Below are 276,368 nucleotides of genomic sequence, written 5' to 3' on the forward strand. Positions count from 1 at the left end.
AAAAGACCCTCACCGAAGAGGACATTAAGTTGATCCACCGTTGTCTCTAGCTTTGACAGGACTTAACCGGATTTAATTTCTTGCCTTGGGACTTGGTATACATCGGACAAGACTCCTCCCTTAAGACTTACAAGACATGCATCTCCTCACAAATTATGCTTCCCCTCTCTCTTCCCTTCATTACTCAATAAAAAAAAGAGAAAAGAGAAGAAAGAAAGAACAAGAAGAGGATATAGGTAATAAAGAAGTGATCCGAGGGTTGTGCGTAAACTCGTGCATCCTTCGGAGCTCATGGAAATCTGTCCACAAGAATCCACAAGAAAAGAGCAAAGGATTGATAAAAAAAATACAATTATACCTTAGAAAATTAGGGAGAAATCAATCCTTTGGAAGTGAGAAAAAAGAGAGGAAAGGAAGCATATGTAGGAAGTCTTGGGCATTAAAAGGTTGAAGGAGTCTAAAAGTTTAATGATCGATACTTCCATGGTAAGACCGCACCTTTTTACTAATCTGATGTAGAGAGACAACGATGGGGAGACTGAAGGTTCTCTAAGGCTATGGAGTTCAGAGTAGGGAGTGTTGATCCTAATCATGGGCAGAGTACAAAAAGTAGTTCTTGATTTGATGTGATGAAGAGTGCAAAGCAGCGGTTCCCAAGCATTTGTGAGTTTCCACTTTCAAACCTTTACTCTGTTCCTGAGTTGTTGTCTGTTCTTGCTTGAGGACAAGCAAAGATTCAAGTCCGGGGGAATTGATGTGTCTGTATTTTATAGGATTTTAACAATGGTTTTTACACTTGTTTTGAGTCTTTTGTTAGGTCTTAGTGTGTTTTTAGAGTCTTTTTAGTCTTTTGTGAGTCTGTACAGGTTCTAGGCTACTTTGGAAGGAAACTGAGTATTTTGGGGATGAAGACAAGCATCTGAAGCTAATTTGGTGAAGACTGATCGGACTTGCAAGCAGATGGAGCAAACACAGAAAAAAGCATCCAGGATCGGCTGATCCACATTCAGATCGACCGATCATGTACCCGACTCAAGTTTTCCTTTTTCGTTTTAAACCGACTTTTAGGGTTTTATTTTGATATTTAAGTTAGAGGCTCGGCCTCCAGAGACATAAGCTTTATTTTTCTGAGACTATTTTGTATTGAGAGCTGAGGGAAAAGATCTCTAATCCTTCTTGACACTTTGGAGAAGATTTCTAAACCCTGTTTTCTATTCTTTTGCAATTCAATTATGCTATCTTCATCATTGATTTGCTGTTTCTGTTTCTCTATGGCTGAGTAGTTTCACTGTTGGGTTTAGGGTTTCAGAAAGGGTTTTTATGATTTATTGATGCTAGATTTGTTAGATTAGGGATTGATCTTATTGTTCTTCATCTATTGTTGTTCTTAATGCTTAAGCTAGATTGATCACCTAGTTTATGATCATAGGTTTAATTCATCGGGGCACCAAAAGTGTTGTTGAGTTGCTGGAAAAGAACTTAGGTGAGCAAGGTGGACCTTAGCCAACGAAAGTTGAATTTGAGGCACCTTGTGAACTTATCAAACCTGAACTTGTTAATGCTTGCTTGTTTTGCTGGATTCAAACGAAATTTTAGGATTTAGTAATTTCATTGCTTAGATAGTTATCGCTGCGAAAGTAGGATATCTTTACAAACGTGATTTGAGTTCAAGAATTGTGTTTAATGCATCCCTATCTAATCATCTAAATTCGTGATCATAGTCCCTAATGATTCCCTGCACCCAACGTTTTCTCTTTAGATTTAAAACACTCTTTTATTTACTGCTTTGTTAGTGACATTCAAACACAAACTTCTTTTGTCTTAGCTATACTTGATCTTGATAATTTCATAGTGCATTGTTTGGTCTTTGTGGATTCGATCCTGAAGTGTTACAACGATACCACTAGATCGTGGTAGAGTACACATTGGGTTTAATTGACTTGTTGATCAATCAGCATTGAGTTTTGTTCTGAAAACCCACTTACTGCCTAAAATATGCATATCAGGAGTTGGTGGAGTTAGAGACCAAGTGTTTGCTTCTTTGCAGTTTCCCATTTCCTCTGACATTGCAGCATTCCAACCTGGGTCTTTAAGAGCAGCAGTGACTGTCTTAGGCTCTGGATAAGAAACTTTATGTGACAACATTGCATACTTTGGATTTGGTTTTCGAATGCCCTCTTATCCTCTTGTTACCATGGGATGATCGTTGGTTACAGCCGCTACAACAACATCAGTTTCATCATCGGAGTCATCGTGATGTGGTGACATAGTATGTTGAGATGGATGAGCGCTGTCGCTAATAGAAGCAGGATCAAAGCCTGTCGTACGCTCAGAACACTCACCAATCTCAAAAACTGTTGTAGGAACATCAAGAAGTGTAGACTGAGAAGCTGCAGCAAATGGGAGAGATCAAGAGACAGGGTTCGAATCCGTTATTGGAAAATGGGAAACCGATGGTGGTGAATGAGCAACAAGTAGAGAAGTTTCTATACACAATGCTGAAACTGAACTCGACCATACTTAGTTACTCGAGGATGGCCGCGGTGGTTCTGGTTAGTCTCCCACCACCTCCGTTGAACCACCCGGCGTATTTCTACATGGAATATATGGATTTGCTGGTGGAGAATGTGCCAAGGATGTTGATCGTAAGAGGGTACCACAGAGACCTTGTTACTTTATTTACATAGTTCAATCTCATTTTATACCCCACCAAGACCATTAAAAAAGCCTGTCCTTACAAGGTCAGTTTATTTTTATTTTATTTTTACAGTTTCTAAAACTCTTTTCTTGTAGTACAGTGAATTCTATTTTGTTGAAAAGAATTGAATTGAATATTCCTGCGAGCTATATAGTTTTTTTCTTTTCATTTTGTTTTGTTTTTGTCTTTGCAGATAGAACATCATCTCTGAGATTGTATTCTGTGACAATTCAATGCATTTCCACCTCATGGATATGGATATCTCCTGAGTTTTGGAAGATTTTGAGATAATTAGCTTTCATATAAACCTATGTATATGGTTACAGCCATAAATTTTCATATATATGGTCACCACCGCTTACTAACTCTTTCATGTTTTTATAAACAATACTTCAAAATCTCATGGACTATTCTTTAGAGGTGAAAAACGACTGAAGGATTTGTTAAAAGCATTAAAGATTTAAAGAAAGGCAACTATAATTGCAGTTTAGACTCTATTTGGTCGTTTTCTTTTCAAAGTTGTTTTAAGTGTTAAACCGGAATACTAAATACGCGTGAAAGTTGTATATCAACAACTATTGTCTGGGAATACAAACGATTATAAAAGACCAAGCAAGCAGACTTTGAAGAAGAAAAAACATAGCTTGTTGCAAGTTCAGTGAAATCTTTGCATACACTAACACACAGCAAGTATGGTATGGAATTCCTTTACTTATTTTTTGAAAAGAAGACAAAAACACTAAAAATATGAGTAATACTAAAACTACACATGTCATCAAATGCAAATCATCAGGCCTTAACATAACAACAAACTAGTTTTGCTTGGTGTCAAAAAGCCAACGGTTAGATATATATTAATTAAAAGAAAAGAGAAAAAGCAGAGTTTGTCAAGCTCTTACATTTTGGATCCTTCAAGAAATACATAAAACACATTATAAAGAGGCAATACTTTCAACGTGTTCTGGCGAGATGTGGACGCAAACTTCATCTTATATATTGTAGCAGAAAATATAGAAGGGTTGAACATCACGCAACGTTAACAGACGTTTTGAAGCAAAAATTATTTCGCCAACCTTGTTGATTCCCGAGGAAATCATGTTCGTACCCAATCCCAAAGAGAAGGGAAGCTCAAATATTTGCTTGGACCAATCATGTTTCTGCACATCCTCTAGTATCCATAAATTAAAACTGCTAAAAGGGTGGTAGGGGTGGGGTGTCTTGCAATGGAAGCTAACTTCCCTTTGTATTTTATGAGAATAGATTCACCCTCCCAGCAAACAACAGCCATAGGCGCTTTGATAAAACTTAGCCTCTCATATCTAACATCAAAACACTCAATCACCGGATTTGTATTTCGGGTGGGGTCCAAGCACCAAAATACACGAAACCATTGATGCAATGGAAGCTAACTTAACCTTTGTATTCTATGAGAATAGGTTCACCCTCCCAGCAAAACAATATCCACATGCGCTTTGATAAAACTTGTCCTCTCACATCTAACATCAAACCCCATAATCACTGGATTTTTATCCCGGACCAAAATAAGCCCAAAAATACATTAATAAATCGACACAAACATATTCGCACCTAGTGACATTATAATACTTTTGCATACTATCTCAATCTATTAACTATTTCAAAATTTTACTAAATCCAAAAATTTATAAAAACAGTTTCAAATACATACAACAAAAATAAGCATTAAAATTTTACAATGATATTTCATTTGTTTTTTACAACACATACAACAAAAATAAGAAATCAAAAATAAAATAAAAAATAAAAAATAATTTTAGGTATTGTAGAAGAGAATGAGAGAATGTGAAAATGAGATAGTAAAAGAATGCCAATATGAGAGATTGAGAGAACGCTTATTTATATAACAAGAAATGATGGAAGTTACATTTAGAATTATGGAGTTACAATAGTAATTTATTGTGTTTGAATAAAATTGAGTGGTAGAATATGATTAATGCCTAATTTATTTTGTTTTCAGTTATAATTTTATTTTAATGTGTGAGTTAAATGTATTGTGTTTATTGGGTCTTAAATATTGTTTAAAGCAATTAGAAAGCAAATAAAAAAATAAATAAATTGGAAAACATTAAATGAAAATTAACCAATAAGGAGAGACCAAAACCTTACTTTTATATATATATATATGATATATTGCTTTAAACTTTGGTTGTTTGTTGATATAAACTCAAAATATATATGATATATTGCTTTAAACCAAGTGAACGAATCAAAATTCACATGATTTGGTTGTTTGTTGATATAAACTCAACACTTACACATAATATTTCAAAATAAAAAAATATTACTTTTGAAGTGACATACTAAATTAGTTATCTTATAAAATTATATGAATTCTTCAATCTCAATAATGTTTAAAACCCCAAGGATAACTTATATTTTTTTGGTTTTTTTTTCTTTGTTTTTCACTCATAAATTTAATTTATAGTGCTAGATTTCATACTAATGGTTTCATCTTTAGAGAATTTAGTTAAATGGTATTTTTAAATTATATTTTAATTTTATATTTAAGTTCGAGTTGAATATGATTTCTTTTTTGGATCATTTTTTATTTTGATTAAAGACACAAAAACCAATTGTTTAATTATGTTCTTTTTGTTTTCAAAAACCTCAAATCATAAATATATATATATATATATATATATATATATTATATTGATCTTTGCAGATTTATCAATTGGATCACAAAACAAAATAGTCTTTATAAATGGATAAATGGATAATTATATTGATCTTTAAATATTATATTGATCTTTATAAATTATTAAAAATGATACATGAATATGTGAGATAACCAGAGACATAATAGATAATTAGATATGGATCATTTCAATTTCATGATCTTATTGTGTGGTGAATATTGTAAGAAAGTATGAAAATAATGACTTATAAGATGTTAATATAAAATACAAAATGGAGATAAACCTTTTAAAAGATTAAAAAATATATATAAGATATGCATATCATACAAACTCTAAAACTAAGCTTTTACAATGATATTTGATTTGATTTTTTATAATCCATACAACAACAATAACAAAAAAAATACAAAACAAAACAAAAAAAAAGATTTGAGAGTAGAGGAGGAAGATGAGAGAATGAAAGAGTGATAGACTAAGAGAATAAAATAATGAGTATTTATAGGAAGAGAAATGATGAAAAATTACATTTACAAAAATGAGAGTTACAATTCTAATTTATTGTTTTGTTTTAATATAACTGATTAATACAACTTAGTGGAGAAATAAAGTTAATGCATAATTTATAGGGGGAATTTATTTGATTTCAGTTTTATATTATGTGAATTAAATGTAAAAATTAATTGTTTTTAAATTTATGTTTTAATATAAATATTTGTTTGTTGAAATTGCATTCCCAAGTGGACCAATAAGGAGAGAGTGAAATCTTACTTTTATATGTATGAGTTTTTTTCACTATTTGATCATTTGATTGAACATAACGTAGAAGAAGTATAAATTGGAAAGAGAAGAATATGAGTTCTGTTTTTTCATCTTTGAGATTACAACACAGCCTGGATTAAGGATGTAATTTTTTTGGTATTGAAGATGAAAATGCTCGAGTTAGGTTTGATTGTTATTGATGTTTTTTTCACTGTTTCGATCATTCGATTGAACAGAACATAGAAGAATTATAAATCGGATAGTGAATAATATCAATAATATGAATTCTAGTTTTTATTCTGTTCTATGATCACAAATTAATTGTGATTAACTATGTGAAATCATCATTTCGTTGAATAGTTACACTTGAAAAGTATGGCATAAGAAGCACTTCCCTAAGGTGTAAAGTTTTCCGTAACCGACCCTGAGCTGATTGAAGAGTTTCTGAGACCTTATATAAACCAGGAACCCAGTGAAGGGAATTGGTTACACTGAATGCCAACATGTATGTGGATGAGCCCCAAGTGACGGAACATGCATTTAATAAATAATTTCTGTCATCATATATTAGTATTATGTCTAGTCATAAACACCCCAATAGAGCTATTACGAACAATCTAACCGGTGGAAAATGGAGGTTCACAACTCAACAAAGAATGTTATTAGAGGCACAACTATCTTAAGCTACTGAGTCACAACTGATTTTGTGACTAATGTAAGCATGATCACCGATTAGAGCCAGATTGACTATGTTGTATGGTTTGGTTTTCAAAAAAAAATCGAGTAAATGGAAATAAAATGATCATAGTAGACATCATCATGAATAAATGAACTGAATATGTACCTAAATGAATGTAACCAATAAAGAAGGCATGACATCGTAAAAGTGATTCAAAGTCTCTTCCCTACTTCATAATAATCGCATAACGTTATCAAATAAATTTAAATTGCGTAATGAAAACTTGCAAAACAAATTTTACTTAAACCATTGTGCGATTGGATATATTTTATAAACTTACGGAATCTAATTACTTTGTTCAAAAGGCATGATTACTTTGTTCGTATATAAAAAGGCACGATTGGAATAGTTGAGTGTAGGTAGTTTAGGTGCCGTGGATATTTATAGTTTCGTGGAAAAGGCATGATTACTTTGTAAGTGTTTATAGTTTTTGTGTTTGTGATATTTTATATATAAAACAAAAAAAACTTAAAATGTGGTATATTTGGGGAATTTCTCTATAGAAAAATACCTTAAATATTTATCCCAATATATTAAAAACATCAAAATTAAAACAATTCTACAAATTCCCCTTTTTTAGATTTCACATTTGTAGTATCTATCTGAATTTTTTATTAAAAAAAAATTCTAACTTTAAGATTTGTAACACAATACTTCAAATATTTATCTCAATCTTAAAAAATGTGAAACCAAAAATGATTATACAAATTTCCCTTTTCAGATTCTATATTTGTATTTTAAATTCAATCTTCAAAATGTCAAAGATTCGATGCCATTGAATTTCTTTGGACAGCAAACAATGCTGCTGATCAATTAGCCACGAGTCAATGATACGAATCCTCTGCTTTTCTTGTTCACTCATTCATTCCTAGTTGTTTTATCGAATGTAATCCAATTCGATAACATTGGTAATTCACTCCGAACAATGGAGAAACGATCTTTCAGACAGACCTCTTCCTCAAGATCAAGAGATTATAGCCGAAAGGACGACAAACTGGCAGAAAGGTAACAGGTAATGCAATGAACCTCTTAGCCAGAGAATATATATAGCTTCTTAGTATCAAAATAACCTTGGAAAGAAGCTTTGAAGGGGAATCTGCAAGCTTAAAATGTAATATAATTGTTGGAATTAATAGAGTAGCATAATGAAATGCAAGACCACCTTCACCTGATTGTTCTCATTCGTGTTTCTCGCCATTGCCTTTTATAGACCAACTGTTTGTTAAGACAATGATAGTTGAGATCTGATTTAATCTACATAGCAAACAACATCAAGAAGCTTCTTTATTATCTGCAACATTCAGTTCAATGAAATCTTGTGCATATACTACCATACACTAATACACATCAAGTAGGTAGGCAGTTGTGTCCAATATATAATCACTGAACTATAATCACTTTGGAGCCAGAAGAATATTATGATATTCCTATACTAAAAAGAAAAAATAGAAAACAAAACAAAACACTCGAAATAAGAGCAATACGCTAAAAAAGAACACATGTCAGCAAATGCAAATCATGTCCTAACATAAAATAAAATAAAAACTTGTTTGCTTGGTGTTAAAAAAGCCAACGCTTAGATATAAATTAAAAGAAAAGGGAAAAACAGAGTTTGTCAAGCTCTTCAAGCAATACATAAAAGACTTTATAAAGGGCAATACTTTCAACGTGTTCGGGTGAGATGTGGACGCAACATTGCTCTCCAATTCCATATCTGCGCCTAAACAGTTCATCATTTGAAAGTCCTGTGAGCTTAACTTTTCTAATGTCATTTTTATCTACATTGTAGTAAAAAATGTAGAAGGGTTGAACATCCTGCCCTAGACTTATTGGGGCAAAAATGAATTCACCAGCTTTGTTGATTCCCGGGGAAATCATCCTCCTACCCAACTCCAAAGAGAAGGGAAGCTTAAATGTTTGCTTGGACCAATCATGGTTATCCACATCCTCTAGGATCCATAAATCAAAACTGCTAAAAGGATGGGTAGGGGTGTCTTGCAATGGAAGCTAACTTACCTTTGTATTCTATGAGAGTAGATTCACTGTTAGGGGTAGATCTTCACCCTAACAAGAAGCCTGGCCCAGAAAAGGCCCAAATAAACCTCCAAGGAAGGAGGGGTATTTTGGTCTTTTTCGGGGACGAACCGACACAGTTCCCTATAAGAACGGGTGTACGGCGTTCGAGAAAGGGGTCTAGAAAAAGAGGAGAAGAGTACGGATTGCAAGTACAAAGCCCTTAACCGTCCAGAACCAAACCGACGAGCTCACAGCTTGTCTACTGAACTCGTCTATTATTTGTAACTCGTCTAAGTTGCATTGTAACCCGTCTTATTGTGCCCCGACACCGATCAATAAAAGAGAATTTCGACCTCCTTTTTACCGAACTAAAACATTCTAATTGTGACCGATTTGGACATCAACATTCACCCTCCCAACACACAACATCCACAGGCGCTTTGATCAAATCTAACGTCAAAACACACAATCATCGGATTCTTATCTCGGGTAGGGGTCGTCCAAGCACCAAAATACACGAAACCATTGATGCATATTGCTTTAGTTGCAGTGTGATAAGGCGGGGAGGTAACCTTATTGGGTGTCCATGAAGAAGAGTCACCTCGTGCAAGTGTTAAAACCTCGTGCTCTAGAAAATCGTGTTGCTGGTAAGGATTAGACATCAAGGTCAATGCTTTGAACTGATCATCAACAGGATCGTATCCCAAGGATGTGCGTGGACCTTGTAATGGTAAGTAAGTAACTTTCCCCATGCTAGGGTTACAGACAATGAACGGACCACCGACGTACAACCGATAAAGCCATGGACGCCTTGGACGGAAGCACAGTTGGAGCTGAGCCAGCCATCCGAGTTCCGGGAAGGTATTGTCATATGAAGATTCCCTTCCTTTGTGTGAAGGCGAGAAAATAAACAAAGAACCACCATCACTGAAAGCGATTATAAACCGCGATTTCGCCGCAGACACATCATAGTAGGAATTGACGAAACTCTCGCTTCAGATGATGGAAGACCAAATCTTTGACACGCATTGCAACTTCATTAGAGACTTGGCAGGCAGTCTAGTGAGTATCTCAATCTCTAGGTCAAGAGGGATGTGATTTACCTTACTTGGTGATCTTCTCCTGTCTTTCTCATCTTCGTCCTTCCCGTTACCATAACGAATAAGAAGAAGTCACTCCTTGCATTTCCTTAGATGTTTTGGCAGCAGGGATCAACTTCAGATCAAACTTATTACTTGCGCTGCTGAACTTGTCCTTCTCATCTTTGTCCCTTCGTTTCATGGCGGCTTCCGACGAAACCCTGAATTCGATTTGGCTAGAAGATACTATAGATTTGGTCCAGTTCCCACACTACAGAGAACAGAGAGCAAAGCTCATATAATCAATACACGAGAATATGAAAACCAAATTGGGCTTAGACTATAACATCATGATAATCTCCCATTTAGGCCCACTAATCCAAGTTGGATCATAAAAAAATCGGAACACAGGATCAATAATAATACTTGCCAAATTCTTGTGCATAATATTACACAATCCACATCGCAAGTAAAAAAAGAGAAGGTTCCATCGGAACAAAAAATTATTTTAGTTTGGGATGCCGCTTTTTAAGTGTGAAAAGAAATGACAAAAAGATATTGAAATATCGATTTGGAAGAGATGATGAGCGCAGGAGTTCATTTTGGACATGGCACGAGGAAATGGAATCCTAGAATAGCACCTTATATTTCTGCAAAAACTTTGTGTTCAATATACTACAAGTACTCTACAAATAAAATCGCCAAAAAAAAAAAAAAAAAACAGACTAACAAAAACACTTAAAAACAGAGTTTGTCAACTAACATAAAGATCCTTCAAGAAATGGATAAAACAGATCATCGAGAAGCAATAGTTTCGACGTGTTGGGGTGAGATGGAGACGTAACATTACCCTGTGATTCCGTAACGGCGCCTAAACTCTTCATCATCAGCAATTCCTGTAAGTGTATGTGGGCAAGCTCAAGTTCAAGATGAAGTTCATGAAGCTCTACAAAATATGTCTGCACAAGGTTCTGTCTCGGCACAGGCATCTGATGTATGCTCAAGCCTTTGTCCTACAAAAGAGCATCAGAGGCCTGTTGATTTTGTTTGTATGTCTCGGTTTTGAAGATTTATGAAGATATACTTAAGGCACGTTTTGGGATATTACTTGGAGGTAAAGCACGAAGAAAAAGGAAGCTTGAAGATATTTAGAAGATTTAGTGCGATTAGGAAATATTCGTTTAACAAAGAACAAAGTTGAATGGAATATTTCCTCTTAATTTTAGGAAAGTTGATAGCCTTGGGAGAGACACGAAATCCCTTAAATATAGAGGGTATAGGACTTAGAAACTTATCTCTCCAGAACGTAACAAAGAGAGGAAAAACCTTGTAAGCCTTTTGGCATCTTTGAGAGAAAAGGGTGAGGGTTTTGTTTCTAAGTGAGAGTCTTGGGTGTAGATCATTTGGGTTGGAAATAGATTGGGAACAAGCTAAGAGAAGATCTTAGGGTTGTGTAAGTCCAATATTGAACACTACCTGTAATTGTGTTCAAGAAGTATTTCCAACAAAGATTGAGGACGTAGGCATTTGTTGAACCTCGTTAAAAATTGTGTGTCTCTTGTCTCTTCTACACTAACAAGTGGTATCAGAGCAGGCATCTGTGCAGAGTCTAACTCAACCAACGGGTGAAGATCTTGGGAAGAAGAACATGGAGGCACAAACAATGTTATTCATGTCAAACGACTTATTGATGTTAGATCCAAATCATTATGGGATGTGGAAGGTGTTGATGATGCATAAAATTAAAGGAATTCATGAAGATGCATGGACAGCAGTTGAATGTGGATGGGAGTCATCGAAACAGGCTGTTGTTGTAGATTATGACGGAAATCAGGTGGCTGTTGCAAAACCCAAAACAGAGTGGTCAAAATATGACAAAGCATTGTCCACACTCAATTCTCTGACACTTTCAGCAATATTTAATGGCGTTCGCAGGGATCAGTTCTCATTGATTCAAGGTTGTACACCTGCTAAAGAGGCTTGGGAGATTCTGCAAAATATCTTTGAAGGTACAACAAGTGTGAAACGCACTAGATACTCTTGCTTCTGAGTTTGAGAACCTTAAGATGTATGAGTTTGAGAACATTACTGCTTTTAGTGGTAGAATATATGCTATTGTGAATGAAGCTAGAGCTCTTGGAAAGAATTACAAAAACCGAAAGTTGGTCAAGAAATTGTGGAGGGGTTTAGCTCATAGATATCATCCTGTGAAAATTGCGATGGATGTTGCGCTTGATATAGACAATATGTCTTTTGTGGAGGTAACCAGTAGATTGATGAGCTATGAGTTGCAGTACTTATCATCTGATGTAGGTAAGAACACACAAGGGATTGATGTTTGTTCAGTCTGTGATAGTGAAGAGAATATAGAGGCTCGTAAAACGGAAGAACTTCAGAGTCTTGTGGTGAACAAAGGACGCAAAAGTTTGAAGATTACAGCCGAACAGAAAAGGAATAAGGTTCAGTGTCATGTTTGTCAGGGCTTTGGTCATTTTAAATCAGATTGTCCTTCAGTGAAGAAGAAAGGGATCAAGAGTCTGCATTCGCCAAAAAGGAAGAAAAACACACAAAAGCCTCATACAAACAAGTCAAAGTTTGTTGCTCTTTGTGGCTCAATGAAACTTGCTGCTGATAAGTTGGAACTGAAGTATGATAATAGAACAACTTGTTGTACGGGTCAGGACTCTGAGCCAGCAGAAGAAGAACTTAAATTATTGTTGAATGATCAGATCAACACTCTGAGGAAAGATTTGATACAAAGGGAAAAGGAAAATCAGAGGCTTGTCACAGAGAAGAATGACTTGGTAAGCAAAATTTCAAATCTGGAAGAAGATCTAGCTCTGGAGAAAGTAAAGTCTTGTGATTTAGAAAAACGTTTAGAAGATTAGTTAAGAAGCATCAAGATGTTGAGCAGAGGAACAAAGGATCTTGACAAGATTCTGACAACTGGTAGAACATGTAATGTCAGATGGGGTTTGGGTTACCATGGAGGTGATTCTGGTGCAACTACTAAGTTTGTTAAAGGAGAAACTTTGGTTTCAAAATCTATAAATGCAAGTCGTTGTCTATCTCCATCAAAGGTCCGAAACGTTTTTGTCAGCAAGGAGACAGGTGACAACCGGCTGAAATCTTGGCAGGCATCTGTACACAACAACTTTAAGAGAAGAGGGATTGGTTGTTGGTATTGTAGGAAACCTGGTCATATCAAAGCTCAGTGCTACAAGTTCTTGAAGAGGGTAACACAAGTCATGAGAAGGAAGAAATATTACAAAGAGGGTCAAAGATTCAATCAAGTTTGGATTAAGAAGCATGATTTATATTGTCCTGAAGACTACACAAAACATGCATCAAGGGACAAACGTTTGTATTCTGTCAGTGGCTACTCAAGGAATCAGAGAGGTGTTCAAAGCAAGAAACGACATCTAAGACATGTGCATGAGGAATTCCAAGATTCAGGTCAATGGAAAAAACGTTGGAGACCGAGATGTTGAGCCAAAAGATCTCGTCTCACAGACCAGACAATAAGAAGAAAGACAACTGTCTGTTTGACGACTGATCAAAGTCTTGTGCTGATGGTTGATATTTCAAGATGTTGTGGCAAGGTAAACTTGAGCTCTTAAAAGTTTTTTAATGAGTATTACCACTCAAGCAGGGGGAGATGGTGTAAGAAGAATATGATTCTTGATTATGGGGGAGTTTCCAAGATGTTGTTTGATTTTGGAGGAATCTTCAAGAGGTTGTGTTATGGATTTCCAAGAATCATGACGTGTTGTGCTTGAGTTATAAAACTCAGTAAAAAAGGGGGAGATTGTAAGTGTATGTGGGCAAGCTCAAGTTGAAGATGAAGTTCAGGAAGCTGTACAAAATATGTCTGCACAAGGTTCTGTCTCGGCACAGGCATCTGATGTATGCTCAAGCCTTTGTCCTACAAAAGAGCATCAGAGGCCTGTTGATTTTGTCTGTATGTCTCGGTTTTGAAGATTTATGAAGATATACTTAAGGCACGTTTTGGGATATTACTTGGAGGTAAAGCACGAAGAAAAAGGAAGCTTGAAGATATTTAGAAGATTTAGTGCGATTAGGAAATATTCGTTTAACAAAGAACAAAGTTAAATGGAATATTTTCTCTTGATTTTAGGAAAGTTGATAGCCTTGGGAGAGGCACGAAATCCCTTAAATATAGAGGGTATAGGACTTATAAACTTATCTCTCCAGAACGTAACAAAGAGAGGAAAAACCTTGTAAGCCTTTTGGCATCTTTGAGAGAAAAGGGTGAGGGTTTTGTTTCTAAGTGAGAGTCCTGGGTGTAGATCATTTGTGTTGATCTTAGGGATCTCTTAGTGGGTTGGAAATAGATTGGGAACAAGCTAAGAGAAGATCTTAGGGTTGTGTAAGTCCAATATTGAACACTAACTGTAATTGTGTTCAAGAAGTATTTCCAACAAAGATTGAGGACGTAGGCATTTGCTGAACCTCGTTAAAAATTGTGTGTCTCTTGTCTTTTCTACACTAACAATTCCTAGTAGCCTAACTCTTCTCATGTCTTTTGTATCAACATTGTAGTAAAAAATGTAGTATGGTTGAACATCATCTAGAGGAGTTTTGGGGCAAAATGATTTCACCAGCCTTGCTGGTCCCCGGGGAAGTCATATTCTTATCCAAGGAGAAGGGAAACTTAAATGTATGCTTGGACCAGTCATGTTTATCCACATCTTCTAGTATCTATAAATCAAAACTGCGGAAATCAACAGCATAAGGGTACCTTGCAATGGAAGCTATCTTCCCTTTGTATTTTATGAGAATAGATTCACTCTCCAGCAAACAACAGCATAGGCGCTTTGATAAAACATATCTTCTCAAATCTGACATCAAAACACACAATCACCGGATTTGTCGATCGGGTTGGGGACCAAGCACCATAATACACGAAACCATTGATGCATACTGCTTTGGTAACAATGAAATATATTGCTTGAGGTAAAAGAAACAACATTGTCCACTCCAAAGTAGATTAGATGGTTAAAGCCCATGTTTCTTGGGGTCTAGGTTAGCTTCTTAGTGCCGACTACATATTTCCACATATATCTAAATCCAGAGTCTCTGTGATTCGATTTCTCCGTCCGAATTCGATAAATCAAATTACAAGGATCATGAATAGAGAAGAAAACTCAGATTCCATCCCTAATGATTTAATTCTTGAGATACTCTCCAGATTGCCTATAACCTCAATCGGGAGGTTTTGTTGCGTGTCGAAGCAATGGGGATCCATGCTTCATAAGCCATATTCCACCAAGTGTCTATTCTTTACCAGATCCTCGAGTCGTCAACGTCTCTTAATTGGGGTCCGGCAACACCATGAGTGGAGCTTCTTCTCGGCGCCTCAGCCTCATAATCATTATGGGAAGTCTTCGTTCTCTTGTAGTAGCAGCCGATTTTCATATCGAGTGCTCCTTCTTAGACCATAGCCTCGCTATGTGTAATGCCTATGGATTGCTCTATTTCCCAAGTACGAAGGATTCACGTATGGATGAGTATGGGGAAGGTTTCATATGTAACCCTATCACAGGACAGTTTGCGATCTTGCCTCGATTGAGATTAGGACCTGAGGATGTGAAAGACTGGGGTGGCCTTATAGGGTTTGATCCAATTGGGGGGAAATTCAAGGTATTTTCCATGAAGTAGTACAATAGTATTGACCATAAAATGGCCCACTATATTCTAACATTAGGAACTGAAAAAGAGAGATGGAGGGAGATCGAATGTCCCTTCAATATGGTTGATGGGAATGGAGGGGTATGCATCAATGGAATTTTGTATTACGTAGCTACTACAAGAAAACAACCGATTTGCAATGGAAGAATTCATCGCAAGTCCCTTGCAAAACGACATTCGCAAGAGATTTGCGAGACACATAAGTTCCTCGCTAATCGCGTCTCGCAAATTTCAAATATCGCAACTCCCTCGCAAATATTGCGAGGAATATTTTCCCTCTCAATTATGTTGCAATTTGCGAGGAAGGGATTCCTCGCAAATACCTAGCAATTTGCGACACATGTTTTCTGTCGCAATTCCGAAGCAATTGCGAGGACCATTTTTCTCGCAAATCCGTAGCATTTTGCGAGAAACATTGTCCATCGCAATTATAAAGCAATTTGTGACGAACTTAATCCATCGCAAATACGTTGCAACAACTCAAATTCGGATTAAATTTAAATTCGAAATTTTGTTTTGCTTATTCTAGACTAAATTCGGATTAAATTGAAATTAATCCACAATTACGAATACAATTAAAATTGAGGTGAACTTTAAATAAAATTAGGAACAGAATTTAAATTTAAACTAACAAATCCAGAACTTCAAATTGTCTTAACAAAAAGTTTACAAACATGATTCAAATTGTCTTAACAAAAAGTTTACAAACATGATTCAAATTGTCTTAAAAAGATTGAGAGAGAGAGGTGATGTTTCTGGTTCCAGTTCCGCTACCGGTGTTCGTTTCATCGATGTTTCCCTCTTCTCCGGCTACTTGGTTGGCTTCTGGTGGTGGGTTGTTCATTGTCGGGTTTGGAGAATTTTCTGGTGGGTTGTTCATTGCTGGGTTTCGAAACTGTGCAGCAAACTCAGGATCTTTTGCAGCGAGATAGTCAAAGTAAGCATCATAGCAATGCATCCTTTGATTTGACTCGTGGATTTGACTCGCTTGTGTCTGGATTTGAGTCGCTTGTGTCTGAATACACTCCTCAGCTTGTGCTAGTTTCTGAGCCAAAATGTCCGGATCATTAGACGGAGACAAAGGCGGTGGTGGACAGCCACTAGAAGATGACGCTTCAAATTGCATAGAACCAACCCCGAAAATCCTGTTTTTTTTCTTAGGAGCAACTAGAAGATGACGCTTCAAACCGCTGCTGTGTTCTGAGAACCGGCAGAACCCCGACTACGGTTTGAACTGGTGGGTTCGGGTACACGTTGATTAGAGAGAAACCTTGTGTAATCATTACCATGAAACATCTACAATAAAAAATCAAAGTAAAATTAATCATAATAATCTAAGTCACTTTAATCCTTAGAAAGATCTAAAATTAAACTATTGAAGTAGAACAATTAAATTTAAAACAGTTCAAATTAAAAAATTAAACAATTGAACTAAAATTAGGGTTTAGAGTATCACCTTGACGGAGAAGCGGAGAAGACAGAGAAGGAGATCGGGAAATCGGGAAAGCTGGAGAAGATTGAAACAGAGCCGAAATAGAAATCTCTCCGTAAAATCAAAAAAAAAAATGAATCAGATCTACGAAAATTACTAGAAATAATTGAAATAGAAATAACTAAAAATTAGGGTTTGGGAAAGAAAAATACATTTACGGAGAAGACGGACAAGACGAAGAAGACGAAAAAGGAGATCGGGAAATCCTAAAATCGAGAAGACGGAGAAGGAGAACGGAGAAGACGAAGAAGATTGACACAGAGATCGGGAAATTAGGGTTTGCCGGAGAAAGGGTTTGTGCGGCTAGGGTTTGAGAAAGAAGATTTCGGGGTGTGAGTTTGAGCTTCGCTCAAACAGTCTCTCGATTATATATATTAATATTTTGTAGTATCGCAAGTCCCTCGCAAATATTGCGACGGATTAACTACGTTCCCTCGCAAATCACTCGCAACAAGCCGACAAACGGACCAATAAAAATACGCCTAATGTTGTGAGAGATTAGCGAGACATCATCGCACATCCCTCGCAAACTTGTCGCATAAAAACGATCATCGCAAGTCCCTTGCAAATTTGTATACTATATTTTTTATCAAATTCATTTGTCAATATCATTAAAATTTACACAATCAAAAGCTCAAGAGAAACTAGTTTATGAAATATACTCATTATTTACTAGACTATATACTACACATTATATATCTTATAAAGGCTACCCTAAACAACATTACTAAACATGTTTATTAAAAAGAATATCTACATTTGCGAGGGAACTGTGAGGCAGTTGCGATTGTTTAGCGAGGGCAAATCGCTAATCCATCGCAAATTGCGAGGGAAGTGCAAGGAAATGTAACACATCCCTCACAAGTCCCTCGCAAATCTATATACTATTTTTAACCAAATTCATAAACCATGGATGAAAACTTTCATAAACTCAAGAACATGCAAAGAGAAAAGGTAAGTAATAGTCATCACATCTCCTCATTCAAATTTACTCAATCAAAATCTCAAAAGAAATCCCTAAACATATATATCTTATAAACCCTAGCTATACCCTAAACAACATTTATCAACCCTATACCCTAAACAACATTTATCAACCCTATACCCTAAACAACATTTATCAATAACCAATCAAAAGTTTCTTGTCTCTTGATTTTTGTTAGTGATGCTCTCCTTTAGTTTGAAAATGTTAATGATCATTATTAACATGTTTATTAAAATGAATATCTACATTTGCGAGGGAACCATGAGGTAGTAGCGAGGGATTAGCGAGTATGCATCGCACATCCATCGCAATTTGCAAGGGATCTGTAAGGACATGTCAGGAATCCCTCGCAATTCCAACGCAAATCCCTCGCAAATTTCTAAATATTTTCTTAAAAAAAACAATAAAAACTACAATTGGTCAATCAGATTCATTTTCTGAACTACTAGATATTACATTATCATCATTAGAATCCTCTCCATCATCGGACTCTTCGAATTCGTCTAATTCACCCTCTTCTTCAGAAACATCATCAACATCTTCAACGCGCCTGTTTTGTGGATCAATGTGGATAACATCTTCTGTTGACATGTTTGGAATGGAAATTTCACTGACTCTATCTTGTTGCAACACGACTTGATCATCAACTAACCCGACTATACGGCCTCGAGGATTAACTTTAATGACTGATAACCACATTTCACGTCTTGGCCTTAAACGAGGATAGGGCAGGAAGCTCACTTGTTGTGCTTGTGATGCTAGTATAAAAGGATCAAATTTGGGGTATGATCTGTTCGCATTCACATCGAAAACTCCCCAATTATTTACTCGCACGCCTCGGGCCGATGGATCGTACCAGTTACACTTGAAAAGTACGCATCTCAGATTCAGAAGGCCTGGATAATCAACTTCTAATATTTGTTCCAAAACCCCATAGAAATCGCTATCACCAGCTTGTACATAGATTCCATAATTTGATGTAGCTTTGCGACTTCCGTGTGCGTACGTATGAAAAGTATAACCGCGAGTAAAGTACATCGGAGCAGTAGTGATCTTCGCTCTTGGTTATTGAACGAGCTCATGCAACCAAAGAGGCAAGGGTTCATTTCCACATCCATTCTGAACCTATATATAAACAAATAAGATATTTAGACCATAAGCTTATTTAAATTTTAAACTATAGTACATATATAGTTTAAATTTATTTCATATATACTTACATAGTATTTTAACCAATTAGCGAAATCCCGCTCTTTGTAGGCCTCATAGTCAGATTCTTCTAAATTAGGATATGCTTCCCGAATCTGCATTTCAAAAAGTCTAAAAAAATAGAGATCAATTTGTTAGTTCGTTATGTTAGAAAATAAAATTAATTTTAGTTTTTCAAAAAGAATACCTTTCAAAAGGTTGAACATAATCTAGATTCCTCAAGATGTAATTGTGAGCTGCTCGACAATAGTTATGATCTTCCCACCAAACTTCCTTTAACTTTCCAGCAAGTCTTCCTATCGGAGCAAAGACATCTGGAACATCAGGAACATTATATGTAGGTGCAACGCCTCCATCATCATATCGTCAAGTACGTGTTTTCTTGGTTCTCACGGTCGGGCTAAAGTAGTATGATGTGAAGTGAGACGTTTCCTCGGTTAAACTCCCGGAGACTATCGTCCCCTCAACTCTGGCAAGATTTTTGGCCTTTCCTTTAAGAGCTTTCATAAACCGCTCAAAAGGATACATCCAGCGAAATTGAACTGGCCCACCAAGATCAGCTTCATGTGGTAGATGGATTGGAAGATGTTCCATCACGTCAAAAAAAGCAGGGAGAAAGATTTTCTCCAAGTTACAAATTAACACTGGAATATTATCTCGAAACTGCTCTATGACTTCACTGGTCAATGTTATAGTGCATAAGTCCCGAAAAAAAACTCCGATACCTACGAACCAATGTATAATAAATTCATTGGTGAATTAACTAAATAACAATATATATCAATATATAAATATATATATATATATATATATATATCATTATAGACTTATATACCTGCAATAGCTTCATAAACATGTGTTGGCAAGAGCTCAAGAAATACAAATGGTAGTAGCCGTTGCATGAAGACATGACAATCGTGGTTCTTCATACCTGAGAATTTTTGGCCTTGCTCTACACATCTTGAAAATTTTGAGACAAATCCATCTGGAAACTTCACTTCGGATTTAACCCACTCGAACAACACCTTCTTAGCCTCATTTGACAATTGAAATTGGGGTACTGGTAATTTCCCATCTCTTGTAAGATGTAACTCGATCCTTGCGCATATTTCCGCCAAATCCAACCTAGATCTCCTGCTATCTTTTTTTTACCCTGCACATTCAGAAGCGTAACGATGAAATTATCGAAAAAGTTTTTCTCGATGTGCATCACGTCAAGGTTGTGCCGCAATAGAAGATCTTTCCAATAAGGAAGCTCCCAAAAAATACTCTGCTTGTGCCAATTGTGAGCGCTTCCATATCCATCTGGCATGTTTGCTGGTGTGTGATAGTTACCCCCACGTTTACATGTTTCTTGAGTGCCATAGTAATCAATCTGCTCAAACAAATCATTTCCAGAGACATAAGTTGGTGGAGGAACACACACAACTTTATTCTTTCTAAACAACTTCTTGTTCTTCCGGTACGGATGATGCAAGGGAAGAAACCGACGATGACAATCAAACCAGCAAGGTTTTCGCCCATACTTTAACTAAAACGCCTCGGTACGATCCATACAATAAGGACATGATAATCTTCCGTGTGTTGTCCACCCAGATAACCTTCCGTACGCAGGGAAGTCACTAATCGTCCACATTAGCACTGCCCGCATATTGAAATTCTGTTTTCGCGATGAATCGAATGTCTGAACACCTTCATACCACAACTGCTTCAGCTCATGAAACAGAGGTTGCAAGAAGATATCTACAGCTCACTTCGGATGCTTTGGACCTGGTACCAAAATACTCAAGAACAGAAATTCGCTTTGCATACACATATCTGGAGAAAGATTGTATGGCGTCAATATAACAGGCCATAAAGAATATTGCCTCCCTGACATACCAAATGGACTAAAACCATCTGTACACAACCCAAGATAAACATTCCTACACTCTTGAGCAAAGTCAGGATATACCGATTGAAAATGTTTCCACGCTTGTGCATCAGATGGGTGTGTAATTTTTCCTTCTTCAGTAGAATATTCTGCATGCCATCTCATTGCCTCTACAGTCCGTTTTGATTGGTATAGCCGTTTCAATCTATCAGCAACAGACAAGTACCACATACGTTTATATGGCACTCGCGTCCTTCCTTCAGTAGGCTGATCTCTCGGCTTCCCGCAAAACCGACATTCCTGCAACTTATCATCATCTTTCCAGAAAATCATGCAATAGTCAACGCACACATCAATCATTTCAGATGGTAATCCAAGACTCGCAACCAACTTATGTATTTCATAGTAGTTCTCAGCCAATACATTATCAGCTGGCAAATACTCTTTAATGAGTTCAGCCCAAGAATCCATGCAATTCTCACTTAAGTTATTATCAGCTTTAATTGTCATCATCCTAGATGCCAATGATAACTTAGAATGCCCTTCTCTACATCCATCGTAGATAGGTTAATTTGCAACATCTAACATAGTATAAAAACGTTGTGCATCTACATTGGGTTCTTCCGTAATATTCTCAGGAAATGCAGCAGTAGTTTCATGAAATGCATCATTAACCATATCATGAAATCTATTTTCCTCATTATACCCATAAAAACCAAATTGATCATATTCTTGATGCCCAAAAATACTAGGTTGATCAATAGCATAATTCATATTACTACTTCTAACATTACTGCTACAACTCTCTCCATGACGAAACCATACATAGTAATTTGGCATAAATCCTCTATTATAAAGATGCTTCTTCACTAGATTAAATTCCAAATACTTATCGTTGAAGCACTTAGGACATGGACAAAATATTGCACCGTTTTGACGAGCAAAGTCTTGGTTTGTCGTCTGGTACATGAAAGCGCGCAACCCATCACAAAACTCTCTCGTCACATCACCGGTCTCTGGATCTTTGTGATTGTACATCCACCGTCGCATTGTGTATATCTCATGCTCCCCGTCTCCAAACATTATTATAGAATTTAAAAGTGTTTAGGCCTTTTTTTGTAGCCTTTTTTTCTCTCACAATATTTTTTTTGGTAGTAAAAATGTTTTTGTTGGAAGTGTTTTGTGTTTTGGTTTCCATGGATCATGAACTTGCTATTTATAGGCTTACTAAAAATAGTTGCTATGGATTTGCTAGGGGAAATTTGCAAGAGATTTGCGAGGGATGTTTAAAATTTTATTATCTTGCAAGGGATTTGCGAGGTTTTTACTGTTTTGCCGACATAACAGTTACACTCGGGAAAAACGTGGCTGCCGACATCATCATCCCTTGCAACTCCCTTGCAAATTTGCGAGGGATTTCGCCATCGCAAATTTTGCGAGGGAATTGCAAGTACCCTCGCCTTCCTAGCAAACTACTCGCAACTCCGTCGCAAATTTGCGAGGGCGTTACGCCGTCGCAGATTTCCGTCGCAAATCGACTGTTTTTTTGTAGTGAGCTTACAACCATGAAAATCGATTGCATCTTTTAGGTTGCTTCGATGTTAGGTCTGAGAAGTTTAAGTTTCTAACTCTAAGAGGCGGCGGCAAATATGACCATTTGTGTACTATAAGGGTAAATTAGGTTTGATTAGATGGAGCTATCCCAACCAGAGATTTTTCCTCAGATTAAGTATGTGGGTTTAAGAGGATCTAGAGAAACAGGAATGGTCGAGTTACTTCTACATCTTGAGGCCTGACGATAAACTTGTGAAGGTTTCTGTTGTTGGGGTGACTGCTTCGGGTGACATTGTTTTGGCGAATGATGATGCATATAAACCTTTTTATGTTTTCTACCTTCATCTCGAAAGGAACCATCTTCTTAGTGTGGAAATCCAATGTCTTGGAGAATACCATATCTGGCATCAGTCTCCTGCAGTTTGCGTCTTTGTTGACCATGTGGAGGATCTTCAGTTTAATACTAGGAGCACAACACCTTTAAACCCACCAGAACAGAAGCTTAAACACTGGAGCACATCTGCGTCATCTAGAAATTATCATCATGTGAGAAGAAGCCGTGAAGAGATGAGAGAGATCATCGGTGTGGTAAAGAGTATAAGAGGAGAGGAAGAGAAAGAGACAATGAGAGATGATGATGGAGGGCCAATTTGTGCTATGTATTCACGTGCTTTAAATACTTATAGACGTTGTACGAATCAAATCTAGCTTATGTAATGTAATGTAAAGAATAGCTTACAAAACTTTTGCAGGGAATCGATCGTAATTCCATCTCGCTTCAGTTCTAAATCATTAATATCAACTTATATATGTTAAAAAACTGATGGTTCCCTAGGTCAGCTTAAAAAAGGCTCTCTATTTGATGCAAGTTGTATTTGTATTCTCTCTGTATTAAAAAATCAAAGAAGTTCTTATGTAACTGTGTGTTTTATTAAGATTCTGCCTGTTATAATTTTCATTTAAATTTCGTTAACACTTAAGGATTTATAAGAAGTAAATAAAGAAAAGAAGTTCTTAGTACAAGAGAGATCTGTGTGCTTTTTTGGTCTGTGACACATTATTTGTTCTCTGCTATGAGATCAGATCATAAGAGGCCAAGCAATTATAGCATTATCGAGTTCAGTTTCAGTCGGGTTTTTAACTGAGCCAACACTGAAGCTTATGTCTTATGAAAACTTAGTAGTCATATGAGTTTGTAAACAAATAAGGGAAACAAATTGAGACCAAAAAAAAGATTAAAGATGAACGAAAAAAAATTAGAAAACAGAGCAAACAAAAAGACGGAAATGCCACTATCTTGAGAGAATGCAGATTCATAGACTCTTACTTAATTGAGAGAGATCGCATGACTCTTTCTGTAACAGCTTATTCTTAATTACTCTGCTTCTTAGCTTTCATCCATACTTATTCTTGTTGTATGAATAATGGAAAGCTAAAATTTATCCTTCGTTTCTAATTTTGAGAATTTTTCTTAAACGGCTATCTCTATTAGCGTCATGTAACAATTATTATCATTGACTGCTCTAAAGTTGAATAAATGTAAGTGACAACTGACAAGTTAGACAATTTTTATGGTCTATGTCGTCAATTAGACAGAAATGTAGTAATTTCCACCATCAATGATCCCAATAATGTAATTATTGCTGCTATACCCCAAGCAGATACTCCTCATTGAGGAATTAATGATGTTGCTTGGCATGGAAGAAACAACAATAAACCATTCTGTGAGCGGTTTTTCTTCTCGGAGCGTCAGCCTTGGAATCCATATGAGACGTCGTCGTCTATCGTTCTCATATGAAGTGACACAGGTTGTAGATAAGCATCTGGTCAGCTCTATTTCACTATCTTATATAACATGAGAAGGTTTTTCTCAAATTTTGCTAAGGAGATAGACACTTGGCTTACTATATTTCTGACACCCGTATTTTTTTTTTTGGACCTAATTAAACATATACAACCCCCAAAAATCTAAAGCCACTTTATATCAGTCTCTGGTTGGTTACCAACATTTAATTAAATTTATAGGTTTGAATTCTTGGTTTTAGTTTATGTGTTTGAATCTTATATAATTTTCACGGGCACAAACGGAATCAAATTTAAGTAAGATGGTGGGTATGTATTATTTAAGTAAATTAGTTTATTTTTTAAAAAAATTGTTTATATAAAATTAAAATTTTGAGCTTACTTTCTGGAAAATTACGTAAGATTATGAGATGGTTTTGATCTAATTCTATAATTGTTTTGTTAGATTCACGCTTATTATTTCAAACGTTATGATATTTTTGAATTACATAAAATTTAGCGGTTTTCATATTAGGAATTTCAGAATAAATTATGAACATAATCAGTTATGTTTTGATTTGAAATAATACCATCATTTTATGCATTGCCTTATACCCACTATTTCATTTTTGTTTATATTACTTCTTATTTTGAAACACTTGCCAATTTATGATCATTAATATTTGATTTCAATTGCGTCTCCTTCTTAAAGGCTCAAACATTCTACAAAATTTAGTTTTCTAAAAACAACATATTACCCATACAAACACATCCTCTTTCAGACTATTGTGAAAACTAAAACATTTACTTTCTATTTTATCCTTGATTCAATCTCCAACGAACAACAAAACACCGTTAACAATATTATCATTGTTCGGATCATCCGTTTTTGGGAAGTTCCTAACTTTAGAAGAAATATAGTCTTACTATGTCTTGAATTTTTTTTCCAAAAATGTAAACTATTTTTTCTATTGTTCATCTTTTGATGATTTATGCAATCATTTTTTTTTGTCAACCAAACATTCATTTAAAAGAGAACTCCAAGGTTGGTGGCCCAAACTAGAGGGAAAGAGTTTACAAAAGTAGTTGCTGAAATTAACGATCTCGATGAGCGAGCAAGACAATCAGTCCGAACATTAGACTTGCGCGGGATCCTCGAAAGCATGAACGAAGGAAAGGAATAGCGGAGTAAACTGAACTCATCCAGCAGAGAGGAGAAAACGGGCCAATCATCAGGGGACTGCACCATCGCCAGTAATTCAGCACAATCCGTCTCGAAGCTCTGACAGTCAGCACCAGAAGCTAATATGGATGTCATCTTTCAAAGCAACGCCTGAAGCTCTGAATGAAGAGGTGAAGGACCGTGTCGCTGACTCCGTGCTCCCAACAACACCGTTACATCCACCAGCCTAACTCTTCCAAAGGATCTGATGCCTTCCAAGATCCATCGATTTATGCAATCATTTTAAAATATTTATAAAAGAAAATAAATAATGACATGTGTATTTGATTTTAAAAGAATTTTAATATATAATGATGTTGGGCGTCAGATTCTTAGAGTAGGAATTGAAATAAATCTTACTATATTATATCATCTAATAATAAAGTAAAGTAAAATTTTCTTTTGGAAAGCTGCAAAAGATTGTCATTTGATGTTTTCTTCTTTCACAAGTGTCATTTTGTTTCTTTTAATTTTTAGTGTAACAAATTTATTCAATTAAATTTACATAATAAAATTTTCGCTTAACAAATAATTTGATGATTAAATAGTTTAAGGATATAAGATTATGATATATATATATATATATATATATTTGGTTTGTATAGGATAATGTCGAGTAATAATTGGCTGTTTTATTTCCACACTTTAATATAAATAATTCACATGATCTTGATATTACATTATTTTATTTCATTTTCAATCTATTTAAATTAAACTAAGTATATTTTAATATATAATATTTAAATAACTAAATGAGAATTGAATTTATTTTTTTAATAAAGAGATAATTGTATATATTTCTGTTGAAAGAGAGACGTGAATATATATTTAAATTCATGATTTGATTAGCTAAAATGTCTGTTCGTAGATCTATATTTATAATATATAAACTTTGAATATATATTTAAAACAATAGACAATTTTAGTTATTAATTCACAATAATGTATTTTTCTAAACCTGACTCATTTTTTATTAACATTTCTATTATGTCTCATCAATTCCATATGTTGTACTAATTAACTCACATTTTCATAAATTTCATAATATTTATAGTAATGCAATGAATGATTAAAAATGGTGTTTAGAAATATTACATATATAAGAAAATATATTAATATATAATGATTGCATATCTATAACTAATAACTCTCACAAAGTTTATGTGACTCCTATAACAATGAAATACTCCTTCTGTTTTAATTTAGTTGTCGTTTTAGGTTTTCAATGAAAATGCTTTCTCTCTATGATTGGCCATGGAAAGTGCTCTCTTTCTCTGGGATATGATATGATTCACTTTGAGACAGAATGTCAAGAGATTTTAAGTGTCATAGATGAGTCAAAAGACTGGTCAGTTTTTGCTTCGAAATTAAATTCTTTTCAGTCTTATCAAAGGAGGTTTTCAATGTTTTCTATTGGATGTATACCTAGATTGAACAATGTATGTGTCGTCCGTCTTGCAAAAGCGGCTCGAGCACAAGGATCTTTTTTTTCCTATGTAAACCCGCAGGTTCCAGACTGGTTAGCTCACGAGGCTATCTTATTTGAACCGGCTTAATAAGATATGGTGTTTTGAGGTAAAAAAAAAAAGATGTTGATGATCAAAATATAATTAGAAAAAAAATATTCAAAAACAACGTAAACTAAATTCGTGCGTAGCATGGAGTGACTACTAGTATTTAATAAATTAGGGGGCCTTAAAAAACCTTTATATTTTGGGGGTTTATATTTTGGGGGCTTGAGGCAAATGCCGTTTTTTTTTGCCCATAAGCTCGTTTCACCCATAATTTTCCATATGGTCACCACTGCTCTCACTTTCTGGTTCGTAAAAGATCTTGAAAATTACATGGATAACATGAGATAGTCAAATCTCAATCTCTAGGTCAAGAGGAATCGGATCTACCTTACTTGGTGATCTTCTTCTGCCTTTCTCATCTTTGTCCTTTCGGCTTCGTTTCATGGCGGCTCTAGCTCGGACGAAACCCTAAATTCGATTTGGAGAAGATATAGATAGGGAATCAGATATGATGAAGGTAGAAGTCGTCAACGACGAAGTCAAGAAGAACCTCTATTTTATGATTTGATCTTTAAATAAATAATAATATTATATTAAAATTATTAAAGCAATATATATATTGTGAGACGAAGCAGAGTCTCTCTAGCGATAAGAGTTCTCGTAACCAATCTAAACTAATTGAGTTGTTCTAGTGTAAGAGTAAGTAGCATAACCTTGTTTGTCATAATTAGAGTAGAGAAGTGACTGTAGTGTAGCGTGGAGAGAATCACTTTGTTGTGTTTGTAACAAAGTAAGTATCCTTGTGATCTGAAATATTAATGTAGAAGATTAAAGACCTCTCTTCTCTCTTACTAGTAGTTTTAGGTTTTTTGTAATTGTGTTCATACCAAGAAAGTGATGTGCTTCTGTTTTATTAGAGAATAAATACAGAGCTCAAAGGAGAAACTAGAGGAGAGATGGTGAACCTCGTAAACATTCACATGTCAGCAAATGCAAATCATGAGTCTTACTAATTAGACGACAAACTAGCCTTGGTTTTGAAGAGCCAACGCCCAAATTATTGATTATAAGAAGAAAAAAAACCCATAGAGTTTTTCGTGGGAGTGTATAATTATTAAACTGTAAGCTCTTAAAACCAAGATCCAGCTTAAAGAGAAAAGGATACATAAAAAGAGATCATAGAGAGGCAATAGTTTCGACGTGTTCAGGTGAGATGGAGACGTAACATTGCCCTGCGATCTTGTAACGATGCCTAAACTCTTCATCGCCAGCAATTCCTAGTAGCCTAACTCTTCTCATGTCTTTTCTATCAACATTATAGTAACAAATGTAGAATGGTTAAGCATCAATTGAGAGGCGTTTTGGTGCAAAAATGATTTCACCAGCTTTGTTAGTGCCCGGAGAAGTGATATTCCTACCCATCCCCAAAGAGAAAGGAAGCTCAAATGTTTGCTGGGACCAGTCATGTGTCTTCACATCCTCTAGTATCCATATATTAAAATAATGGAAATCAGCATAAGGTGAAAGTGCATCAGAGCTCTGAAGGTGACAGGAGCCTGCGAAGTGTCTCAGAGTGCTGATATGCTGACGTGACGTGATGTGCTGACGTGGAGAAAGATTTTGGAACGCGTGACAAGATGCGTGAGAAGGAAGGAAGAAGAGATCAAGATATACTCGAAGTTATTGAGAGTATATTTTCTTAGAAGAGATAAGGAAGGATATTTCCTAGGAACAAGGAATATTTCCTTTTAGTTAGGATACACAAAGATCTAGGTTAGACATCGTTTATGGGGTTATAAAGTGACGAGAGCTAGCCGCAAAAAGAGCTAGCACTCGTGGGGATAAAGTTGTGAGATTTGTAAACCTTCAAGCATTCTCAAAAAGGCTTAGAAGGTGAGTGTGTTGTTTTACTCTTTTAGATCTACACAGGGTGTTGTGCTAGATAGACAGGAGAGTAGGCTTAGGTTCATTTCTTGTAACAAACGGAAGTTTTTATAAAATTGAATAAAAGTGTTTGCTTGGCGCGTTTTCAAGCGGGTTGTTTGAATTGTGTGGTCTCTATACCTTTACATTTGGTATCAGAGTGGACACCTGAGAAAAAGTTCTGGTATCCTTTTTCAACAGGTGAGATCTTGCGACAAGGGTATGGAGAAATCACTGGATTTTGTTGCGGTTCAATCACCATTGAAACTCGATCCTGAGTGCTTTGGTTTTTGGAAAGTGTCAATCAAGAAGGCCATCTCAAGCATCGACATGGAAGCTTGGTTTGCGGTGGAAGATGGTTGGTCACATCCTACGGAGAAGAATGAGGAAGGAGAAATGGTTCCTAAGCACAGGAAAAAATGGACAGCAGAAGAAAAAGCGGAGTCTAAACACAACTCACAGGCATTGTCAGTTATTTTCAAGTCCCTGCCTAGGGATATCTTCAATCAAGTTCAAGGATGTGGAGCCGCCAAGGAAGCATGGGATATTCTAGTAGTCACTTTTGAGGGCACAAGTAGGGTCAAACGTACAAGGCTGGACAATCTTGCATCAGATTTCGAAAACTTGCACATGTCTGAAACTGAGTCATTTGCTGATTACAGCAGTCGGTTGAGTGGTATTGCGCAAGAAGTTGTAGTCTTGGGTAAACGGTATAAGGACAAGAAGCTTGTGAAGAAATTCCTCAGAAGTCTGTCTGACAAGTTTCAACCACACAGGTCTACTATAGATGTGTCCCTGAATTCTGATGAGCTCAAGTACAATCAGGTGGTTGGAATGATGCAAGCGTTTGAGATACAGCTAAAGAAGAAAGAAAAGATGAATGAGAAGTCTTTTGCCCTCAAAGCCATAGAAGAACAGAATCTTGCAGAGTCTTAGGCGGTTGTTGATGAAGAAAAAGTGGGCTTGTTGGTTAAGAAGTACATTCGCAAGATGGAAAGGGGTCAGCGGAAGGGAACCACATCGCTTATAAAATCTGATACTGATAAGGAGATCAGGAAGAGTGACAAGCAAGAGCGACAGTGTGCTGAGTGTGAGGGTTTTGGACATTACAAGTCTGAATGTACAAACAACAAACGTAAGAGTTCTCTGCAGTGCTATGGGTGTAAGGGTTATGGTCACACTAAGTTTGATTGTCCTTCACGTGAGAACAAGCAGAAGTCTTACATTACTTGGAGCGAAAGTGACTCAGATGAAGAAGTCAGCAAAGGAGAGGTTCTGAACAGCTTCGTGGCACTGCTGGGTGTCATTGAGGAAGACGAAGAAGATGAGGTGGTGTTAGAAAACAAAGACATAGATGAGAAGGTTGAATCTGATTCAGATGGACAGGAGGCTGATTTGTCGGTAGAAGATCAGATAGAACTTCTCATCAAGACAGTGTTACAGAATACCCAAGACAACACCCAGTTGACTTCTGAAAGGGATACTTTGCAACTGCATATTGCAATGATCACTAAAGAACTAAGTGAAGAGAAGGCTAAGACTCTGCGTCTTGAGAAGCAGTTAGAAGAACAGCTGAAGAATATCAGAATGCTGAATAAGGGAACCAAAGATCTGGATACACTGCTTAATGCTAGAAGATCAAGCAATCTGAAGTGGGGTTTGGGTTATCAAGGAACAAACACTAACACGACCACCCAGTTTGTCAAAGGGATGGGGTCTGAACCCAGACTGAACGAGAAGAAATTCTCTACAACGACTAGACCATATGATCAGCATTATGTGAAGCAGAATCCAAGAATCCCAAGGATGAGGATGCAGCCTGATTTGTCTACAAGACCGCCATATGCCTCCAGTGGGTTTCAGCAGACGACTCAAAGACCTGTTTAGCTTAGTAGAAGAAGAGGATGTTGGTACTGTGGACATCTAACTCACTATAAAGCCCAATGCTATCAATTTCAGAATCGTGTGTCTCGCCTGGTGCAACGTGGTGAGTTTTATCCAGCTGTGAGAAGAAACACTCAGGGATATGTCAGGAAAGATGATCTCTACTGTCAGGTGGCATTCACAGCGGAAAGAACAGAGGTTGATCAGGCCAAAAAGGTACTTTGACAGTGGATGCTTTATCCAGCTGTGAGAAGAAACACTCAAGGATATGTCAGGAAAGATGATCTCTACTGTCAGGTGGCATTCACAGCGGAAAGAACAGAGGTTGATCAGGCCAAGTGGTACTTCGACAGTGAATGCTCCAGGCATATGACCGGTGCCCTTGACAATCTATCTCATTTAGAAGATGTTGCTGGAGGAAGAGTTACTTTTGGTGATGGAGGAAAGGGAACAATCCGAGGAAAGGGTACAACTAGTGGTGAATCTCAACCACATCTTAAGGATGTTTTCTTGGTCGAAGGGTTGAAGGCGAATCTGATAAGTATTAGCCAGTTGTGTGATGAAGGCCTGGATGTCACATTTACCAAGAAGGGGTGCAAGGCTGTTGATCAACAAGGATCAGTGCGACTCAGAGGCAGGAGATCTGGTAATAACTGTTACATGTGGAAATCATCAATGCAGTGTTTCAACACGACTACTGAGTTGGACACAGAGCTGTGGCATCAAAAACTCGGTCACCTTAATATTCGCACAATGATAAAATTGGCAAATCAAGAAGTTGTTCGTGGAATTCCTAAGCTGAAGGGTGACCCGCATTTCATATGTGGTCATTGCAACAAGGGCAAGCAAGTCAAGGCGTCTCATGGGCCAGTGGCAGACATTCGAACTAGTCATGCACTTCAGCTAGTACATATGGATATGATGGGTCCAATACAAGTTCAAAGCATATCTCGGCTACGGTTCATCTTTGTCATGGTTGACGATTTCACTCGTTACACCTGGGTGCGATTTCTGCGTGAAAAATCGGATGCTCTTGAATGCTTTCGCATACTTGCCCTGCAGATTAAGAGTGAATAATGTTCTATCCAAACTATTCAAAGTGATCATGGAGGAGAGTTTCAGAATGACAAGTTTGATCAATTCTGCGGGCATCAGGGCATTGTTCATCAGTAATCTGCTCCAAGAACCCCAGAGCAGAATGGTGTTGTCGAACGAAAGAACAGAACAATGCAAGAAATGGCACGAGCTATGCTGCGTGGTGATCAGGTTCCTCATCATTTCTGGGATAAGGCAGTTAACACCGCCTGTTACATCATCAATCGTGTGTATGTTCAACCAGGGACCTGCAAGACTCCCTATGAATTATGGAAAGGAAAGTCTCCAACAGTAAGCTACTTTCATGTGTTTGGCAGTCTATGCTACATTCTGAATGACAAGGATCAGTTGGGTAAGTTTGACTCAAAGAGTGATGAAGGGATCTTCCTTGGTTATTCAGGACACATCACTGCTTTCCGTGTCTACAACAAACGCACAAGATCAGTTCAAGAAATGGTAAATGTTGTCTTTGATGATATTACTTTTCAACGAGTTGATATGGTACCTGTTATCTCCGATAAGGATCTGGTAATTGATGATGAGAAGCACGAGCAAGGGTCTAACACCCATAGTGACCCTACCAGCCTTGTGGTGTCACCAGATGCTCTTACTCCATCTTCTTAAGTTCATCGGCATCATTCCCCAGGCGATGTTATCGGTGCGATTCAGGGGGGTAGAGTTACCAGAGGCAAACAGATTGATTTTGCTCAACTGGCTGGAAAGAAACAGAAGGTTGTGGTTCCTGACACTGTCTCTCAGGACTCTGAGATCGTTCAATTCGCATGTTTTGTTTCAACTATGGAGCCAAAAATCACAAAGAGGCACTTCGAGATGAGTTCTGGGTCGCTGCGATGCAAGATGAGCTAGAACAATTTGAGCGCAGCAATGTGTGAGAACTCACTAAACGACCTGCTAATGTCAATGTAGTGGGAACAAAGTGGATCTTCAAGAATAAGAGTGATGCCAGTGGGTGCATCGTGAGAAACAAAGCAAGACTGGTGGCTCAAGGTTACTCTCAAGTCGAAGGAATTGACTTTGATGAGACCTTTGCCCCAGTAGCGAGGTTAGAATCAATCAGATTTATGTTCGGTATGTCATGTGCTCTCAAGTTCACATTACATCAGATGGATGTCAAAAGTGCCTTTCTGAATGGCATATTACAAGAAGAGGTGTTTGTGGAACAACCAAAAGGCTTTGAGAATCCACAACATCCTGAGCATGTGTACCGGCTGAAAAAAGCGCTATATGGTCTCAAGCAGGCTCTGAGAGCATGGTATGAGAGGTTGACTACATTTCTTCTGGATCAAGGCTACGTTCATGGAAGTGTAGACAAAACGCTGTTTGTTCTCAACAGTGACTACACGCTGATGTTTGTTCAGATCTATGCGGATGACATCATCTTTGGTTCTACCTTCAACCTCTGGTGCAAAGGTTTGTGAAAAGCATGTCACAGGAATTTGAGATGAGTATGGTGGGAGAGCTGAAATACTTTTTGGGGTTCCAAGTGGAACAATCTGCTGATGGGATCTTTGTGTCTCAAAGTACCTATGCCAAAGATTTGGTACAGCGGTTTGGTTTAGGGAAAAGTAAAGAAGCAAAAGTTCCTATGGGGGTCAATGACAAGCTTTCAAAAGATGAGGGAGGAGAGGATGTGGATGAGCGACTATACAGAGGTATGATTGGAAGTTTGCTTTATCTGACAGTAAGTCGTCCTGATATATGTTTGTCAGTAGGGATATGCGCACGGTACCAGGCCAAGCCTAAGATGTCCCACTTACTAGCAGTCAAGAAGATCATCAAATACGTCAAAGGGATAGTGAACTTTTGATTGTCTTCACCAAGGATACCAATACCAGTCTGAGCGGATACTGCGATGCTGATTGGGCAGGTTCTGTGGATGATCGTCGAAGTACAAGTGGAGGATGCTTCTTTATGGGCAACAACCTGATATCATGGCACAACAAGAAGCAGAACAGTGTCTCACTATCAACCGCTGAGGCTGAATACATTGCCTTGGGAAGCTGTTGTACACAGCTCTTGTGGATGCGTCAAATGTCCTCCGACTATGGTATGGATTCTGATACTCTGTTGATTCATTGTGATAATTTGAGTGCAATAAACATCTCTAACAATCTTGTCCAGCATTCTAGAACTAAACACATAGATATTAGACACCACTTTGTTCGTGAACTAGTTGAGGCGAAACTGATTGAGATAGACCATGTGAGCACCGACTTTCAGCTGGCTGATTTGTTTACTAAGCCTTTGGACTTCAACGGATTCACAAATCTGAGGAAGTCTTTCGGTGTCTGCGAACTCTAACTTTTTCTCTGAGTTGTGTTGGTCTAAAACAGGAACTGGAGCTAGGACAGATCATGGAAATCCTGGAATATATAGAAGATCAACATTCTGAAATATGTGGGAAATAGCTGTCTGTCATGCCGGTCTGTCCATCCTATTAAACGTTGTCATGATTTAAGGAGGTCAAAGAGCTGTGAAGAGACATGCACATGCATTCTGAGGTTCAATGACCTGGGGAATGACAAGCTTAGAATCAGTGACTGACAAAATCAAATGATGTCACTGAAGCTCAAGATGCTGAAGCAGTCATCATAAGGCTGTTTGGAGAAATTAAAAAAAAAACAAAACAAAACAAAACAAAGAAAAACAAAAAAAAATGTGTGCTCTTCAAAGAGATGATCTCCAGCTGCCTTAACATGTTAGAATGGACTGAAGACTAAAGGCATGCCAGTGTGAAAGACTACCCACATGCAACAGTCCTCTGTTCTTCGACAATTCAAGAGGTTGTGATAGTTCCTAGTAAAGGTTCTGAACAAGTGGCTGACACGACAAAGGCCTGGTTAGTGTTCTGTTTTGGTATCTTTGTTTTATGCTCATGTGTGTTTAATTCTCGATCTGGGTCCCTTAGAGTTTATCATTAGTGGTTGTGAGCATCTGTGTTCTGTTTCATGAATGTGATAAAATTTGGTCTTAAAAGGAAATGAATGCTGTTTATTCATACATTGTCATTAATTGTGATTAAATGAAGTGACGAATGAATGCAGTCAAAAAAGGAAATAGGTGTGGTGTACACTGATGTTTAATTGAGTGTTTTTAGGATGTTTTTAACGCTTGGGCCGAGATTGTGCAGCCCATTGAGACTCACGGGTGTGTATAAAGAGAAGCGGCTAGGGTTTTGGCGTTTTCCTCATCACCTCTGCGATTTCAATCCTGTGTCGATTAAACTTCTAATCATCTTTTTCCTCTCTTGTCGATCAATCCTCTAAGCATCATGAAGTCAGTCTTTAGTGGCTTTCACTATGATTCCAGTTCCGATGAGGAGCTCCACACTCCACCATCTTCGTTGCCTCCGCCAACTCCACACGCTCTGATCGATCCCGCAACAGCCATGGTGATTTACCAGCCCCGCGATGAGTCCGCCACTGCAACTCCGGCTCGGGAGGATCCAATTCCTTCACCTTCTCACGGGAATCATGAGACATGCGACTCTTTGTCTTCTCCACCGAGAGAGGTGTCATCCCGATTCCAGTGGTAGATCTTATCGGTGATGTGCATGTACCTATTCTATCGCCTCAGGGAGTCTCTTCGCATCTACGTAAAAGACAACCGCCTGCTGATCTCGACAGCTGTGACTCCAAGCGTCCATCTCTTCCCAGGGATAAGGGCACCTCCACCGTGTCTCGGGGTGCCTCTTCAAAGGACTTCGATGCCAAACGGTTCATCTCCTCATAAGTTGCACGACGGTATGGGTCTTTGCCTCTCGAACGCTCGCTCCAGAGGTCTGTTACTCACTAGAAGTTGCTGATAAGGCTAGGGAATTCATAGATAAAGTTGGGCTGCTCAAAACTATCACACAAATTGGGTCCTACTATTCGAATGTGGTCTATGAATTCTGGGCGAATCTTCCGACGGTCAAAGTTGAGGGGGAGTCTGTCGAGGTGCTTGTCCGTGATTGGGTCTACGACTTCTCTCCGAGTCGTATCAATGCTTTGTTTGGTCTGCAATCAGTCGATGTGCGTGAACAACGGTTCCAGACAGCTGCAATTCTGGAGGAGGATCTTGCTCTCTTTCTCTCTGATGGAAAGGTCAAGTTCTGCAAGCAGCTGGTGTCCACGACAATCAAGAATACTGTCATCAAGGATCTACATCGGATCTGCTGTAGCAATTGGTCTCCAACAGTGAACACGGGGTATATCTCGGCAAACAGGGCTCTGGTGATCTACATGATCATGCATGGGATTCCATTCGACTTTGGACGGATGATTTATGAACAGATCATGCAGTTGGGGCTGCAAGCTCAGTCAGGCTTTTGGTTGCCTTTTCCCAGCATCATCTACCAGTTGTTGACGGCTCAGCGACCTGTTCCAAGTCTTCGGTCTCACGACGCAAAGAAGACCAAGGGGAAGAAGACGGCATCAGTTCCTGCTGAGACTGTTTCTCGAAGTGGTTCGTCTGCAGAGCGCAAAGCCATCCGGTTGGCAATTAAGATCCTGAAAGACGCCTTGGACGCTGGTAACTAGTTTCTCTCCTTGGTTCTGGTCTTAACTTGTGCCTTGTCCTATTGATATTTGACTCATCTGTGCCAAACAAGCAGGGGGATATGAGTCTGATTATGAAGCTTGAGGGGAAGTTTGGACTATGGGGGAGCTGTTGTTTATTTTGCTCTTATTTTTATTCTCTCCCTGTTAAAACTTAAGACTTGTTTCTTTTTAGTCTTGTTTTGGTTTTTGTGTGCTGATACAATTTATCTTAATAAGTCTTTATCGTTAACCGTCTGGGTTTCTGAGTGCTGTAATTTTTTTGCTGGTACGGTTGTGTTTGTGTCTTGGGTGTTGTTGTCTGTGAATTTTCAGGTTTGATGCAGTGGGTACTTGTGTGGCAAGATTCAGTCAAAAAGGGGGAGATTGAAAGTGCATCAGAGCTCTGAAGGTGACAGGAGCCTGCGAAGTGTCTCAGAGTGCTGATATGCTGATGTGGCGTGATGTGCTGACGTGGAGAAAGATTGTGGAACGCGTGACAAGATGCGTGAGAAGGAAGGAAGAAGAGATCAAGATATACTCGAAGTTATTGAGAGTATATTTTCTTAGAAGAGATAAGGAAGTATATTTCCTAAGAACAAGGAATATTTCCTTTTAGTTAGGATACACAAAGATCTAGGTTAGAGATCGTTTGTGGGGTTATAAAGTGACGAGGACTAGCCGCAAAAAGAGCCAGCACTCGTGGGGATAAAGTTGTGAGATATGTAAACCTTCAAGCATTCTCAAAAAGGCTTAGAAGGTGAGTGTGTTGTTTTACTCTTTTAGATCTACACAGGGTGTTGTGCTAGATAGAATGGAGAGTAGGCTTAGGTTCATTTCTTGTAACAAACGGAAGTTTTTATAAGATTGAATAAAAGCGTTTGCTTGGCGCATTTCCAAGCGGGTTGTTTGAATTGTGTGGTCTCTATACCTTTACATAAGGGTGTCTTGCAATTGAAGCTAACTTGCCTCTGTATTCTATGAGAATAGATTCACCCTCCCAGCAAACAACAGCCATAGGTGCTTTGATAAAGCTCAGCCTCTCATATCTAACATCAAAACACACAATCACCGGATTTGTAGTTCGGGTTGGGGTCCAAGCACCATAATACACGAAACCATTGATATATTGTGAGTTGGTAACAGTGAAGTGAGGCGGGCTGGTGAACTTATTGCGTGTCCATGAAGATTCTCCTCCTCCAAGTGTTGAAACCTCGTACACTAGAAAACCATGAGGCTGAGGAGGAGGAGGACACGACAACATGGTCAATGCTTTAAATTGATCTCCAACAGGATCGTATCCCAAGAATGTGCGTGGCCCAGCACATGGTAGGATAGTGTATTTGTTGGTGTTGGGGTTACAGACAATGAACGGACCACTAATAGTACAACCGATTAAGCCATGGACAGAAAGACAGGCGGAGGCGCTACACAAGCTCACTGAAGGTATTGTCATATGGAGAGTGGTTGCAAAAGAAGAATATTTCTCATCATCGTAGGAAGACGAGAAGACAAACAAACGCCAGTCATCAAATTTGGCTTGTGAACCGCAGCAGAAAGCGATTGTAAACCGCGATCGGATCGTGGAGGACATAGCGTAGTAAGAATTGATGAACCTTTGGTTTCGGATGATGGAATACCACATCTTTGACATGCATAGGAACTTCATAAGAGACTTGGCAAGCAATCTAGTGAGTATAGCCTCCTCTAGGTCAAGAGGGATGGGATCATCTGCCTCAATATGTTGTCTCTTCTCGCGTTTCATGGCGCCTACCAAAAACAAACTGTAGATTCGACTAGGCAAAGGAAGTTCTAAGCAGAGGAGATATACTCAAGATCGGGGGAGCAAACCTTTCATTGTTGTTTTCTTGTTGTTTGATACTAGGGTTTAATATAACTTTAAGAGAGAGAAAAAAAACAAAACTAGGGTTTATATCCCAGCCGTTTCTTTATTTTGAGGGTTCAATTCCTTTTTCTTTTCTTTTTTCCTGTTCATGATAAATCTTCAAAGATTACGTGGATTATTTTCACCCGATGTGAATATTATTATTAGATAGTCAAAACATAATTTGTATGTCGAACTGACTCATCTCTTGGCAATTTGAATTTCATTTGGGCTTCGTTTACGGTCACACAAGCAAGCATGGGTAACTCCTTTTGAAGGAAGAAGACCCCAAGGGGGGAAAAATAAAAAGTCAAAAAAAAAAAGAATAGAAAGGAATCACTCCTTTGTGGTCTTCCCCGAGTGGAATTTCAGAGTTTCGTCCGGAGCCGCCATGAAACGCAGGAACGATGAGAAGGACAGGTTGTGCAACATCGCAAGTAAGACAAATCCGATCCCTTTTGTTCTAAAGATTGTTTCAGTATTTTTTTGAAAATTATTTATTTAATTTGAATAACAGTAGATTTGATATGACTTTTAAAAATACTTAATCGAATAGCAGGGTATTTTGAATGATTTTGGATGATTTTACATAAATTTCATTTCCAATAACATGGAATTTGAGAACAGATTTTAAAATCCTAATTTGAATAATATGTGATTTTAACAAAACCCCAAAATCTTCCAAAATTCCAGTTCCAATACACCCCCTAAGTGAATTAGAAAACGGTTTTGAGCTTATTTGACAAATGGTTTGTTCTTATAACACTCATGTCATCATGTTATGTATAATGTGATTTTTGGTCGTCGAGATCATCTTATAGAAATTTTTTTATATATGTTGTAGAAATTTTGAATGAGACGTTGGATTGAATAATCGATTGATTTAAATTCGTAAATCATTTTTTGTTTAATAATTATGAAATTAGAAATGTGTTTTTATATAATTATTTTTTGCTGCTGCTCTTGACGAAAAATTGCTGGTGATACAAAACCTTTGTTAAAACAATTTGATACACAGAAGAACTGATTCGTTTGAGATTAAATTTTCTTAAATTACCGGTTCAATAAACCGTCCAAGTTACCGCTTCAATCTAATATTAACCAACGAACCGAGCCGGATTCGTTAAACCTTTATATTCTCCGATTGATCTCTCTCTCTCTGTTCGTTTCTTTCAAACCCCTAGCAAAAAAAATTGAAACCTTAACGATGCTAATAGACTCCGCTTCGACTTCGAAGGCAGTCTCGATTCTGGACCTGTTCATCCCACCGCTTCTTCAGTCCCGGTTGCTCTGCCTGAAACCTCTTCCTCCGCCGCTATTAATGTAGCTCCGAGCTACGATGATTCCGCTTCGACGGCGGTTGGAGCTGGGAGGGGACGAAGTTTCCGAAAGACTGTCTATAGACATTGGCTTCGATGTCTGTGTGTGAATTACAGAGACGATGAGAAGGATAGGTTCTGCAGCAGCTCAAGTAAGTTGGATTCGATCCCTCTTCAATACAAGGAGCGATATCGTAACACTGAGAAAGCCACAAGCTCAAGTAAGTTAGATTCGATCCCTCTTCAATCCAAGGAGCGATATCGTAACACTGAGAAATCCACTAACTCAAGTAAGGTAGCTTCGATTCCTGTTCAATCTAATGAGCGAGATTGTAAAACTGAGAAAGCCACTAGCTCAAGTAAGATAGATATGCTTCCTCTTGACCTAGAGATTGATATACTGAGTAGACTGCCGGCCAAGTCTCTTATGAAGTTCCAATGCGTGTCAAAGATGTGGTCTTCCATCATCCGAAGCCAGAGTTTCGTCGATTCCTACTACGCTATGTCCTCTATGACGCAATCGCGGTTTTTAATCTCTTTCAGTAATGGTGGTCAATCAGCCATAGACAAGCGTTTGTTTATCTTCTCGTCTTCACACAAGGGAAGGGAATCTTCATCTTTGGCAACCAATCTCCATATGACAATACCTTCCGTGACCTTGACTAGCTGCTCCGGCTCCACCTGTGTTTCCGTCCATGGCTTCCTTGGGATTACTGCCGGTCATCCGTTCATTGTGTGTAACCCTAGCACGGGGAAACTCACTTGCTTACCAGGGCCAGGCACATCCTTGGGATACGATCCTGTTGATGATCAATTCAAAGCATTGACCATGTTGTCTAATCCTTACCAGCAACCTGATTTCCTAGTGCACGAGGTTATAACACTAGTTGTAGGAGGAGAATCTTCCTGGAGACGCAATCGGGTTATCACCCCTTTTTATTACACTGTAACTAAAGCAATAAGCATCAATGGTTTCGTGTATTTTGGTGCTTGGACCCCCAAACGAGAAGAGAATCCAGTGATTGTGTGTTTTGATGTTAGACATGAGAAGATTAGTTTTATCGAAGCGCCTGAGGATGTTGTGGATTTTGAGGTTTCTTCTGATTTTGAGGTTTCTTCTCTATAATTGCCTCTTTATAATTATAATTATAAGTTTTGTTTTTATCTTCTTGATGGATCTATATGTAAGAGCTGCATTTAGTTTTACTATTTCTCATATTTTGAGTGTTTTTGGTTTGTCCATTATAGTTCAATATTTTTAAAAGATTGAGGTAAATATTACAAATTCGAAAGCTAAAAAAACAGAAAATTTCTATTTTCGTTTTATTTTGACATTTTTGAAGATTTAAATGAATACATATATGAGATCTGAAAAAGGGAAATTTGTATAATCGTTTTTTGGTTTCACATTTTTTTAAGATTGGGATAAATATTTAAGTATTGTATTACAAATCTGAAAGTTAGAAAAAAATAAATTTAATTGAAATAAATATTGCAAATGTGAAATCTTAAGAAGGGGAATTTGTATAATTAACTTTGTATACAAGACGAGATGACTTTGGTTAAGTGCATTAAGAAACAAAAAACACAGACAAATTAAAAAAAAAAAAAAACTACCGGTTCAAGAAACCGTCGTCCAAGTTACCGGTTCAATCTAATATAACTGATGAACCGAGCCTGATTCGTTAAACCTTTATTTATTTATTTAAGATCAGAAGAAACCTCAAAATCGTCCCAGTTGATCTCTCTCTAAAGAAAAAATTGAAACGCAATGGAGGACGCAGATGGACTCAGCTTCGATTTCGAAGGCGGTCTTGATTCCGGACCTGTTCAGTCCTCCGCTTCAGTCCCGGTTGCTCCGCCTGAAAACTCTTCCTCCGCCGCTGTTCACGTAGCACCGAGCTACGATCACGCAGCCGCGACGGTTGCTGGAGCTGGGAGGGGACGAAGTTTCCGGCAGACTGTTTGCAGACACTGGCTTCGAGGTCTGTGTATGAAAGGTGACGCCTGTGGATTTCTCCACCAGTTTGACAAAGCTCGTATGCCGATCTGCCGGTTTTTCCGGTTATACGGTGAATGTCGAGAACAGGATTGTGTGTATAAGCATACCAATGAAGACATCAAAGAATGCAATATGTATGTCACTTTCACTTCTTATTGATGTTAGGGCTTTTAGTGAATTGATGAACTTGGTGCTAAGAGAGATGTAACAATTGTTATGAAATCTCAGAGATTTTACACTATGCAATGATTGAGATTGTGTTGATTCTTTGTATGGTTAGCTTATTTACTTACAGATGATGTTATATTTTGCAGGTACAAGTTGGGATTTTGTCCCAATGGTCCTGATTGTAGGTACAGGCATGCAAAGCTACCTGGACCTCCACCACCAGTTGAGGAAGTTCTTCAGAAGATACAACAATTGACATCATACAATTTTGGGCCAAATAGGTTCTATCAACCACGGAATGTTGCTCCACAGCTACAAGATAAACCTCAGGGGCAAGTTCCGACGCAAGGTCAGCCACAAGAATCAGGTAACTCGATGCAGCAACAACAACAACAACAACCTCAGCAATCACAGCACCAGGTTAACCAGACACAGATACCACCAAACCCTGCTGACCAAACAAACAGATCATCTCATCCTTTGCCTCAGGGGGTAAATAGGTTTGTTCAGAGTCCCAAGGTTTTTAATTGGGTTATGTAAATTATGTTTCTGTATATCTATCAAGACGGTTGTCGTTTTCCCACTATTGAACTATGGTTTTCTTATGAGAGATTTGATCACTTTTACATGTAACTGGTTACTTGCAAGTTCAGAATTTTCTAACTTTATATATATATATAGATACATATTGAACATCGTGTTTCATTACTACCCTTGATTTTAGGATACTTTTTCTTTGATAGTTAGGTAAATTTCAGCTATTACATGTTACCCCAGTTTTTAAGAAAACAAAAAAATCGACACATATTTAGCATGTGGGATGGCTTTTCACTCTGATTAATCTTTAAGGATTATTAGTCTCCTCTTTCCATCAGGTTCATTTCTTCATTGAGCTAATTTTGGATATAGGCTTTGCAAATGGTGGTATACATGAACTGGTTTCTGCTAATATTGTATTTTATATTTGATTATAGTTTTGTGTCATAAAGAAGCATAAAATTCATTTTGTTACTGTAAAATTGCTATATTATAGCACCAGTTTGGTGTTTATTTAGTCTTCTGCTCACTGCCTAATCGCAAGTGGTTTTGAGGACCTTCTGAGACCCTAAAAGTCATGTTTTCTCTTAACAGTATGTAATGTTTATGATGTGAGCAGTTTTGATACTGTTAAACAGGTTCCAATTGTTTTGGTTTGTCTTTTGTCCTGTATTATGACATTTTATGCTTGCTGCTTGCTTGTGTGATATAGTTAGTATTCTTTTCAACATAGATGTACGTTCAGTTTTCTAGTTTCATGAGTGTGGCACTTATGACCTTTTGGTTGTCTCTAATTAGTATACGACTTATATCTCTGTTACCTACAGTCTCAGTTATTAACCTTTCTTAACATCTTGATAACTATTGTGCTTGTATTTCTGTGAATTATATGCTAATGCGTTGTCAATGATAACCGGCCTAGGGGGTAGACTTTGTGTGTTCGCATATCTGAAATTTCATTTTGCTGCTGTTTTCCTTTCTAGTACGTATAGAGATATGGCTAGATTGCTGATGATCTTGCCGCTCTTTAAGTTTTGATGATTACAATTTGTTATCTTATTGGTCTCCAGGGGTTGCTTTTTGGCTAAAACGTAAGCTTATGCAGATATTAGTAAGGGACCTTGTAGTTCATGTAGCTATCTTCTGAAATCACATACAATGTATATTATTATCTGAAGAAGGAGAGAATTCTTCAAACGTTGTCTAGGATTTTGGCTTGATGTTATAGTTTGATGTAATTGTTGTATGTTTGGTATTATGCCTTATGCTATAATACTCTTACTCATCATCCGTCATCCCTAATGTTATTTAGGATCTTGGTTTTTCAGGTATTTTGTAGTTAAAAGTTGCAATCGAGAAAATTTTGAATTATCTGTGCAACAAGGAGTATGGGCTACACAAAGGAGCAATGAAGCTAAACTTAATGAAGCTTTTGACTCTGTGGAAAATGTGATCTTGATATTTTCTGTCAACCGGACCCGGCATTTCCAGGTACTTTACTGGGTTAAGCATAATGCTTATTATGTTGGTAAATCAATTTCCCTATTCATCTGTACCAATGCTTGCCTTTCTGTAGTTTTCTTCTCCATAGGATTGTATTTTGTAGGCAGCGTTATGTTTCCAAATAACTTTGTTTCACATATGATGTTATAGGGCTGTGCTAAGATGACATCAAGAATTGGTGGTTACATTGGTGGAGGAAATTGGAAACATGAACATGGAACTGCACAATATGGCCGGAACTTTTCAGTTAAATGGTTAAAGGTATACTGTCTGACTAAGCTTTCCCTTTAATCAATAGTCCATTCGCTAAGTTGTGGATTTAATTTTAAGCCTATATGATCTTGCGCCTCTGCTATATTCTAAACAGTAATTCTCAGTCTTAATGTCACTATACTCTTTTACCCTACCAACCTCAACACACAGCATCCCACTTTTTTATATCTATTGTATCGATTCTGCAATGTTAACAATGTTACTGAGAAGTAAAGAGGATGCTTTCATAATGCATGCAGTAACAGGACTTTTATGACTGATTGTAATTCTTACCATTGTAGTTGTGCGAGCTATCCTTCCACAAAACTCGGAATTTGAAGAATCCTTACAATGAAAACTTACCTGTGAAGGTACGTGGAACTTCTCACTATGTTTTTGATACGCTTCTCTAGCTGATCCTCTATATGGGATTACTAATACACTCCGCAAAGACCTAACGAGTTACTCCTTATTGACCTAACTTGCACGGTTACTCGTATATTTTGCTAGACATTAAGTTACTATTGATACAATGATTGCTATTAACTAATGCTCGTTGTGTAATGTTTAAGTTTTTACAAGTACTTGCATGTAAGCTAGTCACTTTCATCTTACTCTTTTGGTTCAATGACCGTAGATAAGCAGAGACTGCCAGGAGTTAGAGCTTTCCGTTGGAGAACAGCTGGCGTCTTTGCTTTATCTTGAACCAGATAGCGAGCTTATGGTATATGCTCTCTCCCACTCTCTCTTTCTTGTTTTACTTTGTTCTTTCATGATATTTTTATGCGTATAAAACTAAACACAGTGAAGAACTGAGCTCCATATGCTCTTTTATTGATGACTTAGTAGGTTCCTTCTAGGATTTTTTTTCATTCTATTACTTCATCGTGGATTATTAAGTTTCGTTTTTCCTTGAATCCAAGGCAATCTCCATAGCTGCAGAAGCCAAACGAGAAGAGGAAAAAGCAAAGGGTGTGAATCCAGAGAGCAGAGCGGTGAATCCAGACATTGTGCCGTTTGAAGATAACGAAGAAGAGGAAGAGGAAGAAGACGAAAGTGAGGAGGAAGAAGAGAGCATGGCTGGCGGTCCTCAAGGCAGAGGAAGAGGAAGAGGAATGATGTGGCCTCCTCAAATGCCTCTAGGACGCGGAATCAGACCTATGCCCGGAATGGGAGGCTTCCCTCTCGGGGTAATGGGCCCTGCCGATGCATTTCCCTATGGGCCTGGTGGCTATAACGGTATGCCAGATCCGTTTGGTATGGGTCCAAGACCCTTTGGACCGTATGGACCGAGGTTTGGTGGTGATTTCAGAGGACCAGTGCCCGGAATGACGTTTCCTGGTAGGCCACCGCAACAGTTTCCACATGGCGGTTATGGTATGATGGGAGGCGCAGGACGTGGCCCGCATATGGGAGGAATGGGAAACGCTCCTCGAGGAGGCCGACCGATGTATTATCCACCAGCAACATCATCAGCACGTCCTGGCCCAACCAACCGGAAAACACCTGAGAGAAGCGAGGAGAGAGGAGTGGGGGCGGATCAACAAAATCAGGATGCATCCCATGACATGGAGCAGTTTGAGGTCGGAAACAGTTTAAGAAATGAAGAGAGTGAAAGTGAAGAAGAAGACGAAGCTCCAAGACGATCAAGACATGGAGAAGGAAAGAAGCGTCGGTGAGAGAGACTTACACAAGCTATAATTCACCTCTCTCTCTCTCTCCCCTCTATTTTTGATTCAAACATATTAGTATTACATTACTGGTATATTGTTCGTATTTTCGAGATATTTTGTACTATCAGACGACAAGAGTTGGTAAAACAACTCTCACACATCTTTAGTATTATTACTCTTTAAGGTTTATGCCATTAGACTTTGGAAAAAGAACAGAGGACCAAATAGCCTTCAACTGTGCATAAACAAGTCACATCAACTATTTAGTTTTGCCTAGTCTTTTGATCTTTCGACTGATATTGTAAAAAGTTTATCAATCAAAAGTGAATACATAAACAACAATATTAGACCGTAAACGAAGCCCAAATGAAATTTAAACCGCCAAGAGATGAGTCAGTTCGACATCATAAATTATGTTTGAAATCTAATAATATTCCCATCGGGTGAAGATAATTCACGTAATCTTTGAAGATTTATCATGAACAAGAAAAAAAAAAAAAAAAGGAATTGAACCCTCAAAATAAAGAAACGGCTGGGATATAAACCCTAGTTTTGTTTTTTTTCTCTCTCTTAAAGTTATATTAAACCCTAGTATCATACAACATGAAAACAACAATGAAAGGTTTGCTCCCCCGATCTTGAGTATAAACTCGAAAAAAAAAAACTCCCTTTTGACATATCTCCTCCGCTCAGACTTCCTTTGCCGAGTCGAAGCTACAGTTTGTTTTTGGTAGGCGCCATGAAACGCGAGAAGAGACAACGTATTGAGGCAGATACGATCCCTCTTGACCTAGAGGAGGCTATACTCACTAAATTGCCTGCCAAGTCTCTTATGAAGTTCCTATGTGTATCAAAGATGTGGTCTTCCATCATCCGAAACCAAAGGTTTGTCAATTCTTACTACGCTATGTCCTCCACGATCCGATCGCGGTTTACAATCGCTTTCTGCTGCGGTTCACAGTCCATGGTTAATGACTGGCGTTTGTTCGTCTTCTCGTCTTCCTACGAAGATGAGAAATCTTCTTCTTTGGCAACCACTTTCCATATGACAATACCTTCAGTGTACTTGTCTAACGCCTCCGCCTGTCAATCTGTCCATGGCTTAATCGGGTGTACTAGCAGTGATCCGTTCATTGTCTGTAACCCCAGCACCAACAAATTCACTATCCTACCATGTGCCGGGGCACACACATTCTGGGGATACGATCCTGTTGGAGATCAGTACAAAGCACTGACCTGGGTGTCTCACCCTCATCAGCCTCATGATTCTCTAGTGTACGAGGTTTTAACACTTGGAGGAGGAGAATCTTCATGGACACGCAATAGGTTTACCAGCCCGCCTCATTTCACTTTTACCAAATCAAAATGTATCAATGGTTTCGTGTATTATGCTGCTTGGACCCCAACCCGAACTACAAATCCGATGATTGTGTGTTTTGATGTTAGATATGAGAGGCTGAGCTTTATCAAAGCGCCTATGGCTGTTGTTTGCTGGGAGGGTGAATCTATTCTCATAGAATACAGAGGCAAGTTAGCTTCAATTGCAAGACACCCTTATGCTGATTTCCATTATTTTGATTTATGGATACTAGAGGATGTGAAGACACATGACTGGTCCAAGCAAACATTTGAGCTTCCTTTCTCTTTGGGGATGGGTAGGAATATCACTTCCCCGGGCACTAACAAAGCTGGTGAAATCATTTTTGCACCAAAACGCCTCTCAAATGATGCTCTACCATACTACATTTTTTACTACAATGTTGATAGAAAAGACATGAGAAGAGTTAGGCTACTAGGAATTGCTGACGATGAAGAGTTTAGGCGCCGTTACACGATCGCAGGGCAATGTTACGTCTCCATCTCACCCGAACACGTCGAAACTATTGCCTCTCTATGATCTGTTTTATGTACCCTTTTCTTCAAGGATCTTGTTTTAAGAGCTTGCATGACAAACTCTATGGTTTTTTTTTCATCTTATAATCAATAATTTAAGCGTTGGCTTTTCAACACCAAGGCAAGCTAGTTCGTCGTCTTAATTAGTAGGAGTCATGATTTGCAAGCTTATATTTTTGAAAGGCGTGTTTTTCTAGTCTTATTTCTGGTGCTTTTAGTATTATGACACAACTCTTATTACTTGCTGGCAAGCAATGATCCTGTGTTTTGAAAGAAGACCCCAATATAAAAATAAAGAAAAAGACTCCTTTGCGATTCTCTGTTGCATTTTTCAGGTTTCTCCTCTGTTTCACTCAGAGGTGCACCATCTCTCCTCTAGTTTCTCCTTTGAGCTCTGTTTGTATTCTCTAATAAAACAGAAGCACATCACTCTCTTTTGCTCTCGTATGCTCTGCCTTGTTTTTTGGTATGAACACAAAACCTAAACTACTAGTAAGAGAGAAGAGAGGTCTTTAATCTTCTACATTAATATTTCAGATCACACGGATACTTTGTTAGAAACACATTCATATAGTGACGCTCTCCACTTGCTACACTACAGTCACTTCTATACTCTAATCATGAATCTTACAAGTCCCATTGTCTACAACAATTTCAGCTACACCTTCACAACGCTTGTACTCAATGTAGGTGGCTAGTTGTTTGCAGGCTTCCTTTGCTTCTTCAGCACATTCATAGTAGTCACCATCTAATATCGAGACAAAGATCGACATTCCACGACCTTCTTCATACAGTTCGCAAAATCAGCCAGCTTAGGGTGGCATGGAACATTTCTGGGAGCTGCCCCCACGCCCCCACGGTCTGCAGAAAACAAGGGGAATTGGATACCAAATTTTAATTTATTTATTATACTTTTGTTTTTTTTTCTTTCTCATTTTTAATTAACATATATAGGATTATATACTCTCTTAGTAGTGGAAAGCTATATCTTAAAGGTTTGTAAATTCTATCTTAAAGGTTTCTAAAGTCTACTTTTTGTGTATTGAGACCTTGAATGGCAAGTAAACTCTACAATAGTTTTTGGATATTGTTTTTCAAAAACCAAAATTTTTACCAAAAACTATAATCTAAAAACCATTTAAGCCACGATCTATTTAGAAATTAATTATTGTCAAGTGGTTATATGTATTTTATCGCTTCATGCTTTAATAATTTGTATTTGTCACTTTCTCCTTTAATAATTTGTATTGTCATGTTATGCTTTAATAACGTATGTTTGTCACTTTCTCCTTTAATAATTTGGATTGTCATATTATGCTTTAATAAAGTTATCCGTGATTTTTGGCTTTATAAAAGAGAATCTTATCTTATCTATGACTTTTGGATTGAACCACTCAATTCGAGTCCAAGGCTCCAACCATTCAATACGTTGGTTCCATTTTTCTATAAATTGGAACTCATTCTTTCATTGATGTACCAATACCATACATCTCACCTTACTAAAAAATCATAATGGATCCATCAGAATATCCTTTTGATATTGAAACTTACAAGAGGCAGTCCGAAATTGAAGAGAGGTATGTCATCAACCGGTTTAGAGAGCGTCGAAACAAAATAGAGGAAGACTATCCACCTCGTAACAAGAGAAAATACGTCAAAAGAGATCATGCAGCAGCAAATCAAAGACTAATCGACGACTACTTTGCCAATGAACCTACATATGACGATGCAATGTTTCGTAGGCGATTCCGGATGCGAAAACATATTTTCCTTCGGATCGTTGGAGACCTATCAAGCAGCGAAAACTACTTCACCCAACGATCTGCATGCAGCCAAGAAAGAAGGTATATCTCCATTAGCAAAATGTACTACGGCCATGCGAATGTTAGCATATGGTGTGGCAGCTGACGCGGTGGATGAATACATCAAAATTGGAGGTACTACTGCTTTAGAGTGCTTGCGAAGATTCTGTAAAGGAATCATACGGCTGTATGAGCAAGAGTATCTCAGAGCCCCAACTCAAGATGACCTCCAGAGAATTTTACATGTTAGTGAGATGCGAGGGTTTCCAGGGATGATTGGGAGTATTGATTGCATGCACTGGGAATGGAAAAATTTTCCTACAGCGTGGGAAGGTCAATTTACTCGAGGAGATAAGGGAACCACCACTGTTATTCTTGAAGCAGTTGCATCTCATGATCTGTGGATCTGTCATGCTTTTTTTGGATGTCCGGGCACACTGAACGATATAAACGTCTTGGATCGTTCACCGGTGTTTGATGATGTTGAACAAGGAAATACTCCAAGAGTGAATTTCTTTGTGAATCAACGTCCATATAATATGGCTTATTATCTGGCTGATGGTATCTATCCTTCTTATCCTACTTTCGTCAAATCGATTAGGCTACCTCAAAGTGAACCAGACAAGTTATTTGCACAACGTCAGGAGGCGTGTCGGAAGGACATCGAACATGCATTTGGAGTGTTGCAAGCTCGATTTAAAATCATTCGCGAACTAGCTCGCCCGTGGGACATAACCGATTTGGCTATCATCATGAGGTTGTGTATCATATTGCATAATATGATTGTTGAGGATGAACGAGATACATATGCTCAACATTGGACTGATTATGATCAATCTGAGGCAAGTGGGTCGAGTACACAACAACCATTCTCGACCGAAGTGCTAGCTGTATTTGCAAATCATGTGCGTGCTAGATCCGAGTTGCGTGATTCAAATGTACATCACGAATTGCAAGCAGATCTAGTCAAACACATCTGGGCACAATTCGGAATGTTCCGTGGTGAATAAGATTTTGAAGTTTGTGAGTTGAGATTATTGTACTAATTAAGTTATGAGTGTTTCCTTTACTTGTTGTGTGCTTGTTGTATTGCATTTTAAATTTATGTTCACTGTATGTGTTTTAGTAATGATTATTTCTATTTCTCGTTTTTATTATTTGTAAAATTTTATGAGTGATTATTTCTATTTCTGAGTGATTATTTCTATTTCTCGTTTTTATTAAGTTTTGAGTGATTATTTCTATTTCTCGTTTTCAAGTTTGATATTAACGATGATTAATAATATGTAATCACAAAAAACATAAACATTAATAAAATGAAAAATATGAAATAAAATGGTGGGGTAAGGTGTTGTAATTTTATTAAATAAAACTATTGCAGAGAGTAAAAGTTATGTAGGTATTGAATAATGATGTGAAAGAGAGAAAAAATGATGTGGAGTGTTAAAAGGAAAAAGGTGGTTGTTGTAAATGGGTAATCATTGTAGATAGTCTCATGACCTGAGTTACACATGTAAGGCTACAGTTGCATAAAATGTTGTATTAAAAGGTATCATCAAACTCCAGGGATTTGAGTTTACAAATTTGCTTATTTTTATTTATCTTAATATTTTTACAATTTTTATTAAATTTATAGTAGACGTTGATTTTTTGTTTTTACAAAAAAAATAACTTTAGTAAAAACAAACGACACCCGGTGTGTACGCGTAATAATACTAGTTGTTTTGATAAAGTAGGTTTTTATTACGCGTACACACCGGGTGTCGTTTGTTTTTACTAAAGTTATTTTTTTTGTAAAAACAAAAAATCAACGTCTACTATAAATTTAATAAAAATTGTAAAAATATTAAGATAAATAAAAATAAGCAAATTTGTAAACTCAAATCCCTGGAGTTTGATGATACCTTTTAATACAACATTTTATGCAACTGTAGCCTTACATGTGTAACTCAGGTCATGAGACTATCTACAATGATTACCCATTTACAACAACCACCTTTTTCCTTTTAACACTCCACATCATTTTTTCTCTCTTTCACATCATTATTCAATACCTACATAACTTTTACTCTCTGCAATAGTTTTATTTAATAAAATTACAACACCTTACCCCACCATTTTATTTCATATTTTTCATTTTATTAATGTTTATGTTTTTTGTGATTACATATTATTAATCATCGTTAATATCAAACTTGAAAACGAGAAATAGAAATAATCACTCAAAACTTAATAAAAACGAGAAATAGAAATAATCACTCAGAAATAGAAATAATCACTCATAAAATTTTACAAATAATAAAAACGAGAAATAGAAATAATCATTACTAAAACACATACAGTGAACATAAATTTAAAATGCAATACAACAAGCACACAACAAGTAAAGGAAACACTCATAACTTAATTAGTACAATAATCTCAACTCACAAACTTCAAAATCTTATTCACCACGGAACATTCCGAATTGTGCCCAGATGTGTTTGACTAGATCTGCTTGCAATTCGTGATGTACATTTGAATCACGCAACTCGGATCTAGCACGCACATGATTTGCAAATACAGCTAGCACTTCGGTCGAGAATGGTTGTTGTGTACTCGACCCACTTGCCTCAGATTGATCATAATCAGTCCAATGTTGAGCATATGTATCTCGTTCATCCTCAACAATCATATTATGCAATATGATACACAACCTCATGATGATAGCCAAATCGGTTATGTCCCACGGGCGAGCTAGTTCGCGAATGATTTTAAATCGAGCTTGCAACACTCCAAATGCATGTTCGATGTCCTTCCGACACGCCTCCTGACGTTGTGCAAATAACTTGTCTGGTTCACTTTGAGGTAGCCTAATCGATTTGACGAAAGTAGGATAAGAAGGATAGATACCATCAGCCAGATAATAAGCCATATTATATGGACGTTGATTCACAAAGAAATTCACTCTTGGAGTATTTCCTTGTTCAACATCATCAAACACCGGTGAACGATCCAAGACGTTTATATCGTTCAGTGTGCCCGGACATCCAAAAAAAGCATGACAGATCCACAGATCATGAGATGCAACTGCTTCAAGAATAACAGTGGTGGTTCCCTTATCTCCTCGAGTAAATTGACCTTCCCACGCTGTAGGAAAATTTTTCCATTCCCAGTGCATGCAATCAATACTCCCAATCATCCCTGGAAACCCTCGCATCTCACTAACATGTAAAATTCTCTGGAGGTCATCTTGAGTTGGGGCTCTGAGATACTCTTGCTCATACAGCCGTATGATTCCTTTACAGAATCTTCGCAAGCACTCTAAAGCAGTAGTACCTCCAATTTTGATGTATTCATCCACCGCGTCAGCTGCCACACCATATGCTAACATTCGCATGGCCGTAGTACATTTTGCTAATGGAGATATACCTTCTTTCTTGGCTGCATGCAGATCGTTGGGTGAAGTAGTTTTCGCTGCTTGATAGGTCTCCAACGATCCGAAGGAAAATATGTTTTCGCATCCGGAATCGCCTACGAAACATTGCATCGTCATATGTAGGTTCATTGGCAAAGTAGTCGTCGATTAGTCTTTGATTTGCTGCTGCATGATCTCTTTTGACGTATTTTCTCTTGTTACGAGGTGGATAGTCTTCCTCTATTTTGTTTCGACGCTCTCTAAACCGGTTGATGACATACCTCTCTTCAATTTCGGACTGCCTCTTGTAAGTTTCAATATCAAAAGGATATTCTGATGGATCCATTATGATTTTTTAGTAAGGTGAGATGTATGGTATTGGTACATCAATGAAAGAATGAGTTCCAATTTATAGAAAAATGGAACCAACGTATTGAATGGTTGGAGCCTTGGACTCGAATTGAGTGGTTCAATCCAAAAGTCATAGATAAGATAAGATTCTCTTTTATAAAGCCAAAAATCACGGATAACTTTATTAAAGCATAATATGACAATCCAAATTATTAAAGGAGAAAGTGACAAACATACGTTATTAAAGCATAACATGACAATACAAATTATTAAAGGAGAAAGTGACAAACACAAATTATTAAAGCATGAAGCGATAAAATACATATAACCACTTGACAATAATTAATTTCTAAATAGATCGTGGCTTAAATGGTTTTTAGATTATAGTTTTTGGTAAAAATTTTGGTTTTTGAAAAACAATATCCAAAAACTATTGTAGAGTTTACTTGCCATTCAAGGTCTCAATACACAAAAAGTAGACTTTAGAAACCTTTAAGATAGAATTTACAAACCTTTAAGATATAGCTTTCCACTACTAAGAGAGTATATAATCCTATATATGTTAATTAAAAATGAGAAAGAAAAAAAAACAAAAGTATAATAAATAAATTAAAATTTGGTATCCAATTCCCCTTGTTTTCTGCAGACCGTGGGGGCGTGGGGGCAGCTCCCAGAAATGTTCCATGCCACCCTAAGCTGGCTGATTTTGCGAACTGTATGAAGAAGGTCGTGGAATGTCGATCTTTGTCTCGATATTAGATGGTGACTACTATGAATGTGCTGAAGAAGCAAAGGAAGCCTGCAAACAACTAGCCACCTACATTGAGTACAAGCGTTGTGAAGGTGTAGCTGAAATTGTTGTAGACAATGGGACTTGTAAGATTCATGATTAGAGTATAGAAGTGACTGTAGTGTAGCAAGTGGAGAGCGTCACTATATGAATGTGTTTCTAACAAAGTATCCGTGTGATCTGAAATATTAATGTAGAAGATTAAAGACCTCTCTTCTCTCTTACTAGTAGTTTAGGTTTTGTGTTCATACCAAAAAACAAGGCAGAGCATACGAGAGCAAAAGAGAGTGATGTGCTTCTGTTTTATTAGAGAATACAAACAGAGCTCAAAGGAGAAACTAGAGGAGAGATGGTGCACCTCTGAGTGAAACAGAGGAGAAACCTGAAAAATGCAACAGAGAATCGCAAAGGAGTCTTTTTCTTTATTTTTATATTGGGGTCTTCTTTCAAAACACAGGATCATTGCTTGCCAGCAAGTAATAAGAGTTGTGTCATAATACTAAAAGCACCAGAAATAAGACTAGAAAAACACGCCTTTCAAAAATATAAGCTTGCAAATCATGACTCCTACTAATTAAGACGACGAACTAGCTTGCCTTGGTGTTGAAAAGCCAACGCTTAAATTATTGATTATAAGATGAAAAAAAAACCATAGAGTTTGTCATGCAAGCTCTTAAAACAAGATCCTTGAAGAAAAGGGTACATAAAACAGATCATAGAGAGGCAATAGTTTCGACGTGTTCGGGTGAGATGGAGACGTAACATTGCCCTGCGATCGTGTAACGGCGCCTAAACTCTTCATCGTCAGCAATTCCTAGTAGCCTAACTCTTCTCATGTCTTTTCTATCAACATTGTAGTAAAAAATGTAGTATGGTAGAGCATCATTTGAGAGGCGTTTTGGTGCAAAAATGATTTCACCAGCTTTGTTAGTGCCCGGGGAAGTGATATTCCTACCCATCCCCAAAGAGAAAGGAAGCTCAAATGTTTGCTTGGACCAGTCATGTGTCTTCACATCCTCTAGTATCCATAAATCAAAATAATGGAAATCAGCATAAGGGTGTCTTGCAATTGAAGCTAACTTGCCTCTGTATTCTATGAGAATAGATTCACCCTCCCAGCAAACAACAGCCATAGGCGCTTTGATAAAGCTCAGCCTCTCATATCTAACATCAAAACACACAATCATCGGATTTGTAGTTCGGGTTGGGGTCCAAGCAGCATAATACACGAAACCATTGATACATTTTGATTTGGTAAAAGTGAAATGAGGCGGGCTGGTAAACCTATTGCGTGTCCATGAAGATTCTCCTCCTCCAAGTGTTAAAACCTCGTACACTAGAGAATCATGAGGCTGATGAGGGTGAGACACCCAGGTCAGTGCTTTGTACTGATCTCCAACAGGATCGTATCCCCAGAATGTGTGTGCCCCGGCACATGGTAGGATAGTGAATTTGTTGGTGCTGGGGTTACAGACAATGAACGGATCACTGCTAGTACACCCGATTAAGCCATGGACAGATTGACAGGCGGAGGCGTTAGACAAGTACACTGAAGGTATTGTCATATGGAAAGTGGTTGCCAAAGAAGAAGATTTCTCATCTTCGTAGGAAGACGAGAAGACGAACAAACGCCAGTCATTAACCATGGACTGTGAACCGCAGCAGAAAGCGATTGTAAACCGCGATCGGATCGTGGAGGACATAGCGTAGTAAGAATTGACAAACCTTTGGTTTCGGATGATGGAAGACCACATCTTTGATACACATAGGAACTTCATAAGAGACTTGGCAGGCAATTTAGTGAGTATAGCCTCCTCTAGGTCAAGAGGGATCGTATCTGCCTCAATACGTTGTCTCTTCTCGCGTTTCATGGCGCCTACCAAAAACAAACTGTAGCTTCGACTCGGCAAAGGAAGTCTGAGCGGAGGAGATATGTCAAAAGGGAGTTTTTTTTTTTCGAGTTTATACTCAAGATCGGGGGAGCAAACCTTTCATTGTTGTTTTCATGTTGTATGATACTAGGGTTTAATATAACTTTAAGAGAGAGAAAAAAAACAAAACTAGGGTTTATATCCCAGCCGTTTCTTTATTTTGAGGGTTCAATTCCTTTTTTTTTTTTTTTTCTTGTTCATGATAAATCTTCAAAGATTACGTGAATTATCTTCACCCGATGGGAATATTATTAGATTTCAAACATAATTTATGATGTCGAACTGACTCATCTCTTGGCGGTTTAAATTTCATTTGGGCTTCGTTTACGGTCTAATATTGTTGTTTATGTATTCACTTTTGATTGATAAACTTTTTACAATATCAGTCGAAAGATCAAAAGACTAGGCAAAACTAAATAGTTGATGTGACTTGTTTATGCACAGTTGAAGGCTATTTGGTCCTCTGTTCTTTTTCCAAAGTCTAATGGCATAAACCTTAAAGAGTAATAATACTAAAGATGTGTGAGAGTTGTTTTACCAACTCTTGTCGTCTGATAGTACAAAATATCTCGAAAATACGAACAATATACCAGTAATGTAATACTAATATGTTTGAATCAAAAATAGAGGGGAGAGAGAGAGAGAGGTGAATTATAGCTTGTGTAAGTCTCTCTCACCGACGCTTCTTTCCTTCTCCATGTCTTGATCGTCTTGGAGCTTCGTCTTCTTCTTCACTTTCACTCTCTTCATTTCTTAAACTGTTTCCGACCTCAAACTGCTCCATGTCATGGGATGCATCCTGATTTTGTTGATCCGCCCCCACTCCTCTCTCCTCGCTTCTCTCAGGTGTTTTCCGGTTGGTTGGGCCAGGACGTGCTGATGATGTTGCTGGTGGATAATACATCGGTCGGCCTCCTCGAGGAGCGTTTCCCATTCCTCCCATATGCGGGCCACGTCCTGCGCCTCCCATCATACCATAACCGCCATGTGGAAACTGTTGCGGTGGCCTACCAGGAAACGTCATTCCGGGCACTGGTCCTCTGAAATCACCACCAAACCTCGGTCCATACGGTCCAAAGGGTCTTGGACCCATACCAAACGGATCTGGCATACCGTTATAGCCACCAGGCCCATAGGGAAATGCATCGGCAGGGCCCATTACCCCGAGAGGGAAGCCTCCCATTCCGGGCATAGGTCTGATTCCGCGTCCTAGAGGCATTTGAGGAGGCCACATCATTCCTCTTCCTCTTCCTCTGCCTTGAGGACCGCCAGCCATGCTCTCTTCTTCCTCCTCACTTTCGTCTTCTTCCTCTTCCTCTTCTTCGTTATCTTCAAACGGCACAATGTCTGGATTCACCGCTCTGCTCTCTGGATTCACACCCTTTGCTTTTTCCTCTTCTCGTTTGGCTTCTGCAGCTATGGAGATTGCCTTGGATTCAAGGAAAAACGAAACTTAATAATCCACGATGAAGTAATAGAATGAAAAAAAATCCTAGAAGGAACCTACTAAGTCATCAATAAAAGAGCATATGGAGCTCAGTTCTTCACTGTGTTTAGTTTTATACGCATAAAAATATCATGAAAGAACAAAGTAAAACAAGAAAGAGAGAGTGGGAGAGAGCATATACCATAAGCTCGCTATCTGGTTCAAGATAAAGCAAAGACGCCAGCTGTTCTCCAACGGAAAGCTCTAACTCCTGGCAGTCTCTGCTTATCTACGGTCATTGAACCAAAAGAGTAAGATGAAAGTGACTAGCTTACATGCAAGTACTTGTAAAAACTTAAACATTACACAACGAGCATTAATTAATAGCAATCATTGTATCAATAGTAACTTAATGTCTAGCAAAATATACGAGTAACCGTGCAAGTTAGGTCAATAAGGAGTAACTCGTTAGGTCTTTGCGGAGTGTATTAGTAATCCCATATAGAGGATCAGCTAGAGAAGCGTATCAAAAACATAGTGAGAAGTTCCACGTACCTTCACAGGTAAGTTTTCATTGTAAGGATTCTTCAAATTCCGAGTTTTGTGGAAGGATAGCTCGCACAACTACAATGGTAAGAATTACAATCAGTCATAAAAGTCCTGTTACTGCATGCATTATGAAAGCATCCTCTTTACTTCTCAGTAACATTGTTAACATTGCAGAATCGATACAATAGATATAAAAAAGTGGGATGCTGTGTGTTGAGGTTGGTAGGGTAAAAGAGTATAGTGACATTAAGACTGAGAATTACTGTTTAGAATATAGCAGAGGCGCAAGATCATATAGGCTTAAAATTAAATCCACAACTTAGCGAATGGACTATTGATTAAAGGAAAAGCTTAGTCAGACAGTATACCTTTAACCATTTAACTGAAAAGTTCCGGCCATATTGTGCAGTTCCATGTTCATGTTTCCAATTTCCTCCACCAATGTAACCACCAATTCTTGATGTCATCTTAGCACAGCCCTATAACATCATATGTGAAACAAAGTTATTTGGAAACATAACGCTGCCTACAAAATACAATCCTATGGAGAAGAAAACTACAGAAAGGCAAGCATTGGTACAGATGAATAGGGAAATTGATTTACCAACATAATAAGCATTATGGTAGCTAATGCTTAACCCAGTAAAGTACCTGGAAATGCCGGGTCCGGTTGACAGAAAATATCAAGATCACATTTTCCACAGAGTCAAAAGCTTCATTAAGTTTAGCTTCATTGCTCCTTTGTGTAGCCCATACTCCTTGTTGCACAGATAATTCAAAATTTTCTCGATTGCAACTTTTAACTACAAAATACCTGAAAAACCAAGATCCTAAATAACATTAGGGATGACGGATGATGAGTAAGAGTATTATAGCATAAGGCATAGGTATATACAGGCTGAGTATTACATCTCAGCCGTTTGTTTCATTTTTTTTTAGATATGGTATGGTTAGTAGAAAATCAAGAATTTTTATATTAAAAGTTAATTAGATAACCGAAATAAAATTAAAATTTTGATTTTGTCGAAAAATCGTAAGTATGAAAATAACAACACTAATTATTTTAGGTTTTAAATGACACATTTTTATTATTTGGTGTATTTTTATTTCAATCCAAAATAATTAGGTATTAAACGTCCAAATAAAAATAATTTCGAGTTTTTTTTGGCATTTTTCCCAATAAGAATAACCTACACTCCTGTGTGGCTAAATCTATATATTTTAAAAAAAGTTTACTTAATTTAACAAATCAAAAGGTAAATTAATTATGATACTAAAAACGATTCCAACTGTGAATGAAAAAAAATAATCAAAATAAATATTAATCTTCAACGATACGAAACATAAGTAAATTTTCTAATATAAACATAAAGTAACATAGATATGCGAATTACCCGCGAGCATTTGCGACCAAATGTATTTAACAAAAATAGTTTAAGATATTTATAAGTTTTAAAAATATTTTGATACATTTTGGTTGTTTACTTTTTAATATTTAAATTAAATGTTTAATAAGTTTTTTATTTTTGAAAAAATTTAAATGAATTATATAGTTATTCCTTTTGTTTATTTTGGAACTTTATTTAAAACATCATATATGTCATTATTTTATTTGTTTTAAAAGTGTTTGTTGGGATGGAACACTATGTCATGAAATCATATAATGAATATAACTTTTAAAAATAACACTTATTTTGTAAAATCTATTATAGTAGATCTAGATTATGCGGGTCAAGTTCTGTGATAAAAAAAATTGTTTGTTAATTTTATTTGATTTGTTTAGTGTTTAAAATTATAAATTTTATTTTGATTGTTAATTCTATGACTTAACCCGTAGTTTACTGCATATTAATTTTAGGACCAAATATGTAACGTATGTGTGTCAAAATCATATTGACCGAGAAATCCTACCAAACAACATTATTCTGAACTTTAATTTAATCCGAAATATCATATTTCTTGAAATTTCAACCCGTGTTATAGCAAGAAATCTTATTTCTTGAAATTTTTTCATATTATAGTGACATATTGAAACAACTCGACCCGTTTTTTTAATAATAATAATAATAACCTAAACTAGTGGTCCCACACCCACTAACCACGTAACCACAATCACACAACAATGGATAACATAAACAATACCATTAAAGCAATAAATAACCAATAACCCAATAACCATTATTAAAACATAACAATTAACCAATAATCTAAACATGATGAATCGAAGAACTAGCAATCCTAAGCAACATTCTAGGGACTCATTTCTAGTAACCTAACAGAAGCCAGACAACAACCAATCGAGCCACTAGAACATCCTCCTCTTTATTGCCTTGATTCTACGATCACACTTTGCCTTTACCTGCACCACAAACACAAATTGAGATGCATGAGTATTTATAAACACTCAATGAGGTAATCCTCTCATCTATTGGGCTATACACACACGCAATTGAGATAACTCTAACCATTAAACAACAATCAACAAACAAACAACAAACCAGGACATCTGCATCGACCGACACCAATTGGGGTTGCATCAACTGACGCAAGCTTGCATCGACCGATGCAAGGTTCACCTGCATCGACTCACACTAACACTGCATCGACCGATGCATGCTCGAAATTGCACGAAATCCCTAATTGCATCGACCGACACCTCCACATAGCATCGACCAACACTTCTAGGTCAAATCGCACCGTACTCGCATTGCATCGACCGACACACAAAGTGCATCGATCGACGCACATGTCGAGCTTAGTTTTTTTCCCAAAGCTTCTCGCCGGATCTCCGTTCCTACACCATCAAAACTCAATCCCAGACCACAAGAAAGCTTCACAAAGCCTCAAGCGACTCAATAACGTTCTGGATTTTGAGTGATTTTGGATACTTTTGTAGTTGGAAAATACAAACAAAAAAAATCACACCACGAGAGGTGGTATTTGAAGGAATTAAAAACAAAACAAAACAAAGAAAAATGCCTACAAAAAAAACTGCATCGTGAGAGATAACCCACGAGCGGTAGACCTCTTTAGCTTTCTCTTCTCTCTTCCTCCTCGTCTCTCTCTCTCTCGCTTGATCCATCGAACAAAAACAAAAAGGAACTGAAGAGAAACCCAGTTTTGTTCTCCCTCAGGTTCAAACTTCTCTTCTCCAATTCTTTCTACTCTTTAGTTATGTTTGATATTTGATATGGATTATTCAGGTGGACTTCTACTTGTGTAAGGATATATCAATATTGGTTGAGGAGATTGATTCACGAATGACGTTAAACATGAAGTGCTGAAATTATAAGCTCTCTAGCTCTCACTTTGGATTTAGTTTTGTAATATTTCTAGGTTATGCTTGTATAGTTGTATTTAGGATGAAGGTATTTTGTTTGTATGTATGATGTTCTATAACCACAACATTGTCGAATGTAGAAGTTGTTGAGCTCTTACTATTCTCTGTTAGTTCTTGGTTAAGTTTCTTTCTACAATGTCGATAATGTTGAAGCCATCCAGAGTGCTACAAAAAAATTCTAAAAAAAAAAACATTTTTTAATTCTAAAAAAAAATTCTCACAATCACCCAAAATCTTCCTAAATCACTCCCGTAAATCTCACCTAATCAACAATCATTTAGATAAAAAATCTAACAAATCTACTTAAATATCCTAAAACTCTACTCAAATCTCTCAAAACACCAAAACATACAAACTCCACAAAATCCTCTTAAAATTTTTGTTCCAATACACCTCCCTTAAACTCTCTTGATTTAATGGTCTCCTATGAAAAACATTTTACCAACAATTTAATGGGTAATTGGCAAGAATGACTTTAAAAAAACCCAAAATTAACTAACTGACTACTCTAAGCACAAATCTACTATATTCTCTGTATAATATACAATATATACATATTTATCCCTACTATACTAACTTCTTCCACCACAAAGCACAAACCACACCCCCTACTTCCTAACAACCACTTTTTATTACCATCACACCAACTCCGACTGTCGGACCACCGCCTGACCATCGCCGGACCACCGCCTGACCATCACCGGACCACCGCCGTACTACCGCCGAGCCTCGTCGGACCACCACCGGGCCACCGTCTAGCACCACCACCGTCCACCTCATCCACCACTATCCCTAAATCATAAAACCTAAAAAGATAATTTGCTCTATCCTTACTCTTAAATTTCTAATTTTTTCAAATTAATGGCTATATTATTTGTTATTTTTTTTTTTGGTTATTCACCTAATTCACCCCAATTTAATCCACAAAAACACTGTTAGGAAAGAAGAAAAAATCCAATAAATGTGGTCTGTTTTTTACTAGTACTATATTGTCAACATAGTAATGTGGTCTGTTTATAACACAGATTTGGGTGTATAATAAATATTTTTCTCTCACAAGTCACAACTAACCAGCATGTTGATGTTGAATATAGACCACACTACTTTTGGACGTAAATAGCAAAAATACATTAATTTTGGGGCTTTTTTAAATAATAAATATTTTGTTTTTTGTTTTTCCTTTCCTTCTTCTATCTATCTCTAAGCACTACCCCTCCCCCGCAATTGAAGGTTCTCTTCGTCGCTCATCTCCCTTTCGATCTCAGATTCGAATTTTTTTTCCTTGGCATAGCGATTACAGATTCTAGGGTTTCGAATTACTTGTTACCCAATCGACTCTTTCTCCTTTTTTATTTCCGGGGCAAAATTTGCCCTTAGGGTTTCGAAGATTCCGAATCTGTGGACGGAGGCAATTTCGACGTTTTCTTGAGTTGCTGCAAAGATGTTCTGGCGAATGGCGGGATTATCAACGGCGTCTGCCGTGAGTTTTTCTTCTTCTCCCTGACCTAATTTTTTTTTATAAACGATCGTGTGTGTAATTTATGTGGGAGAATAATCAGGCACGAGAAGAGTTTTCGCTGTTTGTTTTCTTGTTGATGGATTTAACGCTTTTTGGGGAGTTGTGGACGGATGTATTGAGTTTTCATTTCTGTGGTAATTGGTAGCTTCCTCTCTTTCTTTAGACGAATATGTTGCAGGGAGGTGAAGGGATTTGTGTGTTTTGATTTATTATTGGCTTAGAAGTAATAGAAGTGTCTTTGTATTTCTTATTCTTGATGATATTTAAGCACTGTCTTGCTGGTAGTCTGCATTTCCTACACTAGTTTTGTACAATGGATGTGAAATGTAGAGTGAAGAGAAAATCTTGTCGATGTGATTAGAGAATATTTTTGAACGATGAAAGTCTCCCCCTGATAATTGTCATCAGATTGTTTAGTAGTTGTAGTGATGACCTTTTATCCTTCAAATGGACATCAAAAAATGCATAGGTGGGGTAATTGAAATGATACTGAAAACACTAGTAGAGGATGAGGAGGGAGATACTGGCGTTTCCAAGGGGATAGTTCTGTGGAGTTTTATGTAACTTTTTTGTCTCATCTAGTGGGACTTTTATTCATATTGTATGAATCTGGCTGCTCGCTATTCATAGTCTTCGTGCTTTGTGATTTCTTTTGCAGGTTGAAGCAATTTTGGACAAAGATAGTTTCACATTAGAGGAACTTCTTGACGAGGATGAGATTATTCAAGAATGCAAAGCCCTGAACGGAAAACTCTTGAATTTGTATGCTCTGTAACCACATTTTTTTCTTTCTATTTCATGCTTCATGCTTAATGACCGTTTTTGGGAGAGGAAAAGAAATGCAATTGTCCATATGTAGAGGTTAGAATTGACAATGCATTGGCTTTGGGTGTTGAATATATTGCTTGGAAATGCTGTCACTTATTTTGATGTTCACCTCCAAAGCTTTGCTAATTAAATATACAACAACTAAAAACATTTCTACTTTCAAACACTATTTTGCGACATGCCATTTTCCGCATCAAATGATTTTCAAAATTCATTTCTTAAATTATATTCGCTTTCACTGGCAATGCCCACTCATTCTTGACTATTGGATTTTCTTATTTCAGCTTGAGAGAAAGAGTGCAAGTGGAACAACTTATTAGGTACATAATAGAGGAGCCTCTCGAGGATGTTGAAAAGAAGCGAACTTTCAAGTAAGTATTGGATAAATGATCCAAAAAGAATCAATCGAAAATTAAAAAGTCGAAATTGTTTATTGTTTTCCTTCTGATTGTGTTTGATGAATTAAAAATTGATATTCTTTTATGTTGTAGGTTTCCTTTCATTGCCTGTGAAATATTTACGTGTGAGATTGAAATGATACTGAAAACACTAGTAGAGGATGAGGAGGTAGACATTACTTTCTCCTATATTAAAACTTCGTTAAATGGTTAAGGATCTAGGCTTTCTTACCTCTCATGATCTCCTTCTTTTCAGTTGATGTTATTGCTGTTTTCGTTTTTGGAAGCTAAAGAAACCCATAACTCATTGCTTGCCGGGTACTTCAGCAAGGTATTCAGCATTCAACAATTTTTAATTCAGAAAACTCATTGAGAACTTTCCCATGCTCTTATAGGGCTCCATAGAGTTTCCTCAACATGTGCTCTCTTACTTTTTCTCTTACCAGGTTGTCATTTGTTTGCTGGTGCGGAAGACGATTCCTTTCATGCAATTTATAAAAGTAAGTTGATTTTGTTTCCCAGATTAAGTTTTCCTTATAAGAATGAATTGAACTTAGCTAGAATTAGTATTTTCCTTATCTTTGTTGAGAGTATTGAACCATTAGCTAGCTGCTTTCTTGTATAATTTGAACCTTCTGTGTAACTTGAGATAATGGTCTTAAATAGTCGGAGATTTTGATGAAGATCTGTTTGTTTGTTTAATCATTGTAAAAGATTTTTACTAATCAACTATATTTAGTCGAACCCTGCTGAAAAGTTTTTGATAACGGGTACACAAGTTCACAATGCTTTAAACACCACTTAACCATCTGAAGATTAATTCACAGTATGGTTAATCTTGGCTTTGTTGTGCTACCAGGATCATCAAGACATACTGAAGCAGCTTGTTGATTTGATTGGTACTACATCTATAATGGAGGTTGGTTTTTTTTTAGAACTCCTGGTTTTTGCTCTACGTTTATTACACATCTACTTGAGCTGAATAGTTGAAAAAAATGTCATTTTTTCCTCTCCTTTAAAGAATTTATGAATCTTTTTACCGTAACAATAGTAATAGACCCAGCAATAATGATGAGAACAATAGGAAAATTTATGATATTGCTCGCATCATTGTCTCATGGTGCGTATTGTTGTTTAGCTATTATTGTTAGTCTGTTACACCAGGGACTTTATTAATTATTATTGCCTGTAAACAATGAAGGTTATAATACTTGTAGGAGATACCGAGAGGTTATAAACATTAGATTTTCTTTCAATTGCTTGTTTCCTAGACTCTTACTTATTACTTGGTGTTCAGGTTTTAAAACGTCTGGTTGGTACTGATGAGCACCTATATTCAAACTACACAAGTGCAATGCAGTGGGTGGAAGATACAGATGTTCTAGAGATGATTGTGGATAAGTTTGGCTCCTCGGTAAGTTCCATTCAGTTGCATGGGATTACTTTTTTTTTTCAATATGTCTAGTCTTAGGGCTTTCCTTCTTTACTTCAGATTTTATTCTATCATCCCAGGCATTGCTATGATGCTATCTACTGATATCTCAGAGATTTGTGTTATACTTTTGTAGGAGTCTCCCGAAGTACATGCCAATGCAGCTGAAATTCTTTGTACTGTAGCAAGATACGCACCCCCTGGTCTTGCTACAAAACTTTCCAGCCCCAGGTAGATTTTTCTCAGCTTTGGCTATTGTTTTCATTCACTCGTTGATATTGTTGAAAATTTCTAAGTAATCAACTTATTCCCTGTAAAATTTTATGCAGTTGCACTGGAAGGTTGTTGAAACATACTTTAGAAGATTCACGGCCCAAGTCTGTTCTCGTTAATTCATTGTCGGTATGCATATCTTTGCTGGATCCTAAGAGGTTTACAATGGGGACTTATCATATATACGGTCGTCAACTAACCCATGGAAGCATAGCAACTAATCCTGAGACAGTGGAGGGAATGCTTGGAAGCCTAGGTGAGCAAATATAGTATGGTTATTATATGTTCATATGTGGTTGTTTGACTTCTTGAATACCATATTCCCTATTGTGAGAGATGTGGTTGGGAAGGAAGAATATTGGGCCTTTTTTGTGGGATTTCGGAACCTACAACCAGATATTCTATGCACACTTGTTGGTATGAAAACTGGTGAAACTGTATTTTTTTTTTTTCTAATTTTGTAGAGACTCTCATTGAGGTACAAGAATATCATTATAGCATTTTGCTTTCTCAACTTTTATAGGTCTTTTTGCTTTATTGCGTGGTTTGCAATGTTAACTAGTCTCTTGGCTGCTATGTATCATATGTAATATGCTTCTCTACTGTGCAGGTGATTTACTTAAGCTTTTGAATGTTTCATCTGCTGAGGGTATTCTGTTAACAACGTATGGCAAGTTACAACCACCTCTTGGAAAACATAGATTAAAGGTATTTCTTATCCTCATTTGTATGATTTGTTTTCTAGTTATAATGTATCTTTCACTGTTATAATGGTTTATAATTTAAATTTTCGTTTTCCTAGATTGTAGAGTTTATTTCAGTCTTACTCACCGTCGGTAGTGAAGCAGCAGAAAATGAAGTAATTCGACTTGGGGCGGTGAAAAGAGTGTTGGACTTGTTCTTCGAGTAAGTGGGGAACTTCATGATTTTAGTTGATGATATGCAGACTGCCATGCTAATTTGTGATGCAATTGTGTCTCAGGTATCCCTACAACAATTTTCTGCATCACCATGTAGAGAATGTAATTCTCTCATGTTTAGAGAGCAAAAACTCTCAACTTGTTGACCATCTTCTCAGTGAGTGCAATCTTATTGGGAGTATACTAAAGGCGGAAAAGGACTCAACATTAACTGCTAGTGATTCTGATAAGGTGAAGAAACTTGATTGATAATATCTGGGGTTGGCATCAGTGGTTACTAACGTGGTTTATATATGATGTCTCAGCTTCAGCCTACTGTCCCTGCAGAGGCTAGAAAGCCACTCAGGACTGGAAATATTGGTCATTTGACTCGTATCTCGAACAAACTTCTTCAGTTAGCTAATAGTAATGTCGAAATTCAGTCTCATTTGCAGGTAAACCACAATCTCTCTAGTGGGATTTATTCTTTTTTAGTGGCTTGCTACCCATTCATGTACTCATGCAGATATGAAGCAGAACTAAATTATTGACTGGGCTTGAAAATATTCAATATGCTTATATATAGTTGCTATTCGTAGTTTTCTCGAGTTTTGGATGAGAGTATGATATTTCCTTACACTTTCTGTAAGAATTTATAGAAGATCAGATGGTAAAAAAAAATGATCAGCGCATTACTCCTTTTTTATTTCTCCCAGAGATGTTTCCTTTATAGCTTGTTTGCATGTGAAAGATTGAGAGGGATTCTAGTCTTGTAGGGTCTGGTCTTTAGTATCAAACTCTTCATATCTTGTTGATTTTTTCTGCTACGTTCTTTACCAGGAAAATAGCAAATGGGTGGACTGGCAGACAGATGTCTTGTCAAAGCGTAATACATTGGAAAATGTGTACTCTTGGGCCTGCGGGTATGTATTATTTTCTCTTATACGGAGTTTCTTAAGACTCAAAGAAACTTATGACACCGGCTTCTGTTCTCAAATTATTACCAAAGCCAGTTCATACTGAAAACAGTGATTCTCTTACAAAAGTTTGTCACATTTGTGTAATTTGCTTTTGCTTTAATAGCAATCAAGATATATGATAAGTTGCACATTCCACTAGGTGGCAATAAGAGCTTGCATTTGGGAATTTCTTTAGGGGTTGATAAATGTTATACATGAGAAGGCTGTAGTGATGGTAGGTGGTGTAGTAAATGGAGAATTCTTTTTACTGATATCTTTTGCTTAACAGGAGGCCAACTTCACTCCATGATCGTAGTAGAGATAGTGATGATGATGATTACCACGATAGAGATTATGATGTGGCAGCCCTAGCAAACAATTTGAGCCAGGCCTTTCGATATGGAATTTACAGCAACGATGACATGGATGAGGTGATGTTCTCGTTTTGCCTTGCCAGTTGCTATAGCTGCTACTTGTGATATTTTCTATAAAAAAAAATTATTTTTATCAAAGATATTAGCCGCATGTTTCATTAAGCCTTGAAACGTCATGGGTATTGACTTTCGAGCCAAAGGAGGGAATCGATTCAGGATTGTTTAGTTATTTATTATAATTTATGTTGGCCTGTATTCCTGTTATAGTTCCTGAAATGTAGTTACAAATCTCTGTATTTGATGGATAGTTAAACCATCACATCTTCTTCAATCATTCTGCTTAGTTAGCATGGGGTTCCAACCGTCTTCTCTTCCTTTATCATAGTTAATTAGCCTGGAAGTAGCTTGGATTCTGCATGAGTTTTTGATTTTCATTGCATTACCTTCCTCATAATACACTGGTTCTACCATTTACATTTTTATTATTCCACTGCAGGCCCAAGGCTCTATGGAGCGCGATGATGAGGTATATTTAGTCTTTTCCTTATCTTTTGGAATTAAAACTTGACTTTCGTTTTGGAACAAGTAGGAAGAAGTTTTTAACTTCTTTCCTTTCCTCCTTTCTATGCTATTTTTTTGCTGAAAACTCGCCCAAATTTTTGTTACGACTCATGTGCCTGTTTGTCTAAGCCACCCAATATGATGAAACTTCTAGTGATATGTTTAAAACCTCTTATAATGTCTATGTGCAGGATGTCTACTTTGATGATGAATCTGCAGAAGTCGTCATATCTTCCTTGCGTCTTGGAGATGATCAGGAGAGGTAACGAGTTCAACTTTTCTTTTCTGGTAGAAATTAAACCATCGATTCGCATCATATTCATATATGGTTGATGCGATCCCTTAACTTACGAAATATAACATGGTGTCGTTGTAGTGATTCTCTCTTCACAAATTCAAACTGGTTTGCATTTGATGATGATAAAGCTGCGAATGAGCGCTCAGTGAGCTCAATTGCGTCCCCTTCACCCAATGCTGATGGAGATGGTGAGGATGGTGATGTCGTCATAGGTGAAGGCGATGAATTCAACGACACTGCAGCCTCTTCCCCATCTGTTGATATGGAAACAGAGGATCCTACATCAAAGCATCCTTCTGAAAACCCTAGTGAACCAGAACCCGAAAAGTCACCTGCTTGGGTTGAATGGAGAGAGACCTCTGAGTCCACTTCGCCTTCTTCCAACCCAGATGAAGCTACTATATTGTCCAATGGTGATGTTCAAATTGAAAAAGAGGACAATGGCGATGATACTGATAACAAAAGTGCTGAGGATTCACCAGGTGCATCGGGCAATGAAACCAAAGAGAAGTTGCCAGATGGGAGTGGTGTTGAACCCACTGAGAGCTCACCGAAAGCTAGTGATGTGGAACACACTGAGAGCTCAGCAAAAGCAAGTGGTACTGCAATAACCGAGAACTTGAGAGATCTCGGTCCTGCTGAAACGCATGCGGATGCTGAATGCTCTGAACTTAAAAGCCCCCAGGAAACGAAAGAAACAGAGGTTGCAGCAGATGTCAAAGAAACCAAAGAAGCTGTGAAGGAACCCGAGAAGGTGTAGCTTGCGTTAAGGGCTTTACACAACCGGGTCTCTTTAACTAGCAAAACAAGTTCCTGCTGATGCTTTTGGTTGAGGCCTTAGTCTGTTTTGGGTACAATTTATTATATTATTTTTTTCTTTTCCTTGTTTGTTGTTTTTACTCTTCATTGTAACATTTCTAAATCCGGTCTCTATTATTCAAAACATTATTGTCGACCTAAAAAAATTGTTACAAGCTTTTTCATACTTATTAGTTTGAGTTTTTTTACCTCCTAGACACATCAAGATCAAGTGTGTTGTAAAGTTGTTGCTCCCGTGCCGCAACAGATATGATACTTTCATCTTTTTGCCTATCAACTTTCCCGACTAAGTCACTTTGCGAATTTCCCATTTCCCGTTCCTGTTAAATGGTATCATCAAGTCACTAAACGAACTTTTGTCGTTAGCTTGAGTTCAAATGATGTAAGAATGAGAACTCATAAATATAATTTATCCTCCGACTCTGAGCTTTCACTTGGTAAAAATATGGAGAAGGCAGGTCTTGAAATTGGCAGATTCTTCGAATATGGAAACCGACATTATCAAAGAAAATAAATGTATCATTACCTTAACTTGTTAATGTTAAATTCGTTAATTATGGAAAGTTTATGGATTCTCCCTTGTCTAAAAATGATTTTACGGTGCCTATTGTACAGATCTTATTTTTCTCTATTGAGTTTCAGTTTAGGGTTTTCTTCTTCTTCTTTTCACCAAGCTTCCTTCACAATGGCGGACCCAAACCAATCCGTCGGAGTATTTCCTCTTCTCTCTCTCAATCTCTCAAGTCTCAGTCTATCTATATTATATCTATCTATCACCCTCTCTCTCTCTCTCTTCAGTTGCTAATGATTAGCTTGTGTAAATTTTGCAGACTTGCATACTAAGAGTCGATCTAAAGTGTTGCACCGGTTGCCAAAAAAAAGCACGCATCAAGTTGAAGAGTTTATCTGGTAATAAGAAAAAGTCCAACTTACTTTTGAAGTACTTCTTGATTCATATATAAGTCTTATAACATGAGATGATTCTTAATACTTTTGTTTCCAATGAAAACAGGTGTAAACGAAGTGGAGTACGACAGCGAAAAAGGGCTCATGACAGTCACAGGTGACGTAGAGCCTATGGCTCTAGTTCGTAAACTTAATAAATGTGGCAAAGAAACAGAGCTCTTCTCAGTTAAGTACCAGATTGAAGATGATGATGTAAAGAGCGACGATGAAGATGAAACTTCTTCTTCTTCTTCTGACTCTGCTAGTTCATATTATGATCCTAAACCCATGGAACGTGAATTCCAAGGGAAGATGAAGCAGCCGAAGAAGAAGACATTGCTACAAAAAATACGTTCTTTTCTATGCTGTTTAACCAGTAAATCAAAGGTTGTACAGCCTTTACCAATGCGAAACCGAAACTGGCGTGTCCCATCAAAGTTTGAGTATGGTGCTCCGCAGTTGCGGCCTCCGCAACCGATGCTGCCATATCCTCAAACGATGCAACCACACCACCTACAAATGATGCAGCAACAACAACAACTACAAATGATGCAGCGGCAACAACAACTACAATTGATGCAGCAGCAACCAGGTATCATGTTCCAGCAAGCATACCAACCTTATCTTACGCAAAATCAGGCACAAACTTATCATATGCCAAATCCGGCACAACCGATGAAGATCAGCCGTAGCCTGCATTACCCGCCGACGAAGGACGGCAATGTAAGACTACTTTGAATTCTCAAAGTTGTTGAGGATTGGACAACACAGATTTTACTCTGTTTTTGTCTCTCTCTCTGTACTTAGTTTTACACTCAATGTAAAACCACACTCTTTTATCAGATATATAAACTGTATTTATAGGTTTACATGACACACTTTGACTAAGGGACACGTCTCTAGAAGACAACCCAATGTGGAGACACACACATACATAAGTAACTGTTTTGCAGTTATCAATTCTATTCTATCTCTTCGGTGTGTGATACGAATAGTTTATACATAACACAAATCAATTACTTTCGCTATATAATATACAAATCTTCTAAGATAATAAAATGATGACTTGATCACATTCAATAGGCAAGTGAGTCAAATTGTTTTTTAAGTGGCGTCTCTTTTGCAATTGCCGGTAATGAACATTTCGCAAGTCTTGCAAACTTTTAAACAAAAGAAGAAGAGTAAATTTTTAAGTCACTCATTTGTGATTTCTCTGCATCTCCCAAAAAAGAATAGTCTGATGGCAAACTTTTAAACAAAAGAAGAGTAAATTTTTAAGTCATTAATGGTTGCATAGTTCGAACATTTGTGTAAGATGAGCTTTGTCTGTGTCAAGGAACAAGAATCTGATTCATAACACAACTGAGAAAACATAAGATCTGTGCCTATTGCTAGTACTAGAATCTATCGTCTCAGATACACGATTTCTCTTGGAGAATACTTGTCTTAGGAATTGTCTGTTCTGCATTCATGTTTTCCCCACACCCCTTTAATGGTTGTTTTCATGTTCGCCCTCCAAATCTTTCAAGTATCCCATGAACAAAAGAAACCCGAAAAGGAAGAATTCACCTGAAGAGCTCCCACCACCACCTCCGCCACCACCACCACCGCCATCATCCCGAGGCCGGAACCCATTTCCACCGTCATCAAGCTTTGGGGATTTCTCTTTTCCTGATATTTACGCAAATGCTAAAAAATTAAGTTCTGAAGATACCAACTAGAACAGACCAGTCCATCTTGGTTTTAGGAACTAGAATAAGAACCATAGCAAGCCACAATATGAATTCTAAAAAACAGTTCAATATTTGCTAGACTCGTAAGAGATCATATAGTTTAAAGCCATTCTTGTTTACTTGAAACACAAAATAGTTTCCTCAACATGAAAACGCACATCAATACAGTTAACAAGGAGAAGGATGCAATGATTTACCATGAGTAGGAGCTTGTGTGATCGTTGGTGATTGCCGTGTAACTGTCTGTGTTTGCCCTTGACTGCATTTTGAATTCTGCAGCAAAATCAATCAGAATACGTAAACAGCTAGCTATTAAGAGACACCTAGTAACATAATACCGGAGAAATAAACTATTGACCACAAGAGCAAAAGGATCTTCTTTTCATCAAAAAAGCAAAATGGTGTATGATGACATGCAAATCAATAAGTTATCCCAACAGCTAAAGAGTTCAAACACAGGAACTTAAGATAGAAACAGTAAAAGCAAAGAGATGGAACTAACTCACAAGTAACAAAACAAAGAGAACATACCAGCGCAGAGTTACATATAAAGACAGATCTTTTCTTCTTAGAGACGACAACAGGTTGCACTGCACGCGTTCCAACTGCGTGGACAGAAGGAAATTTTCTCTGGCTCCACGGTTGGCGTTGCATAGAAACTGTTGTAGGATAACGCCTATGAAAGTTTCCTGTGTCACAGAGGACGAGTAGAACAAGAGCTTTAGACTTCATTCAAAATTAGAAGAACGGACTAAGAAAGGATCAATGATACGACACTAGGTGAGGATTCAATTCTCAGACATCAATAATAACAACTCTCGTTTCTTCAATTATTTCAATAAGGAATCCATTATAAACTAAGTGCTAGTAAAAGCAAACAAGAACCCCAACATATCTGTTGAAATTTGTAGAACAATACATTGTAGAGACATATACCATTACTGGAAAAATGATTCAGGCGAGGAGGAGGGAGGTACACAAGCGGTTGTGTACCAACACACAACGAGGGATTCATCACAACCATATCTGCAAAAAGAAAGAACAAATCCAAAGATTAAACCCTTTATCCATTTCAACACACCACTAGAGAAATCAAACACTCAAAATCAAGGCTTTAAACAACAATCATACGTATATATTCAATTCACCAGCTTTAAAATTCGATTAAGGAAAAAAACCCTAAAATAATTTGCTTCAAAGTCGCGTAGATTTTTATTTTTATTTTTTTGTAAAGAAGAAGCAGAGAAAACTAGATGCAAAAAAATCTGGAGATTTGGTGGCTCCTCGAAGTTTCTCGATCATAGAAAAATAAAACCCAAATCTGGAATTAAATCGTACCTGAAGAATTAAACGCAAGAAGACGGGGAAAAAAAAAAAAAAAAACAAGACTTTCCTAGGGTTTATCCCACAGATCAAATTACAAACGTTGGCTTCTAATGCAAGATTTGTAAATAACCCAGAAACAATTCACTACGAGATTGCTAAATATTTATTTATTTATTTCTCTTTTTGTAAAGTCGGTTTTAATTTTTTTTTTTTTTTTTACAGTAATAAGCTTTTTATTTATTTATTTGGTATTATTTTTAAAAAAAAACAACTTGATCGGAAAAATTAAAAACCCTAATTTTGAGCAGATCTTTCCAATTGAAACCAAACCGTGAAATCAAGAGCTGAGAGTGGGGAAATTTCACTTCACCGACGGCGGAAAAAATGCTTGGTGGGTTATACGGAGACCTTCCACCACCGTCCGATGATGAGAAACCCAGCGGCAACTCCTCCTCCGTCTGGTCAAGCAATACCAAAATGGCTCCGCCTACGCTTCGCAAACCACCGGCTTTTGCTCCGACGCAAACGATTCTAAGACCTTCAAACAAACCCAAACCTGTCGTGTCGTCGTCACCCTACAAGCCTCCTCCTTCGTTGATTACTCCGGCGATAGAGTCAGCATCTTCGCAGCCAGCATTGATCGGTGTGACATCATCTGTGATCGAAGAGTACGATCCAGCGAGACCTAACGATTACGAGGAGTATAAAAGGGAGACGAAGAGGAAAGCTATGGAAGCTGAGATGAAGCGAGAGCTGGATAAGAGAAGGCAAGAGGAAGAGGAGAGAGATAAGAGGGAAAGGGAAGAGAGGGAGAAGGAGAGAGAGAGAGATAACAGTGATCCGACTCGGTTGAATATCTCAGGCGAGGAAGCGTGGAAGAGACGCGCAGCTATGAGCGGTGGTGGGAAGCGGAGATCTTCGTCTCCTCCGCCTGGGAATGTTGACGGGTTTAGTATTGGGAAATCGGAGACGAGTGGGTTAGGAGTTGGAGCAGGTGGGCAGATGACAGCTGCTCAGAGGATGATGGCAAAGATGGGATGGAAACAGGGACAAGGGCTTGGGAAATCAGAGCAAGGTATCACTACGCCGTTGATGGCTAAGAAGACTGATCGTAGAGCTGGTGTGATTGTGAATGCTAGTGAACACAAGTCTGTGGAGAAGAAGGTTAAGAGTGTTAATATCAATGGTGAACCAACCAGGGTTCTGCTTCTTAGAAACATGGTATGCTGCTTTAATACACCCTCTTGAACGTATGCATTCTTTGACTTCAGATTTTGACGTGCCGCCACAGTCTAGTTGATTCAGTATGATGTGCCAAAGTTAGCTTAGAATCTCATTGTTCTAGTGTTCTTGTATAAGGACACACTTTGCTACTATGATTTAGAACGGTTTTCTAGGATTTTGGGTGAGAATGATATTTGCTGTATTCTAGCATTTGATGTGGTTCTTAGTTTAGATATGTTTACTTCAAATTGCTGGTAGCATCTTAAATGAATAAATCCAAACCTATACTTGTTTTTTTTGGGGATTGAATATGAGGGCATATTGGCATACTGTAGACAAAGATATCTGTGTGTAAATGGAATTGAGTAATGGTCTGCCACGGGATAACTGGAGCCTTTGTGATACTTCTTTCTGGCAAGATATCCTGAAATTAAAAGCTTTGGCATTTTTGTGATGAAAATTCTTTGTTGGTGGAGCTTCTTTATCATAATGTTACATATGTTATGTTAGTCTAGTGAACTGCTAGGTTGTTACAAATTTAAGATTGGAAAGAACGTTTTAGATGCACAAGTTACAATATCTTCCCCCTCGAACAGTCTAATAGGCATTTGGGATTTTTGGTTTTTGAGGCTAGCCTAACTTGAGCTCTCAGGATAGGATTGCCAAATGCTAAAGAGTTCACAAATGAAACCTGAGAGTTGGCATGTGACTGAAGGAGATTTTATTGGTTTTAGGATACTGTAATAGCTCTCACATCTTTTTCTATATGAAACGTTTCTTTACTATTACCATAGAATTATTGGTATGAGTGAATGCATAGCGAGCCATTACTCTTGTGATTCTTTTCTCGTTTATTTAGGCTCTGCAATTCTGATTGACCGATCACCTGTTTTATCTCCACCTAAAGGTTGGGCCAGGAGAAGTAGATGATGAGCTAGAAGACGAGGTAGGAGGCGAGTGTGGCAAATACGGTACAGTCACTCGTGTACTGATATTTGAGATCACTGAAAAGGATTTCCCTGTACACGAAGCAGTCAGAATCTTTGTTCAGTTTTCAAGACCCGAGGAAACAACTAAAGCCCTTGTGGATCTCGATGGGAGATACTTTGGAGGAAGGACCGTGCGTGCAACGTTTTATGATGAGGAGAAATTCAGTAAGAACGAGTTGGCTCCAGTTCCAGGTGAAATCCCTGGCTATTAGCTGACAACAACTCCCAAGAAACACACTGCATCTTCTTCTTCTTCTATAAGAGATTCTTGATAGAGGAAAAAATAAACCATAATAGATGAGGTTTTAAAAACATTTGTAAAGTACTTTAGAAACTTTTGGGATCTATCTGTTTATTGTTGATTAAAGTAGCTTCGTTAATGATGAAGAAATGTTCCTCTTCTTTTGATCATGTTTCTATTTTGCATTTTAGTTAGTCAAATCGATTATATTTCATTACTCGATTAATGTATATAGTAAACATGATGCGAGATTGACAAAAAAAAAGTAAACATGATGCGATAGTGTGAAGGATACTAGTGGGTCGGGATATCCAATTCGAGCTATTATAAACTGGGCTACTAGGCCCAAAAGAGTGTTAATATATTTATGAGAACAGTCCCAAAAGACTGCTAGCAATTGCTATTTATTTGAAGTGTGATTTTATGTTGATTACCTATTTAAAATATATATATATATATATAGTATTTACATAGATAAATATATATACCAATATTTACTACGTTAGTTGACAAAATGATAATCTTAAAGTAATACATTACACACTCTATTTATGTATGCAAAGCAAAAGAGATTTTATGGTTTGTCTTCCATTAATTGTTGTTGTAGGCGGAGAGTATATAAAATATCGGACGCGCAAAAAAATACTAGCTCAAAATGAAACCGTTAGACCAAACTCTAATGGTATTCCTAAACATTATTTTCGTGTAATTTTAGAACTAAAATATCTTCGACGGAATTCTAAAATTTGAAAGACATTTTAAAGAAATTAATAGTCATTAATATCTTTCAAATTTTACCTTGAGGAGGAATGGTGGCATGGTTTTCAGTAAGTCTCTTTAACATTTTTGTTGTTTAAACATTTTCCGAATAACATATTTGTTTAAACATTTTCCGAATAACTACTCCAACAATGGTTTTCAAATATCTCCACCATATTTGAAAGACATTAATATCTAAACAACAATGGTTTTAAACAAATAGTCACATAAAACAAATTAGCCAATCAGAAAATGTATCGTTTTATAGGTTTTGTCAAAAGCAATTTTGTAGTCTCTTTACATTTACATTTACCTAGCTGACACAATTTTTTTACTTCCCTCATTTCCTCTCTTCTATTTGTTCTCTTCACCATTTTCATAATCGTTTCTCTCTTTTTTTTTTTTTTTTTCATTTTTCACCAACAAAAATAGCTTCTTCCGTTCAACATCATCTTCTTGCTGGATTATGTGTCAAAGATGTCAACTTTTTGCTGGACTAACTGTCAAAGATGTTGTCGACTTTTTAAGTGCTTATATCAGTTATAAATAATTCATGTTACAATTTATAAAATAATATTAATATATTTTTACAAAATAACTATTATTTAATTTTATTTACTAATATGAAAATAAACTATAAAATTTGTTTATGGCAATAAGTGCTTATTAAATTTAACACTTTTTGACGCTATGAAATATACCAACGGTGCAAGATCATTATATATAAAAAAAAATCTGAAGTCTGTTTTTTAAAATTAAAATCACACTTGAGCTATTATAAACTGGGCTACTAGGTCCAAAAGAGTGTTAATATATTCATGAGAACAGTCCCAAAAGACTGTTAGCAATTAGCTAGTTAAAGTAAAATGTAAAAATCCGAAGTGTGATTTTATATTGATTACCTATTTTTCAAAAAATTAATTTAGTATTTACATAGATAAATATATATACCAATATTTACTACGTTAGTTGACAAAATGATAATGGTTATTAATACATTACACACTCTATTATCAGTTTACTAATAAAGTAATACTCATCATTTTTTTTGGCATCTTGTTTCTCAAACGCTGAGAAAGTTATATTCATGTATCTTAAGTTAAGATTCTTAGCCAATCTAAATATGTAATGGTCAAGATAATTAGTAATCGCTTACAACTGTTTGAAATTGATCATTCAAGAGTCAAACAAAAATCGAAATCATTGTACGAGTTGATCTGTACGTATTACAATGTACCCGCTTTAAAAAATAGTAAAACGACAATGCATCATCAACCTTGCAGCAAACGGATCATGACCAAAAAAAAAATCAAAAGTATTGCTTGTTTTGGTGCTGCACAAAATTCAATGTCCTAAAGCCCTTCAATCATCAAACCTACATTTACATTTTCAACATCTCACATAAATTTTAATGGTATCAACGTTCAAATGATTTTGGACCTATAGACCATGCCTTCTGGTGCATTTACACACTTTCAAATTCACTATCTTGATATCTCTCAGACGACTCCCTTAATGTTAACAATAATTACTACAACAACTACCAAAACCAAAACAACATGCAAAAGAAACAACAGAGCAGTGCACTGGTGAAAAAAACTATTCAGGAGAACATGAAAATTAATAAGTTTGAAATGGGGTCAAATAAACAAAAAAATAAAAATAAATGAGTCAAACTGACATTTAGAGCCAATAAGATATCACTGCATTGCCCAACAGTTTCTGTTTACTGCTTTACCAAGAAGAAGAAGAAAATACTGAAATAGTATTACCCTAGTTTCAAAACTGTGGAGTATTTTTTTTTTTTTTTACATATATAGTATTTTCTTCTGAGTTCTTGAGTATTGTAGTAGACAAAAAATGAGAGAGAAAAGACAAAACACAAAAGACAACACAAAAGTAGGGTTCTGTTCTATACTTGTACTATATAATTGCACTTATTAAACTAGCTATCTAGTATTCCCTAATATTCCAATTTTTTATAAAATGCCAATATTCACCACTGGTTGATGGTTCCATCGTAACGGGACTCATAAACTATTGTTTTCGTAACGTGATATGCGTTCTGTAACATTAAATTAAAGGGAGTATACACAAATTTTGGATTCATAACATAACATTATTCTGAACCTCAACTCATTTATATAAAAAAAGACTCATACAGATCTTTTGAAAATTTTAAACAAAACCCAAATTAGCTCTTCTAGGCTTTCAACGAGGGTTTAAATATGCTGCTGCACCCACAGAGCGAAATTCAATAATTTCCCAATTTGGGAAAACCAAAATATACGCAGAGATGCATACATGTATATATACCATGCATATATATGTAGTGTGTCATACCTAGCGGGCCCTATTAACCTAGACTAAACTATGCATGCATGTGCATTTGTAATATATGTATGGATGGATCATGGATGTCATGTCATGTTGGTTGTTAAAGTCCCCCAATTGGTAGTAGAATGTCAATTTTGGTTCGACTTCCGGGATTTTACTAGGTTTGAGAGATTTGAGTAAACCAGATTCCCAATACGTGCAATTCGTTTCCAAAATGTTCTTCTCAACCAAACCATATCAGGTAGGATTAATAATCCTTCGCATATATCTAAATGATTAATGTTTGATAAATCTATCATTCGTATAAATATTGATTTTTGGATTGACTGATCTTAGTAGCAACAGCAGAAAAATATATAAATAACCAACTTTTCTAATGAAAAATCAGAAAAATATGCTCCCACAACTATATAATTTAGCTACTTATATATAAAAATGCGCCAGAAGAACTCTGTTTATATGGTCCCCGACTCAAATATTCTTTACTGAGGTTTAGTTGCTGACATTGGTATAAATAAAACCAGATTTATAACCAAAGAGTTATAGAGCCGGTGATGTGTCAAGAAAAAAAATCAAATAACTTAAAATTCATATTCGGGCAAACTATATATTCGTTCCTTGTTTATCAAATCAAATCTCATTTTGATTCAAATCGGTCTTTCAGTTTATATAACGGAACCGGTCGGAGTAATAATATATGCTTGGTCCTTGGAGCCGGTCGGTATATCAGTATATGCATGGGACTCAATTGCATATGTGGGTAACTAAAGGAGGAGGATTAAATGGGAAGAGAAAGGATGACATAAGCAGGTGTTGACTAAAAGAAACCAAGGGAGGCAGAATCGGGTAAGGCATTTCCTTACACAAAAGCCAGATCTGTCCCAACCAGAATCTCTTCTGTCTTTTCACCCCACATCTCTTTTATTATTTATTTTTATTTTTCACCACACACGCAACAAATCAACTTGTTTATCCCACATTTTTTCTTTTTTAATCACGCAGCGGTCAAATCACCCACCCTACATTTTTCATTTTATTGAGCTGTTTTTCATTTATAGTAATTTTTATCGTTAAAATTGTAGTTTAGTTATAAAAGTATAATGTATAACAGTTGCTACAAAACAGCAAAAATTGCAAAATAGAAATTGAATGGTGAAATCATTAAATGGGCAAACATCGATTTGACATTTAGACAGCGGATTAAGAAATTAACTTTTAAGAACACGAAGAGAGTTACTACTATTATTTTGCAAATACAAAAAAAAAAAAATCATTTATTTTGTCGGCATCAAACTTTTGTTAACTTGAAACCTGCAAGTTTATAGGTTTCTCTGCTGAAAAGGAAAGCTAGCTATATTACAGTATTAACTTCCATACTAATTAGACTACCCAAAAGAAAAAAAGTTGTATAGGTTCCTCCTGCTGCCTATTAAGTCAAAGAACAGCATCATCATGACTAGTTTTTCTTGTGATAGATACTATTATCCAATTTAATAGATCAAATAGCAATGATTATACATCATTTATTGTCAAAGATTCATTCAAATCCAATCTTCTCTGGATGATTATTTATGCATACAATGATACAAACCAAACTTTGGATGCTTTATTCATGTTGCATAATGCATACACTCACCCATCGCAAGTCCCGTATTCTCTTCTTGTTATGAATTTAGATATTTACACATGCAAAATAAGCCCCATCCATAAAACTTTTGTAACAACAATAATGAATAACTGCAAATTACTAAATAAATATACACATACTTTTTCTTTTGTGCAAATATATACATACTTTATTATATAAAATAGATAAAATATGATAGTAAACTTTACCAACATTAAAGAAAAAACGAAACAAGTAAAAACACTAATAAAAATAACATAAGCACAGAATAGATATTGTCGTCTTACATAGTGTCATAACTGATTAAAGAGATCATCATCACATTTTCCAATATTACATATTGAGTCATGATGTACCGTCTAATTTAACAAACCTTACCAAAACAGCATCCTAACTTTCATATCTAAACATAATCAACCATTTTATTTTTTCAAACGAATGACCAATTCACGAGGATAAAAGCCAAGCAGTGGTTTGATTCGTTGTCGTCAACAACTTTCCACACCGTCGCTTGCTCATACGAAACTGGTCTCCCCATGCTCGACACACATATTCCCGCCGGAAGATTAGCATAGCCCTGAAAGATTCATTCCAACCTTAGTATTTTCCATGTATGACAACTTAACCGGGAAACTTTTAGAAAAGACTAGCTAGTAAATGTTTACCTGCTGCATGATCTTAGCGAATTCGGAGCAAAGAGCTTTACGACCAGAGTCATCGAGAGTTTTGTCGAGCATTATATCCTGAAGTGCCACCAGCGTTGTTTCAAGCATGTCTAACCCGGCTTGGTTTGCAAATGTGAATACCGGTGAGGCCTAAGAACCAAAATTTGCCAGACAATTTACCTTAGCAATTCCCAATAACCGAACCAGAACCGGATTGAGCACCTCACAAGAACAGAAATCTTACGTTGGTTTTGAGGGAGCAGCACAATATGGCATCAGAATGGTTCCAGAGTTGCTTAAGCAATGTGTCACCCCCACAGGATTGAGAATCAGTTCCAAACAGGTCTGCCCCTGTATGAGCACTAAAACATGCAAAAGAAAAAACGTTTCATTGAATTAGAATGAGATAGATAAACACATTCTTGTTGATTACGGTTGCAAGAAGAGTACCTGTAACTACGGGTGATCCAACGGACAAGAGTGAGAGCCTCAGGAGAAGTGGGAAATTGCATTGAGCCAGGACGAGGGGTGATGGCTAAAGCAACTCTCTGAATCGAACCAACAACATTCCTCACATACTGTCTCGCCATTGTAGCAACATTGTCTCTTGAATGGTTATCATATGTAAACTGGAAGGCTATGGTTAAGACCAATCTGGAGTTTGTTTCTGAGTCGGTTTTGGTGGAACCATCTAGAGATGACGCTAGATCCCGTGTTCGACTTGCAGATTGATGGTCATTCTGTTACATACAAAGAAGATTTGTGTGTCAGTTGACTATTTCCAGGATATTAAAATATTATTTGAAAAAGTTCTCTTATTACCGGATTCACTTTTTGTTCAAGCGGTATGACACGAAAACCAGAAGGAAGCAAAGGTGCATCATCAGCAAATGATTCATCGATAGGAGCAAAGACAAGCTGAGCACAGCCTCCAACCACATTTTCATCAACGCCGCTGCAAAGCTAGAGAAAAGCCAAAAAGAAACAAAAATTTCATTTCAATAACATAACTTTAAGAATCCAAGAAAGTCTTGTATAAGAAACAAACCTGCAGTAAATACATATCCCGAGATAAGCCCATGTCTTCAGGTGAGTAAGCATGACCTCCGAGTCTAACTACTTCGATGAACTAAAACGAGTAAACAAAATAGGATTCAAGGCATGGCCAAAGAAGAGATAAACAGGACAATGATCTTGAGAATCTATTTACCTCTTCATGTTCGAGCGTCTGTGCGAGAGGAAGAATGACTTGGTTACTTGGGAACCCACCAGTTCTGACGCAGGGAACAGCGAAAGGAGTTGCTCTGAGAGATGCAGCAGAATAGGCATCAACCCCATAGTCTGCCCATTCAGCTCGGTGTTCTCTCAGGAAACGGATCAGAACAAGGGGTGGAACATTCTTCAAGGGGAAATAAATAAGAGACGATGGCGTTAGAAATTGAAGAAACTGACTCTCGTTTTTATATAAATGTCAAATCATGGTGTACAAACCTGCAACAGCATAGAAGCTTTGGCACAGAGGACACCGCTTCCAAAACTTGGAAGAAATGAGCTACCATATTGAGAGCCAGCAAATTTAGCAGAGGAAGAGTTGATCATGATTGTAATATCCTCTGCTCCATCACTACTCATTGGAGACCATCCATCATCCGCAAAACCATTAACAGCATCATTGAAACCACTGAATTTCAAGAAAAGCAAAAGCATTAGAACAATGCTCCGAACAATAAAACAAAGCTTCTCAAGGAAATATGTTACCGGCAGAGTCTTTGGCTGAAAGTTCTTAAAACTGCAGGCTGGCGTCCACCACTATACTGAACTTCTCCACTGGTCTCTTGAGCAATTTGCCTCACATGTCTCAGAGCCTGAAATGTGGAAGTAAAACTCAGAGACACATATGGCCTAGTCAGGTCACGAAAAGGTCAGGTTCATAAGGAACTTACAGCGACGGTCATTTTCTGAGCAAGAATTTTGGAAGACTCATAGAGAGGCCTGAGGACTTCAGGAACACTTGAGACCTACCAAACCAAATAAATTCAGCAATTAACATAAAAGAGGAGACTTCTAAGAGACCTGATGTGTTTTTATTAATCAAATGCTTACATCCAAGTCAACATGATCAACAATGTGAATAATTGAGCCACCACCATCACAAGGACGGATAAGAAACCCACTTGACAGCATTTTGGCTCTCACGAAGCTTGAAGACAGCGGACCATTAGGACCACCAGTTGCAGAAGTGAGTGACCTCTCACAAACCTGAAGGAAACAATTATTATAAGGCAAATCTAGTAAACAGAACAGTAAATAAACATAACCAGTTCCTATGACTCACCACATAGCTTCCATCTTCTAGACTTGTACTATATCTCAGCGTCCAAAAGTCACGAGCTGCTGCTAATGTTGTAGGAGCATAGATCTGATAACCAACCATGAACAATGATCAGTACATTTTAAAGGAACATAAAAACAAGACTGACAGATTTATAGAACAGACCTGAGTGTTGACAAGTTCGATAGTACCACCGCTTCCAGTGGGTATAACATTCAGAGTCTCGACACATCGACAGTCACGGAACCATGATGGACGATCTTTGAGGATTTCAGCGACCTACACAGTATTTGAAGTTTAGAGTACCTTCACAGAAATTTTCCTTTTTCCAAAACAGTATTAAAGTAAAAAACCAAACACCATTTACCTTCATGGGTTCTAAACTCACGAGGCCACAGGCACGTGCTGCTATTCCACTGCAGTTGCGTGAAACAGCTACGATGCCAATAGAATCCGGACCAGGCTACATACATCACCATGAAAATACATATTAAAACATTTTTTAAAAATCACTTCATTTTCACATATAAAAAACCTTAAAATGTTATAACTTATTTACCTTCATCCCAATCATCTGGACCCAGTCGACAGCAGTTCCTGTAGCCTTGCTAAGGAACTCTGCCAAGGTCTCCTCCGCAATCGAGAGAAGACTACCAACGAAGGACAATTAGAAAAAGATAATGTTAGTTTCTTCACATAATCGCACAAAGAGAAATTCACTAACAGAAACAACAAGAGCCTTGCTTACTTAGCTGGGTTGTTAGCATCACGCTGTGGATGCTGATGTGTTGGGTTTTGCTGCTGACGTTGCTGACCACTCACGACCACAGACTCACAGCTGTTGTCTGTGGTCGTCCCAGAAGCCTAAGTGACAATACAAAGACTTCACCAGTCACTTTCTAACAATAGAGAATTCTTAAAGAACAATTCCATTCACAAGCATCAAAAGATAACAACATTTAAAACTAAGTCAAAACTCCCAAAACTCTCCCAACTCGAATGTGGTCTAGGACTTACAGTGTGGATACGATGTTTCATGAATCCATTCTCATAAACCAAGTGGGAGACTTGCTTCTGCAAACGGTCATTCTCTTCCATCAAAAGCTTGTTCATAGCACTCAGCTTCCTGTTCACTGTCTGAAGACGAGCTGACTCTTTCCTCTGCTTCTCTCGACATCTAAAAAGTCAACAAACAACCAAAAGAAAGAAAAAAAAAGCTTAAAGACAAAAACTATAGTATGATAAATGTGTTGAAAATAATAGAGAATGAACAGGAAGAGAGTAAAAGAAACAAACACACTTTTTTTGCTTTAAGAATCATACCAGAATGACATAAAGAACAAAAAGATTATGTAATTTCCAACATATTCTCTGCATAAATATTACAACTTTTCTTTAAGAACATAAAAAAAATTAAAGAGACGTTTTAAAGCTCATCAAAGACAGTTTGATTAGCTGTCACTTTTTCATGTAATTTTCACTTTCAACTGTGTCAACAAAGCCTTAAGCAACTAAAAGAGAAAAAACAATTATATAGACATAGATCTGAAACTCAAAAAGGCTTTTAAAATCACCATTTTAGATCAAAAACAAGAACATTTAACAAAACATTGTCAGAGAATAGAACAGGCGTTTAAAATTATCGTCTTCAAATACAAACAAACAAAAAAAAAATCAATTTTTAATTTCAGAAACAATCAAAAACACACTAAAAACATTCAATTAAAGCAGTTTAATAAAGAAACAAGAGAATCACCTTCGATTCTGGAACCAAACTTTGATCTGTCGAGGCTCGATGTTACAGAGGATGGGACATTCACGAATAAGCTGTTGTCTTCGAAGAGAGCTAGGTTTAGGACACTCAGCATAAACTCTCTCAAGAGCTTCAACTTGCTCCGGCGTGTACCTAACGTACTTGCCGGAATCAAAACCTTTGTCAGGAGAGTCTCTATCGTCCATGGAGTGAGCCATCATAACTTCTACAGAGAGGGTTTACAACAACAAAAAAAAAGAAGAAATGAAAATCGATACTTTGAGGGGAGAAATAGTTGAGAGACCAACCCAGATGAGATGGAGAGAAAAGGAGTTTTGAGTTTAGATTGGTTGGCTCTCTGAGTAGAGAGAGCCACCTTTGAGATTGTTCATGAGATGGTAATGGTTTGGGAAAAGAGTTTGGGTTTTTCTCATTTGCAAAGGAGAGATGAAAGAGGAGGTAAAAAAAGGAGCTAAAGCGAGGCAGCTAAGTAGAGACTAGAGAGAAGAGAGAGAATACTGGAAAAAGTAAAGTAAAGATCTTTGTGAGAGAGAGAGAGAGGACAAGGAAGAAACAACAAGAAGCACTAAACTTGTAGAAATATCATTTTTTTTTTTTTTTTTTAATTTTTAAGGTGAAATTTTGAGAGTAGGTTGAATTCAATGTTTTGGTTTAAAAGCTTAGACTGTTGTGGAAAAAGTAAAATTTTAAAACTTTTCTTATGCAAAAGCTTTTCTCTAACAAAAACTTATGATAGGAGAAAGCTTTCATTTTATACAAAGCTTATAATAAGAATTTCCATCTTTATAATGATTTTGTTTAATCTTTGTTTAGAGCTCTTAACAATATATGGTTTTGAATGGATGTTGCAAGAAAAATCCACCAATCAGTCAATTGTTTAGTCCACTATATTTTTGAGGTGGATAACAAATTATAGCGATTTAGTTTATTTGTTTGTAAAATGGTTTGTAAAATTGGTATGTAATGGATTTTTTATATTTCCTTTGGCATGTACCAATATAATTGATGAATAGTATATAAAAATGGTCTAATGCACAAACAGATTTATATGTCAATCACCACAACCATTCAAACCCATAGGTTTTAAATGTGAAATTTTGATAGTAGGATGAATTCAATATTTTGGTTAAAAACATAGACTGTTGAAATAAAATCTTTTTTTTTTAAAAAAATGTGATAGGAGAAAGCTTAAATTTTATATAAACCTTAATTTTAGAGGTTGAATTAATGTATATGAATTAAAATCATTTTCATTTTTATTTTTTTAGGATTTTATTTTCTTAGAGCTCTTGACAATATATGTTTATGAGATGGATGATCAAATGCTTCTCTAATTTGATTTCACATCACCATCACCAAATTCTCCACTTTAACGTGATGTCTTGTCTTCAATATTCTTGATTAATTTGTAGTTGGTATGCGATGGATTTTTTCTATTTTTTTATATGTAAATAAGCATGCCTAATTCACAAACGGATTTATCTGTTCCAATCACCATAACCATAGGTTTTAAAGGAAAATTTTGATAGTAGGATGAATTCAATGTTTTGGTTAAAAACATATACTATTGAAGATAAAATAATTTTAAAAAACTTTTTCGTGCATAAGCTTTTAAAAAAAAATGTGATAGGAGAAAACTTAAATCTTATTATATAAAGCAATTTTATAGTTTGAATTAATGTATATGAAGTAAAATCATTTTCATTTTTATTTTTTAGGATTTTTTTTTTAGAGCTCTTGACAATATAAATTTATGAGATAGATGATCAATTACTTCTCTAATTTGATTTCATATCACCATCACCAAATTCTCCGCGTTAATGTGTATGTCTTCAATATTCTTGATTTAGATAAAAAGTTTAGATGTTGACAAAAGAAAAAGGATTGAAATTAATTAGATTTAAAAACTTAATTGCATTCAGACTCAACAAATTAGTACTAGCATTCAGACTCAACAAATTAGTAATTGCAATAAACACAAAATAGATGAGAAAAGCCAACACGCAAAGGCTGTCTCTGCAAAATTTAAAGACATTTTTCAATAATTATTAAAAAAAATCCCCTAATGTGCTTGTCACTAAAATCAATAATAAGAAAAGAAAAAAACTTCGTTTCAAACAGTTTTCATCATCCGTAAAACGTAAGTGTAGTTGTCAGACGAAACGGAATTTTGACGAAATGGGGTAATTTGCTAACTTAGGGAAATAAAGCAGTTGGCTTTAAGTTCTGTGACAGTGGCCTACCCCAAACATAGCATCAAATTTTTCTCTACCCTCTTCTCTCTTATTGTCCTAAGATGATGCTTACGATGATGTATGTAACAATGTATGTATGTGCATGTACATATCATTACCGTGGTGGGTGGCATGTTCTTGTATATGTTCATCTTTTTTTCTTTGTAACCATGCGGAAGATGATGCGCATGACAAGTATGTACAAATGTCACTACGCGCATGAGAAACGTGAATATGGTTCTTCTCTTTTGTTTAACTTGTTTCTAAAAAAGTCTTGAATAATAAAGTATATGAGAAAACAAAGACACAGCTCTGCCTTTGCTGGGGGGTACAACCTGTATTTGGTTGTCTGGTAACGATTTTTCAATTGGGTTTGTATCCATTTGTCCAAACATTGCTTCTTTAGTATAGTTGTTTGGTTTGCTTATTCCTCTTTGTTTTGAACGGAAATTTAAACTGTAACTATTAGGATCATGTTTGAATTTCAAATAGTAATTATCTTTCATGACCTCAATGCATTTCTCTGCTAGACACATGAGAACTATTTCGTCGAGAACCGCGTAAACTAAATCCAAAAAAAATCTCTGTATGCCAAATATATATCCCCAACGATAAATACAAAATGGAGTCAGTCGCAATACATGTGGATGTGGTTTGCTTCTCCTTCCCCCAATATCTCCGTTTAACCAGAGAACGGTTGGTCTCACGCCTCACTCAATCCTACAGAAAAAAAAACATAAGAAAACAAGCTAAACATACTGACTACATCCAATATCGACATGTACGGCAAGCACCAAATCTATAATCACGATATTTTTTTTGTTATCTTGGCGAAAACGACATCATGAAAATATTATATACATGCATGTTCGTAAAGGAGGAATACAGATTCAATATATAAATACACACATTAAATACGGAAGTGTCTAGTAAGTAAATAATAAAAAGGGATGTAGAAGAAGGTCATGTGAAGTCTCATCATGAGTTCTTTACTTTGTGCATGCGCTTCGATTTCCTACATGGCAGTCTCGCAGATATATATACCCACTTTACCCTGTCTTTTCTTTTTGCATTTTAATTTGTATCACTACTACTAACAATTACTATTATCTTAATCAAATACTTCGTAAAGATAGAAATCGTGTTACTAAAGCTCTTTCATATTAAATTCTTCTTTTCTGTTTAAGAAAGAACAAGACTATCTATAATCAATTATTAACACACTTTATACGTAGGAGAGTATATCTCGCGCCACTAAAAAGCTACATTATAGAGCTCTTTACAGTTTATTTTGAGTACTTTGTTTTTTATACATTTCAGTTAATAGCTTCATTATTTTATTTGACGCCAGTGATTGTCTCTAACTTTTTATGTATGTGTGTCACTGTGGAAACTGGAAACTATACAATACAAACCAAGGTTCTCTTAATAAAACTCACGACATGTGTCAAGAACCAAAAAATATTATACATGATCTTTTTGTGTGTTTGACTATGAATGAAAAAAACATCGTAATCCATTATCATAAAAATATCATATTAGCAAACAGAAAGTACACATAAATTTTATTTAAGTTTCGCCTTTGTCTCCATAGTTCGTAAAAAAATAATATGGATGATCTTTACTGATAGGAAATAATTTAGAAAAGAAGAAAATGGGCTTAATTTTTTCTCCTTTAATTTTTTAAAATACGAATGTCAAATCTTTTGTGACAATGTTGATCTCTAAAAGTCAAAACATTGCTTTTTCTTCAACATCATAATACAGTTCCTCTCCATCTCTAGGTTAATTAGTAATTATTTCAATCCGAGTGCTACTTTATGATGTTTTGCTTTAACATATACAACAAACTTGTGGTTCATACATGATTTTTTGTGAAGCAACAAATTTTGTAGTTTTACATAAATTGCAATAAACCCAAAACCCTTGATGTCACATTGTTTGTGGATTCTTCCATTCTTCGTTTTATTACCAAAATTTTCTTACAACAAAACAATAATATCAGTAGCATTGTATCTTTAACTAAAACATCATGACATTTCCCTTTATTTATTTTTCCTTTCTTCCTTAGTGGGTTTTATTTTAATAATCACAAGTCTAAAAACCCACTTCACGTTTTACCTAATTGCTCCCAAGAACCCTAAACCTTTTCTACAAATATTTGTATATATATCATACACTAAAAGACATAGATGAGCTGAGACCACACAGAGCCAAAATACAACAAAGCTTTTTCGTGTAGGGACCTTCTCAAGATGTACCACTCGAAGCAGCCATGGCGGATTTACCAGAGCTAAGGTTGGAACTATCTTCATGACTTTCTTCGTGATGCTCATCCTCCTTCTTGGCATTGAGAAACCGGCCACCACATCCTCTTGGTCGTCTTATCGCATGCAAATGCCGAGATTCATGCAAATATGGCTGCAAGGTACACTCTAAAGATTTACTCAAATGAAGTAAGGAATCATAGCAAAACATGAGTTTTAGAAAAAAGTATTTTACCTTACGTGACTTGATGACTTTATTCTGCGATTCAAGTTTTGCTCTAGATTGCCTTCGCCTCAGTATTCCGTGGTACTGCTTTGCGTTTACAAAAACAGGTTCCTCGACTGCATCAGATGGTAAAGGAACACCTTGTTGCTGCATTCCCATTAACTGTACATGTACCTGAAATGATTTGTAATAACCTGTTAGCATTAACCATCGAACTGTTCACTACATTAATCCGGACCAGAACACTCGTTGTAGTTAATACACCATACCCCGGCATAGGGTTGTTGAGGAGGCGGTGCAAAGATGCTTCTGTAGTAAGGATCTGGATATGGGTATTGTCCAGGTGCCTTCAGTATTAACAATACACAAACACACACAAAACAAAATTCGTTACTTCTATATTGTATGAAAATGCAGAAAGGTGATGGTAATGGCGTCAATAAGTAGATTTATCAACTAGAACGTCTAAGGCCACGAATGATGAGCAACTCGAATTAGCTTCAAATATAAGGGGTCCAAAAAGACTTGGCATATTTAAGTATTGATGGAACTCTTTAGTATTAATCAAGAGATATGTGATCAAACATATCTTTTTTTTTTTACAGAGAGTAAGAAAGGTGCAAGAAACTAAACCAAAGATATAGTTCTGATTAAACAGTTTGCGTTTTTATGGCAGCTGAGAGATGTTTTTACCATGGGAAGTGTACTCCCCTGGTGAGGAGGAGGAACCGGCTCTGAGTAGACTAAACTTGTAGCCATTGACTCATAATTTCTTCCAGGAGGAGTTGGTGATTGGAATTGAGAATCTGTCTGTTCTTGCTTCTCATGACTTACAATGTTACCTGGACAAGAATATACACCAAACTTAACAAGGGAGCACCAACCCAAGAATCAGTAACAGCAAACCACAAGAACATAAACGATGGATCAAGTTCTGAAAACATAATTAACATGAAATAAGAGATATATAAACATAAAATGGGGAATAAAGAAGAGAAAGAGAGACAGAGAGAGCAAAACCAGACAGCTCATGGATTGAGGAAGTCATGACTCATGAGCTTAATGTCCAAAGCAGTATTCTGAAAAGTTCCAAAGAACAGAGTAAGTATATATGATTCTTGAAAACCTATTAAATAAATTCAAGAACCAGAATTATCATATCCTCACAAAACCATTAACCTCTTAGTTCAAACTAAACAAGTCAAGAAGTATACTAAATAAAAATTTCAAGGAACCAATTCAGAACTAAAAAAAAACCCTGTAATTCTTACAATCTGACTAAAATTCTAAAACGACAGAGCCATTTTCTAACCCCAAATAACAAAAAAAAAAAAGTCAAAAGCTAAGAATTTCTTAAACCATGATTGACCAAAATTATATATATGTAACTTACCTCTAATTTAATATATAGAAAAAAACCTCTGCAATCTTGTATGTAGATTAGAGCCTCTTCTTGAAGAAGAGAAGAAAAATGAAGAACAGAAAGAGAGACAGTGTCGTTTTCTTCCTTTAACTCGAGTTTTAGTATACTCTAAACTTCAGAGCGTCCTTCTTCATCAGTCTACAACATCATGACGTTTTAACGCTTCAGCAGGTAAGAAAACGGCAGGGTTTGTAACAACTGATGCGGACGCAATATCGATCGTACAAGTGGAGAAAGAGAGAAGCGTTTCAGATTGCACGTAGCAGATGATTCCGGGCAGATCTGAATTTGCTGACCGAAGTCTCTCACTTAACTCATCAAGTCCACGAGTTCTCACGGGACCTACCCTCTACCCGCTGCCCGAGTGACTTATTTGTATTTTCTTCTGTTGTGTGAGTCATCGATAGCGAAACCGGTTCGCGTTTGTTCGAATTCCAGAGACAACAAACTAATCTCGGTTTGGTTTGATGCATACTAGTCTTATTATATAAACCTTGGTTTTCAAGGTTAGTAACTCACCAGATAGTCATATATGTCAGTTTAACAATCAGAAATCAAAATTGAAAATTTACCAGATCGTGATATGTATCAATTTTAACGATTAAATATTAAATCAGATATTAACATGTGTCAAGTATATTCATGAAATGTTGACACATGTCAAAAATAATTATCTTTCAAAATAGCTAATTAAGAAAATAACATTAAATCTACTTAAAATTCACATGTTCATATATTCAAAAAATTCTAAAAACAAAAAAGAAAATTAACAAAACTAATATATTTTCCATTGTATGTTAATTATGTTATACATTTTTTCTCAATTATTGACATGTATAAACAAAAAAAAATAATTCATTAAGCATGCATATTATTATTAATCATTAAATAGTGAATAATTTTTTTTTTAAAAAATAACATAACTTATATCAAAAGAATTATTATTTTTGAAACGTAATATGACAGTTAATTAAAAAAAAAAACATTATATCTACATAAAAATTATGTTTGTGAAGTGACCTTAGTGCAGTGGTCATTGGTAAGTCTAATTGTAAAAGGCACCATCACACAAGAATCAATTCTCGCTCTCTATGAATGTAGGAATTAGGCTAATGGACTGGTCTGTTGTGGCCCAAATGTTTATAAAAATAATATTATATGTTTATATCGAAAGCTTTGATCTTTGATTTTTTTTTCGATATAATTTTGCTGATCTATTGAATGGGTCTTTGATTCGTGAGGGTTCTAGAATGGAAACTATCAGATGTAATGAAATGGAATCAAAGTATATAAATCCTGCTAATTTAATCAAGGATGAAGACACTGATGGAGGTTCCAAAAGTGATTTTACAGTTATTAACATTATAAGTTTGGAAGATTAGTCGATGATTGATGTTTCTGGTTAAAATCTAGAGTTTTCTCTTCTGAATAATGTTGATGATTCCGGTACTGAAACAAGAGCAGCTTGATCGAGTAATTGAGAAGCGATTTTCAAATTTGGGAAGTTGGAATGGTAAACCGTTTTAAAATTAGTTTCAAACCGGATTTATGTAGTTTTCTATCAGATTTGGTTCGTAAATCATTTAAACCCAGGTATATGAAATATATGAGAACTTTGAATTCAGCTAGAAATAAATTGAGAATTTATGATTCGAGAAATTTGAGACGAGGTCATAGTTTTAAGTAGTTTTGGTACAATGTGATGCTTATGAAGAGTAAATAGGTCGTCGATCATTAACGTGATTACGACATATGTCATGTTTTGGATTGTTTATAAAGTTTCTATTTTGTATATTTGAATTATCTAAGACTTGTATATATACCATCGTAATTATAATTTTCAAATTTTAATTTTTATTATGTTATATTAACTTTTTCTCAGTAGATAATTTTCATCAATTGTTCATCCAAAGTATCTTTGGAATTAAAAAAATTCATGGTTAAAAAATTATGTCACAAAGCAATTTTAGTAATTATAAAAACTATAATTATGTCAAAATAAAAGTAAAGCAACATAAAATTTGTTTAATTTGTTCAGAAGGTATTTTATAGGTGGTGATAAAGAGCATACTTTAACAATAAAATAATTTTGAGTGTAAAAACATATTTTAAATGGTAAAACATAGAGTAAAATTATACATGCTTACTAATTAGATGTTGCTTTGATGAATTATTTGCATGTAAAATATTTTGTGAATAAGTTGTGTAACAGTTTTAAAATTTGACAATAATAATATTCATAATGATGAGTATTTTGGCAAAAGTTTTGGTTGGATATAATTTATGTTTAAATTATTTTAATAATTGTTATAATATATAAAAATATCTTATTATAAACAAGTATACGAAGGTAAATACAAATATGATTTTTTTTCTAACTAAAATTATTTATATATTTAATTCAAAAAATAAAATTTATTTTTATATTTATAAAAGTTTGTTTAAGATTTAGAATAATACTTTTGTGGTAAACCGATGATTTTGTATTTTTGTTATAAAATGAGTTTCATATAAAACTCCATTAGGCTATGTGACTCATATCGATTCGAATATTTATGTAATATTCTATAACCTTTGGTTGGCTTTTATTGTTGTAGACTTGTAGCACATGAAAATAAATAATACGTTTCGTCGTTTCTTGATGTATCATCACTACATAAATGATTCATTTGTTATATTCTCTGAGAATATACCAAAGTCAGACCAACAAATTTCAGATATTATCAATGTTTGAATATTATAGAACAACATCAATTTCAATTTTATTACGATTCTTAAATCAAAATCAAAAACAGCAAAGACATATTAAAAGAAAGGTTAAAGTTTAGGCGGCTTAATAGACTTCAACGTGCCACTGCTTGTTCTTCCTTAGCTGAGAAAGCTTCAAGTCCCAGCTCTCACCTCTCTCTTCTGCAACTCTTTTAAGCGTATCTTGAATCCCAGGCATCATTCCTTTAAGCCCACAGAAGTAAATATGAGCTCCATTGTCCAATAGCTTGAAGATCTCATCACTGTACTCCTCAATCTTGTCCTGCACATACATCTTTCCACCTTTCTTGTTCTTCTCCTCTCTGCTCAACGCCTTATCATACCTAAAGTGTTCCGGATGGTCCTTTAAGTACTTGGTAAACTCATCATCATATAGAAGGCTATCGGTGTTAGCCACTCCTAGGAAGAGCCAAGCTAAGCCGCCAAATGTCCTGTTTGGGACGTCTTCCATGAACATTCGACGTAGGTAGCCTCTGTAAGGAGCCACTCCTGTTCCTGTGGCTATCATTATGTGTGTCGCCTTTGGATCCTTTTCGGGTAACAGCATTACCTTCCCTGATGGACCTGGTTTCGAAAAAGTATATTTAGTAAACTAAGAACTCTTATCACAAGGGGTCTTTATGTATGTGATTTAGTTCACATACCAGTGATTTGAATCTTGTCTCCGGGCTTTGAATCACAGAGGAAGTTGCTGCAGACTCCGTTCTTTGAAGGATCTTCTTTCCCAGTCTCGGGATCGTAATAAACAGCTCTGCGTACACATAAACTCGCTGTTTTGCCGTCAAAGAAATCTCCATACCTCGTTGATGCAATCGAGTAAAGGCGAACATTGTGTGGTGCTCCCGGTTTCTTCGGGTTCTCACCCTACACACACAAGATCCAGTTCATTAATAGAATTAAGAGATGAAGAATAGTGGTAACAATTTGAAGACAACGAAACCATGTAACAGGACAAGGGACATGACTTACAGGAGGGATCACACCATAACTCTGTCCTTCCCAGTAAGGAAGGTTACCGTCATGATCGATGACAATATGACAAGTTTCTCCTGGGGCTTTTGGACCAACGACTCGCTCCACAGAGACAATCTTAGCAGTGTAGGACTCCTTGGGTTTGTACAAGTTCAAAGGAGGATCCTTGGGGTCTTCCAACTCAATAGGAGAAACAGTAACCTTGGAACTACTCGTTTGTTGAACCGACATACATATTGTCCTGTTGGTGTACCGTTTTGCATCTCTTACGTTTGTTGTCTTCTGGTTCATTGCTAAAGAAGACGACCATGACTTGCTGTTAAAGCTTATGCTATTGTTCTGCTGCAGAATGAAATAATGGTAAAGCAAAAAGCAAGCCATGATTCAACCAAACTCAAACGAAATGAATCAAACAAACTTTTTTTTTTTTGTGGCTTCCTCCTGGTTACTTTCCTTGAGAACAAACAAAGCTAAAGCTAGAATCTTTATGTTAAAAAGAGAGATTGAGATGCATCATCATCACCTTGAAGACGGATCTTCTAAGAGAACGTTCGTTTCCAATTGAAACTGAGACAGCACCAGCCTGTAATTGTAAAAAAAAAAAATCAAACTCCATCAGATTAAAAACTCTTTTTTTTTTTTTTTTTTTTTTCTGGTAAGATCGTTAATCAAGTAAAACAAAAGCCTTAAACCCAGATCAAAGATCATAAAAACCACCAAATCAATCTATTTCAAAAAAGTTCCCTCGTATTCTCCGGAAACATACAAGAGGAAACAGTAACACGATTCAATAATTCTACGGCCATACTCAATCACAAGGATCAAGAGTTTAAAAACAATCGTTGACTAAAAAAAAAAAAAAAAAAAAAGAGTGGGGATCTGACCTGAGACACCACAGCAGAGTGAGACATTGTGATGAATGGGAGGAAGGAGGAGTACTCAGATTCAATATAATCGATTGACTGAAGAAGATGATGATGAGCTTATGGGGTTTTTATATATAAATAAATAGAGTAAGCGCAGCACCAAACACGATCCTTTGAATCTCTTCAAAGGCCAAAGCTTCTCCCTCTTTTGGACTCCTCCAACTGACGCGACGCTCTCTCACAGACTTCTTAATTTTTATTGATTTGCCACTCCTATTAATTAATTAATTAAGCAAAACCGGAACCAAATTGACGAAATGTTCCTAAACCGACCGAACCAATTCAAATAATTTCACAATAACCAAAAAGACCAAAAATAAATCCAATAATCCAAATACATTATTAGTAACTGTTTTCTACAATAATAATGATTCACATAACAACAAAAATCTTTATTCTCTTGAATCAAATGAGCGAATTATATAGACAATGAATTCTACTTGGTATTAGTGACATTGTTATTATGAATGTGATCACAATTAACAGAGGCATTTTGTGTTTTCGGGTAACCAAGAAAATAAATGAGAGCAGAAGCGACCATCAAAGCTACACCGGAGAGTCCACACACCAAGCTGCCCACTACCAGCACGTGATTCATCACGTGATCATCATCATTGTCTCGAACTTTTGATGACGTTTTCGTCGTCGTTAGTGGGGATTTCACCGCACTCGGCAATATCGAGCTACTAGACGGTGGTGATGATGATGATGAAGAAGATGTCGTCGGTGGTGTAAGCTCATTTGGAGAAGGTGGTCCGAAGAATGTGGTCATCTCCGATTGAGACTCGCCTGTTGGTTCGTAGTAGTACTCAAGACCGTGATCGGAAGGTCGTAATTCTCTAGCGTTTATGGTCGTTGGTTCTATGACGATGAACAAGATAATGACTGAACACATAATAAACGGTGGAACCATTTTGTGATTTTGAGTTTTTTTTTTCGTCTTAGGCTTGAGAGTTACAACAACTTGGATTTGGCAAGAAGACCTTCCCGTGAAGGAATGCTTTATATAAGAGAATCCAAACACGACGAAACGGCTTCGTTTTTAAAAGTTATGATCATCCCGTGTCCGTGATGTGTGCGTATTCTTCATTGTCCAATTGCAAACAATGCCAACAACGGTAAACGCTGTCGTTTCCAACGTTGTCACGACAAAAAAAAGTTTCTTTCTTTATTCCACGTTGGCTTAGGGAAACAGTCTCTCTCGACTCTTGTGCTTTGTCTGAATTTGTTAAAAAACTATTCTCGTGAGTTTCTTTGTCGGAGATTGGCCCTAAATTCACGGGGTTATTTAACTATTACAAGAAAGTAAAAAAGAACTCGATTGTTTGTTGTAATACGACCACTCTCGAGAGTGTGTTTCTGTCATCGATTTAAATATTAATTAGCTATAGTGATTTACTAAGCTTTAAGAAAAAAGATTGATGTAGAAAAAAGGTAAAATACCAAGAAACTAGAATTTATAGTTGAGTGATATACAAGGTTCTCTATTTTCTTGAAAGCAACGAACCGAAGAAGAATCTTTGAAAGCTTTTTTTTTTGTTTATAATTGAAAATAAAGAAATATCTAGAAATTATAGGAATAATTGTTTCAATATATATCGAGGTGGAAACTATTTCTTTCCAAGTTGTATGCCAAGTAATTTTGCTTAACCTTTCCATACTTACAATAAATTGACGCAATCTAATGATCTATAAATCTATATATACATTTTGAGATATTTATGAAATAAATACTGAAGTTGACACTTATTTAGACATTAAATATTTTTAATTTTAATTTATAAAATAAAATTTAAAACCAAAATTTTGTGCAGAATAAAAATTCCTAAATATTTCCTTAATCAATCAACAACTAATTGCAATATCTCATTAAAAATTTGTTTTGTAAAATTCCTAAATATCTCCTTAATTTATTACAATATTTAATGCTAACAATAAAAATATATGTACAAATCCTAAATTAATCTTTACGTCAATTTATTTGTCCGTTTTATCTGCAAAAAAAAAAGAAAAATAAAAAGAATTATCATATTTCATAATTTATTTCTGAATCATATGTAAACAATTCTAAAATTAAAATATTTTGAAGATAATGTATACTTGATTAGCAAGATTTTTGGTACTATATTTTTTTGCATTTTTCGTTATTTGGATTTTGAAAAACGTGCATGTTGTACTTAAGCAAAGAAAAAAATTGTGTTTGGATATCTAGCGGGATGAGTTTGAGTATTAATATAAATTAAAAATTATTTCATTGACTGTTAGTAAATCATCAGTTCAATATTTTGTTAATACCATCGATATTTGAATATTAGGCATATCTAATTAAGTTTATTAAATTACAATTATGTAAAATAAACAAACAATATTACGGTATACCACATGTTATATTCAAGGAATGAAAGTTACATTTCTAAAATAATTTAATTAGAGGAGTTACAATTATAATTTATAGTATGTTTGAATGAAATGAATGAAAACAATACTCAATTCATAATTTATGTGATTTCAGTTACAATTTAATAGTAAAGTGTAGATTTAAAGTATAAATTAATGTACATTATTACATTTTAAATATAATTATTACTTTTAGAAATTAAATGCTAAATCAATAAGGAGAGAATGAAATCTTACTTTTGTGTATATGATTAAATAGAAATTTTGGTTCACTTCTTTTTTTTTTTTAGTTCACATTTGTTCACTTCCATTTATTGTAAAAGTTGGAAGTAAGTTATTAACGAAATAATGCTTCCTTCACTCAACCCAAACTTGTCATCTATTGTGTTAGTCAAACTATATCGCATTAACGTTTATTTGTGAAAAAAAAAATCAAGTAATATGAATTTAAAGATCTTGTTAATTGTGGTTCTTTTGCATATACATAGAAGGGATAATTGCAATTAAACCGATTTTCAGATGGTCCAACTTCTTCCATTCAAATGATGAAAGAAAAATCAAGTCTTTGAAAACAAAAAATCGAAAAACAACTTCTCAACATATAAAAGATACAATTTTTATCTTTGCATTGTCTTAGAACAAGGCTATTTCTGCGGTTGATAAGAAAGATGATGGTATGGAGGAGAAGGAGAAGAAGGACAAGGATGGTTTGAAGGAGGAGCTTGGTGATGCTGACACAGATGCCGAGCTGGATGGGAAGGCTATTTCTGCGGTTGCTGAAAAGGATGATGGTGTGGAGGAGAAGGAGAAGAAGGACAAGGATGAGATGGCTGAGAAGCAGAAGCAGAATGAGAAGGATGAGGAGGAGCTGACTAAGATTTGTGATTCAATAGTACAGTCAGTTCTGCCAAAGATACCCGGAAAGAAGGAAAGGAGGAGTCATTACCAAACACAATGATTTGTTAATGATTTTGATGCATACTCCTTCTTTTTGGTAAGCCTATTTTTTTTTTACCAATATTGTTTACAAATTTATAATTGTGCATAGCACGGAGTATAATACTAGTTGTATATAAATGAGATTCAAAGTTTGTTAATTAGATACAAGGAAGATATTCGACTAGTGGGTTTGGTGATATGTAGGATCGTGGCCAGTTCTAGATTAAACAAAAGGCCAAGATAGAGAGTTGCATGTCTTTGCTTCAGGTAATCATCCTATTGATGCTTTTTTTTAAGTTGTGATTATAATGATAGATGTTTTGGTTAAACCCCATAGTTCCTCCCTAGAACATTCGATCTTGTCTTCCACAGAAAACATATTCTGCAAACTTTCCATATACATGGCGTTATAGACTCAACATTTTACACCTCTCAACTAAAACATTTATCTACAACCATCTTATCGCCAACAGCCACATTATACACTGCTTACTTACGCCAATATATACATGGTTTTATAGACTCAACATTTTACACCCTTTGTTAGCGTAAAATATCCCACATCGGAAAAATGTGAAAGGATTAACTAATATATAAAGGGTTAGGGCCTCTCCACTTATTGCCAATTGATTTTGAGTTGAAAGCCCACAGTAAAACCCGAATTTAATATGGTATCAGAGTAGGTTGTCTCTTGGGCCACCCCGTGGATGTTGTTCCCACATATGTCCACGCTTCAGATGGTCATGCTTGAGCGTGAGAGGGGAGGGGGAGGAGGTGTTAGTGTAAAATATCCCACATAGGAAAGATGTGAAAGGATTAACTAATCTATAAAGGGTTAGGACCTCTCCACTCATTGCCAATTGATTTTGAGTTGAAAGCCCACAATAAAATCTGAATTTAATACCCCTCAACTACAACATTTTTAACAACATCTCTTCACCAACAGCCACATTAATTACTGGTATTACGTACACTCTATAGTTAACTAACCCAAAAGTATTACAGTAATGGAACAAATCTTAAAAATAGCCACTAACGACAAATCAATGTTTTGGGAATAGGGAGAAAGTTACAGATATTCCCAAGCGTGTAAACAAAATCTATGTTTGCTTGCCCATACAACCTTATATACCTCCAGAAGGGTAGCAAGTGGTGCCCTCTGTGTTATCAAAAGAATCCATCAAAATGCTTATGTCTTAAAAGCAATAATGAAATTAACAGATTTTATTTGAAAAACAAATTGAATAAAAATTATGAGACAAGAATCAAGCGGTGGTGACAAAGTTGAATAATATATAGTAAAGCCCATTTTCAATTGGGCCTGGACTGTGTAGTCAACTAAAAACGCAAACGGTGATTCTCGTCGTCGTAGAGATAATATAAAAGATAAGGAGAGGTCGTCGATGCGGTGACATGTACTGCCACGTCATCAATGGAAGTCTCTGTCTCTTCTTCTTCTTCCAGTAAAAACTTCGACTTCGATGACATTCAAAAGATTGTGAGTTTCATATTTTGTCATTCTCCCTCCGAAATGGCTAATTACTCTCGGCCTCACATCTGTCAGTGTTTGACTCGGCTAGCTTCCGTCAAAGGGAACGCAGTCGTCACAGTCAACGGGAACCGGAAGCGCACCGGCAAGGAGTTCGTCGACGGCGTACTGAGCCTCGCCGCAGGTCTGATTCGTCTCGGCATTCGCAACGGAGATGTCGTCTCTATTTCTGCTCTTAACAGGTCCAACGCGTAAATTAAATTTGAACCAAGGAGTTAGAACTTAAAATTTGGGTTTTAGATTCGATTTTTGTCGATACTTGTATCTGAACCGTTGAATGTTATGTTATAATATTTTCAAGGTTTGGTCTTTGTTTTTTGTTTTTTTTGGTGGATTCAGTGACTTGTTCTTGGAGTGGTTATTGGCTGTTGCATTGGTTGGAGGAATCGTTGCTCCTTTGAATTACAGATGGGTTAGTATCTGCTGCTTATTACATTCTTTTTAGTTAGATTGTGTATGTATGTCTAAAAGAAAGTTCCTGACTGACACATTTTTGGCGTTCTTGATGATCTTTTGTTGTGAAAGGACAGAGCTTGAAAGAAGCAAAAATGGCAATGCTAATGGTAGAACCTGTCCTTTTTGTTACTGATGAGACATGTGTCTCGTGGTGCATTGATGTTCAGAATGAAGATATACCTTCGTTGAAATGGCGTGTGTTGATGGAGTCTACCTCTAAAGAGTGTGCAAATGAACATAACCAGTGTATGATTTCATTTGTATGTACCTTAAAAACTCAAAGGAGATGCAACTGTGACTTCATTTATTTTTTTGTTTTTGTTACTACTGGCCAGTTTTGACAACCGAGATGCTTAAACTGAATGTGCTGGTTCCTTCCTTAGCAACGTACGCTTGGGCTCCTGACGATGCTGTTGTGATATGCTTCACTTCTGGTACAACATGTTTTACCTCTGCTTCTTGTATTTACCATAATATATAATCGTCAGTTTACTCCATCTCTTATTGTTTCTTATTGGGAAAAGGTACTACGGGAAGACCCAAGGGTGTCACGATAAGCCACTTGGCTTTCATCACACAGTCTCTAGCTAAGATTGCTATTGTTGGCTACGGTGAGGATGATGTACGCATTTTTTACCTGTTTGTCCTCAATGAACTCTATAGAGCTGAATACTTCCCTAAGTAAAGAGTCTCTTCAACTTCTCTCGCAGGTGTATTTGCATACATCACCATTAGTTCATATCGGCGGTCTGTCATCAGCTATGGCCATGCTAATGGTTGGGGCTTGCCATGTTCTGCTCCCCAAGTTTGATCCCAAAACAGCCCTTCAAGTTATGCAACAAAACCGTATAACTTGCTTCATCACCGTCCCAGCTATGATGGCCGATCTTATTCGTGTCAACAGGTAAAAAGAGAAATGAATAATTCCTTGCTTGAGGTAAATATTAGCCTTTAAAACCGTTGGGTGGCTAAAGTACTTTTACTCGAAGGACAACAAAGAATGGAGCTGAAAACCTTGGCGTGAGAAAGATACTAAATGGAGGTGGATCTTTATCAAGTGAACTCCTTCAAGAAGCTGTAAAAATCTTCCCATGTGCGAAAATACTCTCAGCTTATGGTGAGTCCTCCTCATTTGGCTTCCGTAAACAACCATTTTTATTTGAATCTTTGGACACTAAACTCTTTGAGATGTTGGTTTTAAAGGGATGACAGAGGCGTGCTCTTCCCTGACCTTCATGACTCTCCATGATCCAACTAAAGAGTCTTTGAAAGTGACATATCCTTTGGTTAATCAACCAAAGCAAGGCACATGCGTTGGCAAGCCTGCGCCCCATATCGAACTGATGATTAAACTCGACGAGAATTCATCCAGGGTCGGGAAAATTCTAACGCGCGGACCACACACTATGCTTGGATATTGGGGTCATCAACTAGTTCAAGAAAATGTTGGAACATCAGAATCCAGAAGCAATGAAGCTTGGCTTGACACAGGTGATATCGGGACCTTTGATGTGTTTGGGAACTTATGTCTTATAGGCCGATCCAATGGCCGAATCAAAACTGGAGGCGAGAATGTTTACCCCGAAGAGGTTAGCTTCCAATACAAGAAACTGGTCGTTATTAGCCTCAAATTGTGCATTTTTACATGGAATGAATGCGCAGGTTGAAGCTGTTCTAGTAGAGCATCCTGGGATTGTTTCTGCTGTGGTGATAGGCGTCATTGATGCTCGTCTTGGGGAGATGGTCGTCGCTTGTGTTCGTTTACAAGAGAATTGGATATGGTCTGATGTTGAAAACCGCAAACGAGGTTTCGAACTGTCAAGTGAGACACTCAAGCATCATTGTAGAACACAGAATCTAACCGGGTAATTAATCTAGTTTCTAAGCGAATAAAATTTTCTTAAATCTTTTATGTTATAAGTATATATATATATATATACTTATTAGTTTGATGAACTTGTTGGACAGGTTTAAGATACCGAAGAGGTTTGTCCGATGGGAGAAGCAGTTTCCGTTGACAACAACTGGGAAAGTGAAAAGAGATGAAGTTCGAAGACAAGTTATGTCTCATTCCCAAATCTTGACTAGCTCTCTCTGATCATTATCCTTTCCAATTTAAAACCGTAAAAACATTCTTTATTTGTTTGTCACAAGTTTTAAAGTTATTATGATGGGTGATAATGGTACTTTTGGTTCTCATGATCATGATGTAGCAATTATCTGTCGTTAAGGATAATGAGAATCTAAATGTTGTTGGTCTCCTTGAGGATTTAGATTCCTACTTGAATGATTTAAAATAATGGGTATACAGTTGCAAGATTCGCTATTTGTTTTACCAAAGAGAAGGGAGTCTCTCCCATTTGCTTTTCGAAGCGTCGTTCGTCTACTCACAACCACCGGCCGGTTGAAGCTCGTCATACCATTCGCCTTTATGAGCGTTTAACCGCTTCTTCAAGTTACTTAAGATGATTTTGTTAGCTGCTTCTGCCTGCCTGTTTCCCTGAGAATACTTGGGCTTTGAGTAGCTTACTTTTATCCCCCAATCCGAGCAAAACTCTTCAAAGTCTCTAGAGATGAATTAAGACCCATTGTCGATAACGATTTCCTAAGGAACTACTCTATGCCGACAAATAATATTCTTCCATAGGAAAGTCTTGACCTGCGAATCTTTTATTGATACGTAACACTTCAGCTTCAACCCACTTCAAGAAATAATCAGTCAAGACTAGGAGATACCTAAACAAAGTTAAAAATTAATAGCTCTCAATTTTAATATATTATTGTTTTGGGAAAAAAACCAAAAAATATCTTTATCTATTTTTTATTTGAACGTTTAATAATTCGTCTTTTTTTTTTGGAAGAAAAATACCTCATTTATCTTTGTTTGGTCTAAAAATACTTCAACTTTTTTTTATTGTTAGCAGATTCTCATCAACGATCTAACAGCCGTTACTGGCTTTACATAAACAATAAACGCCGTTAAAATTTTATCTCTACGTGTTAAAATATATATATATATATATATACAGGTTCTAAATAATAAGCCAGTTATATTGGAATAGTCTGGTGGTATAAGTGGGTATGTTTTCCTCGAGGCTAATAGGTTCGAACAACCTCTTAAACGATTTTTTTTTCTTCGTTTTTTTTTTTGGCTTTGCTGATAATTGAAGAGCAAATAAAACTAAAACCCTAAATCCAGATTTCAGATCTCTTTGTCTCTCCTTTTCTCGCTTCTGACGCTCTTTCCTAGCCGCCGCCACGAGTCTCATCGTCATCGCCTCCGTTATTTTCTGGGTATTCTTCACGTTGTCGATCCGTTCTATTAACTCATGGATTTCAGATCGAATTCGAAGTGAAACTCAATGATTAAAACGAATAATAACGAATTAGTTTCAAGGTGGCTATCATAGAGACGAGTCTGAGCCTGAAACCGATATAGAATTCGAAGGAGACAACAAGAGCCAAGAGGTCGAGATCAAACCTGTCATTTTTGTTTGGGGGAAGAAGAAGGGTCAATAAAAAATAAAATAAAAACATTATTCTGTGAACTCGTCGAACCTGTGAACTTCGCGGTAAATAACAACTCTTATACCACCAGACTATTCCAATAAAACTTGTCAATTCTTTACAACCTGTATATATATAGTTTAACACGCGGAGATAAAATTTTAACAGCGTTTATTGTTTATGTAACGCCGGTAACGGCTGTTAAATCGTTGATGAGAATCTGCTAACAATACAAAAGTTGAAGTATTTTTAGACTAAGCAAAAATAAACGAGGTATTTTTCTTCCAATAAAAAAAAGCGAAGTATTAAACGTCCAAAGAAAAAATAAATGAAGTATTTTCGGCTTTTTTCCCTTATTATTTTATACCTAAACAAAGTTACATCATTTTTTCAGGAGCCAAAAAGTCTTAAAATATATTTTGCAACACAACAAAAGAAAAACATATAAAAAAGATGTACATAGAAAGTATTTAGACTTTTCCAATAGCATTAAAAATCTACAGAAAATTGAAAACTTTCGATCACATAGAGAGAGAAGTTGGTTTTAGAAAATAGACCAAAACTTTTGACCAAGAATCTAAAACGAAAAAGAATTCAAATACAGTCTATAAGAGAGATCTTAAAGTAATTCAATTAGCATTATTCGCAATGTTTATACTTTATAGAAAGAAATTAAAATTATATAAAAACTAAAAAGGTGTATGTGTATAACTATATAAATAAAGTATATATGCGCTTAATTTGATTTGTTATCAAGTACAATTTATCTCTAAGTTTGGTAAGCGTTCTTGAAGAGGTACCAACTACTCACCATCAAAAGTATTAATTTCACTAGGCATATCACTTGCTCTATTTCATATTCGTATATAATGACCCTCTTTGTGTTTGCTTCCTTCATAGTCACTCACTTCATGGAATCATGTTCAAATTATCCGAGCCAATCAGAGACTCCCACGTGGCAGTTCTCGCGTTTTTCTCCGTATTGGCGGTCATGCCAGTCCTCTTTTAGCCATTACGCGCCGTCTCGCCGCTGCTGCTCCCTCCACCATCTTTTCTTTCTTTAATACCGCAAGCTCAAACGCGTCATTGTTCTCCTCTGATCATCCGGAGAACATCAGGGTCCACGACGTCGATGACGGTGTTCCGGAGGGCGCCACCGTGAGTCCACGGGAGATGCTCGAAATGTTTCTCGTAGCATCCCCCCTCCCACGTTGACACCGGTGCGCGATCCTCATGGCTGCTTTGCTTGGATGGGGAAGAGATCACCTGCTTTTGTAGCGTACATTAGCTTCGGCACCGTCATGGAACCGCCTCCTGTAGAGCTTGTGGCGATAGCACAAGGGTTGGAATCGAGCAAAGTGCCGTTTGTTTGGTCGCTTAAGGAGAAGAACATGGTTCATCTACCAAAAGGGTTTCTGGACCGGACAAGAGAGCAAGGGATAGTGGTTCCATGGGCTCCCCAAGTGGAACTGCTGAAACACGAGGCAACGGGTGTGAATGTGACACATTGTGGATGGAACTCGGTATTGGAGAGTTTGTCGGCAGACCGATTTTGGCGGATAAATAGACTCAACGGAAGAGCAGTGGAGGTTGTGTGGAAGGTTGGAATGATGGTGAATAATGGATTCTTCACGAAAGAAGGATTTGAGAAGTGTTTGCATCAAGTTTTTGTTCATGATGATGGCAAGACGATGAAGGCAAATGCCAAGAAGCTTAAAGAACAACTCCAAGAAGATGTCTCTACGAAAGGATTTGAGAGTTTCAAAGTATTGTTGGACGAAATTGTGAAAGTTTAGGTTGTTTACAAAATAATTGAAGCATTATATATACATAGTCAAATAAATGTGTGCCTATGTATTCTATTTTGTCAAAGTGTGTTTCTATTTCAAAGGGTTGTTGATTTTCATTGTACGTACTTGATATATTACTCTGTTAAGTACCTTTTTAAATAAAATATTAATGTTAAATAAAATAAATATTAATGTTTATTTTAACCTAAGAAAAGACTAGGTGCGACCGTGCGAGTAACTTCCGAATAAGTGTAATAATCGTTTAAAAGATTATCTTATAGTAAAAATCTAGAACAAAACACCTTTTGTACGAATTGTTTTTTCCTGCAACAACAAGTGAGATCTTGTGACACGTATGGATAATTGGCAACAATTTGTGATTGTGACTGTGATGAAACCGCTGAAACTCTCAATCTCCATAATTATGGGTATTGGAAGATTCAGATGACGCAACTGATTGAGAGTATTGATTTTGATGCATGTGGTGCTGTTGAAGACGAATGTACACCCAATGGTTACAAATGACAAGGGAGAATGTGCGTTACGAACCCAAGGTAGCATTCGATTGCTAAAAAGATGACATAAGTCAAATTCAACTAGAGGGCTCTGTCGGCTATATATATGTGACTTAAATTATTATAACTCAATTTAACCGCCCTTAAGATTTGTGTTTGTGAAGGCCCAACTGAAGCCCATTGATGAATATGTCGAATGAGGGATAATACTGTGTAATATAAATATATACAAGGCCTAGAAAAACTCAACCATCATCCCGAGGACGAGAAGAAAGATGGCGACGGCGGAGGAGTTTTTCAGTTTGCAGAGAGATTATTGGGATCAAGTAGCCGAAAACGATGTAATTCTTTGATTTGTTTAGAGAATTTTATCTACTATATAATAAAATTGGGATTTGTTTAGAGAATTGAGAATTTTACCTCCTAGTTCGTTTCTAGGGATTGTGGTTATAATGACGGATAAAGATTACTTCTCTTACTTACTTTGCTTCTTATAGGGTTTCGATTTAGAGAGTGTCTCAGTACCGTCATCTATGATTGGAAGGATCACTGGACTGATTCCCTACGACTGCGTAGGTCAGCTTTATCCTTATCCTATCTTGGTCAATCTTTATGCTAAGGCGGGGCTTCATCGTTACAATATGTTGCAGGTAAAAATTTTTGAACTCTTTTATCTCCCCTAGCTGGTACGTTTATAAACATATGCTCTGTTATATATAACACCATATACATTGATTCCATTTTGTTTATTCATCTGTCAGGGGACAAACTTCAAGCTCGCTTCCCTGATAAAATTCAACATGTTACAGAACTGTGTGTCCTCTTTCTACATGACCCTGCTTGCACATGATCCAGCTGATAGCTCGTTGGAGAAAACCTTTCAGGTTCAAGTTGATGAACAAAAATATGGCACTTTGGATATGGGGGTCTCCATTGCTAGACCTAAAGGCGAAGGTGACTTACTTATGTTGCATTATTTTTTACAATAAAATTCTAGCCTGAGTATAATAATAAAATCTCACTTAGCTTGCTGAGTATTTAATATAATTGTGACTTGCACACAGTGACCAGCGAGAAGCCCTTCATACCTCACTCTTATGGTGGCGCATTCGCTGATGATGATATCTTCAAAGGTGAATTGCCTGATTGGCCCTCAGATGGTGATTTAAAAGACGAAACCCGATTTTACGTGGTAAGATCCTATATATCTATATATTAAGACAACACAACATTAATGAAGTTTTGTTGTGCTCCTCATGATCAGTTATGTTATTATTGTTGCCTTTGCCAGGTGAAGGAATCAGAGTGGCGAGCCACTGATTGGATTTTTATGTATTTGGAACTTGCAGTTTGTGCTAATGATAGGTCCATCACTGATGTAAGTTTTAAACATATCAACTAATGACATACTACCACGAGTGGCACTGCTGGTAATAATAATACTAAAGAATTCCAAAATTGTAGATGCGTCAAAAGACCGAAGTTATGTCCCAGTTAGAGATTGTGAAAGTGGCTATAGAAACTGCTAATGGAGATGTGGAGCCGCCGATTGAGAGACTCAAAGCCAAAAGTGCAAATGTGTACATAACCTTTAAGGGCTTGGAAGAGCCTCGAGCCCCTCGGCGGCTTTTTGAGGTTGGTGTGGATCTTGAACGCAAAGCTATAGTTAGAAGAGTCATAGATGAGCATACAGGAGACTTGAAGCTCGTTGGTAAGCTTTGTGGTGGTCAGTATCACAAAAGGCCTTGGCTAGCTCGCCAGAAGAGAGAAGAAACCCAGAGTTGTGAAAAGCGAGCTCGCTTAGGCTAGGTGGCGGCGTTTAGCTGGTTTTTGTTTTTATGTTAAAACTATATATTAGCATGTACGTGTGTCCTTTATTAATTAGGAGGATCCATTTGGTTTTCCTTTTCATTTCCCATATTAAATAAACCCTACAAACATATACTACCACAACATTTGGAATATCTGTACGTCAAGGAAGAGATAATAACGTACCCAAAGAGATTCAATCAAGTGAAAATTAAAGGAGCCAAAATGCCAACAAAAACTTGTACTTGGGACAAATTTCAAGTATCATTTGAAGGAACGGGCAACGTGAAGAGTGCCATAATCGACATGCTAGCATCCGAATTATCCTCGCCATAATTAATTACTAACAAAACCTTAAATCTAATTAAACAGCGTTCTCCTTGCCTCCATCAATATTATTTTTCTCATCAATATTTTTACGCTCTTCTTCACAAACTTTGCTTATTATATCATAGTATTTCAAAAATAATATTGCTTTATCTTGTATTCTTTTCTCGAGGAAGTTTGTGAATTGTGTATATAAACCGTAACATTGTGAATTGTGATTAGTCTCTGTGACTTGTGATGTGAATAGGCTTAGCCAAACCAAACATGCACATAATAAAGATTGTGATTTGTGACTAAAGTGTGTTTATTCTCTGTTTTGTTTAATAGATATAGAGAAAACTCATATGTTAATGTAGAACAAGTGATCGATCGCTCTATCTAGTGGTGTACTCCCATAAAATGGTTAGTGCTCCCAAGTTTGTATGAAACAATAAAAACTTTAAAAATAAAGTTGGCATAGTATTAAAATTTCAAGAAGAGAAACTCTCCGAAACTATGAACACTCATCGGGTATGGACTTTTAGGTTTGAATTGATAAACAAAGCTATGGCAGTTTGGATTTGACAGTCTACATATCGTTTAAGGGCTTGTCAGAACTTCGAGCCCCTCGACAAGGGGTATGAATTGTATACGCTAAACTATAGTCAGAAGAGTCATGGATGATACAAGATATTTGACTCTCGTTAGTAAGCTTTATGGTGGTGTTTTCCATTGAGACGGTTTAATGGAATGTTTAATCTCTTTGTTGCGGGTTTAAACCTTTTTTTTTAGAGTATTCAAGAACTGGAATGGACCAATAAGTTGTTATTATGCTTCATATGATTAATGAACCCTCAAGAGAGAAAATCCTGAACGAAATCTGCACCATATGAGTTAGGTATAGCCAGTAGTATATTGTCATAATCCACATCAACAAGTACGCTAAAAGATAGATGAGTAAGAGACTAACAAAGGATGTCATTAAATTAATTTATACTTGATAAACTCATTCTTGATATCTACATTTTAACATTTACAAAAATACTCATTTATTAAATATATTAATAATTATATCTTGTTTTATACATTTTTTTTTACAAAATTAGTCATTACATGATCCTTGTATTTCTTCAAATATAAACTATAAATTAATTTGTGTTTTTTTTCTCGTAAGGTAACAAGTGCATGTATTTTTCTAGTAATATATTAAGTAAGTCATATTTTTCAAAAAAAATCTCATTTCATAAACAAAATAAAACTCAAAATTTTGAGTATTTCAAAAGAGAATAATACATTTTTTAACAATTTTATTTCTTTCAATACTTGTAGGACAATATAGTTTCACACTACAAAATTGTAATGCATATTGTCCTTTCATATGAAAAGAGTATAACCATTGATTTATAAATCTATATACAGAATTTGAAAATTCTTAGTAATTTTGAGATTAAAAAAATATGAATTTTGAAATAACAATGTTTTACCTAAATATTTAAATAATTTTTTTTTTCACTTTCGAATCCACACAAATTCATTTAAATATAATATAGATTTTAAAATTCTAATAACACATCATTTTAATTTAAAAAAAAATAATATTAATAATTAAATAACACACGACTTTCGTCTAATAAATCTATCAAAATTCACGATTAATTAATAAAGAGTCACTTGAATAAACCCGAAGGGGCATATTCGTAATAAAAGCATAAAAAGCGTCTCTTTGTTCATTTTAACACTCCCGCTCCGTTTCCCGAAGTAGTTTTTTTGAGGTCGGTCCATCTTCTCTCCGTCTCCCTTCGTCATCATCAGAAACCCTAAAGATCAGATCTTTCGAAATTGAAATTGGAATCTCTCATCACTTTCTCGGGGGAAAATAGAGTCTGTAAGTTGCTTCATCACTTCTTGTTATGGTCATTTTTGGATATTTTTTGGTTTGATTTCTTTTAATCTTTTTCAGATCACTAAGTTTATATAGCTAGAGAAAAAGTTACCCTTTTGTTTATCAGTTGTTTCTATTTTGGTTTCTTTCGCACAATTAGTGAGATTTCACAGAGTTTCTTAATTAGTTTTATTTTATTTTATTTTAGTTTCCCGGTTACTGTAAAGCGTCTCTTATCATATTCATCTACTTGAATCTTTTTTATAGGGTATTTGCTTTATGAATGAAGAGGTTATGTTGGGTAATAATGATGGATCAATCCTTGTTAACACTATCATTAAGGAGAATGAGAATCCTAATTTTGATTGTCATGAGGAAACTTTGCCCCTGCTTCATTCTCGTGTGGTTCTTGACCAAGCAGAGTGTAAATACGAGTATGGACATTGGTTGTGGGAAGAGCAAAGTGTGGAATCTTGTAGTAAGAATAGTTTGTTGCTTCAGAAGACTAGAGAGATTGCTGGTTTGCGCCGGGAACTAGAGTTGATTACTAAGTTGCTTAGTACAAGTCATGAAAATGAGGACGTTGAGGCTTTGGAGGGTAAAAAAAGAGCTAATCAGTTGTTCTGCAAACACTCTGAAAGCAGTGTAGGATCTGTCACGTTGACGCCTGAGAAGTTGGAGGATTTGAGGCAGTTATCGCGTGAACAGTTGATCAAGCACTTTGAGACTGATATGAATATGTTGAAAAGAGAGCATGATTATACAATTCAAGAGATGACTGAAGAATACTTTAGCATTAAGCGAAGGTGCTTGAACTTAGAGGAGTGTGGTTCATATTCTTCTTTGAAGACAGACAAGGGGTTCTTTGATGTGCTGCGAAAGAAGCTCCCTGATATCATTTTGAGGTTGGATAAGGTGTTACTGGAAGGTGAGAAGTCTTTTGTGTTTGAAGGAATGAACGATGCTGATATCAAGAACCAATTGGATTCTCTGCTTCGAGAGAACTGCCAACTTAAAGATTCACTTTTAGAGGCTGGCAAGAAGATATCAAAGCTTTCTCAGGTTGAGGAAAACCATCGAAATTTGATCAGTAAGCTTGAAGATTCACATGCTGAAGCTTCTGTCCATGAGTATTGCGCGGTAATATACAAAGAAGCTTTCAAGGAAGCTGATAAGAAACTTGGAGAATTGAAAATGAATGTATCAGAAAAGGAACAAGCTTTGAGATCGGAGGTGCTTGAGAAGGAAATATTACAAGAGGAGATTCATTTGTTGGAATGTCATGTTAAGGAGAAAGAGGATTTACTTCAGATACAGGAGAATGATTTGGCTACAAAGGAGGAGAAACTTGAGATAGCCTTTCAACAGATTAACAGTCTGCAATATCAGATTGAGCAGCAAGCTATAGTGATTGAAGATAAGGAGAAAGAAGTAAAAGCTGTTTCAGCTCGAGCTCTGGAGAAATCAGAAGGCTATGAGATGGAGATATCTGAGTTAGAACAGAAGCTCGAGTTAGCTAGAAACAATATGAAGATAACCGAACATGAGAAAGTGAAGTCCGAGCTAAAATTATCATCAATAGAGGCAGAGCAAAAGAGGCTTAAGAATCAGTTTGTATCGACGGTTCTGAGTCTTTCTAAGTGGAGCAAAGATTTTGAGAATCTCGAGTGCATGGTAGAAGAGAAGACGATAAAGACAAGTTCTAGGTACACTCAACTTTCAATCTCCGCTTGCTTATTATGTTTTCGTTAGACATAGACAATAAGTTATCTAAGCATCTGTTTCAGTAGACATGAGAAATTTCTTTCACTTGTAGGTTAAAAAGTATGCAAAGCCAATTAAGTGATCTCTTAGATGAAGTTGATGAACTCAAGACAAGAGAAACAATTTTCAAGCAACTAATGGAGAAGAAGACTTGTAACCTCCAAAAGGCTGAGACTGAGGTTAGTCTTCACACTTCACAGATGTGTTTATTTTAGCCCATTTCATAATTACTTGAGTGGTGTTCAACGAGTATGATTTAGTTCTTGAATCGGATTTTACTAGTGAACCCAAGATTCTTTTTCTTTGTATTGTCCTTTGCATTTGTGTTGTTAACATTATTTGCCCATTTGGTAGCTTAATAATCTTTTTCCTCTGCTGCTTGATTCATAGGTTGATCTCCTTGGCAATGAAATCGAATCTCTCATGGACCTTCTTAAGAAAATTTATATAGCTCTTGATCATTATTCTCCAGTCCTGAAGCACTACCCTGGCGTAAGCAAATCCCTCTCTCTCCCTCCATAAATTCTCATAATTTTATTATACGAAGTTTGCAATGTAAGGTATGCTTTCATCAATCTTTTCATCCTTTCATACATTGCAGATTATCGAGATCTTGAAGCTTGTCCGGAGAGAATTAAGAGGGGAATCGAAGAGACTATCAGTCTTCTGACCAAGTTTCATATGATCAAACCAATTCTTCTCACAAGTTTCATTATACTTATGTTGTACATATCCAAATCCTTTGTCAATGTATTTTTTTTTTCTTTGTTGAGTAGGTATGTTTAGAAAACAAAGACAGATCATCAATAACAGGAATTAGAATTTGACAAATTCTTATGCACTTGTACATATGTACCATAACCACAGTAAGGAAAAAAAAAATATATCACTATGGCATGTCTGAAGATTTAAGAAACATCGATTGCAAATAATAATGCTTTACGTGACCGACTGGTTATATTGTTAACTTGTTAAGAAGTTCATGGCCAACAACGCTGCTCCAACAGCTGGCTCTACCTGAAGATACATATCAGTATAAACTCAATCAGTTGTTGAGAGAGGGAGACAAAGATAATGAATGAGAGGTAGAATGTTGCACCTTTGGTATGATAGTTTGAGCCCCGGGAAAGAATCTGTTAATGCGCTTTGAGACTTCTTTTCCAATGTCCCATTTCCGTTTAGCGTTTAGAACTCCGCCCACCATTACAACCGGGAAAGAAGCTGTCCCATCTGCAACAAGTCTGGTACTATAAGGAACCAAGTGCCAAAAAATAGAATAAAAAGAAGCGTCAGTTGGATATGTCATATCACCTTCGCCACATAAACCAAGTCTTTGTACAACAGCTTTCACACTTAGAGCTAAATCCTCAACTGCATCAACCAAGATCTTATCTGAAATTTCATCACCAGCTTCTGCACAAAATACTACTTGAGGCACAAGAGCAGCGATACGTGCCCAAGAGGGATCAGCGTAAGTCCACCTACATCCAGAAACATCACACTAGCATTTTCATGTGGTTTTGGGGTTTTCTTCTTACCGGATACTAAAAAGAAAGGGAGTAATCTCTCTTGAGTTCTGAACATCTTTGAATGCAGTGATGGGTACCAAGAAACTATAGAAAGGTTCACATTATTGAGACCGACTCATCATTAGTTCTGAAAAAGAAGATACCCGATGAGTTCGTCGGGAGAGGTAAGTCCAAGTGCTTTTAAGATGGTACTAGTAAGCAGCGTTTGTGGGCCACGACCATCATGAGCTCTAATCACCGCCGTTAAGGCCTGTGCAGCAATTCCATAGCCACTGTAAATACGCGCATCATCATTCACACAATTATCGGTAAACACTCTCCATATATTATAAGTGTATCTCCAGACAAACATGTGATGACAAAGTCTAAGATTGGCAACATAGAAAGAGAAATACCTTCCCCAATCGCCTAAGATTGGTCCACCACCAGATGCCCTAGCCTCCTTGCCATGTTTATCAAAGCCATAGGCTATACATCCTGTACCAGCGATTAGAACACAGCCATGGAGCTTTCCCATGGTTCCACTAGCTAACGCCACTATAGCATCATTCTGAACATATACCTTGACATGACTAGGAAACATGTCCCTGCAAAAGATTATGATAAGAGGGGTACATCAAGATGATTTACATCTGAAACTTCAATAGCGTGATTAACACTAGACATGACTACTACCACACCTTATCCAATTTTCTATCTTGTCCTGGTCTGAGGGATGATTTACACCTGAAACACCTAAGCATACACCACGAACATCTGATTTATCAGAACCCGATTGTACAAGTGCCTCAGAAATCACTTGCTCTAGTGAATCCCTTGCTGCAGTTTCTGCATACACGATGCACATTGAAAGGTGACTTTAATAGGGTAGAAGAAATATCCAAGTGGTGCCACAGCTATATCCAAATATTTGCTGCAAGCAAAACCAATACCGCACACACAAAACAGATTAATTCCACACAACTAGATGCAAAAACACATTACAATGCTAAAATTCAGCCAAGAACAAAATCCATATTCAATTCCAGAATCAAACAAGGCACCAAAGTCATCTTAGGCAAATACCACATTGCAGGAGAACTTAGTTAATTCAGATCACACACACACACACACTCATGAATCATGATCATCGTTAACAAAGCCAAACATTCATTCAATTATTTCTGAAGAACTCACAATCAACCGAAGATATCTTATTGCCCAGAGCTAAAACGACCGCAATTCAACAAACTCCAATACGAAAAGCTGAATTCAGAATTGAGGAGAGAAGATGAGAGAGAACCTCCAACGCTGTTGCGATTGGTACAACCGGCGACGGCACGACCGAGGATCGGAAGAGGCTCCGGTAAACGATCTCCTCCGAACGGGAAATACGGGACGCAAACGCAAACAGTTGAGGTGGCGCCACCATCAAGGCCTAAGATGACGCCATCACCGAAGCCGTTCGCGTCCGTAGCTTCTCCTCCATCCCGAAGGTTTCCATTGCTATGTGGATTCCTCATTCGCAGATAACACCAACCCAGATGAGATCAAGGGAAATGGAGAAATGGGTCTTCGAGAGTTGAGACAAGTCAGTGAGCCTTTCGATCGGTGATCAAGTTTTTGAGAATCGGGGATACCTCAATTTTTTACAATTTTCGTGGAAAGATATATCTCTCTTTGAGCCTAATCGACTTTTTCAGGAAATATATTTTTCAAAAAGGGGTTTATCAATCAACGACGACACAGAGAGAGGATAAACAATTATAGCAAAATCTCTATAATACACGTCTTTTCTTTTTCTAGGTGAAATATTTGAGAGGAGTATATTGTTGATACACACTTATCCACACACTATAGATGGATATCGTGTTTGTATATATACATAGTACATTCTTTGGTTCAACTTTACAAAGAAGCAAGTTTGAAGGACTGGGACATGAGAAGAGAAACAAAGCATCTGCTTTTAAGTTTTGACAAAAGGAAAACCTCCGGTAAATGGGCAAGCTTGCTTTCACAACTAATGTTGTCAGATGATCTAGCTCAAGAACACGTTACAGATTATGTGTTTGCATGTGCTAGGATATCTCCTCACCAGATCAAAATCAACTCAACTTTACCCTTCAGTGCCCTGAGACATGGATGACAAAACATCAAAATCGCTTAAAAACCATAATATCATGAAACCTCCTACTTCTGTGGCGTCGCTAGTCCTTAAACCAAGTGACTTATATACATCTTTCCATTCATTCCGGTTAGCATTCCCACTAGCTAAGCTTTTTTTAAAGAATTTGAGTCACTTAAAGTAAACATTGTTCTCTAGGGTAGATCATCTCATCCTAGAACATGCAATGTGCAAATGCAACTAATGTACTAGTATCTGTCAATCTAATATGCAAAATGTATATAACAAGTAAGACTGGCAGCAAAATTATCCAACCTTTTGCTTTTAGGACAATCAATTCAAACAAATACGAACAAATGCAAAATTTCAAACTCCACAAGGTGTGACTATATCAAGATCATCACTAGACATCATGGCTAAATTAGAAAGTCAAACCTTTAGCATCGGAAAATATAAGAGATTTAACGACATGGTATGTACAATGAAATGGATGCCATACCTTGGACCCTTGAGGCTGGAAGTTCATAAGTGGGATATCAAATCCTCTAGGAGCTCAAAATGCTTGGTTTAGAGAGGTTGGCTGCATGCAACCTTACATTTCTCAAAAGGAACCTAAACGCTTTGCTCCTCCTCTTGCAGAACCCGCAGTTCCTCCTCTACAAGGGAGGACTGATCATCTGACTCCTCATCTTGTCACTCATTGTGTGGTAAATCCTTTTCTAAGGTTCTAGTTTTAAGTCACGAGTAAACTAAAATTACGATAAAAGACAACTTAAATTTCGAAAGACAGTTTTGTGTCCTTGTTAGAAATAGGATTAATATTAGTAGAAAAAAAATCTGTTCAAGAAATTTTGTAAGAACAGATATTGAACGATAAGTGTCAATTCTCAAATCCACTATTGCCTAATGCAAAAAGATAGTTCACTTAAAGCAATGGTTCCCATTTCTCAACTACACTGCATTGCAACTAAAATAAGCTGTTATGGCTTTCATTCTGCCTCCAACAAAGTTTTCTTCTATCTGAAATCACAGCATATGAAAATTGTCAAGAAAGGAGTTTGCAATAAAGTTAATTCTCCTAGTGTTCATTAAAGTAACGTACCTCAAGAGTTAGAGGAGGCGACGATAACCAAGCAAGTTCTTCCACTTGGGCTACATCAACATTCCTCGGTAGAAACATTATGATGTTAGGTGCAATGGACAGGGCAATCTTAAACAATGTGTACCTACACAAAAAACAAAAATTCATTAAAAGATCCAACCAGTGCATATCCATTTCCCATAAGTATATTGAACACAAAACTACATCAATAGGTAAAGAGTTAGTTATCGCAATGTACCCATCTCTCGGTTGAAGCATATCCATCTTGTAACTCTCAACGTCTTTATACATTGGTCCTCCCCATGGTGGTGAAAGAAACACTACATCTCCCTAGCAAAACATTATGATTTGAAATGTAGTAGTTTAGCACAACAACAAAAGGGTAAAAACAAGATTTCAGATAAAACTGATAAGGAGAAGAAGAAGAAGAAGATTACTTTAAGAGATGGAGCTAAGTGGACGAAATCACCAACGACAAAATCAACACGAATAGCAACTCCATAAACCATTGCATTGTTCATTGCCAATTCAACTTTCACCGGATCAATGTCGATAGCAACAACAGAAGAACATCTATACAATAAAAGACTGCTTTAGAAAGAAAACATCTCACAGCCATTAAAATCATACTTCTCATGATTTTGAGAGAAAAAACAAACAAAAAAAAACTTACAGTTTGGCAAATTGGATAGTGTTACCACCAACGCCTGAGAAACAATCAATGACGAGTTGGCCACGACATCTCTCAGCTTGTCTGATAGCAATCTCTTCGGGGGTAACAGAGTACCATCCTTCCTCGTCCATCTCGATACCTTGGTCATATCTTGAGAAGAGATCGTAACGTTGAAACCAGTACTTACTTATTTTAGGACTCTTACCGTTTTCTTTCTTTACCGATAGTTTTTTCCCTGTGAGGCAGAAAACAATAGGAATCAATAAAGTTGCAGAAGAAGAATTAGGGATTTTTATTACAACTGTCAAAATTTGGAGAAAAGGTCGCACATAGATTCTTCAGGGGGAGCGCTGTATTCACCTTTTTTCAAGCGCGATCGTTTCTTGGCCTTCATGGAATGGAGCTCTGTGTTGTGTGACTGACTCGTCCTGAGTCAAAGAGTCCACTCTTATGTGTTCAATTCAACGCCTCCGATGGTCCGGCGAGTGTGGGCTAGTTAGTGTTCGATAGTTTTGTACCGGAAATCAATAACATTTGGTTCCGGTATTATTCAAGGGTTTGTTTGTAGAATACTACATTTTTTAAACTTAATCAGTGTTTTAATACAAACACAATTATAAATAGGAGAGAATGTGTTTGTGGGTGAGTGTGTGTGACTATGTGTATGTGAGATAGAAAAGTTCTGTACGACTCATTTATAAGATAGAAAAATTGTGATAACTATTCAAATAATTGTTAATATAATCTGTTTTTTTAAAAAATTTCTCATATACAAAAAAAAAATTATATTTTTTATTATTATTTGATATGCATGTTGTTTAATAATTTTTAAATAGATTTTATACATTTTTTGTATCCGTACATTTTATTAAGTATACAAATGTATATACTCTTTATTAAGTGTACAAATGTCTATACACATGATTAAATGTATAAATATAATTTGTACAAAATCATTGTGTTTCAGACATCTGAAAGTGTAAAAACTAAACAAATTATATCTGTACAATTAATAATGTGTACGAACATCTGTACATTTAATAATGTGTACATACATCTGTACACTTATTCAGGTGTACGAATACAAAATTTGTAAAAAATATTTAACATTATCAAATAAAATCATCAAACAAAATGCATATCAAATTATAAAGAAAAATATAGATTTTTATATAACTGAAAATATTTTTTTAAGAAAATCATATTACCAAAATATTTAAATAAATAGAGATGATGGGGTGCGATAACAAAAATTTTTTAAAAATATTTTTCTCTATTTCTCTCTCTCTCACACACCTCTCTTCCCTTTTTCTCTCTCACGATTTTTATCTTACACCTATTCTATTTCACAAGTGGAACCGTGACTATTTCCTTAATGTATAATAAATGTACTATTTTATAATTAAGTTTAGAAAACGTACTAAAATGCCAAATATCTCATTATTTAATTACACTCCATTCTCGACCGGTTTGTAGAAAACCGGACTGAAATATCAAATAAACCTTTCCGTTAGGAATATCGTCGAACAACTTGTGCTCTCGCCAATCCGAACTCAGAGAAGACTCGGATCCATTGAGGGTTATAGCTGAAGGATTTGTGTCGTTTGTATTTCAAAAGCTTTGAAAGCTCTTGAGTAGAGAATCTGAGGAGCGATTTCATGGAATTGATGAGCAAGCTGAGCTATTTTGTGTCTTTCTACTCTTGTAGTCCGTATGAATGTGTTTTGATCCTAATTGTCATTTTTCTTGCAACTAATAATCCACTTATAATTAATGTTTGTTGTGTAATCCACATGATTATTTATCACGATGGCTGATTATGGTTGCTTCAAAGTAACACGGCTTGGTGCAGTTGTGGCATCGTAGGCCATGTCATTGCATTTGCATATCTTATACATCTTTACTGCTCAACGAGGTACTCTTCTCTTTTGGCCCATCTATGAGTTTTATTCTCCCTCTTAAAACACTTTCCGTTATAAAATCATTTTGTTTTCATTGCATATCTTTGTTTGTACTATTTTGGTTTAGTTTATGTGTTCTCTCCATTCGTAAGTTCTCAATGATTAAATTGTGTAACGCAAGTGTAATAGTTAAACATGCTGCCTACTGAGATATGTATATAGAATAACAGTTTGTGAAACCATTGTCCTTCAGTTTATTCCTTGTATGCGAATTCCATTTGAGTCTATAATACTGTATTTTTTTATTTTATTTTTAGCTTCATAAAAATCACTGTGGTAGTGTGGCGTAGCTTAAAGATGATTTTGTCTGTTTTTGATGAAATTAAATTGTTTTTTTTTTTTTTCCGATTTCTTGTGAGGTATTTAGTCTGATGAATAAATGATATAATATAAATGGTTGCTTGCATAATCTTTGGTATTGTCAACATAGCAATCCCGTAACAGCGAGAGGCAGCTCACGTGACGTGATAGGTACTCAGCATGAGATATATCTACGAATCACAAAAGTCAAATACATTAATATTCCCATGTTTGAATCATTATAATGGCTGAGTAAACAAGTAAACCAAAATTTATAAGATAGAATAGGATTGATTCAACGATTATAATGTAGAACATCTCTTTAACCTATATGTGGTTCCTCTGCTTCCTTTATTTTTGAGTAGTTATATAAGTTTTAGGGGGTATATTCCCTTGTACTAACGTATAGTTTTCGTTTTCCTCAGATAAAATCTGAATTCTTGATTTGAATTGTTCTGCCATGGTTAGTTATGGTTTCACCGTATGTGCGTACATGTTGTGAAGTTTAAACTAGAAAAAGTGGGAGGATAGTAAACTGAAGCATATGAGCCAAAAGTCAAACTCAAACAAATAAAAAAATACAGCAAAGAGATTAAGTAGTTTAAGTTAGTTATTCTCACGTTCTTTAACTATTAAGTAGGGCTTTTTCCCTTCCCAAAGTTTGCCAAGCATTAAGTTGCACAAAAAAAAAAACAGAGAGAAGGGGGAGAAGTAGAGAGATCATTTATCTTCTCTTCATATTTCAAAGGTCATTCATACTATATTTTTATTTTTTGCTCTTTGTAAGAGATGATGTATTGAATTGTCACAAGTGATTCTCGTTTGGTTTTTGTCTTTTGACTTTTGTTGTCTTGATCTCTGTTCAGGTTGTTTTGGGTCACGTGAGAAGAAAGCTAAAGACATGGCGTCGTGGACTTCATCTGAGTTCCTCTATGAAGAAGTAAAACCACCGGGTATTCATTTCCTAGAACGTTTCAAGCGTTCAGGCAAACTCTCTTTCAAGCAATACCAAGGGATGGTTTTTGTCTTGACCTTCATCGCCTATATTGCCTTCCACGCAACACGAAAGCCCAACAGCATTGTCAAAGGAACACTCTCTGAACAACCAACCGGACATTTGAAGGGGGCAGAGAATGGTGGATGGGCTCCTTTCGATGGTCCAGATGGAACTGCGTTGCTTGGACAAATCGATTTGGCTTTCCTCTCTGTTTATGCCGTTGGAATGTTTGTGGCCGGTCATTTGGGTGATCGTTTGGACCTCAGGACGTTTCTAACAATAGGTATGGTCGGGACAGGAGTGTGTACCGCCATGTTTGGATTCGCTTTCTGGGCAAATATCCATAGCTTCTACTACTTCCTTGCGATACAGACATTAGCAGGGTGGTTTCAGTCTATTGGATGGCCTTGCGTGGTGGCAGTTTTGGGGAACTGGTTTGATAAGAAGAGGAGAGGTGTAATTATGGGTATATGGAGTGCTCATACATCAATTGGGAACATCATTGGGTCTTTAATAGCTACAGGGCTTTTAAAATTCGGTTGGGGATGGTCTTTTGTTGGTCCGGCTTTGCTCATTACGTTTCTTGGCTTTGTGGTTTACCTATTCTTGCCTGTGAACCCTCCTGCTGTTGAAGCTGAGAGAGATGGTACTGAAGTTGATTCCACAATGAGACTCGGTGACACCATCACTGAGAGTTTCTTAAGCTCTAGGATGAGTACTACTGGATTCGATAGAAGAGCCGTCGGGTTCTTAGCCGCTTGGAAAATCCCCGGTGTTGCTCCTTTCGCCTTCTGTCTCTTCTTCACCAAATTGGTCTCTTACACTTTCCTCTATTGGCTTCCTTTCTATGTAAGCCAGACTGAGATAGGAGGAGAACATTTGTCACAAGAGACATCAGGAAACTTATCGACACTCTTCGATGTTGGAGGCGTTGTTGGAGGAATCTTAGCTGGATATTTCTCTGATCAGCTCGACGGGAGAGCAATTACAGCCGGAGGATTCATTTACTTAACTATCCCAGCTCTGTTCCTCTATAGAATCTATGGTCATGTCTCAATGACAGTCAATATCATCCTCATGTTCATAGCTGGATTATTTGTTAATGGACCTTACGCTCTCATCACAACCGCGGTTGCAGCTGATCTCGGTACTCACAAATCGCTTAAAGGAAATGCAAGGGCTTTGGCTACAGTAACTGCTATTATAGATGGAACAGGGTCAGTTGGTGCAGCGATTGGACCAGTTCTTACAGGTTACATTGCTGCGGTTAGCTGGGATGCTGTGTTTTACATGTTGATGACTGCGGCTTTGATCTCTGGATTGTTGCTCACTACCCTTATTATAGGAGAAGTGAAAACTTTGTTGTATGGATCATCTGAGGAAGATGAAGTTGATGCTGCTTCTGCCTCAAGACCTCCCATTGATGTCCTCATATGATTTCAATTTGTAATTTTGTTTTTTCAATCTGACTTGTACTCTTGACACATGATTTTGTTATAATTATATTCCTGCAATCTGCTTTTAGTTTGATTCCATCACACTCTTTCATATACTTCTCCATCTCCTCTATGTTCAGATGTTCTATAGTCTATTCTAGACGATACATCAGCATATATACGCTCAAAACGTTCTTTGCTTTGAGATTACTGGGTCCGCCGGGCTCTACTTTCTTGATCTCCTCCACCTCACGCGGTGACGCAGAATCTATTCGACCATATTTTGAGTTCCGAGCTAATAGAGTAATATAAAAAGAAAAAAGAGAGTAATAGAGTGATAGTATATATAGAGTTAACACTTAACAATTGACATGGAGCTGAACAGGTTAGAGAAACCTAGCTTAGCTCTCTCATCTTTTCAAATGTAGCCTTGGACTTTATCCAGAGATTCCTTATCTCTCACGTCAGAGGTAAAGTATTGTATAGAGTAATCTCGAGTCTTCTCTCTCTAGTATGGTTTCGATTTCGAAGGACATCTCTGCTTCTTCCTATATTTATCATACACTATTAATAGTCTTGTAGAATTAGCTCTTTTTAATACTATATCTATATTGTAACAAACTTGGAGTTGAGACAACTAAAATCTTTCCATATCAAAGTGGGAGTACAATCTGTAATGGGCTTATCTAATCTTTAACACAATTTTTCATTCTGGATTGTGTTAAAGATTAGATAAGCAAAAAATCCAATCCTCTCTCAAGGCTACAAACTTGCAACTCTGGTTACTTCGGTTCAATAATTTTGAAATATCTCTAATCCAACGAACCCTACAAATATAAAAATGAAACTTTGTGAAAATACTACTAATATATCATATGATGGATGAGCCGTAAAAAGAAAATAAATAGTGGGACAAACAAACAAGCAAGATAATGATGTAATGAAAAATAAAATAAAAAAATGTACAGAGAGATTTGTGATTTGTCTGAATATGATATGTGAACAAATGTTTTTAGTGTACTTCTAGGGACGGTACGGAGACCAAAACCATATCGAAAAATACAAAAAAGACCTCACTGTGTCTAGACGCAAGCGAAGGTTTAAGAAAGGGTAAAACTGGAATTTGAAGTTAAGACGTTATTAATGAGTGCTGATGATCAACCGGACAGGTGCATGTGACCCACTTCCCCTTCCCCCCCCCACCTATTATTTTAGCCCACCGCTCTTATCTTTTGTCTCTTTCTCTTCTTTCTTCTTTTCTATTTTTTTCTAATTTTTTAAAGAAAAGTTTTCGAAAGACTTTTTAATTTATTTTTTAAGTTTTTTTAAGAGAATTTAGATAAAATGACAAAATGTGACACTGGTTTTTTATAACTATCATTTAAATAGAAGGAATACCTTATTGGCATATTGTGAGAAGAAGAATGATTTTGTTTTTGGTAATATGATTTTCAACTGTAACACTTTTTTTTTGGTTGTTGTGAACTTCTAACTTTGTCACAAGGTGTTGCAACATAACTAAAATCAAATTCCTAATCAATATAAGTTATCTTCATAAGAATTTATGAGAGAAAAAAACTAAAATAGTTAAATAAATAACTAAATTGTCTTAAAATTATTTTTAAGTCTTATTATTGTATTTATAAAATTTTATCTTTTGCCAACTTGATCATTATTTCATGTCCTCTATTTATACTATATATCTTTTTTCCAGACAAAAAATAATATTTCAAACGTAGAAAAATGTATGGTAAAATTTTAAAAATTTCGAGTCAAATAGAATGGTAGTTTTTGGTAGGCAAATAGAATGGTAGTTTGTAATAGCAATTGAATTATAGTTATTAATAACTATTACTATGAGTGCATGCACTTCTTTTTTAATGTTTGGCAATCAACTTCAAAGTGGAAAAGAAAAGAGAGGAATGGAAATGGAATGGTGGTGGCGATGAGGTTCTTCGCACTTAACCTCTTCGGTAAATGGAACAAACAAACAAGAAGCAACACACAGATCACTTTAATTAATTATGATCATCATCATAGGATAAGGATATATAATAAAAAGAAGAGAATCACTTGCCCATATAAATATATTTAAAAAAAAAAAAAACAAATATTCAAAGAAAGGTTTATTCTTTCTTTCTCTCTTTTCCAATCTGTTCCAACAAAACAACCCATGTTCATCGTTTCTTCTTGGTCCAGATAACAACGCTTTATCAGCTTTCTCTGTTTCTTTCTCCCTCAAATTTTCTTTGCCTCTTTAGTTCAAACCAACATCTTTGTGTTCTTCTTGGTTTTTCTCATTTCCTCTGTTTGATTCCATCTCCATTTTGCTTTTTCCCACTGAAAGATTCTTACTTTTGTTCTTTCTACTTCTTCTTGTGGACTCTCTCTTCTGTGTTTCAGATCTAGCAGCTTATTGGATTGTTTACTACAAAAGGGGCACACAAGTTGGGATCTTTGGTTTCTTTTGCTAACTTTGCATTGCCTTCTTGTCAAGAAATTTTCAGCATTTTTTATAATCGATTTGCCGAAAAAGCTGCCAGTTGTGAGAGACTCGTTTTGCTCCTCTTGCTACTTCTCTGAACTTTTCTGGTGGAGGCTAGTTTTACAGAGAAGAGTAGAATTCAATCTACACACATTTGGGAAAACCCTGTTTCCTGGAGGAGCTAGTTAGGAGTTTCTATAGTTGAACATCGTTGTCTCTTGGTAAGATTCAGTAGCTTTGATCGAGTTACAGAGTGATTTTAGGGTTTTTTTTGAGTGGCTATGTCGAAGCTAAGGAAAAAAATTCTGGAACTTGTTATATGTGTGTTGATAGTCTTCACTTGTGTTGTTGGCTATGGAGAAGCTCAGTCCAAGAGCTTCCTTGTAGATTGTGGCTCAAATACTACTACCGAAGTAGATGGAAGAACATGGGTTGGTGATTTATCTCCCAACAAGAGTTTGACCTTGCAAGGATTTGATCCTACTACTACTACTACTACTGCTGCATCCACTTCGAAACCAAGTTCTGAGATATATAAGACTGCTCTTGTTTTCGAGGCTGTGTTAAACTATACATTTGAAGGCATAACTCATGGGAATTACTTTGTCAGGCTCCATTTCAGCCCTTTCGCCATTGAGAACCACAATGTGAATGAGTCTTCTTTTAGCGTCTATGCAGATGGTCTGAGACTGATGCGTGACATCAACATCCCTGGAGAGATCGCGCATAAAAATCTCATCTTGCAAAGCTCTAGTCACAATGCTACTGCCTCTTCCTTGGTTAAAGAGTTTCTGTTACCTATCGGACAGGGGAAACTGGTTTTAAGTTTCTTGCCGCAGAAAGGGTCTTTCGGTTTTGTCAATGCTATTGAGATAGTTCCTGTTGATGATAAGCTTTTCAAGGAATCAGTTACTAAAGTGGGTGGAAGCGAAGTGGAGCTTGGTTTGGGTGGACGTGGGATCGAAACTATGTATAGGCTAAACGTTGGTGGTCCTAAGCTAGGTCCAAGCCAAGATCTTAAGCTATATAGAACATGGGAAACAGATTCAAGCTACATGGTGATTGAGAACGCTGGTGTAGATGTCAAGAACAGCTCAAATATCACATATGCTTTGCCTAATGAATCGCCTGTGGCTCCTCTTCTTGTTTATGAAACTGCTAGGACGATGACGAACACTGAAGTCTTGGAGAAACGGTTCAACATATCTTGGAAATTTGAAGTGGATCCTAATTTCGATTACTTGGTGAGGCTTCATTTCTGCGAGCTTGTTGTTGATAAGCAGAATCAGAGGATATTTAGGATATACATAAACAACCAGACAGCTGCTGGTAACTTTGATATATTTGCTCACGCGGGAGGGAAGAACAAAGGTATATATCAAGATTACTTTGATCCGGTCTCCTCTAAGAACGACATTCTCTGGATTCAACTCGGACCTGACACATCTGTTGGTGCTTCTGGAACTGATGCTCTTCTTAGTGGTCTTGAGATTTTCAAGCTCAGCAAAAATGGGAATCTTGCTCATCTCATCAGGTTTGATTCGACTGGTCACTCGGTAGATGACTCAAAGATGAGGACCATTTGGATCAGTGTTGGTGCTGGTGTAGCAACGATCATCTTTGTCATGTTCTTGGGAATCTTGGTGGTATGTTTCTGCAAGAAAAGGCGAAACAAAGCAAATGAGTCCAAAAATAATCCTCCCGGGTGGCGTCCATTGTTCTTGCATGTCAATAACAGTACTGCAAACGCCAAAGCAACGGGAGGCTCGCTGAGACTGAACACTCTTGCTGCATCTACAATGGGTAGGAAGTTTACACTAGCTGAGATTCGTGCAGCTACCAAGAACTTTGATGATAGTTTAGCTATTGGAGTTGGAGGGTTTGGTAAGGTCTACAGAGGAGAGCTTGAAGATGGAACTCTCATAGCTATAAAACGAGCCACGCCACATTCTCAGCAAGGACTTGCTGAGTTCGAAACCGAGATCGTGATGCTCTCAAGACTTAGGCATAGGCATCTTGTGTCTTTGATCGGGTTCTGCGATGAGCACAATGAGATGATCTTGGTTTATGAATACATGGCAAATGGAACTCTGAGAAGTCATCTATTTGGAAGCAACCTTCCTCCGTTGTCATGGAAGCAACGTCTTGAAGCTTGTATAGGCTCTGCTCGAGGATTGCATTACCTTCACACAGGCTCTGAGAGAGGAATCATTCACAGAGATGTCAAGACAACAAACATATTACTAGATGAGAACTTTGTGGCGAAGATGTCTGATTTTGGGCTGTCGAAAGCTGGACCGTCCATGGACCATACTCATGTCAGTACAGCTGTGAAAGGAAGTTTCGGGTATCTTGATCCTGAGTACTTTAGAAGGCAACAGTTGACAGAGAAGTCAGATGTTTACTCTTTTGGTGTTGTGTTGTTCGAAGCTGTTTGTGCTCGAGCTGTTATAAACCCGACTTTGCCTAAAGACCAGATCAACCTTGCGGAATGGGCTTTAAGCTGGCAAAAACAGAGATCTCTCGAGTCCATCATCGACCCAAATCTGAGGGGAATCTATAGTCCTGAATCGTTGGAGAAGTACGGGGAGATAGCAGAGAAGTGCTTAGCAGATGAAGGGAAGAACAGGCCAATGATGGGAGAAGTATTGTGGAGCTTGGAGTATGTTTTGCAGCTTCATGAAGCTTGGCTGCGCAAACAGAATGGAGAAAACTCGTTTTCGAGCAGCCAAGCTTTAGAAGAAACGCCAGAGAGCTTTACTCTTCAAGCTTGTTCCAATCAAGATTCCTCAGAAACTGAAAAGAGCCAAACAGGATCAACTCTTCACAACTTAGCGTAGAAGAAGCAATTGGTTTGACCAACGCCAAAATAATTCTTTTGTTCTTTTGTTTTAATTTGTTATATGATATTTCTATTCATGAGCTCTTAGTAATGGAGCTTGTAATATCGTGACATTTGCAAATATAATTATTCTTTAAGGTATTGATTTTGTTTCTCATTTTCTCCATTTGTTTCCTTTTAGTCTCTGAACGAGAACGATGATAGTAGACTGGTTGGTTTGTATGATTAATTGATTTGGGTTTCTTCAACGCATTCCACTTTCAACAGAAGATACATGTGCCCTACATCACAGACAGTTTTGAAAAAGTGGAGAAAACTTATTTAAAGAGTTGTAAACGATATAGTAGGCTTAATGCTCTGTCTCAAGGTAAAAGACATGTCTTAGCTAAGCTGAAAAGTAAAAGGAACAACCGAACAAGAGTTACAAAATACTTTTTTTGTTTGGTAAGGCCACTCAAAAACTGTAACTTTCAGAACAGAAAATACAGTTCGGTTCCTCTCTCGGAACTGGATAAAGCTTTCAGATCCAGAGAGAATACCGCGAATAGGTAGACAGATGGGTCTCATTTCTTCCCACCACCAGAAACATTGAACTTGAAGAAAATGATATCCCCGTCCTGAACAACATATGTTTTCCCCTCCTGTCTGTACTTTCCTGCAGCCTGCATTAGTTGAAAGGATGGTAAATTAGACTAAAGTGTTAACGCAGTGAACCATATAGAATTTTCATCAACAAGCGATAAATTTAACCATGCCATCTTCAACCAGGATTATATCACATGATGGAGAATTTCCTTAACACTTTCATGTCTGTTTTAAGAGGAAAAGGAGTTATAGACAAGTACCTTGACTGCAGGTTCATTGCCGAGTTCCTTGAGATCCTCGAATTTCATGACCTGTGATATAACAACAATAGAATAAATCACATCGAATTTCAAGTAGAAAAATCAGGTAAACAATTTATTTGTTTCTGAAATTGGTGAGTCTATATATGGTTTGTATTAGGTTTCTGCTTTGATATCCACAGGTCTGCATAGATCCAAACCGTTACTAGTAAATCAATACAAAGATAAATTTGAAAATATAATAAAGAATTTATAAACTATTTAATATAACAAATCATCAAAACGCCGAGGGAAATGGATATAAAATAATGAATTGACCAAGATTCAAGAGAAACGAGAAGGCAACCTCAGCACAAATAAATCCTCTCTCAAAATCAGTATGAATGGCCCCAGCAGCTTGTGGAGCCTTTGACTGCCGTCGGATTTGCCAGCATTTAACCTGAAAATCAAAATATCATTGATAGATGTATTTATAAACTGACAAATTCCAGCAAATGTACCTTACTTGACACTTTACACTGACCACACACTATAGAAAAATATAGAAATATAATGCTTCGAAGAACATAACAGAGAAATAGAAATTAAAGTACGGGGTGAAGCCGTGTAAGTTACTAGTAAAGTGGAATTGTTAATACCTCATCAGGCCCTGCTGTAAAGAAATATATGAGGTTAATGGCTGAAAATCCAGTTTTGATGATCCTCGGAAGAGCACTGTCACAGCAGAAATGACCATTAGATTCAATTTAACAGGTTCATGAAGAAAATCATCTTCATGAGCAACTATTCCTTTCCAGGAAGGCATATCAGCAAGAGTCCTTTCAAAATCATCTTAATGACATTCTTTTATTACTAACCTTTGCAGTTTGTTCTCCTCACAATACTTTGCTGCTTCATCTGGGGGCATATCAGCAAGAGTCCTTTCAAAAACGCCACTGAAAGGAATCATAGTATCACCACCGTGTTCTTGAACCCTACATAACGATGAAACATTTAGTTAGGAGAAGTAAGAAAATGTGTCAGCACACAGCCATAAAGAAACTTTTGCAGCAACAGAGAGGAAAATTTTTTTTACTTATTATTTAACATAGTTTGTGAAGGGTATATATTAGTACCAGGCATGAATCTTCGGCAAGAACTTGTTTTTCTTCCTCTGGTAGTCTCTCTCATTCATATTAATCTGTAAATTAAATTTGAGGAGCAATCAGTTATCACAACAAACAACTTGCCTTTATAATTCTTACGCTGAGATGAGACATTTAGTTGAAACAAACATGAAAACCTAGGGATCCGAAAACAGTACAAAAAATAGAAACGATAGTTACAAAAAGAGATCAATATTCAAGACTACTCACCAAGTAAACAACGGGCTTTGCAGAAAGCAATTGGAAAGTGTTCAAAATCTCGATATCAGCTGTTTTCCAGTCCCCAAAACGGACATCTTTTCCATCTTCCAGCCAAGCTTTTACCTATACCAGAGAGGTACAGTCATTTTTCGGCCAATAAATAGTTAATGACCAATAACATTCCCAGAACAAGACTGCATGGTTGTCAAGTCATAAGCATACCTTTTGCAAGAGCTCAAGTTCTATTTTTAGCTGCTTGTCATTGCTCCTCTTCATGCTCTTCTCGACATCATCAATCTTCTTTCCAACGAATTCAATATCCTAAAGTTCCACCAAAGAATTCAGTATGAAACCAAAACAACAATGGATGAATGAATAACAACATGGATTTCACGAGTTCAGAGATATCCCAGTCAATCTGTTAGAGATTTCGTTTACCTTTAGCCGCAACTCTTCAGTAATGGTCTCCAAATCTCTAACAGGATCAACGATATCATCGACATGGATGATATCAGCATCTTCAAAAGCACCTGCATATGTTCAATCAAAAAGTCACTCACCACAATAGAATTGCCAAGATATATATTATTATCAACAACCATAATAAAAATATATATATCTATAGTTCAGGAACAGATACACAGAAGATGCATTTGAGAGGAAAACATAAACTAACTATTGCAATGGCCCTAAGGTAGCAAATGAGAAGAAAAAAATACAAAAGTTTTTAACCAGTCTCTCCTTTAGGAACTCAATACAGAAGAAGCAGCATGTGCAGTCCAATTTCAACCATGCATCACACTAAAAACTAAGGTGGCACTAAGAGAAAGGAAGAAAGAGGGAAAATCATACGTAAAACGTGGAAGATTCCATCAACAGCACGAATATGGGACAAGAAGTTGTTTCCAAGTCCCTGTCCTTCATGAGCTCCTCTAACAAGCCCAGCAATGTCATGAATTTCCAAGAAAGCTGGAACCTGGAGGTATTCACCATAGACAGAAGTCAACATGCCCCATTCATGGGAGTAAATTCAGGTAGTAAAATCTCTTGCGTATCAGTAAGTCATGAACTAAAGTTACAAACTTACCTCACTCTTTGGCTTTAACGTTTGGCAAAGCCAATCGAACCTCTCATCAGGGATATTCACACGTGCCTCATTAGGCTCAATGGTACAAAAGGGGAAATTCTCAGCTGGAATTGAAAGCTTTGTAAGAGTGTTGAACAGAGTAGATTTCCCAACATTTGGCAATCCAACCTGTGCGATGCCACAAACAAACAAACAAAAACCATGGTGAGTTACACAAGCCATGATTCTTAACATCATCATCATATCAAGCATGAATTGTAATCAACCTTAATCAGTGTATCAAAGAAGCAATATCTTAATCAGTGACAGACACAACGAAACTAACAATATACTCATGCAATCACTCCTCTGTATGAGTTAATAGATCTCCACCAAGCAAAACTCAGAAGAAATAATAAAAAAAAAACACACTTTTTATGGATGAAAAAAGTATTGCGATGAGCAAATCTTGTATTCACCACTCGAAATGAATCAACTTGGATTCTAATGAAAAAAAGCAAAGATGAAGAGAGAGATGAAGAATTACAATTCCGATCTTGAGGTGAGAAGAGAAACGGCCAAGAATAGGCCTCTCTACGGGACCTGCATCCTTAGCTTTGCCTTTCGGAGGCATCTTTTTCTCAAAAAGTGCCGAGAGCTTGAAAGTGAAGCGAAGCTGAGAGATAGATTCTCTTAGGGTTTTTGCTGAATTAAACAAAGTAGAAGAAGAGAGAGCTACTACAAGAGAACGCCGATGAGGTTAAAGTGAGAGATTGGGTCACCTGGTTCAAGGACCGGTCTAAATCGGTGGGACATTTACCGGTTCACCTCGAACCATTGCGTGACATTTACAAAAATTAAGTGCTAGCTACTACAATTAACCAATTGTGGACAAAAGTAAACCAAATTGAACCCAAAACCGAGTAAATCAAAGGCCATTTCAGCTTATAATTGAACCAAATTAAGTTAGGTAACCGTATCAAAAGATTAATTAATAATTAGTTTGAGTTAAACCAATACTTCGTAAAGATGTTCTTCAAAAATTTTCTACAAAACCATTTGAGATAATTTAACTTCTTTTATTCCCTCTTCTCTCCACTAGATTAAGAAGGATGCAGGAGGACTAGTGGATGGTCTGATTCTTGAAGGCATCTTCAAGAGCCTCTCTGTTTCTCGCATGAAAGAGTATTTAGGAGGTATAGACATCTCCTCCTCCTTATCAAGTTCAACGTTATCTTCGCAGTCCTCCTCTTTATCAAGTTCAACGTTATCTTCGCAGTCCTCCTCAGTCTCTGCATCTTCATTCACTATGACCTCATCATCTTCGTAATAAGTCGTTTTCACCTTTGACCAGAAGTTTGAAGTGCCGGGAGATAGATCTTCAAGAATTGACAAGAAAAAAACGTGTGAGAAAGAGAGTAAAACCCATGCAATGCAACTACTTTGATTTTATCATATAGAAACATAATTCTCAATGACTTTAATGTCATTTAAATACTGCAATTAAGATATATGCACTAGAATTTGCATCAAATTCATCCAGTGAGTCAAGAAACTTGTATAAGATTCTCATATTCATTTGTATTCACTTCGGAAGAGAAAAATATATCAAAAGTAAAGAGAGTAAACCTGCTAGACTTTTTCAACAAGCACAGGCTTAACGGGAAGAATGTGTCAAGCCTTTCAAAGCCACCAAAAGCACGAGAGAGCTCAGACTTCTGTAGGTCATCGAAATTGAAGGCTTCTGAGACAACAAACAGACCACCAGTTTTCGCTTGTTTAAGGAACTCGGAAACTACAGACGGAAGGCACACCTGTTCACAAACAAAACGAAAGGTTCAGCTTAATGCATGGGAGTTAAGACCACTTAAAATAACAGTTGAGTTATGACAAGAAAATCATTAAGTGTTAGTCACCATCAATGGGTTTAGTTTGTGACATAAAATTGACTCCAATGGTGTAAGCAGCGACTGAAAGCGAGGAATGTCCAGGATGGATCTCATACGGAAACATAGGACATACAAGATTGCCTACAATCACAGAAAAGTAACAACTTTAAGTGATGCATGACATAATAAGCATATGATCCCAAACGCAGATAAGCTTCTGGTAACGGTAAAAATATTAACAAGGGTTAATAACTAGAGAAGGGTTAATAACTAGAGACGTCAAATATTAAACAGAAGATTTCTTATGCAATAAAAAGTCATAAGATGGTCGTAAACTTGGACTATACCTGACATCCAGAATAGAACACTTGGTGTGCTTTTGGCTTCATACCATCTTTGCATGTTCTGCAATATTCCGCACACTCGTCCACCAATCTAGGATTTCAGCAAAAGTGAAACTTGAATCAGATCAAACAATTACATTTTTTCCGGTTTTAACAATCTCTCTTTGTATCTTTTCAACATGCTAGCAACAAAAGAAGGAGGCAAAAACTTTCCACGAGACAAGTAGCTAGCTAGATAAGACACTGCCCTCATCCTGTTAAAGTACAGGGAGAAAACAAAAGCATATACAAGTGGTGATTAGAAAGAGTATTATCATGCAGAGTAATCTTTACCACAAAGAATAAGATGAACTCGCCTATTAAGTTGAGTTTTGTTGCTGGAGAGATATATTTCCAACAGCTTACTGGCAAATTTTACACCACAATTTTCAGGATCTAGCGAGCATGCATAGAACATCAGAAACTGCAGATGTAAGTAAAGTAAAGTGAGTCTAATGCCGAGAATCAACTAGAGTGCTACAAAGCCTACAATGACGAACTTTATAGTATGTAAGGTGATAGCTTTATTTCCTACCTGTAAAAAATTTGTTTTGCACGTGTTCAGAATATAGTTCTCAAACGACTCAAAGAGGATTTCAAAAACCTACGTCAAAATGAAAAACAGAACCACCAAAAGATTAATTAATCTACCACAAAGGAAAGAAAAAAATATGTTGATGAAGTACCATCAGGTGCCATACCTCATCCAAACGACCAGAGTTTTGACAGAATTTGAGATGTTTAAAAGATCGGTCCATCAATTCGTCCAACAGATCAGAGACTACATTTCCATGTGAAGTATTTTGATATAGAGCCCCCAGTGGAAACTGTAAAAAGGTATCAAATTTATAAATGATGGCTTCACCAGGAAAGCAGAGGTCATGTCCAACATTTCACAGTTAAAAAAATGGCATCTTGTAATCTAGCAACTCTGCATAGATAGCAAAAATGACCTCGTCTCCTTCAATCATAGTGCTTTCAACTGCCTCTTCAAGTTCCATATCAAACATGCCTCTATTAGAGTCATCTTGGAAAATATCATCCGATCCAATTTCCAACTACAAAGATGCTTTAGCATATCATTCACTCACTTAACTTACTGGCAACATTTGTATAAAAATCAAATCTACTTACATCCAAATCTCGCAACCTCTCCATCACCACCATAAAAATCATGCTGCCAACAAATTTTCCGATTGGGCTACTCTCCAACTTCAACAGGTTATCCACATATGTCAATGTCACTATCAACTACAAGAAAAATAAGATAGTTCTCAATTTTTTTACCGCCGATATAAACTCACTGTTACATTGTCTATATTTTAACCCAAAAAAAACTTACAGAGTCCTGGTCCTTAATGTGAATTTTAGGCATTCTCTGCGCAAGTATAGGCGCTAATTTCGAGGGAGCAAGAGGAATTAGATAAGAAATCTTGTGAAGGGCTTCATGCACCCGCAAACGAACTTCCTGCTTCTTTTCATCCGTCACAGAAGGAGGTGGAATGAAATTACTTACGAGCATATTCAAACAAAGGTCCAGATATTTTCCACTAGTAACGGCCTAATGATGGGAAAGCAACAAAAGCACAAAATGTTAATCTCTTCAACTAGATTATATATATTCATTGAAATGAGGGGTAGCTGCTGAGCTGTGTACCAGTGATATAATTAGGTTCACCAATGCATCCATAACGTTAGGTCTGTGATTCCACAAGCTCATTGTAAAAATCTATTCACAATAAATGGGATTAAATTCAGAGGATGGGTAGAGAAGGCCCTGTCTCAAACAACGATTAAAATTATATGAATTCAACTATAAGCTCATGCAAAAAAAAAAAGAACTTTACAGTAGAAAGAAGATCTCTATGGTGAACTACATCTATGCAAGCAACAGACCCTGATAGAACTTTCAAGAGTGTCTGCAAAACGAAGATATTTTTTAGCAACGACAAACTCAAAACAAGAATTGATTGTATATAAGGAAGGAAAAGAACACACCTCTAGCTGCACCACTGCATCGAAATCAGAATATTTAGGGTACATCATTCCAATAAGCTGAGTATAATGGTCGGTGTCCCCCTGGATTTGAGAAATGAAAACACTTTTAAAGAACACAAACACGCATTTATATACATTGTGTGCTTGTAAGAATCAACATCTCTGCAATACTCACATTTTGGACAGATGCAAGCGCTTTTCTAACGGCATGCACCAACTGTATGTCACTATATTCAGTGTTGTCCACAGGATTTGAGCAGAAAGGAACACTCAGAACTTCTTGTGCTCCCATTATCTACGAACGAAAAGAAAAAATGTCCTTAAATTTCACCTACTCATGAACATAAGTTACATTACAATCCATCACAATGCGCAGACTAGAAAAGTAAATAGATTTTACAAATGGGGATAACGAATCCTAACAATTTGCTTGTAAGCCAGGAAACGAACGCCTGGTGTTGAAATCGAAAACCAAATTCCACTTTAAAAAGGTTTAGACAACTCACAACGATGATCAATTGTACTCGCTCTGCTTCACTTTAGCTACGCAGCCTCAGGTACCAGAAGATAGCAAATTTCGCCAAAATTTCAAAAATTTATTCGAAACCCGGGAGAGAGGAGAGGGAAAACGTTAGAGGGTTAAGCTTGTATTTCAAAAATTTCGCCAAACGACGTCTTCTTCTCTGTTTGGGCTAAGGAGGCAGAGGAAGAACAACAGAGAAAGTTCGATGGATCCGCGAAACCCTCGAAATAACTTTTTAACTCTTCTTTATATATTTAAAGCTAATGACGAAAATACCCCGTGTATTTGTATTGGACCTTTTTATATTCAGTGTTTGTTACTCCCGGAAACAAAGCTCAAGATTCAACAAGAAAACCTCTTCAGAAACAAGAATCAAAAAGAGTGGATTAGATTTAATTCAGCCAACTTAATCATTCCAAACACATTTACAAACTACAAAATCTCTCTAACGCTTTTTAAACAATGCACAAAAACATACATTAACTAATCTCCAAAACAATATCAACCTCTTTCAAGTTTTTGTTTCATCATCACACTAAAAAAACTCTGCATATAACATCAGACAGCAATCTTGTAGATGACTGCCACCGGAATGTTAACAACGTGACCTCTATCTCCAAACAGCCCAATTCTCCCAAAACTCGCCATCGAAACATTCTTCATTGCTCCAAGGACAATACTCAAGACCCGTGTCTGCCCGTTTCCGATTGTAAACTTGGCAGGTGAGACCTTAACCGAGACTGAGTCCGGTGCCTTCCAACCGACTGTATATGTTTCGTTTGTAGCCGTGGTTGCTATGTTAGTGACCCATCTTAGGACGGTTCTTGTACCAACGAGCTTAGCTATTGTAACTGAGGGTAGGTTCAAGTCAGAGGCTGCAAGGGAGGAGTTGTACGCCGAGCAGCTTTCACCAGTGTAATTGAGAACAACCGGAGATGATCCGTCGATGCCACAGAGAAACTTCATGTATTCATTGTAACCTACATTTGCAGCAACACTTCATATCAGTTGTTGATCTCTTATTATATGCTCTCAAGGTAAAGACAAAAACTGAGCATTGGGTTGTTCAAGAAAGCATTTACCTATGTCAAAAATCAAGCCAGGGTCAAGAGCTGCAGTTGCATTGACGAATCCGCTACCCATATCGAAAGGTGTTGCAGGGGACTGACTAATGTCAGGGTTTAGGACAGTGCGTTGTGCCATTATATGCTGACCCTTTCTGTCTGATAGAGAAGCTGTTGTTGAAAGTGCGGATGCAATGGCTGCAGGAGTGAAATGTGGGAACTTCTGCTTGATGAGCGCCGCAATACCCGTTACATGTGGAGCAGACATGCTTGTCCCCGATTCCATAGCGAAACGCTCACCTAGATATTGCCAATATAAGAGCTCAAAAAGACTACTAGAAACACAGAATGGGATATCTTATAAGGAGAAATGAGAATATGTGTACCTTGGAAATCAGTTGTACCAATGCCAAGAGGACTCCAAGCACCCCATATAGCGTTTCCAGGAGCTACTAAGTTGGGTTTCATTATATCAGCATCAACGAAAGAATCATCTTCAGGGTCAGGTCCCCTAGCAGAGAAGTACATGACCTTAGGAGATGTAATGCCATAGGTAGGCTTCATACCACCAACAATTCTTGCAACAGATGCAGATCCAACAATTTTGCCTGAACCATTTTCCCTCAACAGAGAAGAATTGTAGTACCGGAGTAAAGCCTGCATGTAGACCATAGGAAGAGCTAAGTTACAGTCATGTTAGAAATGTAATAGACTACTTCACATTTTAAAATTTTGAGTATACCTGAGAATCTTGTGGAGAGGAGATTAGAATTCCCGGGATATCCATTGGAGTTGAAGTCATCTGAAAACCAGCGGCGGAAGGATCTATATAGAAGACAAGGCCTGCTGCTGTTAAGTTCTTAGCTGTTATTAAGGCTTGTTTGATGGTTGAGACACCTAATATGAACCGGACGGTATAACTGCAGACAAGGATCTTGCCCTGCACCAGCTTCTGATCAAAGCTACTTGAATCTTGGCATTCCCCAACATATATAGCATCCATAACAGTTGTACCATTGCGAAGCGCATGTGTAGCTAAAATAAGTTTGTGCATTGTTCTTGTACCAGCTAAGTGAAAAAATGAGAAACGGTAAGGTCAGGTCGAGGAAGATATCAAGAAAGAAAAAGCAAATCTGTAAACAAAGATGGACTTACATGCAAGTCCAACTCCAGGAACAGTGACATTATTTCCAAGGATTATCGAGTTAGTATATATTCTATCATGAGATGTAGCCCCTACTGTGAAGATCCATGGACTGAAGGAAGACATGCTCTTAGGAGCTGGTCCTGTGTTTCCAGCTGCTTGCACTACAAAGATCCCGGCTTTCACAGCTGAAAACAATGCCATATCGATCGGGTTGAAGAATGTAGCAATACCAGGAGGACGTCTATTTGGTGTGATTGATAGGTTTATTATGTCAACTCCATCTTGAGCCGCCTGGAAAAGAAAACATCCATAACCATGTCAACTATATTATATAAAAAAAAACGCTTCATCAAATTTTGTCTTACAAAGGTAACATTTTTAGTTACCTGATCTATGGCTGCAATGATATCTGCAGCGAATCCTCCAAACCTCTTATACAATGCCTTGTAAACAGCAATACTAACAAGAAAAGACAAGGCTTTAATTTTCAACGAGTTGTCTCCAAAGTGAATATCATTTTGTGGTATTGACTTACTGAGCACGAGGAGCCATCCCGCTAGCATTTCCAAGGTGATGACCCGCAACTACCACCGGGATCCCGTGATTCCCAGCTGCAACAGAAGCTGTGTGCCTGAACAAATCAACCAATATCAGACTTAACCATTTGGCAGTTAATTAGTTAACCAGCATCTGAGTGGGTTGTATACACTTACGTGCCATGCCCTTCACCATCAAATGGTGAAGCATCGTCCTGAGTTGAATTCAAGACTCCTCTACTGAGAGCAGATTCAGCGAAATGGCGTGCTCCAATGAGTTTCCTATTGCATGAACCGGGAGGGAAACCAATGGTAACTTCGCAGACACCAGTAAACCGAGGAGGGATCGAATATGTATGCCCCAAGATTTTGTCACTGAAACTAGGATGACTGGGATCAATTCCAGTATCAATAAACCCTATCACTACTCCTTCCCCTGCATACTCATAACCTCCATCACGAAGCCAAGCTCCACGAGGCAAACCTAAGAACTGCGGTGTATGAGTAGTTGCTTTCTCAACCGAAAAATCCAAAACCACATTCTCCACTTCTTCCCTAGCCGCAAGTCTATCAGCCTAAAGAAGAAAAAAAACCCGGTTTGCAAACTCATGAGCTCAAAACAATGAACAAACACTAACATTTAGGCTTTAGACATTCATATATTGATTCTAAGACAATGTGAGTACCTGTTTTTGGGTAAGAACAGCTGAAAACCCATTAATGAGATAGTGGTAGCTGTACAGCTTAAGATAATTTTCCTTTCTCAATGCTTTTCTCAACAACGAGTCATGAACTCTAATAATAGAAGCACTTCGGTTCCTATATGTATAAACAAAGAGATTAGGATCATCAATTAGAGCATAAAGGTTCCAGCTTGGAGCACAAATTCAACAGGCATGCCTTTATATCCGTTTGAGACTTTCAGGAAAAGACCAAAGACATAAAGAGACAAGTAATCTGGGACCCAAAATTGACGAATTTTCAACATATGTCGGCCTATGAAGATTAAGAACAAAAAAGACCAAACCCTCCCGCAAAAAATCAACAGCGATTCCACGAAATTTTGATAAAGATTGAAACTTTGAAGAGTAAAAAAGAGAAAGTAACTTTTGTTTACATACAATGTTCTGTAAATTTGGGATGAAGAAGAAGCGGTAAGGCTGTGTCTGGAGCTACTCGTCGATTCTCTGCCGGAAGAATGAACAGATGGACGGTCCTTGAGAGTGACAATGTAAACAGCAGAAGAAGCGGCTGCGTTTTGGTCAGAGTCATCCAAACAAAACACAGAGGACGAAACCAAACAGAGCAGAAACACAAAACGCACTAGGTACGACTCATCCATGACTCTTTTAAGCTGAAATTCTCAGAAGAAAAAGATGAAAAGAGTGGAAATTGCAGATACCCATTAGAGCTCCATGGGAGTAGACTCAGTAGAGAAGCGTATCTCAGAAGAAGCAGAGAAGAGAGAGAAAGAGTTAAGAGAAGAGGGTTTTAGAGAGTACAATGGTCTCAGAGTACTTTTGGCTGGAAGAAGGAAGAAAAAAGCGGTTCTCGGTTTCTGAATGTTTTTATTATTAATGCAAACTGCAAAGATCGGTGGAAGACTTTTAACTTCTTCTCACTTGTAGTTTCTTATTGTTTCCAAGTGTGTTTATGCTTTATAATGCATCTGTGTAGCACCCCAACTTACTCTACTAATATACTATATAAAAAATGATCATCTTTGTTGTCTTTTATTTCATTTTTGGTCCATTCAATATTCATCATTCTCAAGTGTTTTTATATGAAACAATTATAGATATATTCATTTATTTGGCACACATACACACAAGTAGGAGAAAAAAAAACGAAATTCCAAAACCCCACTTCTTGTTGATTTGCACAATTGTGTACTACATTAATCAAAAGGTTGCGTTTTGATGTCCTGCTTAATGGGTTATAAAACAAGTGAAAGTGTTCATATCTAAAAAGTTTGAGTCTTTTGGTACTTTAAATTCTTTGGTTTGTCTTTTATCTTTTAGGTGACGTTTTGTTGTATTTTCCAACGGTAAGATATTCTATGAGAAGTCGCTTTATTCTCTCCTTAACAAAGCATCCGTGACCCTTCTTTGACCATTTTCGGCCACTACACCAAAGCCAATGGCACCGTAACGGATTTATCTAGAACGATTAAGACCAAAATATGCATCCTTCGGCAGTCGGCAGCATATGAACAAATAAAAACAAAGATTTAAGTTTTGTGACTTTTGTCTTAATGATCTGCGACAACGATCGAGAATAAGCTGTGTGACCTTTAATTCTAGAAACACACACATGAGATGAGGAAAAAAAAGCTATAAAGCAATGATTTTCACCACATCAAAAGAAGTAGGTCCAACTTATACTTTTTAACCTTTTAATTAACACGAGTCATGACTCATTAGACTCGCTTTACATCATTGTTTTAACCGTTGAAACCCCTTTTCTTAGCGAGAACATAATGGATTCTATAGTCACTAATTCACCATCATCTTCTGTTTTGGTTTTCAACTCATATCAACACCTAAAAAAGTCACTTCTTTTATGGTATATAATTGCTTTCGTTCACTAGCATTGGATCATTCACCCTTGTAATGGGAAACACAAAGATGGTTGAAAGACAAGAACAGTTGATTAAGCCAATGAACATAAATAAAATATGAAACTTTAACAAATGTAAGAATTTGAGATACAAAAAGATAACGCCCAGTAATAGACATGTATCCCGTTTCCTTCTAAATTTAAAACTACGCGGCGTTAGTGATTGAGTATACAGAAACGTCACGTAGTTTTATTTGTCAAGCCACGTCGGACGTTGACGATAGCCGATAAGGGTTCAACGACACGGTTGCCTTCTGATAAAATCAGTTGAGCTTTAGTGAAGATTACAAAAATGGCGGTGATGGTTTCGACGAATGCCTTCGTAAAGGCTTCGTTTTTAGATGAAAGTCGGAATTTTTGCTTGAAACCGATGTTTCCTCAGCCGTCCTACTATAATTGCCGACAAGTCGTTCGTCTGAAATCGAAGACAAAGGTAATGTTCTGCTTGAACTTGAACACGAAGGAGGTAGGTTTGCAAAAACCTGGTGATGGAGGTTTTGAATTCAAACCCAGTTTTGATCAGTACCTGCAAGTAATGGAATCGGTTAAAACAGCGAGGAAGAGGAAGAAATTGGACAGATTAAAAGTTGAGGATGACGATGGTGGAGGTGGGAAGGGTGATAGTGTTGATTCGGATGTGAAAGGTGAGAGTTCCAGGAGGAGATACTCAAGGCAGGAGATGGTAAGTGAAGAACGTAATGAGAGAGGTGTTAATAGGAATGAAGAAAGTGGAATTCATAGAGTAATCAAAGATGTGAAATGGAGTAAGAGTGGTGAATCTTCAGTGACTGTGACAGAAGATGAGGGCTTTAGGAGAAGGTACTCCAAGCAGGAGTATCATCGTTCCTCTGGTACATCGAGAGGGATTGAGAGAGGTTCTAAAGTTGATGAACTGGATCTTGTTGTTGAACAAAGGAGAGTTCAGAGAATAGGCAAAGATGTAGGATGGAGTAAGAGTGGTGAATCTTCAGTGACTGGGACACAAGATGATAACTTTAGGAGAAAGTACTCTAAGCAGGAGTATCACCGTTCCTCTGATACATCGAGAGGGACTGAGAGAGGTTCCAAAGTTGGCGAATTGGATCTTGTTGTTGAAGAAAGGAGAGCTCAGAGAATAACCAAAGATGCAAGATGGATTAAGAGTAGTGAATCTTCAGTGGCTGCGCAAGAAGATGATAGTTTCAGGGGAAGGTACTCTAAGCAGGAGTATCACCGTTCCTCTGGTACATCGAGAGAGATTGAGAGAGGGTCTAAAGTTGGTGAATTGGATCTTGTTGTTGAAGAAAGGAGAGTTCAGAGAATAGCCAAAGATGCAAAATGGACTAGGAGTGGTGAATCTTTAGTGACTGTGTCAGAAGGTGAGAGTTTCAGGAGACAGAATCCAAAGCAGGAGATGGTGAGGTATCAGCGTTTTCATGATACATCGAGAGGGATCGAGAGAAGTTCTAAAGGAGATGGACTGGATCTCTTTGCTGAAGAAAGGCGAATTGAGAGATTAGCCAACGAGAGGCATGAATTGAGAAGTAGCAAATTGAGTAGAACCAGGAGCATTGGTGCTAAAGGAGATAATGATGATGATAGCTTGTTTGCCAATGAAACTCCTGCCTTTAAGTTTTCCGATGAGTCCAGTGACATAGTGGACAAGCCAGCTACTTCACGAGTCGAAATGGAAGACAGAATCGAGAAGTTAGCAAAAGTGTATGTGTTTATGCTATTATCTAGATTTGGTTCAAGTTCTTAGAGTACATAGAAGATAAAACGTAGGATGTACATAATGAATTTTCAGTTGGTTATGTGCTACTGTACATGAAATTAGGGAGTGAGATTAGTACATTTCTCATGCAATTATCACATTCAGCTGAACTTTATGTTAAGGAAGTTTATTTCGCTAGGTTGAATGGTGCAGACATCAATATGCCTGAGTGGCTGTTTTCCAAGGCGATTCGGAGTGCAAAAATCAGATATACGGATTTCACTGTAATGAGACTGATCCACTTTCTAGGAAAACTAGGAAACTGGAGACGAGTTCTTCAAGTCATCGAGTGGATTCAAAGGCAAGACCGTTACAAATCGAACAAGCTAAGGTAAATATATTACTGACTATTCTAAATGTGAGCTGTGGATATATTGCATTGGTAGCCCATTTGATTTCACATATCAAAGTCCAGAATCTCTTTTCAAAGACGTAAAACTGACCCAAAAAAAATTACCATTTTGGATCCAGAATCGTCTATACAACTGCACTAAACGTTCTTGGTAAATCAAGAAGGCCTGTGGAAGCTCTCAATGTATTCCACGCTATGCTGGTATAATAACCCTTGTGCCATGCTTGTATGTGTTTTTCTTGCTTTTGATTTAGTCTGAGTTAATCTTTTTGCTTTCTTCGCCAGTTACAAATTTCATCATATCCGGATATGGTAGCATACCGTTCAATTGCAGTCACACTTGGACAAGCTGGGCATATCAAGGAACTCTTCCATGTGATTGACGTAATGCGATCTCCACCTAAAAAGAAATTCAAGCCAACAACACTTGAAAAATGGGATCCTCGGCTTGAACCAGACGTTGTTGTTTATAATGCGGTCAGTAATTTATAGTAATATATATAGCCTACGCTTGTTCTCGGAAACGTAAAGTCACCCGACTGATGTGAATGCTGGACATCTAACCACAGGTGCTCAATGCATGTGTTCAACGAAAGCAATGGGAAGGAGCATTCTGGGTCTTGCAACAGTTGAAGCAACGAGGGCAAAAACCTTCTCCTGTAACCTATGGCCTCGTCATGGAGGTGAAAATATTTCTTCTTCTCATAACAATCAATATTGCATATCAACACTATTGAGTTGTGGATTTGTATTTTTGTCTAAACAGGTGATGTTAGCATGTGAGAAGTACAATTTAGTTCATGAATTCTTCAGGAAGATGCAGAAATCTTCTATCCCTAATGCTCTAGCATATAGAGGTATTTTTTGTGAAATCTTTGTTGTCCTTTTCCTTTAGATTATTAGTATTTGAATTCCCTTACTGAAGAGTGACCATTTGTACTTGTGATCAGTTCTTGTTAATACTCTATGGAAAGAAGGTAAAACCGATGAGGCCATACATACGGTTGAGGATATGGAAAGCCGTGGTATTGTTGGATCAGCTGCTCTTTACTACGACCTTGCTCGCTGTCTTTGTAGCGCAGGACGGTGTAGTGAAGGGCTTGATATGGTAATTTTTGTTTGTAAATCCTTAGTTAAGCTTATGGAGAATTTGAGTTAAAAAGCTGATCTTGATTATACCAATCCAATGTCAGCTTAATAAGATATGTAGAGTTGCAAATAAACCTCTCGTGGTGACTTACACTGGCCTGATCCAAGCATGCATCGACTCGGGAAACGCCAAGAATGCAGCTTACATCTTCGATCACATGAAGAAGGTCTGCAGCCCGAACCTGGTCACTTGCAACATAATGCTTAAAGGTTATCTACAAGGCGGGTTGTTTGAAGAAGCGAGGGAACTTTTCCAGAAGATGTCAGAAGACGGAAATCATATAGAAAGCAGCTCAGATTTCGAATCAAGAGTATTGCCAGACACGTACACGTTCAACACAATGCTAGACGCGTGTGCTGAACAAGAAAAGTGGGATGATTTTGGTTATGCCTATAGGGAGATGTTGCGTCACGGATACCATTTCAATGCGAAACGCCATCTCAGAATTGTACTTGAAGCGAGCAGAGCAGGAAAGGTAAAAAAAACAAACCAAAATGAGACAAGTTGAAGCATTTTGACTTATGTTATCATCTTGTCTGATCAACCTCTCACTTGTGTGTCTGTTTGTGATCAGGAGGAAGTGATGGAAGCAACATGGGAACACATGAGACGAAATAAAAGAATCCCGCCATCACCTCTAATTAAAGAAAGATTCCTTAGGAAACTCGAGAAAGGCGATCATATGTCGGCTATATCATCTCTTGCTGACCTTAGTGGCAAAATTGAGGAGACAGAGTTACGTGCATTTTCAACTTCAGCATGGTCTAGGGTCTTGTCCCGGTTTGAGCAAGATTCAGTTTTGAGGTTAATGGACGATGTGAACAGACGCTTGGGTTCGAGAAGTGAGTCTTCGGATTCAATTTTGGGGAATCTATTGAGTTCTTGTAAAGAGTTGGTAAAGAAACAGAACACAAGTTTTGTTGTAAGTTAATTCTTTGTGAATCTAAAGTTGAAAACAAAGGCATGTTCTGTTTTCTTAAAAGATAGGAAATGCTTAGGGAGAAGGGTAAGATAATGACTTGACTTACTTTCAAACATTCGAACTTACTTTAAGCTTTTGAAACACGTACGACCGAGAGGATTCACGTAGCTTAAATGAACAAAACAAATACATTAAACTCAGAAATAATTGTATAATTTTAGAACGTACGTGAAGGGGATAAAGTGTGCGTCGTAATCTCAAGCCACCCAAAAGGACTAATTTAGTCAAAAGGAGACGCGAAGAAATAGAAAAATTGCATGTCGCAGAGCTAATTTTATATTTTTCAAAAAATAAACAAAATAAAATTAGAGAACGTGGAATGTATCATGTAATTGTATGGTAGACGACGAAGAACGATACTATTATAAGAGAGTCAACGTGCATGGTCGCTTTGCTTCATAAAAATGCAATAACAAACTTTGTCTAATGTAATGAAGTCAAACACACATAAACCTATTACTTTCTGATTTCATTAATCATCAGAAAATTAGTTTATTAGATCCAATTCAAAGCTAAATCTTTTGAATATATATATATATATATATATATATATATATATATATATGCATTACATGCAAGTATGCAACTATCTTCAACAATGCATGTGTGATGATGATTTGATTTATTCGTACTAAATTAGATAAAAATAAAGCGATGCCAAACAACTTGAATGTAAGAGAGTTGAGCATGCATGTTAGAACAGGTGGGTAAACACATCTATCATCAACACTAAGCCACAAATAGATATTGTAAAAGAGCTTTTGAATTTTGATCATTTTTATAATTTGATTTGTAACTCCTGACGATAATTATTGATTATTCCTTTATATATCCACAAAGTGATAACAGGAATTTCAGTTTTTATCGTTTAAAGTGAGTTTGCAAAAGAAGAATATCTCACATATATAATGTTTGTTTTTTTCAATCTTTCTTTCCATGGTTTGGTTTGGATTATTAATATGGTAACTAAACTGCATAAAAAAAACAAAAAAAAAACAAAAGATCACCAAAATGTGGAATACACCAATACGGTTTCACAAATCAAAATCGTGAGATATTTTTGAGTTCAAAAGTTGTAACGTAACCGACAAATAGAAGGGAGGGAGAAGAGGAGACAGCGCATTTACAATTGGGTTACGTTAGGGAGGCATTCGTACGATGTCGTTTTAAGATATTTTTTTTGTCAAAAAGCCAACACCCAAACATGGACGTGGCGCTATATCATGTAATCATGCCATGCTTGTATTGGACCCTATTCTGAATTTCTGACATACATTTTTGTTGTTTTTACTGATCTTTTCTGCCTTTTAAGTATTTCTTTAAAATCATTTTTGTTTCACAAACATTTATATAAAAACAACCAAAGGTATATATATATGTGAATAATTTTCTTTTTGTCACTAAAATTGGTGGATAGAAGAACAATAATTTTTTGAATAACTAATCTAAAGAAAATAACTATAAATAAATAAATATATATAAATATATATAGACACCATTTTTTTTGAGCTATTATTTTGTAGCTTGCGACATACAGTATAATAAATTTGTTTCAGGTGATCAAAAACAAATATTAAATATATGTTTCATCGTTTGAATTCGACTTTGATTATACATCGACTTCATGAAGAAAGAAAAACTTATTTTCGTTGTAGTAACGACTACGATTGAAAATTCTAGTCACAGTCTAATTTTAACAATTGGCCAATTGCCCAACTAAACGAAGTCAAATATTTAATAGTGAAATATCTCTAAAGATTGTATTAAAGAGATCAGATGATAAATGATTCTGTTTATATCGTTGTTGTATCATAATCGGAGCATAAAACTGTATACTTTTTTTTTTCACTCATGGTGACCGTAAATGTGACATGAATTCTTACACATGCTTTGTTTGGCTATTATTGCCAAAAAGTTTAATTATTACACGTCGTCTCATTCCTAATTTTTTTTCCTTTTTAATAAAACGAATCCTAAAATCTACTTACTCTATTTCTAAGTTGGCATAATGTATTGAATTTTATACAAATATTAGAATATGACCCATGTTAAAATTTCTTTTGTTTGTTTAGTAATTTTTATTCAAAATATCATATATGTGATTATTTTAATTATTTTAAAAGTTTTTTGGATGAAACACTATATCATGAAATCATATGCTAAATCTGACTTATGAAAATAACAACTATTTTGTAAGATCTATTTTAGTAGATTTAGATTTTTACCCGCGGCATACTGCGAGTTAAGTTGTGTTATAAAAAAGTTTTTTTTTTTTTGATTTGTTTAGTGTTTAAAATTATATACTGTATTTTGATTGTTAATTCTATGACATAACTCAAAGTAATGTATGCATATTAATTTTAGGACTAAATATGTAATGTATTTTTGTCAAAATCACCTTGACCGAGAAAGTCTACCAAACAACATTGTTCCAAACTTTAGTTTAATCCGAAAAATCATATTTCTTGAAATTTCAACTTGTACTCATATTTTTTGGAATTCTTTCATATTATAGTGAATTCTTTGAGTTCTGAATGATATATTTTTAAAAGTTTGGAAGGATATTAGTTAATATTTCATTTTGAACTGTACAAGAAGATTTCAGAAATCACGATTAAGTATGATTAATTGCCAAAATTTTATTCCTTTTTATGTCTAATAGTATATATGGTGTAACAATGCATGAAATAATAAAGATTTTAAGAGGATTTTTGGGATATTATTAAGTGTATTCATATAGCCCACAAAATGACAATTAATTTTGCTTTTTTTTTGTAACCAACCTATATTTAATTTAATCTATAACCTATTTTGTAACCAACTTATACAAATTATATAGTCTACAAAAAAATGTTGTGTACTTCCATTTTATTATATAAAGGATAGTATATATGGTGTAACAATACATGGAATAATAAAGATTTTAAGAGGATTTTTTGGTATATTATTAAGTGTATTCATATAGCCCACAAAATGACAATTAATTTTGTTCCTTTTTTGTAACCAACCTATATTTAATTTAATCTATAACCTATTTTTGGTTGTTTTATTATATAGGGGATAGTATATATGGTGTAACAATACATGGAATAATAAAGATTTTATAAGGATTTTTTGGAATATTATTAAGTGTATTCATATAGCCCACAAAATGATAATTAATTTTGTTCCTTTTTTTAATCAATCTATATTTAATTTAATCTATAACCTATTTTGTAACCAACTTATACAAATTATATAGTCTACAAAAAATGTTGTGTACTTCCGTTTTATTATATAGGGGATTCCTTAAATTAATATTAAATTTTATTTAATATCTATTATCAACCAACAACTATGAAGAAATGTTTGAAATTTATCTAGCTTGTGATTAAAAAAAAAAAAGAACAATAAGAAATTAACACTTAAAGATGGTAAAAATTGTGATACATAGACAAACAACAATAATGTTCCCATTTTAGATTGGTAATTTGTAAAGTGTGATCACAAAACTATTTAAAACTGGTTTCAGAAATAACAATATGTAAACAGATTAAACGATACATACTAGATTAATTTGTAAAGAAAACAAAAACCAGTTAAAAACAAAAATCTGGCCGACATGTCAGCAGGAAGGAGTTGGTCTCCACGGAGAGTTATCGTAGCCGCAACAAGTGCGACAATCTTATTGGCTGATCGTGCTTGTCCCCTCTCCCCTAAAAAAGCTAGGCTAGCTCTTCCCCAGACAATAACCCTTTCAATTATTTCTATTTGCTTAATGTATTGTTATTTTCAATAGTTACAAATCTTGCAACCAATAATAAATGTCCATACTATAATACAAATAGTATTTATTCACATATTTTCAAAGATCTTTTTTTTTTTTTTTTTTGTACTTCGTTTCATATGTTAACACACATTTTGTTTCAACTACAAAATTTAGATCACATTCTGTTGTAGTACACAAATATTTTATTAGAATTCTTTTTTGTTTTTTTTGTGTCTAATAATAAAATTACAATATTTTAAAAACTTTTGAAAAGTAAGTTAAGCTAGAAAATGTAAATGAATGGGGAGCAAGAAGTCTCGTGATTTCCCTCTGGTCACAGTTTTTTCAACTTTTTTTTTGGGTACATTTCAATAACGAAATTTGTTTTGAACGTATGATTTGACAAAGTTGGGTTTTCATCATAACTAATTACAATCGAACCCGTATTGTAGTTTGGTACATCTCAATCATGCCACATTTTTACCCATGATAAAACCATTTATACTATTAAAAATGTGTAATGAAAATTCAACCAAAAGAATACGAGGAACCGTCAACATATATAAGTAACTCTTAAGAAAAATTCCACCATAAACACACATCTGACATCACAATCAAATGAGAAGTATCGTAACATCGTGAATATATATGACCACTTGAATTTGGTCCAAAAAACTCATAACAAGTGAAGTGATAGACAAAAATTGGATAGAAGAACTAACCACTATGCACAATATTTATTTCTCTGAAATATGCGATAAAAATATATAACATTAAACCGGTGGAATTAAAGTTTTAAACTAAAAAGAATACAAAAAAAAAAAAAGAAAGTAATAACTGGCCTGCGCCATCATTCTTGCTACATGTCATGTTGATATCAAAAGAAACTAAAGAGAAAGAAAAATAAAAAGCTGACATAAAAGTCAAAATATTTACATTTTTTATATCTTCTTAATTCCTTTTCTTTATTTTTCTTATTAACCGAGAAATTTCCGCCATCTCTCTCTCTCTTCGTCGCCCCTCACCGGAACGCGCCTTCGATCGAGGTCGCACGCACCACTACTACTACTCTCTTTCTTCATCGTACGTTTCCTCTCTCTCTCTCTCTGATAAAAATTGAATCTTTCCACAGAACCCACAAAGAAAATTCGAATCCTTTCTCTATCTCTCTTCTCTCTTTTCGCTTATCATCTTCCTCGAATTGTGGTTGGTTCGTCTCTGTTCTCTCTGCTCTCTGCACACACAAAGCCCTGCTGCTGTTGTCTGTTTATACACGTGAGCCGCCATTAATGCCCCCCCCCCCCCTCTCTTTTGTTTTCTTCTTCCATGTCCGTTTCTTTATAGGTCCCTCTTATATATATATATAAAATTCTTGATTTATGCATAATTTAGCCACACTACGTTTTTATTTACTTCTTCTTCCGTTTCTGCTTCTTCTTATGAGAGTTACTATCTCTCATACGGTTTTCTATTTCACTCTCTTTGAGTTTTGATGAAATCAGGATCTTTTCGTTGGTGAATTTTCACTTTGGGTTAGTCTTTTTTTATATTAAAATTATGTTTTTTTTTTTCATGATTTTTTCTCTCTGCATTTGTCATTTGTCATGGGACCGACATTGCTCCGACAAGAGTTTCCCAATCTAGGGGTTTTTATTTTTTTTAATACAATTCCCCAAGTGTTTTAATTCAAATAAGGTTTCCGGCAAACTTTTTTTGAAGCTTCTCTCATCTTTAAATTGCGTTGTAGCTTCTCATCAGTTAATTTCTAAGGTTTTCTCAGGGTGAATCATCCTCTCATCTATGTTATCTCAACTGTTCATTTCCTCCTTTGCATTCTATGTTTGAGTTTCTGTGGCTAAGGTTGTTCTTTTACAGTTAAATTTGTAATCTTGAGATAGTTTTCAGTTTTTTCTTTTTTTTTGGGTTTTTTTTTTCGTGGAATGTAATGAAAAGTTTGGTCTTTTGCTTTTGCAGGTGATTTAGGGCGTTGCTGAATCAACTTTACATCTAGTGTTTGTTTTCCGGCGAGCTATAAGTTAATCAATATGTTTAATTTTGGTCGAGCAAGAAGCCAAGGGAGGCAAAACAGATCTATGTCTCTTGGAGGTGATATATATTACTCTTGATTCTTACTATTGATTTCACTTTGGGAAAGATGGTTCATTTCATTTTCAGTTAGCTCTGAAATTTTGAGAATTTAATACTGAAACTTAAGGTTGATGGATGATATAATTGAGGTTTTTTTTTGGGGGTTTGGAGCTTTAAAGTGTGAATCATTTGTGGTTTTTTTAATTGTAATTTGGATGCATATATTAACAGACAGATCTTGATGATTTTGGGAATGCAGGACTGGATTATGCAGACCCCAAGAAGAAAAACAATTACTTGGGAAAGATTCTTTTGACAGCTTCTCTTACAGCTTTGTGCATTTTCATGCTCAAGCAATCTCCTACATTCAATACTCCGAGCGTGGTATAACTTCGTACTGTCCTTTGCTCGAGTTGTTAGAGAAAGAAGGATGTTACTGATGAAACATTGCTCAAGTTTCTTTTATTTTTGTTGTTCTGTGTTTGCAGTTTTCTCTACATGAGCCAGGGGTTACACATGTTTTAGTCACTGGTGGTGCTGGGTATATCGGTTCACATGCAGCTCTACGGCTTCTAAAGGAATCATACCGAGTGACCATTGTGGTATCTTTCTTTGGCTTACATGGATTCAGGTTACTTTGTTCAGCATTATTGTAAATGTCGATATCACAATTAAGTAAATCTTTATCTGTCTAACAGGACAATCTATCACGTGGGAATCTTGCCGCAGTCAGGATTTTGCAAGAACTCTTTCCTGAACCGGGAAGGCTTCAGTTTATTTATGCTGATCTTGGAGATGCAAAGGCTGTCAATAAGATATTCACAGAGAACGCCTTTGACGCTGTGATGCATTTTGCCGCTGTTGCATATGTTGGGGAAAGCACACAATTCCCTCTTAAGTGAGTACATTGTGCAACTTTTCCCTGTGGAAAATATATGATTGAATCTGAAACAAGTAACTTTGTGTTCTGCCAATTACAGGTATTATCACAATATTACATCAAACACTTTGGTTGTATTAGAGACGATGGCTGCTCATGGAGTAAAGACTTTGATATATTCAAGCACTTGTGCAACGTATGGGGAGCCTGATGTTATGCCAATTACAGAGGAAACTCCACAGGTGAAATTTTGTTTGTCTACTGTTTATAGCCACGGTTCTTCTTCTATGCACTCTTAACTCCCAAAACACTGTCAATTCAGGTGCCAATCAATCCATATGGTAAGGCTAAAAAGATGGCAGAAGATATCATTTTGGATTTCTCGAAGAACTCAGATATGGCAGTTATGATCTTAAGGTTGGTCTTATTGATACTCTTCTAAGTTTATCTAGTGGTATTATGCATTTTCTCTGAACTTTCCCTGAGATTGACAAGGTTCTTTTTCTACTAATATGCAGATATTTCAATGTGATTGGATCCGATCCAGAGGGCAGATTGGGTGAAGCCCCAAGGCCTGAGCTGCGAGAGCATGGACGCATCTCCGGTGCTTGCTTTGATGCAGCACGTGGTATCATGCCTGGCTTACAGGTAATCACTTTCTTCAGTTCCGGAACTTTTTCTGAAGTTAATTATGTTTTCTCAGAGCTTCACTTTCAGTTTTGGACAGGGTCTTGACTCTTTTATTCTTTGGACAGTCATCACAGATTGGCACTATTAGATTCTTAATCCTTTTCCTAAAAGTTCTGTCTTTTGTTTTTGGTATAACTAGGGGCTGGCACATGCTGTAGAACATGTTGAAAAAATGTTTGCAAAAAAAGCTGATAAGTAGTTTACCAGCTGAGCAAAATACATAATTGAGACAACTTATTCCTTGAATTTTCTTTATTAAAGCAAAGATTTAAATTAGTCTACGTGTTACATTCACGTGGGTATAAGCTTTCAGTCTTCTCTAATCATTGACCTTCATTGAACTTTTCTTTTTCATCCCCAGATCAAAGGAACAGACTACAAAACAGGTGATGGAACTTGTGTACGTGATTACATTGATGTCACTGACCTTGTTGATGCTCATGTTAAAGCTCTTCAAAAGGCAAAACCCCGCAAAGTTGGAATCTACAATGTTGGTACCGGGAAAGGTATTATTGACTTTTGGCTTACATTAGTACTATACTGAAGAAAAAACTCCTACTGTTTAGCAAATGGATTTAAAGACTGTTTCTTTTTGCTGTGTGTGTTTGAGTAGGTAGCTCCGTGAAAGAGTTTGTTGAAGCGTGCAAGAAAGCAACTGGTGTTGAGATAAAAATCGAATACTTGCCTAGACGTGCAGGTGATTACGCTGAGGTTTACAGTGACCCAAGCAAGATCAGGAAGGAACTCAATTGGACAGCTAAGCACACTAATCTCAAACAGAGTCTTGAGACTGCGTGGAGATGGCAGAAGCTGCACCGTAATGGCTACGGTTTAACCTCATCGGTCTCGGCTTACTGACTTTGTTCATTCCTATAGTTGATGGATGGAGATTTTGATTCCACATGGGGTATTTGAGCAGAAGCGTAGGAGATGATGATGTTTCATATATAAATAAAACATAAGATATATTATCCATACTATTAAAAAATGAGATCACATGATGAGATTTAATTTTGATTGATATTCATTTTGTAATGGCTTTAGGTTCTTTTAGGAAGCAGCCGTTCATTATTATTACATGTACCTCTCTCAATATTTATTTATTAGTCTTTAATAATAGGACAATACTTGGGTTCATTATTATTACATGAACCTCCTTCTTCCTTTACCACTTTATTAAATAAAGAAATTAAATCTGTATACATTATTATAGAATTAAAAATTTAAACCACTCTTTTATGAACCCAAACCGATATATAATTTTATCCTAATTGTAAAATCTAAACCCTAACCATCACATTTGTAAATCCAAACCGACATATAATTTCATTCTAATCATAAAATCTAAACCCTAACCATCTCATTTATAAACACAAACCGACATATAATTTCGTTCTAATTATAAAATCTAAACCCTAACCATCTAATTTGTAAACCCAAACCGACATATAATTTCGTTCTAATTGTAAAATCTAAACCCTAACTACCTCGTTTGTAAACCCAAACCGACATATAATTTCATTTTAATTGTAAAATCTAAACTCTAATTCTCACTTATAAACCCAAACCGATATATAATCTCGTTTAATCGTAAAACCTAAACCAAATGAATATTTAATTTTCCTCAAATAAAAGTATACATAAATTGTTTCTTTAATTTGTTTTGATTTTTAATTTAATTTTGATTTATTTTTTAAATGAAATATTAGATGGAATATTCTGATTGGTTGAGAGATGAATACAAAGATTCTAAATAATATAATTTTGTTCTAAGCTTCCCTGGCTCTTTTATATGTTCACAAAAATAGGATCTAGCTGTGTTTGTGTAATTTTGTTCTCATAAGTTATGGAGGTCCTGGATTTGAAGGAACAAGATCTCTACTCTTGTTGGATTTAAAACTCAATGACAACAAAAGCTTCAATGAGAAATCAAAGTTAAATGCAACACATCCGGAAAACTGTTCATATATGATAATTTCAAGACAAAGTTGGTAAGATAATGATGTTCTTCTGGTAGAATATAAAGCTTATCGATTCCATGGGATTTGAGGTACTCTCAGGCGAAAGATTGAAGTGCTCTCTCGAAGTTATCTTCAGCTGATGCTATTCGCTTCACAAGGACATGTTCAGGATGTGAAAGTTTCAGCTGGCTGCAAAAAAAGATTGGAATTGGAGAAATAAGTTAGCTTACTGAGGGGATTCATCGTTATGCAAAATTTGCTTAAGGTCATGAGTATTTTTACTTTAGGTAGCGCGAAGACGATTTTCCGACATGAAGACTGCATACAACTAGGTTTGCAAGAGTTTCTGGGTCTTTAGCATCCTGCAATGAGCATAAACATCTTTGTTTTCAAACTTATCCATTCTCCAATCAACGAATAGTTGAGAAGTTAAGATTTCTTGCAAGGAGTTTTATAGTATACACATAGTTGAATCAAGTTGATAAAGCAAGTGCACTACCTACGGTGACATGATGTTGAGAAAATGGATTGCGTTGATACGTATATAAGGTAAGAAAAAGTAGGTTCATCACTCTCACCTTGTTGAGTGCTTCAAGTAGTAAAGTCTCAGCTTCTTCAAAATTACCCATATGCATGCAGCAAACTGCTTTGCCATTCAAGATCAAGCTTGTCATTGGGTACCTCTCAGAGAAATCCTGGAAGATTAGATACGCTTCCTGTATCTTGGAACCCCCCTGAGATCATACATCAATTTAACATTAGGAAACACAATCACACGCTTCTCTACACCATATGGAAAAGAAAATAGATATTCATATCATACAACTGCCAGGTTCAACCATGCACTTGCGAGTTGAGTGAGTGTGTGGTCTTCATCAATCTGTTGCATCACTCTCAGCTGTTTCTCAGCATAATCTGACCTATGCATCTTTATGAATATCTGAACATTCAAAGCGTGCCTAAAATATGCAGAAACAACAATCAATTTACCGAGTAATGGTAAGAGCTTAACAATCACTAAGACAAGAAAAAAAAAAAAGTCAAAAAGCTTACAGATCCATGGTTCCTCCAGAATGAGTATGCTTCAGAGCCTCGTTATAGTCTTCCTCATGCATGAATATAGTACCAGCAACCAACCGAATAGTAGCATTGTTTCCTACAGTTGGATCAGCCAACCATTCCCTCAAGCTTGAAATGGTTGATCCCTAACCAAAATCACAGATTCAAACAATGCATATCACAAACATTAGCAATCAAAATCACAGATTCAAACAATGCATATCACTAACTATAAGCAAAAACATTCCTAGAGTAATCTTAAATTCCGCTAAAACAAACGTTACAGAAGAACATGAATCGAAAGCATCTCGAAATCTCCAGAATTACCTTATTTTCAGGACTCGATAGATACATAGCAAGGAGCTTCACTGCCTGCAGAGGAGTAGCAGCCGCTTCGTCGATCTCACTGATGACAAGCTACGAAGACGAAATTTGAAATAAAAAAACGTAAATCACTAAACGATCAAAAAAAATTGAAATCCAAAATCGAAAAGTTCGAGAGAGAGAGGCCAAAACCTGATAGCTACCGAGAGCAATGTAAGCGCGATGAACGAGACAGTCTCGCTCGACGATATCCTCCTGGGAGAGATTAGGGATCTCGCTGTTGTTGATCGCAGCTTGATAAGCACCCAAGTAAAAATGGTTTCTCAGGTTGAAGAGATGATCTGGTCCTACCATGGATGCCATTGTCTTGCTTCCTTCTTCTTCTTCTTCTTCTTCCTCTAGATCTCACAGATCCGCAAAATAGAGAAAAAAACTGAAGTGTGTGAAATAATCAAAACCAAAAAATTAAACAAGTTTATGCATAAAAAGAACCCCATACAATTCGATTTGTTCAATTAACACCCACTGTAATCTATTTCCGGCCCAGTGGACTCTCTTCTACTACTGAATGGGCCTTTACATTACCCAATAGTTCCAAACTGTGCTTACCTTCACACGCGTCTTACGTACGAACGGTGACGATCTTGTTTTGTCTTTACCAATAAAACGCGTTATTTATTTATCCAATCCGCGCAGGCTGACGTCAGCAAACCCCGTTGAAAGCCACTCCGTACGATCGTGCTGTCACGTTGCCCTGTCGACAAACGGATCCAACAGATTATAGACACGTGTCATTCGTTTCCCCATTGAAAGGAGCCCGGGAATAGTTAAAAACCAGTTTACCGGTGTCGGTTTTTACATTTTATCAGCTAATACAGTCATCGTGACTGTAATCTAACGGCGATTACTGCTTCCAGATTTAAATAACTATTGACCAAAATACCCTTTACCCAAAAACGTTATTAGTTTGTAATCCGTTTTGCTCTCTCTTTTTTTTTTTTTTTTTTTTTTTTTTTTTTTTTTTTTTGTGAGAGATCTTTTATAATTAAATTTTATTTCCGTTTCGAAGTGAATGCGTGTAAGCAAGAGAGTTCGATTGTTCGAATTAGAGCCAAAAGAGCTAAAAACTCAAAAAAAATCATCTGATTTGTTGTTTTGTAAATGTAAGTTTCTTTGATCCTTCTCGAAATATTTGTGATCTTCTCCGAACGCGTTTTTTTTTTTATTTCTTTAAACATTTTGTTTGCGAATAGTTTGACTTTTCGTGTTCTTCTTGGTCAATCCCGCCTGGTTCGTTCGTAAGTCGTAAACCTGTTTCGGATTTGAGTCTGTAACTATCCTTTTATCTTAGTTTGATTTCTGATGTTTTTTTTATTTTTGATTGTAAGCAAGTTTTGATTCAAATGCATGCGTGTATATATATATATACTAATCCACAATCCAGAACTAGATGTATGTGTATCTTATGTAGAGTGATGATTGATTAGACTCGATTTATGTGATGTTGAAGTGAAAAGTTGTAATTTTTTTTTGGAAGTTGACCTGCGTTGTAAGATAAAAATTTGAACTTTTGCTATGTGGGATGCAATCTATTTGTGTAGCTCAAACTTTGATGAATTTGATTTAGTTTTTTTGAAGCATTTTGGGGTTTTTGATTTTCCTGCAGGTTTTATGAAGTGTATAGTGTTGTGATCTACATCTGAGTTTTTATATATTGGCTTTTGAAATGGCGACGGAGTCTACAAGGAGTTGGTTTCAGATACGGCAGCAGAAACCTGATAAATCCAGTCCTACTAAAAAAGGACAAGAGGGTAATAATGTGAGGAATCTTGGCAGACCTCCTATGAATGATGCACCATCCAATGCTACGAAACAGAGAGTTGCTGCAGCAAAACAGTATATCGAGAATCATTATAAAACTCAGAAGAAGAGTCTTCAGGAAAGGAAAGAGCGGTACGTTCTCTGGATTCTTACTTGTGACCTGTGACGCTGACCCTGTGATTGTGCTTTGGTTGTTACAATATGGAATTTGTGAGAGAGCCTAGTAGTTTTGTCATCTAAAGTTTTGTTTACATTTTTTCTAGTATTGAGGCTTGAGATTAGTTTTTTTGCTGTGAGTTCTGACTTTGTTTCCTAGACGAGGCATTGGTTTACTGGTTTAGACTGAACCTTCTGATATCAGCTTGCTCTTGATTACAGTCGGAGCATCTTGGAACAAAACCTAGCTGATGCTGATGTTCCTGTTGAAGACAAAATGAATATACTAAAGAATTTTGAGAAAAAGGAAATGGAGTATATGCGTCTACAAAGACAGAAGATGGGGGTTGATGACTTCGAACTGCTGAGCATCATTGGCCGGGGTGCTTTCGGGGAGGTATATCTCTTCACGCCCTTTTGTGACTGCCTCTCTTATTCTTCTGTCTCTATATTCCTAAGCTTCCGTTAGTGATCTTATTGGTGTATTGATCTGATATATTTTGTTTCTGTTCAGGTGAGAATTTGTAAGGAAAAAACTACTGGCAGTGTATATGCAATGAAAAAGCTAAAGAAATCCGAGATGCTTCGGAGAGGGCAGGTAATGCATTGTGATTAAATTAGTCATTTCGATAACATCTGTGAAAATACACTTATCCCTATATGCGGTAAATATCAGGTGGAACATGTTAAAGCTGAAAGAAATGTGCTTGCAGAAGTCGATAGTCCATTCATCGTCAAGCTTTGCTATTCCTTCCAAGATGATGAGCATTTGTATCTTATTATGGAATACCTCCCTGGAGGTGATATGATGACACTTCTGATGCGAAAAGATACCTTACGGGAAGATGAGACTCGGTTTTATGTTGCACAGACAATCCTGGCTATTGAGTCTATCCATAAGCATAATTACGTCCACAGGTTCTAACCACTGGCACTTGAATCTTTTCACATTGTTCTGTTGTCCATTTTGGCATCTTATATTGACATGATAATGTTGGATCTTTGTAGATAGTAATTCTATTTTTGCTTCCTACAGTGCTTGTCAATTAGCTTTCAGTTGATATGTGGTGATAATTTTAACTCTAGTTTCTTCCTTTAATTTTTCAGAGATATAAAGCCTGATAATTTATTGATTACTCGTAACGGCCATATCAAGCTTTCGGATTTTGGATTGAGCAAGTCTTTGGAAAGCAAAAATTTTCCAGATTTCAAGGCGGAGCTTGTTGAAAGGAATACAAAGCCTGCAGCAGAACATGACAGACACTCCAAGCCTCCTTCTGCACCTAGGCGAACTCAGCAGGAGCAGCTTTTACATTGGCAACAAAACAGAAGGACCCTGGTATGGATGGACTAGATTCACTTATCTCTTTGGTCTTGTCCTATTTTAGTTATTCATAGGACCTTTCCATATAGTCCTAACATAATAAGATGGCTCTTTCGTGTACCGTTCAGGCTTTTTCTACAGTAGGAACTCCCGATTACATTGCCCCTGAGGTGCTTCTGAAGAAAGGGTATGGAATGGAGTGTGACTGGTTAGTGATCTTAACCCTTGTGTTGTGTGTTTTACACTGTACATTATAATTTATTCAGCTAACATTGTAAAAACTGTTTTGAAATAGGTGGTCCCTTGGAGCAATCATGTTCGAGATGCTCGTGGGGTTTCCGCCATTCTACTCTGAAGAGCCTTTGGCAACATGTAGAAAGGTATGCATATATTGGCTTTAATATCCTTCTAGTACATTATTTCCCAGTTAAATATAAGAATTTTAGATTAACCTCAAAATTAGCCTATCGATTAATCGGACTAGTTAGTGTATATGTTTTGGACCATCTTTTGGTAACCTGGGTATGGCAGACCTATCCCAACTACGCTTGACTAGTATATCAAACAATTGCTCAGTTTATCTCTGCAGATTGTAAACTGGAAAACCTGCTTAAAATTTCCTGATGAAGCTAAGCTCTCAATCGAGGTAAAAGATCTCATTCGAAGACTGCTCTGCAATGTCGAACAGAGGCTTGGAACCAAAGGAGTTCATGAAATTAAAGTACTTTAAACATCATTCTCTTTGTATCAAGACAAAAGCTGAATTCTAGAATGAAATATGCGTTAGATGTCTGATCTGCTTTCCCATTACAGGGACACCCTTGGTTTAGAGGAATAGAATGGGAACGATTATATGAGTCAAATGCTCCATATATACCACAAGTGAAGCATGAACTTGATACCCAAAACTTTGAAAAGTTTGACGAGGTTTGTTTGTTCATTACCATGTACTTCTTTCTTCTAATAATTCTCAACCTTTGTTTTTGCTTCCCTATCAGTGCTAAATATCGATTAATATTGTAATTTCCAGGTGCCATCTACTTGTCAAACTTCTTCCAAGTCTGGCCCTTGGAGAAAGGTATATAAATTTCCTTTTGTTTTTTTACGTGTACATATGCAATCGAGTTGTACCATTCTTACTAGTTTTTTTTACAAACTTATTCGCAGATGATCTCATCCAAAGATGTAAATTTCCTTGGGTATACATTCAAGAATCTTGAGATCGTTGATGAACACCATATCCCTGGCATGGGTTAGTAACAGATCTTTTCTCATATGGACAGGGAGTTAGTTATTTGCGTTTATAACAATAGTTCATTTTTGAACTCTATTTACGCAGCGGAATTGAAGCGGAAGAGTAAGACACCAAAGAAACCATCTCTCAAGACACTGTTCGGTAAACTAATACTATGACTTTGCTAAGCTTTAATATGGTCTCAAGAATTGGGTTTGAGCTTTTTTTTTTTTCCTTTATCGCAGAAACACCGTATCCTCCTTCTGAGAATCAAGCTTTACAGGATTTGCTTGATTCACCTATATCCTCTGAAGGATCTAGAGGCTCTTCCGGATCACCATTTTCACATTCGAATCAATCCCACAATAGTCCCCGGAGATGATCAAAAGGGAGGATGTAAAATGATTAAAGAACAAACCAAGCAAAAAGTAAAAGAAGGTAGTCATTTTCCTTCAAGTGCAAAAAATTTCATCTTTTCATGCATATACTATATGTTTTGTAAAAGCAGTGAATACCCAAAAGAGAAGTAAAACTAAAATGCATATAGGAAACTTTATAGGTATACAAACATATTACAATGTTTTTGTGATCTCCAATTATATCTAACCTTGTAAGCTATCTTCTTTTCTTTTTTTTTCTACAAATATTTTTACATAACATAAAGAGAGAGAAAAAAAGAATTACATGTTGTACATAAGAGTGGCTTTGGACTTACCTTGATTGGCAACAACATGTTGAGTTGTTTTCTGCTGAGATTCGAACTGTGTTGGTTATTGTATGAACACTTTTTTTCTCGAGTTCTTAGAAAACATCCAAAACTAGTCAAATCGTTTCTTTTCCATTGAACTGTTGCCTCACCTTTTCTCGAATTGTCAATCTGAATAAAAACACTTTATTCGTGATTTAATTAAACAAAGAAAAGAAAAACAAAAAAGAGAGTGAAAGTAATAGTTATGTAATGGAACGTACTTGATACAACGAAGGAAGAACCCAAGCTAACTGACAAAACCAAAAAGGCTGATCAAGAAGAACTCAAGTTCTTAATTTCCACACTGTAATGACTTTGTTTTTTCTACTTTGTTTTTTTTTTCTTTTTAAATTTTACCAATCATTATGGATCCGAAAAATACTCTTCGCCTTTTTGTTTTGTTCTATATCTATTTTTTTCGTTCCTCGACTTTTCTATTTTCTACTAGACGAGGGAGACACAAAACTACGACATCTAAGCTATTTAGATTACTTCAGCTGCAAAGTCACATATGGCTTGTACATTGGATGCAATTTTGTTTTTTTTTTTTCAACCATGTGATGTATAGATTAGTGTTTATTGCACATTAGAAATCGATTTTTATGCGCCTTTTTTGTCTGTCGGATGTACCTGAAGGGGCCGGTTATGATTTTTAGATACATACAGTTGCTAAATTAAGAATTGATCTCTACTATGCTATATTAACTTTGTTGTATACTTATATGGTTATGTTGTTTCGATTGTTTCTTACACTTTCTAAAACAGATATGTTTTAAGGCCTCGTGAAGTGACGTTTTTTAATACTAATGTATCTAAGAAATCATTTTTCTCTAGATGATTCATAGGTTTATGGTAAACCGACAGAACTGAAATAAGATTACATTTAGTAAGAGTGTGACTAGGGTTTTTTTAGTAATGAACTTGGGGAGTACTTAAAGGGCACGTAAAGTCAATATCTATGCACACGTGTATAAAGAAGCTTTAAAGCTCAATAACTCTTTTACTTAAAGCCTAATCTCAATCAGTTTACAAAGATAACGCGTGTACGATATTCTCAAGGTAAGTGATTATAACCAAAACTAATAATCATAGAAAGTTTGTGTATAGACATCACATCTTGTGTACCCCTTTTCGAATGTATATCTTCTTGGGAACGAGTTCCACTGGTTTTTACTTCATGCATAATTATTTGATTATACAGTACAATGTTAATTTTTCAGTTAATTATTTCTTTAATGTATTATTTTATGATTATTTTGCATGATATTACTTTTGATTGGTGTAAAACTATTACTCGGTTTGACTAATGCCTTTATGTCAAATCCAATTTAGTTTATACGAATTATATAAGACCATATGTAAATTGACTAATCGTTTAATGTCAAATCCATGTTTATCGATCGGAGGTATTTGGATTCAACTCTATCAAAATTCACCCTTGTACTTGAATGTACAGTGAACGTTAGGTAGTGTAGCTATGCAACTCGGTTAAACAATAGCCAATGAACAACTAAGAAGCCTATAGATCTAGGCACATCTCAACCGATTGCTCTCTAGTCAGAATTCAAACCAGGTAACTCACTGTTATCTTAAGGGTTCAAGGCTACTCTAAAAGAGGCAAAGCTCCCTTAAAGTTTAAACTTCTGCATATATATAACCTTACACTACTTTTGTCCCTTTTACAAGTGCATGAAAGGTATAAGATTAATCGACCTGGAGACAATTTTTCTGACTCAAATTTTTAATATATTTTTAATATATTTATTTTATATTTGTAAATATTTTTAAAATTAAATTATATATTCCTGTTGTTTCACATAAATGTCAATTTAGCATTATTTTGTATGTTTTAATATAAGTTTCATGTTAGATTTTCAATGTAAAATTTGGTATAAAATTCCTAATTTAATTTTAAGTACATAGAAGAATATCAAAAACTATTTTAAATTTATAAAGGTGTAAGAAAAATTGTTTTAGGTGCTATAAGTTTGTTAAAAAGTGTCAAAATGACATGTGAGAGAGATCGGGAGTGTATATATGTGCGCCATTTGTAAGCGGATCAATGTATTTTAGTACTATATATTGATGGTGTTGTTATGCACGAACGTGGGTATGTGTTCATCATGAAGTCGACCAAATATATCACATCCTTATAAGTAATTATAACGATACTTTCTTATATTATCCCACATATATATTTGTATATATAGATATGATTCGTCTACGGTTAATATACTTTCCAGCCATTTACGTGTCCTTGTGCGAAGTTGTTACATATACTTTTTAAAAATATTATCCCACATGTTTTTGTGAATATTTCGTCTACGGTTAATATACTTTCCAGCCATTGACGTGTCCTTGTGCGAAGTTGTTACATATACTGTTTAAATTTAAACCCAACAAAAAAAAAACGATATCCAATGAAAAAGAAAAACATCACACCGTATACAAAACAGTTTTTCTATGTAATCAATATTTGAATACCGAAAGAATCGCAGATTATTATTCACTAATTCAATACAAATTTGTAATTATTAGAAAATAATAACAAATGTCACACAACTTGTACTGAGATGTTTGAATTGAAGATATATTGGTGTTGTTATTGGTTATAAGACTCAAGAGAGATGATCAAGAAACAATGACCAAACCTGATACAAACGCATGTTCAGACATAGAAGCAATGAACAAAATGGAATATGTGTAACTAGCTACAGACACAGACGCAATGACTCCTCAAATAGAGAATCAGAGAATCTACCACAGCCAAGACAGCTCAATGTGAAGTCAAATGGAATGAAGTGACATGCTGAACCTTGGAGTCTTATTGTGAAGATCCAAGAAGTGAGAACTCAGCCAAGATATTCTTAATCAGCTGAGGAACCTGAAAGCACATCAGAGCAGAAAGAAATGAGCAACTATAACAGAGCAAAGATATATAGCAGTTGAGTAAACCTGAAGTACAACAGAGGTGGAAACAGAGCAGACATGTTTGGTGGATGTGTAGTGCAACAGAGCTGGAAACAGGGTAAACCTCGTGAAGAGGTTGTGTAGTGCAACAGAGCGAAAAAGCTTCAAGTTGCAGCAAACAGTGGAACGGCTATGTCAGAAAAGCATACTTGTGTTAGGTGTGTCAGAAACAAAAGCATGGGTCAAGTTGACAAAAAGAGAACAAGCTTTTACCCAAAATTCAAGAGGAAGAAGCTTGTGGAACCTAGGGTTTGTGGAGAACTCTAAGAGGTATAAAAGGAAGAGGTGGTAGTAAGAAGAAGCTTACACACCCTAGACCTAAAATTGAGAGAAGCACACATGTTGTGTGTGGTGTTGTCCCACCAGTAAGATAGAGAATCTGCTGGTGGTTTTTGTAGAGGTTCACACTCGTCGGAAAAGGCAAAGAGTGGTGGTTCCTTTAGTTCATGTAGATTAGAGTGGTAGGCACAAGTGTGTGCTAGATACCATTGGCAAATGTGACTTTTGCGTTCTAATTCTAGTGAATGATTCTGGACTTGGTCCCGGGGATGTAGGTTATCCGAACCCCGTTAACAAATCTCTTGTGTCGTGTCTTCACTATCCTTTCATCTCTCTGTTAAGCATCACACATACAGATCTGTCATACAATTCTCTAGATCTAGCACACATCTCATTATTTCAATTGGTATCAGAGCGGGAAACCGATATGAGATTACTATCTCTAACAGGTTAGATCTTGGATGTGTTGCTAGATAAGAGAAAAAAGAAGATTTTTATCGTTTGAGAAGAAAATCCAGAGTCTCTTTTAAGTTTTTGTGGAATCGAAGAAATAGAGAGAGATGGAGGAAGATGACGACGGCGGATCTGTTTTCAAACTTGCCGGATTTTGTTTTTACAGTTCATCGGGATTTTTAGTGTCATCTTCAAGATGTCGTGAGAAATTGTAGTCGGAGAAAGGAGAAAGGTTTTCTTACATGGGTATTTTGTGTTATTGGTCAGCCTTCATCTAAATTCGTAAATCAGGCCCAATAAAAGCCCACAAGGAGTTGTTTTAAGGTGTTGGGCACGTGAGGGTTCTTGTCACGTGTGAATCGGTTTTTAAAAAATCAACAAGTCAACGAGAATCTTCTACTCCTGTTTGGTCTTCACCTTGAAATTAATAGAGGATCTTGTTGATGCTCAGGGATTCTCCTTTGTCTCTACTTTGTCACAAGAAGCCTGAATCAACAGGTATTTTCTCTTAAAGCTTATGGATTTGGTTTGGAAGATTAGCCTTCAAGTTTTGCGATTGCCTTCATCACTACTTTTGAAGTTTATGTTCCGACGCCGGAAAAGCTGTGAGCCGTTGTGAATTGTTCCTTGAACGTTTCATAAAATTCATTGGAGATTATGGTAACAATATGAAGTATGTATCGTGGATTTGAGGTGGAACTACATCATTTTTGAAATTATAAAGAGAGTTGGAGGCTAAGAAGATGTCACCAGATGCTCATAGTTGTTAATCCAAATCTCGGGTGAGTCCCTGTTCTGTATCTCTAACAGTAAAGAGAGTGACGAAGTGTTGTGGTTTACATCTGATTTTAAGTATGAGAAGAAGACGCTCATCTCTCCGCCGCTGAGGACTCAATGGTTGTTTGATTGGTTATTTGCAATCAAAAGTGTTACTTGTGTTGGGACTTTAGAGAAAGAGTTAATAACACCCCTGGTTATTTTCTCCAGTTTGAAAAAAAAAGGAAGTGATTCTTGGCAAAGAATTATGATCTCTGAATTCGGGTTCTATGGAAATGAAGAAGAGCTTGTGTGAGGAATGGAGTTTGATCCTCACTAATATTGAAGGTTGTCGCTGATGCGTCTTAAGAAAGATGAAGAATTGATCTTGTGTGGTCTTGTGTTATCTTGGGTTTCTGGTAACTGTGCAAAGGCCTAGTGTGCTATTATATCTATGCCCATTACAGAAAATGGTAAAGATAGGTCAAAGCTGTAGGTGACTGTGGAGTTCGACGTCAACCACATGTTTGGGTTCAGTTTGAGCCTTTATGTATGCTTGAGGAAGCACATGGAGTATTGCGATCTGATGGAGATAGAAACAGTATGGTGAACAAGTGGTTAGGGAGGGGCTGAATTACATTAGTTGTGTTGCAGAGGTTTGTCTCAACCTATCAAAGATGCTTCTAGCTAAAGAAGAAGACCTGAGGTCATATTGATTAGTTGAGATCACAAGAAAGGGAAATATCATCAAAGGATAATCATTTGGATTATGGGCCCTAAAAATGTTGCTGGCTTTTGAGAAGAGATCAAATGAAAGATTTTTCAGATACTAAAATCTGCAGTCCTGCTATAATTTCATACATCAAGGAAATTGTTGTGTCGTTGGTATGTGTTCTTCTTCTACAATTTCCTTTGACTACAAATCTTGGCTTCTAGTGCTGGCAGGTGTTTTGAAAAATTGGAAATGAGATCTTCTCAAGGACATAAAGATCCTTTTCTGGTTCTGTGTGATATTATTGGAATCTGCTTTTGAAGTTGGTTGTTTGCAGAATTATCTTTCTGGATATGTTTTGGGGATTTGGTCATAACTTCCAAACCGTAAACCCAAATCATGATCTGCTTTCACCTATGGCTCCCTATCTCTGATGTTGGTCTTGTTACTAAGTTGCAGAATTTTCTGGGTTGAATTGCTGCTTCGTCGATGTCGTGTATCAAGAATGGTTAAAATGTTTTTATGAAAGATATATCAAGATCTTTGAAGTCTACAAAGAGACAAGGTCTGTGTTGTGTTGATTGTGTGTTCCTATGGAACAGTTCTTGGTGGAAACACATAATCAACATGGGGGAGTAAAACAAACTCATAATGATAAAAGAAGAAGATATGAAGAAGTTATGAGTTTGATGGAGTTGCAGGTTCAGGAAGCTGTTCTGTGTCTGACTTTTCATCTTCGTTTGACATGGCTATAAACCTTGGATTTTAGTATTGAAAGATGTTTTGGAATCTTGAAAGCAGGATCTTTACAGTTATATAAAGGTATCCTTCTGATTCTGTGCCATTTGATGGAAAACTGTTCCCAAAGTTAGCTGTTTGCAGGGTTTTAGCATTTTGGATCTGCTTTGGAAATTTGGTCTTAACTTTCAATCCACAAACCCAAATTGTGATCCGCTTTTTCCTGTGGGTTCATATTGCTGTCCTTGATCATCCCACATCACTCTGGAATTTTCTGGGCTGTTTTGTCATTTCATATATGCTCTGCATCAAGGCAGTCTCTGCATCAAGGCGAAAGAAGAAGCTCAGTTCAAGACCTCATGGCTGGAAAAAGAAACAGAAGTTCTTATTGTTCCTTGGTCTGTTAATCACAATCAAAGTATTACGATCTATCAGTGAGTAACACAAAGTTGATTGTGAAGAAGTGTGGAAAGTCATATGATCTGAAGGTGAATATCTTGCACCAAAGTCTGAAGTGTTCAAGATAGACATTCACCTCTGTGTCACTACCTCAAAGCTATGTCAATGTAAATTACATCTTCTGCGTGATGGAATATGATTACAAGGATTTAATCTTTGCAGGGAGTTAGTGTCACGAGAGAAGTGTTACTATGGAGATGTGAAACCCATATTTTGCTGTTGAAAATTCTTATGGTTCTTGGAGGTTTTAGTGAGGAATGTCCTTGAAGCTCTTATCAGATGTTATTGGCGTTGTTCTCAGTTGTGTCTTGTATTGGTTGGGATTGTGTACAAGTAAGTTGTTGCAGAATATTCAAGAAGACCTCTGGGTGTTAGAAGAGAAGAGTAAGAGCTCTCGATTATTAAATTTTAAGAGAAGGATTCACTTTCACTAGTAGTATAAGATGGTCGGGATCAATCTGAGGTAGAATACTCAGAGTTTTGTAACTCCGGTTCAGTTCTGTAAGGTTAGCATAAGTGACATTTGCAAGGAGATGTTGTTCGGGATCAATCTGAGGTAGAATACTCAGAGTTGAGTAAAACCGATTATGTTGTAACCCAGGAAGCTGAAGTCTCTTGTCAGTGAAAGTTGGGACATCGCTTTTGAAATTCAAGAAATTGTTGCTGCTCTAGTTTTTAAATCTGAGGATTGTTTATGAGGTTCTTCTTTTGTGCATTGAAGAAGGATGTTCCAAATACTGAAACAACAGCTGCTTCAGAAGCTACAATTGTCTATCTTATTCACTGGTTCATTGTTGGGATCAAAAGATGTTGTTTAAAGGTTGTCTCAAGGTGGAGTCTCAAGGAAATCATAGTTGTGGTATGTATTGCAATTGTTTGATGGAAGCTGCATGTCGACCTCATGAAGTACAATATATGGATCTCTAGTCTTGCTTAGTAAGAAGGGTTTCTGAATTTAAAGGAGGGCATTCTGAAGGCTATATCTGCAAAAATGGAAACAACTTTAAATCAAGGCTACTTGAGCAAGTAAGTCTACAAAAGCTGGGGCTATTCAGTCAGTGCTACGTTTAACAAATCATCAATTCTTCGAGAGATTATATGTCTAAGTTTCCGCTGCAACTACAAAGGTATTATTTTGATGATTGTGTTATTGCTTCTGATCAATTTTTGCTTCCATTGTTCAAAGGGTGAACTTTGAAATGAAGCACATTGCTTGCTAGTGATGATAAGTTTCTAACAAAGTTAAGATTCATGAGGTTCAAAGAGGATTTTAAGATGTTTGACATTTGTGCTCTCAAGGAAGTGTTCTCGGCTCAGAACTAGTTTGTGTTTTTGTCTTTAGAAATTAGTTGTTTTGTGCGTACGGCAGGCTTTGATCCTGTTTCTATTGGCGACAACGGTACATTTCTGAAGATGGGTTAACTAGTTCTGAGCTACTCTCATTTGTGTCATTGTAACCAAGTAATCATTGTCAATGGTTTGATGGTTGATATCGTGTTCTGGTTTTATGATTTTGGTATGTGTGAAGTTTCTGCAGTGTTCAGGCAAGTCTGAGCAGACTCTTCTCATCAAAGCAAGAGGAGGATCAATATTTGCTTAATGAGTTCCTTATTGGACTATACTCTTGATATGTTACTTTTTACCTCAGTTATGCACTCAAGCAGGGGGAGTTTTTATGGTTGCCTTGCAGGATGAGTTAGTGACATTGATTGCTTGAGTATCAAACTGCGCTAAAAAGGGAGAGTTCTTGTACTTACTCCCATTGGCTAGTTGTTGGAGCTGTTATGCTTGTGTCATTGCTGCTGTCACAGCTTGAAGGTGTTTGATAAATGCAGAAGATGACGTTACATTCAAAATCCAAGGTTTGATGATGATGAGTTGGTTTCATTGTATGGAGTGGAATATCAAACTGAGCTATAAAGGGAGACTCTCTGATTTACTCCCATATGCTAGTTGTTGTTGTTGCTATGCTATGTCATGGTTGCAGACAACACTTGTAGGTGTTTGATATTCACTGAAGATGTGATCAAGTCAAGATCAGGATCTTAATGGGTTATGATTAAGGGAGAGCTAGAGTCCTTCAACTCAGTCAGCAAGGGAGAGATTGATTTGTGTGTTGACCGAGATTGAAGTTGTTTGAAACAGATGTGCCAATAGAAACAAGAACATGATATGTAGAGGTTGCAGATCATCAACGTTTGTCAGTCCTACAACTCAGTCAACAAGGGAGAGATTGAAGATACATTGTGTTGACAAAATTGTAAGACTGACAACAAAGCGTAAAGGAGCAACTAGTGAAACAGATAAGAGAAGATCAATGACATAATCCTTTCAAGGTAATGAAGATGCCAAAGTCTCAGTTACAACATGAAAGCTTGAAGATCATCAAGTGCCAGAATAGAGAAAGCTTGAGTTCTATAACGTTCTATAACTCAGTAACAAAGGGAGAGATTGAAGATATATTGGTGTTGTTACTGGTTATAAGACTCAAGAGAGATGATCAAGAAACAATGAGCAAACCTGATACAAACGCATGTTCAGACATAGAAGCAATAAACAAAATGGAATATGTGTAACCAACTACAAACACAGACGAAATGACTCCTCAGATAGAGAATCAGAGAATCTACCACAGCCAAGACAGCTCAATGTGAAGTCACATGGAATGAAGTGACATGCTGAACCTTGGAGTCTTATTGTGAAGATCCAAGAAGTGAGAACTCAGCCAAGATATTCTTAATCAGTTGAGGAACCTGAAAGCACATCAGAGCAGAAAGAAATGAGCAACTATAACAGAGCAAAGATATATAGCAGTTGAGTAAACCTGAAGTACAACAAAGGTGGAAACAGAGCAGACATGTTTGGTGGATGTGTAGTGCAACAGAGCTGGAAACAGGGTAAACCTCGTGAAGAGGTTGTGTAGTGAAACAGAGCGAAAAAGCTTCAAGTTGCAGCAAACAGTGGAACGACTATGTCAGAAAAGCATACTTGTGTTAGGTGTGTCAGAAACAAAAGCATGGGTCAAGTTGACAAAAAGAGAACAAGCTTTTACCCAAAATTCAAGAGGAAGAAGCTTGTGGAACCTAGGGTTTGTGGAGAACTCTAAGAGGTATAAAAGGAAGAGGTGGTAGTAAGAAGAAGCTTACGCACCCTAGACCTAAAATTGAGAGAAGCACACATGTTGTGTGCGGTGTTGTCCCACCAGTAAGATAGAGAATCTGCTGGTGGTTTTTGTAGAGGTTCACACTCGTCGGAAAAAGCAAAGAGTGGTGGTTCCTTTAGTTCATGTAGATTAGAGTGGTAGGCACAAGTGTGTGCTAGATACTATTGGCAAATGTGACTTTTGCGTTCTAATTCTAGTGAATGATTCTGGACTTGGTTCCGGGGATGTAGGTTATTCGAACCCTGTTAACAAATCTCTTGTGTCGTTTCTTCACTATCCTTTCATCTCTCTGTTAAGCATCACACATACAGATCTGTCATACAAGTCTCTAGATCTTAGATCTAGCACAAATCTCATTATTTTATACGTAACATTTTTGTATCTGTTTCAAACATATTTAACTATTCAGCACAAAGAAATGATAGCCATAATGTTTGCGTGGCCGATTCTAATTGGTTAACAAAGAAACGTATTCCGAGAAATGCGGTTGTATCTCTTTTCTTCGCCGTTGATCACTCATCACTTCTCTTTACGATCGCAAGTGTACCCGTACATACAATACGTAATTAATATATATATATATATATATATATATGTCTACTCGTATGATGATTCTCGTCTTATCAATTTCATAATCAAGTTCATTTTGGAGTGATCTAGTCATGGAACTATGTCAAGACAAGAAATCATAATCTAAAATGATAGATAATGAGAGGTCTTTTTATTTGAATTCCATTAATAATTAAATCAAAGATTAGTAAAACTTGAAATGGTATTTAAAAAAACAATGTGCTATTTTTCTCTCACAATAATATGAATCTCTTTTATTCTTCTTGCGGGCAGACAAACAAAAAAAAATGTTTTAATTTATATCAATTATAAAGTTGTACCTCTATTCTAACGAATTATTTGCGCCGAGTAATCAAGAACTAATATTATATTAGAACTTCACAAACTCAAGTAAACTCAAAAAAGATAATCTAAACTAAAAAGTACAACAAGACTTGGCCATTGATCCGATTATCTATATATGATGAATAAATAGAGTATCTCACTTACTTTAACTTATATTTCCGTCCATACTTTATATATTAATATCTCGTTATAATATTATATTGGTTACTATGATATCTGTCTCTCTCTCTCTCACCAACATGTAGAAGGGAAAGAAGCTGTTCTTCATCTCATCACGAAAAGTCAGCGTCTCTCATCTACCTTCCTTCTTCTCCTCAATCTTTTCTCAAGAAATTTTCCCAAAAAAACACTCACAACTACGATACTAGAAACATAATCTCTTCTTTCTCTATCTCTCCCTTGGATTTGTTATAATCATATTATCTTGATTCTCGATCAGATTCTTTCCTCTATATAGCTTGTATATATACAGTAATACAGCAAGATATATACACTCATCATCGTCATATATAGATTATGTGCAGCGTCTCTGAGCTTCTTGACATGGATAGCTTCCAAGGAGACTTAACCGACGTCGTGCGAGGAATCGGAGGCCACGTGTTGTCGCCGGAAACTCCTCCTCAGAACATCTGGCCTCTTCCTCTCACGCATCCACCACCATCGCCGTCATCGGATCTTCATATAAATCCCTTTGGAGATCCATTTGTGAGCATGAACGATCCACTCCTTCAAGAACTCAACGCCGTCACAAACTCCAGCTATTTCTCCACCGTAGGAGATAATAATAACACCAATAATAACGGTTTCTTGGTTCCTAAGGTATTCGAGGAAGATCATATAAAGAGTCAATGCAGTATCTTCCCAAGAATCCGGATCTCGCATAGTAACATCATCCACGATTCCTCTCCGTGTAATTCTCCGGCCATGTCGGCTCACGCTGTCGCCGCCGCAGCAGCCGCCTCACCGAGAGGGATCATCAACGTAGACACAAACAGTCCTAGAAACTGTCTATTGGTCGATGGCAACACGTTCTCCTCGCAGATTCAGATATCTTCCCCTCGGAATCTAGGCCTTAAAAGAAGGTACAAATTTTAGTTTATTTATTATTCTTGATCTTGTATCAAATGATTCATTAAATGTTAGCTTTCTAAACGATATATTGATTTATTCCGAAGATGGTTTTTAAAGTTATTATCTGTATAAAATAATTGGCATTCAATTTGCATTATTTTGATGATACCATATAGAGTAAAGTAAATTAGGGTTATAGGCCACTAGGTAGCTAGGTTTATAGGAAACAATCAATCTTTATTAACATTCGGAAAAAGTCAAATGCATGCATATGCCAATAATAGAATGAAAAATACGATTCCCTTTGTGTATGTATATCATAATTCCCATTATTGAGTGTTTTAGGGTTTTTTTTTGTCTTTTATCATGATTAATATCATGATAATCATGAATTTTTCTGTATATAAAGACAGTATATATTTAATTGTTTAGATTCATAAGAGGAAGGAGGGTTGAGGTTGAAGACACATGCAGGAGAATCTATGAACTGTCACAATTAAAAGAACATATAACTGCGTTGCATCATGTCTCAAACCCAACTGATAATAATGTCCCACTACCAAACTTAGCTTTCATAACTTACATGTATATATACACACGTACGTGTGTGTGTTGTATATTAGATCAAAAACCACACGTGTGTAAGTATGTTTGTATATACTTGGTTGCAGGAAGAGTCAAGCAAAGAAGGTGGTCTGCATACCAGCGCCGGCTGCGATGAACAGCCGATCAAGTGGAGAAGTGGTTCCGTCTGATCTATGGGCTTGGCGTAAGTACGGTCAAAAACCCATCAAAGGCTCTCCTTTTCCGAGGTACTACTCTAACTCATGATACCAAAATATTCATATATGATAATAAATATTTATATATCAAAGACTAAATTAAACTTTCTTTCACCACCACATTTTTCTTGGCTCAAGTTGTTACGAATATTCGTATGTTGCAACAACTCGCCTCTTGATAATGAGTCCATTAGTGTATTAGACACTAATGAAAATAACCTTTGTTTGGTCCATATGTATATTACTCACCCATGAAAATAACCTTTGTTTACTTATACGTACGATTGTACGAACTATGTTAAGTTACGGTTAAAGTTCAGTCATAATTTAACTTTTTTGAAACTTAATAACAAAAGCAAAAGAAAGTTGCAATTATATCGTTTTTTTTTATAATTTCATTTTGCAGTTTTATCACTCTGTAGCCAATAGAATGATAATCATCATGATGACTATATATTTCATAACACCAATGTATTTTGTTATATGTAATGATTTGGCTAATATCTATGGTTAATCAATTGTGATTGTTGCTTTCAGGGGTTACTATAGATGCAGCAGCTCAAAAGGTTGTTCAGCAAGAAAGCAAGTCGAAAGGAGCCGAACCGATCCAAACATGTTGGTGATTACATATACCTCGGAACATAACCATCCTTGGCCCATCCAACGCAACGCTCTCGCTGGCTCCACACGCTCCTCCTCTTCCTCCACTAACCCTAATTCCTCCAAATCACCAACGGCAAACGCAAACGCAGTGGCCACATCCATTGGCTCCCAAAACACCACCTACTTACCTTCCTCCGCCACTCCTCCTCCTCCTCCTCCTCCCGTCTCAGTCTCCTCAGTAAAAGATGAACGGGGAGATGATATGGAGTTGGAAAATGTAGAAGACGATGACGATATTGCTCCATATAGACCGGAGCTTCATGATCATCAGAACCAGCCAGATGATTTCTTCGCAGATCTTGAAGAGTTAGAAGGAGATTCTCTAAGCATGTTGCTTTCTCAAGGCTGTGCCGGCGATGGGAAAGATAAAAAGATGGCGTCTGATGGGATCAGCGATTTCTTTGGTTGGTCGGGGGATAACAGTAATAATAATAATAATAACGACGACCAAGAGTCAAGGTCGTTATAGATAGTGTTAATTACAGATAAACAAATTATTTTTAATCAAGTTGAGCTTGTGAAAATGACGATCGTAGTGTCTGGTCAGGTGTGGGCTAATGAGCTGCTTACTTGACAGACCGTGAACAGTATTTATCGTCATTTGTTCTACATTTATTTGTTTTTTGTTTTTCGTTTCCGGCGGATCCCTCTTGTATAGTTAAAAAAAAAAGAATTGAAAAACAAAGGGCAGTATTTTTCTTCATTTTTTTTATGTGAAAAGACATGCTTTATTTATTTCTCGACAATATCAGAGAAGAAAATTTGACCAAAAATTCTTTAACAAATCGTTTGAGCTACATGCAATTAATGGATTAATTGTTATAGTTAATATGTTATGTAAGTTTTGCTGCTGGGATGGGAGCAGGAGAAGTGGGGCTAAGGAATATATTGTGGATGGGACACAAAGTGAATAAGTTCGTTCATCTACAGTTCAATCACCAAACGCATCCAATAACCCATACCAAAGCTACCAAGCTAGGCATATATATCGAATTATCTTGATTATAAGATCAAATTTTAAATAAATCTAAAACTTTAAATCATCTGCTATAAATTTATTTATTATTTGTTTTTTTTTTAATGGTTAAGAGGTTCAAGACTGTAGGTCCAAACATCATATGGCAAAGCCTAGACCATGTAATATGATTCCAGGTGGACTATAGAGGATTAGAGGGATTACTTATTTCAACAACCAATTTTAGTTCACTTTATATTCTATAAGTTTATATAATTTTTTTTTTTAAATGGTCAGTTTTTATGATTAATTGCGTTACCAATCTTCTACTAAATTCATTTTATAACCTTTTGAAATTTATTGTCAGGTCGTCATTGTGTTTAGTTTTTTTTTTATGTTCATAATAAGATCCCACATTATACAGAATACAGTATCTTCTTTATGATGTGTTTTTTTTAGGATGTTGCTATATATGTACGAGACGAGCCTAATATTAATTGGAGTTTGGGGGTGATGAATTTTTTGGATCTATATATGTAAAATATGTAAGAATAATTTCTCAATCAGACAATGCATGTGGGCGATCTTGAAAGGCAGGGAGAAAAGCCCTAGTTTCACGGCTTTCTTAATGGGGAATTTAATTTAGAATCCCATTCTAATTATATTATATTCCGAAAAGGCCAAGAGCTTAATTAATATACATACAAATGTTGTCTTTAATTCGTCGTTTTATGATATTATTCTTATATATACTTTGCTGAAACTGTCACACCTCTGTATGCACACTGTTTATTTTTAAGATATCAACGGTTAATAACATGTCGCAGAATTTTGTTTGTTTTATGATTTTTTTTTCAATTATACATCATTCTTCATTGATGTATTTTTTTGTTTTTATGATTTCTTGCAGCAAAAATTGTTTTATAGAAGAAAATATATAATATTTGAAAATACAAGTATAAAAATATTTTTTATGATGGTTTTACAAACATGCTGTAAAATTTCGCAACATGTTATCATTACAGTGTTTTTGTAAATCCATCAAATTACAATCACCAATTATTTTCTTACATGAATATACAAACTACAAAGGACATAATTCCTCTTTTCTGAAATTTTTACCATTAGTATGTAACTATTAGATTGAGAATTATTTTTTGAATGAATAATATGTAACTCACAGATCTTTTCATTGTTAAATTATTTTCGTATATATATCATAGTATATTTCATGTATGCAAAGTACATGATCAGATTCATTATCCCTCAATTTTTGTTTGGTAATTCATATGAGTTACGTTATTGGATAGGTTTGACATGAGAAATGTCATGGATCTGTTATTTCTCCCGTGTCATTTGGATTCAAATGTTCTACTCTTCTCTTATGTTGTTTGGTTAAATAAAGTGGGGAAAAAAAAAGAAGAAGCAATCACAACAGCACGTTTCACATACGCGTATTAATTTTAAATCATACATATATATATATATATACACTATTTAATTATAACTGAATTATATGAAATGATCCATGAGAGTGTCAGAGACTCAGAGCAGCCTTTATCAATATGTTGTCCCGCGTTATTTACGCGATCGATCTAACTGATGTGTGTATGTCAACTTTAATTCCATCTTTGTCTTTTTTCTCGTACCAATTTTCTAAAATTGAAATCCATGTAGCAAATTTTTGTATTTACCGATATTTACAAGAGTAATATAGGGTATTTAGTGACTTTACGTTCTAACTTCGTAACAAAAATGAAGAAAAATAGTGGTAGCACTGTAGCAGTTAGTTGTCGAATTGTCATTTCCAAAACTAATTTGAATTAAGGATAGATAAAGTGCCTTAATAGCTATACTAGCATATGTCAATGTACTAAGTCGTGGCCACCAAAGTATATAGTATTATTTTTTGTCAGCCAATAATTTTAAGAAACATTTTGGAGATTAATAAATAAAAATAACAGAATAAAGAAGAAAAAAAGGTAATGAGTACTAACAATTTTGATATGGGATTTTGAGAATATAATGGAAATAGTGACTCTAGGTCAAGTCAAATCGTCCATCTAGTCTGATTGATAGAAAGAAAACTTCATCACAACTCTTTGTTTCCTAAATAAATTGTTTTGATTTGACCAGAGGGGGAAAAGAATAGTCTTTACATTTTATTGCCAACTATCTATTATTATTTACTTTTAGGAAAATAGTTTCTTATTTATAAAAAGTATAATTTTTTGAAAATAAAGGTTTCTGAAATCTTTATATTTTCTGGCATGATTAATATTGAAGAAATTTATAAATATATTGTAACTTTAAGTACTTATATAGTTTTCAAAAAATTGTTTTTGTGCTCACGATATGTTTCCTCTCTAGTATTTCCCTATTTATCACACTTTGTATGAACTTTTCTTGAATTTGTTTTCTTCTCAGTAAAATTAAATTATATCTTCTTCTTTTTTTGCAATCTGTTACTTCATTATCAAAGATATTTGATTTTTAATTTTATTACAAATTTACAAAAATGATATATTAGACCATTTTTCAATGAAAATGTATTTAGTTATTTGTGTTGATAAATTTCTAACTATGAGACTACAACAATGATAGTTTTCAAATTTTATAAATGTCTTTTAGTTATTTCTTCAATTTACTGAAAAATAGGTTAACAAAAAATAATTAAGATCATTTCCATTTTTACTTTCTTGATTTTTATGCATTATCTTTTTCCATTATATCTTACAGGATAGGCTTCAGGACCAACAAACAAAATAGAAAAATTCGCAATTAGCCCTTTGCATAATGGCGTTATATATCGACCGTGAAGGTGATCAGGGATAATGAACTCATTGGACACAAAGAAGTTTTTTCATCTGGAAACCGCTCATGGTATAAACACTCGAAGTAGGAAGAGTACAGATTGACAAGTCGACATTTCCATTATAATGTATTTTTCTAGTTGAAAGAGAATGACTTGTAAATTTTGGACAATCTATCATTTTCTAAAGTTTATATGTTATTTTTGATGAACATATTCTTATTTCGTTTAATACACCCTTTATGTTATACATTATATTTTTTATAAATCATATTATACATCATATTTTTCTAAATCATATTCTTTTTCTTGAAATTGAAGAGAATCATATTTTTAAATCACATTTTACACATTATATTTTTTTATAAATATTTTTTAAAATAATATTTTTATACATTATGTTTTTCTATAAAACATACTTTTAAAGATCATATTTTTATATATTATATTTTTATTATATTTTTATAAATTATATATATATATATATTTCAAAATTTCTTTTTTTTTATATATATTTCAGATTTCATTTTTCTAAAAATAAAACTTAACTAAAATAAAAATTTGGGTTTTTGATCTTTCTACATAAATTTTGTGTCAATCTAGTAATGAGATACTATAGTATGTCAATAGACCCAAATTTGGGACCACCAGAACTAATTAATTTAAATCACACTTTATATCTTTCACAGATGGCGTCTATTTCTTATCTCCAATAGAGTCTATCTATGAGTCTCTGAAAAATGCAGAGGATATTTCTCAAACTCATTGAGGGTGAAGTATGAACCAGAACTGAATTGGCTTTTTGGTTTGGAATTTGCAAGTGAAGTTTGAGTTTGGGTGTCAGATCGGACAGTTTGTTCCCAACACACCATCTTGCTATGAGTTCTTCCTTTTTTTAATCCCATTCCTAAACCATAAAGATTGAAACAGATCAAAATGTCCATCGAGAAATGATCCATAAGTACATCTCTAGAAAACAGTTTGATATGTGAATAAGTGAAAACTATTGTACCTTGGGATAGAGGGGTCTTAGTACCTCTTATGATGGAGAGCCAATAAATGTACTCTATACAAATCTATGATGAACAAAATCATGTCTATCGATTCCACCCCTGAACGCTTGTTGATGAGGCCCATATAAAGCAAGCAGAAATATTAATTGAATTCTAAGCAGAAGGAATCCTGAAGACAATTACGAAGCTATATTTCAAATAAATGAAGGAGAATCTAAGAATCTCGCGGATGAGTATGATAAATTGGATGTTTGGTTTCGGGTTTGACATTTGTGTTGTTTGCATCATGTAAGCAGAGAACTGACTGTGCAAACTCAAGGACAGAAATTTTCATCTCGTGGATGTGAAAACTAAACTGAAAGTGATACTTCATTAAGTTAACAACGATGGCTTAAATAGCCTTACAGGAAGCAAATAACAACGATAGCAAGCTAGAAAATAGGAAACAGACTCCACTAACTCAATCTTCACGACTCCACTACTAAGCTCACGACTTCACTACTAAACTCCTTAAGACTCGGACTCAACGACTTGTTCAACAACCAATTCAAACTCCAACATACCCTCCCTTAAGCTAATTCTCCACAATTCAGCTTACTTCAGACATGTTGACCATTCCAAGCAATGCACGTAACTTTTCGAACTGTTCCAGCTTCAACGGTTTTGTAAAGATGTCTGCAACCTGATCTTTTGTTGGACAGTGGAGAAGCTTAACAACTCCATCGTTTACCAGCTCTCTGGGATAATGAAACCTCACATCAATGTGTTTGCTTTTCCCGTGAAAGACTGGATGCTTAGACAACTGAATTGTAGAACTGTAATCACACATAATCACAGTCTCCTCATCTTCTGCAAAACCAACTTTCTCAAGCACCCTCCGAAGCCAAACACACTGACAAACACATGCCGCAACAGCTATGTACTCAGCCTCGGTAGTGGAAAGCGCCAACACAGATTGTTTCTTTGATAACCAAGAGACTGCTCCCAATGCCAACATGAACACAAAACCCGAAGTGCTTTTCCGATCATCTAGATCCCCTGCATTGTCACTGTCGGTGTATCCCACAAGCTTCATGATACCTTCTCCTCTTTTGTAAAACATTCCCAACTCTGTAGTTCCTTTCAAGTAACGCAGAATCCTTTTTGCTGCAAGCCAATGAGAAACTCTCGGACTGGCCATGAATCTGCTGATCAAGCAAACTGCAAACATCAAATCTGGCCTTGTTACCGTAAGATACATGAGACTGCCGACGAGTTGCTTGTACAAGGTTTCATCGACTCTCTCACCACCTTGGTCCTTATGAAGCTTCGTTCCTGGTACAATTGGGTTCTTCACATAATTACTGTCCTCCATAGTATCAGTACTTCTCTAGCATATGAAAATACCATCTTCACACTGTTTCACCTCCACTCCAAGGAAGTGCTTCATTTTCCCCAAGTCAGACATCTCAAATTCCAGCATCTTAGAGGTCTTAAACTCATCACAAAACCCTCTATCGTTCCCAGTAAAGATCAAATCATCAACGTAAAGACTAACGATTATGAACTTACCCTCCTTTGATTTTGTGAACAACGTGTGCTCACTTGGACATCTCTCAAAGTTTTCTCGCAAGAAATAGGCTTCAATCCCGTTGTACTAAGCTCGTGGTGCTTGTTTGAGACCGTACAACGCCTTTTTCAACTTGTAAACTTTTCATTCTTCTCCCTCTTTGATGAATCCTTTAGGCTGGTTGACATACACCTCTTCTTTGAGTTCACCATGTAAAAATGCACTCTTTACATCAAGTTGGAACACTTCCCAACCTGAATTAGCTGCTACTGCCAGAATTGTTCGAATCGTATCTAACCTTGCCAATGGTGCAAACACCTCTGTGTAGTCAATACCATAGCTCTGTGCATAGCCTTTAGCCACCAATCTGGCTTTATACTTCTCTACCTCTCCATATTCATTCAGCTTGGTTTTGTAAACCCACTTAACCCCAACTAGTTTCACCCCTACAGGTAACACCATGAGCTCCCAAGTCTGATTTTTTTTTGATCGATTCTATCTCGGTCATCATTGCTTCTCTCCAAATTTTCTGTTTGTCAGCATCTTCAAACCGAATCGTATCATCCTCTGCAGCCTTCAACATCATCATTTAGGCTTCCAGGTCTTCTTCTTCTGCATCAATTGCACTGCCTCCGACTTCATAATCTGCTAGACAGGTTGGTGTTCTTCTCTCCCGCATACTGGCTCGAACAGTTGGTTGTGGAGTTGGCTGCAGACTGGCTTGTGCAACTGGTGATGCAGCAATTGGACTAGCTCTATCAACTCCATTCACTTCTTCTTCTTGTTGATCTGTTTCATCTTCACACTCTAAAGTGTCTTTTGTAGCCTCCTCTTGAGATATATTCCACTCCCAGCCTTTTTCTTCCTCAAAGATAACATATTTACTCACCATAATCTTCTTAGTAACCGGATCATACAATTTCCATGCCTTTGACTCATCACTAACTCCCAGAAAGACACATTTCTTACTCTTGTCATCCAGTTTGCTCCGTCTCTGATCTGGCACATGTACATGTGCAATGCATCCAAAAACTCGGAAATAGTCTACTCGTGGTTTTGTCCCACTCCATGCTTCCTCCGGAGTTATGTCATCGAGTGCAGCAGTTGGACTGTGATTTTGGATGTGTACACTCCACCTTACAGCTTCTGACTTGAACTGTTTCGAAACTTCTCTCTCACTCAACAATGAGCGTATTGCATTCATGATTGTTCTGTTCTTCCTCTCCTCTACACCGTTTTGTTGAGGCATGTAGGCAGCAGTTAACTGTCTATTCATGCCTTGTGTCTTACAAAAACCTGCAAATTCAATCAAATTGAACTATCCACAACGATCAGTTCTCAAACCAGCCACAACTGCTCCAATCTCTTTCTCCACACTGACTTTAAAATTCTTAAACACCGTAAACGCTTCTGATTTCTCAAGTAAGAAGTAAATCCAAGTTTTACGTGAGAAAACATCAATAAAACTTAGAATATACCGCTTATCACTGTCTGAGGCTGGTGTGATAGGACCGCAAATGTCTGAGTGTATGAGCTGAAATGGTTTTGACGCTCTCCAGAGACTCTTCTTTGGCAGTGTACTTCGATGTTGCTTCCCAACAATGCAGGTTTGACATTTCTCCTTAGTAGTCTTCGAGGGAGGGAGACCAACCACCATGTTCTTATGAGTAAGCATCTTGATACCATCATGATTAAGATGCCCAAACCTATAATACCATAAGTGAGCCTCTTTCTCCATTACCTCCTCAACTTGCAGACACATGGAGTTCTTTGTTGCTTTGGCTACGAGAAGGTAGAACATCCTATTTCCACTCATGCTTGTCTGCATAATTATTCCTTTATCGGGATGGTATACTTTGCAGGCTCCATCTTGAATGAGAATTGCCAAACCCTTTTCTTGAAGTTGGCCCATGCTTAGAAGGTTATTTCTAAGCTCAGGTACATAATAGACATCAGATATAATCTGAGTAAAGCCATTAACTTGCACTCTTACGCTCCCTTTTGCCACCACCGACAGCGTCATGTCATTCCCAAGCTTCACAGTTTTGTTAAGATCACTTTCGAGGTTGCAAAACCACTCCTTGTTCCCCGTCATGTGGTTGCTGCAACCTGAATCAAGGAACCACACGTCTTCACGATTGGTTTTGTTCGACTCCACATAAGCCATTAGTAACACCTCTTCATCTGCTTCTAGCTCTGCGTAATTCACCTTTTTCTCCCATTCTGGACATTCATACTGAAAATGTCCAAGCTTATGACATTTAAAGCACTCCACCAATGCCTTATTCATGAAAGCTCTTCCGCGTCCTCTGCCACGACCTCCCCTGATACCTCCACGACCTCTTCCGGTCCTCTCGTCATAGGAGACTTTCAGGCCTGCTCTTCTTCATGTTTTCCCCAGATTCGTCCTTCATGAACCAACAAACTCTCGTGCAGTTCATCAACACTCAATGTGCCCAAATCATTTGACTCCTCAATTGAGCAAACCACATAGTTGAATTTTGGGATTAGAGATTTGAGTATCTTGCTCACAATGGTACTCTGCTCCATGATCTCTCCATTGCTTTTCATCTTGTTCACCACCGTTAGTGTTCTTCCGAGAAAACTATCAACTTTTTCTCCCTCTTTCATGGAAAAAAGCTCAAAGTCCTTTCTTAAGGCCTGAAGTTGTGCTCTCCTAACCTTGGTGGACCCTTGATACTTCTTTCTCATTGACTCCCAAATCGCTCTAGAGGTGCTCTTGTCAAGAATTGTTTCCAGGATTTCCCTATCGATGGCTTGAAACAGAAAGTTCTTGACCTTCAAATCCTTCAGCTTGGCCTCATCAACCACTTTTCTCTGTGCTTCACGAGTTGGTGTTGTTCCAACGCTTGCCATCGGGATTCCATCCTCCACCAGACTCCATAGTTCTCTGCTCCTGAGAAAGTTCTCCATCGTCATCGACCAGAAATCATAGTAACCATCAAATCTGGGAATCGCCGGCTGCACAAACTTCTCGGATGATGTCAACATCTCTCTGTTTTCTTTCTCTCTTTTTTCTTTCTCTTTTCTCTAAATCACTCTCTCACGCAACTACTCTCTTTCACAATGCTCTGATACCAAATGTGAAAACTAAACTGAAAGTGATACTTCATTAAGTTAACAACGATTGCTTAAATAGCCTTATATGAAGCAAATAACAACGATAGCAAGCTAGAAAATAGGAAACAGACTCCACTAACTCAATCTTCACGACTCCACTACTAAGCTCACGACTTCACTACTAAACTTCTTAAGACTCAGACTCAACGACTTGTTTAACAACCAATTCAAACTCCAACAGTGGAAATGGATTTTTGGTTTTTTCACAGGTACGCTTGCTGCAGGAACAAGAACTCCAAGAAGATAGGAATTAAGCTGGGCAAAAACACAAGACTTCTCAATCACTTTTCAATCACCAAAACTTCCAGGAACAAGAACTCCAAGAAGAACTCCATGGCTTCATTGGGATTGCGGCAGGTAATCCGTTCATTGTATGTAACTCTATCACGGGGAAATTCACTTACTTACCAGGGCTACGCACATCCTTTGGGATACGTTCCTGTTGATGATCAGTTCAAAACATTAGACAGAGCAACATGATTTTCTAGTGCACGAGGTTATAACATTTGAGGAGGAGAATTTTCATGGAGATAAGAATCCAATGATTGTGTGTTTTGATGTTAGACATGAGAGGGTTGTGTGTTGGGAGAGTGAATCAATATGGATATATAGAACAGAAAAGCAAATTAGCTTCCATTGCAAGACACCCTTTTGCTGATTTCCACAGTTTTGATTTATGGATACTAGAAGATGTGGATAAACATGATTAGTGCAAGTAAACATTTAAAGCTTTCCTTCTCTTATTAGGAGTAAACCCAAATTATTATTATTATTATTATTAATGTTCTATAAATCTCTTCCATAAGCACCCAAAATTTTTCCTTTAATCTCACTAAATTAATCACAAAGTAACTTTTCCTTCTTCTTAAAATAAAAAAAAAATCTACAATTTCACCAAATTATTTTAAAAAAAACTCACTTAAATCTCACAAACATCTAAAATTTCCTAAATTCCATAAAACTCTCTAAAATTCCTTGATTAATAATTACCAATTTGATGAGGACACAAAGAACAAAATAAAAAGGAAATATTGTCATATAAATACAGGTGTATAGTTTCCCAAAGCAACCCTAAACAGAGATACTGAAATTCTCTGCATCTCCTCCCATCACCAAATTGAAGATCTAAAACTATTAAGAACACCTAATCTCAAATTCACATTCTAAAACTATGAGTTCATCAGGTACGCTTTCGTTATCAGAGAGCTTCAACTACTTTCTTTTTTGCCGTATTCTTCTGTTGCCTCCTCCTAATTAAAGAAATTGTTTTCATGTTTTGCGAATTTGCCGGGGGGGTTTTGTTTACTTCTTGCGATTGACTCGGTTAATTGGTATCTGCCGATCCAATTGCCAAGGTTGAAGAAAAAGTTACGGTGGAGAGTTTAGACCTAAAACCGCTCTGTGATGAGGTTTGTTGTCTTCTTTTGAGAATTCTTCATTTATTTTGTAGTTATAATAATATGAGTTTTGATTAATTTCTTCAATATGCTTCAGGTTAAAGAGTATTTCGCTGGAAGGTCGATTTCAGAGAAAACACTCGAGAGAAATCGGGTTATGCAGAAAATCATAGGTGGTGAGGTACGTACGTACCCTTACGATCTTATTCTTCCCAAAGGTCGTTAGATTGACTTGGCACTCATTGCAATTAGTTAGATTTTTGTCTTAAGGAGCATATATGATTGGTTCTGGTCCCGTAACGTGTGTGTCTAGCTAGGGCGTACTCTGTTATTATATATTTACTTTCTTTCTTACCTCTAATTTCTTGCTACGTTGGCAGATTGTGATTGCTTATACGTATTGGGAAAGAGAGGAGCTTGTGACTTGCAAGTACCGGTGGTATCTAACTAGGAAGTTCAGTCAGGTTCACGTCACACAAATTCTTTTCTCTTAATATATTAGCTAGCAATAGCATTACATGCATATGAACAACTCTCACATGCTTTCTTTTTTTACTTTTTTGACTTTACTTCAGGAAAGGAAAACACGGGCAGCACGGAGGATCTTGTATGGGGTTAATGACATAGAACAAGCATCTGAAATCATTATAGTATGTCTTTTCTGCCGTACGATTTATCTCCTTTATATATATATACATGATGATCATATGATCGATCGACGAACTTAACTGTGAAATTTTGAATATTATATAGGTTGAAGGGGAACCAGATAAACTTGCAATGGAAGAGGCTGGTTTTCTCAATTGTGTCTCTGTTCCTGATGGAGCTCCAGATTCTGTTTCTTCAAAGCCAGTCCCACCTGAATCCAAGGTTTGCCTTGGTCTTGTTCTAAGTTTCATTCTTTTTTTTTCTTTTCTTTCCATTCTCTCTTATTTGGTTCCTTAATCATTTTACTGTTTCTGTGATGCTAGGACAAGAGCTTTAAGTATCTATGGAATTGCAATGACTGTTTGAAAAAGGTTTGTGATAATTTTGTTTTTTCTGGTTTGATGTGATATTATTGGTATATACATACATCTCAAATGATTTCTCTATTCGTAGGCGTCTCGGATTGTTATTGCTACTGATGGAGATGTAGCTGGTCACTGTCTGGCCGAAGAACTTGCGCGGCGTTTGAGGAAAGAAAGATGTTGGCGTGTCAAGTGGCCGAAGAAAAGTGATGAGGATAAACATTTCAAAGATGCAAACGAGGTCAGATTATATTTTATGAAATTGCTTTTCGTGGTTACTTTTGTTTAAATGACCAAACAATGAGTTTTTTTCTTGGATGATTTGTTTTATCAGGTGCTTATGTATATGGGACCTCATGTACTCAAGGAAGCTGTTCTAAATGCTGAGCCATACCCTATTCCATAGAAGGATTTGAAGAGACATGATGCCTTCTAATCATAGAATACATGGACAAAAGTACGGTGTTTTCAACGGGGTGTAAGAGTTGAAGTCATGCACTTCATTTCTTTAACAATGGGACGGCAGTACACCGAACCTTTAAGATAGATATTAGTGGCAGCGCACATTCTATAAACCAATGTGATAACTGACAATGGTATATAGTAATTTTTGTTTGTTTAAATATGAAATTTAGATTATAATCGAGAAGTTATATAGTTGTTTCCCCGCTGGTACACTAAAACACCAAAACTATAAAAGCTGGACATCTTAGTCCGTAAAGACCAAAACTGTAAAATTTGGTTTCAAACCGTTAATTTTTTTCACATATCAAAATCAAGAGGGATGAGTGATATGATGTGTGAGTCACAGTAAAGTCTTTGTGGATTTGATATAACATAACACTTTTGGATAAAAGCAAACGGATTTACATTAGTTAAGAGGACGACAATTAACCAATGGTTAAGCTCTACCGCTAATGTAGAAACTACTTCAAGAAACAAATTAGAAACAGACACAACCAGGCAAGTTAAGAATTTGGACATTCGAGCCTCTGGATAAAATCTCGAAGCTAGTTCATCAGATCTGTTCACAACAACTTATTTAGGTCTCGAGAAATCCTAGGGTTTCTCAAGATGCATTCTTTGGCTTTTAGGACTTGAACCATTTCCCTTGGAACCACACACACTTCTTCTGTCGATAGCTATTCTTGAATTTCTTGAGAAGCAAGCAAAAACTGCATTTCTCTTCCCACCTTTGAACTCTCCCGAGTCTGCAAAATTATAACAAATGTTGCATAAGTTATAAAATTGATAGATTCGGTGGAGATTAATTTGGATTCATGGTTTATCTTTATACCTGCATATTGGTCTGGTTTAGTTGAAGAATCTCAATTTGAGCCTGCAAGAACTTGACATATTTAGCTGCGGCGTGGAACATTTCGGCAGTGTTGTGTTTCTGGCTTCCAGGGATTAGTTTTCCGAGCTCATGAGTCTTCTCTGTGATTCTTCTTCTCCTCTTTCTTGCTGCGATGCTCTGAGCAGAAAGCTCCGGTTTCTTGGTATCACCTTTGTCACTCCACCCCACTTTGAATGCCGGAGAGAAGTCAGGAACAAGAAACTCGGAAAAGTTTGAAGTCTCGGTGATGTAGGAATCCAAGATATTAGGATTAGGCGGAAACAAAGGTTCGTTAGTGTTGAAATGGAAGCTGGAGTTAATGAGCTTTTGGTGTTTTGGCGTGGGGAAGAAGGCATCTAAGTCCTGTGACTCGTTGAAGACTTCGGTTTTAGGACTAGGGAGAAAGATGTCTTGTGGAGGAAGAAACGGCTCGTAAAAGTGACTGAACTCGCAGAGAGGCGGTGAAAGAGCTTCTTCGAGATGCAATGGCTGATGCAGTTGATGTTGCGGCTGTGCTTGAAAGAAGAAGGTATCTGTTTCAGGGACAAAACAATCCTGAAGCTGGATTATATCTGAGGTGGGGGAGAAGTAGCTTAAGCAATCCATTAGAGACGAAAGGGATGATGAATATGGTGTTTTAGCAAATAAAGAATGTGAAGCAATCAGGAGCAGTTACTGATGGGGAAGTTTTGGATAAATGAGTAATTAAGAAGACTTAATTAGCTTTAACTAATTAAGCTTAGTGTAGTAAACGCAGAAAACAAAGGAAAGGGACAAGAGAAGATATATGATATGAGAGGATCAAAGATTCTGTCTTTTGTTTTCTTGAAGTGAAGTAAGACTTGAGGTTGTAATTAGTTTGTAACTACACTGACTTAACCGTCACGGAAATATATAAATGAGAGAGAGAGAAGTTAAGGTTTTGGCGAAGATTAAGGAGGGGTTATAGTGGGTTTAGAATTAGCGTAACCACCTCCTTAGTATTAGGCCTTGTTTTTTTTTCTAAATTGTTTTCTTAAACACTCAATTCAAGAAATTATTATATTGTAGGATTTAGGAGTAACCGCTGTAATTACACTTGCGGCCCTAGTTATATAAACTCGAAACTTTGAAGCCTATCTTACCAACCAGTCTACTCAGCTCATACAATTTAAAATTCGTTCAAACAACTTTCTACGAAAGCATACACCACAAAACACATTTGGTTCATTCTCATAACTTATATATAATAGCTTAAATTCACAAAAACATATTTTAAAATTAATTCGTTCAGCAACATTTAAATGTTATATTTTGTATATAGTGCTATTTTTATCTTCTAAAACTAGTGAAAAATAAGCTGTTGGTTATGTTAATTTTATATAGTGAAAATCACTAAATAGATGTCTAGTAAAAGAGAGAAAATGATTGACTTTTTAGGCTTTTATTCACTTTGGCAATATTGGGTCTAGCCGGACTAATTCGATGGATGAACAAATCTCTTCATTTTATCAACCCATTACTTAAAAGAAAAGAAAAAACAACTCAAGCCAAAACCCAAAATACGATGTGGTCTTGCGCAACTCAGTTGTTCTACCAAAATTGAAATCTCATTTTATGCTTTAGCATGTCACCAATTAGTCTATCTTCACTGAATTAATTTGTGTTTCCGACGATAATTTTTTTTTTAATAAATGATACTAATTTATTATTGTGATCTCTAAAGCAATTAAGAAAAGTAAATTGAGATATATTTATCGTATTATTTTAGCGTTTTTTATATTTTCCGGTGGTGCGATTGACTCGGTAAAAGCGCGAGCTACGTTTTTAGCGGCTAAAGTTGAGATTGGTAAGTTCCACGTTGCTGCCTCTTTGACTTTGCCGCCAAGTATCTATAACCCCACTAATTACACATGGGCCAGGCCCAAACTTTAACACGCGCTCCCTTTTTCCACGTGTCACACTCGCTTTGACTTTGTCGCCAAGTCTTTTTTTTTTCATTAAAATGGGTCGAAATAAATGCAACAGGCTTGAAGTAACAATTAATGGGCCTTTTTAATAGAAAGCCCATTTACATCAAAAGAGAGCAGAAATCAAAATCTTCTTCTTCTCTTCTTCTACCTCCTCCATATGACACAGAGACAGAGGAGGGAAAGAAGCAGAAGAAGAACCCCTAAAACCCTTGAGGCAACCACTATGAATAGCTGAAGATTTTTTTTCACTCAATCAATACTTCGAGATGCGATTTTTGCTTCGTCTACCACAAGCCCACCTGCGGAAACTCTCTTGCTCGATGTCTGTACTCATGGGTTCCAAGCAATTCCTCGAGTTTTGCCTTCTTCCTTCTTTTGCCGTATCCTCTTCTTCTTCTTCTTCGCCTTCTCCTTCTTATTCTCCTGGTAGGCAACTCTCTTCCGTCTCTAGACGAATTCGTCCGGTTTTGGCCTCGAGACCCGTGTCCAAAAACAGCCCTTTTCACCAAAGGACCAATGGTTTATCATCTTACACTTCAATCTCCAGAGTCCCAACTCCTGGTATGTGTTGCTCTCTTCCGATTTCTGTATGTCTTTGGAATTATGGACATTTGAGGTTTCATTTTAAGCCGTATAGGATTCTGGTTCTGTTCTTATTGCTCCCCTTTTGCAGTTTCATGCTTCTTGTAATTGAGTCCTCTTGTGTTTCCATGTGTATGCAATTTAGTTTATTAGCTGCTTGCAATACAATACAACAAGCTCTAATAATCCCAGCATTTTTCTGCTTTGTAGTTGATCCTGAAGAAGAAGCAGACAAGAGGGGTGTTTCATCTAAATTAGTTACTTTGAGGCGTAAATTGGCGGAACAAGGAATTGATGCTCAAAACTGTCCTCCAGGACAATATAGTGGCTTGATATGTCCAACGGTATCCCTTTTAGAGTCTTTCTCATATCCCTATTTTATTAGTCATAAATTGAGTACTATGTGAATGTTGCCTTTCATAGATGTTTGCTCTTTCTTGTTGGATTCTTGTTGAGTATTTGAAAAAAAGGCTAATTTAGATTGTCGACTGTTGTTGTGGGTACATCAGTGTGGAGGTGGAGACTCTTTAGAGAAAAGCTTGTCACTTTTCATTGCCTCGGATGGGTATGCTATCTTGATATCTCATAAAATAAGTTTTTGGGTTTTGAACTTGCTTTGCATGAGACTGTAGTTAATCATGACTTTGTAGATCGTCAGCTACATGGAACTGCTTTCGGGGGAAATGTGGGTTAAAAGGGGGAGTAAAGGTGAGCTGCGATGGTTAAGTATATAAGTACGACCAACATTTTATAAAGTAATAATTGATTATTTTTTAACTTATCCTCATTCCTGTTTGCAGGCGGATGGTAGGTTGCCATTTGCTGAGCCAAAAGAGAAGGTTGAAAAAAAAGTTACGGTGGAGAGTTTAGAGCTCGAACCTCTCTGTGATGAGGTGCTTGTCTTCTTTTACATGCCTCTTTTGACATGCTTATTCTTATTCTTTCTTCTGTGTCTACTGAACTCTTCGTTTCCTTGTTGTTATATGAGTTTGATTTTATTATTGTATTCTTGGTTATGCTTCAGATTCAGGAGTATTTCGCTGCAAGAGCGATTTCAGGGAAAACGCTTGAGAGAAATCGGGTTATGCAGAAAAGAATAGGTGATCAGGTACCTTACGAGTATTCTTCTGAATGGTTATTTTTCAAGATTTATTTCTGTCTTAGGATTTTAAAGGAGCTGTTACATTCTTATCTTATGGAGCATGCTTGGTTCTGGTCTTGTGTGTCTGAATCTGTTGTTTCGTACCTCTAATTTCCTGCTAAATTTGATGCGGCAGATTGTGATTGCTTTTACGTATTGGCAAAGAGGGGAGCTTGTGAGTTGCAAGTACCGGTATCTAACTAAGAAGTTCTTTCAGGTTCACGTCAGACAAATTCCCTTCTCAATAGCATACATGAAAAACTCTCTTGAGCTTGCTGATTACGACTGTTCTCTTACATGCTTTTTTCTTTGACTTTCTTTCAGGAAAGGGATACACGGAGGATCTTTTATGGGCTTGATGACATAGAAAAAGCATCTGAAATCATTATAGTATGTATGCAGTTATCTCCTTTAATGATCATATGAACTGTGAACTGAAGAGCAGTATTTAATTTTTTGGGCAAAATTAAACTTTAGGTTGAAGGGGAAATAGATAAACTTGCAATGGAAGAGGCTGGTTTTCGCAATTGCGTGTCGGTTCCTGATGGAGCTCCAGCGTCGGTTTCTTCAAAAGAAACCCCACCTGAAAAGGTTTGCCTGGTCTTCTAGGTTTCATACTTTACATCTCTTTTAAACATTCTCTCTTATTTGATTCCTTAAGCATTTTACTGTTCTGTGAAGTTAGGACACGAAGTATAAGTTCCTATGGAATTGCAATGACTATCTAAAAAAGGTATGTGATAACTGATTATTTAGTTTTATGTGTGACTGTTTGAATGCTAATCTTAAGTTTTTTTTATTCGTAGGCGTCTCGAATTGTTATTGCTACTGATGGAGATGGACCTGGTCAAGCTCTGGGGGAAGAACTTGCACGGCGTTTGGGGAAAGAAAGATGTTGGCGTGTCATATGGCCGAAGAAAAATGAGGAGGAACATTTTAAAGATGCAAACGAGGTCAGATAGATTTATGTAAATTTTATGAATTTGCCTTTGTGGCTACTTTGGTTTAAATGACCACAATGATTCCTTACCTGGATGATTTTCGTAGCTGCTAATGTCTGAGGGACCTCATTTAGTCAAGGAAGCTATTCTAAATGCTGAGCCATACCCTATTCAAGGATTATTCGCTTTCAAAGATTTCTTTGATGAAATTGATGCATTCTATCATCGAACACATGGATACGAGTATGGTGTTTCAACGGGGTGGAAAACTTTGGACAACTTCTATAGTGTAAGCTTTGAAGTCATGTTATTTATTTGATATTGTTGTAGGCTCATCAACTAATGTTATATATTAAATTTGCTCTTGATCAGGTTGTGCCAGGAGAGTTGACTGTTGTTACAGGGGTTCCTAATTCTGGAAAGAGTGAATGGATTGATGCTCTGTTATGCAATCTTAATCATAGTGTTGGCTGGAAATTTGCTCTCTGTTCAATGGAGAATAAGGTGTGTTTCTGACCTTTTCCTTGAATGGGAAAACTGCTTTATAGTAGCTTTACCTGATTGTTCTTGTTCGCGCTGCTTCCAGGTACGAGATCATGGCAGGAAACTTTTGGAAAAACATGTACAGAAACCATTCTTTGATGCAAAGTAAGCCTCTTTTCTTTGAAAAGACCCACATAATCTGATTGAAGCCAAGAACTGCTGCTCTTGTAATGTCTGAACTTGTACTTGACTTTGTTCTTTCTTGAAAGTGGTGTGTATGTTTCTCCTTTTTTCTCAACAGTTATGGAAGAGCTGTCCAACGGATGAACGTTGAGGAGTTGGAGGAAGGGAAAGAGTGGTTGAATGACACCTTCTCTCTCATAAGGTAAAATATCCAGCTTTAATTGAACTCGACACTCCGCTGGTACAAATAACTACCTAAAGACGTGGAAGTTGCATAACTTGGACATGATATGGTAATATTTTGGTGTTTGGGTTCTCATGACTAATCAGATGTGAGATGGATTCACTTCCAAATATTGAATGGGTTCTGGAACGTGCAAAAGCGGCTGTTCTTCGTTATGGGATTCGAGGACTTGTTATAGATCCTTACAATGAGCTCGACCATCAACGTACTACACGCCAGTGAGTGATGAAAATGTTTTCACTTCAATTGGTTTTACATTCTTTCCTTTCTGAAACATGATAGAATTATATTTGTTTTGATAGGACGGAGACAGAGTATGTTAGCCAGATGCTTACAAAGATCAAACGCTTTTCCCAACACCACTCCTGCCATGTCTGGTTTGTCGCTCATCCAAAACAGTTGCAACAATGGGATGGCAGTGCACCGAACCTTTACGATATTAGTGGCAGCGCACATTTTATAAACAAATGTGACAATGGTATAGTAATTCACAGAAACCGCGATGAAAAAGCTGGACCTCTTGATCTAGTGCAAGTGGGTACCAATCCCTTCATCTTCATCTGTAATGTATATCAATATATTGCCTTCTAATTGTGTTAAGTTCCTAACTGTTTGTTGTATGTTCAGATATGTGTGAGGAAAGTACGAAACAAGGTTGCAGGACAAATTGGTGATGCGTACTTGTGTTATGATAGGTACATAAGCTTTTCAACTATCTTGTTATTTCTACATAATCTAACTTAACGGACTGAACAGGATTGTATGCTACTTTGGCACTGAAAACTAGCTGAAGTTATTCCAAAGTACTCAAAGTTTAGATTAAAGAACTGAGTGCTTCACGCCGTAGAGAATTTTTGCCAAACCTTTGTAATGAATTTGTAATAAAATTCTTTTTTCGACAGGGCAACTGGTTTGTATTCGGATTCTCCAGAGACGCCAGAGATGAGATTAAACAAGCGGCACTGATCAGTTTAAAGGACATCAAACACGTTGGACATAGCGTATCGATAACATGTATCACCTAAATTTGTATTCCTCTTGGTTTATCATTGATGAGGAAAAGGATCTTTTCGTGCGAGGATTCTCTTACCCCTTTGTTTTTTAAACAGACTGTCTCGGTTAAAAAGACAAGATTCTCTCTCTATGTAATGAGTATCGTCGTGCTACTGCTCCCTCTCTCTCTCTTGTGTCTGGTTTGGTGGGTCTGATCCAAAATGTGACTCAACTCGATTTTGTTTGTAGAGCTCTGTGATCTTTTTGTGCTCTGTCTCATTCTATAATTTGGTCTGTTTCTCTCTGTCTCTGTCTCCTCCTTTAGTTGCGGCTGATTTGGCGGGGTGAATTAGCTTAGCTGTAAACGGTTTGACTTCAACTACCTCTCTGTTATTGTTCCGCAAACCTCTTTGCAAATTGCTTCAATTATTTCAATTGTTTAGCCCTACTTCTTTGTGTTTTGTCAATCTAATTGATATTATGAGTATATAACTATATATTATGAAAGTAGATAGAATCAGTTGCGGCGGTGCACTATAAATGTCATCATATAATCATTGCGACGTCGTAAATGAATATAGGAATATAGGTGGAGATTTGGAAATATTTTATTCGCGTCAAAGGGTATGTCTTGGACCAAGATTATTGATAATATCTCTAATGTAGTAGAATATTCAATTAGTGATCTGTCTAATTGTAAGCGCATTTTCATTATCAGCAAAACAAAACAAATGACCTTTAGAGAAGCTTATTTGTGGTATTCTTAAATTAGAGATAAGTTCATGATTTGTTGTTCCAGTCCGGAGAAGTCGAACTTACAGCAATATTAACAAGTTAATTTAGAAATTTAGAGACTAATTTTCAGATCACCTAAATAATCTGATTTACATGGACACATTTTGATTACACTGTATTTATACGAAGCTCATTCATAAGGAAACTGCAGCTCATTAATAAAATAAAATAAAAATAAAAAGATGATTAGTGTCTTTAAATTAGCTTTGTTGGCAAACTGGGTTGTCAACAGCTAAACACACAATCTTTACTTGCCCAATAAAGGAGAACGTATAATACTGAAATCTTGAATTTTAAGGTCGACTAAAATAAGAGTCAGAGTTGGACAAAAATAAAGAACCGTTACAAAGGAAAAGATTCTTCTCCACTAGCAGCACATTATACATGGTACTTTCTAATTATATATAAAAAAACTGACTTAATTTAGAATCAAGTGTTTAACTCTGTAAAATTAGAAAGGAAACAAAACACTTAAAAAAAATTCACGAACACACAAACAAAAAACAAAGCAAAAGCGACTTTGGTTTGTGAACGAAACATGTAACACATCCGTCCGTTGCGCCGAACATACTCTGTCGAGTACCACACGTGGCGTCCTCTCGTTGGATAAATAGATCAGCGTTAGACGACCGTTGAGAAGAACATGAGAAGCGAGACCCGTGGGGACCCCTCCTCCCGCAAAGATACAGTATATATCTTTTGTTAAAAAAAAAAAAAAAAAAAGAAATTTGCCAGGCTGGCGTATCTGTGCCAGGGTGGATAATCCAACGGTTGTGGTTGGCTCCTTCAGTTTCTTTACTGGTGGGGTCCATATCATGTGACCGTTGCTAAGAGTCGGTGGGGTCTACTCACCTCAACACCCCCCTAGGGTTTTTTGTTAAATTTTCTTTCTTGGTGCTTGGCTGCCTAAATAAATCTCTTCTCTCTCTTTTATAAAAAAACCTCACAACCTTTTTATTTCCTCTGCAGCCCGAAAAAAAAAAAAAAAAAAAAAAAACAAGAAGAAGAAGAAGAGAGAAAGAGAGATATTCAGAAGGAAGAAACTTTTTTATTCTAGAATCAGAGAAAGTCGTATCATCTTCTTTTAGGTCGGTACCTCTCTTTCCCTTGTATTTAGAAGAAGCAGTTTAAATTCGAGTCTTAGTTTCTCGATTTTTTCCTTTAATCGAAACACACAGAAAGTTTCTTGAGCTAGGTTTCTTATTTTTGGGGGTAAGCAAAATAGAAAGTTTCAATCTTTTTTTCCCTGCAATCTATTTTGGTTAGTTCCTGAGTCGAAATTGAGAAACTAGGATTCCTTTTTGTTTTTGTTGCTTGTGTTTGATAATTTGTCAGAGTTTTTAGCGAGAATCATGTTTTTGATTTTAGATCTCTTACAAAATTCGTAAAGAAGAAGAATAAGCTAGGTTTCTTTTTTAGATCTCAACTAAATCAAGAAAGTGAATTGGTATATTTAGGGTTGTTTACTACCTCTGTTTGATTTTTTATAATTTGTCGACTAAGATATTTGTTTAAATCTACAGGGTTTTAAGATGACTGCTGAAGTTAAGGTTGAGGAGAAGCAGGTGGAGTCTGAGGTTGTTATTACTCCTGCTGTTGTTCCTGAGGAGACTACTGTGAAATCTGTTGTTGTGGGGGAGGAAGAAGAAGTCAAAGCTGTGGAAGAAGATGAGAGCAGCAAGCCTAAGGGTGTTGAGAAGAGTGCCTCGTTCAAAGAAGAGAGTGATTTCTTTGCTGATTTGAAAGATTCTGAGAAGAAGGCTCTGGGTGATCTCAAGTTGAAGCTTGAGGAAGCTATTGTTGATAACACTCTCTTCAAGACCAAGAAGAAGGAGACCTCTCCTGTCAAGGAGATGAAGGAAGAGGCCGTGAAACCTGAGGTAGAGAAGAAGAAGGAAGAAGAAGCAGAGGACAAGGTTGAAGAAGAGAAGAAATCTGAGGCTGTTGTTGTTGCAGAGGAGATAACCACCCCCAAGGAAGAAGTGAAGACTGCTGAAACTAAGGAAGAAGTGAAAGCTGAAGAAGAGAAGAAAACAGAAGATGTTGTAGTTACAGAAGAAGTGAAAGCTGAGACTGTCGAGGAGGAGGAAGCAGATGAGTCTGTGGATAAGGACATCGAGTTGTGGGGAGTGCCATTGCTTCCAAGCAAAGGAGCTGAAGCCACTGACGTGATCCTCTTGAAGTTCTTGAGAGCAAGAGACTTCAAAGTCAACGAAGCCTTTGAGATGCTGAAGAAAACCCTTAAATGGAGGAAGCAACACAAGATTGATTCCATCCTTGGAGAAGACTTTGGGGAGGAACTTGCCTCTGCGTCTTACATGAACGGTGTTGACCGAGAGTCCCACCCTGTTTGCTACAATGTCCACAGCGAGGAGCTTTACCAGACGTTTGGGGCAGAGAAGAACAGAGAGAAGTTTCTGAGGTGGAGGTTTCAGCTCATGGAGAAGGGTATCCAGCAGCTTAATCTGAAACCAGGAGGTGTTACTTCTCTTCTCCAGATCCATGATCTCAAAAACGCTCCTGGAGTGTCAAGAAAAGATCTTTGGGTTGGAATCAAGAACGTCATCGTAACTCTGCAGGACAACTATCCAGAGTTCGTGTCTAGAAACGTGAGTTCTATCAATCCATCCTCATTTTGGGATTCATTGGTTTGGTCTATTGACTTTGTCTAATCGTTGTTTGTTTTGTTATATTGCAGATATTCATAAATGTTCCGTTCTGGTTCTACGCCATCAATGCTGTCCTCTCGCCATTCTTAACACAACGAACCAAGAGCAAGTTTGTTGTGGCTCGTCCAGCTAAGGTCACAGAGACTCTTCTCAAGTATATCCCAGCTGAGGAGCTTCCAGTTCAGTACGGTGGGTTCAAAAGAGATGACGAGACCGCATTCTCCAATGAAGCTGTCACTGAAGTTGTTGTTAAGCCTGGATCATCTGAAACCATTGAAATCCTCGCTCCCGAGGTAAAACATAATCTAGAAACCAAACCTTATCTTTTTTAAAGAAGTTGTTTGTCGATCATGTCTTTTCTTATAATGGCTTTTGTGGTTTCATAGACTGAAGGTACATTGGTATGGGACATAGCGGTTTTGGGATGGGAAGTGAACTACAAGGAAGAGTTTGTGCCGACCGCTGAAGGAGCTTACACGGTAATTGTCCAAAAGGTGAAGAAGATTGGAGCAAATGAAGAAGCGATCAGGAACAGTTTCAAGAACAGTCAGGCTGGGAAGATTGTTCTCACCGTCGACAATGTCTCCAACAAGAAGAAGAGAGTTCTGTACAGGTACAGAATCAAGACTGAAACCTCTTCCTGAAGACTGAAGTAGAGGCTCTTCTTCAACCTATAAGCAGTCTCTGGATATATAATATTCTTTTTCTAAATTCAAAGTTTGGTGTTATTATTATTTATTTTTGAGTGATATGTGCGAGAAAGAGAGATACTGCCATTGTTTCATTGAAAATTCAATCTTTTGTTATGAGATTTTTATTCTCTTCCGTTTCAATTTGATTTATTTATTTATTTTGATTAATATTGTATGAATCATAAATAAATATGTTCGTCAATTCAAAGTGAGTAATTTAAATGGACTGAGTAATCTTAAAAGTGGCCCAATGGCCCTGCATATAGGGCCAACCACTAACCGCCGTTGCATATTTTATTACTGTGTTTGGTCACACACATTATTGTAAATATTGTGAAATTATGTCATCGTTGTGATATTATTGTATAATATTTAATCGACGAATTTTTCTATCGAATTATAGAGTTTTCGTCTTTCTTATCGTTGATGTTTCTTAGATAACTTCAAAAATAGATAATATTATCTGAATACAACAAATTTATAACAAAAAAGAAGAGAGATATCAAACACGTATGAATCTCTCGGCACATAAGTCATCACTGGATTAATTAAGAGTATATATACTAGATAACCTGAAATTAAGAAAAATAGATAAAATAACTATGATCCATGTGTGTATGTCTGTTATGTACTTTGAAATTACATAGTTTTCCCTCTTTTTTTTCTTTCTTCTCTCCTCTGTGTTCAATTCTCCTAACGGCGATCACCATCTTCTTTATTTTTATGTTTTTAATGGCGACCATCACCATCACCATCATCACCACCACCAAATCTTTTATTTTTATTGTATCTTTTTGGATCTCCTCTTTATTTTTTCCACTACCCCTTCATCAGATCTCTTTTACCATTGGATCTCTTTTTCTAATCTCTCACTCTTCTCTTGTTGATCTCTCCTTCTTTATCTTAATTTTTTCCTATTGGTTTGGCACCCCTTATCGGTGCTTGCTTCTCCCCCCTCCCCTCTGGTCGGATATCTCTGCAACGCCGGCATGACATATGAGATTAAGGAAAAATCATACTATTTATATTTACTTCAAATAATTATACTATTTTATTAATATCACATGCTATTTACAAAAAAAATCATATAATTTTAAACTGCTGCATGTTTTTATATTTACTTCAAGTGATTATACTAATTTATTAATATCACATGCTATTTACAAGAAAAATTTATGTAATTTTAAGTTGCTGCATGTTTTTTTTCTCGCCGTAAATTTTTCAAAGAGGTTAGTCTAGTCTTTATCCTCCTCCTACCCCACCTGAGAAAACGTTATTTCCTAACTATTTCTGCCAAAACGTTATTCTCTCTATTTTTTTTTCTACCATGGTTATCTACCAAAGTTGCTCATTAATTAACCATATATCCGAAAAAAGATTCAACAAAGAAAAATATGACATGTATTGGATGATATAACATTTGGCTGTTCTCTAAAAATTTACGTACGTTGATCGAATAAAACAGTGGTTGAAATGTCTCGTTTAGTACATCTAAAACAGGAAAGGTTTGACAATTAACACCCTTCAACATTTTCTGAACCAACAACAAACATCACATCAATCGAAAACCCCAAAAAAAGAAAAAAAAAACAATCGGAAAAGCAAATTAACAGAAAACAGAACTAGTCTTTATAGACTTATTAAGATATACATATTAATTATACTACTGATTTTTAGAAACATTACTTCAATAGTAAACAAAAAAACTTATAATGTAAGGGTTTTTACATCCATATTTTTTTTAATAAGTTATATCCAAGGAATTAGTTTGTGTAGACAATATTTTTATTATTTGTTTGATGAACTTTTATAATTTTTGAGGAAACAATTCATTTTCTTATTAATTTATCATTTAATGTTTATAAATGATTAATTATCTAAAAATAAGAAATTATTTGTTTACCATGTTTTTAAATTAAAAAAATAATAATCTTTCATTTGGTATTTTATAGTTTTCTTAAAATATGTCATAAATTCAACTAAAATTCTTTATAACTAATCATACTATATAAATTTACTAAAGGAGGAAATAAATTCTATTAGCATATTATCTAATGTTTGTACTTTAATAAGATTAAATAAAATTATAATTTTACTGATTTTATGTTTATATATGCAATCAATAAGTCATATATCAATTTCTTAAATATAGAAGAGTGCATGCATGATTTAATTGTTTTTAATTAAAATAAATTAAATATATGGCATACTAACATGTCAAAGCTCTGGAGAGCTCCCTTCAAGTTATACTATTATGATTTGGAGTCGAATGGAACATACGTACAAGTATCAAATGGAAGACGTTATTTACAGAACCAGTAGTGTAATTGGTAACCGGTCAATATTCAAAAATTTCAAGGATACACTTTATCTTCTTAAAATATTCCGATTGATGATGCATTTGACTAATAGCCTAGTGTTCACTAGTGGACCTACAACGCGGCGATAACAAAAAAAAAGCGTCACAGAAAAGGGCTATGCTTTGTGTTGTTATTGGTGCATATATGAATGTATATAGAGGCTTGAAACGGTTCATTGGCCAGAGAATATAAATAGATTAATGCATTTGTTATAAAGTGAAAATCAGTTTTGTAAAAAAAATGCAGAATTGAAGTGATTACGACACCAGGACGCATGCATGACATCATCATGTTTACGTGCACCATTCTATTATAAATTTGTGTCGCCGTCACAGAAAAAATATTAGATTAGATGATGACTGGACGAACTGATCCTTTGATTCTTCCGTTTATAGAATTATTTTCAATAAAAAATTTGTAACTTGTGAAAGATTTGCACTTCTCCTGCTATTATTGCGTTCATCAACATCTTTGCTTTCAGAAAGAAAGAAAAAACCATCTTTGCTTCAAAAAACACCTCGTTGAAACAAAATGGAAATGCATTTGAACAGTTTTTTGCCCGTACTAATTCTTAGTTTCTAAAAAGATTGTTTGTGAAAGATTTCTAAACATTTGTTTCATGTTTGTATAAGGGACTCATGGATGCTTCTCTCTAATTTATAGACTCAAGGCTAACGTACCGATGTAAACATTTGATTATTTTTTTTAGTTTTTCTTTTTGTGTGGCTCCATGATAATAACATTTGGGTCAGCCATATGAAAGTCAAACCAGCCGCTCAAGTGTATCTTTCATGTTATATTTCAGTCAATATTTTTCACACATGTTACGTATTCTCACATATATTCCGTATACAACCTCTCTCTTTCATTTTATCAACAAATCCAACGAGAGTTATCTTTCTATCTTTGTATAGTTAGAGAGAGAAAAAGAACCATTACGACATTTCCGAATTTGATTTAATTGATCAGGTGGTTAACTGTCCTTAGTTTACATAAGTTAGAAAACCTATCCTATATTACAAGCTCGAATTATGTGTCACAACTAAGACAAAAATAAATTATTTTTAATGAAAACTTTAACAGTTGCATATTCAGATCATTGATATATGCCATTAAGTTGCATACTTGCATCCATAACTTTCCCATCACGATATTCATCTAAGGCCATCTGCATTGGAGGAACACTTTGGGTGTTCTAAGCCTTTTTAAAATAAAAAATATAGAGAACAATAGGTGAAAAACATGTTGTTGGTTCTTGATGTAGAACTGATTTTGGGTCAGTTCTTGGGTGACGTGGCAACTCGTGAATGGATACAATTTTTTGCAAAGGAGAAAACATTTATTTGTTTGGAGGAGTTTTGTTTTTGTTTTTTTAATTTATATCTTTAATGTTTTTTTGTTTCATAAAAATTTGGTATTATATTTTGAATTTTAGTATAAGTTTTTTAAGTTTGCAATTTAAATGTTATTTTTTAAAGTTTTTAAATTTGTAATATGTTTAAGATTATTATATTATTAAATCTTATGATCTTAAACATGTTTTTCCAATAACCAACTTCTTAACAAAAGATTTAAAACTAATGATCTTACATTATTTTCATAATATTTTTACTCTAAGAATACCCAAAAATGTTCTCCGAATGCAGATGCCCTAACAGAGCAAGCGCTAAACCATCACATAAAGTCAACTACTACTACCTAAAAGGCTAAAACATACTTGGTATTTTATTCTTAATTTGGTCTAATAAAAGAAAGAAGTACATTATAGTCTTTAAATCCTGTTAATGATATCTATTATTACACGTTGACACATGTGGTTGTAATTGTATAAACAATATTGTTTGAATTTTAAATATAAATTCTAGAACATATTGCGATCATCGCACTAGATCAAAAGCTTTGGGACAACTTGAATCAACATTTAACTTTTCCTGGTCAAATATTTTGGCGTCATGCATGATCTTCTCTGTTATAAATAACCCAAAATCCTCGACGACATTTATAAACTCAATCACTTGTTTTTTCTTTCACTTCAACGTTCAATCTCTGGAAATGAAATATCCAGGTATGATATTGGTTCCTTTTCTATTCTTCGTCGTCTTCATATTGGAGCCAAGCTCATCGCTAGCAAATTCGGAGACTTTCATACAATGCCTAACCTCAAACTCCGACCCCAAACATCCCATCTCCCCGGCCGTGTTCTTTGCCGGAAACCGCTCCTACTCCTCCGTACTAGAAGCCACCATTCGTAACCTCCGGTTCAACACCTCCAACACTCCAAAACCCTTCCTCATAATCGCTGCAACACATGAAACCCACGTGCAAGCCGCGGTTACTTGTGGCAAACGTCACAACCTTCAGATGAAGATCAGAAGTGGAGGCCACGACTACGATGGCTTGTCATACGTTACGTACTCTGGCAAACCGTTCTTTGTCCTCGACATGTTTAATCTCCGTTCGGTTGATGTAGACACCGCGAGTAAAACAGCTTGGGTCCAAGCCGGTGCCATCCTCGGAGAAGTGTACTACTATATATGGGAGAAGAGCAAAACCTTAGCTTATCCCGCTGGGATTTGTCCAACGGTTGGTGTCGGTGGCCATATTAGCGGCGGAGGTTATGGTAACATGATGAGAAAATACGGTCTCACCGTAGATAACACCATCGATGCAAGAATGGTCGACGTCAATGGTATAATCAACATCTTTAGCTTCATTATTTTATAGTATCAAACTATCAATACAGATTCTATAATCAACCGAACTCATTCAAATATAGTTATTTTTGTTATAATCCGGTCAGGAAAAAATGAATAAGACAACACCTAAACACATTGGACATAATCTTCACATTGATACCAAAAAAAAAACACATCATATTTTGTTTATTACATTTATTTAGCTGATTAATTATAGGAATGTTTCTTATATATTTTCTGACTATATATTCCTTGTATATTTGAATATTTCCAGGAAAAATATTGAATAGAAAATTAATGGGAGAAGATCTCTATTGGGCAATAAACGGAGGCGGGGGAGGTAGCTACGGAGTCGTTTTAGCCTACAAAATAAAGCTCGTGGAAGTCCCTGAAAACGTCACCGTCTTCAGAATCTCCCGGACGTTAGAGCAAAACGCGACAGATATCGTTGACCGGTGGCAACAAGTCGCACCAGAGCTTCCCGACGAGCTCTTCATAAGAACGGTCATTGACGTTGTAAACGGCACCGTGTCATCACAAAAGACCGTCAGGGCAACATTCATAGCTATGTTTCTTGGAGACACAACTACGCTTCTGTCGATATTAAACAGGAGATTCCCAGAGTTAGGTTTGGTCCGGTCAGACTGTACCGAAACGAGCTGGATCCAATCTGTGCTGTTCTGGACAAATATCCAAGTGGGTTCTTCGGAGAAACTTCTACTTGAGAGGAAACAACCCGTGAACTACCTCAAGAGGAAATCAGATTACGTACGTGAACCAATTTCAAGAACCGGTTTAGAATCGATTTGGAAGAAAATGATCGAGCTTGAAATTCCAACAATGGCTTTCAATCCATACGGCGGTGCGATGGCGAGGATTTCATCGACAGTGACTCCGTTCCCATACAGAGCCGGGAACCTTTGGAAGATTCAGTACGCTGCGAATTGGAGAGAAGATAGGTTAACCGATCGGTACATGGAATTGACGAGAGAATTGTACCGATTCATGACACCGTTTGTTTCCAAGAACCCGAGACAATCCTTTTTTAACTATCGTGATGTTGATTTGGGGATCAATTCACACAATGGGAAAATAAATAGCTATGTTGAAGGTAAGCGTTACGGGATGAAATATTTCGCGGGAAATTTCGAGAGGTTGGTGAAGATTAAGACGAGAGTTGATAGTGGTAATTTCTTTAGGAATGAACAGAGTATTCCTGTTTTACCGTAAGTGTATATTTATTTGATTATTGGTTAGTGAAATTGGTTGTTGAATAATGATTATATGTTGTAAGTCTATTTGTCTTTAGTCATTTGATATTACAGTTTACAAGTAGTACGGAATGATGATACTTAAGTTTTGTATATATAATAAAGTTATGGTAATGATGTAAAAACCAAATTTCATATTTATATACTATTTTTAAGACCAGTTATATATTTTCTCGTGTAAACCTCCTCAATACCGAATTGGTTTTTCTCATCTGTTGTTAGCTTGGATGAATAAACTTTTTTACTATTAAAGATAGATCGTTATCTGTCATATTGGAAGGACGTGATGTTATTTATACATAGAGCTGTCGATTGGTCTTCACCTCGTCTGTATGGACAACTTTTTTTTGTTTGGATCATATTTCATGACTACGAGCAGCAAGCCAAAAATGGACAACGCAATTCCTGTATATAACTACGGCCAAACTTTTTGTTATCACGTCCATTTTGGCTTGATGGCCGTAGTCATGAAATATGTTTGGATCATATTTCATTACTACGGTCAGCAAACCAAAAATGGACAAAGCAAATTCCTGTATATGACTACGGCTAAACTTTGCGTGAAGACCAATCGACAGCTCTATGTATAAATAACATCACGTCCAAGCAAACTTTTTTTTGTTACACATACCTATATATGACTACGGCCAAAAAAGGACCATGTATAGATGGACGTCGACAAGATGTTCATAATAACGAAAATTTGTTTTATATATATTCCGAAAAGATATACATTACTGATCTAGTATTACAGCTTCGAATAGCGAAAGGGAATAAAACGGTTCGTATCAAACTGTTTAGGCTAAAAACTGCGGATCAAACGTATTATGCAGTTCGAATATATGTTTGAATTGAAAAAAAACTTAAAAAACAGTTTTGAATAATAATACAAATATAAAGTATGTGTCATATAAATCAGATTAAATATTTTATAGAAACTCTATGTTTCACTATGAATTATATTTAAGCCACTATATTTTTTTCTTGTTTTTCTAACATGCAATTTTTTAATTTAGTGTATAAATATTTATTTGTGAAGCAAATTTATAGATAAAAGTGAAACACATCTCTATAAAAATCTGAAAATTTGTATAACTAAAAGCAAAAATCTTTATATGTGCTGGTTGGTTATCACAATAATTAACCATGTATGCCTTATATTCAGATTATTTAGTTTTTAGTCAAATGGTTATATTAGTTATTAGATATATAATGTAACTAAAATTATATTAAATTTTATATACTGGTTTACTTAATAATATCATACAATATAAATTACTTGGGTAATTAATTTGATAATTATTGTGCCAAAAATTCCACATAAACTCTGGAATTTTCGAATGCTTTAAGTTATTAAAAAAAGAAATATTTTGAAATAAAATTGATTACTAGATTTAGTGTAATTATTATCTCTTAAATTAAAAATCTGAATTGGATAAAAGGAAAAAGAGACAATGCATCTGAAACATCCGAATCGGAGCCGTGCCTACCCTTGGGCAAAAAGGGCAAATGCCCAAGGCCACCAAAAAAAATACTAAACTTTTAGGCCACATTTTATATAAAAAGTAAGCATATATATTTAGTTAACTTAATATAGTGTGTTTCTAATAATGGAAAATTTTCATTAAAAATTGTATTGTTAAAAATACTATAAGTTTTATTGAGATTTTCTTTTCCTGAAAATAAATTTCTTACTAATATATAACAACATAAGTAAAAAAAAATTAAATAAAGAATAACTAAAAGTAGTACATGTGGAAAATTACTATAGAACATTGTTAGTTAACAAAAATGATTTTAATTTTAATTTTCATATTCTTGGTTTTGTTATTAACATTTTATTTTTATTGAATATTAAAATAATTTACTAATAAATATTACAAAAGTCAAAAAAAAAAATTGCCCTAGGCCTCCATAAATGTGAGCACGGCACTGATCCGAATGCACCAAATATGGTGCGAATTAAGCAACCCAAGTGAAACGAGAGGAACGAGAGCCAGCAAGCAGGTAAGGTGGTGACTGGTTCTCCCGCTACCTCCCACAAACGCTGCGTTTGCAGGTGGTAGCGGTTGCTAGCGATTGGAACCAATCACACAAATCGCTCCCAGTCGCTCCAAATCGCTTCCAATCGCTTCAAACCACTGAATTTCAAAAGCTGTCTCCCGCAAGCGTTTGCGGTTGCGGGCGATTACGATTGATTTTTTTTTTTTTTTTTTTTTTTTTTTTTTTTTTTGTAAAAAAACTTAAAAGAAATCAATGATAATGAATTTTTTTTTGTTATATCTTCAATCTATCCATTTTACTCATTAAGGATGGGAAAAAATAAAATACGAATATGATTGCAGAGATTATAAAATAAACAATTAGAATTAAATAATATTCCAATTAACAATAACCCAAAAAACTTGATGTAAATTTAATGGCACATCGTACATAAGTTCAAAAAAATCTAAATAAATATAATATTTTATCAGAAATTTAAGAAAATAAGATTAATTGTAAAAAATATTAAAACAAATCACCAGTGACTCATCTCAACTCTCACATGACTATTCCTACCGATGAAACTACTGAGCCAAGATCTAAGAGAAAAGAGAAAAGATCTACAATCTAAAGCATATGTTTTGTCATTTATCAAATTATTTGATTAAATTTTTAGTGAAAAGCCAAATGCATAAAGGAATAAGTATTTCAATATGAAATTTATTTGTTTTTTGAATAATTATTTTAGTACCTTTTTAATAAATTTTAATTATAAATCAAGTTTAATAAAAAAATAGGTGTTTTTAAAATTTATATATTATATATCACATGTATTATGTTTCAACCGCTATTGCACCCGCTGATCCACCAGTCGTAAACCTCCCGCAAACGCACCAATTTTAAACCGCTAAACCAGTCGTTTAAAACGCTTAATAACACTTGAAACCGCAATCGCCCGCTTCCGCAATCTCCCGCAACCGCAACTGCAACCGCAGCGTTTGAACCAGTCAGGCCCTAAATGGACAAAGCAAATTCCTGACACGTTTTGTCAATTTGCTTCACAGTCACAACCGGAAACTCTTTATTTCCAGTCTTCCACTGGTGTCCCATTCAATTCCATAGCCTAAATTAAAATATTTGGGACAACTTTGCATAATCTTCTCGTCAAATATTTTGGCATAATGCATAATCTTCGATATCAGTTTAAACCGTGTTTAAAAAAGCGATCTAGATGGTAACTAAAAACGATCATTTTAACCGTCTAAAATTACGTAAATATATATTTTCCCAATTTTCTAACTATATAGATTTAATTTACAGTATAAGTTGTATCGTCACATACATGTTATTATATAAAGTTGAGTTTTGAAAGTTAGTCATTAACAAGATTTTGACATGTGTCAAGTTATCAATCTCAGAAAATTTGACAAGTGTAAAAGTTAATATTTAAAAAGAGAAATTTGATTACAACAAAAATAAAATATTTTGTTTAAAAAAATATTAATAATGTAAAAAGATAATTATCAAAAATTACATAATTTATTAAAAAAATACAAAGTTTTTTAAAATAATTATTATGAGATTATATATATATATATATCATAAAATTCGAAACTAAAATATTATTTACTTATTTTTAATTTTAAGTTATTAATTCTACAAAAAAGGGATTAAGGAAAATATACAGTTAATTATTAATTTTAAATTTTGTAAATACTCACTTATATATAAACATAGATCGTCTTATATTTAAATAATTTCTTCAAAAACACTGCTTTTAATTTTTTTTAATTGGAAAATTTATTTTAATGGGAAGGTAAATTTTTCTTATTTTTTAAATCAAAATTTTCTCCTACTTTTTACTTTTTTTCAGTTGGGAATAGGTAATATTAATATGTTGACCCAAAAAAAAATTAATATATGCATTTTCTTTTCCTAATACTATATTTTATAATTTATTGTAGTATTTTTAGATTTTTTATTTAATTTATATTTCTATTTTTGAATTATTTGGGATTCATATATTATTGTGCTTATAATTTTCTATTGTTTATTTAATTATGTCAAATTAATTTTCTTCTAATTTTTCAACGGTTGGTCATAAACCCTTCTTTTTTTTGCAAACATAATTGTTACCAATTATTCATTCAATCCCAAAGGGAGATAACGAGTAGAAGCTCATCAACCTAATGGATAGACAAAATAGGCTAATCAAACACAAGCTTACAACAAACATAGATAGATAAATTAAAAAAAAAAAATCGTTGTTGATAGATCAATATGAGCTCAAAGACTGTGACACCTTGGTTTGCGGAAAAGTTTAAAAGAATTGATTTGGCCACATATGTCACCAAAATGCACTTATTTTTCCGGTCAAAGTTCCTGAGAGAACTTCATTGTGGGTGACCATTGTGGATGACCTTCTTGGAAGTGATTGTCGAAATTGTGCGAGCGAGGACAAAACACATGAACATATCATTTGTTGATTTGTAGAGTCGGTAAACAAGTTTTTAAAGCCTCCTAGACGAATACATTGGGAAATTTAACATTAGTTACTATCAAAAGATTTTGTGACGATAGAAAAAGTTTATATTTTCATTGGTTGTTAGAGCAAGCCAATTTGAGATAGCAAAAAAACGTGAACATGTTCTCTCTATAGTGGAGAAAGTTGGATGCAAGATTATCTCTCCAAGGGAGGAAGGTGGAGGAGGTTGGATGCAAAGTTATCTCCCTATGGGAGGAAGGCGGAGCCAAGGTTCTCTCCATCGTAAAGGAGGTTGGACACAAGGTTCTCTCCATAAGGGATGAGGGCGGAGTCGAGGTTTTTTCTGTGGTGGTCATACATTATTGTGTTGATACATCATTGATTAGTATATTATATAATATATTTTTTATTCAAAATGTTAGTAATTAAAAAAACTATGCAGAAATGAAAGTAAAATAGTTGGCTTAATGTGTTCATATAAACATTTTCTAGGTGGTGATAAAGAATATATTTGTAACATAAACAAAAATTTAGGTGTAAAAAAATACATAAAAAATGAGTAACACACATAAAAGATTTGTATATGGATATAAATCAGTGTATTATAACAAAAATAAAATTTATAAATAATGTACAACAAATTTTAATATATTTTTATTAAATTTAATCTAATTTATAAAACTTTAAACCCGCACATCAGGTGGGTTCTCATCTAGTGGTTATATAAATTCATGTATTTAAAAATATCTATTAAGTAGTTGTTTTCTAATTTTTGTTTAGAGTATTGTATTTTTTTTTTTTTTTTTTTTGTCAACCATAAGGCCAATACTAACCGACCCATTAGCCAAATTCCTACATTCGTAGAAAGCAGGACTCGGTCATTGGTGTGATGGTGTCTTCTACAAATGGGCTTACCTCCTACCACACTGCACTAAATTCACTTTACATTGTATTTTTCTTTTTATGATTGGTATTTTTGTATAAGAATAATTTCTAATTTTTTTATGTTGTAGACGTTTAAATGGCTGGTCACCGTTCGTTTTACACCGTGAGCATCGGTTATATTATCCCAAAATCATCGACTGACATTCATAAATCTAGTCATTTAATTTTTTTCTTTACCTAGCTCAAGGTGCAATCTCTAAAAATGAAAGATCCAAGTATTACATTGGTTCAATCTCTAAAAATGAGATATCCAAGTATTATGTTGGTTCTGTTTCCATTCTTCTTCGTCTTCATATGGGAATCAAACTCACCATTAGTATCATCCGAGACTTTCACACAATGCCTAACCTTAAACTCCGACCACAAACATCCCATCTCCCCCGCCTTGTTTTTCGCCGGAAACGGCTCATACTCCTCCATACTAGAAGCCAACATACGTAACCTCCGGTTCAACACGTCGAACACTCCAAAACCCTTCCTTATCATCGCCGCAACACACGAATCCCACGTCCAAGCCGCGGTGACTTGCGGCAAACACCACAATCTTCAGATGAAAATAAGAAGCGGTGGCCACGACTACGATGGCTTGTCATATGTTACACACTCTGGCAAACCATTTTTCGTCCTCGACATGTTTAATCTTCGGTCGGTTGAAGTCGACGTGGCGAGTAAGACCGCGTGGGTCCAAACCGGTGCCACCCTCGGAGAAGTTTATTACCACATATGGGAGAAGAGCAAAACTCTCGCTTATCCCGCCGGAGTTTGTCCGACAGTTGGTGTCGGTGGCCATATTAGCGGCGGAGGTTATGGTAACATGATGAGAAAATACGGTCTCACCATAGATAATACACTCGATGCAAGAATGGTCGACGTCAATGGTATAAACAATATCTCTAGCTTCATTATTTTATATGCTAATGAAATTTTATAGTATCAGTCGAATTCATTAGGATAGTGATTTTGGCCAAATAGGTAAAAAAGAAAAAACTTTGACAAAAAATCGTATTAAAATAATTATATATATATTTTTTTCTGTTACACTTTCATTACCCTGAATACTTATATATTTTTGAAAATATTTTCTTTCTGTATTTTTAAAAAATTTGTAGGAAACATTTTAGATAGAAAACTAATGGGAGAAGATCTCTTCTGGGCAATAAACGGAGGAGGAAGTAGCTACGGCGTCGTTTTAGCTTACAAATTAAACCTCGTCGAAGTCCCTCAAACCGTTAACGTTTTCAATATCTCCCGGACACAAGAGCAAGATGCGACGGAGATTGTTTACCGGTGGCAACAAGTCGCACCGGAGCTACCTGACGAACTCTTCATAAGATTATTCATCGACGTAGTAAACGGCACCGTTTCATCTCAAAAGACCGTTAGGGCAACATTCATAGGTATGTTTCTTGGTGACACAACAACTCTTCTGTCGATATTAAACCGGAGATTCCCTGAACTGGGTCTGGTCCGGCCTGATTGTATCGAAACGAGCTGGGTCCAATCTGTGTTTTTCTGGACAAATATCCAAGTTGGTTCATCGGAGAAAGTTCTACTCGATAGGAATCAAACCACAAACTATCTCAAGAGAAAATCAGATTACGTACGTGAACGGATTTCAAAAACCGGTTTAGAATCAATCTTGAAGAAAATGATCGAGCTTGAAATCCCTACAATGGCTTTCAATCCATACGGCGGTGCAATGGCGAGGATTTCGTCAACGGCGACTCCATTCCCATACAGAGCCGGGAATCTCTGGAAGATTCAGTATGCTGCGAATTGGAAAGAAAATAGGTTAACCGACCAGTATATTGAACTGACGAGGGAGTTGTACCAATTCATGACACCTTTTGTTTCCAAGAATCCGAGACAGTCGTTTTATAATTATCGTGATGTTGATTTGGGGACTAACGTACACAATGGGAAAACACGTAGCTATGTTGAAGGTAACCGTTACGGTAAAAAGTATTTCGCAGGTAATTTCGAGAGGTTGGTGAAGATTAAAACTAGAGTTGATAGTGCTAATTTCTTTAGGAATGAACAGAGTATTCCTGTGTTACCATTATACGCATACTTATCCGATTATTGGGTAGATAAATTTGTTGATGTATAATATGTTGCAAGTCTATTTGTTTTTAGTAAATAAAGATTTGATATTATTAGATGATATTCGTGTTTCATCACGGGAATATTCTTTCTTTTTTCTTTTTCTCTTTGTATTTCTTGTTTTGTAGTATATAAGATATATATATACAAATGTTTTTTAGTAATGATATTTGAATTATATATGTCACTATTGTTTTATTATTATAATTTTGCTAATATTTGGTTATTATTAACAATGGCACGTTTTGGTTGTTGTTGTCCAATTTCAAACAAAAAATCTACACCCACTGCACACACCACCGCTCGTTCATTGACACCATACACGTATCTGCTCTCTCAATCTCATGAGAACTACTTATCAATATATGGGACCAAACCACCTAACTCCTTTGTACCTTCCCTCAATTATTGTGTACGTTTGGTTTAAAAGAGAATAATTAAAAATGTATTTCCCTCTAACTGATAGGCAATCCTGAATTCTAGATTTGTGAAATCTAGAAGGGCCCGTTAGTGTCTCTTTTATGATTATAAGATCATCTGCATAGTAATAGAAACGCTCATTGATGTATTTTAATTATTTTTTTAATATCTATATATACATTTTCAGAAACATTTATGAAAAAATTCCTTAAGTTCATACCTATTTACAAGGAATGTCATTGGCATTTATTATCCAAAAATCAAAAATCAAAAAAATTAAATACTAACAATAATTAGTATATATCAAAAATAAATATTCACAATAGATAAGGAAATATTTTGATGGTTCAGTCATTAATTGAGAAACAAATTAAATGGTATATTCTCCATATATTTCGCGACATATTCGAGAAAGTAACATTGCCTAAATCATCATCAAAATTAGAAAAATCTTACCTATCTCACGCAGAGCTTTAATTTTGGTACAATATATATTTTATCTTTCTCCCCGCTATATCCTTTTTCTAATAATCTATATTCATCATTATCATCTACAATGGAGATAATAAAACATAAATGGCTTCATCACAATTCCAAAGGCTTAATGCAGTGTTTTTTATGGGTTAAGCAGGAAAACACGACAACTTACCAGAGAACTCGAGGGCTTCAAGATGATTAACCGATAAGATATGTATGTGCTTCACATTGACAAGAATGGCATCAGGTTAATAAAATTTTCAATTTTTATCCCATTTCTATTTATTTTTGATATGTTAAGATTTTTCAAGTAACGTTCAATTTATTTTTACGTGCATACGTACAACCTAAAGGTGTTTTCCTTTCTTTCTTTTTTTCGCAGGATTGTTGATGGAATCAAGTGCAAAGACGCGATTGTAATGGTTTGATTCTTCCTCTTTGCTACTTTTGATTTTTTTAATCATACTTTGTGAATGATAGATCATGCAACACCCTTTTAAAAGATACCTAGACTATGGAAAATAGGTGCAAGAAGAGAGAATTTATGATCTGATGAGATTGGAAAATACAGAATCGAAAAAATACGCTAGCTTTCATAGTAAAGCTTGACTATATCCTGAGCTCCTGAGCTTTTTGAGTGGAACATGTTTCTGCCTGTACGTTTGCTCTGTTGTTGAGGCTTTACTAATTTGGATACTATGCAAATGTTTCTGTTTTGGCAGGTATCTTTCGGAGTTACTTGCGGAGCGTCATAATCTTATTCCATTCTTGCATGTGCTTCCACACGCATATCGGTTACTAAACCAAGGTGAGCGTTGTTGTTTGTGTTGTTTATAATTTATATTCATTCCTTGCTTCAGAACTATGAAGCTCTCATATAGTTGATGAACACTTAAATTGCTGTTAAGAGATACATATATAATAAGTAATAGCTAGCAGTTAGAGGTAATATAAAAAGTGGGTTATTATTGTCTAATCTTACAACCCACATAGAGACTAACTAGGGAGTTTCCCGCACACTTGTGCGGGGCAAAACTTTTTTAAAACAATTATTGTCTAAACTTTTTTATGATCAAATATAATACTAAGGGAGAGGTATTGGTTTAGGATTTAGAAAGAATTTTAATGACTTTAAAAGTTAGGTAAAATATGTTGTTATTCAATCAAGACTTTTAAAAACTCTTTAAAAATTTGGTGTTATTGGTTGTGGATTTGTAAAAAGTTATCTAAAATCTTGATAAATCTAGTGTTATTGGATTAAGAGTTTTATAACGTCATTAAAAGTTTTATGTTATTCAAGTAAAACAAAAGAATCTTGGATTGTTAATGAATTCAAATTTTATGTTATTGGTTTAGGATTTTATATCATTTCCTTCATAACAAAAGTCATGAAAACTCTTTCATCAAATAGAAAGATTTTACAAGATTAGAAAAAACAAATCATCAAGATTTTAAAAAACTTCCTAAACAATCTCTTAGAATCTTTCATTTTTAACTTTCAATTTTCTATGATTCTAATACAATCAACAAGAACATAAAGTCATTAAAATTCTTTCTAAATCCTAAACCAATACCTCCCCCTAATTCAATTCTTTTATACGCATGTATAGACAGATATATTTTTAAATAATAGTTCAACTAATTTAACAAACCAAAAAGTAAATTAATTATAAGACTAAAAAGAATTCCAACAAAAATGTAAATAGAAAGGAATTAACCAAAAGAGCAGCTATAATTTAATCTTCAATAATAAGGAACGAAAATAATTTTTCTAATATAAACATAAAGTAATATAGTTAGGGGAGTTACCCGCGAGCATTCGTGACCAAATGTAATTAACAAAACTAATTTAAAATATTTGTAGGTTAGCATCGGATAACTTACCATTCATGGACATTATATTGGCGTATGATTTCAATAAAAATAGGTTAAAATTCATACAAAAATCAGTTAAAAAATATTAATATTTTAAAATTATAACTACAATTAGAAATTCAATTCATGAAAACAGTAAAACATAGCATCTCACCATAGATAAACAATCAAAATCACATAATAATAAATCCGATTCATTAGAATCGAATGTTGTGACTGAGCGCCTCTATATTGATAACAATTTTATAAATAGAAATTTTCTCGAAACAAATATTTATAATAGATTATAGTATTTATTTTTCATTTTTCTAAAATGGTAAATGGGATATGAATATTTGATTTCTAATTTTTTTTCTAATTTTTGTTTTTAAAAAAAATATTTTGTGTTTATTTTCAATAGTTTTTTTCTAATTTGTTTTCTTTGATCCTCTTTCTAATTATAATCGTCAGGATCTTCTATCTTATTTAGAGTTTTTGCTCATCTTTTTAGTGATGGAGTATCTAGCCGAAAAACATAGTTTTTTACAGGAGATTTGTAGCAACCTTATGAGATTTTTTTGGGATTATAGAAGATTGTGCCATATCTTCAACTTAAATAGATATTTGTAGTATATCCTTTTTAGTTTTTTAGTTCCTTTTATTGAAGTCAAACTTTCATAATTATCTATAGAAACTTAATATTTTCAAAAATAGAAATTTTTCTCGAAACAAATATTTACAATATATTGTAATATTTATTTTCTATTTTTTAAAAAATTAAAATGGGATATGAATATTTCGGTTTCTTGAGTTAATATGAAATTTGGCAACCAAAGGCATCGATCGTTCTACTATTTTCTGATCTGCTTTCTTCCCAATTGGAAATGTAGATTGTATACATTCGATAAGCCTCCACACATTTGTTAATAGAGACATTTGAAAATTCTCTTGGGATGTAATCATCACTTTCCACTTTGGAAATGTAGAAAAGTATATAAAGCTTGATCGGCTGATAGTTCCATATTTTAGTTTGGTTACGTATTTTAATTATTACTGATTTATTTGAAATATTTTCAAAACATGGGTATGAAGATGATATGCTATACGCTCAACTTAATTATAAGTCAACCGAGTAAATTATTTATGATCGGAAAAGAAAAACGTCAAGTCTAGTTTAGTGGGTAACTATATTTCCAGAGTTTAGCGAGTGTATTTGGTAAAAAGGTAGCTTCGATTGTGTTATCATTCACAGTTTAATAACAATTGTGTACGAAGTTGTATATATAAGAACTGTTAAAAATTGAAATTTAAGTAAGAATGATGTTCAATTAACGACGCTAACCTCTACGTCCACAAGAAGCAGTACTTTTTTTGTGAAGAACTCGCAGATACTCCAAAAATGTAAAACCTTGGCGTGTATACGCCAATTAGTTATTCTGGAAAGAAGATCAGCAATTTTACCGAATCTCATGATTTTCTAAAATTAGGGTTTTTTCTGTTTCTTCTTTGTTATCGAAAACGAAAAGGGGATTCCAGATTAGTAAGAATACAAATAGTCACGATTAAACGTTGCGTCTTAATCGTTTTAGTGTCTCAACTTTTGTATGACTATTAAATATTTTTAATATTTTATTATTATATTTATAACTACAGATTAAAGGTAAAGTTTGTAGTTAATAGATATGATGTAAAATTATATATACACTTTATGATACAGCTAACAATTATATGTTTTCAAACAACATTGTTGAAACCAAATAAAATATAATCATGTGTAAATATTAAATAATATTTTAGACCATCTACAATGTATTTATCTATTATTTTATAATATAGAATAAGTCTAAATTAGAAACTGGTATTCTCTAATGTGAAAGTCTATATATGACTATAAAATAGAGGTAGTGTTAAAGATATTGAAAATCACTTTATTTAAGAGAAGAAATATAATTCAAGTCTAAATATCCAAAACAATTATCCAACTATAAACCATAATTATACAGTCTCAAATACCTCTTTGAAAACAACTTCTGGTATTTCCCATCTCTATCTGTAAATAACACCTTTAAGTCTTTTCTGGTTGTGACTCGAGAGAAGGCAACATAAAGCTGTCCATGTGTGAAAACCGATTTCGGTAGAAACAATCCAACATGTTCTAGCGTCTGACCTTGACTTTTGTTTATAATAATTGCAAACGCCACAGTAATAGGAAACTGTTGTCGCCTCATACAAAAGGGAAACTTTGCATCAGGTAGACTAACATACATCCTAGGGATAAATACTCTATCACCAACCTTTTTTCCTATCACGATTCTTGCTTCGATTACATGATTGGCCATCTGAGTAATACTTAACCTCGTATCGTTACACAAACCTCCCTTAGGATCTATATTCCTTAGCAACATGATAGGTGCTCCTATTTTCAACGTTAAAACATGGCTTGCCAATCTAGAAACTTGTATATTGTTTAGGAATTCATGAGTGTAGATCATATTATCATGAGCACTTGTATCTGACGTTTCAATACCATCAGAGCTAAGATATCGTCTCTCTTCACCTGTAAATCATATACATAAAAGTAAGGTTTTAGTCTCTCCCTATTAGTTGATTTTCATATAATGCTTTCTAATTTTTTTTTTATTTTTTTATTTGCTTTCTAATTGTATAATTGCTTTAAACAATATTTAATACCCAATTAATACAATACATTTAACTCACACATTAAAATAAAATTATAACTGAAAATAAAATAAATTATGCATTAATCATATTCCACCACTCAATTTTATACAAACAATAAATTATTATTGTAACTCCATAATTCTAAATGTAACTTCCATCAATTCTTATCATATAAATAATCATTCTCTCATTCTCTCATATTGGCATTCTTTTAGTTTCTCATTTTCACATTCTCTCATTCTCTTCCACTTCTCTCATTCTCTTCCACAATACCTCAAATCATTTTTCATTTTTTTGTTTTTGATTTAATTTCATATTTTTGTTTTATGGGTTACAAAAAACAAATGAAATATCATTGTAAATTTTTAATGATAATTTTTTATTTTAGAGACTACATGATATATATTTTACATTTTCTTATTTTTAAAGATTCATCTCTATTATCTAATTTGGGTTATCATCTTATAAGTAATCATTCTCTCCTCCTCTCCCACCAATATCAAATGTTATATCTCATATGTGTTGTAAGAGTTTCATTCTATATTTTAATTTAGAAAGTGTTATATGTATTTAATATTGTTTTCAATTGTAATTTTATTTATATAAAAATAAAATATTTCTTTTATATTTCTTACCTTTCTAATCTATTCCTAATTGTTGAATTTCTTTAAACAATATTTAAGACCCAATTAATACAATACATTTAACTCACACATTAAAATAAAATTATAACTGAAAGTAAAATAAATTATGCATTAAACATATTCCACCACTCAATTTTATTCAAACACAATAAATTATTATTGTAACTCCATAATTCTTAGTGTAATTTCCATCAATTCTTATCGTATAAATAAGCATTCTCTCATTCTCTCATATTGGTATTCTTTTAGTTTCTCATTTTCACATTCTCTCATTCTATTCCACTTCTCTCATTCTCTTCCACAATACCTCATATTATTTTTTTGTTTTTTTGTTTGTTTTTGATTTCTTATTTTTGTTGTATGGGTTACAAAAAAACAATTGAAATATCATTGTAAATTTTTAATGCTAAAGTTTAATTTTAGAGACGACATGATATATATTTTACATTTTTCTTATTTTTAAAGATTCATCTCCATGATCTAATTTGGATTATCATCTTATAAGTAATCATTCTCTCCTCCTCTCCCACCAATATCAAATGTTGTTATATCTCACATGTGTTGTAAGAGTTTCATTCTATATTGTAATTTAGAAAGTATTATATATATTTAACATTGTTTTCAATTTTTATTTTATTTATATAAAAATAAAATATTTCTTTATATTTCTTGTCTTTCTAATCTATTCATATTTATTTCTTAAATTTCCATAGTTAAATTTAAATTCACATATGTTTGTTTTAACAGAAAAATCAGGTTTATTTGAGAATTAGATGTTCCTATTTCTTTTAAACGATCAATGTATAATATTTTATACTTTTGAATCAAATTATGGATCCACCAACACTCACTTTTAAATTAAATGGGTTTTAATTTTAGAACCTGGAAAAGTATAAAAGTTTGTTTGTAACTCCCATAATAATATCATACTATCATAGTAGTGTTCTCAATGAATTTAATTTAATATAATAAAACATGTTAAAAATGTATTAGTATGCATTTAATTGCACTTTTGTAACTCTCAAATAGTTATTTTTGATACATCGATTTCTGTATTATCTATTATAAGAAAGAAATATATCTCACTATAACCCTCATAGCCTCATATTTCAAATCTCACATAATTTTATAAATTATACAATATCATTATTTTCCCTTGATTTAACCAATGATATCTTAACTTAATAAAAGTTTCAATTTATTTGAATAGGATATACATGTAATATATGATATATACTTTAATTATCTTTTTCTATATGAAACATTATCATTTCATATAAATCAAAGTCGAGACACAATTAAAGACTTTAAGATAATAACCTAATAAAGTAGTTGCTGTTTTTTTTTTGTTTTTTATGGAAAATGTATTAGTCTAATAATCTATGGTTAGACTCACTTAGTTATATATGTATGAGACATTGCAAACTTACTATTTATTATTTTGATTTTTTCTTAATTGAAACATTTTAAATCTATTTAAACTATCACCATAAATAAATAAAAAATATGCATAATTTACACCACAAAATAAATTTTATGAAAATATATATCACAATGATTTTGAAATATGACTACAACTACAAAAATATATGGCATATAAGATACAATATGACTTAATTGCACTAAATATATTATCATCAAAAAAAAATTTGATTTCTTTGTTTTATTTAATTTCATATTACGTAGTCTTTAAATTTTGATGTACACCAAAAAAAAAAAATATTAATAATATATTAATTTATATTATTTTTTCAAAATAGAATAGCGATTACGTAAGAACTCACGCGTAGAGTGAGCTAATACCTAGTAAAAAAATAAACATGGAATTTTAGATATATATTTAATATTAGTATTCTTTTAATTATTACTTCAATATTCATATTCTATATCCTATTTAATTTGCATATCTGGTAGCTTACTAAGCATAAATTGATTTATCTTATCATCATCATCATTTCTTGGACTTAGAATAGCTCTTTCCCTAAAGAACGTTGGATCAGTTCTGCTTGCAAAATTTTCAGCGTAGATTTCTTTAATTATTGCTTGAATAGGATTTCCACTTGTATTAATTAATAAATCATCCGGAATTTCTATCTCCATATCTCCACTATTTATTTCATTGATTTTGCCATCCCCGATATCAAGAAGCCACTTTGTAAAAGTGGCGAGAGCACCCGCATCCATACTATTACGTGCCTTGCGAAGTCTCAAATTTTCGGTAAGTTTAAGAACCTTACAACTATTCCAAAGAACAAATGAGTTGATAGATGCTAAAACTGTCGCTACTTTTCCTCCTTCTGTAATAAAATGTAGAATCTGTCTAAAATCACCTCCTAACACAACAACTTTACCTCCAAAAATCTGGTCACACCTCATGATATCTTGCAAACTCCTATCCAAAGTTTCGTAACAAAACTTGTTCATCACTGGAGCCTCGTCCCATATTATGAGCTTTGCTTCTCTAATTAAGTCAGCAAGATCAGATTCGACATCGATCTTACACACATAATATTCATTAAAATTGATTGAAATACCAAATCTTGGATGAGTTGTTCTACTACCTTCCAAAAGCAAAGCATTTATACCACTTGAAGCAACATTCAGAATAATATTACCTTTAGACCTTAAATCAGCACCAAGAATAATCCACAAGAAAGTTTTCCCAGTACCACCAAATCCATGAACAGTAAACATACCACCTTTGTCGTGATTCACAGAGTGATTGATTTCTTCATAAACACGTCTTTGCTCCTCAGTTAGCACATGTAACAACTCATTGTACAATTCCTGTTGTTTATGAGGCTTATATATTCTCTCATATGCGATAAGCGTATTTACACATGTGTTCATCATACTATTATCTGGTTTAGGCATTTTCTCAAAGACCGTAAGAGACGTTCCACTCGATCGCAACATTAGTTCTATTTCAGTTAAACATATATTTTCCATCTAAGCCCGCGTCAACATTAGACCTACAACAGTAAAGTTAAACACTTATTTATAATTTTGTTTTGCGAAAAAAATAAATTAGATTCAATTAACAAAATAACAATTTGACTTGTGTGGGCAAAAACTTTTTTAAAAACAATTATTGTCAAAACTTTTTTGTGGTCAAATATATCACTAATTCAATTCTTTTATAAATTTGTGTGGGAAAATATATTTTTAAATAATAGTTCAACTAATTTAACAAACCAAAAAGTAAATTAATTATGAGGCTAAAAGGATTCCAACAAAAATGTAAATGGAAAAGAATTAACTAAACGAGAAGCTATAATTTAATCTTCAACAATAGTATTTATTTTCCATTTTTTAATAATTTAAAATGGAATATGATTATTTTCTTTATGAGATTTTCTAATTTTCGTTTAAAAAATAATAATTTATTTTTTAAAAAAAATTATTTTTAAAAGTGAAAGAAAAATAATTTGTTAAAATTACTCGTTTATATTTTCAATATATATACATTTTAATTGTCAGGACCTTTTGTCTTATTTAGAATCTTTGTTCCTCCTTTTGGTGATAGAGTATCCAGCCGGAATAACATGGTGTTTCCGGAGATTTACAGCAACCTTATGAGATTTTGTCGAGATCACAAAAGATTGTGTCATATCTTCAAATTAAATGGATATTTGTAATATATCCTCTCGAGATTTTCAGTTCCTTCTATCCAAATCAAACCGTCATAATTATCTATAGAAATTTACAAAAGATTTTAGTATTTATTTTCCATTTAAAAAAAATAAATGGGATATGAATATTTGATTTCCGTTTTTTTTCTAATTTTCGTTTTTAAAATAAAAATAATTTTAAAAGTGAAACAAAAGGTCTGTAGAAATTTAGTAATTTTAAAAACAAATATATTATCAAAGAAATATTTGCAATATATTCTAGTATTTATTTTCTATTACTTTTAAATTTTAAATGAGATATAAAATTTAGATTTCTGATTTTTTTACTAAACAAAATGAGAAATTTACAATTTATTATATATTATTTATCCATCTAAAGCAATTTAAAATAAACAATAATTGTAAATTGTTATAAAAAACTCTTCCTAATCTTCCTTAATCTTTTTCTTTCTTGAAAAACTTCTGAAATATAAAGTCCCAAATCCAATTAATATTCTTTCTTTATAATATTTCTTCTTATTCTTTATGTTGCTTTCCTTTATAATCGACTTATGCCTCTGATTAGTATTGTGTCTAATTTGTATTAATTTGTCGTTCATGTTTATTTTGTGAATCGGTTATAACATTAGATAATATGCTACTGCAACTGTGAATAAGACATAATATATACATCAATTAATGATTAATTTATCCTCGTATGGATAGTTCTTCATTATATAAGCACTGAAGTGTTGTAAACTAGAGAATCAAAAGTTGTAATTCTCTTATTATTCTTGATAGAGTAACCTCGAGGTTACATATATATAGTAAATACAAAGCCCAAAAACTAAGCCGACTAAGCACTAAGGAGATGGCCAATGGGCCTTATTGCCTTGGACGTACATGGGCCCTGTACGGGCCGGTTATAGAAGATCCACTCCAAGTGTTTTAAAACACTTCCCCTTGGATGATATAACCGTACCGATGCTAAGGGATCGATGCAATACGCTTGGGGATGCTGCCTCATTAAAACCTTACCAGGAAAACCCAATGGGACAAAACCACGGGGAAGGAAAAAGAGTACAGCACGCATTGCTCCCCCTATTCTAAGCATCCCTAAAGTCCTTAAGCCTCCACATTCCAATCTGGTGCATGAGCTTCTTGAATGTAGTAGTCGACAATGCTTTGGTGAAGAGATCGGCTGAGTTGTCGCATGATTGCACTTGTACCACTTGAACTTCTCCGGTCTTTTGTAGTTTATGTGTGAAGAAGAACTTGGGTAGGATGTGCTTCGTCCGATCTCCCTTGATGTATCCTTCCTTGAGCTGTGCGATGCAGGCCGTATTGTCCTCATGGATTACGGTTGGCTCTTTGTCTTTGACCATACCGCAATTCGCTCTAATATGTTGTGTCATTGACCTCAACCATACACACCCTCGTCCGGCTTCATGAATTGCTAGGATTTCCGCATGGTTAGACGAAGTGGCCACAATACTTTGCTTCATAGATCGCCACGAGATCGCCGTACCATCGTATGTAAATACATAGCCGGTTTGAGACCTAGAGTTGTGTGGATCCGATAAGTAACCTGCATCAGCAAAACCAACTAAACCTTCTTTGTTATAGTTAGTATAAAATAAACCAAAGTCTGTCGTTCCTTGTAGGTAACGCAGAACATGTTTAACACTGTTCCAATGCCTTTTAGTCGGACAAGAACTAAATCTTGCTAGGAAGTTCACGGCAAAACATATGTCCGATCTAGTGTGGCTAGCCAAGAACATTAACGCTCCTATAGCACTGAGGTATGGCACTTAAGGACCGAGAACATCTTCATCGGCCTTCTTTGGACCAAATGGATCTTTATCCGAATCAAGACTCCTTACAACCATTGGGCTGGTCAATGGGTGAGCTTGGTCCATATTAAACCTCTTGAGTACCTTTTCTGTATATGTCATTTGATGCAAAAGGATTCCATTATCAATGTACTCAAGCTGTAATCCCAAACAGAACTTAGTCTTACCTAGGTCTTTCATTTCAAATTCTTCCTTGAGATATTATAATGTTTGGGTTATTTCACCAGAGGTCCCAAGGATGTTTAAATCATCCACATACACTGCTATTATTACAAACCCTTTGTTTGCAAACTTCTTTATAAATATACATGGACTGATTGGGTCATTCCTACAGCCTTCTTTAGCTAAGTACCCACTTAATCGATTATACCACACTCGACCACTTTGTTTCAGTCCATAAAGGGATTTGTTCAGCCTTATGCAGTAATGTTCTAGAGAACCACTCTTATCTTTGAGCTCAAAACCCTCTGGTAATCTCATATAAATTTCATTATCCAGTGGACATATAAGTATGCGGTTACAACATCCATTAACCGCAAATCCAGTTTTTCTCTTATAGCCAGACTTATTAAGTACCTAAATGTTGTTGCATCCATCACAGGGGAGTATGTCTCCTCATAGTCTATTCCTGGTCTTTGAGAGAATCCTTGTGCTACAAGTCGTGCCTTATATCTCACGATTTCATTTTTCTCATTTCTCTTCCTTACAAAGACCCACTTATGTCCAACTGGTTTTATTGTAGGTGTTGTCCTTAAGATTGGACCAAACACACTTCTCTTCTTTAAAGAGTTTAACTCCACGTCAATGGCTTCTTTCCATTTTAGCCAATCTTTACTTTGAGTGCACTCTAATATAGACGTGGGTTCATGATCCTCATTTATCTCAAGTGCTACCTTATATGCAAATACTTCATCAATGTCGACATCCTTACGGTTCCATTGTATTCCAGACATGATATAATTGATTGAGATCTCATTATTATCAACACCTTCAGGACCTTGAGGTTCAGCGTCCCAAACCTCACTTGGTACCTTAGGATTTGCCGCGGCCATGTCTGCATTTTCCTTAACCTCGGTTTGATTTGCACCTTTCTTAGATTTCCGAGGGTTCTTATCTTTGGAACCTAATGATCTACCTCATTTTAAACGTGGCTTAGACTCTGTAGCAACTTGATTGTGTTCCTTTTGAACATCAATACGTACTGGTGCATTACAAGCTGGTATGTACGATTTTGTTACTCTCTTTGGGTCAGCAAAGGAATCTGGCAACTAATTAGCTAGCTTCTGTAAATGAATAATCTTTTGAACCTCTGCATCACATGCTAGAGTTCGAGGATCTTGCCAATTTAAGGATGTTTGATTCCATGTTAATTCTTTAACCAGCTTGCTTGTCTCTCCACCCAACATAGGAAATTCGGATTATGTAAATTGACAGTCCGCGTATCTGGCCTTAAATAAATCTCCTGTAGTTGGCTCAAGATTCTTAATAATGGTGGGAGACTCATATCCAACATATATTCCCATCCTCCTTTGAGGTCCCATCTTAGTTCTCTGTGGTGGAGCAATTGGTACATAAACGGCACACCCGAATGTTTTAAGATGGGATATGTCTGGCTCATGACCCGTTAATAGTTGGGATGGTGAATACTTATGTTCACTAGATGGCCTGATGCGTATAAGTTCTGCTGCATGTAAGACTGCGTGTCCCCAAGCCGACACAGGAAGCTTCGACCTCATTAGCAATGGTCGAGCAATTAGTTGTATTCGTTTAATGAAGGATTCAGCTAATCCGTTTTGTGTATGGACATGTGCCACAGGATGTTCCACACTCACCCCCATGGACATACAGTAATCATTAAACGCTTGGGATGTAAATTCACCATCATTGTCTAGACGTATAGTCTTAAGTGGAAAATCTGGAAAATGTGCTCTTAGTCTTATAATTTGAGCCAACAGCCTAGCAAATGCTAGGTTCCTTGTGGATAACAAACAAACGTGTGACCATCTAGTTGATGCATCGATCATAACCATAAAATATCTAAACGTCCCACAAGGTGGGTGTATTGGTCCACATATATCACCTTGTATCCTTTCCAGAAAATTTAAAGTCTCTTTATTGACTTTTACTGGTGATGGTCGTATGATAAGTTTTCCTTGTGCACATGCTACACACGTGAGATTTTTAGGGATAACTTTTCTCTCTTTAAGACTGTGCCCATTCGAATTTTAATCAATTTACGCATCATGTTCGAACCCGGATGGCCAAGCCGGTCATGCCATAGAGTGAACTGTTCATTGAACATTTTATTCTTTGCCAAGTTAGCTTCTATCATGTTAATCTTAGCATGGTATAAACCAGTGGCTAGTGCAGATATAGTCTCTAGGACCTTCTTATGTCCATTCACGATTTCAGTAATGTATAGAAATTCTTTGCTTCATTCACAACTAATGATGATTCACTAGCATACGCGGACTGTCATTACTGAAATCGTCCAAGGCAATAAGGCATGTTTGCATTAGTTGTGTACTTGCATGTTTTAGGGTTCAATAGTTTTAGGATCCAAGTTCGATTATATGGTCCCATAAGTTTTCGATTTTACCTTAACACCAAAAAGGGGTCTGACCGGTTTTGATCTGGGAGTAAAGACCTCAGATATTCCTTGATCACGAACCACGAACCTCGAACAAAACTGCAAGGTGCTTTCCCACGAACAGATCTCGGACCGCTCCTTGTACCGCTCACGTCCCAGAACCGCGAACCACACACGTACCGGATCACGAACCTCGAACTGGTTTCGGATGGAACTTGAACACGAGCACAGGTTTGCTTGTGAACACTAATAGATCTTCGAAACAGGAACTGGTTTCGAACAAAGGGGAGGAATGACGACGGTTTAGGATTTTGATGGAAGAAGAAAGATGAACGGCGGCGGTAAGGGTTTAGGGTTTTTACTCAGCTGGATCTCTAGGGCAATCATACTGATAACGTGTTGTTAACTAGAGAATCGAAAGTTGTGATTCTCTTATTATTCTTGATAGAGTAAACTCGAGGTTACATATATATAATAAATACAAAACCCAAAAACTAAGCCGACTAAGCACTAAGGAAATGGCCAACGGGCCTTATTGCCTTGGACATATATAAACTCTGTACAAGCTGTGTATAGGCCGGTTATGCAAGATCCACTCTAAGTATTTTACAACATGAAACAACTAAGCCAACATATCCATGCTTCGGTTGATTTAATTCAATTTCTTTGGTCACTATTGCTTAAATATATGCTGATCTGATTTCATTATAATAAATTAATTTTTCCTAAGTACATGAACGTGTATTTCATTACATAATGTTTGATTTCTGATCGACACATGTTTATATACTGATTTATTAGTTTGCCGAGGTAAGACTCATGCTTATAGCTGGTATAATATCTCGTTGGTTTACGTATGTATACAGTTATATTATATATGAGTGTGAATTATAAGAATACATAAACGGTGATTCAAGCTGTACCACTTATTGCTTATATAGTTTATTATTCCTTTGTTATTACCGAGATAACTTATACTCGTTTATTTGACTAATTATTTGTATATATATATATGCAGTTGAGGCTGGTTTTAGTCGGTGAATCTCTTTGAATGCCGTAGCCGACCTCTTAGCTGATGAGTCGAACTAAAGTTTTGCTGTTGCAACATGAGTAGAAGGACAAAGCAATATTCATTGCCAATAATGTCTCCGTCTTGGATTTCTAATAACGTCTTCATCGAGATAAGTATTATTTTTTATATTTTATAGATTAGCATTTAAAGATCAACTCTTCCTAATCTTTCTATCAATTTAAGAGGAAAAAGAAATATTAGTCACAAATATTTATGAAGAAATATTAGTCATAAAAATATTTAATCTATTTGTAAATAGAAAGAAATAAAAGTTTTTAGAAAATTACCATAATTTTTTATGAATAGAATCCACCATAGTTTTTATGCAACTATAATCATTACAAAAAATATTAGTAACAATATTATTTTAAAAACTTAAGGATTCGGGTTAGCAAAAATTAATACCTGAATTTCATTATATTCAATTTTGTAGATCCACAATTATGATCAATGAACATCCATGTATTCTACTGAAACAAAAAAATTATGTAATATGTTACATATAATTAGAATTATAATTTAAATCTATTTGTAAACAGAAAGAAATCCAAGTTTTTAGAAAATTACCATAAATTTGTTATGAACAGAATCCACCATAATTTTTCTGCAACTATAATCATTACAAAAAGAAACATTAGCAAAAATACTATTTTAAAAAATTAAGGATTCATATCCATGAATTCAACTGAAACAAAAAAAATATGTATTAGGTTACATATAAAAGTTTATTTCAAAATACTAAACTACAAAACAAAATATAGAAAACCATAAAAATTTGAATCCGATGAATCATATAAAATTGTCAAAAGTTGTCTTTGCTCATTTTCTTGTAGAATAAAAAGTTATCGAATAAAAATATGATCATGTTTAACCAAGATAATAAAATTGAATAACAATCACCACTAAAAAAAATCAAATAAACACAATTATTAATAATACTTTACCGATTTGATTTTTTTGCTTGCTTCATCAACTTATTCGTCCAATCTTGTTTTTGATATACAAAAAAACATCCATGGTCCATGGCAGGTACACCTAAAACACAATCAAATAGTACAAAATGAGTAAAACTTTTGATTTGATTCAACAAAAAAAAAATAAAAACTATGGCAGCATAAAAATTAATCATGCAAAGCACCAAAGCATATGGATAGTACATCTACATAAAAAAAAATCAAAATCATACAATAGTAAAGTTGATTCATTAGAACCAAAATAATACAAAAAAAAAATATACTCTCAAAACTATATGTTTAGCTTAATGAATCCGACTTCTATTGTTTTGGCTGAGCCTCTATTTATATATAGGTTAGAAGGAAAATCGTCATAATTATCTTTACAATTTTAATATTTTTTAAAATAGATTTTTTCTTTAAATGAATATTCGTAATATATTCTAATATTTATCTTCCATTTTTTAAAGAGAGATATTGCGTAAATATATTAGATTTCCAATTTTGTAAAACAAATTTCGTTTTTTTTTTAATTTTTTTTTTTAATTTTTTTTTAAAAAACTTAGAAAATGGTAAAAAGATCCAGATTTGAATCTCATTAATGGCAAATTAGTAATCTTAAGTCTGAGGATGAATGTGGTGCGTTTCATCAACCTAAATAGGTGAGAAAAGGAGGTCAATTTTTCTGAAATCGGCGGTGAGCTCTTTTAACTATTCCTTTAATATATAAAAAGTCGGTTATTATTGTCTAATCTTACAACCCACGTAGAGAGTAATGTTAGAGTACTAGAACACGAAATTACTAATTTTGTATTCTTATAGTGACTGATGTCATTCTATTTAACTATAGGGTAAGAGCAAAAAAACTTTTCTTTGCCAACTCAATTAACTATGTTGTCTCTCCATTCATTGGTATCCTGCTGATTACATTTTTTCACTAATTCTAACTTGTGCGTCTTACTCTTGGAAATTGACAGATTTGGAACAGAAATTTTGTGGTGCACCGCATTTGGAGAATGCCACAGTTTTTAGTCAGAGTGAGCTTGACCACCATAGCCCGCTGGCTTTTTGAGGGATATTTCAAAATGAAGAGCTCACCTGAACGGATGGGGCGTCACAGTTTCCGTCATAAGCTAACAATTAACATAACTCTTTTTGTCTAATACAAATATACAATACTACTGCGATACATTATTTATTTTATTTACTTTAGTTACGCTGATGTAATTATATTGGTTTCATAATTATGGTGAAAGTTTTCTTTGTCTTTCAGACTTTACTAATTATATACTAAAGTGTTAGAAATACTATTAGCTAAAAATAAAAATAAAAAACAGTGTATTTAATATAGGGTATATAACATATATACACATAAAATATTTAAAAAGTGTACGTCAAATATATAGTTAATTTACTAAACAAATTACATTATTCTTTTTTTAAAAATAGCTCCGCAGTGTACTGTGGATGAAAATCTAGTTATTATACATTTAAATAATAAATTTGGAAGAAAAATATTAACTTATTATGAACTGGCACATGTCCAGAGTAGGTCTGAGCATTCGGATACCCGTTCGGATCCAGGTTCGGGTGTTCGGGTTTTCGGGTTTGGAGTTATAAAACCCGTTCGGATATTTTCTATTATCGGGTCAGGTTCGGATCGGTTAACATCGGGTTCGGTTAATTTCGGGTAACACCCGAATCTAATATAAAGATTGGATAACCAATGGTGTTTGGTTAATTTAAACCGAATTGCATAGAAAACCCATAATAAACCCGATGTACCTGTGAACATTTGCACTTTCAAAACACAAAATTACAGACATAAAAACATAGAGAAGAAAGAGTAAAAGAGATATAAATTTGAATCCAATAAAGAGTTTCATGACATTAATCCAATAAACGTAGAAAGAGTAGTAGAATAGAAGGACAGAACATCAAAGAGAAGAAAGACATAAAACTAAAAAGTAAAACCGAATATCGATTGACCAAAACCAAATCAAAAAGGTTGCCCTTGTCAACATCAAAAAGGTTGAATTCCATCTAGTTTTCACATCTAGAGGCAAACTACCTCTTGTCATCCTACCAGTATCAACCCTAAGTTCAAATGCCTTTTGTCTATTAGTCCCTGACCTAACATAAGAGATCCCATTACGAACTGCAATCACACTATCGGCATAATCAGACATTCCATCCTTCACTATCAAGTTAATGATGTGACCAGCGCATCTAACATGCATAAAATCTCCATTCATCACCAAAGATTCATTTGATACCAAGGAGAAACTAGACTGAAAACTATCCAGTACTTTACTATTAGTTGATGCATTATCCACAGTAATACATAATACTCTTTCTATTCCCCAATCAGCAAGGCATTCAAGAAGCCTGTTGGACATGGTTTTACCTTTGTTGAATCCTATAATTAGCTTCTTTAGCCGCCAAAATTTATCAATGTAACGTGCTGTTATTACCATATAACTTGCACCTGCCCATTTTAAATAAGATAATGATCAGATTACATAACAAGAAAATAAGCTAATTATTAGATTAAAGTAAAGAACATCACCTGTAATATGACAAACCCAAATATCGGTTGTGAGTGAAACTCTTTGCTTGCTAGTCAAAAACCATTGTCTAATAGCAGCTTTCCTCTCAACATACATCTTCACAATGTCTCTTGATGTTGTTCTTCTTGACTGTGGCTTGTACAAGTTTACCTGAAAAACATGTATATTAGCAAATTTGTTGAATATAAAAACTAAACGTGTATATTAGATAATAAGAACTAACCTTGTTGCAAAAGTGTCTAAATGCCATACTCTCTACAAACGCCAATGGTAACTCCCCTACCACAAGCATTGCATTTACTGCTTCTCTAAAAATATGCTCCGACACTTTTGCATTTTGAAGAGTTCCATCTTTACTAATCACTTTCTGATTCTGAGTTTGATCTTGACCCTCTTTCCATGCCTTGTATTCTTTACATATCTTAAGATGATTCTTTAAGGTTGTAGTCCTTGACTTTGTTGGACATGCTAAGCTCTTCTTACAGTAGTTGCAAACATATTTGTCACGGTTATCCAATAGCCTTGTGAAATGAGCCCACACACCAGACCTTGTGGGGAGTATCCTCTGCCTCTTAGCATTATGTTGCTGAGTATCTGCTTCATCAGTAGCTCCATCACCATCAGCAGCTCCATCACCATCCGCAGCTCCACTCACTGGTTTTATTTCCTTTTGCCTCTGCGGTTAGAATCTGGTGTTAGAAATTCTTCTTCTTCTAAGTCATCATTCTCATGTTCATCTCTGTCTCGATTATCATGGGTTGGAGATGATGAATCCATCTGCGAATAATAAGACAAATGATCATAGTCAGTTTCAGTTACTACAACTAATAAAAACTAACTACTTACATAGCTACTAGCAATGCTTAATTACTAATGTTTCAATTTCAGATGCAAACGAGTATGAATATCAACCCAACAATCATGATTCATCACTTACATATCTACTAGCAGCTTTCAGAAGATCAGTCAGACATAAAACCAAACTAAAACGATTACTGGTTTGACAAAAGACAAGTATACATGTACTGGTTTGACAAAAAAAAATAATTATCAATGAATCTAAAATGATTCCTATTGAGAACGTGACATAATTAGAGAGAAAAAACATCTAGGAGAACTTAGTTCTTTCTCGTCACAATACATTGACCACTATTGAGAAAAATAGTGTACTTAACCTTAAATTTGAGTTAATATATACTACTCTCTCCGTTTCAAAATATATGATGTTTTAACTAAAGCACGCAGGTTAAGAAGTCTTTACTTTTAACAAGTTCAACCAATCAGAAACAATACTGCATAATATAAAATACTAAACTAATCTAAAAGTTGCATACAAAGTTGAAAACATCCTATATTATAAAACAAAAAAACTTCTCTAAACATCTTATATTTTAAAACGGAAGGAGTATGTGTCTAAAGATCATTGAAAGCTAAACAATAAAATATAGAGGTCACACTAGCTAGATATTATGTCATTTGCGTTTTATACAGTCAAATATAATATGTTCATTGTCACAAGAAGCCATTACGTAAACCTATCTCATATAATTAAGCAAGTAAACAGTAAACTCAGTTTACAAGCCTCCTATTGGAATAAACTGAATAATAAAACCAAACCAACATTGAAGCGATATCATCAAACTATAATTTAAAAAAAAATTGAAAACACATGCGATTAGATGAAACTCACCAATTAAAACCATAGTCATCTTGTTGACAAAAAAAACGAAAAAATAACAATCGAACATTACAGATTATGATTGAACAAGAAGAAGAAGAGCATAGACTAACTCCAACAACAAAAAAAAACAAAACAAAACATTACAGATTACAAACAAAAAAACGATTGAATAAGAGGATAAAAACAATCGAAAATGCAGCAAACTTTGCTGACCAAATTAACATTCAGAAAATCTTTGTGTGAAGACATAATTACAGATTATGATTGAACAAGAAGAAGAAGAAAAGTACCTGTGATTTCCTCCGAGAATTCTCAGACGGCGGAGAAGATGATATTGGAGATTTAGGGTTTCCAGTTTGAAGAATTGGGTCTTATATCGATTGAATGGTTTTTGGAAAAGGGAAGTTGAATCAACTATGGTGTGAGTGAATCAAAATCAAATCAGCAAAGGAAAGGAAGAAAAGGGATTAGGGATTTGTAATATTCTATCGCTAATGTGTATATATGTTCGGGTGTATTCAGTTTAATATCGGATATCGGATATTACCCGATCGGGTACGGGTATCCGATGTAATAGAAGATAAAAACCGATCGGATATTATCACTAACCCGTACCCGTACCGAACCGTCTACTTCGGGTCGAATTCGGGTTCGTAATTCGGGTATGGGTAATATGCCCAGGCCTAGTCCAGAGAATCAATTCTCATGGTTCTGAAAGGAGAAACGTTTTTCAAATTTTGTCTTTGTTATTATTTTTAAAATTTTAATTAACAGAACTCCTAGGAGAAACTACCATTAAACATGTTCTAAGTATTTATTTTCCTCTTTATTAATAAATTACATATTTTTTTTTTTACAAATGAAGGACCATATATAAATTTTAACAATAAGTATTGGCAAAAAAAAAAAAAAATGTCAACAATAAGTTCATTTAGAGGGATTCACAACTTCATCTTCGTTGTATGTGATGAAGAACGTAAGCGTTAGATCAGCTTCATGGCATAATTGTTGGATATGGGCTTCGCCCCTATATGTCATTCGGCCCAACAGACCTGCTAAACATATTAAGTCAAAATTTCGGCCCAACAAGCTAAATGGGCTGATCTCGGAGGACAATCTTGGGAATTCGCGCTGAAACTCTAGAGTGCCCTAACTCTACACTTACCTATAAGTAACTCAAGACATTTATTGGGAACCTCATTCTAACTTCCGGACATTACCCAGAGAGCAAGACTTTGCATTAAAAACATAGTTTATTGCCTTTTGTGTAATTCGTTTCCACCTTTGAGATATTCATTTTTCTGGTCTCTCACTCTTTGTAATTGACGATCTCATTTCGTTAATAAAGGACTTGTTCCATTTTTTCCCCGCAAAATCTTATTTATTAGTATTGTGCTAATTCCAGTACAAATAATAATCCCTTGCCATTCAGGTCTTAAGTGGCCGATTTCTTCAATCACAAGTAAACACAATCAAGTGATATCGAACGTGATTATCTTCCTTGCACCCTCGTTCATGTTATCGTTTGTATACGGAAAAAGAATACCAATAAAGAGACGAAACTCAAAATTTTTTTTGTTTTAACAGTTACGAAAACAGAAAAAAAAAAACCCCCTAACCTATAGGTACAAGATCAAGGTTCTCATATTATGATAGATCCGTAACCGTAAGCAGCCAAGAAACGAACAAAACTTTTTGTATGTACCTATATAGCTCTGCTGCCATGATAAAATTACGGGAGTAAGAACACAAAGGTTTTTAGAAAGAATTATTATTAGACTTTGGGAAGAATAATGTTACAATATGCATTCTCTTATATTGAGATATAATTTCCTAATCTAAACTATATATAGATATAAATAATACTAGTGATTCTTCTTGTCTTCATGATTTCGATAATATCGGTTAGCCTTCTCAACCGTTTGTTCTTAATATCGGTCGATCTCATCTCCCAACACAAAAAGTTATGCTTTGTGTTGAATTATTGGTACATATAAGAATATATATATACACAGTAGAACTTCTATAAATTAATACTCTTTAAATTAATACTTGCTATAAATTAATAATTTTTTTTTGTTCCAAGTTAGACTAGTGTAAAAAATAACATAATTCGATAAAATAATAAGATAATAATTTTTTTAAAAATCCTATGTAAAAATATAGTCCCAACAATATCATAAATTAATAATGATATAAACTAAATATATATTTATATATATCTAAGAAAATTTAGTGAAATAAGACTCTATTGTTGTTTGTCTATTCTTGAATTTGCATTTTAGTTAGAGCTTATCTCTAATTTTCTTTCATTGTATTAAAAACTTTTAATGTTGTCTTCTCAAATCGCATCAAAAAATAGAGGAGAGTCATAGTTGCGGTAATTGTTTTTTACATGTAATTGGTTCCAAATGCACTGCAATATGTTATTCGACTTCATCATTACCATGAAAGATAATACCAATAATGTCTTCGAAACTCTAAACTTCTGACATTTATCATTTTCACCTAGATAATTAAGTAAACTATTAACATCAATCCTATTACGATAACCAAGATTATAAATTAAGAAAATTCTATAAAATTGTGAATCATAACAAAATATCTTATTTTGTAATATAAAAATTTCAAAATTATGAAAATAAAAAAAATCTTTTTATAAGTTAATATTTTATTAATTTATCGATAAATTAATAAGATAAATTAAAAAATTTATAAATTAATAAAATTTCATGGTCCCGACCTTATAGATGTTTTACTGTATATGCATTTGCGGAAAAGTGAAAATCAGTTTTGTAGAAAATTGCTGAAGTTATTACGACACAAGGACGCATGCATGGTATCATCGTGTTTACGTGCACCATTCTATTATAAATTTGTGTCGCCGTCACAGAAAAATATTAGATTAGCCGACTAGACGAACTGATCCTTTAATTCTTCCGTTTATAGAATTACTTCAATAAAAATTTTATAACTTGTGAGAGATTTGCACTTCTCCTCCTACAATTGCGTTCGTCAACTTCTTTGCTTTCGTACGGTAAAACAACACTTCGTTGAAACAAAATGCACTTGCAAGCACTTTTAAGCCGGAATTGAATCTTAATTTCTAAACATTTGTTTCGTGTTTGTACAAGGGACTCATGGACATCTTATTTATGCTTCTCTTTCATTTATACGGGTTCTCACATACTTTACGTATACGACCTCTCTATCTCTCATTTGATCAACAAAGCCTACGGATTTTATCTTTCTGTAGTTAAAGAGAAAAAAACATTAGTACAAGTTTATTCAGAATTTGAATTAACTGATCAGGTCATTATCTGTCCTGAGTTTTACATAGTTAGAAAATCTCAGCTCGAATTCTATGTCACAGTTAATTAAGATTAAATTATTTTCAGTGTAAGAATTAAAAATATATTCACTTCAAAATATATCATATAGTATACACAAGTCTTGAACTTTACAAAACAGTTGCATATTCAAATAATTAATATGAGACATTACGTTGCATAACTATCTCATTACAATATGTCAATATTCATCTAATAGATCTAGCAAGCGCTAAACCTTCACATCAAGTCAACTACTACTACATAAAACATACTTGGCATTTGATCTGTAATTTGGTTTAATAAAAGAAAAAGGTAAATTATAGTGTATAAATCCCGTTAATAATATATGTTATTACAGGATACACATGTGATTTTAATTGTATACATAATTTTTTTTTTCCAACCAAACATTAAATTAAAAGAGAACTCCAAGGTTAATTGACTAAACTGAAAGAAAAGAGTTTCAAAAGAAGTTTCAGAAACAAAAGATTTTGAAGAACGTGCAAGACAATTTGTCCTCACGTTTGACGTCCTCGGAATCTGGATCAGAGTGAAGGAGAGAATGGATAGTCTGAGAGCGTGAAAATCTTCCAACATAATTAGGATTTAACCTGCAATATACCGCAGATCAATATACCGCAAATCAATTTTTGTTTTAAGAATATCATAACTAAATCAGTTCGAGTTGACATGTTTTATATCAGTGTTTTAAAAATAGTAAAACAAGTTCAAAATTTACTATATTAATTAAACAGTTCAACTAAAAAACCGAATTAAACCATATACAAACTCAAAATTTAGATGCTTATTAAGTGAACTTTCATGCTCATTTGGATTTGGATTCATTTTGATATTATTTATAATATGAATCTGAATCATTCTTCAAATATTTTAGCCAATGTGGGATGTTGAATACAAACTTTTATAATAATTGAGTAATATATATTTTAAGACACGAATCACAATATATGGAGAAAAGTTAAGTTTCTTAATAATTTTATGCATTATATGATGATTCAAAACAATTAGAAAATAAAATCAAACAAAGTTTCTAGTAACATTATACAGACATTCTTAATTTTATGATTAATGTTAAATCCATCTTTTAATTTTGTTTAGTTATATGGATAGTAGAGATAAATAATTGGAAAGTTATTTGGATATAAATATAAGTAATGTCATATAATGTAATTTTTTGAAAATAAAAAAATAATTTAAAATTTGTACTGACAAAAAAATACTAATGTAGTTGTTCTTCAAATTTTAAATATAAATTCTGGAATATATTGCACTACATCAGAATCTTTGGGACAACTTTTCCTATATACAGTCAAATATTTTGGCGTCATGCCATGATCTTCTCTATAGTTATAAATAACCCAAAATCCTCGACGACATTCATAAACTCAAATCATTTGTTTTTTTCTTTACTTCGACGTTCAGTCTCTAAAAATGAAATATTGAAGAACGACATTAGTTCTTTTACTATTCTTCGTCGTCTTCTTATCGGAATCAAGCTCATCATTAGCAAATCCGGAGACGTTCACACAATGCCTAACCTCAAACTCTGACCCCAAACATCCCATCTCTCCCGCTGTGTTCTTCGCCGGAAACGGCTCCAACTCCTCCGTACTTGAAGCCACCATTCGTAACCTTCGGTTCAACACCTCCAACACTCCAAAACCCTTCCTCATAATCGCTGCAACACATGAAACCCACGTGCAAGCCGCGGTTACTTGTGGCAAACTTCACAACCTTCAGATGAAGATCAGAAGTGGAGGCCACGACTACGATGGCTTGTCATACGTTACGTACTCTGGCAAACCGTTCTTCGTCCTCTACATGTTCAATCTCCGTTCAGTTGATGTTGACACGGCGAGTAAAACCGCTTGGGTCCAAACCGGTGCCATTCTTGGAGAAATTTATTACTATATATGGGAGAAGAGCAAAACCCTCGCTAATCCCGCTGGAGTTTGTCTAACAGTTGGTGTCGGTGGCCATATTAGCGGCCGAGGTTACGGTAACATGATGAGAAAATACGGTCTCGCCGTAGATAACACCATCGATGCAAGAATGGTCGATGTCAATGGTATGATCCAATATCTCTAGCTATTTTATATGCTAACTAAATTTTATAGTATTAAACTATCAATACAGATCCTATAGTCAACCGAACTTATTAGAATAGTAATCTTTGCTAAACTCCGGTCAACTTAAATGAATTAGGCAACACCTCCTAAACATTAGACATTACTATATTTTGTTTGTTACACTTCATCTACATGAATATTTATATATCAATTTCATAAATATTTTCTCATTATATATCCCTTCTATATTTGAAAATTTTTAGGAAAAATATTGGATAGAAAATTAATGAGAGAAGATCTCTTCTGGGCAATAAACGGAGGAGGGGGAGGTAGCCACGGAGTCGTTTTGGCCTACAAAATAAACCTCGTCGAAGTCCCTGAAAACGTCACTGTATTCAGAATCTCCCGTACGTTAGAGCAAAACGTGACGGAGATGGTTCACCGGTGGCAACATGTCGCACCGGAGCTTCCCGACGAGCTCTACATAAGAACAATCATTGACGTAGTAAACAGCACCGTGTCATCTCAAAAGACCGTCAGGGCAACATTCATAGCTATGTTTCTTGGAGACACAACAACGTTCTTGTCGATATTAAACTGGAGATTCCCAGAATTGGGTTTGGTCCGGTCTGATTGTACCGAAACAAGCTGGATCCAGTTTGCGCTATTCTGGATAAATATCCAAGTGGGCTCTTCGGAGAAACTTCTACTCCAAAGGATTCAACCCGTGAACTACCTCAAGAGGAAATCTGATTACGTACGCGAACCGATTTCAAGAACCGGTTTAGAATCGATTTGGAAGAAAATGATCGAGCTTGAAATTCCCACTATGACTTTCAGTCCATACGGTGGTGCGATGGGGAGGATATCATCGACGACAACTCCATTTCCATACAGAGCCGGGAATCTTTGGAAGATTCAGTACGCTGCGAATTGGAGAGAAGATAGGTTAACCGACCGGTACATGGAATTGACGAGAGAGTTGTACCGGTTCATGACTCCTTTGGTTTCCAAGAATCCAAGACAGTCGTTTTTTAACTATCGTGACGTTGATTTGGGGATCAATTTACACAATGGGAAAATAAATAGCTACATTGAAGGCAAGCGTTACGGTAAGATATATTTTGCCGGAAATTTCGAGGGGTTGGTAATTTCTTTAGGAATGAACAGAGTATTCCTGTGTTACCGTAAGTGTATATTGATTTGATTATTGGTTAGTGAAATTGTTGTTGTATAATGATTATATATGTTGTAACTTGTAAGTCTATTTGTTAGTCAGTAAGAATTGATATTACAAGTAGTACAGAATGATGATAGTTACGTTTTATGTATAAAAGTTATGATTTATAATGTAATTAAAATCTGAAATTCATATTTATATACTATTTTATTGATAAATATGAATTTTAATAAGGCCATTATTTATTACATACACTACGTGATGGTATACATAGAGCTGTCAACAGATCTTTTGAGTCTTGATTGCGTCTATATGGCAAGTCCAAGACCGTTTTTTGTTGTGGATCATGAAAACAGTCCATTCACACGACAACATACTTTTTTTTTTGACAATGGCAACATACCTTTTATATGACCGGGGCCAAAAATAACCAGGTAAAAGTTAATAGGAAGTGTCGTTATGACTAATTTTTTTCTGTAATTCAAATTTTTTGAAACAACATATATTATTTGAATAACTACTGAAAGATAAATATGTGTTTAACGTCTCACATTGCTTATAGTTTTAACTTTTAAGACAAAGATTCAAAATTCATATTATAAGAAAACTAAATTATATCTAAATCTGAGTGAGGATGAAACTTAACTTAACAAGCTTCCTAGTTTAGAATTTTGAAACAGTTTAGTTCACTTCTTTAGTCAAACTCATTGATTATACTAGATACAATATTTTTAAAACTTTTAAAAAATTAAAATATTTTGAATATTTAAACTTATATATAAAATATCACGGGTGAAATTATATATTATGATGAGTTTATTTCAACATTAATATATAAAATATCATTAGTCTAATATTACAACAAAGATAAATTATTTGTCATTTTATTACTTTGTTAACACTATCAATATTAGAATATTAGACATATCAAATTAAGTTAATTCAGTTATGATGTTAGAAAATAAAATTTTCTATAGTATACAGCGTGTTAAATCTTTGTTATTTTACTTATTTTCATAATAGAACATGAACAGTAAAAAGAGTTATTTTAACTATATTTAAAAAGTATTAGGTTATTCGAGATAATTTTTTTAAGTAAACTAAAGTTTGCAGTTTTTACAAAAATGATCTACTATTTAAGAAAATAAAATGCAAAAGGGGTAGACTTAAAGTTTAGGAAAGTGATGCTAATTAGAATACAATCTTGAAAAATTGATACTAACAAAAATAATTACTTTTTATTTTTTCTTTTCCGGAAATAATTAAGGATACACATATATATATGTAGATGATGCAATTGTTCAGAATTGTTTAGAATCTTGTTTCTATGTATATAATTAGCATTAATAAGAAAGAAAGGAAAAGAAAAGAATCACATAACTTTGAGCTTATAATTTAGGATAAAGAAACAAATCGCTATATTAAGTTTGTATCAGCTTAGTTTAAAAGTTTGTATCAGCTTAATTCGATTTTTTGGTTGAACCGTTTAATGATATCAAATATCATATTTTAAAACTTACATAATTATTGAATACTTTAAATTATTGAAAAAAATATAGATATTTAAACTTACAAAATTTCTAAATATCACAGAACGGTGTATATTGCGTGACAGGTTTGGATTAATATTAATATAAATTTAAAATATCATTAATCTAATATTACAACAAATATGAATCATCACTTTGTGGAACATGAAAAATAAAAAAAAAGGCATTCGCAAAAATACCATTTTCTCAATACATTTTTGCAAAAATACACTATTTTCTTATCCATTTTCAATAATATATCTTTCAATATAAAAAATGATTAAATTTCAAACCATAAAGTCCAAATACTAAATCCTACCCCCTCAAAACTATACCCTCAATGTAAAATAGAGGATCTAAACCTAAAATCCAAATTTAAACATCAATTAAAACAGTGTACTAATTGTGCAAAAAGGGAAAAAATGAAAATAACGAAAAAGAGGTATTTTTAAAAATAATATCTATAAAGAGGTACTACTAACAATTACAGATTTTTTTTTTAACGAAAATATAACTACAAAATTCAAAAAAACAAAAGTTAACCAATCACAAAGAAGAACATTTTCGGAAAATGTAAGGCTCCATAATAACAACCAAAATACTTTATAAAGATAAACTATCGACTAATTAGTGTTTACGATTACGAGCAGACCCCATCACCAATTCATCAGAACACGCGTTACATAATGGAACATGAACAATAAAAATTTAAAAATTTAATATCTATAAAGTATTAGGTTATTGTAGATAATTTTCCTCAATTAAAATAAAGTTTGCAGTTTTTATAAAAGTGGGCAACTATTGAAGGAAATAAAATGAAAATACTGAAGACTAAAAGTTTAAAAGTGATGCTAATTAGAATACAATCTTCAAAAATTGATACTTACAAAAAAAAACAATATAAGGATATAGATGACTCAATTTGTTTAGAATCTAGTTTTTATAATAAAATGATGATTTGAATCTTGTTTCTATGTATATTAATATAATTAGCATTAATTAGGAAGAAAGAAACAGAAACTAATCGCATAACTTGAGCTTATAATTTAGGATATAGAAACAAATCGCCATATTAAGCATTTGATTAATTTAAATCTCCATAGTGAGAATTTGACTAATTTAAAAGATATCAATTACCAAAAAGATATACATTTACAAGAATAGCCGATTGTGCTCTTGAGGATTCATATCAAAGTACAAATATATAAAAAGAATACAAACCCCTAAACAAATCTTAACCATACTCAACAATAGAGAAAAGTAGAATGGAATCTCTAACCATTCAAACCCTAATCATCACCATTTTTCTCTTTTCAATCCCAACATCATTTGCATCACCGCCAACACTCGAAGACGTTTTTGCACAATGCCTCACAGATTTCAAACCTTCAAATCCAAAGTCCCCAATACAAAACTTCATATTCACTCAACATAATCCTAAGTTCCTCACAATCCTCAACAACTACGTCCGTAACCTTCGTTATTTCAACAACACGACACGCAAACCCGTAGCGATTGTAGCTGCCGCTGATGTCACTCACATCCAGGCTACGATCACTTGCGCCAAGAAACTCAGCATCCAGCTCCGGATCCGCAGCGGAGGCCATGACTACGACGGTATGTCGTATCTATCAACAATTGATTTCGTTGTTCTAGACATGTTTAATCTCCGGTCTATCAAGATCGATCCTAAACTCGACACCGCGTGGGTAGAATCTGGTGCTACACTTGGAGAGATCTACTACGGAGTTGCCAACAAAAGCAATGATCTCCGTGGCTTTCCTGCTGGAATCTGCCCCGGTTTAGGCGCTGGTGGACATTTTGGCGGTGGCGGTTATGGAAACATGATGAGGAAGTACGGTTTATCTATCGATAACATCATAGACGCTAAGATCGTTGACGCTAAAGGAAGAGTCTTGGACCGGAGCTCAATGGGAGAAGATCTTTTCTGGGCCTTACGTGGCGGTGGAGCCGCTAGTTTCTGTGTTGCCTTAGCCTGGAAGATTAAGCTTGTTCCTGTTCCGGCTAAAGTCACGGTCTTTAACGTTGAAACGGTTGGAAACAGAGGAAGCGTGAACACCACGGAACTGGTAGCCAAATGGCAAGAGATCGCAGACAAGATCGACAACGATCTGTTCATAAGATTAACTTTAGGCTCAAGCAACAAAACCGTGAAGGCTTCTTTCATGGGGATGTACCTCGGAAACGCATCTAAGCTTCTAGAAATCATGAACACTAAATTCCCTGAGCTTGGTCTGAAGAAAACAGAGTGTATAGAAATGAAATGGATCGAATCAATTCTGTTCTGGCTCAGTATACCACCCGGTACAGCACCAACATCGAGTATGCTAAACCGGATCCCGCAGAAGCAAATCTACCTTAAGAGAAAATCGGATTACGTACAAAAACCGATTTCAAGAACCGGTTTAGATGCCATATTCAAGGTTCTGATAGAGAACGAGAACGTATCAATGGCTTGGAACCCTTACGGAGGAAGGATGAGCGAGATTCCATCGACCGAGACTGCGTTCCCGCACCGAGCAGGAAACATGTTCAAGATTCAGTACGCAGCAAACTGGTTCGTGTCAGGGGAAGCAGTGGCTAAAGATTGCTTGAGCCAGACGGAAAGAGTGTTCGAGGCAATGAGCCCTTACGTGTCAAAGAATCCCAGAGAAGCGTTTTTGAACTATAGAGACGTTGACATTGGCACGAGCATGAACTCGACGTACGAAGAAGGTAAAGTGTACGGTGTAAAGTACTTTAAAAACAACTTCGAGAGATTGGTTCAGGTGAAAAGCAGAGTTGATCCCGACAACTTTTTCCGGTACGAGCAGAGCATTCCATTGCTCTCCAGCCACTAGAGAGACTAGAGACAATTTATAGTAAAATTCATAGCATGCAAGAAATAATATAATTATTTGATGTAGAAAACGAAGAGCTTGAGCTTTGTCATAAATTAGAAGATGAGGTAGTCATCTCCTCTATATGTACTTTCGAAAAATATCATTTCTATTATATGATAACAAAAAAAGTATGCATTTTCTAGTTTTCTTTGTTTTTTTCCTCCACAAAGAAATGTTTTGGAAATGTCAATCTGTCACTTAGCCGGATCACGTATGTTGTAGTTTTGAAAATAAAATTCACTAACGAGAATGGGAAAGAAAAAAACAGAAACCAGTTTTAACTAATTGTAAATTATTCTTTCAAAACTATATTTGGTTTTAACTCTATCCACGATTCCACCATTATATATCAATCGAACACAATGTATAAAAAAAACTACATGTCAACTTATGAATCACAAGCCCGCAATAACGATACATTTATAATATATTGACTGAGATATTCAACGCTTCTATCAAAACAAACGGGAACGGTCAACTCATACTTTGATAACCAAGACTTGCACGATACAATCAATACATTCGAACGGTCTTTTTTTCTAACGAATTTTCACATATCCAAAAAGATTACAAAAAGTCGATCCGTACAGTATTAGCTACATCACGCTCACGGAAAAACTACATGTCAACTTATATCTATCTATTAATCTCCAAATCTTTCATATGAGCACTGTAAACAACAAACTTGAAAAGTCATACATACACACATGTAGATATTGACGCGTTATCGGCTATCGCTTTACATACAACTAATTAATGTAAAAGTCAAAGTCAAATATATTTAGTCCACTATTAGCCTTTAATCGGATAAAATCTTTAGCTGTCAAAACGACGTGGAAAAAAAAGTATATATGACTTCCAAAAAATAGTTTGTATGATTGATATCCAAAACTGAGATTATTTTCAAGAATTAGTGCCTCAGTGGATAAGAAAATGATTTAATTTTCTAATCCTCAAAGTTAACTACGGGGTACGAAAATTATAATAGCTTTAATACTTTGTTTTGGCCTTTAGTAATCACTCATGAACTTTAGTTTTAAAATATATAAAGTAATTAACTTTGGTAACTTTTGAAACCTACTATCTACTTTGGACTAATCCTATACAAGAAAAGAAAGTAAGAAACTATATATGGATTGATTACGTAAGTATCACACTATACACCTCCTCTATATAAACTATGGTTTGTGTGACACACGACTTTACATTAAATATAATCCAAACTCCCAAAAATAATAATGGAGAAATTACTCGTAATCTCTCTAGTACTACTGATCTCAACATCAGTTACAACTTCACAATCCGTGACCGATCCAATAGCTTTCCTTCGATGTCTGGATCGACAACCAGCGGATGCAACAAGTCCCAACTCCGCAGTCGCTTACATCCCATCAAACTCATCTTTCACAACCGTCCTTCGCCGCCGCATACCTAACCTCCGTTTCGACAAACCCACCACACCAAAACCCATCTCCGTTGTCGCTGCAGCCACGTGGACACACATACAAGCTGCTCTAGGATGTGCACGTGAGCTCTCTCTCCAAGTCAGGATACGAAGCGGTGGCCACGACTTTGAAGGACTCTCTTACACCTCCACCGTCCCTTTCTTCGTCCTCGACATGTTCAGTTTCAAATCCGTCGACATGAATCTCACCGAGAGAACGGCTTGGGTAGACTCAGGCGCTACTATAGGAGAGCTTTATTACAGAATCGCTGAGAAGAGCAATGTTCTTGGGTTCCCCGCGGGGTTGTCCACGACATTGGGCGTTGGTGGACATTTTAGCGGCGGAGGGTACGGAAACCTGATGAGAAAGTATGGTTTGTCGGTGGATAACGTTGTCGGCTCCGGGATCGTTGATTCGAACGGGAACATCTTCACCGATCGGGTTTCGATGGGAGAAGACCGTTTTTGGGCGATTCGAGGAGGTGGCGGTGCAAGTTTCGGTGTTGTGCTCGGCTACAAGATCCAGCTAGTACCGGTGCCGGAGAAAGTGACGGTCTTTAAAGTCCAAAAGACAGTCGGCGAAGGAGCCGTTGATCTTGTATTGAAGTGGCAGAGTTTTGCACCTAGTACGGATCGGAATTTGTTTCTGAGGCTGACGTTGACTTTGGTCAACGGTATGAAGCCTGGTGAGAAGACGGTTTTGGCTTCGTTTATTGGGATGTATTTAGGTCCATCGGATAAGCTGTTGAGCTTGATGAACCGGGGTTTTCCGGAATTAAAGCTGAAGAAAACCGATTGTACCGAGATGAGATGGATTGATTCGGTTCTGTTTTGGGCCGATTATCCCATTGGTACACCGACTTCCGTGTTGCTAAACCCGACGGTTGCCAAGAAGTTGTTCATGAAGCGGAAATCGGACTATGTGAAAAGTCCGATTTCGAGAACCGGTCTTGGTTTGATACTCAATAAATTGGTAGAGGTTGAGAAAGTTGAAATGAATTGGAATCCATACGGTGGAAGGATGGGGGAGATCCCGAGTTCGAGGACACCTTTCCCACATAGAGCAGGCAATTTGTTTAACATTGAGTACCTTATAGACTGGTCGGAAGCTGGAGAGAACGTGGAGAGGAGATATTTGGCACTCGCGAATGAGATGTATAGATTCATGACTCCGTACGTGTCTAGTAATCCGAGGGAGGCGTATTTGAATTACCGTGATCTTGACATAGGGTCAAGTGTTACTTCCACGTACCAGGAAGGTAAAATCTATGGGGTTAAATACTTTAAAAACAATTTCGAGAGATTAGTGGATATTAAAACCACTATCGATGCGGAAAACTTTTGGAGAAACGAACAAGGCATTCCGGTTCGAACATAATCAATACCATAAGAATGTTGTAAGCTGTGACATGTATCAAGTCTTGGAAAAAAAAAATGAATGTATTAAACTGTCTAGTTCAATATTTTGTTATTGAGTGTATTGTTATTTTGTGAAATATTGAAATATATATAGATAATCGTTAATGAACAAAAAATATATAGTACTAATTGTGCTGCTCTGTTACAAATAAACGTCATTATTGATGATTGGTGAACTAAACAACAGAAAAATATAAGTGAGAAGAAATAATGATAAACAGTATCAAAATATTTTTAAAAACATAAAAATTACAATAAGAGAGAAGAGTACAAAAATTGTTACAAAATCACTTTAGGTATTACCATATGATACCAATTTCTAACTAATAAAACAGTAAATAGTTACCAATCATAATCTATATCTAAAATTCGTCTTTCTTAAACTACTGCGGCGCTGCCACCCTCACAAACTTATGAATTTTCACATGTCATTCAAGAACAACAAGTTCACATGTCATTCAAGAGGTGTTCTCGTTTATTTCTTTCATGGGAGGATAACAGTATAACACACTCACATGCACCAAAGATATGTATACATTTATTGGCCAAGACATTCAACGTTCTCTCTATATTAACGGACATCGCGGGATTTGATAAAACAAGACTTGCACGATACACAGATCTGATTAATACATTTTTTTTTTCATATATAAAAACGTCAACTTGTACTTCATCATCCCTCAGCTACAAGCCTACAAGTATATCTATCTATTAATCTCCAAAATTTTGCATAAACACTGCAAACAATAAACTTGAAAAGTCATATACAGATGATTAGATAATGACGCGTTTTGGCTATAGTGCTAATATACAAGTCAAAGTCAAATATATATAGTCCACTATAACATTTAATCCGGACAAATAACTTAGCTGGATAATATACAACGTGAGAAAATAATTTGTATATTTGTATATCTATTTGTATATAACCACAAATCTCATACCAAAACGCATCCTAATTAATCACTGTAAGTCTGTAACTTGTAAAAGCTAAAATTTTGTGCCTTTAAGATGTCTATATGTAGTGGGAAGAAAAAGTTTAAAATACAGTGATATGTGATTGGGATCATTAATTGCCTTATTTAAATCTACAGTAAAACCCCCTAAATAAGAACGTTCACCATTCTAAATCTGCCACTGAAATTTTCAAATATTTGTGGGATATATATAACATGTGATACTTTGTTTTGATCTTTCACAATTGTTTTACATTTTCGGAGAAAGTTATCTTTTCAATTAGGTTCGGATAAGATGGTCGGACTAAGAGTCACTTACTTGTAAGCTTTGACATTGCGACTCACTGAATAATAAAATTATTCAACTTAAGAAAATAGTTAACTGCCAAAAAAAAACCCAAAAAGAAAAGACTTGTTTCTGAAGTGTATTATTGAGCAAATGCGAACCTTGGATTACCAAAAAAAAAAAGATTGTTTACTGGCCAAGACAATTAGTCTTTTACGTAACTACAAAAGTTATACACCTTTACAAAAGAAAACCAAATAAAAAAGGATTGGTTGAATTTTTTAAATATTTGCCAGCGTAAGGGTTACAGAAGTACGTACTATAATAAGAACACTCGCATAAATAATTCATTGAACAGATTATAAGAAGAAACTAGGATCACTAACTTCTCACAGACAACACAAGCTTACAAAAAATAACTCACCAAAAATAAACATTAGAAAGGAAAGAAAAAAATGAAAAAATTACTCGTAATTTGTCTACTACTGATCTCAGTCTCAGTTGCAACTTCCCAGACCGATCCGGAGACTTTCCTCCGATGTCTCGTAAAAGAAGGTTCGAACCCGCAAGTTTTCATCTCCGACGTCACCTACATCCCATCAAACTCCTCTTTCACAACCATCCTCCGCCGCCGCATACCTAACCTCCGTTTCGACAAACCCACAACCCCAAAACCCATCGCCATCATCACCCCCACCACGTGGTCACACGTTTCTCCGGCGCTAGCTTGCGCACGTTTGCTTCCTGTCCAAGTCAGGATCCGAAGCGGAGGCCATGATTTCGAAGGACTCTCTTACACCTCTACCGGTCCGTTCTTCCTCATCGACATGTTCAACTTTAATTCCGTCGACGTGAACCTCACAGAAGGAACGGCTTGGGTTGACACCGGCGCTACACTCGGAGAGCTTTATTATAAAATCGCTGAGAAAAGCAATGTTCTTGGATTCCCGGCGGGGTTGTGCACTACATTGGGCGTTGGTGGACATATTAGTGGCGGAGGGTATGGAACAATGATGAGAAAGTATGGTTTGGCAGTTGATAACGTTGTTGGCTCCAGGATCATTGACTCTAACGGCAACACCTACTTCGATCGAATGTCAATGGGGGAAGAGCTCTTTTGGGCGGTTAGAGGAGGTGGAGCCGCGAGTTTTGGCATCGTGATGGGATACAAAATCCGGTTGGTTCCGGTTCCGGAGAAAGTAACGGTGTTTAGCGTGGGAAGAACCGTCGGAGAAGGAGCCGTTGATCTTATAATGAAGTGGCAGAATTTTTCTCATAGTACCGATCGGAATTTGTTCGTGAGGTTGACTTTGACTTTGGTCAACGGTACGAAGCCGGGTGAGAAGATGGTTTTAGCCACTTTTATTGGGATGTACTTAGGCCCGTCGGATAAGACGTTGAACGTGATGAACCGGGATTTCCCCGAATTAAAGCTGAAGAAAACTGATTGTACCGAGATGAGATGGATTGATTCGGTCTTGTTTTGGGCTGGTTATCCAATTGGTACACCAACTTCCGTATTGCTGAAGACTACTACGGTCTCGAACAAGGCGTTTCATAAACGAAAATCCGACTACGTGAAGCGTACGATCTCGAGAACCGGTCTCGGTTTGATATTCAAGAAATTGGTGGAGGTTGAGAAAGTGAAAATGTTTTTGAACCCGTATGGAGGAAGGATGGGGGAGATCCCAAGTTCGAGGACACCGTTCCCACATAGAGGAGGCAATTTGTTTAAGATTGAGTATCTCATAAGCTGGTCCCAAGCCGGAGATGACGTTGAAAAGACCCATTTGGCTAAAGCAAATGAGATGTACAAATTCATGACCCCGTACGTGTCTAGTAATCCGAGGGAGGCCTATTTCAATTACCGTGATCTCGACTTAGGATCAAATGTTAATTCCACGTACGAGGAAGGTAAAATCTATGGGGCTAAATATTTCAAAGACAATTTCGAAAGGTTAGTGGATATCAAAACCAAGTATGATGAGATAAATTTTTGGAGGAACGAACAAAGTATTCCGGTTCGAAAATAATTAAGTGTGCCACGAATGTTGTAACCTTGTGACATGTGTCACAATATTCAGCAAAATAAACAAGGACATATGTATTAAGCTTTGGTTCAAATCATTGTTGTCAATAGTACGATGATCACTCATTCGAGGACAAATACAACTTATACAAGTGTTTTCAAGATCACTAATTGGCCGGATTAATGTCCTAATATCACGTCAAACTTTAGTTAAATCACATAAATTTTATCTTATCAATCACCATTGTCAAAGTTGGAAATAGTTGACCGAATATTCAAAGTCAAAAAAATTCATAGTTTCTGTATTTATCAAAATCAGAAAACTCAAAACTGGAAAAATAAATATATTAAAAAAAGACAAAAAAAAAAATGTATCTCATGATCTTCCTTGTCTTGTTTGCTGCATCGTACTCAATACCATCGAGCTATGCTGCAGATCCCGTAACCATCTACGATGATTTTGTCCGATGTTTCAAAAACGGGACAACTATCTCCGATGACTCTCTCTCCGACGTCGTTTTATCCCGTACCAGCGTTTCCTTCACCCCTGTTCTACGCGCCTACATCAGAAACGCTCGTTTCAACACCTCCTCAACTCCCAAACCATCCATCATCATCGTGCCACGTGTCGATTCCCACGTTCAAGCCGCCGTGACATGCGCCAAAACGCTTAATCTCCAGCTGAAGATCCGAAGCGGCGGCCACGATTACGACGGTCTTTCTTACGTATCCGCCGTGAAGTTCATCGTCCTCGATCTCTCCAATTTCAGAAACATCACTGTCGATGTAAACGACGGCGGAGGAGGATCAGCTTGGGTGCAAACAGGCGCGACGCTCGGCGAGCTTTACTACCGGATTTGGGAGAAGAGCGAGATCCACGCTTTCCCCGCCGGACTTTGTCCTACCGTCGGCGTCGGAGGACATGTCAGCGGCGGCGGATACGGGCACATGATTCGAAAGTTCGGACTCACTGTAGATCACGTAATCGACGCCACGATCGTCGACGCTAACGGCCAGATTCACGATCGGAAATCGATGGGAGAGGATCTCTTCTGGGCGATACGCGGCGGCGGCGGGGGAAGCTTCGGCGTCGTTTTGGCTTTCAAAGTGAAACTCGTGACGGTTCCAAAAACCGTAACCGTCTTCAGGATCGATAAATCAACTGACGAAAATGCCCTCGATATGGTTCATAAATGGCAATTCGTAGCTCCGAGAACCGACCCGGGTCTATTCATGAGAGTGTTGTTAGCCTCTCCGACGAAGAACAAAACACGTACGGTGAACGCTAAGCTCAGGGCGCTTTACCTTGGTAGAGCTGAAGACGTCGTTTTGAAGATGACAAAGGAGTTCCCGGAGATGGGTTTGAAGAAAGAGGATTGTAAAGAGATGACTTGGATCCAATCACTCCTATGGTGGATGAACCATGTAGATGTGGATAAAGTCAAACCGGAGATTTTGCTTGAGAGAGAACCGGATTCGGCTAAATTTCTCAAGAGGAAATCGGATTATGTCGAGAAGGAGATGACAAAACCAGAATTAAACCGGTTGTTTCAGAAATTGGCGACATTAGACAGAACCGGTTTGGTTTTGAACCCGTACGGAGGGAATTTAAACGCGACTGCTGTGAATGAAACGCCATTTCCGCATCGGCACAAACTATACAAGTTCCAACATTCTACGACATGGTCTGATGCTGGACCGGAAGCGGAGAGACTCTACATTGGTAATATGAGAACGACTTACAGGATCATGACCCCGTTTGTGTCGAAAAATCCTAGAAGTTCGTATTTTAACTATAGGGATATTGATATCGGGGTTAATGATCACGGGAGGGATAGTTATCGAAAGGGAGAAATCTACGGGAGGAAGTATTTTGGCGAGAATTTTGATCGATTGGTCCGGGTTAAAACGGCTGTTGATCCGGATAATTTCTTTAGAAACGAGCAGAGTATACCTTTACTACCTCATTCTAGAAGGTAGAGAACGTTTGAGTTGATATGACCTTTGTAACTTCTCTTTAGCGTTTCTTTCACGGAACTTGGAATAATTTCTGATAGAATCAGCTGCAAGCTATATATATTGTGGCATAGATACAGTTCGAAATTGAAAATGTTCCATATGTTGGTTTATAATTTGCTTCATACACAATACATTCCACAATTCCTCATATATCGGGAAATAGAAAACCAAATTTGACTGAACCGCAACTGGACGCAAAACCGGATCGAACACTCATTTAATAACAAAAAGAAGAAAAAATAACATTTCAGTAATTACACATAAACACACTCTTAAACTAGAATCCACGACAGGATAAAGACAAGTTATAGAACAAATATGATGAGATTGTACAGACATGCCATATAACGTGTAAGCTCGGCTCAGTTCCTGTCTGTGCCGTGTAAAGCAAGGAAAAGACTAATCCAGATAAAGACAATCTTTGTGCCGAAGACCTTCAACTTCGAATTTGCATTAGTAAATGGAACGCCGGAGAGATTGTTCTGGTTGAGTCGATTCGTAAACGGTTGTTGATTTTGAGCAGATGAAGACGACGCTTGGTTGAATCCAGTTGATGATTGTTGATTAAACCCGTTTAAAGGTTGGTTTACAGAAGAAGAAGAAGAAGTTGGCTGACCAAGAATTGGTTGGTTTTGTCCAATTGATGCTGGTTGATTAAAACCGGTTAATGGCTGATTTGATCCGGTTAAAGGTTGGTTTATAGAAGAAGAAGAAGATGATGGCTGACCAAGAATTGGCTGGTTCAGTCCAGTTGACTCTGGCTGATTAAATCCGGTTAATGGTTGATTTATCCCTGTTAAAGGCTGGTTTACAGAAGAAGAAGAAGATGGCTGACCAAGAATCGGTTGGTTCTGGTTCCCTTGTAGCTTTGTTGGTGAATTGATGATCCCGCCTGTTGGTTGTAATGGTGTGGTTATTTGGGTTTCTTGTGCAGCCTCTGAAGATGATGAAACCAAAAGGCAGAGAAGTATGATTGTGAGCATCCATTTCCCGGTTTTAGCGAGTTTCATCTCCATATTTTTGAAAATTTCCAGTGTATATTCCGGATTACTAAACATCAGATCTTATAGACATACAAATCCGGAGTAGTTAGCTTCTTTAAGGTTGACTGAGGAGTTGATGGAAAGAACAAAGAAAGCAGTTGACCTGAAACACAATTCCAACTAAACCAACTATATAGTGTCTTTGTTTTGTATCATCTACTACATCACTGTGTTTATTATATACAAGAATGATAGAACTTATCTATAAATACAGAAGAATGTATCAAAAACCGGTTTTCAAACGGTACGTGCCTAATGGAAAGCGAAATCCAAACCATCAAGGACATCCAAATCACTAGAAGAGTTCTTATCTGAAAGATCCACTTTTGGAGAGTTTCCTGTACTTCTGCTCAGTGCCCAAATCTTTATTCCTTTCTTGCTCTTTTTCAAGCCGACTAATTCTTGACTCTTACTTAGACTAGGACCAAATCTTATGCTTTGGACTCTGTCTAACAACAACCTGTCTTCTAGAGAGAGTTGGTTTTTATAAGTGAAGTCAGGGGAGAGGGATAGTTGCGTATTGGAGATGGTTAGGTTGTTGGGTGGAGAGACATGGTTGGTTTCTGTAAGCTTGACGCCGTGAACTCGTTTCTTTGATGACTTCATTAGTCGGTGAAGCCATACAACGAGTTCGAGTACGTATGAATCAACTTTTGGTTTATCAGCGTGATGAAGCGTCTGAAGCCGTGTTGGATTCCCGTTGTTCTCGCTTTTTCCTTTTCCTTTCCCAAACTCTATCCTGTTTTCCACATTCCCATTCGTAGTTTCCAGATTAGATTCAAGATTCAAGATTCAAGATTTCAAGATTCAAAATTTGAAAATTTCAGTAGTTGCTACTTGCTAGAAAGACTTACCTTGAATTTGCCCATTCACCTACCCATCCGAAACCTTGATGTGCTCTGTGAAAATTGAATAAGATGTGACAAAATGAATAAGGAGGAACATATTGAACACAAAATGATGGTGAAGGACAACTTACTTGGTAGTGTTTGCGGCGAACGGGACAAGCCATTGAAGCGACTTCTCCATTTCAGCTTTCATCTCAGATACTGAAAGCTGCAGAAACACTCAAGTTAGGAAACAAAAACAAGAAACAGAACCAAACAGTGCCTGAAAAAATACTAGAGAAACAGAGATCTTTTTGGGATAAACCTCTTCCTCAGGATCAAGAGTTTGTAGGCGAGGACGAAGAGCTGTCTTGACGGTAGCAGGTAATGCATTGTACAGCGTGTCCCTAACATTAGAAGGAAGAGACAATGGTCGAGACGCCTAGAAATTTTAATGATCAGTTTAAACCCGAGAATATATATCAGAATAAGACTGGTAAGAATTTGGATACTTACAATATTATCGATTTGTTGGATTAGATTAGCATAGTGTAACGAAAGACCGGCTTCACCTAATCGTTCTCTTCCCTGCTTCCTTCCATTGTGTTTTAGACCTGTTGTTGGTTAAGAAGACCATGCCAGATGAGATTTGAATTTCCAGAAGTAGGATCATCAGAGGACCAGAAGTACAAAGACACAGTACCATTGTTTCCAAAAATTTCCACAATCCTTTGACGTATATAGCTAACTACATCCACAAGCTTCTCAATTATCTGCAACAAAGATACATTAGAATAAATGGCATATGTACCATCATACACTCACACAAAGCAATTCAAATAATCACTTGCCTCTTCCAGATTCTGGGACCAGAGTGATTTCTTCTGTAAGCTCTTCACGAGTTTCTTCTGTTGTTTTAGTTCATTTTGTAAGATGACAATACTCTCTCCTACATGGAGGAAAAAGAAAATGAAATCAGGAGTCCTTGAAAGAGCTAGGGATGATCAAATAAATAGCAAGACCAACCTTTCCGAGGAAGGTTTAAAGACTCTACTTCTGCAAGCTTTCTCCTGTAATCTTGTTCAAACCTATCCAAAGCTTGCAACTCGTGATATAATTCCTGATAAAGCAAATGCAAGTAAGTTTCAAATCCCCCAGAACCCAATGACTGTTCATTGCAAGTTCAACATGGAAATAGGTGATGGAAGAGTTTTGAAGTGAAGAAAAATAAGACATACAGAAGTGAATCGAGCAAGAGTGACGAGCTCTTGCATCTTTGCCTCTGCCTCATCTTTGGGCAGTTTATGCTGGGAGTTCTCTGTGTCAAGCCTGAAACGTTATAGACCGGTGTACAATGAAAATCCACTGACATGCGGAGTGACTAAAGTAAAAAGTATTGGATAAGGACTTTCTCGATGCAGAACTAAACTTACTTCATAAAATATCGATCTAGATTGTGCCACTGTAAATCTTTGCACATATTGCCAAACCTGATCACCTCTCCAGAGAAAAGATCAAGTTCCTCCCTACAAAAAAAAGGAATATGAATCAAGAAAAAAATGAATAAAAGACAACACAAATGGAGATAAATTATAAAACACAAACCTTTTGTCAGAAGCAGCAAGAATTTGCAATTCTGCTGTATCAGTAGAAACCAACTTCTTAAGTCCCTTGGAACGCAACATATCTTTCTTCATGAACTTGAGATCCTCGTCAGACAGAGATTGCAGCAAAGCAGCACCTTTGGCTATCGTGTTGGCTACTTCAAAAGCCAGCATAGTGACTTTGCTACCACGGAACGATGTAACACCAGAGCGCAACCCGTTTCCCGGGTTACGAGACATACTGCTTCCCAACGTGTCTAGAACTTCAACTGCTTTCTCTAACCCCATAACCCCAGCGCGTCCCATAAACGAGTTCCTCTGCATAAACTGTAGGAAGAAAAATCAAGAACCAAATTCTCATCAATACAAATGAAATCTTCTGCAATAGAACAGTAACTCAAACATGATTCATATGTGTCCCTAGAGACATTTGGAAAAAAAAAACCTTGGTAGAATCGTTCCTTAATGGAGGCATAGGTCCAAGTTCACCAGAAAAGTTGTAGACAACCTCATCAGGCTTGGAACTTTTCCGCCTGGAGCTTGCAGTGTTATCTGTATAATAAGAATCAGAGGTTCTTCTTCTCCTCATGGACTTAAGTTTCCCAGACAACCCTCTTGACATATCATCATCATCCTTTGATCTTAACTTGTTCTTATCATCATCATCATCTTTGAATACACAAGAACAAACACCACCCATTTCGTCTTCTCCAATAAAAATGATCTCCCAGGTGGTAAAAGCTCAAATCTTTAGAGGAAAGAACTGTATTAAAACCAAGAATCAGCAGAAGAGACCAAAAAATGAGAATTCAAAACCTGAGAGAAGAAGATCAAGAATTGCAACTACGGTAGGGACAAAAAGAAAGACTTGGTAAATGGGTGAGACAAAGTCAGAAACTTTGTTTAATAAAACACCATTCACAAAGCTAAGAGGAAGCCCCGTGGAATCAATGGCTCCATTTGTTTTTTGTTTTCTTTGACTTAATCATTTTAAACAAAGAGAAGTCAGAGCTACGACTATTCTTACTTCCTTTTTGTCATTTTTATTAAAAAAATTGTTTGTTTATCGAGAGAGGGAGAGAGAGAGAGAGAGCGAGAGAGAGAGTAGAAGAAGACCATAGTTGAAGAAACCTCGCCGGCCCTTTGAACATTGAAATGTGAAAGTGACGTGCTTAGGTTTTAATTTTTCACCAATCATAATATTTTTGTAAACATAGTCAAACCTTCGTTTCAAGTTTCAACGATAGTGAAAGTATAAGAAGATGAAGAAGAAGAAGAAGAAGAAGAAGAAGAAGAGTAGACATGCTTACTGGCTGAGACGCGGCGGTTGAGGCTGTTTCCGGCGCCGGGATTGTAACCAGAGCGGTGATCGGGGGATTCTGGTTTGTTTGTTGATGTTGATGAATTTGGGTGTACCGTGTCGGTTTAATCCTGAACCGGTGGAAATTACGGTTTAATGTATTGAAAATTGGAGAAATCGATCCGGCGAACGTAGGGTTTGTGGGAAATTTCGGCATCGATCTATAGTTATCTTTCTGGATTGAAATTTTGGATTCGTGATCTTTTTTTACTTGTTTAGTTGATTTGCTTGAAGAAGAAGATGAAGATGAGCTCCGACCGTCGCAGAACCGTGAAATTTGAGATGATTTGTGAGAGGTGGTGACATGTTGCGGCCCAAATTTATAAATATTGGGCCGAATTTAGGCCTATCAGAATAAACTTATCAATATGTGTGTTTTTGTAGTAGTTTCACACCGAAAACAATTTTTTTTTTATGGTTCTTATTAAATTGAAATTGAGATAAATTGAGATGATCTTAATACTCAGGCCAGATCTTGCTTTTGATTTTTTTTATGATTATTTTTTTGGAATTATATTTTGGAATTAAAATTATATTTAGTGTTGTTTGGTAAATTTTAAATATAAAATTCTAATTTAAGGATCACAAATTGCTATTAGTTAGGCTATTAGTGAACAATATAAACCTTGCGATAAAAGTTTAATCGTGTTATTCATTAACTACCACTTAAAGTGCTACAAAGAAAGTTCTATTATCAATATTACTTTCTCTCTTCTAATTTATAAGAGTTTTTAGCTAAAACACACAAAAATTAAGAAACAAGAAATGTTTAATTATTTAACATATTTCAACATATAGAAAAAAATACTATAAACTTTAAATAATCAAAAACATTAAATTAATACTAAAAAGGTACATTGAAACGTTAAAAAAAATCTTACAAAATGGAACAAATAAAAAAATCTAAAGATTTTATATATGGGAACAGAGGGAATATTAAACTAGCAGTCTAGGACTAGTATTGTTTAAAATAAGATAAACCGGTAAAATTTGTAAATTATTATATGTATTGTTAGAAGTTTGCTATTAATGGAGATACAGGTTGAAGAAGGAATTTAAAGTCAACTAATTGTTACTACAATATTCTTTATGTATATTGAAAACATCGACATTCTGTGAAACAAGTCCATTCACATTCATTTTGAAGTTTCTTTTTTTGTCAGGGAAGCAGAAAAAGAAGTAGTTGGGAAGACGGTGGTTTACAAAAATGGTAACTAAAGCTATATGGCCTATGCAAATTAAGCTCATGTCTCCCCTCGTCATCATTTCAAGTTAAGGCTTTACTATGCTATATAGTTACCATATCTACTAATTTCTTATCCATAACTCACTATCATGTATTTTTCATACCAGTATTAACTGGTTATTATGAAACACAACTCTGATTGAAAAACAAAAAGAAAAACACAACTTAAAAAGTCAATTACAATAAAAATATCTTTAAACTTCTTAAATAAAAGCAGATGGAAGTAATATTTCAGTTCTTTTCTCAAAGAATAATATTATGAATTAATGAAATGTATAATTTAGTAATATTTTAGTTTTACTGCCTCATGTTGTCTTCATTATGTTCATATATTTTATCGTTATTATTCGCTGCGGCATTTATAACCGAAGTATATATTGTTTGCTCGAGTGTGTTATTAGAATTAACCATATAGTCTTGCTAGAGTTTAACTTATTAATCATAGTCTTGGTAAAAAGTTTGACTTATTAGTCCATAAACAAAAGAACTATGTTATCATTTTTCTAAATATTTCAAAAGAAGGTACATATGACCTGAAATGAATTTCAGAATATCTTAGTTATCATTTTCTTAGAGGAAATACTCATGCACACAAAAATAAAAGAAGGTTTTTATGCTATGTCTCTGTTTCATTAGATAGTCTCTGGTAAAGGATAAGGAACATTAAAAGGATTGAAAGTACATATATTGCTTTTTTCAGATGATAACAATCATCAATATATTTTATTATTAGTTTTAAAACTTATCAACAAGAGATATTTTAGCACAATGTAATAAAATATAGCTATATGTGACTACTTGTGTCATGTGTGGGTGCTTGCTGCTTGGGCGTGCGAGTGTGTAGTCTAGGATTTTGCAGCTTTACGGCTAAACTACAACTTTGTTATGTTAATTGGTTTATATCTTATTTTATTTCAGTTAAAACCCCATTGGAAATGTTTGATATCGACAATAACTTGGAGTAAATGACTAGCATCCAATGATCCAAAATTTATTGAGATCCATGTAAAAATTATTATCAAATCTATTTGTAGCTCATGTTTGTTCTATTGGTCGACATCGAATATTTTCCTTAGTTGGGACATAATTCAGTTTGTGTTATTCACCTGGCACTTACATCGACAGATTAAATCGGAGTTGACCCGATCCAACTACCAATTACCAAAGAAGTGCTAACGCAACTATCTTGTGGCAAGCATTATCTACGAGAATGTGAGTAATAGTGGATCATGACATGTTTAGTATGTCTCGACTCTCTTGTAAATAATATTTAATACGGGCACACATTAAAAACATAGAATATAAGAGTTTATTGCGTTATCAAAGCAGATTTCAAGATTTGCATGCGGATCATGTGCCGGTTGGTGGAATTAGGAGACTATATAAAATAATAGCCTTTTGAGGTTTACGGATGGTTGTTCGGTGTCTGATTTACTGATTATATCATCAATTGCATTGATAGTATAGTTAATAATTCAGTATTTACAGAACGAAATGTGTAATCTAGAACGAAATGTTTTGAAGGTATCTCTACGAAAAAAGATAACTGTATAGTGTATGTGGACTATGTAGGCTTTTCAGTGTTTTCTTTTAGGCAACTTCGTACAAACAAAAAAGTTCCATATAAAGTTACTGCACCGAATAACAAAAGTCGGGATATGAATTTTGAGCAAACAAAAATATGACCAAACCAGAGATAAGTCCAATAGACCATGAAATGTCTATCTCTCTCTATATATACATTTATAAATATATACATCAACACATAAGACCATCCACTATAAGTTGGAAGTGTATCAGTTGGATGGTATAAAACGGACGTCGCTTATTTGTTTTTGAGCTTGAATGCTTTCTCTATTTGCGCATTAACCGGCGCAATTTCTCAATGCCAATTCACTTCTCGTTGAACAACAAATAAAACTAATTTTCACTTAAAATTATATAATACACACCCAAAACAAGACAAACATCTACTTACGCGGGTCGATTACGTAAGCAGTGGGATTATACGTTCTTGACACCAAACAATCAATCCTAAATTTGTGTTGTTACAAGGATGAAACGTTTTGTGGTTCTAAAGCAAGAAGTGGTAGGTTTCAATCCTAAACAAGTGGTGAAGATTATTTTATAAGACTAAGTCAAGACTGCAAGAATCCAGTGAGCAAATTTCTCATATAAGTAAGTTTTTTTTGTTTTTTTTGGGCAGATGTGTAAAGAGTAATATTATATATATATATATATATATATATATATAAATTATACAATAGTGTAATGCATGCACCGATCAAGAAAAACTGTCAGCATATCATTTGAGATCAATTTTCAAAATAAACTAGTTTGACTTTTTGTTTTTGGACAAACAAACTAGTTTGACTTATTTTGTACTTTTATCTTTGAAACCATTTTCCTCCATTTTTTCCAATCGAGAAGAAGAATTGTCGGTAGATTTTTCATTCTTTTTGTAAACCATTTTAATAACATGTATTCTATCGAAAGAAAATTCACAAAAGAATGACATTAGTACGTAATACTATATATATATATATATATATATTTCTACGTACGGTTTTTTTATTGTTGATTTTTGGAGGTAATTAAAATGAATATACTATTTGGGTAAGAATACCACTTGGTGACATGTTTGTTTCTACATATGTATAGAAGTGTGATTATGTCAAAAGATACAAGTGTGATGATTTATATACATAAGAATGATTGAAATAAGTATGGTCCACATATGTCATTGCATAATTAATCTTTAGACAATGTCGTTGATGTCACTTTGTTGCTTTTAAGCTAAATTGGCCACAAATACTATCAATCACTACTTATCTAATTACTATTTGTTTAAGTGATCCTTCTTACATCAAAAATAACGCAATTCCCAAAGGAGTACAATTTTTAGTGTTTTTAAATTCGTCTAATGCATATCATGAATTAAAAAATTTACTACTAATCATGAAACAATATAATAATAGTTTTTATAGATACACTAACACTATATATTGGCACAAGTGTATCCTGCCAAACTACCTCATATCCAAATTAGATGAATTCCAGCTAAACTAAAACGTTTTGGTTAGATGTAGATATTTCATCGTTGATAAATCATAGAACTTTTCTCAAGTCGACAAGTTCTATCAAATATAATAAATCGATTATTTTTGCTGATCACTGGATATTGATGGTTTAATCTTTATATCATATATTAGTAAAACTTTTCGAGTCACTAGTCCCTTTTAGGAACTTCAAAGTATATAACCAAAATCTACAGGATGTAAACATAAGGGATTAGGAAAAATCTCCATAAAGTGAAAGGGAGTTGGAAAATTTGAGATTTATTAGTACTTAGATTAATATGCTCGTTTATAGGTTGGATTTGTTGACTTTTTTAAGTGGCTTTGTATTCACAACCGTAGTCAGAGTTTCGGTTGTCTCAGTAATAAATTAATATATTAAAGGGATATGATTTCGTACTAATTAAATATTATCCCATATCAATTTCTTCAATGTAAATTGATTCTAATTGTATCTCTTCGGGAAACTAGATATTCTCTTACCACCATATAAGCATGTAATCGTGATTGTGAATAATACAAAAAAACATTCTTCTCTTTCTCGACTTATCATGGTATCAGAGCTCTGAGCATTTTTTTTCAATGGCTACTCCCACCGACTCGAACTCACCCAACACGACAATGAAGACCCCCGAACCCGATGGAGACCCGATGTACGATCTCTTCTTATGACCTTACCACTGATAATCCCGACGCCGTGATCTCTCATCCCCTACTCAAGGACCCCAATTATGACGAATGGCCTTGCGGTATAAAAACAGCCCTATGTTCCCGCAAGAAGTTTGGCTTTCTTGATAGATCCATTTCTCGTCCGGCTGAAGATTCTTCAGATCTCAATAATTGGTGGACTATTCAGGCCTTGCTTGTCTCCTGGATCAAGATGTCCATCGACCCGTCTCTACGCTCCAACATCTCGCATCGTGAAATTGCCAAAGATTTATGGGACACCTTGAAGAAACGATTTTTTGTCACCAATGGACCCCGTATTCAACAACTTAAGGCAGAGTTAGCGTGTTGCAAACAACGAGGACTTGCCATCGAAACTTATTTTGGTAAGTTGAACCGGATTTGGGACAACATGGCTCAACATCGCCCCTTGCGTGTTTGCAAATGCGGCACATGTGAGTGTGATTTAGGTTCTCTCCAAGAACAAGATCGTGAAGTTAATCGTGTTCATGAGTTCCTCTTTGGCCTTGATGACAATTACCATATCGTATGTTCTACGTTGGTATCATGTACACCTCTGCAGCCCTTGGATGAGGTCTACAATTTGGTTCACCAAGAGGAGGATCTCAAGACTACGTTACATCTCAATGACGACTCATCTGCTGTTGCGGCTCATGCTGTTCAAGTCAAACCTCGTGTGACCCATCATCGACCCGATAACACACAAGTTTCGGATAGCACCACTCTTTGTAAGCATTGTCACTGTCCTGGTCATGCTTTTGATAGTTTTATTTGCTGTTATTGGGTACCCTGAATGGTGGGGAGATCGTCCACGCAGTCGTTCTACATCCGTTCGTGGTACAGGAGGTGCAACGACTGGTCGAGGTCGTTCGGTCAGCTATGCCAATGTTGTTCATGTTCCTCCTGTGTCAACATCCGAAACTACAAACTACACAATCACCGACGCATATCATGATGGTGTTAGTGGTCTCAACGACAATCAATGGCGTATGTTGAAGAATCTCTTGAATGGTGGAGCTAGCACAAGCAATGAGAAACTCTCGGGTAAGTCCTCTGTCTCATCCTGGATTTTAGATTATGGTGCTTCTCACTACTTGACTGGAAACTTCGAGCATCTCTCTAGTGTTCATGATATGCCTCCAGTCCTTGTTATTTTAGCCGATGGTCGTGAACGGATTTCATGGTAACAAGGCACCGTAAATTTGGGTTCTCGTCTGCTTCTCAAATCAGTATATTTTGTTGAAGAGTTAACAACCAATTTGATTGCCGTAGGATATTTAATGGATGAAAACCGTTCTGTGGTACAACTAGCTGATCAGTTTCTTGTGATCTAGGACCGCGTTTGGATGGTGATTGGGGCTGGTAAACGTGAGTCGGGAACCTTCACCTTTCGTAACACGGAATTTGCTGGTGCGGTGACAACTCGTGATGATGCATTGTATGAGTTGATGCATTATGAATAAGGCTTGTGATGTTTGTCTCCACGCTAAGCAAACTCGGCCTCCTTTTCCAACTAGTATCAATAAAACAACAAGAGCTTTTGAATTAATTCGTTCTGATTTATGGGGGCCTTAACGAACAGCTTCACATTGTGGGGCACGCTATTTTTTAACTATTGTTGACGACTATTCACGAAGTGTATGGGTTCATCTCCTTCACGAGAAAACAGAGGTACCGCTATGTTTGAATTTTTTTTGCTCCATGGTGAAAACACAATTTCACACTACAGTTAAAAGCTTTAGAAGTGACAACGACAGTGAGTTCGTCAGTTTAACCAGTTATTTCCGCCAAGAGGGTATCCACCATGAGACTTCCTGCGTCGGCACTCCACAACAGGATGAGAGAGTTGAACGCAAGCACATGAATATCCTCAATGTTGCTCGAGCATTGCGGTTTCAAGGTCACTTACCCATCATTTTCTGGGGTGAAGCATTCTTACGGCTAGTTACTTGATTAACCGCACCCCTTCATTTGTTCTTCATGGTTTAACACCGTATGAGAAATTGTATGAGAAGCCGCCATCCTATGATTATATACGAGTCTTTGGCAGCCTCTGTTACGCTCATAATTAAGCTCATCGTGGTGACAAATTTGCTTCCCGCATTCGGAAGTGTGTTTTTATTGGTTACCCTTATGGCAAAAAGGGCTGGCGTTTATATGATTTGGAAAAAGAAGAAATTTGTGTATCTCGTGATGTTGTTTTTTACGAAGATCAGTTCCCCTTTGCCCAACTTCATCTCGTTCATCCGACGATGATGATGACATTTTGTGGGATTCGATGGGCTTAGGTTCCACAGAACCAAAAACTCTGTCTACTAACCACCTCCTCAAGGCCCGCCACTACCACCAAGCCCACTAAGTCCAGTCCTCGAGCCTGATTCCTCATCATCTTCAACATCACAATCCGTTTCTTCTCCGTCAACTACATCCACCACACCTACTCCCGTCTCGAATGACTCTCCAACGTCTTCTCCTTCCCCGCCGACATCTCCTGTTCCGACTCCGTCTGCACAAACTTCTGACTTATCTGCTTCCACTTCCGCCGAATCTGAACCACCGCCTGAGGTTCTTGGTTGTGGTCAACGAGCGAAGCTCCCATCAGTGAAATTGAAAGACTATGTATCAACAATGTCCAAAGAAAGTTGCTCACCAAAATCGGTACCCCTCTTTACCCGATTTCAAATTATGTCTCCTCTACTCGTTTTGCTGAAACCCAACATGCATACCTCGCTGCAATCACCACCAATGTCGAGCCACGAAGTTTTAAATCAGCTATGGAAGACAAGCGTTGGAGGACTGCTATGGGTTCAGAGGTTCATTCGCTTGAAGAAAATGAAACATGGACCCTAAAAATTTTACCGCCTAGTAAGCGTGCAATTGGCAGTAAGTGGGTGTATAAGATAAAATATAATTCTGACGGAACCATTGAGCGTTACAAAGCCCGTCTAGTCGCACTAGGCAATAAGCAGATTGAGGGAGAGGATTATGGTGATACTTTTGCTCTTGTAGCTAAGATGGAAACGGTTCGTCTCTTTTTAAAAGTGGCCGCAGGTAACTCATGGCCTGTGTATCAGATGGATGTTCAGAATGCCTTCCTTCATGGTGATCTTACTGAAGAGGTGTACATGAAACCTCCTCCTGGTTTTACACCGACAAATGACAAGAAAGTTTGTAGATTGAGGAAGTCGATTTATGGTCTAAAGCAGACATCTAGATGTTGGTTTGCCAAGCTATCACAGGCTCTCCGCGACTATGGTTTCAAACAAACACATTCTAACTACTCTCTTTTTACCTTTGATCGTAATGGAGTCCAAATTTGTCTGCTCATTTATGTAGACGACATGATTCTCACCGGCAACAATGACCGTGCCTTAAGTTCGTTCAAAGCTTATCTTTCATCCTGTTTCAAGATGAAGGATATGGGTCTTTTTAAGTACTTCTTGGGAATAGAGGTTTCTCGTAACCAGTCTGGTTTTTATCTCAGCCAAAGGAAGTATGCACTCGATATCATTGTAGAGACAGGACTATTGGCTGCAAAACCGGCTATGTTTCCCTTGGAACAAAATCACCAGCTTGCACTTTCCACCTCTGCTCTACTTCTTGATGCATCTCCTTATCGCAGGTTGATTGGTCGGATTATTTACTTAGCCACGACGCGTCCAGACTTATCTTATGCAGTCCACACTCTTGCACAATTTATGAAGGCTCCGCATCTTGATCATTGGGAGGCTGCTCTTCGTGTTGTTCGTTATTTAAAGGGTATAGCTGGCCAAGGTATCCTTCTCAGCTCTACGAAAGATTTCCAGGTGAGTTGTTGGTGTGATTCTGATTACTCACGCTGTCCACTCACTCGATGTTCGGTTACTGGCTATTTTGTTCAATTAGGCTAGTCGCCAATATCATGGAAAACCAAGAAACAAGATACAGTTAGCAAGTCTTATGCATAAGCAGAGTACCATGCAATGTCCCATCTCCGCGACGAACTACTCTGAATCAAAAATGTTCTACAAGCCTTGGGCGTCAACCATCGGCAACCAATGTGCATTCATTGTGACAGTAAGTCGGCCATATACATCAGCAAAAACCCAGTTTTTCATGAACTCACTAAACACATTGAGAATGACTGCCATGTTGTTCGAGATGAGATCCTCAAAGGAACGATGTCCATGCACCATGTCTCTACAACCGAACAGCTCGCTGATATCTTTACTAAGCCACTAGAAACCAATGCATACGACGATTTCAGATCCAAAATAGACATCCTTAATTTGCATGCACCAGCTTGAGAGGGGTAATGAGATATGATCTCATACTAATGAGATATTATCCCATATCAATCTCTTCAATGTAAATTGATCCTAATTGTATCTTTTTAGGAAACTAGATATTCTCTTATCTTCATAAAAGCATGTACTCGTCATTGTGAATAATACAAAAAAAATATTCTTCTCTTTCTATTACACTTTGTATACATCTTTTAATTACTAACAATTGAAAAAAAAAATACTTGAAAGATGATCACATTTGCTTATTTCTAGAACTATACACAATTTTTTTTTTGGGTTTAGATTTCTAGAAAAAGGCGGAAATATATAACTCAGTTTAATACTTTAATGTATGCTAAGATCCATTATTTTTATTTTTTATATTTTACACATGAGTTTAATTGAAGTATGAAAAAACCTGAATCAACTCGTATTATTTTCGTCTATTATTTTAATCTAAGTGTCAGTTATAAATAATAAACATTAATTTGTTTTAGTTTTAGGTGGAAGTTGTACCTTTCCATTTACGGATTTTCTAGTTATATCCAGAAAATTGGATTAATATAAATATATATATTTCTTAAACTTTTCAATAAGCACAAATAGTAGTCAAATACTACTAAAATAAGTTTTTTTTTGTTCAAAAAAATACAACCAAAATCTATTTTTTTCCAAAATACCATAAAACTGAACTAACTTTGCTCTTATTAAATACTAATCTTTAAATCCTAAACAGTAAACCGTACCACCTAAAAACTATACTCTAAATCTAAATTTGTCAATCCAAACCTACAAAAAAAATTTCAACCCAATAAAAAATCATTTTTTGTGTTTATAGTATTTTTAGAAAATAAATATTGTTGGATTTTTGGAAAAAAAAACTTAAGAGTGGTATTTTTGGAAAAAATTAAAATTATGGTATTTTGAGGATTTTTTCTTCTACTAATATATTCGGATTTTATCTTGAGAATATGCTGGATTTAAAAATAGAATTTTAATTAATTTTAAGAATATATATTAAACTTGACAAAAAGGTGTTTAGTTTTATTGTTTTTTATAAAAGAAAAAAAAAAGTGTTTAGTTGACAAGTAAAGAAGTTATCAATTGAAAATCTCATAGAAGAAAAGTAAAGATGGTATAAATTGCTCAATGTAGTATCATTTTACATCCGCATGAATGACAATTTGAAATGATATTGGATTATGAATCTAATGACAACTACTCTAAGATGTATGAACCATTTTATAAAAAAAATGAGGAAAAGATAAAGATGTATGAACTAAATCTGTGAAAAAAGTAAATATCTAATTTGAAGGTCAAATGGGGAAAATACAATATATTATAGTATATTTTTATATAGGTACAAGAATAAATTGATGAAAAATATATTTGATCTTTGAGCCACAATTATTGGAGATGGTGGTGTCAGTATCTTTGAAATTATGAAGAAAATTGTCCCTATAAAGTTAAACCCACAAATTATGACCTACTTTCAAACACCATATATACATTTCTCCATAAACTTGGGGTCATAATCAACTAATAATGAAAACATGAATTTACATTATCAGATTTCATCTGATTTTTCTTTTAAATTCTGTAAATTACAAATGAATTTTTGGTTTGACGATGCCTAACTATGATCACGCACGGTATAGGAATGACGAATGCTAATATAACTACTACCATGTGTTTCAAGCTTTCAGCATAAACGATATGACATGAATAAAAAGAAAAAAAATTGATGGAATGATTTATTACAGAATACATTCCAATTCCAAAAAGGTTATAAAGTAAATATTAAACAATCAAGTAAGAGCTAGCCATAACGATTCCAAAATGGTAAAGAAATAATTAACAACACTAAACAAAATTAAAGAGTCAAAAGTGCATGACGTAAATGTTACATCAACTTTACGTATAAACCCATTCCCTCTCCCTTATTTAAACCCCAACACATACATATGAAACTACTCAACAAACTTTAAAACCTCATAACCACTAAAACACACACACCAAAATGGCGTTTGCGTTTCTCGTAACGCTACTACTACTATCACTTTCTAACGTTCCATTGTCTTCTTCCACGATCCAACAAGACTTCGTGATGTGTCTCGTCGACAACTCCGACGCTTCGTTCCCAATGGACTCGTCGTTCTTCACCGACGAACTAAACGCCTCTTCCTTTAAAGCCGCGTTAGAGACTTCTGCTCAGAACCTCCGTTACTTGATGCCTTCGAACCCGAAGCCGGAGTTCATCTTCGAGCCGCTATACGAAACGCACGTTCAAGCTGCCGTTGTTTGCGCCAAGAAGCTGAAGCTTCACTTGCGGCTAAGAAGCGGTGGTCATGACTACGAAGGCCTCTCTTACGTCTCGGAGATGGAAACGGCGTTTGTGATCGTTGATTTGTCGAAGCTTAGACAGATCAGTGTTGATTTGGAAAGTAACAGCGCGTGGGTTCACGCTGGTGCTTCTATTGGAGAGGTTTATTACAGGTAATTTAATCATACGCCTAATTAAGAATCATATGTTAAAGTACTTTTCATTATATAAAATGTATGATTGTTTTATTTATTTAATTAAAGCTATGGAGAAAAAAACCTCGTAAGTCTTCAGACAAAAAGTTTAAACTTAAAAAAAAATTGTTTGAAAATTGTGATTTAACCCATTGAAAAATATTCTGGTTTTGATTCAACCGGCTAGTTTATTCACTTTTGGTTCTTTAAATTGGATTAATAGATTTTTAGTATGGTTTTGGGGGTTTTGACTATTGGAGGTGAAAAAGATGTTGATAATAAAGTTAAAAACTGACCCAATTTACTATAAGAACCGAATATGATATTTTAAGCTATGGTTATGCCCCGGTTATTTATTGGTTTATTTTACTTGGATTTAAAAGGATTCAAGAGAAGAGCAAAATCCATGGTTTCCCGGCGGGTTTATGCACAAGCCTAGGCATCGGCGGCCACATAATCGGCGGAGCCTACGGTTCAATGATGCGTAAGTTTGGACTTGGAGCTGATAACGTTCTTGACGCTAGGATCGTTGACGCCGACGGCAAAATCTTGAACCGCGCGGCGATGGGAGAGGACGTTTTTTGGGCGATTCGAGGCGGTGGCGGAGGAAGCTTCGGCGTTATTCTTGCATGGAAAATAAAACTCGTTCCTGTGCCTGAGATCGTTACGGTGTTCACTGTCACGAGGACGCTTGAGCAAGATGGAACTAAGCTTTTGTACAAGTGGCAACAAGTCGCTGATAAGCTAGACGAAGATCTCTTTATCCGTGTGATTATTCAGCCGGCGAGCAAAACTCCAAAGAGCAAAGAGAGAACTATCTCAACTTCGTACCAAGGCCAGTTTCTCGGAGACGCTAATCGGTTGTTGCAGGTAAATTAATGGGGTCAAATTTAATTTTTGTAAACATTACGGGTCTATATTGTAATTTATGAAAATTTGGTTATGTAGGTGATGCAGAGGAGTTTCCCACAGCTGGGACTAACAAAGAAAGATTGTTTAGAGACAAGCTGGATCAAATCAGTAATGTACATTGCGGGTTTCCCAAGCACTGCGCCATCGGAAGCTCTACTAGATGGGAAGTCCTTGTTCAAGAATTACTTCAAAGCCAAGTCAGACTATGTGGAAGAGCCAATTCCAGTAGAAGGGTTAGAAGGTTTATGGGAAAAGCTTCTAGAAGAGGACTCACCGTTGACTATATGGAACCCTTATGGAGGAATGATGGCGAAAATACCCGAGACCGAGACACCTTTCCCACATAGGAGTGGGACGTTGTTCAAGATCCAATGGCTTACTTTGTGGCAAGATGGGAAAGTGAGCGAGGCGAAGCATATGGGGTGGATGAGGGAAATGTATAGCTACATGGAGCAGTATGTATCAAAAAGCCCGAGATCCGCGTATGTGAACTATAGAGATCTTGATTTGGGGATGAATGGTAAAGGGGGTGATGCAAGAGAATGGGGGAGTAAGTACTTTAAGGGTAATTTTGAGAGGTTGGTGAATATTAAAGCTAAGTTTGATCCAGAGAATTTCTTCAGACATGAACAAAGTATTCCTACGGAACTTGAGTGAATTTTGAGTTAAACAAATAATAAGAGTGTGTGGTATGAGATTTGTCTTAGGAAAGACATATTACTTGTTTTTGTGTCTTTTTGTTTTTTGTTTTCAAACATGGTCAACAAACTTGTAATTCAAAACCGTTATCCAATCTAATTCCTCTAAGTTCTTTATCCTGCTTAGAAATATAAGTAATGGAAAATTTGGCTAATAAAACCAAACCCAACACTGCCTATACTGATGAGAGTAAGGTAATGACAAACCAAAGAGTTTTCCATGCTCTCTTACATTAGAATCCTTGGATTGAAGTTAAACTATAGGAGGATCCTTGAAAAATGCAATACTCTCAATAAGCCATTGTTTGGTTTGAAGCAGTAACCATCGAAACCAAAATGCCATGTCCTCACAATATATTCATATTTACAATTATATATTAATCCTAAAATCGGTATTGTTCTACCATAATATCTACAGTTTTATATTACTTTTCGTGTGATAAATTTATTTCCTTTGGCCGATATGGGTATTACAAGATGCCAATGAACATCAATGGTTGATGAAGACATGTAGGTTGCTGAGAGTTGGGTTGGATTCTTTAGGAAGCGTTCCAATATCTTTTCATGGCACCAACAAGATGGGCGAAACTATTATTTCCCCAAAAATTTTGGCACGTGGCGTTGGACCTTTTTACATTCTCTACTACGATGTACAAAAAGAGAAAACTAGAAAGGTTCAGCTTAAAGGAGTTGGGGATGATGAAGATTTTAGGAGTCGTTATGGAATTGGGAACAATGGTAACTGCCTTATCCATATCTCACCAGAACAAGGTCGAAACTATAGTTTTTTTTTCGTTTTTTTTTCCTTTTCTGGTTGATCTTAATTGGTATAAGAGCATGATGATAAAAATTTTGATTTTTCTTCTTTCTACATAACTTTTAAGTACTACTTCTTAAATTTCCGCAATGTGGCTGTAACTCATTTTTTTTATTTCCTTCTTTTCCCAAAGTATATATGTATCAGTTTGGTACTTGATGATATCTGATATTATTGTTCGAGCCAACGTCAAATAATTAGATATAAGGTCAAATATTTCCCAACATCGATTTTGTAATTTATTAATTGCATCAAACATACGAAAGTTTCCAAATTATTAATTGCTACAAAAACTTTGAAGTTCAAATGGTAATGTTTTTTTAGAAATAAGGCTTCATGAGTGTCATTGGATTACGGAAACACTTGAGGGATACTTGGAGTAGAAGGCATCCAAGTATCTGACTCGTCGAATCTCGGAGTGGAGGGTTCGGAAGGTGCAGCCATCATACGAATGGAAAAGGCGGGAAATCGGGGAGTGATGGCCAAACTGGAACCCGAAACTTAGGCTTCTCAGCATTAGGAAATGCTGGCGGCGGAAGGAGAGGCATATCAGGCGGAGGCGGTGGGAGGAGAGGCATATCAGGCAGAGGCTGTGGAAGGAGAGGCATATCAGGTGGAGGAGGCGGCGGCGCCACTGCTTCTTGGAAAGACGGGAAGTCAGGGAAACCGAGGTCGTGGACTGGTGAATTACGACCCGAAGATGGGTAATCATCGGCTCCAATCTCAGCTACTTTAGATGGGAATCTCACTAGTCGCGAAGATAATGTTTTTTTGGAGTTTAGGAGTGTGAAGAAACTTAGAACGAAGACGTATCTAAGCATAACTGAAAGTAATGCCATTGTGGGTGTTGATGTTTAGTCTTTTGTGTAATTCTATGGTTAGTTACTGAATATTCAACTTTATATGATTTGTATAATCTTTGCATAGTATTTTGCGTTGTGTTCCTACTTATCACCAACGCATATTCTAATAATTTTTATTCAAAGTCAAACGTCATGTCAACAAGAGTGTTTTGAGCAATATCAATATAGATCAACCTGAAGTTATTAGGTCAACGGACGAGCATAACTTTCTCTTGCGCAATACTCTACATGGTTTTGTTTTTAACATTTTATATAACCAAAACCAAACCGGACGAGAAAAGAATAACCAATTACAACTTTAAGTTTTTTTTTTTTTTTTTTTTTTTTTTTTTTTAAGGTTCTTAGAAACATCATCTGGTTTTCGAAACAAACCCTGTCTAATTCTAAACTCAGATTATCTCTACAATGTTGCATCCATATGGCCGGTCTTAGGGTTACCGAGGCCTAAATCGTTTGATATGTGATATTTTATAAAATATAAAAGAGAGTGATATTGGTTTTTAATTTGTAAAGAATTTTGATGAATTGAATAAAATCATTGGAAGTGAATAAGTGAAATATTTTAAAAGATTGCTATAGAGTTTTTATAAACTTGTTGATTAGTTTTCTAGAATTTGTACGTAAAGTCTTCCAAACAATATACATTTGCATGACTATATTTTATGTAGAAAAGTATTTAAAATAATAAACTAATAACATAATAATTGAAAATTCTAAATTCTTTTGTTTTAGTTGAATAAAATAAAACTTGTTTTATTTTATAAAATTCTGAAAAATAACTCCAAATTTATTAAAATTTTAAATGATTTTGATTTTCACAAAATCACAAATTAATAACACCAAACTTTAACAAAAACTTTATTAAATAACAAGTTAACATCAGATTTTACATGAACATATATATCAGCTAAGAATTGTTTTCGTTAAGTAGCCCAAATAACTAGCATATATAATGTGGTCTAGCTAAAAAAACACTGAAATAACGAAGATCAAGTAGCCCATCATCACCAAGAATTTTGGGAATAAACTTTTTGGTTTTGACTCTTTGACCGAACCCGATCAATTTCACAGTTTTCTTCTATACAATCAAAAATCTCGGTTTATCACTAAACCAAACCAGTTTAACTCATCCTTTCTTTCCACAACGATTTAACTCATCTTTTTTCTTCAGTGTTACATAATCCTAACGAACTCAGTTCTCTGTTTCTGTTACAACTTCGCCCGCCGTTTTAATTCTCCGATGGCCACCTCATGCCAGCTCCTCCTCATCATCCTCACCACCACCGTCTCATTCCTCACCTCCTCCGCTTCTCCTCCGCGTATCTCACGTCCAAGATCACCAACACGCCGACAGAATCAAACCTCTGTTTCGTTGTTCACTGCACATTAGTCATTAACTGGCTCGTTCTTAGTTCCACTGACGGCTTTGGCTTTGTTCTGACTCTATCTTCGGGTGACGTTTTCCGGCGTATTAACCGTCAAGATTCAACTAACGGCGGGAAAAGTATATTTCTTTTTTTGTCATTTTCAAGAGTTTATAGACTAAAGTTTTAGTCTTTTCAATATTTCGTGAGAATTTTGACATAATGTAAAGTCTTTTCACATTGAGAAAGAGCAAATTTTCTTGAATTTTAAAGAAGAGTTTTTCTATTATTATTGTATGAATTTCCGCATTAGCTAAAGAATCGAACTTTCTAGTTTACACTTCTAAGTTCTAACGGTAAAGGTTAGGTTATTTGCTCACGACAAAAAAAAAGAACAAAAGATAATGAATAAATTCTCCCAAAACTAAAAAAAATAATAATAATAATCAGAAATAAATTTATTCTATCTATCTAAAAGATATAAAGTTGGCACTGTCTTGTTGGCTGGCTTCTTGAGTTACATCAAATCTACTCCTACAAGTTTTCCTTTGGTTTAAACTCACGGAACAGTTTGAATGATATGAAGTGATCTTTTGAGTGTGATGAGACTTGATTCTTGTGGTTCCAGTACTCAACAAGTCGATGGTTTGGGTCAAGAACTTCAATGGCCTGTAGAGAAGGATTGCAAGTTGTGTAAAGAGTAAAGATTGCTAGGATTTGAATGTAGAACAAGGGCCCAAGGCTTGGGTTTGGATTTGAATGTAGAACAAGGATGTGAACCTTTTAGCGTTGCTCATATTTTCTTTTAAGTGTTTACGTTTTCTTCTAATGGAGTACTGAAAGAAGAGTAGTCTGGTTGGAAGAGGAATTGGTAAAGCTTAGCTCTCATCACGATGTTGATGTTGATATTTTATAGATTAAATTATATTCTATGCAAATGGCCAAGACTTGAAAAACTACAAATAGAGTCAATTGCATATATATACCTTTGTTGCATGCATGTTTCGTAGCACATTCGTGAGTAGTGACAAAGCTTCCTGTCAAAATGATCTCTTAATATCGCATGTTTTGCTCACTGCATGTGAACTGCTTCTGCTATTACTTACTGCTTCTGCCTCAATCTTCAGTCAACGGTTGGATAAATTGGTAATCCTCGTCAAGTTTCAAGCTCTTAAAAGGTAGTTTTTTAATATATATATAATTTTTGGAATGATATATATAACAAATTCTCAAATAAAATAAAAATATTCTACAAAAATGTACGAAAAGATTCTATTACCATGATAATGAACGAACGGTCAGGGAAAATAATAGCAAAACCATAATAGTTTATACAGGTCCATGATAATGTTATATTGGTTGGGCTTGGTAGCCCTCGAGAAAGCCCTAACTGTGTATATACATAGGGAGAGATAAAAACATTTGCGTAACTTTGACGATTCCATCTCATCTCAGCAGCAGGTCCGACGAGATCATCCCCGTTCTGATAATGGAGGAGGGAGTAGATCGACTAGCAGAAAGAGTTGGTAACTCAAAACGAAGCGGGAGTCCTAAGTATAACGAGTGCATTAAGGTCCCGCGTCGGGCTTTGGTTTTTGATCCAAAAAGCGGATCTCCTCCATTGTTGTTGCTGTCTCCAGAAGAGGGCGGTTGTCGTCTGTACAACCCTGACGAAGACAAGGTTTACGAGACGAAGAGTGACTTTTCAGGGTATCGATTCCTAGCAAACTCGGGTAAGTGGTTCCTGGTGTTAGATGAATCTCGATCGGATCTCTATATCGTAGATGTGTTTAGCGAGGAGAGGATCAATCTTCCGGCTCTAGAGTCAATCAAGGGTGGCCTTTACAAGGTTGAGCGAGTAGGAGATAATGAATTCACCGTTGATTTAATTAAACCTTATATGCCTGGTGCTTCGCGTCCTAAGACTACCAAATATCTGAGAGGTCTTTTGTGGGTAGACGACAAGAAGAAGAATGGAGTCGACTATGTTGTTGTGTGGCAATTTCAGGAAGCCCAGTTTTTAGGCTTTTGCAGGAATGGGGATTTCCATTACAGCGATATTCCAATACGGAAC

At 35.8% G+C, this 276,368-nt stretch overlaps 38 protein-coding genes, 1 long non-coding RNA gene and 13 pseudogenes across 70 annotated transcripts; 30 read left to right on the top strand and 22 right to left on the bottom strand.

Moving 5' to 3' along the window:
* Positions 1-8,461: 8,461 nt before the first annotated feature.
* On the bottom strand, positions 8,462-10,334 carry LOC104743645 (F-box protein At1g30790-like; annotated as a pseudogene).
* A 6,504-nt stretch (positions 10,335-16,838) lies between these two features.
* On the bottom strand, positions 16,839-21,933 carry LOC147928218 (uncharacterized; annotated as a pseudogene).
* Positions 21,934-28,488: 6,555 nt separating this feature from the next.
* On the bottom strand, positions 28,489-38,517 carry LOC104743647 (F-box protein At1g30790 pseudogene; annotated as a pseudogene).
* Positions 38,518-39,834: 1,317 nt separating this feature from the next.
* LOC104743648 (F-box protein At1g30790-like) lies at positions 39,835-41,122 on the top strand (the record flags this gene model as incomplete). Its single annotated transcript, XM_010464703.2, has 1 exon — positions 39,835-41,122. A coding segment is annotated over one exon (1,248 nt), but the record flags the coding sequence as incomplete, so codon positions are not given.
* Positions 41,123-41,643: 521 nt separating this feature from the next.
* On the top strand, positions 41,644-46,301 carry LOC104741644 (30-kDa cleavage and polyadenylation specificity factor 30). Its single transcript, XM_087486372.1, has 7 exons — positions 41,644-42,092; positions 42,273-42,626; positions 43,992-44,154; positions 44,317-44,427; positions 44,721-44,789; positions 45,056-45,142; positions 45,342-46,301. The coding sequence occupies exons 1-7, from the start codon at positions 41,728-41,730 to the stop codon at positions 46,095-46,097; spliced, it is 1,905 nt and encodes a 634-aa protein (XP_087342498.1). The 5' UTR covers positions 41,644-41,727; the 3' UTR covers positions 46,098-46,301.
* A 406-nt stretch (positions 46,302-46,707) lies between these two features.
* LOC104743649 (F-box protein At1g30790 pseudogene) lies at positions 46,708-48,091 on the top strand (annotated as a pseudogene).
* Positions 48,092-54,928: 6,837 nt separating this feature from the next.
* LOC147928219 (F-box protein At1g30790 pseudogene) lies at positions 54,929-56,318 on the bottom strand (annotated as a pseudogene).
* Positions 56,319-56,724: 406 nt separating this feature from the next.
* Positions 56,725-59,159, bottom strand: LOC104777071 (30-kDa cleavage and polyadenylation specificity factor 30). Its single transcript, XM_087486062.1, has 6 exons — positions 59,140-59,159; positions 58,882-59,044; positions 58,599-58,709; positions 58,237-58,305; positions 57,884-57,970; positions 56,725-57,684 (listed from the first exon to the last, which is right to left on the bottom strand). Exons 1-6 carry the CDS (start codon positions 59,157-59,159, stop codon positions 56,929-56,931), a joined length of 1,206 nt encoding a protein of 401 aa, XP_087342188.1. The 3' UTR covers positions 56,725-56,928.
* Positions 59,160-62,682: 3,523 nt separating this feature from the next.
* Positions 62,683-70,207, top strand: LOC104741645 (uncharacterized). Of its 3 annotated transcripts, none has more exons than XM_010462538.3 (20): positions 62,683-62,800; positions 62,948-63,050; positions 63,748-63,851; positions 64,202-64,288; positions 64,409-64,484; positions 64,572-64,646; positions 64,762-64,815; positions 65,175-65,234; positions 65,613-65,729; positions 65,884-65,978; positions 66,077-66,276; positions 66,631-66,728; positions 66,823-66,926; positions 67,003-67,171; positions 67,246-67,374; positions 67,760-67,842; positions 68,168-68,309; positions 68,749-68,778; positions 69,005-69,075; positions 69,190-70,207. In XM_010462538.3, exons 2-20 carry the CDS (start codon positions 63,012-63,014, stop codon positions 69,869-69,871), a joined length of 2,415 nt encoding a protein of 804 aa, XP_010460840.2. In that variant the 5' UTR covers positions 62,683-62,800; positions 62,948-63,011; the 3' UTR covers positions 69,872-70,207. The 3 variants fall into 3 exon arrangements, with proteins under 3 accessions (XP_010460840.2, XP_010460839.2, XP_019091836.2); XM_019236291.2 differs by adding an exon at positions 63,130-63,223 and having other exon boundaries at positions 62,780-63,050; XM_010462537.3 differs by having other exon boundaries at positions 62,709-63,050.
* A 102-nt stretch (positions 70,208-70,309) lies between these two features.
* On the top strand, positions 70,310-71,749 carry LOC104741646 (uncharacterized). Its single transcript, XM_010462539.2, has 3 exons — positions 70,310-70,642; positions 70,761-70,839; positions 70,943-71,749. The coding sequence occupies exons 1-3, from the start codon at positions 70,445-70,447 to the stop codon at positions 71,611-71,613; spliced, it is 948 nt and encodes a 315-aa protein (XP_010460841.2). The 5' UTR covers positions 70,310-70,444; the 3' UTR covers positions 71,614-71,749.
* Positions 71,750-72,124: 375 nt separating this feature from the next.
* On the bottom strand, positions 72,125-74,085 carry LOC104741647 (uncharacterized). 3 transcript variants are annotated; one of them, XM_010462540.3, is made up of 5 exons: positions 73,947-74,085; positions 73,545-73,634; positions 73,140-73,297; positions 72,806-72,881; positions 72,125-72,546 (listed from the first exon to the last, which is right to left on the bottom strand). In XM_010462540.3, the coding sequence occupies exons 2-5, from the start codon at positions 73,630-73,632 to the stop codon at positions 72,365-72,367; spliced, it is 504 nt and encodes a 167-aa protein (XP_010460842.2). In that variant the 5' UTR covers positions 73,633-73,634; positions 73,947-74,085; the 3' UTR covers positions 72,125-72,364. The 3 variants fall into 3 exon arrangements, with proteins under 3 accessions (XP_010460842.2, XP_010460843.2, XP_010460844.2); XM_010462541.3 differs by having other exon boundaries at positions 74,002-74,059; XM_010462542.3 differs by lacking the exon at positions 73,947-74,085 and adding an exon at positions 73,740-73,925.
* A 15-nt stretch (positions 74,086-74,100) lies between these two features.
* On the top strand, positions 74,101-76,550 carry LOC104741648 (DNA-damage-repair/toleration protein 111). The gene is made up of 2 exons (XM_010462543.2): positions 74,101-75,155; positions 76,066-76,550. Exons 1-2 carry the CDS (start codon positions 74,319-74,321, stop codon positions 76,357-76,359), a joined length of 1,131 nt encoding a protein of 376 aa, XP_010460845.1. The 5' UTR covers positions 74,101-74,318; the 3' UTR covers positions 76,360-76,550.
* Positions 76,551-81,346: 4,796 nt separating this feature from the next.
* LOC104741649 (homeobox-leucine zipper protein ATHB-9) lies at positions 81,347-86,616 on the bottom strand. The gene is made up of 18 exons (XM_010462545.3): positions 85,865-86,616; positions 85,126-85,285; positions 84,857-84,972; positions 84,668-84,758; positions 84,476-84,571; positions 84,274-84,387; positions 84,112-84,195; positions 83,880-84,035; positions 83,720-83,794; positions 83,535-83,641; positions 83,268-83,457; positions 82,987-83,175; positions 82,825-82,905; positions 82,599-82,739; positions 82,227-82,516; positions 82,021-82,138; positions 81,777-81,926; positions 81,347-81,688 (listed from the first exon to the last, which is right to left on the bottom strand). The coding sequence occupies exons 1-18, from the start codon at positions 86,080-86,082 to the stop codon at positions 81,542-81,544; spliced, it is 2,523 nt and encodes an 840-aa protein (XP_010460847.1). The 5' UTR covers positions 86,083-86,616; the 3' UTR covers positions 81,347-81,541.
* Positions 86,617-90,053: 3,437 nt separating this feature from the next.
* Positions 90,054-92,310, bottom strand: LOC104741650 (nuclear transcription factor Y subunit A-7). 2 transcript variants are annotated; one of them, XM_010462546.3, is made up of 6 exons: positions 92,003-92,310; positions 91,630-91,688; positions 91,303-91,451; positions 90,879-90,956; positions 90,619-90,783; positions 90,054-90,537 (listed from the first exon to the last, which is right to left on the bottom strand). In XM_010462546.3, the coding sequence occupies exons 2-6, from the start codon at positions 91,655-91,657 to the stop codon at positions 90,367-90,369; spliced, it is 591 nt and encodes a 196-aa protein (XP_010460848.1). In that variant the 5' UTR covers positions 91,658-91,688; positions 92,003-92,310; the 3' UTR covers positions 90,054-90,366. The 2 variants fall into 2 exon arrangements, with proteins under 2 accessions (XP_010460848.1, XP_010460849.1); XM_010462547.3 differs by having other exon boundaries at positions 91,635-91,688; positions 92,003-92,306.
* Positions 92,311-94,730: 2,420 nt separating this feature from the next.
* Positions 94,731-96,917, bottom strand: LOC104741651 (ferredoxin--NADP reductase, root isozyme 2, chloroplastic). 2 transcript variants are annotated; one of them, XM_010462549.3, is made up of 5 exons: positions 96,658-96,917; positions 96,297-96,356; positions 95,771-96,112; positions 95,446-95,665; positions 94,731-95,365 (listed from the first exon to the last, which is right to left on the bottom strand). In XM_010462549.3, exons 1-5 carry the CDS (start codon positions 96,682-96,684, stop codon positions 94,866-94,868), a joined length of 1,149 nt encoding a protein of 382 aa, XP_010460851.1. In that variant the 5' UTR covers positions 96,685-96,917; the 3' UTR covers positions 94,731-94,865. The 2 variants fall into 2 exon arrangements, with proteins under 2 accessions (XP_010460851.1, XP_010460850.1); XM_010462548.3 differs by having other exon boundaries at positions 95,771-96,115; positions 96,658-96,896.
* Positions 96,918-97,016: 99 nt separating this feature from the next.
* Positions 97,017-97,681, bottom strand: LOC104741652 (GATA zinc finger protein). The gene has a single exon (XM_010462550.3). The coding sequence runs from the start codon at positions 97,610-97,612 to the stop codon at positions 97,136-97,138; it is 477 nt and encodes a 158-aa protein (XP_010460852.1). The 5' UTR covers positions 97,613-97,681; the 3' UTR covers positions 97,017-97,135.
* A 3,722-nt stretch (positions 97,682-101,403) lies between these two features.
* On the top strand, positions 101,404-104,301 carry LOC104741653 (2-succinylbenzoate--CoA ligase, chloroplastic/peroxisomal). Of its 2 annotated transcripts, none has more exons than XR_015580529.1 (10): positions 101,404-101,766; positions 101,924-101,996; positions 102,115-102,286; positions 102,376-102,474; positions 102,565-102,662; positions 102,751-102,944; positions 103,040-103,157; positions 103,244-103,629; positions 103,703-103,905; positions 104,009-104,301. XR_015580529.1 is itself a non-coding variant. In XM_010462551.2 (10 exons), exons 1-10 carry the CDS (start codon positions 101,468-101,470, stop codon positions 104,136-104,138), a joined length of 1,782 nt encoding a protein of 593 aa, XP_010460853.1. In that variant the 5' UTR covers positions 101,404-101,467; the 3' UTR covers positions 104,139-104,301. The 2 variants fall into 2 exon arrangements, 1 of the variants encoding a protein (XP_010460853.1); XM_010462551.2 differs by having other exon boundaries at positions 103,030-103,157.
* On the top strand, positions 104,211-107,343 carry LOC104743651 (flavonol-3-O-rhamnosyltransferase pseudogene; annotated as a pseudogene).
* Positions 107,344-108,024: 681 nt separating this feature from the next.
* Positions 108,025-109,763, top strand: LOC104741654 (UPF0725 protein At1g23970). The gene is made up of 6 exons (XM_010462552.3): positions 108,025-108,193; positions 108,350-108,502; positions 108,614-108,806; positions 108,917-109,044; positions 109,144-109,230; positions 109,317-109,763. The coding sequence occupies exons 1-6, from the start codon at positions 108,128-108,130 to the stop codon at positions 109,659-109,661; spliced, it is 972 nt and encodes a 323-aa protein (XP_010460854.1). The 5' UTR covers positions 108,025-108,127; the 3' UTR covers positions 109,662-109,763.
* Positions 109,764-111,653: 1,890 nt separating this feature from the next.
* LOC104741660 (WPP domain-associated protein-like) lies at positions 111,654-114,444 on the top strand. The gene is made up of 5 exons (XM_010462557.3): positions 111,654-111,852; positions 112,117-113,555; positions 113,666-113,792; positions 114,004-114,105; positions 114,215-114,444. Exons 2-5 carry the CDS (start codon positions 112,129-112,131, stop codon positions 114,281-114,283), a joined length of 1,725 nt encoding a protein of 574 aa, XP_010460859.1. The 5' UTR covers positions 111,654-111,852; positions 112,117-112,128; the 3' UTR covers positions 114,284-114,444.
* Positions 114,395-116,972, bottom strand: LOC104741658 (uncharacterized). 3 transcript variants are annotated; one of them, XR_015580530.1, is made up of 7 exons: positions 116,425-116,846; positions 115,823-115,970; positions 115,538-115,729; positions 115,286-115,392; positions 114,925-115,094; positions 114,713-114,843; positions 114,395-114,630 (listed from the first exon to the last, which is right to left on the bottom strand). XR_015580530.1 is itself a non-coding variant. In XM_010462554.2 (7 exons), the coding sequence occupies exons 1-7, from the start codon at positions 116,642-116,644 to the stop codon at positions 114,577-114,579; spliced, it is 1,044 nt and encodes a 347-aa protein (XP_010460856.2). In that variant the 5' UTR covers positions 116,645-116,972; the 3' UTR covers positions 114,395-114,576. The 3 variants fall into 3 exon arrangements, 2 of the variants coding, with proteins under 2 accessions (XP_010460856.2, XP_010460857.2); XM_010462554.2 differs by having other exon boundaries at positions 115,286-115,414; positions 116,425-116,972; XM_010462555.3 differs by having other exon boundaries at positions 115,286-115,414; positions 115,823-116,055.
* LOC104741657 (uncharacterized) lies at positions 116,914-119,653 on the bottom strand. Of its 2 annotated transcripts, none has more exons than XM_010462553.3 (7): positions 119,382-119,653; positions 119,022-119,256; positions 118,786-118,921; positions 118,587-118,678; positions 118,349-118,472; positions 117,746-118,266; positions 116,914-117,252 (listed from the first exon to the last, which is right to left on the bottom strand). In XM_010462553.3, the coding sequence occupies exons 1-6, from the start codon at positions 119,413-119,415 to the stop codon at positions 118,198-118,200; spliced, it is 690 nt and encodes a 229-aa protein (XP_010460855.1). In that variant the 5' UTR covers positions 119,416-119,653; the 3' UTR covers positions 116,914-117,252; positions 117,746-118,197. The 2 variants fall into 2 exon arrangements, with proteins under 2 accessions (XP_010460855.1, XP_019091688.1); XM_019236143.2 differs by having other exon boundaries at positions 119,351-119,610.
* Positions 119,654-121,941: 2,288 nt separating this feature from the next.
* LOC104741661 (putative glycerol-3-phosphate transporter 3 pseudogene) lies at positions 121,942-123,812 on the top strand (annotated as a pseudogene). Its single transcript, XR_015580717.1, has 2 exons — positions 121,942-122,030; positions 122,149-123,812. The product of XR_015580717.1 is annotated as a putative glycerol-3-phosphate transporter 3 pseudogene (transcript).
* A 1,929-nt stretch (positions 123,813-125,741) lies between these two features.
* On the top strand, positions 125,742-129,199 carry LOC147928220 (putative receptor-like protein kinase At1g30570). Its single transcript, XM_087485617.1, has one exon. It carries the CDS (start codon positions 126,482-126,484, stop codon positions 129,038-129,040), a length of 2,559 nt encoding a protein of 852 aa, XP_087341743.1. The 5' UTR covers positions 125,742-126,481; the 3' UTR covers positions 129,041-129,199.
* Positions 129,200-129,338: 139 nt separating this feature from the next.
* On the bottom strand, positions 129,339-133,257 carry LOC104741664 (obg-like ATPase 1). Its single transcript, XM_010462560.3, has 12 exons — positions 132,847-133,257; positions 132,321-132,488; positions 132,086-132,209; positions 131,672-131,763; positions 131,456-131,554; positions 131,243-131,356; positions 131,003-131,067; positions 130,745-130,861; positions 130,526-130,601; positions 130,234-130,326; positions 129,888-129,938; positions 129,339-129,704 (listed from the first exon to the last, which is right to left on the bottom strand). The coding sequence occupies exons 1-12, from the start codon at positions 132,931-132,933 to the stop codon at positions 129,606-129,608; spliced, it is 1,185 nt and encodes a 394-aa protein (XP_010460862.1). The 5' UTR covers positions 132,934-133,257; the 3' UTR covers positions 129,339-129,605.
* Positions 133,224-137,321, bottom strand: LOC104741665 (uncharacterized). Of its 5 annotated transcripts, XM_087485620.1 has the most exons (17): positions 137,076-137,316; positions 136,745-136,864; positions 136,570-136,650; positions 136,419-136,490; positions 136,229-136,300; positions 135,914-136,132; positions 135,706-135,822; positions 135,525-135,629; positions 135,273-135,398; positions 135,107-135,175; positions 134,889-134,995; positions 134,688-134,786; positions 134,536-134,623; positions 134,216-134,329; positions 133,929-134,113; positions 133,736-133,737; positions 133,266-133,678 (listed from the first exon to the last, which is right to left on the bottom strand). In XM_087485620.1, exons 2-17 carry the CDS (start codon positions 136,859-136,861, stop codon positions 133,398-133,400), a joined length of 1,854 nt encoding a protein of 617 aa, XP_087341746.1. In that variant the 5' UTR covers positions 136,862-136,864; positions 137,076-137,316; the 3' UTR covers positions 133,266-133,397. The 5 variants fall into 5 exon arrangements, 3 of the variants coding, with proteins under 3 accessions (XP_087341746.1, XP_087341744.1, XP_087341745.1); XR_015580531.1 differs by lacking the exon at positions 133,736-133,737 and having other exon boundaries at positions 133,224-133,678; positions 134,749-134,786; positions 137,076-137,321; XR_015580532.1 differs by lacking the exons at positions 133,736-133,737; positions 134,688-134,786 and having other exon boundaries at positions 133,224-133,678; positions 134,866-134,995.
* Positions 137,322-137,462: 141 nt separating this feature from the next.
* On the bottom strand, positions 137,463-141,590 carry LOC104741667 (subtilisin-like protease SBT2.1). The gene is made up of 10 exons (XM_010462563.3): positions 140,961-141,590; positions 140,526-140,658; positions 140,017-140,414; positions 139,839-139,934; positions 139,690-139,762; positions 139,312-139,594; positions 138,899-139,224; positions 138,543-138,813; positions 138,175-138,456; positions 137,463-138,072 (listed from the first exon to the last, which is right to left on the bottom strand). The coding sequence occupies exons 1-10, from the start codon at positions 141,179-141,181 to the stop codon at positions 137,651-137,653; spliced, it is 2,505 nt and encodes an 834-aa protein (XP_010460865.1). The 5' UTR covers positions 141,182-141,590; the 3' UTR covers positions 137,463-137,650.
* Positions 141,591-142,579: 989 nt separating this feature from the next.
* On the top strand, positions 142,580-146,695 carry LOC104741668 (pentatricopeptide repeat-containing protein At1g30610, chloroplastic). 2 transcript variants are annotated; one of them, XM_087485621.1, is made up of 9 exons: positions 142,580-144,156; positions 144,351-144,542; positions 144,683-144,764; positions 144,849-145,040; positions 145,133-145,246; positions 145,330-145,420; positions 145,514-145,671; positions 145,757-146,188; positions 146,288-146,695. In XM_087485621.1, exons 1-9 carry the CDS (start codon positions 142,751-142,753, stop codon positions 146,642-146,644), a joined length of 3,024 nt encoding a protein of 1,007 aa, XP_087341747.1. In that variant the 5' UTR covers positions 142,580-142,750; the 3' UTR covers positions 146,645-146,695. The 2 variants fall into 2 exon arrangements, with proteins under 2 accessions (XP_087341747.1, XP_087341748.1); XM_087485622.1 differs by having other exon boundaries at positions 142,604-144,156; positions 144,365-144,542.
* A 4,609-nt stretch (positions 146,696-151,304) lies between these two features.
* Positions 151,305-155,244, top strand: LOC104741669 (UDP-arabinose 4-epimerase 1). Of its 4 annotated transcripts, none has more exons than XM_010462565.3 (10): positions 151,305-151,718; positions 152,418-152,549; positions 152,791-152,915; positions 153,020-153,133; positions 153,230-153,429; positions 153,512-153,653; positions 153,734-153,828; positions 153,930-154,059; positions 154,463-154,607; positions 154,715-155,244. In XM_010462565.3, the coding sequence occupies exons 2-10, from the start codon at positions 152,489-152,491 to the stop codon at positions 154,957-154,959; spliced, it is 1,257 nt and encodes a 418-aa protein (XP_010460867.1). In that variant the 5' UTR covers positions 151,305-151,718; positions 152,418-152,488; the 3' UTR covers positions 154,960-155,244. The 4 variants fall into 4 exon arrangements, with proteins under 4 accessions (XP_010460867.1, XP_010460868.1, XP_010460870.1 ...); XM_010462566.3 differs by having other exon boundaries at positions 151,307-151,526; XM_010462568.3 differs by lacking the exon at positions 151,305-151,718 and adding an exon at positions 151,818-151,975.
* Positions 155,245-155,961: 717 nt separating this feature from the next.
* LOC104741670 (coatomer subunit epsilon-1) lies at positions 155,962-157,977 on the bottom strand. Its single transcript, XM_010462570.3, has 7 exons — positions 157,638-157,977; positions 157,449-157,538; positions 157,116-157,267; positions 156,886-157,021; positions 156,641-156,796; positions 156,345-156,424; positions 155,962-156,251 (listed from the first exon to the last, which is right to left on the bottom strand). Exons 1-7 carry the CDS (start codon positions 157,806-157,808, stop codon positions 156,158-156,160), a joined length of 879 nt encoding a protein of 292 aa, XP_010460872.1. The 5' UTR covers positions 157,809-157,977; the 3' UTR covers positions 155,962-156,157.
* A 449-nt stretch (positions 157,978-158,426) lies between these two features.
* On the top strand, positions 158,427-162,408 carry LOC104741671 (uncharacterized). 6 transcript variants are annotated; one of them, XR_015580533.1, is made up of 14 exons: positions 158,427-158,608; positions 159,112-159,398; positions 159,645-159,819; positions 159,937-160,020; positions 160,099-160,340; positions 160,530-160,761; positions 160,875-160,954; positions 161,042-161,126; positions 161,323-161,467; positions 161,560-161,673; positions 161,777-161,824; positions 161,914-161,998; positions 162,086-162,142; positions 162,226-162,408. XR_015580533.1 is itself a non-coding variant. In XM_010462571.3 (14 exons), the coding sequence occupies exons 2-14, from the start codon at positions 159,172-159,174 to the stop codon at positions 162,360-162,362; spliced, it is 1,698 nt and encodes a 565-aa protein (XP_010460873.1). In that variant the 5' UTR covers positions 158,427-158,608; positions 159,112-159,171; the 3' UTR covers positions 162,363-162,408. The 6 variants fall into 6 exon arrangements, 3 of the variants coding, with proteins under 3 accessions (XP_010460873.1, XP_087341749.1, XP_087341750.1); XM_010462571.3 differs by having other exon boundaries at positions 161,336-161,467; XM_087485623.1 differs by having other exon boundaries at positions 158,516-158,743; positions 161,336-161,467.
* A 10,467-nt stretch (positions 162,409-172,875) lies between these two features.
* LOC104741672 (putative WRKY transcription factor 14) lies at positions 172,876-176,392 on the top strand. Of its 2 annotated transcripts, none has more exons than XM_010462572.2 (3): positions 172,876-174,255; positions 174,916-175,056; positions 175,564-176,392. In XM_010462572.2, the coding sequence occupies exons 1-3, from the start codon at positions 173,690-173,692 to the stop codon at positions 176,156-176,158; spliced, it is 1,302 nt and encodes a 433-aa protein (XP_010460874.1). In that variant the 5' UTR covers positions 172,876-173,689; the 3' UTR covers positions 176,159-176,392. The 2 variants fall into 2 exon arrangements, with proteins under 2 accessions (XP_010460874.1, XP_087339218.1); XM_087483092.1 differs by having other exon boundaries at positions 173,383-174,255; positions 174,677-175,056.
* Positions 176,393-181,058: 4,666 nt separating this feature from the next.
* On the bottom strand, positions 181,059-181,823 carry LOC147928221 (secreted RxLR effector protein 161 pseudogene; annotated as a pseudogene).
* Positions 181,824-184,388: 2,565 nt separating this feature from the next.
* On the bottom strand, positions 184,389-185,030 carry LOC147928222 (uncharacterized). The gene has a single exon (XM_087486064.1). The coding sequence runs from the start codon at positions 185,028-185,030 to the stop codon at positions 184,389-184,391; it is 642 nt and encodes a 213-aa protein (XP_087342190.1).
* Positions 185,031-186,150: 1,120 nt separating this feature from the next.
* LOC104743653 (primase homolog protein) lies at positions 186,151-188,231 on the top strand. Its single transcript, XM_010464707.2, has 9 exons — positions 186,151-186,343; positions 186,515-186,568; positions 186,654-186,737; positions 186,937-187,020; positions 187,132-187,206; positions 187,310-187,426; positions 187,528-187,575; positions 187,658-187,807; positions 187,901-188,231. Exons 3-9 carry the CDS (start codon positions 186,714-186,716, stop codon positions 187,970-187,972), a joined length of 570 nt encoding a protein of 189 aa, XP_010463009.2. The 5' UTR covers positions 186,151-186,343; positions 186,515-186,568; positions 186,654-186,713; the 3' UTR covers positions 187,973-188,231.
* Positions 188,232-188,443: 212 nt separating this feature from the next.
* LOC104743654 (transcription factor bHLH52-like) lies at positions 188,444-189,634 on the bottom strand (annotated as a pseudogene).
* A 1,320-nt stretch (positions 189,635-190,954) lies between these two features.
* On the top strand, positions 190,955-195,725 carry LOC104741673 (primase-helicase Twinkle, chloroplastic/mitochondrial). The gene is made up of 19 exons (XM_010462573.3): positions 190,955-191,415; positions 191,647-191,780; positions 191,946-192,001; positions 192,087-192,144; positions 192,237-192,329; positions 192,461-192,544; positions 192,714-192,794; positions 192,902-192,967; positions 193,055-193,168; positions 193,263-193,310; positions 193,384-193,530; positions 193,625-193,807; positions 193,891-194,022; positions 194,105-194,166; positions 194,303-194,386; positions 194,515-194,646; positions 194,731-194,962; positions 195,056-195,123; positions 195,331-195,725. The coding sequence occupies exons 1-19, from the start codon at positions 191,121-191,123 to the stop codon at positions 195,392-195,394; spliced, it is 2,133 nt and encodes a 710-aa protein (XP_010460875.1). The 5' UTR covers positions 190,955-191,120; the 3' UTR covers positions 195,395-195,725.
* Positions 195,726-197,062: 1,337 nt separating this feature from the next.
* LOC104741675 (patellin-4-like) lies at positions 197,063-199,718 on the top strand. The gene is made up of 4 exons (XM_010462574.2): positions 197,063-197,304; positions 197,740-198,825; positions 198,915-199,178; positions 199,272-199,718. Exons 2-4 carry the CDS (start codon positions 197,749-197,751, stop codon positions 199,527-199,529), a joined length of 1,599 nt encoding a protein of 532 aa, XP_010460876.1. The 5' UTR covers positions 197,063-197,304; positions 197,740-197,748; the 3' UTR covers positions 199,530-199,718.
* A 4,214-nt stretch (positions 199,719-203,932) lies between these two features.
* LOC104741676 (berberine bridge enzyme-like 8) lies at positions 203,933-206,064 on the top strand. Its single transcript, XM_010462575.3, has 2 exons — positions 203,933-204,626; positions 204,908-206,064. Exons 1-2 carry the CDS (start codon positions 203,990-203,992, stop codon positions 205,861-205,863), a joined length of 1,593 nt encoding a protein of 530 aa, XP_010460877.2. The 5' UTR covers positions 203,933-203,989; the 3' UTR covers positions 205,864-206,064.
* A 5,297-nt stretch (positions 206,065-211,361) lies between these two features.
* Positions 211,362-213,481, top strand: LOC104741677 (berberine bridge enzyme-like 8). Its single transcript, XM_010462576.3, has 2 exons — positions 211,362-212,195; positions 212,427-213,481. The coding sequence occupies exons 1-2, from the start codon at positions 211,520-211,522 to the stop codon at positions 213,425-213,427; spliced, it is 1,677 nt and encodes a 558-aa protein (XP_010460878.1). The 5' UTR covers positions 211,362-211,519; the 3' UTR covers positions 213,428-213,481.
* A 917-nt stretch (positions 213,482-214,398) lies between these two features.
* Positions 214,399-215,176, top strand: LOC104741678 (uncharacterized). Its single transcript, XR_002035121.2, has 3 exons — positions 214,399-214,564; positions 214,700-214,739; positions 215,040-215,176. It is a non-coding gene; the product is annotated as an uncharacterized LOC104741678 (long non-coding RNA).
* Positions 215,177-221,387: 6,211 nt separating this feature from the next.
* On the bottom strand, positions 221,388-222,371 carry LOC147928223 (uncharacterized). Its single transcript, XM_087486065.1, has one exon. The coding sequence runs from the start codon at positions 222,369-222,371 to the stop codon at positions 221,388-221,390; it is 984 nt and encodes a 327-aa protein (XP_087342191.1).
* A 16,086-nt stretch (positions 222,372-238,457) lies between these two features.
* Positions 238,458-240,647, top strand: LOC104743655 (berberine bridge enzyme-like 8). The gene is made up of 2 exons (XM_019236015.2): positions 238,458-239,248; positions 239,513-240,647. The coding sequence occupies exons 1-2, from the start codon at positions 238,921-238,923 to the stop codon at positions 240,454-240,456; spliced, it is 1,272 nt and encodes a 423-aa protein (XP_019091560.2). The 5' UTR covers positions 238,458-238,920; the 3' UTR covers positions 240,457-240,647.
* A 2,515-nt stretch (positions 240,648-243,162) lies between these two features.
* On the top strand, positions 243,163-245,003 carry LOC104743656 (berberine bridge enzyme-like 9 pseudogene; annotated as a pseudogene). The gene has a single exon (XR_015580689.1). The product of XR_015580689.1 is annotated as a berberine bridge enzyme-like 9 pseudogene (transcript).
* Positions 245,004-245,985: 982 nt separating this feature from the next.
* LOC104741679 (berberine bridge enzyme-like 10 pseudogene) lies at positions 245,986-247,914 on the top strand (annotated as a pseudogene). Its single transcript, XR_015579266.1, has one exon. The product of XR_015579266.1 is annotated as a berberine bridge enzyme-like 10 pseudogene (transcript).
* Positions 247,915-249,321: 1,407 nt separating this feature from the next.
* Positions 249,322-251,162, top strand: LOC104743657 (berberine bridge enzyme-like 11). Its single transcript, XM_010464710.3, has one exon. It carries the CDS (start codon positions 249,422-249,424, stop codon positions 250,997-250,999), a length of 1,578 nt encoding a protein of 525 aa, XP_010463012.1. The 5' UTR covers positions 249,322-249,421; the 3' UTR covers positions 251,000-251,162.
* Positions 251,163-251,212: 50 nt separating this feature from the next.
* LOC104741680 (berberine bridge enzyme-like 12) lies at positions 251,213-253,140 on the top strand. The gene has a single exon (XM_010462579.2). It carries the CDS (start codon positions 251,365-251,367, stop codon positions 252,973-252,975), a length of 1,611 nt encoding a protein of 536 aa, XP_010460881.1. The 5' UTR covers positions 251,213-251,364; the 3' UTR covers positions 252,976-253,140.
* A 77-nt stretch (positions 253,141-253,217) lies between these two features.
* Positions 253,218-254,099, bottom strand: LOC104741682 (uncharacterized). Its single transcript, XM_019236385.2, has one exon. The coding sequence runs from the start codon at positions 254,070-254,072 to the stop codon at positions 253,377-253,379; it is 696 nt and encodes a 231-aa protein (XP_019091930.1). The 5' UTR covers positions 254,073-254,099; the 3' UTR covers positions 253,218-253,376.
* A 56-nt stretch (positions 254,100-254,155) lies between these two features.
* On the bottom strand, positions 254,156-258,096 carry LOC104741681 (protein PSK SIMULATOR 2). 4 transcript variants are annotated; one of them, XR_015580431.1, is made up of 13 exons: positions 257,799-257,935; positions 256,934-257,251; positions 256,490-256,815; positions 256,318-256,410; positions 256,123-256,213; positions 255,911-256,004; positions 255,736-255,833; positions 255,588-255,657; positions 255,401-255,498; positions 255,210-255,291; positions 255,037-255,113; positions 254,912-254,956; positions 254,156-254,796 (listed from the first exon to the last, which is right to left on the bottom strand). XR_015580431.1 is itself a non-coding variant. In XM_010462581.3 (13 exons), the coding sequence occupies exons 2-13, from the start codon at positions 257,186-257,188 to the stop codon at positions 254,310-254,312; spliced, it is 1,851 nt and encodes a 616-aa protein (XP_010460883.1). In that variant the 5' UTR covers positions 257,189-257,251; positions 257,799-258,096; the 3' UTR covers positions 254,156-254,309. The 4 variants fall into 4 exon arrangements, 3 of the variants coding, with proteins under 3 accessions (XP_010460883.1, XP_010460882.1, XP_087341484.1); XM_010462581.3 differs by having other exon boundaries at positions 255,210-255,326; positions 257,799-258,096; XM_010462580.3 differs by lacking the exon at positions 257,799-257,935 and having other exon boundaries at positions 255,210-255,326; positions 256,934-257,605.
* Positions 257,675-258,312, top strand: LOC109128925 (uncharacterized; annotated as a pseudogene). Its single transcript, XR_015580432.1, has one exon. The product of XR_015580432.1 is annotated as an uncharacterized LOC109128925 (transcript).
* Positions 258,313-269,076: 10,764 nt separating this feature from the next.
* On the top strand, positions 269,077-271,367 carry LOC104741683 (monolignol oxidoreductase AtBBE-like 13). The gene is made up of 3 exons (XM_087485780.1): positions 269,077-269,619; positions 270,024-270,510; positions 270,589-271,367. Exons 1-3 carry the CDS (start codon positions 269,144-269,146, stop codon positions 271,207-271,209), a joined length of 1,584 nt encoding a protein of 527 aa, XP_087341906.1. The 5' UTR covers positions 269,077-269,143; the 3' UTR covers positions 271,210-271,367.
* Positions 271,368-275,720: 4,353 nt separating this feature from the next.
* The window catches only part of LOC104741685 (F-box protein At5g25290 pseudogene), a 1,493-nt pseudogene continuing 845 nt past the window's right edge, over positions 275,721-276,368 (top strand).

This window comes from Camelina sativa, chromosome 14 (genome assembly GCF_030686135.1).
Source record: "Camelina sativa cultivar CO46 ecotype springtype chromosome 14, ASM3068613v1".
Classification (NCBI taxonomy): domain Eukaryota; kingdom Viridiplantae; phylum Streptophyta; class Magnoliopsida; order Brassicales; family Brassicaceae; genus Camelina; species Camelina sativa.

Bases quoted from the DNA above. Each gene is read 5' to 3' on its own strand.
- LOC104741644 (XM_087486372.1), top strand. From the start codon at position 41,728: ATGGAGGACGCAGATGGACTCAGCTTCGATTTCGAAGGCGGTCTTGAT. The intron at 42,093-42,272 runs GTATGTCACTTT...TATATTTTGCAG, and splicing joins GACATCAAAGAATGCAATAT to GTACAAGTTGGGATTTTGTC. The intron at 44,155-44,316 runs GTACTTTACTGG...ATGATGTTATAG, and splicing joins ACCGGACCCGGCATTTCCAG to GGCTGTGCTAAGATGACATC.
- LOC104777071 (XM_087486062.1), bottom strand. From the start codon at position 59,159: ATGAAACAAACGGCTGAGAT. The intron at 57,971-58,236 runs GTACGTGGAACT...CAATGACCGTAG, and splicing joins ATGAAAACTTACCTGTGAAG to ATAAGCAGAGACTGCCAGGA. The intron at 57,685-57,883 runs GTATATGCTCTC...CTTGAATCCAAG, and splicing joins AACCAGATAGCGAGCTTATG to GCAATCTCCATAGCTGCAGA.
- LOC104741645 (XM_010462538.3), top strand. From the start codon at position 63,012: ATGTTCTGGCGAATGGCGGGATTATCAACGGCGTCTGCC. The intron at 65,730-65,883 runs GTAAGTTCCATT...ATACTTTTGTAG, and splicing joins TGGATAAGTTTGGCTCCTCG to GAGTCTCCCGAAGTACATGC. The intron at 68,310-68,748 runs GTGATGTTCTCG...ATTCCACTGCAG, and splicing joins GCAACGATGACATGGATGAG to GCCCAAGGCTCTATGGAGCG.
- LOC104741646 (XM_010462539.2), top strand. From the start codon at position 70,445: ATGTATCATTACCTTAACTTGTTAATGTTAAATTCGTTAATTATGGAA. The intron at 70,643-70,760 runs GTATTTCCTCTT...TAAATTTTGCAG, and splicing joins ACCCAAACCAATCCGTCGGA to ACTTGCATACTAAGAGTCGA. The intron at 70,840-70,942 runs GTAATAAGAAAA...CAATGAAAACAG, and splicing joins CAAGTTGAAGAGTTTATCTG to GTGTAAACGAAGTGGAGTAC.
- LOC104741647 (XM_010462540.3), bottom strand. From the start codon at position 73,632: ATGGTTGTGATGAATCCCTCGTTGTGTGTTGGTACACAACCGCTTGTG. The intron at 72,882-73,139 runs GTATGTTCTCTT...ATTTTGCTGCAG, and splicing joins TTATATGTAACTCTGCGCTG to AATTCAAAATGCAGTCAAGG. The intron at 72,547-72,805 runs GTAAATCATTGC...CGTAAATATCAG, and splicing joins CACACAAGCTCCTACTCATG to GAAAAGAGAAATCCCCAAAG.
- LOC104741648 (XM_010462543.2), top strand. From the start codon at position 74,319: ATGCTTGGTGGGTTATACGGAGACCTTCCACCACCGTCCGATGATGAG. The intron at 75,156-76,065 runs GTATGCTGCTTT...CTCCACCTAAAG, and splicing joins TTCTGCTTCTTAGAAACATG to GTTGGGCCAGGAGAAGTAGA.
- LOC104741649 (XM_010462545.3), bottom strand. From the start codon at position 86,082: ATGATGGCTCACTCCATGGACGATAGAGACTCTCCTGACAAAGGTTTT. The intron at 84,973-85,125 runs GTAAGTCCTAGA...ATTGTCACTTAG, and splicing joins TGAAACATCGTATCCACACT to GCTTCTGGGACGACCACAGA. The intron at 82,517-82,598 runs GTAATAAGAGAA...TGTATGTAACAG, and splicing joins TTGAACAAAAAGTGAATCCG to AATGACCATCAATCTGCAAG.
- LOC104741650 (XM_010462546.3), bottom strand. From the start codon at position 91,657: ATGACTTCCTCAATCCATGAGCTGTCTG. The intron at 91,452-91,629 runs GTTTTGCTCTCT...ATTCTTGTCCAG, and splicing joins CTCAATCCATGAGCTGTCTG to GTAACATTGTAAGTCATGAG. The intron at 90,538-90,618 runs GTAAAATACTTT...TGTACCTTGCAG, and splicing joins AAGTCATCAAGTCACGTAAG to CCATATTTGCATGAATCTCG.
- LOC104741651 (XM_010462548.3), bottom strand. From the start codon at position 96,684: ATGTCTCACTCTGCTGTGGTGTCTCAG. The intron at 96,116-96,296 runs GTGATGATGATG...TTCATTCTGCAG, and splicing joins TTAGAAGATCCGTCTTCAAG to CAGAACAATAGCATAAGCTT. The intron at 95,666-95,770 runs GTAAGTCATGTC...TTGTGTGTGTAG, and splicing joins GTTATGGTGTGATCCCTCCT to GGTGAGAACCCGAAGAAACC.
- LOC104741652 (XM_010462550.3), bottom strand. From the start codon at position 97,612: ATGGTTCCACCGTTTATTATGTGTTCAGTCATTATCTTGTTCATCGTC.
- LOC104741653 (XM_010462551.2), top strand. From the start codon at position 101,468: ATGGAAGTCTCTGTCTCTTCTTCTTCTTCCAGTAAAAACTTCGACTTC. The intron at 101,767-101,923 runs GTCCAACGCGTA...TGGTGGATTCAG, and splicing joins TCTATTTCTGCTCTTAACAG to TGACTTGTTCTTGGAGTGGT. The intron at 102,475-102,564 runs GTACAACATGTT...TATTGGGAAAAG, and splicing joins TGTGATATGCTTCACTTCTG to GTACTACGGGAAGACCCAAG.
- LOC104741654 (XM_010462552.3), top strand. From the start codon at position 108,128: ATGGCGACGGCGGAGGAGTTTTTCAGTTTGCAGAGAGATTATTGGGAT. The intron at 108,503-108,613 runs GTAAAAATTTTT...TTCATCTGTCAG, and splicing joins ATCGTTACAATATGTTGCAG to GGGACAAACTTCAAGCTCGC. The intron at 108,807-108,916 runs GTGACTTACTTA...ACTTGCACACAG, and splicing joins TGCTAGACCTAAAGGCGAAG to TGACCAGCGAGAAGCCCTTC.
- LOC104741660 (XM_010462557.3), top strand. From the start codon at position 112,129: ATGAATGAAGAGGTTATGTTGGGTAATAATGATGGATCAATCCTTGTT. The intron at 113,556-113,665 runs GTACACTCAACT...TTTCACTTGTAG, and splicing joins ACGATAAAGACAAGTTCTAG to GTTAAAAAGTATGCAAAGCC. The intron at 114,106-114,214 runs GTAAGCAAATCC...CATACATTGCAG, and splicing joins TCCTGAAGCACTACCCTGGC to ATTATCGAGATCTTGAAGCT.
- LOC104741658 (XM_010462554.2), bottom strand. From the start codon at position 116,644: ATGAGGAATCCACATAGCAATGGAAACCTTCGGGATGGAGGAGAAGCT. The intron at 115,730-115,822 runs GTGTGGTAGTAG...AATCTTTTGCAG, and splicing joins AAGATAGAAAATTGGATAAG to GGACATGTTTCCTAGTCATG. The intron at 115,095-115,285 runs GTATCTTCTTTT...TTCTGGATGTAG, and splicing joins TCTCCCGACGAACTCATCGG to GTGGACTTACGCTGATCCCT.
- LOC104741657 (XM_010462553.3), bottom strand. From the start codon at position 119,415: ATGAAGGCCAAGAAACGATCGCGCTTGAAAAAAG. The intron at 119,257-119,381 runs GTGAATACAGCG...TCTGCCTCACAG, and splicing joins ACGATCGCGCTTGAAAAAAG to GGAAAAAACTATCGGTAAAG. The intron at 118,679-118,785 runs GTAATCTTCTTC...ATGTTTTGCTAG, and splicing joins ACTTAGCTCCATCTCTTAAA to GGAGATGTAGTGTTTCTTTC.
- LOC147928220 (XM_087485617.1), top strand. From the start codon at position 126,482: ATGTCGAAGCTAAGGAAAAAAATTCTGGAACTTGTTATATGTGTGTTG.
- LOC104741664 (XM_010462560.3), bottom strand. From the start codon at position 132,933: ATGCCTCCGAAAGGCAAAGCTAAGGATGCAGGTCCCGTAGAGAGGCCT. The intron at 132,489-132,846 runs GTAATTCTTCAT...GGCATCGCACAG, and splicing joins CTCACCTCAAGATCGGAATT to GTTGGATTGCCAAATGTTGG. The intron at 131,068-131,242 runs GTGAGTAGTCTT...TTTAATTTACAG, and splicing joins CAAAGCCCGTTGTTTACTTG to ATTAATATGAATGAGAGAGA.
- LOC104741665 (XM_087485620.1), bottom strand. From the start codon at position 136,861: ATGGGAGCACAAGAAGTTCTGAGTGTTCCTTTCTGCTCAAATCCTGTG. The intron at 135,176-135,272 runs GTATGGCACCTG...ATTTTGACGTAG, and splicing joins ACTCTGGTCGTTTGGATGAG to GTTTTTGAAATCCTCTTTGA. The intron at 134,624-134,687 runs GTTAAAACCGGA...CTGAAATCCTAG, and splicing joins AAAAGATACAAAGAGAGATT to ATTGGTGGACGAGTGTGCGG.
- LOC104741667 (XM_010462563.3), bottom strand. From the start codon at position 141,181: ATGGATGAGTCGTACCTAGTGCGTTTTGTGTTTCTGCTCTGTTTGGTT. The intron at 139,225-139,311 runs GTAAGTCCATCT...TTTTTCACTTAG, and splicing joins TCCTGGAGTTGGACTTGCAT to CTGGTACAAGAACAATGCAC. The intron at 138,457-138,542 runs GTACACATATTC...GGCAATATCTAG, and splicing joins TGGTACAACTGATTTCCAAG to GTGAGCGTTTCGCTATGGAA.
- LOC104741668 (XM_087485621.1), top strand. From the start codon at position 142,751: ATGGCGGTGATGGTTTCGACGAATGCCTTCGTAAAGGCTTCGTTTTTA. The intron at 144,543-144,682 runs GTAAATATATTA...TTTTGGATCCAG, and splicing joins TACAAATCGAACAAGCTAAG to AATCGTCTATACAACTGCAC. The intron at 145,247-145,329 runs GTGAAAATATTT...TTGTCTAAACAG, and splicing joins CCTATGGCCTCGTCATGGAG to GTGATGTTAGCATGTGAGAA.
- LOC104741669 (XM_010462565.3), top strand. From the start codon at position 152,489: ATGTTTAATTTTGGTCGAGCAAGAAGCCAAGGGAGGCAAAACAGATCT. The intron at 152,550-152,790 runs GTGATATATATT...TTGGGAATGCAG, and splicing joins CAGATCTATGTCTCTTGGAG to GACTGGATTATGCAGACCCC. The intron at 153,134-153,229 runs GTATCTTTCTTT...TCTGTCTAACAG, and splicing joins CATACCGAGTGACCATTGTG to GACAATCTATCACGTGGGAA.
- LOC104741670 (XM_010462570.3), bottom strand. From the start codon at position 157,808: ATGGCATCCATGGTAGGACCAGATCATCTCTTCAACCTGAGAAACCAT. The intron at 157,539-157,637 runs GTTTTGGCCTCT...TCGTCTTCGTAG, and splicing joins TTGCTCTCGGTAGCTATCAG to CTTGTCATCAGTGAGATCGA. The intron at 156,797-156,885 runs GTATGATATGAA...GTATGATCTCAG, and splicing joins CATGGTTGAACCTGGCAGTT to GGGGGTTCCAAGATACAGGA.
- LOC104741671 (XM_010462571.3), top strand. From the start codon at position 159,172: ATGGCGACGGAGTCTACAAGGAGTTGGTTTCAGATACGGCAGCAGAAA. The intron at 160,762-160,874 runs GTATGGATGGAC...TGTACCGTTCAG, and splicing joins AACAAAACAGAAGGACCCTG to GCTTTTTCTACAGTAGGAAC. The intron at 161,999-162,085 runs GTTAGTAACAGA...CTATTTACGCAG, and splicing joins ACACCATATCCCTGGCATGG to CGGAATTGAAGCGGAAGAGT.
- LOC104741672 (XM_010462572.2), top strand. From the start codon at position 173,690: ATGTGCAGCGTCTCTGAGCTTCTTGACATGGATAGCTTCCAAGGAGAC. The intron at 174,256-174,915 runs GTACAAATTTTA...ACTTGGTTGCAG, and splicing joins AATCTAGGCCTTAAAAGAAG to GAAGAGTCAAGCAAAGAAGG. The intron at 175,057-175,563 runs GTACTACTCTAA...TGTTGCTTTCAG, and splicing joins AAAGGCTCTCCTTTTCCGAG to GGGTTACTATAGATGCAGCA.
- LOC147928222 (XM_087486064.1), bottom strand. From the start codon at position 185,030: ATGTTGACATCATCCGAGAAGTTTGTGCAGCCGGCGATTCCCAGATTT.
- LOC104743653 (XM_010464707.2), top strand. From the start codon at position 186,714: ATGCAGAAAATCATAGGTGGTGAG. The intron at 186,738-186,936 runs GTACGTACGTAC...CTACGTTGGCAG, and splicing joins AGAAAATCATAGGTGGTGAG to ATTGTGATTGCTTATACGTA. The intron at 187,576-187,657 runs GTTTGTGATAAT...CTCTATTCGTAG, and splicing joins GCAATGACTGTTTGAAAAAG to GCGTCTCGGATTGTTATTGC.
- LOC104741673 (XM_010462573.3), top strand. From the start codon at position 191,121: ATGCGATTTTTGCTTCGTCTACCACAAGCCCACCTGCGGAAACTCTCT. The intron at 193,169-193,262 runs GTTTGCCTGGTC...CTGTGAAGTTAG, and splicing joins AAGAAACCCCACCTGAAAAG to GACACGAAGTATAAGTTCCT. The intron at 193,808-193,890 runs GTAAGCTTTGAA...GCTCTTGATCAG, and splicing joins CTTTGGACAACTTCTATAGT to GTTGTGCCAGGAGAGTTGAC.
- LOC104741675 (XM_010462574.2), top strand. From the start codon at position 197,749: ATGACTGCTGAAGTTAAGGTTGAGGAGAAGCAGGTGGAGTCTGAGGTT. The intron at 198,826-198,914 runs GTGAGTTCTATC...GTTATATTGCAG, and splicing joins CAGAGTTCGTGTCTAGAAAC to ATATTCATAAATGTTCCGTT. The intron at 199,179-199,271 runs GTAAAACATAAT...GTGGTTTCATAG, and splicing joins TTGAAATCCTCGCTCCCGAG to ACTGAAGGTACATTGGTATG.
- LOC104741676 (XM_010462575.3), top strand. From the start codon at position 203,990: ATGAAATATCCAGGTATGATATTGGTTCCTTTTCTATTCTTCGTCGTC. The intron at 204,627-204,907 runs GTATAATCAACA...GAATATTTCCAG, and splicing joins AAGAATGGTCGACGTCAATG to GAAAAATATTGAATAGAAAA.
- LOC104741677 (XM_010462576.3), top strand. From the start codon at position 211,520: ATGAAAGATCCAAGTATTACATTGGTTCAATCTCTAAAAATGAGATAT. The intron at 212,196-212,426 runs GTATAAACAATA...AAAAATTTGTAG, and splicing joins AAGAATGGTCGACGTCAATG to GAAACATTTTAGATAGAAAA.
- LOC147928223 (XM_087486065.1), bottom strand. From the start codon at position 222,371: ATGCCTAAACCAGATAATAGTATGATGAACACATGTGTAAATACGCTT.
- LOC104743655 (XM_019236015.2), top strand. From the start codon at position 238,921: ATGAAGATCAGAAGTGGAGGCCACGACTACGATGGCTTGTCATACGTT. The intron at 239,249-239,512 runs GTATGATCCAAT...GAAAATTTTTAG, and splicing joins AAGAATGGTCGATGTCAATG to GAAAAATATTGGATAGAAAA.
- LOC104743657 (XM_010464710.3), top strand. From the start codon at position 249,422: ATGAAAAAATTACTCGTAATTTGTCTACTACTGATCTCAGTCTCAGTT.
- LOC104741680 (XM_010462579.2), top strand. From the start codon at position 251,365: ATGTATCTCATGATCTTCCTTGTCTTGTTTGCTGCATCGTACTCAATA.
- LOC104741682 (XM_019236385.2), bottom strand. From the start codon at position 254,072: ATGTTTAGTAATCCGGAATATACACTGGAAATTTTCAAAAATATGGAG.
- LOC104741681 (XM_010462581.3), bottom strand. From the start codon at position 257,188: ATGGGTGGTGTTTGTTCTTGTGTATTCAAAGATGATGATGATGATAAG. The intron at 256,816-256,933 runs GTTTTTTTTTTC...TTCTTCCTACAG, and splicing joins TAAGGAACGATTCTACCAAG to TTTATGCAGAGGAACTCGTT. The intron at 255,834-255,910 runs GTTGGTCTTGCT...TCCTCCATGTAG, and splicing joins TTTAAACCTTCCTCGGAAAG to GAGAGAGTATTGTCATCTTA.
- LOC104741683 (XM_087485780.1), top strand. From the start codon at position 269,144: ATGGCGTTTGCGTTTCTCGTAACGCTACTACTACTATCACTTTCTAAC. The intron at 269,620-270,023 runs GTAATTTAATCA...TGGATTTAAAAG, and splicing joins ATTGGAGAGGTTTATTACAG to GATTCAAGAGAAGAGCAAAA. The intron at 270,511-270,588 runs GTAAATTAATGG...TTGGTTATGTAG, and splicing joins ACGCTAATCGGTTGTTGCAG to GTGATGCAGAGGAGTTTCCC.